This window comes from Thamnophis elegans, chromosome 13 (assembly GCF_009769535.1).
Source record: "Thamnophis elegans isolate rThaEle1 chromosome 13, rThaEle1.pri, whole genome shotgun sequence".
Classification (NCBI taxonomy): Eukaryota; Metazoa; Chordata; class Lepidosauria; order Squamata; family Colubridae; genus Thamnophis; species Thamnophis elegans.
This window is the reverse complement of record NC_045553.1, coordinates 21,589,161-21,875,831: the sequence shown is the minus strand read 5'-3', so window position 1 is coordinate 21,875,831 and position 286,671 is coordinate 21,589,161. Positions and strand designations below refer to the sequence as shown.

Genomic DNA, 286,671 nt, shown 5'->3' with positions numbered 1-286,671 from the left:
TCAATATTGGAAACTGGCCATGCTACGCCATTTGAAGGCTGTGAGACTCTAGCTGGTGAGTTTGTGGCTTAAGAAAGGAGAGGATTATTCTTTTTCTTTTTGAAATTTGTTTTCTTTTTTATTCTTTTCCATACAATTATAGGTCTACAATTCATGTAGTTCTTCTTCTGCTTTACATTTGCCATTCTTATACATTTATTATTCCATTTAAAAGATTATGATATAGTTTGGGTTGCTTTGTTTACCATCCCATCCGCCTGTTTTAACGCCACCTTATTTCCCTTTCTTTCTTTCCTTCCTCCCTCCCTTCTCTACTTCCTTCCTTCTTCCTCTCCTTCCCCTTCCTTCTTCCCTTACCTCTTCCCTACTCCTCCTACTCCTCTTCCCCTTCATACCCTCTCTCCTTCTCTTTCTCTCCCTTCCACCCTCCTCTCCTTCCCTTTCTTCCTTCCCTCCCCTCCTTCCTCTTCCTTCTTCCCTTACCTCTCCCCTACTCCTACTCTTCCCCTTCCTACCCTCTCTCCTTCTCTTTCCCTCCTTTCCACCCCCTCTCCTTACCTCTTTCTTCCTTCCCTCCTCTTCCTCTTGTCCTCTACACCTTTCTTTTGTTATTATAGGTATCACTTTCAAATCTCAATTTATGTTTTCTTCGGATGGTATTTCCACAAACCCAAATATAGTTTACTATCATTTCTTATTCCCTTCCCTTATCTATTCTATGTTTTTTTTTCCCCAGAAAGGAGGGGATTCTTAAGGCAATTTGGAAAAAGTCACGACCCCTGTAGAAAAACCCGGAAGGGGGAGACTCTCTGCAGCAACACAAATGTTCATTGCACGTATCCACCCCAGGGGCCGTAGTTTGGGGACCCCTGATTTAGTGCAATATAAAAAATACAAATAATTTTTCTGTGGACCACCAACATTTTCTCGCAGACCACCAGTGGGTGACCGCTGGACTAGATGACCTCCAAGGTCCCTTCCAACTCTGTTATTCAGGGGATTGCAACAATCCCTACCCATTTGCAGGGAGCTCGGTAATTTGAATTTCTGGATAAAATCTCAATCTCTTTTCTTCATATTATTATTAAAATGTATTTCTTTTACTCGCTGTTCCCCTCTAAGGAAGTGGTGACCAAACCTGGTGCTCTAAATCTGACAGTATTGAGAAGAAAGCTGGAGTGGCCATAACCACAAGCAGGAAATTCACACCAGTCATCAACTAATAATATGCATTCTCTTGCTTTTTTCTTTTCTATTTTCCAGCATGATGTTTCTATAAAGAGGAACTTCTTCAGGCTAAAATAAGGCTTTGAGATTGAGGAACAATAGTGCTGAGTTTTGAGACCCGTTGGCTGTGTTACACGCCTTTTCCTTCCTCTGTGCATCATGCTTTCCCACGCATTTAATCCTGGAAATCTGGAAATCAGCCAGATAGCATTTCTCTTGTGGTGGGCTCTGCCACCCCCTGCTGGAGAGAAACAAAAAATACAACAGAAAGCAGAATAACAGAATAACAGGGACCTTGGAGGTCTTCTAGTCCAATCCCCTGCTCAGGCAGGAAACCCTAACCCACTTCAGACAAATGATTGTCCAACATCTTCTTAAAAACCTCCAGTCTTGGAGCATTCACAACTTTTGGAGGCAAGTTGTTCCACTGTTAATTGTTCTCACTGTCAGGAAATCCCTTCTTAGTATAATGGTTATTCATTATTGGTTGTACATATTTAAGAAACAAATCCCTTGATCCATTTTCGCATGAATTCATAACCATTGTGGATACATCACAGGGCAAAGGTGGGATTCAACAGGTTCTGACCAGTTCTGGAGAACCGGTAGCGGAGATTTTGAGTAGTTTGGAGAACCGGCAAATACCATCTCTGACTTGGAGGGGTGGGGGGAAAGGCCTCCTTACTAGATATCTCATCTTCTCTTTCTTTGTTCTCTTCTTCTCCATCACGCGATCCCCCTTCGGCTCCTTGGAGATCTTGTACTGTTTTCGAGGCTTGACGGGGGGTAGCGGCTTGTCGTCCTTCCCTTTCAAGTGTCGGACGTATGGGAGGACCAGCCTGGAAAATAGAGGTTGGGGAGAAGGAGGAATTATGACTGTGCTCCAGGTGTGGTGTTCTAGCAACAGGGGGCGCAGAGCACATGAACAATGCCATTTTATTCCCTCCCCTAAAAATGCACGCCTGTCGGATTTAAGGAAGACCTTGCTGGTTGTGGATGGGATGGGATGGGATGGAGAATAGAATAGAATAGAATAGAATAACAGAGTTGGAAGGGACCTTGAAAGTCTTTTAGTCTAACCCTCTGTTCAGACAGGAAAAGCTACACTACTTCAGACAAATGGCTATCCAACATCTTCTTAAAGACTTCCACTGTTGGAGCATTCACAACTTTTGGAGGAAGCTGTTCCACTGTTGGAGCATTCACAACTTTTGGAGGAAGCTGTTCCACTGATTAATTTGTTCTAACTGTCAGGAAAGTTCTCCTCCGCTCTAGGTTGCTTCTCTCCTTGATTAGTTTCCACCCATTGCTTCTTGTCCTGCCCTCAGGTGCTTTGGAGAATAGCTTGACTCCCTCTTCTTTGTGGCAACCCCTGAGAGATTGGAAGATTGTTATCATATCTCTCTTAGTCCTTCTTTTCATTAAACTAGACATACCCAGTTCCTGCAACCATTTTAGCCTCCAATCCCTTAATCCTCTTCGTTGCTCTTCTCTGCACTCTTTCTAGAGTATCAGCATATTTTTATAGTATGGTGACCAAAATTGGATGCAGTATTCTAATACTGCTAAATAGAGAAATATTCGCTTCAGGGGGAAAACCACAGAAGTTCCTCATATTGACTGAATGCATCCATGTTCATTCAACAATAATATATGTTTTTATTACAGATATAGCCATATCTGCATGCAATCTTAATTCAGATGAGGGGTGGGTAGGACTGGGAAATACTGCTCTTCAATCTGGTCATTGCAACCAACAATCTGACTTTTTTGACTCTCTCTCTTGGGTTTACCCCGCCTTGGGTCCCATGAATATATTTGAGAAGTGTCGGAAGAAATATTCATCTGGTTCAGTTCCAAGCAGGGAGAAAGGCACTGGAAGCATGGAGGCTGATTGGAAAGATGGTTTATTGATAGACAGGACCACATGTGTTTGAGATCCTGGGCAGCTGAACATGTGGAGAGTGAGGGTTATTTATACCCTTTCTTGGGCCTTTCCCCTGAGCTTCCTTTTCCTATGCAGGGGCATGTATTCTATTGGCTGTTGTCAGACTCCCATGGGGCCGTGTAAGGTCATGTTTGTCTGAGTCAAGTTTGGTTGAAGTTTGGACAGTGATGCAATGTCCTTAGGAGATTGCAATGCAGTGGGCTCTGTGTCTTCTGCTAAATGGTCCTGAAGAGCCATGTCTTAATCCCATCACCCTGGAGCTGAAGGTCTTGTAGATAGGCTGGCCCTGTCCTGCTGAGGCTATTCAGAAAGACCTGGGGGCTACTTTCTGTCTTTAAAAACATATTTCTCCTTTAGGGAAATATAATATTCTGGCTTTTTTCCCTAAAACATTTCATTCTTCTAGGAAAGGGGAGGGTGGAAACTTTCTACTGTATTTTTGAATAGAATAGAATAAAAGAGTTGGGACCTTGGAGGTCTTATAGACCAACCGCCAGCTCAGGCAGGAAACCCTACACCCATCTCTTCTTTAAAAACTTCCAGTGTTGGAGCATTCACAACTTCTGGAGGCAAGTTGTTCCACGGATTCATTGTTCTAACTTTCAGGAAATTTCTCCTTAGTTCTTTTTTTAAAATTATTATTTTTCCGTTTCAAATTTAGGTATGCGTTCTTATAATTGCTGTTTAACATTTGTCTGTTCATCATTAATCTCTATACTCGTTTATACACAAATATATAATAAAGTTTGGGTCACTTTCTTGCCACCCCATTCCTCCATCTTATTTTGCAACAACCTTACTCCTTCCACCTTCTCAACCTCCCTTCTCTGCCTTCTTCTTTCCTCCTCTCCTTCCTCCTTTCTTTTCCCACCCTCTTTCCCCCTCCTCCTCCTTCTTACTCTCTCTCCTACTCTTAAATCCCCTCCCTTACTTCTTCTGCTTTATCTTTTCTTCTTTTCCCTCCTCATCTTTCCTCCTTTCCGTTGTTGCCCTTACTTATTTATTTTCTTTGATGGGTTCTCGGGGTGGCATTTCAGCAATCCCATATTTATATTTTCATAAAAATATTTTTCTGTTTACATTTTATTTCTAATATTAGTTCCACATGTCATTTTTTCACATGTATATTTACATTTTAATATTTTCTTATTTTCCCTCCCCCTAATTTAATAATGTGTCATCTGAGTTATTTATTTCATGTTTTGTTTCTTTCTATTTATAACTTTTTTCAAGCCAATCATAAAATTGCCCCCATGTCCTGTAGTAGTACACTGATTCCTCTTTGTCATTTTTTCTCTATGTCAACCTGTTCATTTCTGCACTATCTAGTATCTTCTTTATTAGCTCCCAACTGATGGGATTTTACCTGCTTTCCAATTTTGTGCAAATACAATTCTAGCTGATGTTATTATCTGTACAATCAAATATGAAGCTTCTTTACTATATTTCTCTGGTAGAATGCCCAATAAAAATACCTCTGGCTTAAACTCTAGCATTGTGTAGCATTGTCTATAACCATGTTTGTATTTTAACCCAACAGCTTTTTACATCCCTGCACATCCACCACATGATAATATGATCCTGGCAGCTAATGACATTCCAACATTTAGCTGAATTATCCTTAAACATTTTTGCTAATCTTTCAGGTGGCATGTGCCATCTATAAAACATTTTATACAAATTATCTTTATATGCTGTTGCCATTGTCAGTTTATAGTTCCTTTCCCATAGTTGTTGCCATTTTTCTAGCACTATTGTATATCCAAAGTTCTTTGTGGCATCCCCTGAGATATTGGAAGACTGCTATCATGTCTCCCCTGGTCCTTCTTTTCGTTAAACTAGACATACCCGGTTCCTGCAACCGTTCTTGATATGTTCTTGATATGCCTCCAGTCCCCTAATCATCTTTGTTGCTCTTCTCTGCACTCTTTCCAGAGTCTCCACATCAAAACTGGATGCAAATATTCCAAGTGTGGCCTTACCAAGGCATTATAAAGTGATATTAACACTTTCACGTGATCGTGATCTCCTATTTGGAGGAAAGCTGTCTTTGGAAAGGAAGATTTAAAATATTAAGAATATTATGGAAGCTGTTGCTGTTGCAGTGACTAGCCAGAAGAGGGATCCAGGAAACTGTCTCTCTTCCTGCCTTCTCTTGCCAGTAAGTGGCAGATCTTGGAGTCCCCATGAATTGTTTCACAGGACTTAACTTTAAATGCACTTCTCCAAAATCAATCCATTTTCTTCTCATGGCTTGGGCCAGAGCTGGGGATTTCATTCCTTGAGCAAAATTGGGATTCTATAATTTACAACTGTTAAAAAAAAACCACCAAGTAAGAAAAATGAAAAAGTGAACCAAAGAATTTAAAGTATGTTGACTTTCTGTGTTATGCAGAAATTCAGTTGACTTGCGAGAGTCTTTACTTACTAAAGGTCTGAATAACAATAGCAATTAATTATTACTAATAGGTAAAGGTAAAGGCTTCCCTCGCACATATGTGCTAGTCGTTCCCGACTCTAGGGGGCAGTGCTCATCTCTGTTTCAAAGCCGAAGAGCCAGCACTGTCCGAAGACATCTCCGTGGTCATGTGGCCGGCATGACTTAAATGTCAAAGGCGCACGGAGCGCTGTTACCTTCCCACCAAAGGTGTTCCCAATTTTTTCTACTTGCATTTTTTTACGTGCTTTCGAACTGCTAGGTTGGCAGAAGCTGGGATGAGTAGTGGGAACTCGCTCCATTATACGGTGCTAGGGATTCAAACTGCCAAACTGCCAACCTTTCTGATCGACATGTTCAGCGTCTTAGCCACTGAGCCACTGTGTCCCCTCATTGCTATTAGCACATGTCTTATAATATTGTATATTCTTTTGTGGTCATAAGGAGAACGTTTATTTATTGCCCTTACAATGTCAGAGAAAAAGAAAAATAAGTAGTACTGACAGAAATACAAAATTAAAAGATATAGAAAATATCCCCCAATAGAAAAATAGATCTAGAAAGAAGAATGGGGTTGTTAAACCAATATTTTATATTATTAATATCTTCTGGAAGGAGATGATAGAATTCTAACTAAGCAGAAAATCTGCAATTAAATCAAGAATTAAAACGTAGGGGTTATACTGTAAGAGTGCTATTTCATATTTTTCTGATCTTAAATGAACTAATTTCTCTGTGGGTTCCTAATCAGAGAATATTTGACACTAGAGTCCAGGGGGAAACAAAATTAGGAATAAAAATGCAGGACCACCAAGGGGGGGGGGATCACTGTTGATCAAAATGTTACAATCACATTTTTCTGCAGTTCAGGGGAATTTCACCTTGCTGCCATGTTCTAAGGTGCCATTTGTCAACCTCAGCAAGTTTAAGAAGTGCAGACTTCATGTCTATGGAGATTCTCCATCATCCAGGTCATGGTTATCCCAAAGGTGCTTTTTCCGGAGGCAACTGGACTTTCTGTTTTTCTTTGAAGACGTTTTGCCTATTATCCAAGAAGCTTCTTCAGCTCTGACTGGATGGTGGGAAATGGAAGGTTTTATATTCCTTGGAGACAACTTGTCATTTGCATCCTTTTAGAGGGTCCTTGAAGCACTTGGAGATTTATCTTTGTCCTCAGGGTCACCTGAGTGGCACTCCTGGTTCCTGTAGTCTGCATTTTTTTTACAAGAACCAGGAGCACCACTCATGTGATCATGAGAACACAGATAAACCTCCAAGTGGCCTCAAGGACCCTCTAAAAAGGTGCAAATGACCAGCTTTGTTTGCAAGGAATATAAATCCTTTCATTCCCCACCATCCAGTCAGAGCTGAAGAAGCTTCTTGGGTGAGAAGCGAAATGTCTTCAAAGAAAAAACAAGAAAGTCCAGTTGCCTCCTGAAAAAGCACCTTTGGGACAACCATTATCTGGAGGATGGAGAATCTCTACAGACTCATCCAAAAAGCTTCTTCAAGAAAAACCAGAGTGTCAAATTGCCTCTTGACACTTTTGGGATGTGCAGGCTTCAACTCCAGGAATATTCCATCCACCCAGTGAGAAATACTCTTTTAAGGATGAATGAATCTGGATGCACACAGACGGAAGCCCAATGAACTTCTGACACAGCTTCTTTGAACCGGGGACTCCTAACAAATGTACCTGTAAAATTTGAGGTGCTGATGGTTGTGCAACCTTCACAGGGTCTCTGCCCAGAAATCATTACTTCTTATTGTTGTTAGTTGCGAAGTCACGTCCGATCCATCGTGACCCCATGGAAAACGTACCTCCAGGCCTTCCTGCCATCTACCATCCTCCAGAATCCATTTATACTCATGTCTTCTGCTTTGAGGACTCCACCCAGCCACCTCCTTCTCTGTTGTCCCTTTCTTCTTTTGCCCTTCATCGTTCCCAGCATTAGGCTCCTATCTATCTATCTATCTATCTATCTATCTATCTATCTATCTATCTATCTATCCATCCATCCATCCATCTATCCTCCATCCATCCATCCATCCATCCATCATGTCTTCTATCTATTTATCTATCTATCATCTATCTATCTATCTATCTATCTATCTATCTATCTATCTATCTTTGTTGTTGGTGGTGTTGTTAGTTGCGAAGTTGTGTCCGACCGATAATGACCCCATGGACAACATTCCTCCAGGCCTTCCTGTCCTCTACCATCCTCCCTGGAGTCCATTTAAGTGCAGTGACCATCCATCCACTTCCTTCTCTGCCGTCCCCTTCTTCTTTTGCCCTCCATCGTTCCCAGCATGAGGCTCTTCTCTGCTGAGTCATTCCTATTCAGCTGCAAATTTGGGTTTTTCTAGAGTAGTTGCTTATAAATCTACAAAAAGCTTCTCTTCATTTAAAATAAATGTGAAACCAAAAGGAGAATTGTGGCTTTATTGAAAATTCCTTCTTGCCAAATAAAAGAATTTTGCTCACGAGCAAGTCATAAAATATATTTATTTGGCAGGGGTGACAGGTTACAACACCACAAAGTTTGAAAACCCCTGTTTTAACTGCAGTCCTTTGTTTTTTTTTTAGCTTAACATTTTTATTAATGTTATTATTATATATTATAAAATATAATGAGATACAAAATACAAAAGTAAATAGGAAAACGGTGGGGAGGAAGAGGGGGAAGAGAAGCGAGGAAGGATAAGGAAAAGAAAAAGAAACAGACTTCCAACTCTCTCTGTGGCAGTAAAATAAGCCATTAACATCAAATTACAACTTTCTGGTTTTTTTTGACAGTAATATGAAGCAGCCATTTCTATAAAGATCTATCCATCTAATCGGTAAAACCCAAAATCAAAATTTCGTTTTTTTCCACTTCAAACACAAAGTTCAGAAATGGTTTCCACATGGAAATAAAAGTACTTATGTTCCTTTCTTTCATCAAACTACTCAATTTTGCCATTTCATTTATTTTTATTTATTTATTTAATTAGTTTGTCAAACATGTACAAGATAACAGGTATAAGTATGAACATGAACAAAAGAAACGACTACAAATGAACAGGGAGAGTAGGACAGGGACGGAAGGCACGCTGGTGCACTTATGCATGCCCCCTTTATGGACCCCTTAGGAATGGGGTGAGGTCCACAGCAGACAGTTTGAGGTTGAAGCTATGGGGAGATTGAGGATGTAACAAGGGAGTCAGGGAGAGCACTCCAGGCGTTGACGCCTCTGTTGCTGAAGTCGTGTTTTCTGCAATCGAGTTTGGAACGGTTTACCTTGAGTTTGCATCTGTTGTTAGCCCGTGTATTATTGAGGTTGAAGCTGAAGAAGTCGTTGACAGGTAGGACGTTGTGGCAGACAATTTTGTGTACTAAGCTTAGGTCAGACTGTAGGCAGTGCAGTTCCAGGTTGTCCAAGCCCAAAATTTCAGCCCTGGTGTCGTAAGGGATTCTATTGCGAGCAGAGGAGTGGAGGACTCTTCTCGTGAAATACCTTTGGACTCGTTCAATTAAATTAATGTCCGATATACAGTGGGGATTCCAGGCAGACGAGCTGTATTTGGGAATTGGTCTGGCAAAGGTTTTGTATGCCCTGGTTTGCAGTACGTTACGGGAGAAGAAGTTTTGCAAAATTAGGTTAACAACTCTTAATGCCTTTTTGGCAATGCTGTTACAGTGAGCTCTGGGGCTCAGATCGTTTGAGATGACTACTCCTAGGTCCTTGACAGAGTGAGGGTCGTCATTTCGTCAAGATTTCAGCCAACTCCACCAACTTTTGCAACCCTTGTTTTAAGGTGCAGTCCTGTTGGCAGGAGGACTTTGTATATAGACACACCTAAGCTCTCCACTTTACTTTCACTTTCACAGATAAAGAGCACATAATATTTGCCTGGTTGAGGTCAAAGACTTTACATTCTTGGAAGGTAACCTGAGTGTAACTTCTCAGAAACACTGAAGTTTATTTAGAAAGTTTGGCAGCCCTCCCATCTGTACTTCCCCACCTGGTTCTTTCAAAGGGATTGGGACCATACATTCCAGATTACTTGGTGACCACTGCTTTCTTCTTATAAGAAAAGATCCCATTATTCATATGGTAAAAAATACAGGTAGCCCTCCACTTACAACAATAATTAAGCCCAACATTTCTGTTGCTAAACAAGACAGTGGTTATTGCATTAACAGAGGGATACAATCAAGATCAGGGGAGGTATTAATACCACTCTGTAAAGCCTTAGTAAGATCCCACCTAGAATTTTGCATCCAGTTTTGGTCACCACACTATAAAAAAGATGTTGAGATGCTAGAAAAAGTGCAGAGAAGAGCAACCAGGGGACTGGAGGCTAAAACATACGATGAACGTTTGCTGGAACTGGGCAAGGCTGGTCTAGTGAAGAGAAGGACCAGGGGAGACAGGAGAGCAGCCTTCCAATATTTGAGGGGCTGCCACAGAGAGGAGAAAGGGGTCAAGCTATTTTCCAAAGCACCCGAAGGCCAGACCAGGATTATTGGATGGAAACTGAGCAAGGAGAAATTCAACCTGGAAATAAGGAGAAACTTTCTGACAGTGAGAACAATCAACCAGTGGAACCGAAGTTGCCTTCAGAAGTTGTGGGAGCTCACAAGGTGACAAGACTGGAACAAACTGTATATACTGTGCTTGGACAGAAGGAATGATAATGTATTTAGTAGGCTAATTGTCAATAGTTGTGACTAGCTGTATATAATGTGAATGTATGGTCACTCCGACTTCGCGGTACTGCATTGTTTTAAATGTAAAAATAATAAAAATATATTAGAAAAAAAAGAAGTTGTGGGAGCTTCATCCCTGGAGGCTTTCAATAAGAGACTGGACTCCCATCTGTCAGAAATGGTGTAGGGTCTCCTGCTTGGGGGGGGGGATTGACTAGATGACCTCCAGGGTCCCTTCCAACTTTATTAATCTGCTTTTAAAAAGTGAATTTTTCTCCCTTTTATGACCTTTCTTGCCAGAGCTGTTAAGTGAATCACTGCACCTGTGAAGTCAGTGAAACGTTTATTCAGTGCATTGGGGCCATCCTGTTGACTTTGCTTGTCAGAAAGTCAGCAAAAGGAGATTGCATGGCCCTTGGGACACTGCAACAGCCATATGTATATGAAACCAAATGCCAAGCGTCCCAATTTTGATCACCGGGAGCGCTGCAACAGTCCTAAGCATGAAAAATGGTCATGTCACTTTTTTTCAGTGTCGTTGTAACTTAGAACGGTCCTAAACCAATGGTTATAAGTCGAGAACTACCTGTACACCCCTGGCCTTAAGATTGAAGGTCATGTTTGAAGTAAATTTCCAGCTGGAAAGGCCCTCTGCCTTTTGCAAATAAGATTATGAGGTTAAAAAATAGCCAACAACCCCGGTGACTAATTTCTGACAAGGCTGAGTATACTTTCACTTTTGCAATGAAAAACAGCCGGTGTCCTCAAATGGCTGGATGAAGCTGTTTTGACCCAGCTCCCCGAACACGACAAACCCTCTCTAGTTAAATCAATTATTCCATTATTAGGAATGCCAGCAGCCCCAGCAAAAAGTTTCTCTCTCTAACAAATCTGTCGGGCATGGAAATGAATAGTTGTCTGCCACATCATTTCTGCCCCCTGCCTTTTATCCCCAGAGCCAGGGTGGGGCTTCGCTAGCAGCAATGGCTCTTCCGTCCCAAGAACCGGCCCATAGATATCCACTGCTCTCCTCTCCTCTACCTTCTGCGCATCCACATTTTTTCTTTGAAGACGTTTCGTTTGTCATCCAAGAAGCTTCTTCAGCATTTCAAAGAAGAACCAGAAAGTCAGTAGCCTCTTGAAAAAGCACCTTCAGGACAACCATGACCTGGATGACTGAGAATCTCCACAGAGAATTGACTCATTTCTCCAGGATGGGGTAAGGCCATGGGCAAGGGGTTTTGGGTAGACAACCTCCAAAGTCCCTTCCTTACCTACAATTCTATGTCCTGTCCTCCTGAGATTAAGGTAAGTATAATCCTATTCTAGATTTTGAATATTTATATATAAAAGGATGTAAAAACAATTATAGTCAAATTAAGGTTGAGATATAATAATTGTGATATACATGAATATAGGTGAATTTAAAATATGCTATTTGATATGAAAAGCAGGTGGTCACTCTGGAAGAGATGCATGGAAATAGTGTAACCAAGTGACACACTTTCTACAATTTGTAATGGAAGATGATTTTTTTTATTTTCACTTTTATGTTTGTTTGTCCTTGCTCAAAAACAAATAAAAAAAAATTTTTTTAGAAAAATATATAACATATTGGTGAATCCACCCTGTAGGAAAATTGATGAGAGGATAATGCGCCTAGTCATAGATCTCATCCATAACTTGGGGACCTGGGCTACTCCATCTCTCTTATCCCTAGGAAGCAAATAATGGCAAATCACTTCTGAAATCTTGCCAAGAAATTTACAGGGATATGCCCAAGCCATTGTCTGGAGTCAATATTGACTTGAAGGAACAAAATAGAATAAATAACTTGGGGAAATTTAATGTGTATAATTAACTCGCTGATAATCTTATCTCTCACTGCTTTGCTGTTTGGTTTGAACAAAACTTTGGTTTGTTGTTCAAATATCACTCAACCTTTAAAGGACTGCTCCATTTTGCCTAGTCAAAAATAGATCGTAGAAGTCCTTTTCATAACAGATTAACAGAGTTGGAAGGGACCTTTCTAGGTCATCTAGTCCAACCCCCTGCTCAAACAGGAGACCCTACACCATTTCTGACAAATGGCAAAATCTCTTGAAAGTCTTCTTTCTCATTGGGAAAAAATAAGTATGTCAATTAAAAGCTTTAAAAAGAAGAAAACAATCTTAGTAAGACAAACTGAACAATAACTCAAAGTCTAATTGTCTTAAAGACGGAATCAAGAAGAAGAAAAACAAATTTGATTAGAAAGCTAATCTATTTGGAAGAAGAAACTTTTGGCCATTTGGGTAAAGCTCAGCAACTTTAACCGTCTTAATATTTTAAACCACTGTTTGTCAATCTCAGGAACTTTAAGATGTGGGGAAGTGAATCCCCAGGGAATTCTGGGCGTTGAAAAAGAAATCATCCAGAATTCCCTGGGGATTGACATCCCCACATCTTAAAGTTCCTGAGGTTGACAAACACTGGCTTAAAATATTAAGCGTCCATTTATTTGGAATTATTTTCTGAGGTGGTTGGAATCCAGGCTTCTGAGAGGATCTTTAAATAGATTATCAGAGTTAGAAGGGACCTTGTTAAGTCATCTAGTCCAACCGCCCAAGCAGGAGACCCCACACCATTTCTGACCCATGGCAGCCCAATCTCTTCTTGAAAGCCTCCAGGGATGAAGCTCCCACAACTTCTGAAGGCAACTTCTGTTCCATTGTTTGATGGTTCTCACTGTCAGAAAATTCCTCCTTATTTTTAGGTTGAATCCCTCCTTGATCAGCTTCCATCCATTATTCCTCGTCTGGCCTTTGGGTGCTTTGGAAAACAGCTTGATCCCTTCCTCTCTGCGACAGCCCCTCAAATATTGGAAGACTGCTATTATGCCTCCTCTGGTCCTTCTCTTCACTAGACCAGCCATGCCCAGTTCCTGCAACTGTTCATCCTATGTTTTAGCCTCCAGTCCCCTCATCATCCTGGTTGCTCTTCTCTGCACTTTTTCTAGAGCAGTGGTGTCAAACTCACAGCATCACCGCGTCATCACATGACATATCGGGACAGGGAAAAACTAGTAGGGCTTTGGAAAATCTAGACTTCACTGTCCATGTTAGTAAAAGTAAAAGGAATGGAGGGGAGATACCTTTCAGACTTCTGCTATCACCTCACAATAAAGGTAATGTTGATATTCCTGGCTCTTGTTTCTTGTTTGGGTTACTCTGAAAGCCGGACCGTGCCTGCCCAGGGATTTTTCTTGCCAGGTACATTTTTGATAAGGTCCACTGACTAATCAACCAAAATGATAGGATGGTAGCTTTGCCGCTGTGACCTGCATCTCCTCCTGCCCAGCCTGGGCTCCAGCCCCTGGCATTTCTCAGCCTTCTCCTCTCCAAGGAGTAATGAGCTTCAGGCCTGCTTAGTTTCTTTGGAATCATCCAAGATGTGTAAGTGCCGTCCTCTGCTTTGGAGCTTAAAATAGCAGTGACCCAATTTTCCTGGGCCAGAAGCCAAGCACTGGGTTTTTGACAGTGTGCCAGTCTCAGAAGTCATAGATAGCGCCAGACAAATGCTGATTGTTCTTACTTTCTGCTTATGTTCAAATGCAATCCAAATTAATTACACATTAGATCACTATTTTCCTGTCATGCCTGCTCCTCCTCCTGCTTCTTCTGCCTCTTCTCCTCCAGCTTCTGCTCCTCTTCTTCCTCCTCCTGCTTCTGTTCTTCTTCCTCACTTGCTTCTCCTCCTCTTCCTTCTTCTGCTTCTTCTTCTCCCCCTGCTTCTCCTCCTCTTCCTTCTCCCCCTGCTTCATCTTCTCCTCCTCCTTCTGCTTTTCTTCCTCACTTGCTTCTCCTCTTCCTTCTGCTTCTGCTTCTTCTCCTTCTCCTGCGGCTTCTGCTCCTCTTCCTCCTCCTCCTGCTTCTTCTCCTCCTCCTCCTGCTTCTGCTCTTCTTCCTCACTTGATTCTTCTCTTCTTTCTGCTTCTTCTTCTGCTTCTCCTCCTCCTGCTACTGCAGCTCCTCCTCCTCCTCCTCCTCCTCCTCCTCCTCCTCCTCCATCATCATTAAAAATTACCATTAATGAAAATTTCCTGGAGATGGAAATTATCCTGCCTCAAACTCTTTGTTTGCCCCCATTTCTGTGATTTGCAACCATACTTGTCCATGCTTTTTCTTTACCCCAAATTGAAATGGATGAGACTTTGGAAAAATTGCAGAGAAGAGCAACTAAGATGATTAAAGGCCTGGAGACTGAAACATATGAAGAACGCTTGCAGGATTTGGGAATGGCCAGTCCACAGAAAAGAAGAATTAGAAAAAGAAAAAAAGATTTCCTACAGAAACTGCATTTTCAGCAATACCTGGAGTATTATATAAACCCCACTGTAGCAAGATGGTAATTGAACTGCAAGCCCCCAACATCCCACTAGATGGCAGCAGTGTTGTTGATCCTGCCATCTAGTGGTTCTGTAATGTTTTGAGCCAGATGTTGTAACTGCCTTGTTAGCAAACTACTTGTCTACCTTGGGAAAGAAGGGGGGGAAGGTAGCAAGCATTTGGGAAATGCTAGTGGGAGTGGTATATACGAGCCTCACACAGAAACTATTTAGTGTGTAAGAAAGCAGTTGTGCAATGAATTAAGATGCTTGAATGAGATTTCTGACCAGGCTGGGCATTATGGTAAATGTACAATCCTTTGTAGAAAAGCTTCACTGGATGGCACAACTGTCATAAAAATGTGTTTTTCAAACAGTTGGTTCAGTATGGTAGAAGGACTCTTGACTTGAGCAGGGGTTGGACTAGAAGACATCCGAAGTCCCTTCCAACACCAGGATTCTATGATTCAACCTCAGAAACTTTAAGATGTCTGGATTCCAACTCCCAGAATTCCCCAGCCAGCATGGCAGCTGGCTGGGGAATTGAAGTCCGAAGTTCCCAAACTTGGAAAACAGTGTAATACAGAAGAGGAGAGGAGGGGAGGGGAAGAGAGAAGAGAGGAGAGGAAAGAAGGGAGGCGAGAGGAGAGATGGAAGAGACCTTGGAGGTCTTCTAATCCGACCCCCTGCTCAAGCAGGAGACCTTATATAATTCCAGACAAGTGGCTGTCCAATACTTTATTTATTTATTTACTTACTTACTTACTTACTTACTTAGTTATTGGTTTGTTATTTTATCAAAATGTACACCATAACAGATATAAGTATAAACATGAACAAAAGAAATGAATACAAATAAACGAGGAGAGTAGGACAGGAACGGAAGGCACGCTGGTGCACTTATGCGGCCCCCTTTATGGACCTCTTAGGAAAGGGGTGAGGTCCATGGTGGACAGTTTAAGGTTGAAGCTGTGGGGGTTTGAGGATGTAACAACAGAGTCAGGGAGAACATTCCAGGCATTGACCACTCTGATGCTGAAGTCGTATTTTCTGCAATCGAGTTTGGAGCAGTTTACCTTGAGTTTGCATCTATTGTTAGCCCGTGTGTTATTGCGGTTGAAGCTGAAGAAGTCATTGACAGGTAGGACGTTGTAGCAGATAATTTTACGTACTATGCTTAGATCAGACCGTAGGTGGCGTAGTTCCAGGTTGTCCAAACCCAAAATTTTGAGCCTGGTGGCAGAAGGGATTCTGTTGTGAGCAGAAGAGAGGAGGACTCTTGTGAAATACCTCTGGGTATCTTCTTAAAAGCCTCCAGTGATGGAGCACTCACAACTTCTGAAGGTCTCCATCACAAATGCTTCTCACTTACCACTGATAGCAGCGTTCGAGCACATCCATCAGAACAGCATTGGGGTGCCTCACATTTCTCCAGGGCTCAGACTCCCTGGCTGAGCTGAGCCAAAGCAGGGAGCCGTTTTGTGCATTTGGGCAAGAAGCCAGAGGTAAACGAATGCAAACAGGGCAGTTGCACCCAGGCTCGGATTTCAGAACCAAAGAGAGAAAGAGAAAGAGAAGCTGGAAATTCCCTCCTATAACAACAAAAGCTGTTACACACAGAAACACACACTTCCCCAGAAACCACAATGATGATTAATGTTTAACTCACAAGAGGGCTGTATAAAACAGCTTCCTTCCTTCCTTTCGCTTTGAGTCCTTGCTGGTAGTCAGAGAACCTGGAAAGTTGCTTCTTCTGTCTCTATTTGAAAGGGAGAAGCAAGAAGCTAGCAACCAGGATCCACAGCACAGCACAACCTAGCTCAGCCAAGCCAAGCCCCAGCTAACCATGGGAGCCTGCCTTAGTCCCTCTGACGACGGTAAGGAAGAACATTCAAGGTAGCTTTCTGGATGCACCAAATTGGCTTTGAAATGCTGTGTTTCAACACAGCTTGGAAGGGAAGCGCTCAAACGAAATGATTTCTGAACAGACACTGAGGGATGCGGTGACTCAGTGGCTAAGACGCTGAGCTTGTCAGTCAGAAAGGTCGGCAGTTTGGCGGTTCGAATCCCTACCTCCGCATAACGGAGTGAGCTCCCGTTACTTGTCCCAGATTCTGCCAACCTAGCAATTTGAAAGCATGTAAAAAATGCAAGTAGAAAAATAGGGACAACCTTTGGTGGGAAGGGAACAGCGTTTCGTGCGCCTTCGGCGTTGAGTCATGCCAGCCACATGACCACAGAGACGTCTTTGGACAGTGCTGGCTCTTCAGCTTTGAAACGGAGATGAGCACCGCCCCCTAGAGTCGGGAACGACTAGCACATATGTGCAGGGGGAACCTTTACCTTTATCTTGAGTGCTTTATCTGAGCACTGAAGCCCTATGGCTGCTTCTCGCCACTAGGCACACTAAAGAATTGATGCTAGAGATTGGCAGCAACTCGCTTCCGTCTTTGTAAAGCATGAAAGGGCAAGTGTAGCAGAGGACAAGCAATTGGGTGATGGATGCTACACCTCAGACGTCTATGGATATTTTCCATCCTCCAGGTCGTGGTTGTCCCAAAGGTACTTCTTTGCAAAAGGCAGCTGGACTTCCTTAGTTGTTTGTTTCCTTTGAAAACATTTCACTTCTTATCCAAGAAGCATCTTCAGTTCTTTGCTTGTTCAGGAGAACTTCTTCAGAACAGAAGAAGCTTCCTGGATAAGAAGCAAAACATTTTCAAAGAAGTTCTGAACAACTGAAGAATTGAAGAACTGAACTGAAGAAGCTTCTTTGATAAGAAGCGAAACATTTTCAAAGGGGAAAAAAAACCAAGGAAGTCCAGTTGCTTTTTTGCGGGGGGAAGCGCTTTTGGGTGCTTTTCCTGGAAGTCTGATGTAGAACCTTCATCTTCAGGGACAGCATGCCTGAATCCCAGCTGCTGAAGGTTGGGAAAACAGAGTAGGCTTGAACGTGGACTTTTTCCAAAGCAATTTGCCAGACTTGGTGATTTAGACCCAACTCAATAAAATAAGAACTGAGTTTTCTTTCTTCAGTAATGAAACCAGGACCCCTTTTTCTCTTCTTTTTTTTTGAGGGGGGGGAGGGTATGGATTGCCTTGAAGGTTTGATATTAAGCCAGTATGAGAGAGAGAGGGGGGGGAGAGAGGGAGGGAGGGGGGGAGAGAGAGGGAGGGAGGAAGAGAGAGAGAGGCAGGGAGAGAGAGAGAGCGAGGGAGAGGGAGGGAGGGTGAGAGAGAGAGAGAGAGAGAGAGAGAGAGAGAGAGAGAGAGAGAGAGAGAGAGAGAGAGAGAGAGAGAGAGAGAGAGAGAGAAGCAATCTGGAACTAAGGAGAAATTTCTTAACACTGAGAACAATTAATCAGTGGAACAGAAGTTGCCTCCAGAAATTGTGGCTACTCTATCCCTGACTGGACAGGCATTTGTCTGAAATGGTATAAGTCTGTGATGGTGAACCTATGGCATGCGTGCCAGAGGTGGCACACAGAGCTCGCTCTCTGGACATGTGCATCCTCGCCACCTGCACTTCTAGTTTCTGACGTGCATGGTGTTTGCAGATGCTGGAGCACCAGAAAATGGCCTGAAAACGGTCCAGAAAATGGGCAAAACCCAGAGCGTTTTTCGGGCCTTTTTAGGCCTTTTTCGGGCTGAAACACAGCTTGGAAACAATCTGAAAAATGGCTTGGAAAAGGCCTGAAAACTGCCCGGAAAATGGCCAAAAACGGCCAAAAAACAGGCATGCACATTTACACCGGCCAGCTGGTCTTCGAGTTTCCAGCGCTCCCGGGCACACACATGCACTGTGCATAAACGTGCGTTCCAGTTTGGACACTCAGTGCCAAAAAGGTTCGCCATCCCTGGTATAAGGTTTCCTACTCGAGCAGGGGGTTAGACTAGAAGACCTCCAAGGTCCCTTCCAACTCTGTTATTCTTAATAAGCTGATCTCCGGCCTGGATTTTTGGCCCCAAGGAAAGGTTCAAATCGGTAACCTCCTAACCTTGGCTCTGTAATATGCCTGTTTATTGGGAAATTGGCCTATCCTTGCATTGCTACTTTAACTTGTGACAGGGTGAAAGTGAAAGTAACTGAATGACTTGTTGCTTCTAATCCCCACTTGCACTTTTACTGGCTTCCTGACCCAGAAGGTTTCTAAAATGAATGCTGAATTTTGCAAACCTGCCAAAAAGCACATTTTGTGCTGGTGTTTTATTTTTTAAACTCATTCCCACACAAGGCTTATCTTGATTTTTCCACATATGTGCAAACCTTAACCCTTGATCTGCAGTTTCCCTTATCTGCAGCAATAGACTCATATAAACCTGGCAGGAGATCTGAAAATGGGCCCCCTGTGCAGTTCAAAAACATTTAACAGCTTCCGGCCTCCACCCATCAAACCTGTTTTGTTCTGCCAGGGAGCTGAGAGCACCTTGAGAAGGTGCTGAGTGCTCTAAGGTCAAAATGTTCTGAAAGCCTCCTTCGCGTCCCAGAAAAATCAAGTATTTAAGGATTAGCAAAACTCTGCCCTCAGTGGATGCTCTTAATATGGTCCCCTCTCTGATGAGCCCCAACGTGGGACGAAGTTTGGCCTTGGACAATCTGGATCTGCGCCGCCTGCGGTCTGATCTAAGCACAGTACACTAAATTGTCTGCTACAACATCTTACCTGTCAACGACTTCTTCAGCTTCAAACACAACAATAAGCGGGTAAACAATAGATACAAACTCAAGGTAAACCACTCCAAACTCCAAATATGAGTTCAGCAACAGAGTGGTAAATGCCTGGAATGCTCTACCTGACTCTGTGGTTTCTTCCTCAAACCCCCACAGCTTCAACCTTAAACTCTCTACCATGAACCTCACTCCATTCCTAAGAGGTCCGTGAAGGGGGCGTGCATAAGTGCACCAGCATGCCCACCATCCCTGTCCTGCTGTCCCCATTTATCTTGTATTCATTTCTTTCTTTCATATCCATGTTTATATTTATACCTGCTGAAGGAGTATATGAATCAATATTAGCTATTTGCTTTTATTATGAATTGCCTATGTTACTATAGAATTGTTACTGATTAAACCAGTATTTGCTGTTGGCTTCTGATATGATATCCTGCTAGAAATCCTTTATTAAGAATTAAGCTTTGTTATTGGCTCCTGCTTATATTGTATACTGTCAGAAATTATAATTCTTTCCTAGCTTAGCAAATTGTGACCTTAATACTGGATGGCATTACTACAAATGTTGTCTCCCTGCTGCGTCTCACAAAGCTAGGCACATTCTTGAAAACATAGAAGAAATTGTTACATGGGAATATCAGGCCCCATAGATAAATGAACCAAACTAGGGAGTTTTCCGGGCTCATAAATCCTTAAAGCATTCTGACAAAAACCAACTTGGCAAAGCAGGAGGGGGCTGGCACCCCTTATACAAGGCTATAGGAATTCTCCACAGATAAGGTAGACAGAGACAAGAGCTTGAACAAAATAATGCTTTAAAGATCATGTTGGTAACGAATCTTTGTCTCTGATTGGATAAACTTTGTTTCTATCTGCCTAAAAGGTATATAATACTCTGAGCCACTCTTGCAGGATGTAGTGATTCCTCACATGCATTGGTTTGTATGTTTTGGATATAGTTTTGTCACCCAGCTTTTGCTATGGCCATAAATAAAAGCTGATATTTTTTGCAGGCCTCATCAGAGTCTCACTCTCTTCTGCATTTCAGTGGCTCGGGAAAACTGCTGGAATTGCTAGTTATTTAGGCTGTTTCAACAGAGTTGATTAGGGACCTGGAGACTAAAACATATGAAGAATGGTTGCAGGAATTGGGTTTGTCTAGTCTAGTCAAAAGAAGACCTAGGGATGACATGACAGTAGTTTTCCAATATTTGAGGGATTGTCACAAGGAAGAGGGGGTCAAAGCAGCCGAATACAGGATGAGAAGCAATAGATGAAATTAATCAAGGAGAGAAGCAACCTGGAATTAAGCAGAAATGTCCTAACAATGAGAACAATCAACCAATAGAACAATTTGCATTTAGAAGTTGTGGGGTTGGACTAGAAGACCTCCAAGGTCCCTTCCAACTCTGTTATTCTGTATTCTTTACTGATGCAAACAGGTTCCCTTGAGGACTTCTAGTCTCTCTTCTTTCTGTGATTGTATTCATGATTGTCAAAGTTTGTTGCATAAATTCAAATCCAGAAGCACACACAGGTAACTGTTGCAGCAGGATTCATTAACTGCTTTATATACGTAATAATAGATGAATAAATGTACAATACCAACAGGTGGTTCTACCAAGTAAACACAATTTCAAATTTCCTAACGATGACCTAATTATTTCATAATTATTGCATCAAAGTTTTAATACAAAACCAGTGATTTATTAGATGATCCATTAGGCAATATCTGTTCGCAGTCAATCCTGTGCTTTGATTTTTCTTCTGAATTTTACCCCTGTTCCTTCCCTCCCCCCAGTCTGCGTTATAGATCACCTTCCCCTGTAAGATGCACCCCTCCCAAGCCAGCTGCAGTAATCTGAGATCCGACATCAGCCGACAGGATGTGTGGAATGTGCTCCCCCTCTTTTCTACTATGACAATGTGGGGGAGGACACACAAGGCAGGAGAGTTACAGGCAAACACAAGGAGTTAGTTTCATTTCAGCAGGCAAGTTTACTTCTCAGAACAGCAGACTGCTTTCTTCTCAAGTTTCTGTTTTTATTCTCTACAGACTCCAATCTGTTTAAGCTTCCATTGGCTGACTTAGTTGCTATGCCTACTCATTGGCTGACCTTGTTCCCATGTCTCTCCCAGTCATGAATATTCTAACAACGATGCTTCATGTCTCCACAGAATCGGAGTGTTCTGGCGAAGCTTCCTACAGTCCACTATTCTTCCATCCCTCCATCAAAGGATCCCAGGTTTTCATGGATGAATCTTGCTGCAGAGTAAGTAGAAGAGACACGTTCCATGATGGTATCGTCTTCTCCAACCGTCCCGTCGAACTTTATGAGAAAGTGACGCTGAAAATCCTACAAGATGACCAGAAGTGGCAGGGTGGTCTACGGGTGGGCTTCACCTGGAAAGACCCCTGCCTCCGGACTGGCAACCTGCCTCCATTTGTGTGCCCAAACCTGGTCACCCAAGGGAAGACTTGTGCCTGTGTTTTACCAGATGAATATATTGAAGAAGATACCATTATCAGCTTCTGGGTGGACAGCTGGGGATGCGTCTTCTGCAGCACCAACCTTGAGGCCGAAGGGTCCTTCCTCTTCAGCGGCGTTTCGGTTGAATCCCCTCTTTGGGCGGTTGTGGATGTCTATGGAAGAACCAAAGAGGTCGAACTTCTTGGTAAGCAACTGTAGGCCGGACCATGTGCTATGTGTGGCTTTTCTAGGGCAGAGGAAGGCCAGTGGAGTGACCAACAGCCCTGTTTTCCCTCTCTGTCTTTCCTGTCTGTCTCTGTCTCTCTTTCTATCTGTCCCTCTCTCTTTCTAACTCCCTCTCTTTCTCTCTCTCTGTCTTTCTATCTCTATCTCTCCCTGTCTCTTTCTGTCTCTCTTTATGTCTCTGCCTCTCTCTCTCTGTCGTTCTACCTCTTTCTATCTCTGAATCTCTCCATCTCTTTCTATCTGTCTGTCTCTCTGTGTCTGTCTCTCTATCTCTATCTCTCTCTTTCTTTCTTTCTTTCTTTCTTTCTTTGTGTGTGTCTGTCTCTCTCCATCCCCCCCTCTCTCTGTCTCCCTCCCTCTCTGAATCCTTTAAGAACTGGCTCCCTTAGCGACAAAACATTTGGGTTCAATTGTGCTTGTAAGTTGAGGGCTCCCCGCAGGATAGGACTTATCTCCCGCTCTAGGGAACAAAAGTTCCATGTTGTCATTATGTGATAATGATGCACACGCCATCAGTAAGTCTTGTTGGCTTTAAGCAGGGGTGTGAGGCAAAAAGGAGCCTCTAGGAGTTAAAAGTCCCCAAGTCTTAAAGCTGCCAAGGTGGGCTGGACACCCCTGCTCTAAACTTTCCTGCAAAATATTTTTTTCCGGAAAAGTTTTTTTATTTTTTGTTCTCTATATACAATTATAGGGATATATCCCCTTATTCTTTTTTACATTCATCATTCTTATACATTTATCATTAGGGTTATACGTAACATACTACTTAGGTTGCTTTGTTTACTATCCCTCGCCTGTTTTGACACCTCCTTCTTTTCCCTTTCTTTTCTCCCTCCCTCCCTTCTCTACTTTCTTCCTTCCCCTCTCCTTTCCCTTACTTCCTCCCTTTTCTCTCTCCAACTCCTCTCTTCCTCTTCCCCTTCCTGCCCTCTCCTTCTCTCCTTCTCCCTTTCATCTTCCTCTCCTTACCTCTATCTTCCTTCCCTCCTCTTCCCTTCATCTCCTCCTCTCTTCCTTTCTCTTTTCTATTGTTATCAGTGTCTCTTCCAGCTCTTAATTTTTATCTGCGAAATATTTATCATGCCTCTGCAGATCCCACTTGTTTGGAGTTCCAGGAAAAAGCTGAAGGAAACACTGCAGAAGATTGCATGGTCTGTTTTGCGTCCCCAGCCAGTACCATGATGTTCCCTTGCTATCACTCCGGCTTCTGCTCCAGATGCTCCTTGAAGATTCTCAGAACCAGCGCCCGCTGCCCTCTCTGTCGGGAGAAGGTGAAAAAAATCCTCTGGATCTCTGTTTTGGCGGAGAACAAGGGACTGCACAGTTGGTTGGGAAAATCAGAGTGTGTCCCTTCCCTGAGGTGACGAAACATGCACGGTTGCAGAGCTCCTGAAATACGTCCGTCCCAGTAGGAAAAGGGCAGGGATTGGAAAGGCGAAGAAATCAATCGGGGAAGGCCAAAATAATAATAAAAATAAAAAAGCAGTGTTTGCTTAGAAGGGACAAAGGCAACGCATGGGGTTGCTAGTTGGAGGAGCTGAATTGCTGGAACCATTGGAGATGCACAAAAGCCACAGGTTAGGATAAGGTCAGACCTCTGTGTGTGTGTGTGTGTGTGTGTGTGTGTGTGTGTACATGTACATGAATATGTATATGTATACACACACACACACGTACGTTTCATTTTTGCCAATAAATAAATGAAGGGAAGCAGTATGCTCCCTCCCTTATTTGGGCATACCAGGTGATTTGACAAAACACTTAAATCACTTAATCATTCCCCTGACTAAGCTGATAAGGGAGGAGAGCTTGTGGCTTAGAGGTTAATATAAAACTGCCTAACATATAAAAATATCCCCCCTTTGAATCCCAGTAAGGGTATGGCTAGCAAATGAGAGGTAAATAGCTTGAAATAGATCTATACTTCATTTATTTATCAGCAAAAATGCAGGGAATGCAGTAGGCTCCTTCCCATATTTGGGCATACCAGGTGCTTCTCTCCCCCCCCCCTCTCTCTCCAGGGAAAAAGGGGGGATCTGACCAGGCTTGTAAATAAACAGCGTTGCAAGAACGGATGGTTGAAATTCCAAACTTAAAGAGTCACTGGAGGGAGGGAAGAGACATCGAGAGAGGAATCTTCCTCCAGAGGAAAAAAACCAAAAACAAAAACCCCTCTTATTGTTTCTCCTGCTTGGTGGGATGGGAACTCCACCCTCCTTGCAGGAAACATCTGGAGATTTGGGTCTTCGAGAGCAAAGACAAAGGGATGATTTCCATTGATTTGTTGTTTCAAGATCAGAATCAAACCATCTCAAAGTTGGCAGGGCCTGTATGTTGAGTGAACCATGTTCAAATTTAGAGAGAGAGAGAGAGAGACGAAGGGAGGGAAAGAAAAAGAAAGAGGGAGAAAGAGAGAAGAAAGAAATGAGAGAAAGAGGAAGAAGGAGGGAGAAAAAGAAAGGAAGGAAGGAGTAAAAGAATGGGAGAAAGAAAAAGAGAAAGAAAGGGAGAGAAGAAAGGAGGGAGAGAGAGAGGAAAAGAAAGAAAGAGGGAGAAAGAGAAAGAAAGAAAGGAGGGAAAGAAAGGGAGAGAAAGAAAGAGAAGAAAGAAAGGAGGGAGAAAGAAAGAAAGAGGGAAAGAAAGGATCTTTTGCAATCTTAGATGATCAAGTTTTGGCAGAGGTTTCTTCATCAGAGCTGCTGTGTTGATTGAACACCTGTTGGATGATGAAGGTTGCAAAATTAGCTTTCTGGTCTTTCCAGGACCTTTCAGGCATAATGATGAGTAATCCACCCCTCCATTTAATGGCTGTGTCACAGCATGTTAAGAACAAATTAGTCCTGGGTCAGTGTGAAAATCAAAGCTTGCTCAGAAGGACAAAGGAGAAGATCTCTCACATTCTCACATTTTGGGATTTTTTTTATAAAAAATCATTTATTAAACTTAAAACAGTTTCATCTCCTGCAGGATACAGATTTCTCAAGAGGCTGGGGGCATACATGCTGGGATCCCATACTGCCTCAGAAGAAAAATGAATGACAAATGCCATTGAATTGGCTTTCAATCTGCTCTTAAAACCCAGTGACATCATGCTCTAAATAATTAAGGATAGAAACAATTGGAAATGTAAAGTATTTTATATCCCGTTTTCTAAATGGCAAGAATTCATCCTGTAATGTTTCTGTTAATAGTGTTGTTGCTTTTTTTTGTACTTGTTTCTTTTGTAAAAAACTGTAAATTTTATAAATAATTTGTAATAAATCATCAAGATACTAGCCTCCTGGATCCTGTTTTCCTTTTAAAAAATGATATTTACAGGCATAAAGAGGTGATGTTTGAAGGTGCGTAACAGGAAATGTGGAAAGAAAGAAAAAATTCAAAGAACCGGTTTCTTTAGCAGCCCAGTTCTAACAAGGGTAATCCAGTTAGAGGAAATTGCTAGGCAGGATGTGAAGGCAACACTTTTTGACAGCTAATATTGCATTGTTGAAAGAATCTGCTTGAAAAGAACTGATCTTTTCTGAGTGATCCAGATTAAAAGGTGCAGAAGAGCAAACCTGCCTCCTTTTTGCTGTCCTAATCATCCCATATATGTCCAAAACCTTCTTCTTCCTTCCCACTAACCACAAGTAAGAAGGATCCCCAAATTATATCTGTATATAAAAGCGAAACACCACTCAGGCATCATCATGAAATCTCCAGAATCGTAAAGCCTACAAACTTGAAATTTAGCACATATGTTTCTCTTGGCTTCTAGGTGCTCGCTAAGAAAGGATTTTTCAAAATGACCATCAGATCATTAGTATTTCTTATAAAGTAATCAATACGCTCTGATGCTAAGGAGTTAGATGTTCTACTCCCCCTCCCTACCTTAAAAGATCTCTGTTTCAACTGCCCCTTGGGTATGGGTGTGACCAGCACATGACTCATCCAGACTGTGGGCTGGGAGTTTAGACATTCTACTCCCCCTCCCCACCTCAAAAACGCTTTGATGCGTGGGGGGCCGTGACAAGACGATGTGCGATCTCAAAGCTCTGAGATCGCACTCGATACTTTTATTGCTGGGGGTTCCAACAGACCTAAATCATCCCGAAGAGATGGTGAACAGGAAGATTACATCTTGCTGATTTCGGGGATATCGCAAAATCTCCAAGAAAAGCAGGTCTAAAGTCTTCTGCTGGCAGTAAAAAATCCAGTCTTTCAAGGCTGACAAAGTCAGGGCAATAAGGAGAAGTGTTAAGCTGGTGAGAAACTTTTATTGTTTAAAAAAAATGGACTGCCTAAAATTTTTTTAAACTAACTTAAATCAAAGAATAGAAGAACTTAGCGGCGATTTTGATCTTTGTAATGGTTCTGGACAGTGGTTATCTTACTTTTTAAATGTTATTTACATGGATTGATTCTAAGTATGGATTGGTTTCAAATGGACGGACTATTCTAACATCTCTTCTGACTCCCTGTAAGTTACAAATTGACTGTTTACATCTCGACACTTTTATTGCTTGGCTGTTCTGGCTTAAGATCTGATAAGATTGTACAGCTGTTCCTTTATAGTTTGCTTTCACTGCCGAGTGTTTTCAGTCTTGCTGAGCTTTTAAGAAAAAATACAACTGCGTATAAACATGGCGTCTCTTCAAGCCTCTCTCCAAGCGATACTTTCAGCTTTGAAGAGGGTGTTTGATACAGAGGAAAGAATTGAAAGAAAATTGAATTATTTGGTGTATTTGGCAACAAATTGTGATGAAAAAATTGAGGATGTTCATCAAATACAAAATAAGAAGATGGAAATTCAAACAATTGACGGATATAAAGAGTTTGAGCTTGTTGATATTCGAGGCAATTGGTTTATTTCTGAGGGAGGAAAGTATGGAATATTTGAAGAAGAATTAAATGGAGAGAAAATTTATTTCAAAGGACAGGACATAGAAGGAGAAGAAAGAATTAAAGAACTTATGGACTATGAAATACTATTTGCAAAATATTTGATAACACTGCTGAGAATTAAAGACAAGCTGATAAAGGAAACAAAAGGAGGGCATCAACATTATATGAGAGATACTATAAACAAGAAGGTGCAAAGATCATTTCGTACAAACTTGTTTAAAAAGATGTTTGGAGAATTGGATCCACAAATGGCAGTAGATATAAGATTGTTTTGTTATTGGAGAGATACAGATAGATGGAAGAGTATAATTCAAAATTAGCTAAACTTAGTTAAATCCAGTGGTAATAGGTATAGTTAAATAAAAATTGATAATGATAGTAATGTATACAATGTTGAGCTGTTATGATAAGTAATAATTGGATATGAGAAGGGAAGGTTAGAAATATTTTTGGACTATATATAAAGATTATTAATAACAATAATAATTATAATAAAAAAACAAAACTAGATACAGTTAAGTTTTAACTAATAGGGAGAAAATGTTATGATATAGGATATAGTTAAATGAAGAAAGGATAATGATAATAAATTATATACATGGAGGATTAGAAAAATGTGGTATTAAATATTATGGATGTTTAGCTAAAACAGGATATGAGGATTTAATGTTAATGGAGGATTTTACAAATAAGTAAATGAAATGCCAGCATGTGGTTATGTATTGAATCTTGGTATATTTAAAGATGAAGGATGTTTAAATAACTATAGTCAAATAAAAGTGGAGGTATGATGATGTTAATATAGTAAATATTTGAGTTAAGACATTTGAATTAATATGAATTATATTTGATGATGGTGGAAGAGATACACAAAAGCCTTTTGTAACCAGCTGATACACTTTTTACAATATGTAAAGAAGGAGGAGTTGTTTGTTTTGAAAATAAATAAATAAATTTTTTTTAAAAAAAAAAAAAACGCTTTGATGCTATGGAGTTAGACTTAGCGAGAGAAGGGGATAAGATAGGAGAGGCCTCTGTGGGCCAGCCTGAGGGAGAGAAGGGCATAAGAGGAGAGGACTCTAAGTCCTCAGGAGAAGGGCGGCATATAAATCTAATAAACCAAACCAACCAACCAAACCTGTGGGACAAGCCTGAGGGAGAGAAGGGGATAGGAGAGGATTGATGGTGCCAGCCTGAGGCAGACAAGGGGATAAGATAGGAGAGGCCTCTATGGGGCAAGCCTGAGGGAGAGAAGGGGATAAGACAGTTTTGTAGCGGACCACGAGTATCCAGCCACTATGTGTATAAGCTCCATGTATACACTCGCACACCAATATACAGTATGTGTGTGCATCTTTAGTCCAGATAGTATAGTGCTATTCTTAACAATAAATAATCACCTGCTACTCAGCAGTCGCTTTGGTGTAGAGAAGGGAAGGGATTTTCCCGCAAAACAATTGGAGAAAGCCAAGAGCTCTATCAAACTTAATAGACAGATTAATAGATTTTCTTAATAGAAAAGTCAAGTGTAAAAACTGGATGAACACTTATATTAAATTAGCGAGGGACCTGTGACCTGGGTTTTGCAACTTTTTGACTAACATGGTTGTTTTATGTTTTAATATTTGACTTATTTTCTATAATAAGGCTCTTTACAGATTGGAAAGCAGGAAAACTTTTATCCTACGGTTGTATTGATTAAGATAGTTTCTAACATTCCTAAATGTTTATTAGATTTATATGCCGCCCTTCTCCCAAGGACTCAGGGCAGCGTACAACATTAAAAGAAACACATAATACAAAAGTTAAAAAAAAAATAGAATATCCCAAACCCAATTAAAATTGACAATGACATTTTAAAAAAAAAAATCGAATTAAAATTAACAGTGATCAATAATTTATTTTGTTTTGTTCAGGCCAGGCTGGCTTGCTGGAAAAGCCAACTTTTTAGGGTGCATCGGAAGGACCGGAGGTCGGGGATTATACGAAGCTCCGGGGGCAGCTCATTCCAGAGGGAAGGCGCTCCCACAGAGAAGACTCTCTCCCTGGGGGTCACTAGCCGACACTGTCTGGCTGACGGTACCCTGAGGAGGCCAACTCTGTGGGATCGCACTGGACGATGGGAGGCTACTGGTGGCAGTAGGTGGTCTTGCAGGTACCCTGGACCTAAGCCATGGAGCGCTTTAAATGTCATAATTAGTACCTTGAATTGCACCCAGAAGACAACCGGCAACCAGTGCAGGCCACCTAAAAGGGGTATAACATGGGAGCACCTAGGTGCCCCCATGATAACCCGTGCAGCTGCATTGTGGATCAGTTGAAGCTTCCGGGTGCTCTTCAAGGGCAGCCCCATGTAGAGAGCATTACAGTAGTTCAGGCAAGAAAGGACGAGGCATGAGTGACTGTGCACAGAGCATCCCGATCCAAGAAGAGGTGCAACTGATGTACCAAGTGAACCTGGTAAAAGGCCCCCCTGGTCACGGCCACCAGGTGTTCTTCTAAACTAAGCCGCGTATCCAGGAGGACGTCCAGATTGCGGGCCCTCTCTGAGGGGGCTAAAATTTCTCCCCCTATCATCAAAGATGGAACAAGATGCACAAATTGGGATGACGGAAACCACAGCCACTCCGTCTTGGAGGGATTGAGCTTGAGCCTGTTCCTCCCCATCCAGATCCGCACAGCCTCCAGGCATTGGGACATCACGTCGAGGGCATCATTTGGGTGGTTTGGGGTAGAGATGAAAAGTTGGGTATCATCAGCATATTGATGATACCGTACCCCAAAACCACGGATGATCTCACCCAGTGGTTTCATATATATGTTGAACAGGAGGGGTGAGAGAAACGACCCCTGGGGCACCCCACAAGTGACGCACCTCGGTGTCGATCCCTGCCCTCCAGTCAACACAAACTGTGAACGATCCGACAGGTAGGAGAACCACTGTAAAATGGTGCCCCCCCACTCCCAACCCCTCGAGTCGTCGCAGTAGGATACCATGGTCGATGGTATCAAAAGCCGCTGAGAGGTCTAATAGGACCAGGACAGAGGAGCAGCCCCTGTCCCGGGCCCGCCAGAGATCATCGACCAACGCGACCAATGCTGTTTCCGTGCTGTATCCGGGCCTGAAACCTGACTGAAACGGATCCAGGTAGACAGCTTCATCCAGGGACTGGGGAAGCTGATGTGCTATCGCTTTCTCAACAACCTTCGCTACAAAGCGAAGGTTGGAGACCGGACGATAGTTGGCTAAAGAATCTGGGTACGGGGAAGGCTTCTTAAGGAAGGGCCTCACCACCGCCTCCTTCAAGGCAGTGGGAAAGAACCCCTCTCTCAACGAAGCATTGGTAATCGCCTGGAGCCAGCCTCGTGTCACCTCCTGGGAAGCCGAGACTAACCAAGAGGGACATGGGTCCAGCACACAAGTGTCAGCACTGAGTCTCCCCATAATCCTGTCCATGCCCTTGGGGGTCACAGGATCAAACTCATCCCAGATGGTCTCCACAAGATTCATCCCCGTTGACTCTCCCGAATCTACCCAGTCAGAGTCCAAGCCTGTTCGGATCTGAGCGATTTTATCCTGCAGATACTGAACAAATTCTTCAGCCCTATCCTGCAAGGGGTCCTTCCCAGCTCCTTGGTTAACTAAGGAGAGGGTCACCCTAAACAGGGCGGCTGAGCAGTTATCTGTGGACGTGATAAGAGCGGGAAAATGTTGCCATTTTGCCGCTTTTATCGCCATTAAGTAAGATTTAATATGAATTCTTACTAGTGTTTGATCAGATTCGTACTGGCTGGCCCTCCAACCACTCTCTAGGCGTCTTTTCCGGCATTTCATCTCCCGGAGCTCCTCGGTAAACCAGGGAGTTACCTGGGATCGACACCGGGTCAGAGGCCGCAAAGGCACAACGCGATCCAAAGCCTCAGTGGCTGCCCTATCCCACTAGGGATTCGGTCGAGTTGTGAGCAAGGGATTCAGGAAAAGTCCCAAGCTCCATCAGGAACCTTTCAGGGTCCATCAGGCACCTGGGGCGGAACCATCTAGTCGGTTCCGCCTCCCTGCGGTGAGGGGTAGCAGTATGGAAGTCAAGCCTGATGAGGAAATGATCCGACCATGACAAGGGTTGGATAGAAATATCCCCTAAATCTAGATCATTCATCCACTGCCCAGAGACAAAAATCAGGTCGAGCGTGTGTCCCCCATTATGGGTGGGGTCTTGAATTAACTGAGTTAGGTCCATAGCCGCCATGGAAGCCATGAACTCCCGAGCTGACTCAGATGTCTCACCAATGGAAGGCAGATTGAAATCCTCCAGGATCATAAGCCTGGGGAAATCAACCGCCAATCCAGTTAACATATCCAGCAGCTCCGGCAGGGCCGATAAAACGTAGCAGGGAGACAGGTATGTAACAAAAAGGCCCACCTGAACTCCAAGGCCCCATTTCACAAAAAGGGACTCACACCCGCCTATCTGAGGCACAGTGACCTCCTGAGATCTGAGACTTTCCCTAATAAACACCGCCACCCCCTCACCCCTGCCCTGGTCTCTCGGCTGGTGAAATGCCCGGAAGCCTGGTGGGCATAATTCACTAAGAGGAACATCCCCCTCATGGTCCAACCAGGTCTCCGTAATGCACGCCAGGTCTGCTCTACCCTCTTGTATGAGATCGTAAATGAGGGGAGCCTTATGTACCACGGACCTGGCGTTAAGCGACACCAGCCGGAGACCAGGGTCCTGTAATCCCGAGCACCCAGGGGTGTGAGAAGGGTGATGAGGGTCGGAACGTGCGATCGCTCTTAAACAGCGGACCCGCGTCCCCCGAACATAATTTGGCCCTCGGCCCCCACGGTATCTGCCTCTCCCACAAACAGTAGAGTTTATTTAGAGTTTTTAGAGTTTTATTGGGATTTATATGCCGCCCTTTTCCCTGAGGGGACTCAGGGCGGCTTACAACCACAAGGGAGGGGGGTGCAGTGTCAAAAACAGAACAGTATGTGAACAAAGAAAAAATAGTAAAAACACAACTTTCATTCAGCAATCAAACACTCGGGCGGGTAAATTGGGAACCTATCCCCAGGCCTGCTGGGAGAGCCAGATCTTGAGGGCTGCGCGGAAGGTCTGGATAGTGGTGAGGGTATGGATCTCAACGGGGAGGTCGTTAGAGATGGGGAACCCCCCAATGGAATGGCTTAATGTCTCCCCCGGAATCCCAACCCTTCCCAGCACTCCTGACCCACGCCCATTAGTTAGCTCTGGCCTGTGCCCTGGCAGACTCCCCCACAACCCTGTCTGAGCAATCCGTATCAACCCCCCCTGCACTCCCCTTAAAATTTGATTTAAAACCCCCGGTAAAAAAACCCTAAGAAGTCTCTTCTTCGCATGCCACCTCTCAGGATTCCAAGATCCGTCATTAAGGAAGCATCTTTTTTTTTTTAAAAAAATATATTTTATTCATTTTCACATTCCATTTTACAATCACTTATATACAGGGTATTTGCTATAAGAAAAAAAAAATAAAAAAAAAATAAAAAAAATAAAAAAAAATAAAAAAAGAAAACACAACTCATCATTCACAACCCCACCTGACACTTCCATCCTCCATACACCCCATCTACCCCCTCCAACTTTCCTTTCCTCCCTCTAACGCTCCCCTCCTACTTCCCTTTCCCCTCAAACCTTCCTTCTCCCCTTACTCCCAACACGCCCTCCTTACATTCCCCTTACTCCTTCCTTACTCCTCCCTCCTCTTTCCCTCTACCTCCCTCCTTGGTGTATTCCTTTATTCAAGTGTTGTTTATTATAATCTGATAAAAAGTAAAATAAACCAAGGAAAAAAAATATAAAGAAAGAGAAAAAAAAGGAAAAAAAAAAAAAGAACAACCGTATATAAGTGCATTCTTGTTCTTATTGAGACTATGTTAACACCCACCCACCCACCCCCCATAAATCCCCATCCCTACTCCTCCCGACTTCCCAGGGCCCACACCTGGCACTGCCTTCTATCTAAAGTATCTTATGTTCGTATGGATTAAAAATAAAAGTAATATATTAAGGGAAAAAAAAAAAGAAAAAAAGAAAAGAACAAAGAAAAAAGAAAAAAGAAAAAAGAAAAAAAAAAGAAACTCTTTGTGTTAAGCTCAGCCCCCCATCTTTATCTATGCTTAAATAGTATAAGTCATTCTATCTATATTTTATTCTCGTCTCTTGCTTCTTTGTTATTTACCCCGGCCTCCTGTAGACTCTCCCATTCCTCTTCCTTAACCTTGTATTCAGATAAACATTTATCCAAACATTAATCCTGGATTTGGATTAAGGAAGCATCTTGATAGGCAAGAAGGCCATCCCTGGGAAAGGGGGAGTTCCCGAAGGGAATAAAGTTCTGTCGCAGTATAGCATAGAGGAGTGTGGCATCAACCAAATGGGATGACATCATGGGGAGATGGAACGAGATGACATGTCCACGGGGGAGGGGGGAGCCGACAGTGTTCAAGGGGGTGTTCAAGGGGGTTGTGGGAAGCTGCTGCTGGGCACACCCACTCTGGCTGCAGAGATCCCAAGCCAGGCGACCCACCGCCGCTGAGCACACCCACGCTGGCTCCAGAGACCCCAGGCTGGGCGTTCCGATGTCCACACCCACGCAAGCTGTGTTCAAGGGGGGTAGCGAGAAGCTGGTGCTGAGCCCATCCCCGCCAGCTGCAGAGATCCCAAGCCGGGCGTCCTGCCGCCGCCGGTGACCACACCCACATCGGCAGCCGCTGACGCTCTTCATTCTCCTCTCACCACCAGCCACCCCCTTTCACTCACAATGTTCCGGCTACAAAGCAGTAAATCGCAGCTCAAGGGTATCCCCGAGGTCCCAGGAAGTTCTCATAGCTAGACCTGGAACTAACGATAGAATAGGGTATCCCTGCGAGCCCCCAAGAAGGACAATCATCTCCCCGAAGCTCTCCTCAAACATGACAGAACACCATCTTATGGGCATGCGCATTTAGGGACATAGGTGGCACACAGAGCCCTCTCTGCAGGCATGCAAGCCGTCGCCCCAGTTCAGGTCCACTGCGCATGCACAAAGGTGCGTGCCTCCCGCCGGAGAGCTGGTTTTCAGGTCACAGCTGTGCATGCACTGGGGGAAGGGCGCATGTGGAAGCCATGTACACATGCACAGGAGTGCACACGGGGGTCATGCATGCATGCACAGGGGGTGGGGGAACTCAGGAGGGTTGGGTGTACATGTGTGGGGGAGGGGGAATATGAGGGGGTTGTGTGTGCATGTGCAGGGGATAGGGCACATGCAGTGGAGTCACACACCATGACCCGCCAATTGCACACTAGACAAATGCATGGTGACAAAACTGCGATGTCAAAATTGCGCCGACAAAAGCGCGCCGACAAAAGCGGTATTAGGGTTAGGGTTATAATGTTGTTTTCGCGTCCCACTATGTTGTTTGTTGATGGCGTGGTTTTGTCGGCGCGCTTTTGTGGGCGTGATTTTGACGTTGCGGTTTTGTCAGCGCGGTTTTGTCAGCGTGCATTTGTCGGTGAACCGTCATACACATATGCGCAGGGGGTGCATGGCGGGGTATTATGGGTGCATGCAAGTGCGCTTTTGGCACATGATGACCAAAAAGTTAGCCATCACTGCCCTACACTGTTTCTGAGGACCTCCTGCTTGGGCGGGGGGGGGTTGAACTAGATGACATACAAGATCCCTTCTAACTGTTAATCTCTTTTCGATTTTTAAACCAACTAATCTGTAGCCATCAAGGCTTCAAACCACAGACCTGAAGTCAAGGCAAAACCATGGAGCCCCCCCCCCTCGAGTAGAAAAGGCTGCCTGCCTTCATCCTTTTTTCTTTACTCAGACCATTGCTTTAAACTTTTCCCGGGTAATTCACAACTTAACAGATGCCGTAATAATTAAATCTGGAAACCAGAGAAATCTGCCAAGCCTGCCCCCAGCTCTTTAAGCCACGTGAATCATCCGAGGACTTAGAAACTTTCTAACAAGAAGCGCCAAGTTAAACAGAAAAATAGGCTGAGTTAGTCATTACAAAAAACCCCACAAAAAAACGAGATCAGAGAGGGAGGCCGGTGGAAAATTTCCTTTGGGAAAGCGAAAGACAATCACATGAGAGGCTATCGAGTTCACGCAACCCCTCCGTACAGTCGGGTGCCAAAAGGAATGGAAAATTTCCCCAATCAATTCCGTTTTCCCACCAGTCATGTGGTTGCTTTTCTCTTCTCTCCCTTCTGCCCCCAGAGGCTCTTTTGCAAGCAAACCAAGACTGATGTAGAAATCACATTATTCTTACCATGTTTCCCCAAAAACAAGACTGGGTCATATTAATTTTTGCTCCAAAAGATGTATTAGGGGTTATTTTCCATTAGGTCTTATTCTGGGGAAAGTACAGCACTAAATGCATCCATCTGGCTGACAATCTTAACTGGGGCTTATTTTTTGGGGGTAGGGCTTATATTCCAAGCATCCTGGAAAATCATGCTAGGTTTTTTTTCCAGTTAGGTCTTAATTTGGGGGTGAGGAATTACAGCACTAAATGCATCCATCTGGCCGACAATCTTAACTGGGGCTTACACCTAAGAGACAAGACATCCGCGCACATGAACGCTGCAGGTGGGCACTCCTTTTTTCAGGGTATAGTGTAGTCAAGGGGCATCTATAGTTGGCAAGCCTTTAGTTAGCCTTTGGAAAAGTTGGCCACAACATCCTCCTTCGACCTCTCTAGAAGGAGCATGCGCAGAAGAGCTTAAGGAAGTTAAGTTAGTTCCAGCTGCCATTCAAGACGACTGTGCACATGGATGAAGCCCGTGGGCCAAGGGGCACCTATAGCTGGCAGGCCTTGTTACAAATCGGATTGAAATGGGAAAAGGCTATTACAGACAATTTTATATGTTCTCATAAAATACCAGAGGACGTAGCTAGGCCCCTTGGGGGAGGTGTGGATTACTATCCGTGCAGGAAGGAGGAGAAAACGGAAGGACAGGGAGTGAAAGAGAGGGTGTCATGCAGGTGCTCTTTTTAAGCGGAGAGGAATTGAAGATATACGTGGAACATCATCCTTGAGGAAATAATAATAAGATTGCCTCCCACCGACATTCTTTCAAAAATCATGAAGAGATGAAGGTTTTGCCAGCAGGCCAGAGACCCCCAGAGCACTACGGAACCCACCAAGGGGTTGGTCCAATTGTCGTCAGTGGTATCATTATGCTGTGTCAAGCATGAAAGACAGGGAGGGGCTTTGGACTATACAGGTAGTCCTCACTTCGTGAGTTCTTGCTCAGCAACCATTTGAAGTTATAACAATGATGACTTATTGCCGGTCCTTGAAGCTGTAGCTGTTGCAATGTCCCCACGGTCACAGGATCATGATTGGGGTGCTTGGCAACTGGCACACAGTTGCAATGGTCACAGCTTTTCAATCACATCATCCCCACTTGTGACCTTTACTGCCAGCTTCCAATAACTCAAGTCAATGAGGAAACCAACCGCCACCTGTTGTGCTTAATGACTGCACAGGATTCCTTAACAACCACAACCTGAACTGCCATTGTACCCTGAAGATCGCATTTAATTTTGTTATACAAGGTGTAATGACTAAAATAAAACTAACTAAATACAGCACTAAATGCGTCCATCTGACCGACACTGGGGCTTATTTTTGGGGTAGGGTTTAATCTTACAAGCATCCTCAAAAATCATGCTAGGATTTATTTTCCAGTTAGGTCTTATTTTCAGGGGAAATAAGGGTATTGCTTTTTATTTTATCTTTTTGGCAAAGCCGGTTGCATAGGCGGAGAAATAAAGTACACAGCCAGCCATGACTTGTGGGTGGAGGAATGTTTGCTCATTGGAAATCATTACACACATAAATATTATAATGAAAGTACAGACTGAAGGCAGGGCTGTCCCCGCTCTATGAAAAATTGCTTTCCAAGAAGAAAGAGGGGAGGGGCTGATTGAAAACAAGGCTGGGCAATAATTTCTTCACCCAAGGGCAAAGGCCTCCCTCCACCCCAGCTGGCAATAGATTCAGACAATGAGGAGGTTGGGGAGGAACCTGGGCCAGTCCTGGAGTCAGGGGAAGGCTCGGATGAGGGCTCTGTGTCAGAGGCAGAGAGGGGGCCAGGGCCATCTGCCAATTATCAGCTGCCTTCAGAGTCAGACATCAGTGGAGCAGAAGAACAGCTGGAGCCTGTTCCCAGTGTTGCACATGCGCAGAGCTGCCAGACGAAGGGAACAGCTAAAGAACATAGGTCAGCTTGAGAGTAAGGCGACAGGTGGACGATGAATGACCCCTCCCAGAGGAAATAAAAAGAGGAGTGAAAGGGGAGTGCAGTTTGCAGGAGACAATTAGTTTGCTTAATTGGTTAGTGACTCTCCAAGATTCCTTGCCAAGTTCTACAGATCTCGTCCTGGCAGCTCTCCAAGCCAGATAAGGTCTGTGACTGTAAATCCTCCCTCAAGACTTTGCTGGATGTGAATGAGCAGAATTCACCATAAATTAATAAAAGGGTTTTTTGTTGGGACCAGGAGTCTGCTTCAGGCTCTTGGGAAGCCTCGGTCAGAACAGCACAGTGGAAGGGAGCAGAGCTCCCCAAGCTCTTGAGCAAGAGGGACATTAATAAATTACACACACATATATACACATACATAGTTCTTGACTTGCAATAGTTCATTTAGTGACCATTCAAATTAAGACAGCACCAAAAAAAGGGACTTATGACCCATTGCAGTGTGTGTAGCATCCCCGTGGTCCCGTGATCAAAATTCAGATACTTGGCAATTGACTCGTATTTATAACGGCTGCCGTGTCCCATGGGTCATGTGATCCCCTTTTGCGATGAGCAAAGTTGATGGGGAAGCCCGATTCACTTAACAGCCGTGTGACTAACTTAACAACTACAGTGATTCGCTTAACAACGGTGGCAAGAAAGGTAGTAAACTAAGGGCAAATTTCACTTAATTGATATTCCACTCAATGACAGATATGTTGGGCTTTGATTGCGGTCGTGAATCGAGTCTGTGTGTGTGTACATATATGGAGTGAATTTTTCCAAGAGATGAGAAACCACAAAGTGGATTTTCTTTATCCTTTCCCCGTGGGGGGAGGGAAAACAGGTTTTCCTTATTTATACATAAGCCAAGCTTTCGTTTGCATTGGTGTTAATTTCTCAAAGAGTTTTTCAGCGCAGAAATGTCCTAGTCCAGGGGTGTCAAACAAGGGATGCTAAGATCTGGCCCGAGGGGCTGCCCTTGAAATAGAAAAGGACTGGCCTGCAGTGTGCCCACCCCCACAGCTCCGATTTCACTGCCAGAGGGCTAGCAAAACAAAGTAAAAACAAAAAAGGAGAAATGTTTCTCCTTTTGCATTTGAACATGCATGAAGGGACAGGAAAGAAGAAAGGGAAAGAGGAAAGAAAAAGAAGGGGAGATGGGAAGAGAGCAAGGAAGGGAAAAAAAGGAAACGGGAAGGAAGAAGAAAGGAGAAGGAAAAAAGGAAGGAATGAGAAAGGGGGAAGAAGGAAGGAGAAAGGGGGAAGAAGGAAGGAGAAAGGTGGAAAGAGGAAGGAAGGAGAAAGGGGGAAAGAGGAAGGAAGGAGAAAAAGAGGAAGGGAGAAAGGGGAAGGAAGATTATAATGAGAGGGAAGGCCTGCCTTAGCACTTGGCCACCACAGGCACCTTCCCCATGAGTGACATTGAGCTGGCCACCACCCCGCTCAAAATCCAACACAACTCTGATGCGACCCTCAACGAAATGGTGTTTGACACCCACTGTGCTAGTCGAAGGGGCTCCTCCGTAACTTGCACAACAGAAAGGAAAGCTCAGGGTCAACACTGACCGCCTGACCAACTGGAGCAGAAAGGTGGAGATCGTATCTTCCATCGACCTAGCGGTTAGGTAACAAGAGATTGTGCCCAAGAATGCAATTCGATAATGCAGTTGTGCAATGGGGATTGCAGAGAATTGTTGAGAAACCAAAGCAAACTGCGGGTTGGAGCGAAGTTACCCCGCCTGGAGCAACTTCCTCATTACTGTGAAATCAAGGTAACCCTCTCGGCTTCTGGATAGACTGTAAATTTAAATTTGCGGTTCTTTGCAGCGAAACGCTTTTCTGTTACGTCCGCCACCCACACGAAACCACAGCGCAAAATGCAATCATAATCCAGACAAGACATACAGTAGTGGCCAAAGTTGTGGAAACCTTTTGGGAAAAGTGTTATTTTAGAGGATTGATGGCTAATAACTTTTTTTTTTTTTTGAGTTTCAAGATAATCAATTCTACTGCTGGAATGGCCTGGGAATAATCATCCAGACCTTAACCCAATTGAAAATCTATGGAGAAGAAAGAAAGAAAGAAAGAAAGAAAGAAAGAAAGAAAGAAAGAAAGAAAGAAAGAAAGAAAGAAAGAAAGAAAGAAAGAAAGAAAGAAGGAAGGAAGGAAGGAAGGAAACGTCTTAGTCAGAAGCGACCCAGCAATAAAACCCAGTTAATAGAAGCAATCATTCAATCTTGGTTTCACATAACAGCTGCAGAACTAAAAGACGGTTCATTCCATGGGAAGATATTATTAAGGCTGTAATTCATGCTAAAAGTTACCCAACTGAGTATTAACTGACATGGTGATCATTTCTGTATACCTCATTTTTATTATGGGGATAATGTTTGTGTATCTCGTTTCAATGTTCTTCTTTATAACTGCTATTCTAATAGCAAATCCTTCATAAAAGTTATTGCATTGCATCCCTGATTAAATTACCTTTCCATTGATATATAATCTTATGGTACTACTCCCCCCCAAAAGTGGTGTTATTAGCTAGTTTTAGAAAATATACACTTTTCCCAAAAGCTTTCCACAATTTTGGCCACTACTGTATATTCCAGTCACAGAGGCTGTTCTGGCAGAGGTTCAAAGCCGATGAAAGCCACAGGCAGAGGAGGACTACTATATGGTTTGGGTTTATTCCTTTAAAAAAAGAGAAAAAAAGATGCGTATAAATATATAAAATGACTTAAGACAATGATAAAAACGACAGGAGAGAGGAAACTGTAGAAAGAAAAACGGGAACTGAAAAACTGGTTTTTTTAAAAAGCAGAATGGGATACAAGGGTCGCGATTGTGCCAAGAACACACACACGGGTGTTAAAAAAGCTCCCTCTTTCCCATCATGGGAAAAGGGCCAAAATTAAAAACATCCAGGGTCCTTTTAAAAAGACAATCAGATTTTGACTGCCGAAACCATAATGCAAAATCGTATCGATTTGTCCCAGGAGGCACCGATGGAATTAGCTGGAGGCTCCTGCCCTTCACTTGACGCACTGGGGGGGGGGGGGTGTTTCAAAAAGGCAGATCAATTCCTTCCTGGGAGGCTGGAGAGTGTCGGGTAGCACCGGTTAATCTTCTGGTAGCACTAAGATTTCGGACAAGTCTTCTACCCCTTGTAGCTTCAGGTTCTGGGGACAAATGGGGGGAGGGGGGAGGGAAGGAAGCAAACGTCAAACGTTAAAACTACCAACTCAAACCCAGGTTTTTCTCAGCATTGGCAAAGGCACGAAAGAAAAGATTTCAACCACTGGTTAGATTTAACAGAATAACAGAGTTGGAAGCGACCTTGGAGGTCCTCTAGTCCAACCCCCTGCCTAGGCAGGAAACCCTACACCACTTCAGACAAATGGTTATCTGATCTCTTCTTAAAAACTTCCAGTGTTGGAGCATTCACAACTTCTGGAGGCAAGTTGTTCCACTGATTAATTTGTTCTAACTGTCAGGAAATTTCTTCTCCGTTCTAAGTTGTGTCTCTCCTTCATTAGTTTCATTGCTTCTTGTCCTGTCTTCAGGTGCCTTGGAGAACAGCTTGATTCCCTCTCCCCTGAGGGCAGCCCCTGAGATATTGGAAGACTGCTATCATGCCACCCCTAGTCCTTATTTTCATCAGAGTAGACATACCCAATTCCTGCAACCATTCTTCATATCTTTTATCCTCCAGTCCCCTAATCATCTTTGTTGCTGTTCTCTGCACTCTTTCTAGAGTCTCCCCATCTTTTTTACATCATGGCGACCAAAACTGGATGCAGTATTCCGAGGGTGGCCTTACCAAGGCCTTATAAAATGGTTTTAACACTTCATGTGATCTTGATTCTATCCCTCTGTTTATGCAGCCTAGAACTGTGTTGGCTTTTTTGGCAGCTGCTGCAAACGGCTGACTCCTATTTAAATGGTTGTCCACTAGGACTCCAAGATCCCTCTCACAGTAACTACTGTTGAGGAAGATACCACCTATACTATACCTGTGAATTTGGTTTTTCTTGCCTAAATGCAGAACCTGACTTTTTTCACCATTGAATTTCATGGTGAAAAAAGTAATGTTCTACATTTAAGCAAGAAAAACAAAATTGCACAGATGCAGTTTTGAAAAGTTCCTCCCACAGGACCGTCCTACTACAGGTAGTTCTCGACTTACAACAGCTCGTTTAGTGACTGTTCGAGGTTAAGACGGTGCTGAAAAAAGGAGATGTACAACCGTTTTTCCCACACTTATGTCCATTGCAGCATCCTCCTGGTCAAAATTGAAAAGTTTGGAAACTGGTTCATACTTATGATGGCCACCTCGTGGCAAGCCAAATCAATGAGGAAGTCGGATTCACTTAACATCCATCTTACTATACAATACAACAGCAGAGTTGGAAGGGACTTTGGAGGTCTTCTAGTCCAACCCCCTTCCTAGACAGGAAACCGTACACCACTTCAGACAAATGGCTATCCAACATCTTCTTAAAGACTTCCAGTGTTGGAGCATTCACAACTTCTGGAGGCAAGCTGTTCCACTGATTAATTGTTCTAACTGTCAGGAAATCTCTCCTCAGTTCTAAGTTGCTTCTCTCCTTGATTAGTTTCCACCCATTGCTTCTTGTTCTGCCCTCAGGTACTTTGGAGAATAGCTTGACTCCCTCTTCTTTGGGGCAGCCCCAGAGATATTGGAACACTGCTATCATGTCCCCCCCGGTCCTTCTCTTCACTAGACTAACCATGCCCAGTTCCTGCAACCGTTCTTCATACGTTTTAGCCTCCAGTCCCGTAATCCTCTTGGTTGCTCTTCTCTGCACTTTCTAGAGTATCCACATCTTTTCTACATCGTGGCGACCAAAACTGAATGCAGTGTTCCAAATGTGGAATACTATCTTGACAACAGCAGGGGTTCACTTAATGACTGCAACAAGAGAGGCTGTAAAATTTGTCATCGATGTTTCACTCAGTAACATAAATGTTGGGCTCGATTGGGCGGCCGTAAGTCAAGGACTACCTGGGTTTGACTTGTGCCTCATACTCACCTTTTCATTAGCCAGGTGCAAGAGGCAGGCAAAGGCCAATGGGACCGAGAGGTTTTTTGCCATCATGGAAGGCAGGCTGCAAGACAGAACAAATTGCCGTCAACTCTGAAGCTGGCCTGATTGAGAGCATTTTGAGACTTCTGTGTTGCCACACTGGAGCGGAGGGATGGGAAGGGTGACGGGACACAGAGATAACTGGGGGTTTGTGGCCAAAACAAAATACTTTCTTGTGGGAACCAAGGACATTCCCACAGGTGGCGGAAGAGAGGAGGAGCAAAGTTACCAAGCAACTGGACGGCACTGGGACTGTTTGGGGATGGGGAAAAAAAAAGATTTTTATTTTGAATTAGGTGAAAACTGTGGGAATATTCAGAGTCGGTTTTCACCAGATGGGTGTATATATCCGATAAAAGTATTATTTGAGGAACCTGCCTGCCTCGGAATCCTGCTTGCTTTGTGGGTATCACTTGGAACCCTGGCATTGTGATAGCAATAGCCCTTAGACTTATATGCCGCTTCACAGTGCTTTTATAGCCCTCGCTAAGCTGTTTATAGAGTCAGCCAGCAAGCCTTCCAATTACTGCCACGCATACGTAGGCACCGATCAGCTGGCCAGTGCGCATGCTCACGCCAGAAAAGAGAAGACCAGCTCTTCCAGTTTCCAGCACTGCCAGATGCACAAAGGCCAGCTGATCCTCATGTGGGCATGTGCGCCAGAAACCCGGAAGAGGAAAGGGAGACACCATGCGTGCCAGGTGACATGGCTCCATGTGCCACTTCGGGCATGAGTGCCATAGGTTCACTATCATGGTCCTATGGGGTGGACCTGTTTCGAGCAGGGGTTCCAGAGGCGGGTTCCTGCCTGTTTGGCCCGGATTAGGCGAACCAGTTGTAGCAGCAGGAGGCTCCGCTCACCCACCCGGACGCTTCTGCGCACTGGCAACCCCGCCACTGGGTGGAAATGAGCATTTCTTCATCTCACTTCCTGGCATTTGACAAAGAGTTTTGAAACCCTAAGAAAGGGCCTATGACAATTCGCCACGGCCAACTGGCTGCAGGACAAGAATTACAATAATATCAAAGAAATAGTGGAACAGAATCATATTGAAGAAAGAATGCAAAAGGAGGGACAGAAGGCAACGTGAATGGCAAACATTGAAATCATTTCTTATTTATCTATTTATATAAAACTGTGTGTGTGTGTGTGTGTGTGTGTGTGTGCGCGCGCGTGCGCGTGTGCTCCAGGCAGAACTCTGGAATGCCTCGAGCAATTTCAACCAAACTTGGTACACAGATGACTTACTCTCTGGAAACAAATACTATGGGGGTAAGACACCCCTAACATTCCTCTGTTAAGATACAGGCTGTTGTGCCTTAAAATGGCTTCTACCATACTGCCGTAAAACGGTTTCTATTGTTTAGTGCAGTGGAGTTGCCATGGTAACAGCTTCACAGTACTCTACAAGGGAGGCTCCCTCTGGTAAGGGGGAAAATCCAACATTAGAAATTACATTTGGTCCTGACATTTCCCCCCTATAAATAAATACCTGGGCAACACCAGGTTATCAGCTAATTTTAAATAATTAAAATAGAATTGTGTAAAATTGTCCCACAGCTAGTTGTCCCATTCCGCCTGGAAAATACCTTTGAAGTAGGTCCTTGGTGATGCTACTGAAGACCTTCGGGACGGATGAAGAGTTGACCTTTTTCTCTGTTCCTTCACTCTGCAGAAAGAACGTTGAAATAAAAACAGTCAGACCTCTTCTAGGCAGGACTTGCTGTGTTTTGATCATGTCAATGGCTAGTCTAGGAAGAGAAGAACCAGGGGAGACAGGATAGCATCTTCCAATATTTGAGGGGCTGCCACAGAGAGGAGGGAGGGGGGTCAGACTATTCTCCAAAGCACCTTTGAAGGCCAGAGAAGGAACAATGGATGGAAACTGATCCAGGAGATCAGTCTGGAAATAAGGAGGGATTTTCTGACAGTGAGAACAATCAACTGATGGAACAGAAGTTGCCTTCAGAAGTTGTGGGAGCTTCATTCCTGGAAGCTTTCAAGAAGAGACTGGATTGCCATCTGTCAGAAATGGTGTAGGGTCTCCTGTTTGGGCTGAGGGGGATTGGACTGGATGACCTATCAGATCCCTTCTGTTATTCTTTACAGATAGTTCCTGACTTACAACAGTTCATTCAGTGACCGTTTAAGGTTACAACAGCACTGAAAAATGTGACCGTTTTTCACACCACCATTCCAGTATCTCCAGATCGCGTCATCAAAATCCAGACACTTGGCAACTGACTCATATTTATGACGATTGTAGTGTCCGGGGCTCATAGGATCACCTCTTGGGACCTTTGGAGAAGCAAAGTCAATGGATTCACTTAACAAGATCCAGTGATGGAGTATTTACAACTTCTGGTGGCAAGCTGTTCCCCTGGTTAATTGCCCTCCCTGTGGGGAAGTTTCTCCTTAATTCCAGGTTGCTTCTCTCCTTGATTAGTTTCCAGCCATTGCTTCTTGTCCTGCCCTCAGGTGCCTTGGAGAATAAATTGACCCCCCTCTTCTTTGTGGCAGCCCCTCATATAGAGAAATACTGCTGTCATGTCACTGCTATTTCTTCCTTTCTTCAGACTAGCCAAACCCAAATCCTGCAGCTGTTCTTCATATGGTTTTAGCCTCCAGGCCTTTAATCATCTTAGTCGCTCTTCTCTGAACTTTTTCCAAAGTCTGAACATCTTTTTTGTAGTATGGTGACAAAATTGGTTGCAGTATGCCAGGTGTGCAGTATTTCAGGTGTGATAATAACCAATCTTTATTTTTATTTTCATACAAATAACCATATGTATATCATTACATAACCAACACTATTTTGTATTATTCAATATTATGTCAATTCGTCTTACCATCAAGCCCCAAAAACTATCATTGGCTCTCCTGCTCTCCATATTTTTATCCTATCCATCACTTTCTTCTCACTCTCTCCTCCTCCCTACCTCCTCTCTTCCCTCTATCATCCTTCTCTTCTCTACTTCCCCTTCCTCTCTCCTTCTCCTCTCTCCTCTTTCCACTCCATCTTTCTCTCTTCCTCTTTCTCCTCTTCCTCTCTCCTAACCCCTCTCTTCCTCCTCTTGTCTCCCTTCTCTCTTCAACTCTCTTCATCTCACTAACATGGTGTATTTCAACTTCTGAGCTTGCTCCATTTAATGTTGATGGTGTTAGTAATTTCATTTCAATAAACATCTTTCATATTATTTTGAACCAGTGACGTGCAGTGAGGTTCAGGGCCGGTGAGGCAAGCGGGCAAAAGCCGCCTTATGCCTGCCAGCACCAGCCACCCCTGAAGCCCCAACACGTCCCGCTGTATGGCCGGTGGCGGCATACACTTTAAAATGCCGGCGCGCCTGTCCGCCATAGAGTGGGACACATCCCGCTGTATGGCCGGCACGGCAGCATGCACTTTAAAGTGCCGGCACACCTGTCCACCATACAGTGGGACACGTCCCGCTCTATGGCGGAAAGGCGCGCCGGCACTTTAAAGTGCATGCCACCACCGGCCATACAGCAGGACGTGTCCCGCTCTATGGCAAGGCACGGCAGCATGGCTTTAAAAAATAAAAAATGTGCCAGCCCGCGCGCCAGCAGAGGCAGGTAAAACACACACACACACAAACACAAATTATTTATAATACAAATTACAATTACTTACAAATTACAATAATTTTGAATTCCTCCCCCCTCCCTCGGACCCACATACATTTTCCAGCCGTGTCACAGAGGATTTCAACTCTCCTCTTGTCTGCCATGATGAAAATGTAAAAAATGTAAAAAGAAAAAGGCAAGGTCAGGCTGGGTTAGCTGCTGCCAGAGTCCCCAATGGATGACTCTGCTTAACTGTTTAAAAAAAGCCTCTTAAAAAGTGCCCTCTGCAGGAGGAGGCAAGAGAACCACGTGCCTCCTTTGCATAAGGAATTTTTCACCTTTTAACCCTTGCTTAACTCTGCACAAGTGATCATAAAGATAGACTAAAGGAGGCATGTGGTTCTCTCACCTCCTCCTGCAGTTAAGCAATAGACAGAGTCATCCATTGTGACTCTGGCAGCAACTACCTTTTTCCTTTTAATTTTTTTTTTCTTTTCATGATGACAGTGGTGAGACCATGCCTCCACTGACTGCAGGTCCCTGTTTTGAACATATATCCTCCTGATAATCACCAATCTTTTAATACTGTCTACTGAAGTGTGGAGAAGCAAACTTGTTCTCAGGCTGCCCTTTTCCAAGAAAACAAAATTTTGCAAGCCTTTTTTTTTTTTTTTGCAAAGTGTTGATTAAAAGTGTGTGGTTATTGCCTTAAGAAGGAGTTTCTGAGAAAGTCGATTAAGATACCAAAGGAGAAAACAAGAACGACAAAAAAAAAAACAAAAAAAAAAACAACCCCAGATTTCCTTACATGTACCTCTTCCTCGGCCTGATTCTTTGGGACCTCTGTCAAGAGCTGCCACATGCTGTGCTTGAGCCTCTTCATGTCCATCTTTTTGGCAGTTTTTGCATATTGAATGTCTATTTTGTTCACCTGGAATCCAAAATTAGGCAGAGTTAGAAAACCAATATAACCCAAAAGACAAACCTGCAACCCTGCCTTTCAAAGTACTGCTATTCTGTACTTGCGAGCCTTACTTAAAATAAATACATCTTCTTTCTAGAGGAAAAAGCACACAGAATGAGAAAACTAATCTAGAACTAAGTTTCGAGCTAGTTTATCACAAAAAGCAAGCCCATCTCAGCCTCCCTGAAATATGAAAAAGCATGGAATTTCAGGAGACATCCTTTCCAGTTATAAAGAGAGGGAAATATAAGCCATATCTTTCTCTAACTTAAAATACAAATAGAGATACATGATTGCCCTCTGTAGATTCTCAGTCATCCCAGTCCTGGTTGTCCCAAAGGTGCTTTTTTCAGGAGGCAACTGGACTATCTTGATTTTTTCTTTTGAAGATGTTTCACTTCTCATCCAAGAAGCTTCTTCAGTTCTGGCAGGATGGTGGGGAATAGAAGGATTTATACTCCTTGCAGGCAGCTGGTCATTTGCATCCTTTTAGAGGGTCCTTGAAGCACTTGGAGGTTTATCTGTGTCCTGTTAACTATTGGAATGGGAGGCTGAATCAACCTTGAGCCAGACAGAATCAAACTCCTGGCAGTGGGCAGAGTTAGCCTACAATACTGGACTTCTAGCCATTGCATCGCCAGGAAGGAGAAAGGAAGAGAAAGAGAGAAAGAAGGAAGGAAAATAGCAAGAGGAAACAGCTTCATAGTGGCTTTACAGAGTCAGCCTTTTGCCCCAACAATCTAGGTCCACATTTTACTGACCTCAGAAGGATGGAAGGCCGAGTCAACCTTCAACCCCATCAGAATCAAATTCCTGTCTGTGTGCAGAGTTTGCCTGCAATACTACATTCTAACTTCTTTTGCAGCTTACCCTTACCTGCACAATGGATAAGTCACAGGTAGATCTTCCACCCATCGCCAAGTTGTATTGTATATCATAATTTCCCAACCCGGCACTTTCAGATGTTAATTGGGAATTGGGGGAGACCCTGTTTTGGGACTGTGCGTTCCAAACTCATACTTGCCTTTTGAGGCTCAGCTACCATGTTGGCTTCACCGTAGGTGGAGATGTTGAATCCTCTGGCCTTTCCATCACCAAGTTCTCCATCGTGGTCATCTCCACCCATAGGGTAGGCTGTCATTTCAAACATCCCTCCCTGACCTATGAAGTTCACAGGCCCATTGTCGTCATCATCATCGCTGTCGGCGTCCTGAATAGAAAGAAGAGAGGGAAAAAATCAACAGGAGAGGGGTCAAGTCTTAAGTCTCAACTCTCTCAGTCAGAGAGTTATAAAATAATAATAATAATAATAATAATAATAATAATAATAACAACAACAACAACAACAACTCCGCCGTTGCCGGTCCCACGCCCGGATGAGAAAGGAGGAGGGTTGGGGTCAGGTTGGCATCTGGTCCCGTAAAAAAAAAAAACCCGCCAACCCATATAATATGGTGAAACATTTTTTCATTTAATTTTACATTTAAAACAGTTAAAAATTGACAAAATCACCATCAGTCAAATGCAAAAAGCCGCACTGCTTGGATCTGCACGCATATTACGAAAATACGTTACGACGTCCTAGGCCCCTGGGTGGGGCCCGACTAGTAACCAATGCCAAATCCGGCGAAACAACTGGCCGCTGTGATACAATTGAATAATAATAATAATAATAATAATAATAATAATAATAATAATAATAATAATGAAAACCGTGCCATAATGGCCTGTTACTACAACTCAGAGCCAGAAAAAAGAGGATATTTAAAGCGAATGTATGAATTATGGAAACAACAATATCCAGATTCAAATGTTAGTGAACAACGACTAGCAGATCAAAGGCGATTTATTATACGGAATAAAGTGTTTAGTGAAGTTGAACATGAGGAAATTCAGGCAAATTGCAAAACCCAAAAAACAATATCACAAGCGGAAATAACTGATATTCAAGACACAACTAAAGACACTATAGTAGAACTCCCAGAAGAAGCTCTCAGGGAGGAAATAACATCACCACCACTAGAACCAGTTATCACTGAACCAACTGATGAACTAACTCAAAAACAAAAAGAATTGAAAGATAAGATCATGGAGCATTTTCTGCTTAATGAGGAAAGGCAACGTTTACCATCACTAAAAACTGTGCCTAAGAAAATTTTGGCCCCTATCATGAAAATGGTTAATGCAGTGTTTTCAACAATTGAACCGGGATCCATCTTGGAAACAAACCAGTTAATGTACAGCGCAGCTGTAATAGTCACTAATGAACTAGGCATTAAAATTAAAATACCTAGTCACACAACAGAAAAAGCATCAAAGCCAAAGTGGAAAATCCGTCTAGAACAAAAAATCAAAAAATTAAGGGCAGATGCTAGTAACTTAAAGAACATGCATGAGCAACGGCTTAAAAACAACAAAATCATAGATCGGCTAATCAGAAGATATAGATTGGATACAAGAAACATCAATGAAGCTGTAGAGATTGTAAAACAGCAGATAACAGCAACAGCTAGAAAAATTGAAAGATATGAGGCACGAATCATCCAATATAAACAAAATCAGCAATTTCGATCAGACCAACGGCGTTTTTATCAAAGTCTTAATGTGAATGGTGACACCAAAAGTGAAAAACCAGAAAAGCAGGCCACAGTTGAATTCTGGAAAGAATTGTGGGAAAATGCAAAGGACTACAACAAGGAAGCAAAGTGGATACATGACTTTGAGAAAAGCATTGGCAACAAACAAATGCAAGTATTAGAAATAACAACTGAGATTATCAAAAATCGAGTTAAAAAGGTAAAGAATTGGACATCACCTGGAAAGGACCAATTACATGGTTTCTGGCTCAAATATCTGACCAGTTTACATGCAATATTGGCCAGGCAACTGAATGAAATTTTACAAAAGGGCCAAATTGATGAATGGTTGACAACTGGAAAAACATACTTGATTCAGAAAGATCCAACTAAAGGAACAACACCTGAAAACTATAGACCAATAACATGCTTACCAACAACCTTCAAATTACTCACAGGCATTATTGCAGATAACATGATGGATTATTTGGAAACAAACAACATCTTGCCAGTAGAGCAAAAAGGCAACAAAAGAAGGAGCAGGGGCACAAAAGATCAGCTTCTAATTGATAAAATGATATTAGAAAATTGTAAGAACAGAAAAACGAACTTGAATATGGTCTGGATTGATTACAAAAAGGCATTTGACTCACTGCCACATAGTTGGATCATAAAATGCTTAGAAACAACTGGCATTAGCAAAAATATAAAGTAAAGAACAAAAATCTACTGAAGGCCCAACAGACGAAACAAGAATATAGAAAAGATGTGATAAAATCAAGAATGGAGAGTTGGCAGAACAAAGCACTGCATGGCCAATTTCTGGAAAAAATAAAAGATAAAGTGGACAGTGAACAAACTTGGTTATGGTTAACAACAGGTACATTAAAGAAAGAAACAGAGTCACTAATCCTAGCTGCGCAAGAACAAGCTATCCGCACAAATGCCATTAAGGCCAAAATTGAAAAATCCTCTGATGATGCCAAATGCAGACTTTGCAAAGAAGCTGATGAAACTGTTGATCACATACTCAGCTGCTGTAAAAAAATTGCACAGACTGATTATAAATTGCGGCACAATTCAGTAGCACAAATGATCCATTGGAATTTGTGCAAAAATTATAATATCAAAACAGCAACAAACTGGTGGGAACATCAGCCTGAAAAAGTCACCGAAAATCAGATGGTCAAGATCTTGTGGGATTTCCGTATACAAACCGACAAAATACTGGCGCATAATACACCAGACATCACACTGGTTGAGAAAAATAAGGTCACAATCATAGACATCGCAATACCAGGTGATAGCAGGGTCGCCGAGAAGGAACATGAAAAAATCGCAAGATACCAGGACTTAAAAATCGAAATTCAACGACTATGGCACAAACCAGCAGTGGTAATTCCAGTGGTAATTGGCACACTGGGTGCTATTCCAAAAGCACTGGAATTACATTTAAAACAGTTAAAAATTGACAAAATCACCATCAGTCAAATGCAAAAAGCCGCACTGCTTGGATCTGCACGCATATTACGAAAAGACGTTACGACGTCCTAGGCCCCTGGACGGGGCCCGACTAGTAACCAATGCCAAATCCGGCAAAACAACTGGCCGCTGTGATACAATTGTATAATAATAATAATAATAATAATGATGATGATGCAGGTAGTCCTTGATTTATGACAATTGAGCTCAAAATTTCCGTTGCTAAGCAAGAGTTGTATATGTATATATTTGTGTGTATGTGTGTGTGTGTGTGTGTGTGTGTGTTTATGTGTGTGTGTGTGTGTGTGTGTGTATTGTTTCCGAAGTGAGGCATGGGAGGAGTCATACATGGGTATTACCACAGCCCTTTTGCCCTGGAGACTGAGGTAAATCTTGAGGCCACACCTCTGATCCTCCTTCTGACCTCCCAGATAAACCTCAGTCTCCAGCCCAGAAGGAGTGTTTTACCTGACTCTCCCTCACTTCGTAGACTTCTAGGTTTTTTCTAGGTTTTTCCTTCCCAGCTTCTAGGTTTTTTCTCAAGCCTTTAGGATTTTTACAGTTTTCTTTTTTTGAATTACCTTGGATCGGCTCCTCTCTCCACCCATGCTCAGTGCTGCTGGCAGGCAAGCCTCGCCACGTTCCAGCGCGATTCCCTAGTGACCGGATGGCCGCGTAAACGGGAAAAAAGCTGCTGCGCCACAAAGCCCGTTAGACAGTGGCAGGCCACCCAGGAGACCTCTGCAAGGCGCCAGTGATCGAGGAACCAGCCAGGGCCTTTCTCCAACATTCCCGAGTCTCGGAGAAGACTGGGTCGCAAATTGGTGGCCATCTTGGATTCCCCACCATTTTGGAGCACGTGGGAGAGCGCGTGACCCTCCTACGGACACCGCAGTAGACAGAAGAGGCTACAGGAGGAGGCCTCACTCTCCCGGCAACCCGGGAAGGGCCCAGAAGCAGCGGTGAGTCAGCAATCGAGCCGCGGAGCGGTGGCAATCGTTGGGAAAGCGTGGTGCCTGGAAGATCAAGGCACACAGAGATAAGAGGCCGGCAGGGAGAGAGGAGGTGGTACAGTAACTGTGAGTACTATGGCAGAATCAGCAAGGAGCGGGGGTGCCAGGCCTAGGTCCCATGGGGATTTGGATCCAGCCGAGGGGACCTTCAGGGGGGTTCCCCAGTTCCCAGAGGGAGGTCCCCCGCCAAGAGAGGCACCCCCAAGCCCCACAGGAAGGGAACTTCTGAAAAGGAGGTTTGGCTAACCAGGGCCTCCGCTAGAAGGTTCAGGGCCACCATCAGCCCTTCCCCTTCCAGATCTCACTTCCCCCGCAGGCTTCTGGCCCTGGTAGAGACCCGTGTGGCATCCCCAGGTTCCCCTAGGGGCTCAGGCAGAGGGCACAGCTCCCTATCGCCCCCCCTCTCACCTCTACACCCATCTGAGGCGAGGAGCGATCCCTTTGGGCGCAGGGCAACCAGTCCAGCCAGGCATCAGTTGGCACCACAATCCCCTGAACCCAGGGATTATCTACAGCCCCCAGAGCTACATCCTTCCCTGCCTGAGCTTCTTGCAAGCTTCCAGGAGGTGTTAGCCAGGGCCATAGCCCAGGGGATTGCTTCTGGGATGAAGCACCAGCCCCAGAGCTCCAGGAGTGGGTCTTCCCGGGACCAGCCCAGGGGTCACCAGGAGCTCTCCAGGACCTCTGCTACCAGAGGGCCCAGATCCCCCTCCCCCTCCACTGCCAGTGAGGCCTCGGAATTAGAGGAGGGTGAGCTAAAGGAGGTGGGGTTTTCTGAGGATGAGGATGCCCAGGCACCGGAGGCCCCCAACATCACTGGCCTTTTTCCCCCCTCCTTATTTAGCTCCTTGCTTCGCAATGCCAGGGCCACAGCAGACCTGGATACACCTCCAGATCCCAGGCTGCGACTACCACGCCTAGCACTTGTGGGGGTAACAAGAAGGGATCCTTCCATAGATCACCAGTGGAGAAGGAGGAGATCCCCACTCCAGAGATGTTCCTGGAGGTGCTTAAATCCCAGTGGGTTAAGCCAGGATCTTTTCCCAACCCGGAGGGCAATGAGCGGAGGTTCTATAATCTCAATTCTACCTTTGCCCGAGCTCTTCAGGTTCCCGAGGTCGACACCCCGGTCGCTGCCCTAGCTTCACCTTCAGCCGTGGTCACTGGAGACATCACCAACTGCCTTAAAGTAGAGGATAAGAAGGCAGACATCATTTTGCTTAAGTCCTTCCAAGAAATAACCTGGGCCATTAGGGCAGCCGCTTCTGCATCCTTTTTCAATAGGTCTACAGTGCTGTGGCTGGAACAGCTGAGAGACAGGACCCAGGCCACAGAGGTACGACTGCTGCAGGACATCTCTAAGGTGCTGGCAGCCATGCAGTTCTTGGCAGACGCCACCCTGGATGCAGTTAAGAATGCTTCTCGAGCCTTGTCATCCTCTGTAGCCTCCAGGAGCCTGCTGTGGTTGCGCCACTGGCAGGCGGAGTCCCAAGCTAAGTGGCACCTGGCAGGAGCAGACTACGCCCGGGACAAGCTTTTCGGTGCTTCGCTGGATCCTATCCTGGTGGAGGACAAGAATAAGCAGAAGTTCTTCCCGGTTACGACTAGACAGTCAGATCACCGGCATGCTCCGTTCCCCAGGAGAACATCTTACCAGCCCCCTGAATTGGACCTCCAGAACCAGAGGTACCAGACCCCCAGGTTCCATCAACAGGGGGATAGGCAGTTTCCTAGAGACAGGTTCAGGGGCCAGCAGCAGAGCAAGCAGCTCTTTTGAGGAGGAGGTGGCCGCCCATTCCACAGGTTCAAGTGATCCATTCGCGGATCACCCCATCGGCGGTCGCCTCTCCCTTTTTGCAGATGCCTGGGAGCGCATCACTTCGGACGAGTGGGTCCTCCAGACTGTTAACTCGGGTTACAGCTGGAGTTCCGATCGCAACTCCCAAATAGGTTCCGTACCTTTGCCTCCTCCACAGAGCCAACCAAACGGGCCCTTAAGGCAAAGGTCATCAAACACCTGTTAGATATCAAGGCCATTAAAAGGATTCCAGAGGGGGAGAAGGGTTCCGGATTCTACTTGAACCTGTTTCTGGTCCCCAAAAGTTCAGGGGGGGTGGAGAGCCATCCTGGATCTTAAACTGCTCAATTCCAGGGTGGTGTACTGTAGGTTCAAGATGGCCTCCCTGAAATCCATCTTAGAAGGCATCCAACAGGACAACGTCTTGGCCTCCATCGACCTCACGGAGACCTACCTTCACATCAGAATCGCCCCGGAACATCGTAGGTTCCTCAGATTTTCCCACGAGGGCAATCATTTTCAATATAGAGCCCTTCCCTTTGGGCTGGCTTCAGCCCCCAGGACATTTACCAAGATGCTGGTTGCGGCCGCGGGTCACCTGCGATCCTTTCTAGTCAGACTTTTCTGTTACCTGGATGACATCCTCGTCCTAGCCAGGTCCCCAGACACTGCCAGGCAGGACCTGGGGCTCACCATCGACACTCTCAGGTCCCTGGGATTCTCTATCAACCTAGAGAAGAGCCAACTGGTCCCATCTACCAGTCTCCAGCACCTAGGATCCATTATAGATTTGGTGTCGGGGGAGGTTTTCCTTTCCCAGGACCGAAAGGACAGCATTGTGCAGCTCATCCATGAAATTCGCAAATTACCCTCTGTCCCTGTAGTTCTTCTTTCCAGGACCTTGGGAAATTCATTTCTTGTATAGGGATCATGCCTTGGGCCCGCCTACACGCCAGGAAGCTTCAGTGGTTCTTGCTTCCATACCAGAGAGCCGGGACGAGCGACGCCAGCTTCAAGGTTCGAGTGTCATCCCAGGTGCTACTCTCGCTCCGTTGGTGGCTGACCCCTGCATTAGACAAAGGATCCCTCTTCAAGGAACCAGCAAGGAAGGTACTCACAACGGACGCAAGCCTGTTCGGCTGGGGAGCACACCTGGAGGCTCAGATTGCCCAGGGCCGCTGGACTCCAACAGACTTGCGCAACAACATAAACTGGTTGGAGCTCAGGGCCATCCATCTGGCTCTATGTCACTTCAAGACCACTGTGACCGGACACCATGTCCTGGTCCTGACGGACAATGTGGCAGCCAAGGCCCACGTGAACAGACAAGGGGGCACCCATTCCAAGGCCCTTTGCGACGAGGCCCTCTGATTGGGGAACTGGGCAAAGAGGCATCTCCAGTCCATCAAAGCGGAACACATCTCCGGGACACAGAACCAGCAAGCAGATTGGCTCAGCAGGGAGACAGTCGACAACGGAGAGTGGCAGCTCCACTCCAGCGTCTTCCTGCAGATCTGCGAGAGGTTCGGGTGACCGATGGTGATCTCTTCACAACCCCAGCAAACGCCCAGCTGCCGAGCTTCATATCGAGGTTCCCGTCCAGAGGAGCCATGGACACGGACGCCCTTCGCTGCAGATGGCCACCAGGTCTACTCTATGCCTTTCCCCCCCTTCCCCTCATTCCCGGGGTTCTGAGGAGGGTGGTGTCAAAGAGAGCAGAGATGATCCTAGTGGCTCCCTTCTGGCCACGCCGCCCCTGGCTAGCAGACTTGGTGGAGCTGTCCTCAGCTCCTTACTGGAGGATCCCCCCGGGGGAGGTGTCTCTTCACCAGGGGTCCCTGGACCATCCAGATCCAGAGTGGCTCCATCTGACCGCCTGGCAATTGAGTGAGAACAGCTGAGAGGGGCACAATTTTCCACGAAGGTCATTAAGACTGTCGAGGCGTCCAGGAGGCAGTTCACCACTCGCATCTACAACGCCTCCTGGGTCGCTTTCGCGGACTGGTGCCAAGCAAGGGACATCGTCCCAGCTTCAGCCTCTGTACCCCAGGTCCTGGATTTTCTGCAAGGTCTAGAGAAAGGCCTAGCCCTCAGCACCCTTAGGAGACAAGTCTCTGCCCCCTCCAAGGTCCGGGGGGGGGTGTTGGATGCCCCCCCTTTGTCCCAACTTCTGGTTCTAAGGTGCTTCCTTAAGGGAGCGGCGAATCAGAAACCCCCAGTGGTCCATCGATTCCCTACCTTGGACTTACCCACGGTCCTCCAGGCACTGACGGAGGCACCGTTCGAACCCTTGAGGGAGGTTTCCCTACAATTGCTGACTATTAAGGTCATCTTCCTGGTTGCCATCACCTCTGCCAGGAGAGTATCTGAGCTCAACGCTCTTTCCAGCAGACCAGACCTCTGCACCTTCCTGGAGAACCGGTCATCCTCAGACTGGACTCTGCGTTCATGCCCAAGGTCAATTCTCCCTTCCACAGGGCTTTAGAGATAGTTCTGCCGGACTTCTGTCCGCAGCCCTCCAGGGATAGGGAAAGATCATGGCACCGGTTGGATGTCAGAAAAGCCCTGCGCATCTATCTGAAGTGCACAGAGCCCTTTAGACATTCAGAGGCCCTTTTTGTGTCCTTTCAGTCGTCCACCCGGGGAGCCAAGGTTTCCCCAGCCACCATTAGCAGGTGGATCAGAGCGGCCATCTCACAGGCCTACGAGGCACAGGGACTTCAGGTCCCAGAGGGCATCACAGCGCACTCCACCAGAAGTGCACCCACATCTTAAAGACCACTCAAACGAGAGATATAAAAATGGATTGATTATATACAAAGCAAATATGGGACTAAGAAACTCCAGATAGCCTATGCTTAAGATTAGCAATAAGTTAAACTGTTTAAAGTTTGGGTAACAGTAAGAAGCTGAGTCCAACGTAGATATCTTATCGACTTTCCCTTTTTTTTTCTTTAATTTTCTTTGTTTTAAGATATTCTAGACTTGTTTGTTAAAAAGCTATACCGTGTACGGGCTCTGGGAAGTCGGGGGGAGGGAAGGGAGGTGGGGTTTTAGGGGGAGGGGGGGAGGGGGGAAATATAATATGTGTTAGATCTTAAAGCACATGATTGCACTTGTATACTGTGGTTCTTTAATGTTAGGGTAAAAATAGGACAAGCTGAACACACTGATAGACAATAGAAATACACCGAAGGGAGGAGTAGAGCGAAAGAAGAAAGAGGGGTAGAGAGGGTGTGAGAGAGGATTGGAGGCAGGAGGAGAAGGAAGGGAGGGAATGTAGTGGGAGAGAGGAGTGATAGAGGGGGAGGGGAAGTAGGAAGTAGAGGGGAATGTTGGAAGGAAGAATGAAAGTTGGAGGGGGGTGAAAGAGGGTGTATGGTGGGTCAAGGTGGTATATTGGGTTTGTATCTTGGGGGGTAATGTTTATAAAAGGAAGGCTATGTTTATTATTCAATGTCATATGCCCCGGTTATGCACAGTATACATGTGATTGTATGGAATGAAATGGAAATAAAAATAAATAAACCAGTAGAAGTGCGGCCACATCGGCGGCCTGGGCCACCCAGGCTCCCATAAAGATTTGCAGGGCTGCCGCCTGGTACTCTCCCTCGCCTTTCATCAGGCATTACCGTTTAGACGCTTTCGCCTCTGTGGAAGCAACCTTTGGCAGCAGGGTCCTTCACTGAGTCCTAGACTCTCGAGGGGCTCAGGCCCATTTTTTTTTTTTTTGCATAGAAAATTTTTATTTTCCATTTTCATAGCATATAATCACATGTATACTATTACATAGTCAATATCATGTTGTATTATTAAGTAATTACATCAATTCATCTTACCATCAACTACCAAAGGGAAAAAAAAACACCAGTTGTTGGCTCTTCTGCTCTCCATACACCATATTTATACCTTATCCGACACTTTCTTCCCCCTCTCCTCCCCCTTTCTACATCCCTTCTTCCCTCCATCATTTTCTACTCTACTTCCCCTTCCTTTCTCCTTCTCCTCTCTCCCCTTACCACTCCTCCTTATAGACCTCATCTTCCCCCCTCATCCTCTCTCCTGTCCCTCTCTTCCTATCTTTCTTCTCTCCTCTGCTTCCCACTCTTCCTCTAATTCACTTGGTGTATTTCAGCTTCTGAGCAAACTCCCTTTTGTGTTGTGGTATTTATAATTCCATTTCAATATACATAAAAAAGAAAAAATAGCAGTATACATGTACAATCATAATACCTTAAAATCCAACATCCCTCTTCCAACTTAGTAAACTCCACTCCCTCCCCCCCACCCTCCCCCCCTGACTTCCCAGAACCAATACAAGGTATAAATCTTTAACAAAAACAGTTTAAAATATACTTAAAGAGAAAGTAGAAAATTAATAACGTCTTTGAATTGAGCTTAGCTCCTCCTTGCTAAGCTAACTATAAACAATTTGTATCATTTCTGATCTTAATCGTAAGCTATCTGAAATTTCCTAGACCCATATTTATTTTGAATATAGTCAATCCATTTTTTCCAGTCTCGTTTATATCTCTCGTTTGAATAGTCCTTAAGATATGGAGATATTTTAGCTATCTCTGCTAAGTTTTTGACTTTCAATGTCCATTCTTGGATAGTAGGCAAATCTTCCTTCTTCCAGTATTGCGCCACCAACAATCTAGCTGCAGTTATCTAGTGCAAAATCAAGTTAATCTCTACTGCTGTACAGTCAGTAATTATACCTAACAAAAATAGCTGGGGGGTAAACTTTATCCTTTATTTGAGAACATTTTGCATAATCCACCATATTTTTATCCAGAATGCCTTAACCTTTTTGTAAGTCCACCATATATGAAAATATGTAGCGTCCATACAATCACATCTCCAGCATTTAGGTTGTAAATTCAAATACATAGAAGCCATTTTTTGGGGATCTAGATGCTATCGGTAAAACATCTTATAAAAATTTTCTCTCAGGTTTTGGGCCTGTGTAAATTTTACATTTCTCACCCATATCTTCTCCCATGTATCCAACATTATTGGTTCTTCAACATTTTGAGCCCATTTAATCATACAGTCTTTAACTAGTTCTGCTTCAGAGTCAATTTCTATTATTACATTATATAATCTTTTCATATGCATTGAACTTTGGTCTCTAATTTAAGTAAATTATCCTCGACTTGCATAAAGCCAGTTTTTGATCTATTTTCCATCTAGCCTGTAACTGCCCGTACTGAAACCATGTTTGAATTACCTTTTCCTTTTTTAATACCTCCAAAGATTTCAGTTGTGGTACACCTCTTTCTACAGTAAGAAGCTTCCTATAAGTAATTATATCCTGTTTTTGTACTATGTTCATATTTTCTATTGCATGTCTAGGGATAGCCCACATAGATAACTTATCATTTAGTTTATATTGATATTTTTTCCAAACCCGCAGTAAGGCATTCCTTAAAATATGACTTTTAAAATTCTTATCCACCTTTTTGTTATATAGCAAATAAGCATGCCAACCATATACCAAATCATACCCTTCAATATTGAGCATTCTATCATCTGTTAAGTTGATCCAATCACTAATTATAGATAAAACTATTGCATCATAATATAGTTTTAAATTGGGTAATTTCAAACCTCCCCTTTCACGCACATCCTGCATTATTTTAAGTTTTATTCTCGGCTTCTTACCTACCCATACAATTTTATTACTACCCTTCTGCCATTCTAACAAATTTGCATCATTTTTAAGTATTGGTAACGTTTGAAAAAGAAATAAAAATTTAGGTAAAATATTCATTTTCACTGCTGCTATTCTTCCCATCAGAGATAACTGTAATTTCTCCAATTTTTTCATCTCTGTATACTATACCACAGTGGTTCATAATTGTGCTTATATAACTTCCCGTTTGAGGTTGAAATATAAACTCCTATGTATTTGACCTTTTTAACTATTTCACATCCTGTCGTTCCTTCTAGTTCTTCCCTTTGTTTAGTATTCATATTTATAACTAATATCTTTGTTTTCCCTAAGTTTATTTTAAATCCTGACACTTGACCATATTGATTAATCATATTCATTAAGACCTTACCAGATTCCTGCGGTTGTGTTAATGTTATAACCAAGTCATCCGCAAAGGCCCGTACTCTATATTCTTGCTGCCTAATCCTGATTCCCTGTAAGTCCCCTGAACCCCGTATTTTATTCAACAATAATTCTAAAGTTATAATAAACAATAGTGGGGACAAGGGACACCCCTGCCTTGTGCCTCTCTCGATTTTAAATTAATCTGTTAAGCTTCCATTAACTATGATTTGGGCTGTTTGTTCCTGATATATTGCTTTGACTGATTGTAAAAAGTGGTCCCCTATTTGCATTTTTTGCAATGTTTTCAGCAGGAATTGCCAATTCACTCGATCAAAGGCTTTTTCAGCATCTAAAAATATAAGTGCCGCAGGGATTTGATTGTTCTTCCCCAGGTATTCTAATGTGTTAAGGATTAATCTTACGTTAGTTCTCATATGTCTCCCTTGAATAAAACCTGTTTGATCGTTATGAATCAATTGTTGAATAACCAACATTAACCTATTCGCTAGTATTTAAGTAAAGATTTTATAATCTATATTAAGTAGTGATATGGGTCTATAATTTTTTGGATGAGTAGGGTCTTGATCTTCTTTGGGGATCAGAGATATAAAGGCTGTCTTCCAAGATGGGGGTACCTTCCCTTCCACTTGGATCTTATTAAATAATTCCTTAAGCAGTTCTACCATTTCTAACTGCAAATTTTTGTAATAAACCACTGTCAGGCCATCTGTTCCCGGTGCTTTCCCTGCTTTTAGCTGTTTAATTGCCTGAAGGATTTCCCCCAAGGTTATTGGTTGATTCAGTCTTTCCCTCTGCTCGTCTTTAACTATGGATATTTTTTCTTTATCCAAGTATCTATCTATATCTAAGCTTTGAATTTTATCGTTCGTATACAATCCTATAAAAAATTCACGAAAAATGGGCTCAGGCCCATTGATCCCTCCCAGGGACATCTAGCTTTGGTATGTCCCATGTATGACTCCTCCCACGCCTCACTTCGGAAACTGTCAGTTGGTCTTACCTGAACTGCATGTTTCGAAGAAGGCGTGGGAGAAGTCACTTCCCCCCCTTTTTAGGGCGCACCGTGCCAGGGGCCTGAGTTAGCTCAGTGGTCAGTCAGGGCCAGGCAGGAAGGATGTGTGCTGTCTCTGTCCCTTCCTTCCAGGTGCTCTGCTACGAACCATCGATTAATCTGGGAAGTCAGAAGGAGGAACGGAGGTGTGGCCTCAAGATTTACCTCAGTCTCCAGGGCAAAAGGGCTGTGGTAATATCCATGTATGACGCCTCCCACGCCTTCTTCGAAACATGCAGTTCAGGTAAGACCAACTGACAATTTATAGCATTTTTGAATACAGGGTATGTCAGTTACACAAAGACCAGAATAAAAAAACCACTGTAAATATGAACTCATAACATTATGATAACACTTGTATTAAATATAATTGTAAGAGTATAACCAAATAATTTAAACTGGTTTTTTTTTAATATCTTGGCCTATTTATATTTTATAAATTATCATATTTATAATTGAAAACCATCTCTATTTTAATACAGACATTGATAGTCTTTTTTTTCCTCTAATTCCTACCGATTGTCTCCAGCCACTTATAGAAACTGTTTCATGTCAGGTAATGTTCTGAATCTTCTTTATCCTTAATTTTCAAAGTTAGCCTATACATTTCAGCACATTGGAGGTCCTCTAAATTTTTGCGAATTACTTTTGTCTTACGGAGTGTTTTTATTTTTCCAATATTTGGCAAATACAATCCAAATACTTGTCAAGTATATGTAAAACTAAATATGTGGTCTCTTTATCATAACCCTCTGGTTAAAAGAGTGTTGTTAAGTGGGTTTTGCCCCCTATTATCAGCTTTCTTGTCAATCTGGCTTCCCGTCAGGGTTGCAAAAAGCGATCACGTGACCTCCCCCCAAGGACACTGCCACAGTCATAAATACAGTTGCCAAGCATCCAAAGGTTGATTTAAAGAGATTTCAAGATTATTATTTTTTTACTGCCAATATTTTTTACCATTGACAACTCTTCATTGGTCAGGGACTTCCTACTGTGCTCTTAGCATATATGGCTCTTAGCATATATGCAATATCACTTAGACTTATATACCACTTTCCAGTCCTCTCTAAGCGGTTTACAGAGTCAGCCTCTTGCCCCCAACAATCTGGGTCCTCATTTTACCCACCTTGGAAAGGATGGAAGGCTGAGTCATCCTTGAGCTGGTCAGGATCAAACTCCTGGCAGTGGGCAGTCAGCCTGTGATATTCTAATCATTGCGCCACCATGGGATGGAAGGAAGGAAGGCAGGCAATAGCACTTAGACTTATATACTGCTTTCCAATGCTTTCCAGCCCTCTGTAAGCGGTTTACAGTGTCAGCCTCTTGCCCCCAAATATCTGGGTCCTCATTTGACCCACCTCAGAAGGACGGAAGGCTGAGTCAACCATGAGCCTGGCAAGATTCAATCTGCCAAACTGCTGGCAGCCAGCAGTCAGCAAAAGTAGCCTGTAGTACTGCACTCTAACCACTGAGCCACCGTGGCTCAGTAGACATTATCGTATGAACCGTATGAAAGGGAACCTATAGTGCAAGAAATGTTAGATATTATTTTAGCAACATTTGAAAAGTTCTGGCTTTTGAAAGCCTTCAGTGGGATTTCTCAGGATGCTCTTAATTATAAGCCCAACCCCAAAAATAAGATTGACAGCCAGATGGACACATTACCGTATTCCCCCCGAAAGTAAGACGTAACCAGATAATAAGCCCTAATGAGTCTTTTGAGCAAAAATTAATATAAGACCCAGTCTTATTTGGGGGGGGGGGGACAAGAGTATTTGCATAAAAATTCTCCATTGTTTCATTAGCTATCCTACCCAAATCTTGCAGCTATCAGCAACCAATTTTTCTAACTTCCAGACCCCCGTTTCAGAGGAGAAAGTATGACAGTCAAACACAGAGCACGCTTCTGATGATCAGAACTCACTTGCGCCACGGGACAGAAATTGGAGGTATCATTGGGATTGTTGTAATCGTATTCTCCAACTTCATCGTCGTCGTTATGACTGGGTGAGCGGCCCTGAAGTGGCATGTTTGAGAGCTGCAGAAACAAAATAAAGTGAAAGAATCGTGACAATTCTTTCATGGAACTGACGCACTAATTAATGCACTAAGGCAGGGGTGTCCAAACTTGGGAACTTTAAGACTTGTGGACTTCAACTCCCATATTTCTCCAGCCAGCTGGCTGGGGAATTCTTGGAGTGGAAGTCCACAAGGGATTCAAACCACCGACCTGTCAACCTTTCTGATCGACAAGCTCAGTGTCTTAGGCACTGAGCCACCATGTCCATCTTAAATCAGAGGAAAATAGAAGACTGCAGTGACTTAAAACAGAGGCAGCAGCTGAGAATACGGATCAATGGTAAGAACAGCAAATAACCTGCTCTAATTTTCCACAATAACAAGTGTTAAAGTCTTCAGCTCAGCAATAAGAAAGATGTTTGTCTGATCTAAACAACCCTTTAGGGCAGAAGTCTTCAAGTTTGGACACTCCTGCACTAAGGCATGCTGGCTCAGGTAGAAAACCTCTTTAGACAATCTTCTGGCCAGAGTAGCAAGCTGTCATTATCTCTGCCAAGATATTTACACATTGAAAAAGCAAACCTTACCCTGATTTGAGGTTTGAGGAACAGCCGAGTGAGGTTGTCTGGATCATAATGGAAGTCCTTTGGGAGGGTGTTGCTTTTCTTGTTTTGGCTTTGGAGGGTTGACTTGGACAGGACCGTAGCTGCCTGTTTTAGAAAACCAGAAATGTTGGAAACATCCTCTACTAAGAATGCTGAGCAAATTTTATCTTAAATCACATTTTGCACTGATTTAGATTTGGTAACGGTAAAGGAGTCCCTGCAGAGTTTACTCTGCTAGTCGTTGCTGAATATAGTGGAGTGGTCAGAGGAGGGAGTCACATAACGTAACAATCGGTTCGCCCAGAACTGAAAATGTGAGCGCTGTTCTGATCTAGGCTTCCCGAGAGCCTGAAGCAAAGTTCTTGTCCCGACAAAAAACCTTTTATTAATTGACTGTGAATTCTGCTCATTCACCTCCAGCAAAGTCTTTCGAGGGAGGATTTACAGTCACAGACCTTATCTGGCTTGGAGAGCTGCCAGGCTGATATCTGCAAAACCTGGGAAGGGGTCTCGGAGAGTCACGAACCAATTAAGCAAACTCATTGTCTCCTGCAAACTCCACTCCCCTTTCGCTCCTCTTTTATTCCCTCTGGGAGGGGCCATTCATCGTCCACTTGTGGCCTTAGTCCCAAGTCAGATCCTGTTCTTTATTTGTTTCCTTTGTCTGGCAACTCTGCGCATGTGCACACTGGGAACAGACGCCAGGTGTTCATCTGCCTCACTGGTGTCTGACTCCAAAGGCAGCTGATAACTGGCATACAGCTCTGGCCCTCTCTCTGCCTCCGACAAAGAGCCCTCATTAGAGCTTCCCCAGACTACAGGACTGGCCCAGGTTCCTCCCCAACCTCCTCACTCTCCGAATCTGCTGCCAGCTCCGCTGACCACTGGGGTGATCACAAGTCTCACCTTCCGCACATGCGTGCGGCATCAAACACATGGCAATTATATAAGATGGTATAGCACTGGGATGGGCCCAACCGCTGGTTGGAATTACCAGTTCACCTCTGGGAGTGGTGCTCATCGCCGTTTGAAGGCCACTGAACCAGCGCTGAAAATTTCTCTCTAGTTTTGAGTTGGATTCCTCTTTAATTGTTTTTCCACCACTTGCTTCTTCTCCTGCCTTCAGGGGGGAAAACAAAAACCTACCCGAGTTTTGCGGAAGTGAAGTTCAAAGTCAATCTCCTCGTCAAAATTGATCTCAAAGACTTTCTTAACTGTTCTCCTTTTACTGACTCTCTCAGACTTGGCATCACCTGTGCAGAGGATAGAAGACAGGATGGAAGGAAGCAGCTTGCTCTGCCATAGAATGTTAAATCTTCCTCTTTTTTGTGTGTTGCTGCATGTAGCCTTGAACAGAATTGTTCTATAAAAGTGAACTTTAAAGCAGCAGTCACCAACTGGTGGTCCGTGAAAAAATATTTGCATTTTTTATATTGCACTAAATCAGGGGTCCTCAAACTATGGCCACTGGGATGGATACGTGCAATGAACATTTGTGTTGCTGCAGAGAGTCCCCCCCTTTGGGGTCTTTTTGTGCAGGTCGGAGGGGGGCAGAAATTCTGACTTGGGGTCTGCTTTGGCCTCCTGGTGTGGGGATTTGGGCAAAGGCTGGAGGGAAGTGCCGCTGGTGGAGAAGAGCCGGAGGGCCTCGTTCAGTAGGACTGCATCATTGCCTGGAAATGGCTGACCATCTCAGCATGCTGAGCCTCCAGGCACCTCTACTTGGCCTTGCACTCCCACAGGTTTCCCCTCTGATTGGAAAGCCTATGCTCGTAGTCCTCAGTGAGGGGCTTCTGCTGAGCCTCCTTCTTGGTCAGATCCAATTTGAACTGAGCTGTTTCCCCAACTCTTTCTCATAGTGGCTGCTTAGCTCCAGCAACTGTTTCCTGTTGGGGCCCTAAGGAGATCGGGTGGGCGAGGAGTGGCTGGGAGGGGAGGGGCGAGTAGGGGCCAGCGAGGTGCCCCTCAACCTGAGTGATATAAGTTGGCCACGCCCACCCAATCACATGACCACCTAGCCATGCCCACACAGCCAATCATTAGGCAGATCATATTAGTGGTCCTCGGGATTTAAAATTATGAATTTAGTGGTCCCTGGGGTCCGAAAGTCTGGGGTAAGTATCTTTCAACAGGCAGCACAAAATGGCGCTTTCGAAATAATTGAACATCAGGTGTAGCTCTACTCTGACCCACCAATCCTGGTTGTGATGTGAGAAAATAAGCAATGATGGTGGAAGTATTACAATAAACATTGGAAAAGCAACTGCTACATATTTATCTATATCAGTGATGGCGAACCTTTTTGGCACCGAGTGCCGAAAAGGCAGCACATGCCCTCGTTGGGGCCACGAGCAGGAAGAGAAGCTGCCCAGGGGGCATGTGCGTGCTGGAAAATGAACTTCTACACCAAGGTCAGCAGATCGTCACGTGCGCATGCACACCGGAAAGCTGGAAGGGGATCAGGCGACGCTGCACGTGCCAGGCAATATGGCTCTGCGTGGCACTTTGGGCACGCGTGCCATAGGTTTGCCATCATGGATCTGTATACTATTAACTAAAAATGGGATATACCGTGATGCCATTTCTATTATAGAGTAAGAGATCAACATAGATTGTACTGTGTACTACAGACTATACTTCTGTAAACTTCAGAGAGCATGATTTCGAATAGGGGAATGTCCATATGTCAACCCACACACACTCATATGCAGCCCTGATGAAGCAGGAGGAGAAGAAAACACTGAAAGAAGTCAGGTAGACTCACAACAGAGGAAGGGAAACAGTAACAGATAAAAGATTGTGATTCTTCATAAATGTGCGAGATGCCACAATTAACTTCGACTGAACTCTTGGCAATCCCTGCCCAGCCTCTGCCCACTGTTACCTTTATGGTGCGGTTTAAAACGCCAGTGTTCTGGGCCTGCCCACATGGACATAATTCGGGGGCTGAAGTAAGAATACTCGCTGGGGTTCATAGACAGCTGTAGACACATGGACCCAATATCCCCTTCTTTTGTTGAAACCTGGTTTTCTCTATAAGAAAGAGATTTAACACTAGTTTTAAAACTTTAACTGTTGTTTCTTCAAGATTTGCTGTGCAGGTAAGTCCTGGATTTACAACGGTTTGTTTTGCGAATGTTTTGAAGTTACAACAGCACTGAAAAAGGTCACTTACAACTGTCTTTCATAATTAACAACTGTTATTAACTTAAAAATTGTGGTGATATCTATTGTTCCTACTGTTATTGTGAATTGGATTAAAATGGAAAAATGGATTAAGAATCGAAGCATTAAAGAGGAGATGTATAATAAAATGAGGATTATATAAACTTGATAAATGTGATAGAGATTACTACCAATGTTAGCGTAAACTGGATCAATATAAATGGAAACTTAGTTACATTTGTTCATATATAATAGAGAAACCTTTAGCTAGAACAAGAAAGTTATAGATGAAGGTGAAGATAAAGATGAGGAGTAAGGCATTTTTTGAATATATATGTTTGAACGATATACCGTATTTTTCAGAGTATAAGAAGCACCTTTTTCCGTCAAAAAAGAGGGTGAAAATCTGGGTGCGTCTTATATACTGAATACAACATTTTTGGCCTACTGAAACCTTTGCAAAAATGGGTATGCAGACGGTTTGGGAGGCTTCCAGAGTGCTCCCGAAGGCTGGGGAGGGCAAAAAGGAGCAAAAAATGGGTCATTTTTGCCCCCCCAGCCCCTAGGAACATTCTAAGAGCCTCCCAAAGCTCTGCATCCCCCCGCCCTGCTTTTTTTGCAAAAATGAGGTGTGCAGAGGGTTTGGGAGGCCAGCAGAGTGCAAAACCTGTTTTTTTTTAAATTACATCTTCAAAATCATGGTGCGTCAGATACTCCAAAAAATACAGTAATAAGGATTACTTATGCTTGAGAAATGTGACAGAGATTATTAATATTGTTATTGTGAATTGGATTAATATGAATGATACCCAGAACCAACTCTGTTCACACACAATATAAATATATAACTTTTTAAAAAATAATAAAAAATATATTTAAAAAAAATACAATTGCGGTGATTCACTTAACAACCGTGGCAAGAAAGGTTGTATAAAAGGGGCAAGACTCACTTAACAAATGTCTCTCTTAGCAAGAGAAATTTTGGGCTGTTACGGTCATAAGTCAAAGACCCCCTGAATAAGATGCGTGTTTTTACTAATATTGTTCCTGATTCATTTTTCAGTGAAGGTAACAATTAAATTCTCATTAAAAACTTCTCAAAAGCACCAACTCTATCCCCAAATATTCCAAGAAGTACATATATACCTTGAAAGTTCTGGTGCTATTCGGCAGGATTCCAGCTTTTCGGAGAATTCACCAAGATCTCTGGCCATCGTCTTGTCTAGAACATCGGCATCAAAATCATCTTCCATCCTATCCTCAAGATACTCGTTATCCGTCTCTGCGTTGATATCAAATGCCTGGTCACTCTTCTTGAATTTATCTAGCAGAGCAGAGACTGACTGAACACAAAACAACATTTTAAGTCTTTTTTTCTTCTTCTTTTTTTTTTTTAAATTAATGTTTTTATTTTCCATTTTCATACAGTCACATATATACTGTGCTTAACCGGGGCCATACAACATTAAACAATAATCACAGCAGTTCCTCTTGTCAACAATACCCCCAGAAATATAAATAAAATAAGACTCAAACTCAAACTCAAATAGAAACCCAATATACCTCTTCCGCTCTCCATACACCTCTTTCTTCCACCCCCCTCCAACTTACTATCTTCCCTCCATCATTCCCCTCTACCCTACTTCCCCTCCCCCTCTACCACTCCTCTCTCCCAGTCCACTCCCTCCCTTCCTTCTCACCCTCCCTCCCATTCTCTCTCCCGCCCTCTCTACCCCTCTTCCTTCTATCCCATTCCTCTTCCCCTTGGTGTATTTCTACTATATGTCAATGTATTCAGCTTGTCCTATTTTTACGGAGAAATTAAAGAGAAACAGTATATATGTGAAATCGCATTACGTTGAAATCTAACATATAGTATATGTCCCCCCCTCCCCCCCAACTTCCCAGAGCCCGTACACGGTATAGATTTTTAACAAACAGTCTAAAATATCTTGAGACAAAAGAAATAAGAAAAAGGGTTAATAACATCTCTACATTGATCTTAGCTTCTTCCTGTTACACTAACTTTGAACAATTTAAATCATTCCTGATCTTAAGCATAGGCTATCTGGAATTTGTTTTGTATATAGTCAATCCATTTTTTCCAGTCTCGTTTATATCTTTCATTTGAATGATCTTTAAGATATGCCAATATTTTAGCCATCTCGGCTAAGTTTGTAACTTTCAATGTCCATTCTTGAATTGTAGGCAAGTCTTCCTTCTTCCAGTATTGCGCCACCAACAGTCTTGCCACCGTTATTAGGTGCAGAACCAAGTTAGTCTCTACCACTGTAAAGTCAGTACATATACCTAGTAAAAATAACTGAGGAGTAAACTTTATCCTTCTTTTAAAGATATTTTTTTCTTCTTCTTAAAAGGACAGTTAGGAGGATGACAATCAAAAGCCAACTGTACAATGATGTTAGTATGTGTAACTATTAAAATGGAAAATGAATTGCAGAAGAGGAAATTTAAGATGGCTATGTAAATACAGAACACGGTCTGCTGGAATGCCATCCCGAAAATACACCAGATAGAAAAGGAAAATATGTAAATACAGCAACGAAAAGAGGGAATGGAGAGAGGAGTAGAGGGAAGGGTAGGAAGAGGAGAAAGAGAAAGAAAGGGAAAAGGAGAGGAGGAAATGGAGTAAGAGTAGGAGAGGGGAGGAAATGGAAGAAGAGGAGAGGAATGGGGGAAAGGAAGGTGAAGTAGAGAAAGGAAAGGAGAGGAGGAAAGAAGGAGAGGGAAGGAGAAAAGGGGAAGAAAGGAGGGTCGTTATAAAATAAGATGGGTGTTTCAGAGAAGTGACTGTTCTTAAAAACCTCCATTGACAAGGAGGCTGACCCACTTCAAATCAAGAACTATAGACCTATTTCTGTATTAAACTCAGACTATAAGCTATTTGCTTCAATATTGGCAGAACAACTCAAAAAATACTTACACAACTTTATTCATCCTGATCAGAATAGGTTTTTACCAAAGAGACAAATTAAAGATAATATGAGAATAATTCTGGACACTTTGGAATACTATGAGGCTCATCTTGAAAAACAAATGGCTCTGATGTTTTTAGATGCTCAGAAAGCCTTTGATAACATGAGCTGGTGATTTATGTTGTTACAACTGGAACAGATGGGCTTTGGTAAGAAATTTACCCAAGCCATAGAAACTATATACCACAAACAAACAGCAAGGATAATGATAAATGAAGAATTAACAGACTCTATTGAAATAAGGAAAGGGACAAGACAAGGCTGTCCACTATCCAGTCTGTTATTCATCTTAACATTAGAAGTTTTAAACAGAAATATTAGAGAAGGAAAAGATATAATTTCCAATTTCCAACGAACCAATTTCGTTGCATTTAAGTACAATGACAATAAAGATTATATAAAAGGAATGAAAATTTAAAAAAGAAGAATACTAATTGCAAGCATTTGTGGATGACTTGGTCTTCATCTTAGAGAACCCACTAGAAACTGCACCTAAATTGATTGAAAAAATAGAGGAATATGGAAAAGTAGCAGGTCTGAAAATAAATAAAGACAAAATGAAGATTTTGACAAAGAATATGTTATCAAGACAAAAGGAAGAATTGGCAGAAACTCTGAAGATTCAAATCACGAATTAGGTTAAGTATTTGTGGATATATTTGATAGCAAGGTGCAGCACACTTAAAGAGAACAACTACCATAAACTTAAACAGCAGATTGCGATAGACTTGGCAAAATGGGAAAATCTACATTTATCAATAATAGGGAGAATATCTACAATTAAGATGAATATATTACCCAGGATTCTATATTTGTTCCAGACAATTCCAGTTAGACTAGGTAAAGCCTACTTTGACGACCTAAACAAAATAGTGTTGAAGTATATTTGGCAGGGAAAGAAAGCAAGAATAAAATTAAAATTATTACAAGATGCTAGAACAAGAGGAGGATTTGGCCTACTGAACTGGGAGTTATACCATCAGGCAACAAGCTTGATGTGGGTTAAGGAGTGGATAATATTAAGAAATTCTAGATTATTGACTGTAGAATGACATGATTTGTTGTTGCAATGGCATGCTTTCCTATGGTACAAGGGAACTAAAATGCAGGGGTATTTTAGAAGACATTACATACATGAGGCTTTATTACTAAACTGGGAAAAGACTAAAAGACAACATTATTTAAAAATTCCAGTCTGGTTATCAACTATTGAGGCATTTTCATATCCAATAACATACAAAAAGGAACAAACAGTTAGATATGGTGAAATATTGAATGCAAAGGGTGAACTTAAATTTATGTAAGAATTAGAACAGCAAGGTATAAAGATGAATTGGTTTTCATATGTGCAAATACATTCTAGATACGATAAAGATCTTAAAATGGAATGTTTCCATGATCGTTCCTGCCTCTATATTTTATTCAATTTTCAATTTTCACATTCCATTTGCAATCATTTATACACAGGGTATTTACTATAAGAAAAGAAGAAAAGAAAAAAAAAAAGGAAAAAAGGAATAAAACGAACAAATAAAAAGGAAACACAACTCATCATTCCCAACCCCACCTAACCCTTGCATCCTCCATACACCCCATCTACCCCCTCCAACTTTCCTTTCTCCCTCTAACACTCCCCTCCTACTTCCCTTTCCCCTCAAACCTTCCTTCTCCCCTTACTCCCCAGACACCCTCCTTACATACTCCTTACATTCCCCTTACTCCTTCCTTACTCCTCCCTCTTCCTTCCCTCTACCTCCCTCCTTGGTGTATGCCTTTATTCGAGTGTTGTTTGATCTAATAAATGTAAAATGAACCAAGGAAAAAAAAAAGATAATAATAATAATAAAAAAAAAGGAACCACCGTATATAAATACATTCTTGTTCTTATTAAGATTATGTTAACCCCCCCCCACCCCACCCCCCACAATCCCCATCCCTAATCCTCCCGGCTTCCCAGGGCCCACACCTGGCACTACCTTCTATCTAAAATATCTTGTATACATATGGATTAAAAAATAAAAGTAATATATAAAAAAGAAAAAAAAGAAACCATTCTTTGTGTTGATCTCAGCCCCCCATCTTTATCTATGCTTAAATAGTATAAATCATTCTATCTATATTTTATTCTCGTCTCTTACTTCTTTGCTATTTACCCCGATCTTCTGTAGACTCTCCCGTTCCCTTCCTAAACCTCATGATCCCTTCCAATAAGATTTAAGCAGCATAGTTCCTGCCATATATTCAAATATAACTTTACAGACAAGTAATCAAACTTTCCCTTCTAGTAAAATTTAAACAACGTGAATGATCTTTCTTTACCCCTTTTTCAAACCGTAATTCAAAATAATCTAACCAGATTTCCCCTTCTTAGTAAAGTTAAGCAACATAGATCAGATATTACTTTACACAGGAATCAATTTCTATCTTAAGATAATTCCAACCGACTTCCCCTTCTAGTAGAATTTAAATAACTTAGTTCATTCCACATGCATTTTACTCTCATCCCCCACTTGTCTGAATGTTTCCATGATAAAATGTCTGAGTTAGATAAAATTTTGACAGATACTGATGAAAAGGTAATTAAAAAACTATACAGATATTTATTAGAGGTTAAATTAGAATAAGTTAAAGAATCTATGATTGCTTGGGGGAGAAATTTTGGACATGGGATTGATTTAGAGAATTGGCAGAAATTGTGGTCTTAAAATTATAAAATAACAATGTCAACAGCATATAAAGAAAATTTGTATAAGATGTTCTACAGGTGGCATCTATCCCCGACGAGAATAGCAAGAATGTTCAAGAATAAATCGGAAAAGTGTTGGAAATGTCATCAGATACCAGGTTCATATTACCATATGTCATGGACTTGCATAGAAGCTAAAAGATATTGGACTAAAATCCATACTTGGTTGGAAAAAATGATACAAAAACATATTGACTTTAAACCAGAGATCTTTTTGTGAGGAATCATACCGGAAACATACAATACAGAACTGATATACTTGATTGCAAATGTGTTAACAGCAGCTAGAATTGTATTTGCTAAAAACTGGAAGAATGAGAAAACACCAACGCAGGAGGAAGTTAGTCATAAAATAAATGGAATGTGCTGAAATGAGTAAGTTGACATTTGAAATTAGAGAACAGGAAGATAAACAATTTTATGAGATATGGGATCTACTGGTTAATTTTATGGGATATGGGATCTATAAGTGGTTAGATAAAAAAACATGGAAATGAAAATTATTGAAAAATGTCACCAATATTAGAATAATAGAATGATTTAGAATAAGACATAAAAATACTTTATTATTGGATATATTGAAGATGATGTAATGAATTATTATATAAATGAGCCCATACTCAGCATATCTTGTTTAAGATGAAGAAATAATAGTGATAGTCAAACAAATGCAGTATTATAATAGTGATGTATATAAATATATTTGACTGAAAATCTGTGATTTTATACAAAATGTAAGTGATGACTATGGAAAGGATGCACAAAAACTCTGTGACCAATCAACACTGTATGAAATGGAAGATACTTTTATGTTACATGTCTTGTCTTTATGTTTGTTGAAAAATAAAAAATTATATATATATATATATTAAAAAATCCTCAACTGACGGAGCATCCACAATTTCTGGTGGCAAGCTATTCCTCTGGTTAATTGTCCTCACTGTTAGGAAATTTCTCCTTAATTCCAGGTTGCTTCTCTCTCTGGTTAGTTTTCATCCATTGTTTCTTGTCCTGCCCTCTGGTACTTTGGAGAATAATTTACCTCCCTCTTCTTTGTGGCAGCCCCTCAAATACTGTAAGACTGCTATAATCTCACTCCTAATTCTTATTTTCTTTAGACTAGCCAGACTCAAATCCTGCAGCTGTTCTTCATATGTTTTAGTCTCCAGCCCTTTGATCATCTTAGCTGCTCTTCTCTGAACTTTTTCCAAAGTCTCAACATCTACATAAGTAATGATAGAGCTGAGAAAAGCCCAATGAACTTACGTTATTCAAAAGACTTCGCAGTCGAGGTTCAAGCTTTCTTAAGTTAAACATTTCCTAACAGAACTTGAGAAAACATCTAGAAAAGAAGATTTGGTAAGAAACCCGGTAGCCAACGAGTTGGTGGAACCTCCTGGTTATAAATTAAACACATGTTGGACTCCAGTATAAGATCACTCTGACAACTTCTTTTGACACAAAGCAGCAACCAAATTTGCATACCTCATTGTGGGTTTCACTGTTCCATTGTGTAAACAGAAAGCCGGACAACGAAGGGCAGATGGCGGAATTTTCAACACAACGTAGAAGGATGGCTAGATAGGATAGCAAAAAAGGGGAATTCAGCAAGAAATCTGAGATTCAACGCTATTAAAATCTCTTATGTCAGCAAGCTCACTCACCCTCCCCCATTGATTTCCTTTATGAGAAGTTTGCCAAAAGTGATCATGTGACCCAAGGACACTGCAACCGTCATTAAGTACACGCCAGTTGCCAAGCATCCAAATTTGGCTCATGTGACTGTGGGGTTGCAAGCATGAAAACCTTTTTTTCAATGCTATTGTATCTTCAAAAGGTCACTAAATGGATGGTTGTATGTAGGGGGCTACCTATTAACCTTGAAATAAAAGTATGAACATTAATAATTTGGAATGGCAGAAAGAGGAGGAAAAAGAGTGAACAAAGGTAATTTCTATGAACTATGTTTAGGTCAAGGATCAGCAACTTGCGGCTCTGGAGCCACATGTGGCTCTTTCATTCCTCTACTGCGACTCCCTGTGACTCAAAATATGCGTCATAGCCACCAATGTGCGACACCCACTGGCATGTGATTTATTGAGCTTTTCAAGCCCCGGTAGGTCACCATGATTAAATCCAAGAAAGGAAAAGTTTCTGAAGAAAACAGAACATTTAATTCAACTACATGTACTAGTTTTGTGGCCGCTCAGGAAGTAGTCAGACACATGAAGGATTTCTGTGGCTCCCAGTGTTTTCTTTTCTGTGGGAAACGGCTCCAAATGGCTCTTTGAGTGTTTAAGGCTGACAACCCCTGGTTTAATTCAAGGGTTATAGCAGGAAAAGTAGAAGACTGAACGTGATTTTTCTGTCCTTCTTGCTCTGTATCAATAAATAACATACTCAAAATTACATATTGTAATTAAAATAGTTTGCGGCCTATTTGTCACACCTACATTTTAAATCAGTCACTTTCACATGAGAAGAACTTGGTATCTCGGAAGTCCCAGAAGACGGCAGAGGAACAACCGTAGAATCAAACAGGACTTCACTGAGGAAGCTGTGTGTGTGGAGCGTGGTAAGGAACACCCCAGCTGTACTGCATTCATCGAAGGACGAGGCTGTTTTCTGGAACATGGGATCGCTCTGAAGATAAATACAGGAAAAAATGGGAGATGGTGGCTGAATTAAGAGCAGGGTGGATTTGAGTTAAATCATGATTTACATTCCCTCTCCACTCCAGAGGAAGGATACTGTAAAATCTCCATTCCCTCCCCACTCCAGGGGAAGGATACTGCAAAGTCTCCATTCCCTCCCCACTCCAGGGGGAGGGATACTGCAAAACTAACTTAACTTTTAACTTTTAATAAATTTATATGCCGCCCAATCCTGTAGGACTCCGGGCGGCTTACAGAAACAAGTTAAAATAAGGAGTTAAAATAAAGAAACAATTTAAAAAGAAACAATTTAAAAACAACACACCATAAACTCAATCTGGGTGGGGCTGGACCTCATTCATGGTCAACAGCTCCAGGCCTGCCAGAATAGCCAGGTTTTAGTGGCCTTTTGGAAGGCCGAAAGAGTGGGGAGGGTCCGGATCTCTACGGGTAGGTCATTCCACAGGGTCGGAGCAGCTACAGAGAAGGCCCTCCTCTGAGGAGCCGCCAGCCGGCATTGTCTGGTCGACGGCACCTGGAGAAGGCCCAGTCTGTGAGTTCTTATCAGCCGTTGGGAGGTATGTGGCAGGAGGCGGTCTCTCAGATATCCAGGTCCTAGGCCATGTAGGGCTTTAAAGGTGATGACCAGCACCTTGAAGTGTGTGCGGAGACCGATCGGAAGCCAGTGCAGCTCGTGGAGGATAGGTGTAATATGGGTGTATCTAGGTACACCCCAAATCGCTCGCGCGGCTGCGTTCTGGACTAACTGTAGTCTCCGAACATTTTTCAAGGGCAGCCCCATGTAAAGCGCATTACAATAATCGAGCCTAGAGGTGATGAGGGCATGAGTGACCATTCAAAGTGCCTCCTGGTCCAGGTAGGGCCGCAACTGGTGCACCAGGCGAACCTGGGCAAAAGCCCCCCTGGTCACAGCCGACAAATGATGTTCTAATGTCAGCTGCGAATCCAGGAGGACACCCAAGTTGCGGACCCTCTCTGAGGGGTGTAGGATTTCACCCCCCAAGCTAAGGGATGGAATATCTGGACTATCCTTGGGAGGCAACTTCAATAGCCACTCAGTCTTGTCTGGATTGAGTGCAAGCTTGTTCACTCCCATCCAGACCCTGACAGCCTCCAGGCACTGGCACATCACTTCCACCACTTCGCTGAGTTGGCACGGGGCGGACAGATACAATTGAATATCGTCCGCATACTGATGGTATTTGATCCCGTGCCAGCGTATGATCTCACCCAGCGGCTTCATGTAGATGTTAAATAGGAGGGAGGACAGGACCGAGCCCTGTCTGAGTCAAGCCTCAGTACGAAGTGATCTGACCATGACAAGGGCGAGATCTCTATGCCCTTCAGTTCCAGATCACGTCTCCACTGCCCCGAGAGAAACACGAGGTCGAGCGGGTGACCCGCTGTATGAGTCGGACCCTGAATTACCTGGGTCAAGTCCATGGTTGTCATGGAAGCCAGGACTCCTGCGCTCCACCCGAGTGTTCGCCAAGAGATGGCAGGTTGAAATCCCCCAGTACTATCAATCTGGGGAACTCAACCGCCAGTCCGGCTACTGACTCAAGGAGCACAGGGAGGGCTGTTGTAACGCAGCTGGGAGGTAGGTACGTTAGAAACAAGCCCACTTGACCCCCTAGGTCCAACTTCACCAGAAGGGACTCGCACCCGACAGTCTCCGGAGCAGGGATCCCACGGGGACTAATGACTCTTGGATGATGGCTGCTACTCCCCCACCCCTTCCCTGGTGTCGTGGTTGGTGGAGCACCTGAAACCCTTCTGGGCACATTTCTGAGAGGGGGACTCCTCCCTCGTGGCCCAGCCAGGTTTCAGTAATACATGCCAGGTCTGCCCCCTCGTCTAATATTAAGTCCCAGACGAGGGGAGCTTTATGAATCACAGACCTGGCATTTAGCAACAGCAACCTGAGACCAGGGCCCTGACATCTCTTGCCACCTGGTTCTTGAGTTGAGCTATCAGGGCCGTAAGATCCCTAAAAGTGATACTGCCATTCAATTGGGAGGAGGGGAGCCTTGGAGTTAAATCATTAGCTACATCTGTAACAACTGAGTTTTACAACTTTACAACTGGTTTCCTGTCACCGGAAGACTAAAGGTCCCAACATCTCTGGAGGGATGTTTATGATAGCCATGTGGGATATCTTATTTTAATGTCTAACTAGAGATAGCCATGGGAACGTGTGCTTAATTGACTCCCAGAGCAGAAGAGTTAAGGAAGCATCTTCACACTTGTATATTGGTCAGAATCTGCATTCGGACAAAGGGGAGGGGTCATTATCAGATTAATCCCATTTGCATGGCCTAAAAATTTTCAGATGCTGCTGGTTTCCATCCTGCCTGATTAAAGGTTCCTTTTGAAATAATCTGTTTCAAGAGTCTTTACTTTCTCAAGTTAGGAGAGGAGTCATTACATCTCCATTCCTTTCCCAGTCCAGGGGAAGGATACTGTAAAATCTCCTTTCCCTCCCCAGTTCAGGGGAAGGATACTGCAAAATGTCCATTCCCTCCCCACTCCTGCGGGAAGAATATTGCAAAATCTCCATTCCCTCCCCATTCCTGGGGGAAGGATACTGCAAAATCTCTGCTACCAGTTCTCCAGAACTGGTCAGAACCTGCTGACTACAACCTCTGAAGAAGAGTCATTTTTATAGAGGCCTCACCTCACATTTGCGCTCTGTCTCGGAGACATTGATGTTATTCAAATTTTTCTCAATGGTTTTGTACAGATGCTTCCTCTTAATCGAACGCTTCTTAGAATGGTCCAAATCTTCCTTCTCGCCACCTAGAAAAAAATCAAACATGGGTGGCACAATTTCCTCTTATTTGAAATGGAATGTAAATTGTTGTGTCATTCTTAGGACCTGATTTAATATACCATATTTTTCAGAGTATAAGACGCACTTCCCCCCTAAAAGAGGCTGAAAATTTGGGTGCGTCTTATACTCCAAATGTAGCTTTTTTGAAGCTGTTTTTCAACCCTAATGAGTCACTAACGTGTTCTTCCCTGCTTTGCCTACTTTTTGCATTGCTTCTCTTTCCGACAATCAGCTGTGCTTTACAAGCCATTTTTTGTTTTAAATTTTATTTACAAACATGTAAAATACACACACAAAGAACTTAGACGTACACCACATTTACACAATACAAACAGGAGCTTCGTTCTTTCTAATAGCAGTTGCCAATCGATATCGCTCACCTTATATTGTTTCCCCTTGTATTATATTTCATTTGCATTTCACCATTCTTAACCCTCTTATCTTACTCCTCTGTCTGCTATATTGACTGATTACCTCTAGTAAGTTTAAACCACTTGGATACATATATATGTGTTAATTCTCCTTAACTACTATTTTTGGGCTTTGTTGTCTTCCTTAATTGATCCTTGTTTCTTTCCTCCATCCACCTGTACCATTTATTCCATATCTGGTAGTATTCTGTTTCTTCTTTTCCCTGGATTTCTTTTGTTAATTTGTCCATTTCAGCACAGTCCATAACCTTTCTTATTATTTCATCTTCGCTTGGAATTAATTTATTTTTCCATTTCTGGGCAAAGGCAATCCTTGCCGCCATAATTATATGTAATATTAAATACTGAATTTCTATTTTTTATTTCAATCATTATTCCTAATAAAAAAAAAACTTCAGGTTTCCATTCTATTTTAACACCTGTTATTACCTCTAGCCACTTTTTGATCCTTTTACAAATTTTTTTAGCCTCCTCACAGGTCCACTATAGGTGGTAGTATATTCCATGAATTGATTCACATTTCCAGCATTTTGGGGAGATATTTGATGAGATCTTAGCTAACCTTGTTGGTGCCAGGTGCCATCTGTAAAACATTTTGTACTGATTTTCCTTGTATGCAACTGATAGTGTCATTTTTTAAGTTTGTTTCCCCAAATTTTTCCCATTTATCCAATTCAATATTATAACGAAAGTTCTGTGCCCATTTTATCATTTGTTCTTTCACGATTTCCTCTTCCATTTTATGCTTCAGGAAAAATTTATATACTTATATAACCAGGGGATAAAAAGTGCACATGCACCCTCAAAACCAGCTGACCAGACTAAGAAGGCTAGCCAGATGAATACCTGGTAGGCAGAATTCCCCCCCCCCTATTTTCCTCCCCCAAAACTAAGGTGTGGCATATACTCTGAAAAATACAGGTAGCTAAGGAAAAGAAAAAAAAGCAAATCCTCCTTAAAGCAATAAAAACGATTCAAAAATCCTAGCTCCTTTATATTCATTACACAGCCTCCAACCCTTTTGCTTTCTGCCTCTCTCAATCTGGAGCTGGGTGATCCCAGGTGCCCAAAGGTTTCCCAACGTGACCCTTGCTGTTTAAGTATCATACTTGTTACTAAAATAGATGGTTAATCCAATTTCCTCGGTAATGTGAGCGTGGCTTGCATCAATGCTCCATGTTTTTTGTTCTGATGTTCAAATGAGCAAAGGAAATGAAAAAAAAATCCATTCAATTGGGAGTAGGGGGGCCTCGGAGTAATTTATTGGAGGTGCCGACGACAACTGATATTTTACAACTGCTTTCCTGGCACTGGAAGGACGGAGATCTCAGTACTTCTGGAGGGATGTTTATGATGACCATGTGGGGAATCTTACTTTAATGTCTAACGAAAGATAGCCATGGGAATGTATGTTTATTTGGTTCTCAGGGCAGATGGTAAAGGAAACATTTTCACAGTTGTGTATTAGCCAGAAACTGCATTCTAGCAAAAGGGGAGGGGTCACTATCACTTTAATTCTACTTGCATTACCTAAGGGGATTTAGATGTTGCTTTGCCTTAACGGCTTCCATTCTTCTTAATTAAAGGTTTCTTTTGAAATAATCCGTTTCAGGAGTCTTCACTTTCTTAAGTTAGGAGCGGAGCCCTTACACTGATGTTCAAATGAGCAAAGGAAATGAAAAAATATATATCCTACAAACAGGGGTGAAGGGGAGGGGAGAAGCTTCTAAGAGCTAAACTATTCCGAATTATAGGCTCAGTTAATAGCAACAAAAGGCCACCTGTATCCTGGCTATTCTCAGTCTCTGCAGGTGCAGCATCTCTGCCCAGCCCTCCAAGGACGCGATAAACATCTGCATGGACAGCGTCCACTCTCACGGCGTAGATCTTTGCGCTGGCGTCAAGGGTACCAGCTGCTACCTGTAAACGCAAGTGTAAAGAAATGCCATAGATCCCAACCTAGGGATAGACTTTATCCCTTAAATCAGGGGTCCCCAAACTTTCGGACCTCAGGGACCACTAAATTCATAATTTTAAATTCCGCAGACCATTAATATGATCTGCCTAATGACTGGCTGGGTGGGCGTGGCTAGGTGATCATGGACTGGGTGGGCATGGCTAACCAGATGTCACTCACATCAAGGGGTGCCTCACCAGGCTCTACTTGCCCCTCCCCTGCCAGCCATTCCTTGCCTACCCACCTGGGCTCCTTAGGGCCCCAACAGGAAGCAGTTGTTGGAGCTAAGCAGCCACCATGAGAAAGAGTTGGCAAAATAGCTCAGTTCAAATTGGATCTGACCGAGGAGACTCAGCAGAAGCACCTCACTGAAGACTAGGAGCATAGGCTTTCCAAGCAAAGGAAAGACCTGCGGGAGTGCAAGGCCAAGTACCTGCGCCTGGAGGCTCAGCGGGTTGAGATGGTCAGCCAGTTCCAGGCCATGATGCACTCCCACTGGAACAAGGCCCTCTGGCTCTTCGCCACCAGCCTTTGCCCAAAGCAGCCAACCAAGAGGCTGAAGCAGACCCAAGTCGGAATTTCTCAGACCCGCACAAAAAAACCCTGAAGGCGGAGACTCTCTGCAGCAATACAAACTTTCATTGCACGTATCCAGCCCAGGGGCTGTAGTTTGAGGACCCCTGATTTAGTGCCATATAAAAAACGCAAATAATTTTTCTGCGGACCACCAACATTTTCTCATGGGCCAAAGGTTGGTGATCGCTGTCTTAAATGTCTTTGAGTAATAGCCAACAGAACTTTTATTCTTTGCCTTTTCTTTTCTCCTCTACCTGTTCATCTCAAACTAGGGTTTTCCAAACCAACATGGAAGATCAGCTTAATTTAGAAATAGGGCCAGGAATATTACTCATTGTTTTGATATCTCAGCAAAAATGACTTTTGCAGTCTTTCAATGGACATACAATAGGCCCCAGGACTCTCAGGAGCAAATAGAAAGTGGACAGATGCACCTGTTTGGGAGGTGGGGAATGGCTGGTCTTTATTTATTTCTAGCAGTCTTCCAGATAGGTTTGTTCCATAAATCTCTAGAATGCTGGCCAGGTATTGGAAGGAGAGGGTTCTTCCGAAAGGAATGTAACCAAGAGGAAACGGTTCCGTAGTTTCATGCTCATCGCCCAGGCATCACAGTCTCTCAAACCACAGGGGTTTGGACTAGAAGACCTCCAAGGTCCCTTCCAACTCTGTTATTCTATTCTACTCAGTCGTGCACAACACGCAATATGAGAAATAACCCAATGTTTGCTGTTCATATTCTATGTACATCTAAGGAAGTCAAATTAGGAAGAAACCTGACCTTGAAGTTGGTGAGCTCGGAATCTTTCTGCTTGAGTATTTCAGTCATATAGTCAATGAGGTGTAAGCCAAATACATTCTTTGTTGTGATTTTCTGGAAAGAAAGGCACAGTTAAAACAACAATAAAAGGTGGTGAACAGTATGTTTAATCAATGAGCTGTGCGCATCACCAAGGTCAAAAAAATTTCAGCCTTGAATTCTACAAAACAAACTGGGTATCATACATATATCCCATTTTTTTAAAAAAAATCTCAGAACTCCCAGTCAAGTGAATTTTCATGGAATATGCAGTACTAATGCTAGTAAATCGGAACAGTTCTTTTTTAAAGGTGCGAGAAGCAAGCAGAAGTTGAACTCACGTTTTCTGTTGAAAGCTTGATGCACGTGGAGTAATGATCTGCAATCTGAGCATTGGACAATTGTGGGATTGCTGGAAGCGATGTCTCTGCTTGCCTACAAGACAAGTGCAGCCATAAGGACATGGATAAGGCTCTGTCTGTCTATCCATCTATCCATCTGTCTATCTAATCTAATCTATCTATCTATCTATCTATCTATCTATCTATCTATCTATCTATCTATCATCTATCTATCTATCTATCTATCTATCTATCTATCTAATCATCTACCCATCCATCCATTCATCATCCATCCATCCATCCACTGAACTTGGCCCAGTTTTGTAAACTAATCATGCTAAAAAGCCCACCTCCTTAAAACCTTCAAAGTACATCCTAGCCACCACTGCATATTTGAGTGCAATGACTCTTTTTTGGCAAGTGTGTTTATGTGTGTAAAGATTGTTCTTACTTGCTAGCAGGAGACTGTATGGACAGAGGCGACTCAGTGCTAAACTGTAGATCATACACTCTGGAGCGTCTCCGCTGCTTCCTCTCCCGTTCATCGTCGTTTTGCGGGCAGTTCTGCAGCACAGGGGTGCCAGAGGCACTGAGCGGCTGTCGCCTGGTGCCAGGAGACACAAACACACTGCCGGAAGAGGGACTGCCTTGGGAACCAGCAGACTGTGGTGTTGAAAAGTTCATAATGACTAGGAAAAAAAAAACACAATCAGACAGAGGTTCTACCTGACAGGCCAGGAATCCAGACTATTTACAACTAGAGACTGGAAATTTGTAGGCCCCGGGGGAAATGCTCAGCAATCCTCACTTTTGTCAATGTTGGGTAGGGTGCTGGAACAGAGCAGCTGTCAGATGTCACCTTATATTTGTGTGCTTCGCCACCATGCAATGACAGTCTGCCATGAACTCTGGGGAGGGTGGACGGGAGGGGAATGCTTGGGGGAAAGCGAAAGTAACTGCTGTATCTCGAAGATGCTGCTTCAAGATCACCGAAGAAAGCAGCTGCATACCAACCTACATTTGAAGTGTCCCTTCTGAAAACATCATTTGAGCCTGATTGGCCATGGGGAGGTCAGCAATGAGAGGCAGTTAAGGAAGGAAAATGTTGAACTTAGTTAGGGATTTTGACGATTCTGTTCTGACTATGCAAATAGAATTATATCTTTTTCAACCAAGGATTCAACCAAGCCAAAGATTGTTGCATTTAGGAGAAAGAGGTTAAAAGCAACTAATCCACAGATCGGTTAAGTAGCAATAGCACTTAGACCTATATACTGCTTTATAATGTTTTACAGCACTGAGCAATTTACAAACTTCTTGAGAGGTTTAAGTGCTGGCAGGTCTGACAGCAGCACCTAGTATGTGACAAGGGACCATCCCTGATGTAGACACTTTTTTACAGGCTTCCCAGAAACTGCTTAGGGCTGCAAAGCACTGTGAACCAGTATATAAGTCTATTGCTATTTCCCTCCCTCCCTCCCTTCCTTCCTTCCTTCCCTCTCAGTGGTTAGAAGGCAGTATTGAAGGTTGACAGTGCCCACTGCCAGGAGTTCGATCCTGACTGGTTCAAGGTTGACTCAGCCTTCCGTCCTTCCGAGATGGGTAAAATGAGGATCCAGATTGTTGGGGGACAAGAGGCTGACTCTGTAAACCGCTTAGAGAGGGCTGTAAAAGCACTGTGAAGCGGTAGATAAATCTAAGGGCTATTACTATTACAGGAACCTTGGCGCAGCCTTCTGCAGAGATGCTCAACAAAACACGTGGGAATTGCAATTTGCAACTCAACTCCTGGCTAAGCATTCTGGGAGTCGTAGTTCCCACTCCTGGAGGGACGTGGCAGGGTGGGGAAAGGCCGCTTTCGCTTTACTGCAACGTGCATTTAGGGCAACTGCAGGCTCTCGGGTTGCTGCAGGTCAGAATCTAAGAATTCCGACGTTCACGAATTAACACGGGTCGAAAACAGCAGAACTAAAAGCGAGACCTCCCGCGCGTGCGCACTTCCTCTCTTTCAAACCTCTGCCGATGCTTCCCCGCCCGCAGCTGCCTCAATCACCCAACTTGGCTCTTTTAAGCCAATCAGACGGCGAGTTTAGTCCGCCGCGATCAGCCGAGCCGATTAAACTGTCCAATCAGCAAAAACTTCAGACTCCCGCCCCTTCCTCACGTAGAACCAATCAGCGCGCAGTTCCCTAGGCAACATTTCTCCCACCCACCCCCCTTGTTTGTTTGCTTTTTTGCGCGCGCATTTCCCACCTTCCGCCGAAAGTCGCAAGCTGCCGAATTTACCTCAGGCAGGAGTTTTTAATTGCTTCATTCCCGTTTTGTCCGCAAGGCGCTTCGCTCACCGGAGTTCGGGGGACGAGTCGACGGCCGCTTGTAATCCTCAGGCGACGATTCTCTCCCCGGCGTCGTCAGCGGCCATGAATTCTCCTCGCTAGGGTGATGCGGCTAGTTTGAATCTTTCCCGCGGCCGCACTGCGCTGGCGCCGATGATGCATGGACGTCATCACGCAAGGAGCGGATTTGGAGTGACGCCTCATGGGGTGGGCGGAGTTAACAAGTGGCATGAGCAATGCTGGGTGCATTGAGCTAGAAATGGTGAAGAGAGTCCTCTTACAGGTGTTCGACACCCATAGTTCATTTAATGACCGTTCAAAGTTACAACGGCACTGGAAAAAGTGACTCGTGACCGTTTTTCATAGTTTCAGGGACCTTGTAGGTCATCTAGTCCAACCCCCTGCCCTTCTCATATTGGCAACTGACTCACACTTGTGTAAGGTGACCAGATTTTCAGATTGGAAAAGAGGGACACCCTTGACCGGGGGCGGGGGGGGGGGGGGGGGCTTGATTAAAAAAAATTTTTTTTGTCAAAAGGTCACCCCAGGACACTGAAACCAGCATAAATACGAATCTGTTGCCAAACAAAATTTTGATCACGTGACCATGAGGATGCTGCAAGGGTCGCTAAGTGTGAAAAATGGTCATCAGTCACTTTCTTCAATGCCATTGTAACTTTGGTCACTAAATGTTTTCCCCCTCCTCGAGACTCCTCACTTAGCCTTGCTTTTCTATATTATCTTCACTGACACTGTTAGTTTTATTGTTTTCTTGAAGAGATATTTTATTATTCTTTTGTAAATCCTTTTGGATTTTTTCATGAAGAATTCCAGTATAAAAATAAAAAAACAACACCATAGAGTAAGCTATCTTTTTCAAATACACTTGCAGTGGCAACCTATTACATATTACCTGGCAAAAGAAATCAGTGTTTCTTAAAATCTCTCCTTGGAGTCCAGAGGGTCAGACCCAATCAAGGGTACTCAAAATTCAAATTTGCCAGCCTATGTTGAAATCCCATCAAACAATTGTGAGAATCCACAGTAGCAGTGAATACTTAGATTTCAATATTTAATGCAATACATATTGATAAATATAACCCATACAAACAAATACCATTTTGGGATCCTGAGAGAAAATTTTTAAAACAAAGACAGTAATATAGATTCAGGCGGCTAACACATACAACTGTAATGTTTTGAACATATTTTTCTCTCTACACTATACAGCCTTCTGATGCATGAAATGAAACTCTTACTCTTAACTCTATAGGCACACAATCTTTCCAGTAGTTCACATACTAGTTGGTAACATCTTAATTTGAGGCTTGATTGGAACATTATACAGTTATTGAAAGACAGTAAAATGGACATCAACAATCTCACACCCTGCTCAAAGTTGTGACAGCAAGTTTAAATTTTTGACCTTAACTATCAAGAAAAAAAACAATTTTAAAACTGGCATGTCAGTGACTTCTTAAAAGTCAGGATGCCTGGTCAAGATTAAATTGCAGGTAGATTTCTTATCACTTTCTAAAAAGAGAAAAATTCAGAACATAACAAATAAAAGGTTGTGAATTTCACAGATGAGACAGAAAACCACAAATGGGCAAATATGACCTACAAAGGCATGAATCTCCCATATTATGGGAATCCCATAAACCCTGCAGATGTTCATAATGAAATTATATTTAACTATTTGGGACAGAAAGACAACACAGACTATTTTTTTAAAAAATTCACCAATATCACACCATAAGATTCTTTATCTTTTCTTTGCAACAATTCCTAATGGCACAAGAAATCTCCATCAATATCTATCCCCAAGAAGAAAACTCTTCTTTAACAGCAAAATAATGTAGAAAAATTACAAACAATAACTCTTTTCAGCTTTATGCACCACCCCAGTAAACACAAATGTTTGATCAGAAAAAATATGTCCAAGATAGGAGCAATAAGCTATACACCATGATTTAGGAGTTTGATTTTTTTCAAAAATAAATGCTAAAATACTAAACTGTATATATATGCACATTTAGGAAAATAGTGTTCTGTATACCCTCTCGGAGGCGGCGATGGATCCCAATCACGAACGGACGCCGCCAGCAGATAACTTCCAAGCGATTCAGGGGCTTTTGCCAGGCGGCGGGACCCCCGAAAGCGAGAGAAAATTGTCTGCGGGCAGCTGGCAGCGCCCCAACCTCTCCTCCTGCCGCGCGGATCCATTTTGATTCACGAACGGATTCCGCGGCGGTTCAGGGGCTTATGCCGGGCGGCGGGACCCCCGGAAGTGAGAGAGGAAGTTCCGGAAGCGAGAGGCTGCCCCGGCGATCGATCCCAATCACGAACGGACGCCGCCCGCAAATAACTTTCCATAACTTTCCGGGCGGCGGGACCCCCGCACGACGTTCTGTGCGGGCGGCAGCCGCTGCGCCCATGCTCTCGGAGGCGGCGATCCCATTCACGAAGAGGCAGGAGGAGAGGTTGGGGCGCTGCACGAACGGACTCCTCGCGGCCGCTCCCACGCTCTCGGAGGCAGCGATCCCATACACGAAGAGGCAGGAGGAGAGGTTGGGGCGCTGCACGAACGGACTCCTCGCAGCCGCTCCCACGCTCTCGGAGGCAGCGATCCCATGCACGAAGAGGCAGGAGGAGAGGTGGGTGCGCTGGCAGCTGCCCCGCAGACAACTTCCACACGCTTCAGGAGCTTCTGCCGAGCGACAGGAGCCCCGGAAGCGCGTGGAAGTTGTCTGCGGGCAGCTGCCGCTGCGTCCACGCTCTCGGAGGCCCAGAAGCGAGGGGACGTTCTCTGCTGGCGGCGCCGCTCCCCCGACCTCTCTTCCTTCCGCGGCGAATCCCATGGATTCACGAACAGACTCCACGGAAGGGAGAGAGATTGGGACAGCAGCGGGGAGGCCCAGAAGCGAGGGGACGTTCTCTGCTGGTGGCGCCGCTCCCCCGATATCTCTTCCTTCCGCGGCGAATCCCATGGATTCACGAACGGACTCCACGGAAGGAAGAGACATCGGGACAGCAGCGGGGAGGCCCAGAAGCGAGGGGACGTTCTCTGCTGGCGTCCGCCGCTCCCCCGATATCTCTTCCTTCCGCGGCGAATCCCATGGATTCACGAACGGACTCCACGGAAGGAAGAGAGGTCTGGTCTGGGCAGCACGCACAGAGCGGGAAAGGCAGCACCAAAGCCTGGCCGCGAGCGAGGGAGCGCGCAGCGAGCAGCGACGCTGGGCTGCTTCCTCCTCCGCCGCGTGCAACGCTGGGCTGCTTGCCTTCCCCCCTCCTCCTCCTCCTCCGCGAGCAACGCAACGCCGGGCTGCTTGCCTTCCACCCCTCCTCCTCCTCCTCCGCGAGCAACGCCGGGCTGCTTCCCTCTCCTCAGCCGCGAGCGAGGGAGCACGCGGCGACCAGCAACGCCGGGCTGCTTTCCCCTCCTCCTCCTCCGCCGCGAGCGAGGGAGCACGCGGCGACCAGCAACGTCTCCTCCCCCCAGCGCCTCCCGATTCCCACGGTACCAAATTAATTAGACAATACAAAACATACTCACCACCAGTGAGTAAGCGCAGCAGCTGCAACCCCAACAAGAAAGAAAGACGAAATAAAATGGAGAACTCGCGCATGCGTCCTCAGCTAAGGAGTCCAGCCAATCAGTGAGCTGGTTGGCCAGCTCACTGATTGGCTAGAGTCCAGCCAATCAAATTAGTGAGCGGCAGGCTGGGCTGGCTTAAATTTGTAGGTAGCATAGAACGAAACGATGAGCCAGCCCAGCAGCTGATGGGCGGGAGCTGCCAGCGCCAAAAAAAGCGTGCCTTTTTAAAAAGCGGGCGGGACGCGGGAATATGCATCAAAAGGCGGGGGTGTCCCGCCAAAAGCGGGACGTCTGGTCACCTTACACTTGTGACAACTCCCCTTTTGTGACCTTCTGACAAGCAAAGTCAATGGGGAAGCCAGAGTCACTTAACAACTGGGTGACTCATTTATCACTTATTAAGTGATTCACTGAATAAGTGGCAAGGAAAGCCGTAAATGGGGCAAAATTCACTCAACAACGGAAAATTGGGGCTCAATTGTGGGTCGTAAGTTGAGGAGTACCTGGATTTGAAAAAGAGTGCGACTGGGCTGAAGCATCTGGTTCAGTTCCAAGCTGGGAGAAAGGTCATGTGACAAAATGAAATTCAATAGTGAAAAAAGTAAGGTTCTACATTTAGGCAAGAAAAACAAAATTGCACAGGTACAGTATAGGTGGTACCTTGCTCAATAGTAGTAACTGTGAGAGGGATCTTGGAGTCCTAGTGGACAACCATTTAAATATGAGCCAGCCGTGTGCAGCAGCTGCCAAAAAGCCAACACAGTTCTAGACTGTGTAAACAGAGGGATAGAATCAAGATCATGTGAAGTGTTAATACCATTTTATAAGGCCTTGGTAAGGCCACACTTTGAATACTGCATTCAGTTTTGGTCGCCACGATGTAGAAAAGATGTGGAGACTCTAGAAAGAGTGCAGAGAAGAGCAATACAGAGGATTAGGGGACCGGATATTAAAATATTTAGAAAAGTTACAGGAACTGGGGATGTCTAATTTAATGAAAAGAAGGAAAAGGGGAGACATGATAGCAGTGTTCCAATATCTCAGGGGTTGCCACAAAGAAGAGGGAGTCAAACTATTCTCCAAAGCACCTGAAGGCAGAACAAGAAGCAATGGGTGGAAACTAATCAAGGAGATAAGCAACCTAGAACTAAGGAGAAGTTGCCTGACAGTGAGAACAATGAATCAGTGGAACAGCTTGCTTCCAGAAGTTGTGAATGCCCCAACACTGGAAGTTTTTAAGAAGATGTTGGATAACCATTTGTCTGAAATGGTGTAGGGTTTCCTGCCTAAGCAGGGGGTTGGACTAGAAGACCTCCAAGATCCCTTCCAACTCTGCTATTCTATTCTATCCACTTTTGCAATTTTCTGACAAAGCAAAGTGAATGTGGAAGCCAGATTCAGTTAACAACCATGATGCTTAATGAACAACAATGGTGATTCACTGAACCATTGTGGCAAAATAAAGGGTTATAAAACGGGGCAAAATTCAGTTAACAGCTCTTACTTAGTGACAGAAATATTGGGCTCGGATGTCATAAGTCAAGAACTAGTTCCCAACTCCCGCATCCCAGCTTTCACATCTGAGACGCAGGACATTCTCAACATTTGGAAAAGTTGAAAACTCAAAAAAAAAACCTAGCAGGAGCCTCTGATTTTGATAAGCCCAGAAAGGATGGCTATAAGAAGCTTTAGAACAGATTTGCTGGGACCTTTATTTCAAGTCTAATAGAGCAAATTTGTCTGGGATTGGAATGTAGAAAAATATTGAAGAATAGCTGGCTTTAGGAAGCTGATCCTACACAGGCTCTTGGAAGTGCTACCGGCCGCTGCCTGGCTCATTTCGAAGCCTCTCCCAAATACCATTTCAGGACCATCTGTGATGCAACACATCCAGCTTCGTTCCACATGCTGGAGACAACGCTCCCCACCTTTTTCGGCTCCACTAAGGATACGTGATTTGAGGATGAGCCAAAGAAAACTGTCCTTTCCAAATGGCGTTGAGGGTTGCTATTCTTCAGGGGCTAACCAGAGAGTCCTCACCTGCTCTACCACCTGCACAAACTCATTGACCGCCTCCATGTGGAGGATCGGGATTTGGGCCAAGTACTCAAAAAGGTTGAAGGGGGCAGCACTTCGGAGGCTCTTGGGCAGAGGGATTTGGATGGGCAAACCCACGTTCCCGATGAGGAAGTGTTCAAGGTATTTTTCCTCCAGGGCGGTATTCATCTTCAAGAGGAGATCTTGAAGCCGTTGTGTGATTTGCCCTGGCTCCCAGGAGGACAGAGGTCCCAGAAGCAAGAGGTGCATCAAACAAGTCTTGTAATGGTAGTTTGTGAGCACCAGGTTCTTCTTGTCCAGGATCATAGACTCTCTAAAAAAGACCAAGATCTGAAGACATTTCAGGTGGCAGCTGTCCTTGGGAGCTCGCTGGCTCACCCATTTGAAGAAGAGCAGCTCCTGAATGGCAAAAGTTTGACGCCAAACCATGCCATTGAGATGGTCCTTTGGGTCCCCTCCGATGGTCATGAAGATCAGCGAGTCTCCTTGCTGCACTCCAAGTAAGATATCGATAAAGATCTCCTCCCTGGATTCAAGGTCTACTTTCAGCTGGCACCTTTTGTTGGAATTCTGAATAATGAGACTTAAGTTGTACTTCAGGCCGAGAGTGTCCCAGGCCTTGCTTACCAAAGCTTGGAACCACTGGGCGGTTTTCTCCCCATTCAGATGGGAATTGGTGCATAGAACATGCATAAGGGACTTGCTCTGTTCTTCTTGGCTCAGTTCTCGTTCCGGGTGATGGAGGGAGCACACCACGTCCCCCAGCAGCCTCTCTCTCTTACACAGGCACTCTGCCTCTACCAGGATGTGGCCATGCTTGCATGGAGCCCCCTCGGAGTCGCTGGTTTCAATGTGGAAGGAGTAGCCCTTGGGTGGCAATATAGGCACGAGGACGCAGAAGGTTTTCGAGACCTCTGTGGACCATCCTTCAAAGGCGCTGCCCACCCCGATGCAGTTCTCCAGCAGAAGTAGCTTTTGATCCCGACTCTCTTCCAGCACATCATTCACTAACATCTCCACAAAATCGCACAAGCTGGACATATCGCCAGTCTCAATATGTTGCTCATAAAAATCCTCCAACCATTTCTTCTTGGATTCGTAATCTTCCGGTTCCGGATCAGTGTCTTCAAAGTCTTCTTCTCCATTGGTGGTGGTGGTGGTGGTGCTGGAGCCATCCATACTGGAATCGTCACTGGGCTCCTTCGCGATGGTGCGCCTGCAGCATCCAAACAGAATGAGGATGACAACCCCTACATATGGCCATCCATCCCAGGTGCCATCTTCCGTGTCAAGGTCCTCTGCCGCCCACTGCTCCTGGTTCTGTTTGAGATCCCAGTTCCAGTTCTTCTGGTTCATTTCCACCTGGAGACGCCCCATCTCTGTCGTTAGCCGCCTCTCATGCTCCTCAAGACGATTCAGGGTGGTCAGATCTGTGATGTCGTTGACCAACAAAGGGTGATGGACTAATGCTAGGGCCGCCAGGAAAAGCAGAGGGGCTATGGCCATATCTAACACGGTGGTTTCTGAAAAGAAGCACAAATGATAGAGGTGTTCACAAAGGGTAGCCAGGAAAGAGGAAACAATTGTTTTAAACTTACGACTGTTCTTCCGTATCAATTCATTGGATTTCTGAGGAAAACAAAATTGTGGCTTTATTTTTGTAGAAATTCTGTGGGCATTCCACAGAATGATATGCACAGTCCCAAATTGCTGTCCTTCAAAAAGGAGAAGTGAAAATCTATAACATTTTTAAAAAAAGAGCTGAAAAGGGGACAGGATGGGACAAGCAAGTTCATTCCCTGTTGAAGCCTTTCCTAGCCTCAAATTATCCTCAGAAAAGAGTCCACCAGCCTCTCAGTTGGGAACCCAAGGCATTCCCAGAATTCCAAGTCCTTTCCAACATTTCTGAACTGCTTAGCAGGTGTGGGAGTCCAAAGTAAGGTGTTGTGGCCCGCCAGCAGAGCTGCCAACAGATTCGGACAGTGAGGAGGTTGGGGAGGAACCTGGGCCAGTCCTGGAGTCTGGGGAAGGCCCTGATGAGGGCTCTGTGTTGGAGGCAGAGAGGGGGCCAGGGCCGTATGCCAGTTATCAGCTGCCTTCAGAGTCAGACATCAGTGAAGCAGATGAATAGCTGGAGCCTGTTCCCAGTGTGTGCGTGCGGAGAGTTGCCAGGAGAAGGGGACAGCTAAATAACAGTCTTTCTTCAGTCTTTCACACACGTAGCGTCCATGCCAACCATTTCAGACTCCCCTCAACATCAAGGAAACTGCGTACTTAGAAACTGTCACCAACCCTGGAACGCTTCAAATCAGTGGAGGAAACCGAAAGAAGGTGGGCATTTTTCGGTATCTGGGATCCCAATTCCAAGGCAATGGCAACATCAATGGTGAGGTGTGAGCAAGGGTAAATGCAGCCTGGATGCATTGCCGAGAACTCACTGGTATGTTATGGACAGACGAATGCCAAGCTGTCTCAAATCTAAGATCTACAAGACAACCATCTGCTCTGTTGCACTATATGGCACTGAATGCTGGAAAGCAACAACAGGGACTGAAAAACATCTCCATGCCATGGAATTGTGAAGGCTCCGTTGGATATTGGGCACCTCCCTTCTCGACCACATCACAAATGACACCATTCGACAGCATTTTGGTGTGGCATCAATTATAGGGAAGATGAGAAAAGGCTGGCTCCACTGGCATGGACATGTCCAGAGAGCGGTACCTTCCATGGTGGCCAAGAGTGTCTACTAACTAGAAGTCAATGGCCAGCAACCTCGTGGGCGTCCAAAACAGATATGACAAGACACCATCAACAAAGACATACTCCTCTACTCACAATAGAATTCCCTATGCCACCATACATGAAATGTTGGGCTTGGACAATCTGGATTTAGAGCCAAGGTGGCGCAGTGGTTAAATGCAGCAATGCAGGCTACTTCAGCTGACTGCAGTTCAGCTGTTCAAATCTCACAGGCTCAGGGTTGACTCAGCCTTCCATCCTTCTGAGGTGGGTAAAATGAGGACCCGGATTGTTGTTGGGGGCAATATGCTGACTCTGTAAACCGCTTAGAGAGGGCTGAAAGCCCTATGAAGCGGTATATAAGTCTAACTGCTATTGCTATTGCTATCTGTGCCACCTGCGGTATGATCCAAGCACAGTACAAAATTGTCTGCTACAACATCTTACCTGTCAACGACTTCTTCAGCTTCAACCTCAATAATACATGGGCAAACAACCGATACAAACTTAAGGTAAACCACTCCAAACTCGACTGCAGAAAATATGATTTCAGCAACAGAATGGTCAATGCTTGGAATGCTCTGCCTGACTCTGTTGTTACATCCCCAAACCCTCCCAGCATCAACCTTAAACTGTACCGTGGACCTCACCCCATTCCTAAGAGATCCGTAAAGGGGGAGTGCATAAGCGCACCAGTGTGCCTACCATCCCTGTCCTACTGTCCCCATTTATCTGCATCCACTTCCTTTGTTCATGTTCATACTTATACCTGTTACCTTGTACACGTTTGACGAACTAATAAGTACCAATACATGCAAGCCGCTGACCATGCAAAGTGGCATTCAATGATCCGAAAAGTGGACCCTGCACCTGCGGGAATACGCTAGGAAGGAGGAGGAGGAAGTGGAGGAGGAGGAGGAGGAGGAGAAGATGAAGAAGAAGAATCCATGACTGTTCATCACGTCTTTCAGCGACTTTCAGTTTAAATATCTATTATTTTTGAGGCACTTGTATCTCTCAATTTCTGGACATTGACACTCATTGTTTTATACAGAAGCAGAAATCCAGTCTTTCCAGCAAGCTTTTTGGAGTCTTTTGAGTCAAGCCAAATGAGAAAACCTAGTGCAACCGATCCATAATAATCCTTCCCACTATATCCGTGATGGCGAGCCTATGGCACCCGTGCCGGAAGTGGCATACAAAGCCATTGCTGGGCATGCGAACCATTGCTCTTCTGGGTTCTGGCGCAACGGCCATCTAGTCACATGTGCCGGAGAGCTAGAAACTGGAAGAGCAGCCACTCGGTACGCATGCACACACTGGGAAGATGATCTTCTGGCTTCTGATGCGTATATGCCCACCAGCCAGCTAGTCTTCATGCACGCCAGAAACCAGAAGACTAGGTGGCTGATGTGCATGCATGCACCGGAAACTGGAAGATCATCTTCCGGGCACGCGCATTCACAAAGGGCGGCTGCTCTTCTTTCTGGTACGTGCTGGGCAACTGGTCTTCACATATGCGCACAGAAACCAGAAAACCAGGTGGCCAGTGCACATGTGGGTGCCAGAAATCAGAAGAGCAGCCGCTGTTCAGGTTTCTGGCGCATGCACTCCCGTTTCGGCACTCGGTGCCAAAAAAGTTTACCAACACTGCACTATATGATGGCCACTGCTGAAAGAGTGAGGCATGGGAGTTGTTAAGGTGCCCAGAGTGACCTTGAGTTAAGGTGAGCAGCCTATAAATTTTTATAAACCAATCAATCAATAATGCTGTTTCTTGGGTTGTTATTAAGGTCAGATGGGCGGCTTACGGTTTTTTATAAAGAAATGAACCAACAAATTCTTTGTCTTGGGTTGTTAAAAAAAACCCTCAGAAATTGGCTCTAGGATTGGCAGCCGCGATATAGCCATGACCCCCACTTAGCAGCCATGCTGGGGGCCACTTCCTTCCCCCAATCCCAACCTACCTCTGGCGACACGCAGGTTTTTAAGGGGCAGCGCATCTTAAACCAGGGATGCTCCATACCTTGCCTGCTCCTTCCTGGCACCACAGAACATCACTTCCTACGTCACAATCCCAGGTTTGCTCCAGCCTTGGGAAGCCCCATTGGCTGGTAGTTGCTGCACTAATAACCCCCTTCCCATTGTTACTTGACTGACTGTGAAGTCACAGCTGGCCTATAAAAGGAGATCAAATTCAGGCTCCCATTTGAAGATTCAGGACACTGGCATTCTTAATCCTGCTTTTGGACAGGAGGTTCACCCGGAATGTTATGCCAGGTCCCAGCAAGAAAAGGAAATTCAGAAATTATCGCCAATTTCGCCTGTGGTTTAAACCTTTTACAACCATTTGGGGGGAAAATGCCCCCTCTCCATTTCTCATTCCAAACAGGAAAAGGCCTCACAGGATGACAACCAAAGGATTTCCCCCCACTACTTCTGCCATAGTGTAGCCAAATCATAGTCAGAAATCAAAATAAAATGGCAGCAATCCATTTAAATCCTATGAAAAAGAAAACACCTGGGGAAACAAAGAGCTTTTCTGATAGTATCAAGAGGGGAAGGAAACGTTTATGGAAATGGAAGGCATTGTATCAGGAATCTTAATCATTAGAAGGCAGGAGGCTGAAAGCGACCAGCAAATAAGCTGCAAAATTACGTTTGACCACAGGATGGTACCAAAGAGTGATCCTTCTGTATCACTCTGCTGCCATCTAGTGGTGTTCTGAACTTTTTGAAGCACAGATGCAGGAGCCCTGGTTTAGCATGTTGTACAATTTCAGTTGAGTAAAAGAGCCTAAACTTTTGCCCCTCCCCATTATTAGAGTAGAATAATATTTGATGGGTGCATTTGTATAACACGGTAGATTTGTGAGAGGGGGAGGAAGGGAAGAAGAAAAAGGAAGGGGGAGACAGGAAGGAAGGAAGGAAGGAAGGAAGGAAGGAAGGAAGGAAGGGAGGGAGGGAGGGAAAAGCTTTGGGACTATATTCTGTTGTTTCATCTTAACCCTACCTTGATTTGTAGATGTTATTGGGATAGAGAGCTTCCCTGAGACTGGAAGACATGGAGATCCATTTGCTAGTTAGTTTATGGTCGGGATGAAGAAGGGGTGAAATCTAAATTTTATTGCCACCGGTTCTTTGGGGATCATGTGACTGGGTGGGCATGGCCGAACCAGTAGTTAAAAAATGCTTTAAAAAGAGGGGGGCAGCTTCCGACATTCGTGCAGCACAACTCAGTGTCACAGAACCTTTTTAAAGATTTTCGAACTAACAGTTCGGGCGAACTTTAGCATTTATTGCTACCGGTTCTAGCGAACCTGTCAGAAGCAGTAGCATTCCACCCGTGGGATGAAGGAAGAAAAAGAAAAGGGGGAGAAAGGAAGGGAGAGAGAGAGAGAGAGAAAGAAAAAATGAAAGAAAGAAGGAAGAAGAAAAAGAAGGAAGGAAGGAAGGAAGGAAGAAAAGAAAGAGTGAAAGGAAAAAAAAAGAAAAAGCATAGTGATAGCCTAGCAAGCAGCAGAAAACCCATTTGGGCCTGGGCAGTTAGGAAGCACCATTGGCATTTGACTCTAGAGTCAGGCCGGCTGTTGACACCTGCTCGGACTGTGGTGTAAATCCACAGCAACTCCACTAAAGTCTGCAGAAGGACTCCAAATTTAACTTAACACATGGCTGTGCCCCTGAATTCTCCACCCAGTCTTTCTCTGACCCCAGAGTCGTCCTCTAAGTCTTGTTATGAGGTGTCACATTGCAGTGGAATAAAACGGCAATTATGGGGATGTCATGAGAGGATTATGCAGCAGGGGGTGGACAACATAATCCAAGGCGGCCATCTTAATGGAGGCCTTGTTGGTGCCGCAGTTCAAGGGAAGAGGAGGAGAAGGACAGAGAGAGGGATCTATTCCATTTGTAGGGACCCATTGGTCCATCTTCCTGCCTAAGAAGCGTCGCATCATTGCTGGATCTTCTGTGGACTGAAGGTCCTTCTAAGGAGAGAAGCAACCTAGAACTAAGGAGAAACTTCCTCACAATGAGAACAACAAACCAGTGGAACAGCTTGCCACCAGAAGTTGTGGATGCTCCATTGCTGGGAGCTTTTAAGAAGAGATTGGACAGCCATTTGTCTGGAGTAGTCTAGGGCAGTGTTGGTGAACCTTTTTGGCACCGAGTGCTGAAACGGGAGCATGCACGCCAGAACCCGGAAGAGCAATGGCTTGCGTGCCCAGAGAGATGGCTCTGCATGCCACTTCCGGCACATATGCCATAGGTTTGCCATCACGGGACTAGGACCTCCTACTTGAACAAGGGGTTGGACCAGAAGACCTTCAAGGTCTCTTCCAACTCTATCATTCTGTTATTCTGAAATCACATGGCCCCAAATCTTTAGTGCTTAATCTATGGCCCCAGCTGTTCTTGTTCACTTGCGATGCGCTGAAGGGGGACATCACAGAGTTTTTGGAGAGGTTATGCCTCTTCCCTGGGAAGAACGACCCAGCCCTAGCCTCGTGTGGGCTGAAAGAGGATGGGTCCTCCTATATTCAGCCCTTTCCTCTGGCTTCAGTTCCATGATTCCCTAACTCACATGTCAGGATTCTAAGTAATATATCCCTAGCAAACACAACTCCGAAGCAGGTAGATTCCTCAAAGAATACTGAAAATATTGTATTGGCACAACCTGGGGAAAACCGACTCTGAAAGTTCCAGCTGTTTTCACCTAATTAAAAGTTTTCCCCCTTCTCCAAATGATCAGTCACATGGTCCAATCAAGGTGTCATCTGGTTGCTTGGTAACTTTGCTCCTCTCTCAGGTCACCTGTGGGAATGTCCTTGGTTCCCAGGAGAAAGTATTTTGTTTTGGCTACAAAACCCCAGCTATTTCTCTTCCCTCCTCTCTATCCCTCCGCTCCAGTGTGTCAATACAGAAGCTTCAAAATGACTTCAGTTATGTCAGCTTCAGGGTTGACACCACAATCTGTTCAACCTGGCACTATCTACAGTAAGAATCCCAGTCAGGTGCCATTTTATTCCAACTGGCTTCCTTATGATGGGGAGGGGGAATAGGGGGTATGGTACCCAAGCGTACCAGGAAGGTGTGAGTAGTAGTAGCAGGACTCCTTGAGGCACTGATACTGAAAACCGTCAAATAACCTTTGCAGGTTTATTTATGCCTGGCTGATGCTCTGTGCCCTGCTGTGCCAAGTGGGGTGGGGGGGAGGATTCAGCAATTCCAAATCCCACCATCAATCAGAACAGCAGCTGGTTTGAGTTACGAGGGTCTGTTGTAATGACAGCCAGCTAATCCCGGCCTCTTTAGCTGGGATTACTGTCAATCATAGTTCATTACCTTTGGGTCCAATCGGTGCCCCTCATTTTCAGGGGTTGGATGGAGTGCGCATTTCCCACTGGACCACAGGCCCTCACTGCCCTGAACGGCCTGTCATCGCAGCTATAAATAATGTGATTTGTTTGCAGAAGAACAAATTTAGCTTGTCCAAAAGGTCAAAGTGTCCAGGAGCCCAGCCTAGCTTCAAATAGTCCTCCATTAAAATGGTTCTCGTGTTTTGAGTTTCACAACCAAAGGAGGAGAAGGCTGAGGGCAGGGAAGGTTGGAGAGGGGGCAGGCAGGAACCCACAGGGCTCTTGGGCATCTTTCTCCTTCTCTGACCCTGCCCAAGGAAGAATCTATGTTCTCTGATGATGCTAAGATGGCAGGAATAGCCAACACCCTAGATCAGGAGTCAGCAACTTTAAACACTCAAAGAGCCATTTCGACCCATTTCCCACAGAAAAGAAAACACCGGGAGCCACAAAACCCTTCCCGTGCCTGACTATTTCCTGTGGCCACAAAACTAGCAAATGTAGTTGAATTAAACATTCTGTTTTCTTCTGAAACTTTTCTGTTCTTGGATTTATCCATGGTTGGCCTACCGGGGGTTGAAAAACTCAATAAATCACATGCTGGCGGGTGTCACACATTGGCGGTTGTGATGCATATGTTGAGTTCCAGGGAGCCGCAGCAGAGGGGTGAAAGAGCCACAGGCGGCTCCAGAGTCACGGGTTGCTGCCCCCTGCCCCAGATGATAGTCTCAAGATGCAGATGGATCTCGACAGACTTGGACACTGGATCCTATAGCACAAAATGAAATTCAATGTAGAAAAGAGTAAGCTTTTTTACTTGGTCCCAAAGGTGCTTTTTCAGAAGGCAACTGGACTTTCTGTTTTTTTTCCCCCTGAAGATGTTACACTTCTCCTCCAAGAAGCTTCTTCGGTTCTAATTGGATGGTGGAGAATGGAAGGATTTATATTCTTTTCAGACAACTGGTCATTTGCATCCTTGAAGGCTTATCTGTATCCTCAGGGTCACCTGAGTAGGGCTAATGGTTCCTGTGAGGGACGCGGTGGCTCAGTGGCTAAGACACTGAACTTGTCAATCAGGAAGGGTGGCAGTTCGAATCCCTAGTGCCACGTAACAGAGTGAGCTCCCACTCCTTGACCCAGCTTCTGCCAACTAGCACTTCAAAAGCATGTAAAAAATGAATGTAGAAAAAAATTGGAGCCACCTTTGGTGGGAAGGGAACAACATTCCGTGCGCCTTCGGCATTGAGTCATGCTGGCCACATGACCACGGAGACGTCTTCGGACAGCGCTGGCTCTTTGGCTTTGAAATGGAGATGAGCACCGTCCCCTAGAGTCGGCAATGCCAGATTATTGGCTAGTTATCTTTTAAAACCTGTTTCATCTTTTCTCATCCAGGGAAATACAATATTCTGCCTTTTTAAATTTCCTAAAATATTTCATTCTTCTAGGAGAGGGGTGGGGGCTAACTTTCTTCACAAGGTGTGAGAGGAGCTGCTCTTTCCTCTTCTGTACCACGTTTCCCCGAAAATAAGACAGGGTCTTATTTTCTTTTGACCCCCCTAAATAAGTGCTTGGCCTTATTTTCAGGGAGGCCTTATTATTTTTGAGGTGCAGGAGGCAGCGTGGTTACCTCATGGCTGCTGCTGTGTTGCAATATTTTTGGGGAAGGGCTTATTTTAGCATATGCACTCTAAAGCCCGATTGGGCTTATTATCTGGGAGGTCTTATTTTCAGGGAAACAGGATAGCCCTCAGCATTCATTGTTGTTTCTATTCACGGATGGTCCATTTTGCCAGGCAACCAATCTCCCTAGCCTGATTTAAGCGCCCTAAATCCGATATAAGTTGACAAGAGATCAGAGATGAAAGTCTGGCCCTTCATCCAGGCCTCTGCCCCCCCTCCGTCAATTGAAGCCCAACTGTCAACATGGGTAAACCCCTTTCTTCTTACCGAGAGCGACGAGGATATCAATAAAGCCCCGGGACACAATTTCCTACTCTCCTGGCTAAGATTATCGCATAAGGGTGAATGGGTCCCATCTGTTTTCTAAAGCCATCGCTAACACGTTGTCATCTCTTTGGGCAGAATCCACAGCTGGACTAAGCCCATGTTAAGAGCAACCAGAATGGCATAGAAAAGGGGTATGCAGGCACTCAAGGGCTTCAAACGAAGTCATGATGTGGCAGAAATGAGGGCATTGGGGGTATTGGAAGGAAACCCTGGGTCTGCATCTAGCTGGGTTTTCCACAGACCACACAGAATAATAGAGTTTATTTTATTTAGTTAGTTAGTTAGTTTGTCACTCGTGTATAAGATAAGAGGAATAAGAATAAACATGAATAAGAATACAGGAAATGGGTACAAATAAATGGAGACAGTAGGACAGGGAATGGAAGGCAAGCTGGTGCGCTTATGCACACCCCCTTTACAGACCTCTTAGGAATGGGGTGAGGTCCACAGCAGACAGTTTGAGATTGAAAAGCCGAGGTGGCGCAGTGGTTAGAGTGCAGTACTGCAGGCTACTTCAGCTGACTGCTAGTTCTGCAGTTCGGCTGTTCAAATCTCACCAGCTCAGGGTTGACTCAGCCTTCCATCCTTCCGAGGTGGGTAAAATGAGGACCCAGATTGTTGTTGGGGGCAATATGCTGACTATGTAAACCACTTAGAGAGGGCTGAAAGCCCTATGAAGCGTATATAAGTCTAACTGCTATTGCTATTGCTATTGAAGCTATGGGGGGGGGGGTTGAAAATGTAACAATGGAGTCAGGTAGAGCATTCCAGTCGTTGACCACTCTGTTGCTGAAGTCATGTTTTCTGCAATCGAGGTTGGAGCGGTTTACCAGTTTGTATCGATTGTGTGCTCGTTTATTATTGCGGTTGAAGCTGAAGTAGTCATTGACAGGTAGGACGTTGTAGCGGATAATTTTGTGAACTACACTCAGGTCAGACCATAGGCAGTGTAATTCTAGGTTGTTCAAGCCTGAAATTTTGAGCCTGGTGGCATAAGGGATTCTGTTGTGAGTAGAGGAGAGGAGTTGGAAGGGACCTTGAAGGTCTTCTAGTCCAACCTGCTGGTCAAGCAGGAGATCCTATACCATTTCAGATAAATGATCATCTGGTCTCTTCATAAGAGCCTCCAGTGATGAAGCACCCACAACCTCTGAGGGGAAGTCATTGCACTATTAATTGTTCTAGCTGTTAGGAAATTTCTCCTTAGTTCTAGGTTATTTCTCTCCTTGGTTAGCTTCCATCCATTGTTTCTCATCTTGCCTTTTGGTGCTTTGGGACATAGCTGTCAGGCCCTTCAACCAATAGGATTAAACCTCTGTTCCCGCTGGAACAGAGGACCTTGGTGGAAACCACTGTAGTTAAAGCTAATATCTAACAGCTTGATCCCTTTGTCTGTGTAGGAGTTCCTCAAATAGACTGTTATCATGTTTCTGCTCTAGTCCTTCTTTTCATTAGATTGAACATACCCATTCCTGTAACCATTCTTTATATGGGCAAGGTATACATGGACAGCCGTTGTGGGATTCAAAATTCTTTACTAGTGGTTCTGTGGGTGTGGCTTGGTTGACATGGCATGGCTTGGTAGGTGTGGCTTGGTGGGCATGGCAGGGGAAGGATACTGCAAAATCCCCATTTTCTCCCGATCAGCTGGGACTTGGGAGGCAGAGAATAGATGGGGGCCAGCCAGAGGTGGCATTTGCCGGTTCTCCAGAACTGGTCAGAACCGGCTGAATACCAGGGCAAGTCACTAGGGACTGAGGCAAAAGTTCTTTCTGAAAGCATAACATGGAGTACAGCAATCAAAAGATGTCTGAGGTTAGAATACTAAGGGTTAGAAGAACAGTTTGACTGCCTCTTCTTTAAGGCAGCCCCTGAGATATTGGAAATCTGCTATAATGTCTCTCCTAGTCCAATGTCTATGTCCCTACTCTTCCCAACACAATTGCCTTCTCCAGTCAATTCCTTCATATGACATGGTTAAAATAAGTGAGGCACAGTTTTGTGATTTTTTACCTGTCTGATGTGATAGGCTGCAGTACTAGCTTGCTAGTCCTCCAAGGAATACGCAGGAACCTTCTCCCAAACCTCAGCTCAAATCTTGGTTCGATCGTCTTCCTGCCTTCCTTTTTACATACTTGCTCATTATTTCATCCCTTTCCTTTTCTTTCAAAGTTTTCTTTATTTTTTGTTACATATTTTAACTTCTTTTACAAACAAAGGGTTGTCCTGGTTTCCCCCCCTCCCCTTTTATCTTCTATTATGCATAGTACATTTTACATCATATTTCCATTTTACATTTCAGTCCTCTTATTTTTATTCCATATTCCCCTGCTTAATTTAATTTAATATAAGAGAAATGAAGTTTCTGAGAGGCTAGGAAAGAATGGTCTAAAGGAGGAAAGAAAGAAAAGGATTTACTAGTACAGTAGAATGAAATGTAGTAAACAGAGCCCATGGTATATATGCAATACGATGTGAGGGATATAGATTAAAATTATTACCTGTGGATAACTAATTAAATGGAATGCTTACTATACAAAATTAAATTTGAGGATACAGGTTGTTAATAGTAAAACAGAATAATAGATGGAAACAATACGTTACATTTGATTAACTTTGAGAGGCAAATAATGATATTATCTATATATTAAGAAAAAAATTAAAATTAAACATCTCTTTTCCTTTCCTGTGGCAGAGAAGAAATGGAGAGTTCTGGGGAAGCCCAGAAAGCTTTCCATGGGTCACACACCACCTGTTTTTGGGAGCTCTGAAGGAGCCAGCCTGAGATTTATGGGAAAATGTTTACAACGTTCAATTATAGGTTCGCTGGTTCTGTATGCAGAAATTCCTCTAAAACATGTCTTTGTAAGGGATGGGGGGGGGTTCACCCCCTTGAATTTCAGTGCTGGAGCCATTTTGGCCAAAGAGTAAAATGTTTCCCAGCGGGACGACTTCTCAGCTGTTTCCATTTGTCCCCGGATTCCAGCTTGTCTAATGTAGCCTCAGGACAGCTGTTGGTGGATTGGGGTGGGGGCGTGGGGGGGGTCGGTCTAGAGCAAGATGGGGAGGAGATTTCATGGAGGGTAAAAGTCAGAGCGATAAAGACAACAATGCATGGAAGTGGCACCAGGCCAATAAAGCAGAAGGACCCATGGAACATGGGATACGTATGCCTCTCTCCTGCTCTTAAAAAGCTAAAATTAAACAACTGAAAGAGTGTGTGTGTGTGTGTGTGTGTGTGTGTAAGAGATAGCAAAAAGGAAGAGAAAGAAAACTTCTATACTGTATTTCCCCCAAAATAAGACAGGGTCTTATTTTCTTTTGACCCCCACCCAAATAAGTGAAATTGGCCTTATTTTTGGGAAGGTCTTATTATTTTGAGGTGCAGGAGACAGCGAGCGTGGTCACCTCATGGCTGCTGCTGTGTTGCAATATTTTCAGAGAGGGCTTATTATCCTGGGAGATCAGGGTAGGTTTTTTTTAAAATGCACACCTGGTATGTAAATTTAGAGTATCAACATTACAACTGATTTGTCACTTATATACCTATGCGTCACCTCCTTCTTTACTGGGCCGATGGCTTGGCGGATGGCTTGGCCACTGTGCCAATAGCTGAGATACGTTTACATTAATCAAGGAGAATATTGGTAGCTCTGGGTGGACATGAGGGGTCCTTGATGATCTCTGGGGTTGGTGGTTTTCTTGCAGGCGTAAGAAAACTAGGTGACATCATCAGGGCTGGTTCTTCTTCTCAGTCCTGGCACTAATGTTGTTCCCCAGTTTGGGTAAAGAAACATCTGCAAGAAAACAAACAAGCTCAGAGAGTAGCAAGGATCCCATAGTTCTCCTCTTCCTCCTCCTCCTCAATCTCCACCAAACCTTCTCCCTCTAGCACTGATTATGGTACCTAGTTTGGGTAATGAAACATCTGCAACAGGGTGGGTTGCTACCAGCATTACTACCGGTTCAGTACGAAATGTTTTATGCACGCGTGCGTGTTTACACCAAAAAAGTTCTGTGCATGCGCAGAACATAATAAAAGGGGGGGGGAGTACATTTCTTGGGGTATGCCTATTTTTCACCCTCCCTGAGCCTCCGCGCACGCCCTGCACTTACCTGCATTGGCCAGCCAGGAGTGGGATTTGGGGGTTCTCTAAACTGCACCGAATCTTAGCTAGAGGTACTCCCAAGCAGCCCCCTGAGTAGTAGTGGTAGGTTAAGACCGGGGCAACCCGGAAGGGGCGTACCGGTGCCTCCCAGGAGCACCGGGTACCATTCCAGTACAGTGCTCCAGAGGGCCCACCCATCTGCCCACGCTCCTTACTGGTATTTGAGCTCTTCGGGGCTTACGCACATGGAGTGTACGGTGCCTGCACAATGCTCCGCCGAGCAGCTGGAGCATTGTGAAGGCGTCACGGAATGTCACAGGCGGTAAGTATGCATGTGCGCGCTGCACGCAGTCATGTGATGGATGCTGGGCCCCGTTGCACTGTACTGGTTGCACCAGGATCCGGAACCCACAACTGCTGCGTAACCACCTTCCTAACTGGGGGCCTTCCAGATGTATGGGAATGCAACACCCATCACGTCTGAAGGGGCAGGGTGGAAGAGACAGATTGGAGAAGGCTGAATTTCAGGTTTGCAAGAAAACCAGTGGCATGAACTAGACATCCCGGACTGCGAGTCGAAAGTTCTCAGAAACCTGCAGCTGTCTGGAGTGAAGATTAGGATTCCTGAGTGGCTGGCAGCCTGTCTTGAGACCCTGGGAGACGGGAAAACAGAACTGAAGCGTGCCTTGGCTTCTTCAATCCTTCGCCCCACAAGGAAACATGGAAACCTGACCTCCTCGAGATGGTTCTGAAGCAGCCACCCCATCCCATCTTTCAATGCCTAATTAGCCAACAAGAGCGCTGGCGTCTCCCACCAGTCTCTCTGGCCATCAGTCAGCCAGCAGTCCGGAATGCTCAGCCTGGACAAATGCGACCCAAGAAAGCTTATTGAGCATCCCGTGGTAACCCATGATGTAGTCAAATGTCTATGGGGAGTCTCATCGAGGTCGTTGTGAAACCCTCAACCGTGCTTTTTCAGAAGGACATCCTTGGTTTTCCCTTGGAGACGTTTTGAGAAACAGCCCGTCTTCAAGGAAAAATAAAGAAAGTCAAGTTGCCTTTTGAAAAAGCACCCTTGGGACATCATGTAGCCATTTATGAAATTTATCTCCTTTAGGTGTAATCTCACATTTTCCCACCTTGCCTGACAGCATTCCACATATCATGCAGAATTAAATCAGAGTCCAAGGCAGAGCTATCCTTAAAGTTCCAATTTAATAAGACAGACATATTGGCACATCTGTGGAAAATCCCAAATCTAAAACTTCCTGGAATTTCACCCAGTTGGAAGTTCATGATCTTATCCCCATACTTATAAATCCATCACATGGTCCAATCTTCTTCAGCCACGCTGGCATTTCCACCCATCTAGTCCCGGTCAGATGCAGAAGTGCGGAGACAAAAGATGATCTTGATCTCTAGAAAGGAATGACAACACCACATTTCACCATTCTACTCCTTTCTATTCCCCCCTCCCAACTACTACATTAATGAAACAGCACAGTGAAATAAAAGAGAGTGTGGCAAGCCAAAGATCCACAAAAAAGGAATATAACTGCAGGCCTGACACTCCTCTTCCTACCTTTCTCTCTACTCCTTTCTCCATTTCTTCCTCTCCTTTTTTCTTTCTTCTTTCTCTCTCTCCTTTCTCCTCTCCTCTTCCTACCTTCCCCTCTACCTCTCTCTCCATTCCTTCTTTTTGTGGTTATATTTACATATTCCCCTCTTCGATCCGGTGTAATTTTTGGGATGGCATTTCCAGCAAACCCAGTTATTTTATTTACATAACCATCTTAGGTTCTGAGGGACTTTTACATCTGACCTTGCAGAAAGGGCTCTTGACTCTCAGGAAATGTAACCCCCCCCCCCCGTCCTCCACCCCCATCGCGAAGCAGCTGGTGCTGAAATATGCATTTTTTAGCCCCGTCTCCAGCACAGGCTGAACCAAACCGTGGCCTCTCAGCTGCCATCCTTCCATCCATCCCCACTTCAAGCCAGCTTCCCCAGACTGCTTGGGAAGACCATAGCTGATTGGCACCTGGTTAGCTTGCACTCAGCTGTCTCTGATATTTGACACACATATACACACACAGAGAGACACACACATCCACACCCCTCCTTCCTCCTGCCAAACCCAAAAAAACCATCGCCCCTGGGAAAGAGAATAATAAAACATGCGAGGGGAAGGAGATGGGATAGAGAGGGGAAAGGGGAAGAGACATCCTACAGAGCAAAAGAGCCCCCTAGGACGTTGACAAGAGGAATATCCTGCAGCCAGATGTTGATGTAGATCTGGTGGAGGAAAGTGGATCTCTTGAGAAATGGTTGTGTGGAGAGGACCTCCTTGCTGGGGACTTTAGAACTGAAGAACATCTAAAATCTCCTGAGGAAGGGTTTCCTAACTTGGATCATTTCTTCTTTTGTAGATCTTCTTCAAGATTGCTGCCATATATATTTTCCCTCCCTCTTGAGCCTTTTCCCATTTGTCCACCCCAGGACTTTCCACCGGGAAAATCCTTTGCAACCTGTGGGGCGCAAAGCAACTTCCTTCTGCTCCTCTACTCCAAACTGGAAGGAATAGAAGGCTTTGGCTTTTGCGTTTTTGGGAACTATGTCAACGTTGTTGGACACCTCGGATGGAAACGCGAAGGGGATACGACCACAAACTCTCTTGGGAACATCTGGCATAGAAAGTAGTGGTAAGGCATGGCGTTTTGGGGGGAAATTCAGGTTGGTTTGGGAATCTTGCAAACCATTGACGGGGGAGGGGGCTACTTTTGAGGAAGTGCAACCTCTCTTCAGATGGATAAATGGTATCCAGTATTCATGGGAAGTTCAATCGGACTGAAGAGTCCAAGACTCACTGGGAAATGGTCCGTCTTCCATGGTGTAGGGGCAATGCTGACGCTGTCCCAGTGTTGCCTTGGGTCAAACAAGCGGTAAGGACACACTTGGAATCCTGCATTCAGTTTTGGTTGCCACAATGTAAAAAAGATGTGGAGTCTCTAGAAAGAGTGCAGAGAAGAGCAACAAAGAGGATTAGGGGATTGGAGGCTAAAAGGTACCAAGAACAGTTGCAGGAACTGGGTATGTCTAGTTTGATGAAAAGAAGGACTAGGGATGACATAATAGCAGTCGTCCAATATCTCAGGGGCTGCCACAAAGAAGAGGGAGTCAAGCTATTCTCCAAGGCACCTGAGGGCAGAACGATGAAGCAATGGGCAGAAACTAATCAAGGAGAGAAGCAACCTAGAACTGAGGATAAATTTCCTGAAAGTTAGAAAATTAACTTGAATATATACTTGTAAGATGGACATATTGGCACACCTGTGGAAAACCAGTGGAACAGAAGTTGCTTCCAGAAGTTGTGAATGCTCCAACACTGGAAGTTTTTAAGAAGAGGTTGGACAACCATTTGCCTGAAGTGGTGTAGGGTTTCCTGCCTAAGCGGTGGGCTGGACTAGAAGACCTCCAAGGTCCCTTCCAAGTCTGTTATTCTATATCCTAAGTGTCGCCCGTTCCTTGATCACATCATTCCTGGATCCCATTAATTTTCTGCCACCAAAAAATTAACATTGTTTTAAAATACAAGTGGAAAGGGAAATGTTTTCCTTCACCCACAAGAGTAAGATGAGGTTCCAATGTGTGTAATTTTGAGCAACCAGGATCAGGAAATGTTTCTATGGAAGAAAAGGAAGGGGAGGTCACCATCCATTCAGTGTGTTATAAGGCCTGTGGTAGACTTCCGTCCCAATAAGAAAGGGGCGAATGCTCAAATATTAATTGCAAGATTTGAGCATTTTTGCCAAATGTCATAATTCGTGGAGCTCTTTAATGCCGGGCCGACTATCTTCCTTCTGTGTCTGCGAAACCTCCAGAATATTTTTTATTTAAAGGGAAAGACAGTCACACCCCAGGGCTCCTTGCTGTTCTTGAGCCCCATTTTGATAATTTTGGGGATTTAGCAGAAGAAAAGGCCTATGCAAAATATTATGCAATTTGGGGAAAATATTATATTGTATTTACATTCCATGCAGTATAGGGTTATCCCTGCTATTTTGCTATTGTTTTGCTATTTTGGTCTGTTTTAAAATAATATAGAACAATAATATAGAACTAAGGAGAAACAATTAATCAGTGGAACAACTTGCCTCCAGAAGTTGTGAATGCTCCATCACTGGAAGAAGATGTTGGATAGCCATTTGTCTGAAACGGTATAGGGTTTCCTGATTGGCAGGGGGTTGGACTAGAAGACCTCCAAGGTACCTTTCAACTCTGTTATTCTATTCTAACCAACAATTCTGCCTTGGTCTTTTTGGTGACCTGCCTATATTTCCGCCATGCTCTCTGCTGATGAAAAGAACGGTTAAAAAACGCCCTTCCAGTGGCCCTTAGATTGTGTTTCATCTGATATGTGTCTCTAAAGAAGCTTTGCTGGTAGTTCAGCTGAAACACTTCACACAGCATCCTACAAAGTGACCTCAACAACAAAAGAAGATAACCCGAATTTACATCCCAAACAGCTGACTCCAAAACGGAGGGAGGAAGAAAATGAGGATATTGTTGCAAAGTAAAATTAAAATCTGAGAGAAGAGAATATTTGCAACTCAGAGTTGAATTGAGGAGTCCTTGGAGTTTTCTGAGCTTGGTGGTTTTCTAGCAAATGTTTCATTACCAAACGTGATAACACCATCAGTGCTAGAAGGGAGTGAGGTTTGCAGAGAGGAAAAGGAGGAGGGGGAGGGAGGAGGAGGAGGAGGAGGGTGGCTGTTGGTGTTCTGTCAGCTTAGTGCTTTTCTTGAAGATGTTTCATTACCAAACTAGGAAACATCATCAGTGCAATGCCTGGTGGGGATGAAAAGAATTAGGGAGAAGGGGAACCAAGAGGAGCTTTTCTCGACACAGAGGCCATCATGGGGTTGCTTCTCATTCCCCCAGCAACGGTGTGGGATTGTATTGTTGTGCTGTACAAGTAGTCCTTGACTTACGATTGGTGGCTTAGTGACTGTTGAAAGAAATCAAGGAAGCTCTGTTGTCCAGGGCCTGGGCCAAGATATTACTCAACTCTGAAGCTGGCCTGACTGAGGCCATCTTGCAAGCTTCAGTGCTGCCACATTGGAGCTGAGGGATAGGGAGTGGGGAATAGAGATAGCTGGAGTTTTGTAGCCAAAACAAAATACTTTCCCCTGAGAACCAAGGACATTCCCACAGCTGGCTGAAGAGAAGTAAAGTTTCCAAGCAACCGGAGAGCACAGTGATTGGAGCATGTGACTGATTGTTTGGGGAAAGAGGGAAAACTTTTACTTTTAATTAGGTGAAAACCGCAGGAACATTCAGAGTCAGTTTTCACCAACTTGTGCCAATAGGATATATCCGATAAACTTGTTCTTTGAGGAAACTGCTTGCCTCAGAGTTCTGTTTACTATATGTCACGAATGCTTCTGACCACAACCAAATTGGGTTCCATCCAGGGGTGGAATCTACTTACCTTTGCTACCGGTTCGGAAATGTGAGCTTATTGAGAGAGGAAGAGGAGGGAAGGAAGAAAGAGGTAAGGAGAGGGGGCAGAAGGGAGAGGAAGAGAAGGAGAGAGTGTAGGAAGGGGTAGGGGAAGAGTAGGAGTAGGGGAGAGGTAAGGGAGGAAGGAAGGGGAAGAAGAGGAGGGAAGGAAGAAAGAGGTAAGGAGAGGGGGCAGAAGGGAGGGGAAGAGTAGGAGTAGGGGAGAGGTAAGGGAAGAAGGAAGGGATAGAGGAGGGAAGGAAGAAAGAGGTGAGAGGGGGGCGGAAGGGAGGGGAAGAGAAGGAGAGAGTGTAGGAAGGGGAAGTAGGGGAGAGGTAAGAGAAGAAGGAAGGGGAAGAAGAGGAGGGAAGAAAGAGGTAGGAGAGGAGGGTGGAAGGGAGGGGAAGCGAAGGAGAGAGTGTAGGAAGGGAAAGATGAAGAGTTGGAGTAGGGGAGAAGTAAGGGAAGAAGTAAGGGAAAGAAGAGGAGGGTGGAAGGGAGGGAAAGAGAAGGAGAGTAGGAAGGGGAAGAGGAAGAGAGGAGTAGGGGAGGGGTAAGGGAAAAAAGAAAGGAGAAGGAAAGGAGGAAGAAAGAAAGTAGAGAAGAGAGGGAGGGAGAAAAGAAAGGGAAAATAAAGTGGAAGGGATGGTAAACAATGCAACCCAAACTGTATATTATAACCTTTATATGGAATAATAAATTCCATAAGAATGACAAATGTAAAGAAGAAGAAGAACTGTGTGAAGCTATATCTATAATTGTATGTCAGGGGGGAAATAAATCCTTCTTTCCTCTTTCTCTCCAGGAGAAAATGGTGGGACCTCTCGGGGAAAATCTTCTGATTCCAGCGGTGAAGAGGAAGCCAACACGGGTCAAAAGAAGCCTCGTAGGCATCGGACCCATTTCACCAGCCAGCAGCTGCAGGAACTGGAGGCTACGTTTCAGCGGAACCGCTACCCGGACATGAGCACAAGGGAAGAGATCGCAGGCTGGACCAATCTGACCGAGCCAAGGATAAGGGTGAGGGTCACTGTAGAGAGAAGTGATGGGGCGGGGGGAGAAGGGAAACGGTTCCTCCCATTAGTTCAGCCACACCAATGATGGATTATGGAAGAAGAGAGTTGCCTGCATGCCAATCCTTGGCAAGATCAAAGATTCTTGGCCTACCCTTCTTTGAAGGGTTAACATCACTTTATAATGCCTTGGTATTATAGATTGATCAGAAAGATTGGCAGTTTGGCGGTTCGAATCCCTAGCGCCGCGTAACGGAGTGAGCTCCCGTGACTCGTCCCAGCTTTTGCCAACCTAGCAGTTCGAAAGCATGTTAAAAATGCAAGTAGAAAAATAGGGACCACCTTTGGTGGGAATGGAACAGCGTTCCGTGCGCCATTGGTGTTTAGTCATGCCGCCCACATGACCACGGAGACATCTTCGGACAGCGCTGGCTCTTCAGCTTTGAAACGGAGATGAGCACCACCCCCTAGGGTCAGGAATGACAAGCACATATGTGCAAGGGAAATCTTTCCCTTGGTAAGACCACACTTGGTATAAAGCATTGATGTTTGATCATCACAATTTAAAGAAGAGTGCAGAGAAGAGCAACAAAGATGATTAGGAGACTGGAGGCTACCAAGAACGGTTGCAGGAAATGGGTATGTCTAGTTTAATTAAAAGAAGGACTAGGGGAGACATGATAGCAGTCTTCCAATATCTTAGGGGTTGCCACAAAGAAAAGGGAGTCAAGCTATTCTCCAAAGCCCCTGAGGATAGAACAAGAAGCAATAGGTGGAAGTGCCTATAGAGATTCTCTGTCATCCAGATCGTGGTTGTCTCAAAGGTGCCTTTTTCAAGAGACAGATGGACTTTCTGGTTTTTCTTTGAAGACATTTCGCTTCCCATCCAAGAAGTTTCTTCAAAGAAAAATCAGAAAGTCCAGTTTCCTCTTGAAAAAAGCACATTTGGGACAATGGATGGAAACTAATCAAGGAGAGAATCAACCTAGAGCTAAGGAGAAACAGGGATGATGTGACAGCAATCCTCCAATATTTAAGGGGCTGCCACAAAGAGGGGGGAGTCAAGCTATTCTCCGAAACACCTGAAGTCAGAGAAGAAGAAATGGGTGGAAACTAATCAAGGAGAAAAGCAACCTAGAATTAAGGAGAAATTTCCTGATGGTTAGAACAATTAATCTGTGGAACAAATTGCCTCCAAAGTTGTGAATGCTTCAACACTGGATGTTTTTAAGAAGAGATTGGACAACCACTTTTTTCTGAAATGGTATAGGATTCCTGCCTGAGCAGGGGGTTGGACTAGAAGACCTCCAAGGTCCCTTCCAACTCTTTATTTTATTATACCCCAACTTCTTCAGGAATTGTAAACCCTTGTAAAGTTGACAAACTCACAAAAGGAAGGCGAGATCTTTAGGGCCATTATTAGGACCATGTAGCAGAATCTTGAAAGCCCATCAAAGCAATTCTCCAGCTCATCTTCGACATAGTGTAATTAAAGTTGAATTACTTTTCTTGAGTCTTTTGATTTAGAGTAGCAGTCTCCACCACACTTGGCAGCTTTTAGACCTGCGGACTTCAACTCCCAGAATTCCTCAGCTGGCATGACTGGCTGAGAAATTCTGGGAGTTGAAGTCCGCAAGTCTTAAAGTTGCCAATGGAAAGGACCAGCAAAGAGTATCAATCCTTCCATTCCCCACCATCCAGTCAGAGCTGAAGAAGCTTTTTGGTTGAGAAGCGAAACATCTTCAAAGAAAAACAAGGAAGTCCAGTGGCCTCTTGGAAAAAGCACCTTTGGGACATCTTACCATGTTGATTTCTTGATCTGGTCTACCGAGTAGGATTGAAAATCCCAAAGATGCTTTTTTTCAAGAGGTCACTGGATTTTCTGGTTTTTTCTTTGAAGAAGTTTCGCTTCTCTTCCAAGAAGCTTCTTCAGCTCTGTCTGGACGGTTGGGAATGGAAGGATTTATATTCCTTACAGACAGCTGGTCATTAAATCATGACTTGGATGACTGAGAATCTCCGTGGACTTTTAGCTAGGCATAGAGATGAAGAAGCTTCTTGGAGGACAAGCAAAATGTCTTCAAAGAAAAACAGAAAGCCCAGGTTGCCTCTTGAAAAAAGCACCCTTTGGGACAACTACGACCTGGAGGATGGAGAATCTAAATAGACATTTACTAGGCGTAAAACTTTCTCACGCTTCACCTCCTCTTTTCCTCCTCTGCTTTTCCAAACACATTCCATTCCCAGTTGTGTGGAGACTATATTCTTGTTGGAAATTGGGGATGGGGGAAATTGAGTGACAGTGCATCTGGAGGACAGCAGAGGGAGAAAGATGGGGAGGAAACCTTGCATAAATCACCACAAAATGATGGGACGATATGTCCGATTTGTGGTTTGCTGCAACACTTTTCTGGTTTTCTTTTCTTTCAAAAACAAGCAAACACATGCCCTACGATTGTTCACGCATTCCTCTAGGAAAGCGTGGAGAATGGGACAAACTGAAAGCATTCATAGATCTATCTTGCAAATGTCAGTAAATGTACGTCCCCCAGGATAGTGTTGCGGGATCCAGTCTGAATCAATCCCCAGGATCAGAGGTTAATTCTTCCAAGACTCTTGCCGGAGCCCATCCTCAGGGAACGTCTGTCTCTAGAATGTGAGCACTAGGACAGGGGTTCCCAACTTTTTCTATACCTCGCTGCACCCTAGAACACTTCTGATATATTCTCGCACCTCCTTAAAAAATAAATAACTATATGCATATAATTATATATATTTTTGGGTGAGCCAAAACATAAGCCCTCCCCCAAACATAAGCCTCCTGGACAACCCCCCCCCTCCGGCCAGGCAGAGTGCTGCTCATCAACCTAGCGGTATCCTGAAGATGCCAAGCCACGGGAAACCAGGGGGGCAAAGGCGCTCATGTTGCTTGATGCCTTCGGGATACCGCTAGGTTGGTGAGTGGCTCTCTGCCCAGCTGGAGAGGGGGGGGGTTTGCCGGGCAGCTGCATCTCAGCATGGCTTTTTCAGTGGCTTCCAAACCAACTATTCCTCTAGTGGCTGCTCTGGGTGTACATTCTATGGTTGTATGCTCTGGGAGTCTGTGGCCACTGCTGGAAGACTTTGTTTTGGAAGCCGCCCCAAAAGCCATGCTGGGATGGCGGCGGCGATGGTGGCAGCGGAGGTGCCCTGGCTCTGCAGGGAGAGCTGGGCCAGGGCACCGTGAGGCTGTCTTATTTTCGGGGAAAGTGTGTGTGTGTGTGTGTGTGTGTGCGCGCGTGTGCGCGCGCACATGTGTCTGTATGTATGTGTGTATATGTATATGTACATGTGTGTGCGTACGTACCAGAGGTGGGTTCCTACCAGTTCGCACCTATTCGGTAGAACCGGTTCGTCAAATCTACCGAACCAGTTAGAAGAGGTTCCACCAGTGGGCCCGGAATGCAGGCCACACCTACAGAAGAGGTTCCGAAATTTTTTGAAACCCACCACTGGTCCTTTGATATGATTATTCTACACTATCATGCTCATATTTATAAAACTCAGGGCCTCTGTGAAAGGTAAGGATGACTACTGCGTTTGTGGTGCAATCAGAACATTGCGTGTGTTGAAGTTGTTTTAACGCAAACCAAAGATGCCTTTTAAAAAACAAGTTTACATCATATTCTTATGCATACCAGTGCTGTGTGTGAGGTAATTTAAGGTGGTTCTGACAAGTGTCACCGGCATCTTCATATCCGGTCACATGGGCAGCAAGCCACTCCCATCTGGTCACATGGGTGGCAAGCCACTCCCACAAAGGAGGCCACAACCACAGAGTAGGTTCGAACAATTTTTGAAACCCACTACTGATATGTACGTACGTACATACATACATATATACATACATACATGTTGCAATTGTGCTGATAAATATTGTGACATAATACATACATACACACACACAAACATATAATGCGGAAGGGAGCGGGAAGGAGGGAGGAAGGAGGAATGGCAATAACACTTAGACTTACATACCACTTTTCTAGCCCTCTCTAAGAGTCAGCTTCTTGCCCCCAGCAATATGGTTCCTCATTTTACCCACCTCAGAAGAATGGAAGGCTGAGTCAACCTTGAGCCTGGGGCAGTGGTAGGATTCATTTTTTTTTACTACCAGTTCTGTGGGCATGGCTTGGTGGGCGTGGCAGGAGAAGGATACTGCAATATCCCCATTCCCTTCCGATCAGCTGGGATTCGGGAGGGAGAGAATAGATGGGGGTGGGGCCAGCCAGAGGTGGTATTTTCCGGTTCCCCCAACTACTCAAAATTTCCGCTACCAGTTCTCCCTAACTGGTCAGAACCTGCTAGATACCACCTGTGGCTTGGGGGGATTCGAACTGCCAAATTGCAGTCAGCCAGCAGTCAACAAAAGCAGCCTGCAGTCCTGCCCTCTAACCACTATGCCACCACGCCTCATAGCTTCCCACTGCTTCCCACCATGGATGTTGGAAGCTCATAAATGGACAACCTTCCTCCACTTTTGACCATAGGAGCTGGTCTTTTAAGAATGCTCTCTGTAGTTTCCCTGCTACCCAGGCCAGTAGCTCTCAATAGTCTTCCTTGGATTGTTCTTCTTCTCTTCTAAAAGAGGACAAGGGCAATCTCTGGGTGACCATCATGTGGTGATGGTTCCATACAACAAGTTTTGGAATCGTTCCTCAGCCCTGCATAACGGAGGACCATATTTTTCAAAGTATAAGACACACCTTTTCCCTCCAAAAAAGAGGGTGAAAATCTGGGTACATCTTATATACTAAATACAGCATTTTTGGCCTCCTAAAACCCAGCCCCATTCGTAAAAACGGATGTGCAGAGGGTTTGGGAGGCCTGCAAAGTGATTTTTGGGGCTGGGGAAGGCAAAAAGGAGTGAAAAATGGGCCATTTTTGGCTTGTTTTTGCCCTCCCAGCCCCCAGGAGTACTTTGCAGGCCTCTCAAACGCTCTGTATGCCCCTTTTTTCACAAAAAGTGCAAAACCTTTTTTTCTAAATTTACCTCTTCAATATCTTGGTGCATCTTATACTCCACTGCATCTTATACTCCGAAAAATACGGTAGTTTTGGAATCCTTCCTCAGCCTTGCGTAATGGAGTACTTGTTTTCTGTTCTCTCCTCCCCCCGTCTCTTTTCTTTCAAGGTTTGGTTCAAGAACCGACGTGCCAAGTGGCGGAAAAAGGAACGTCACCAACAGACGGAAGTTTGCAAAGGAACCTTTGGGTCGCAGCTGAATGGGTTGACCGGGAACCCTTATGAAGACCTTTACCCCAGCTATGCATATAACACCTGGACTCCCAAGGGGCTACACAGCAGCCCTATCCATGGCAAAGGCTTCCAGCTCTTCAACTCCATCAACCTCAACTCTTTTGCGCCCCAGAACGTGTTCCCCACAGCCGCCGGACCTTCTCTGCCTGGAGTTCCGTCTCTGGAAAATTTCAACAGCCTGGCAAGTGCTCCAGGGCACTCAGGTTCCATGTATGGGCCCGTCGCGCCTTCGCCCTACATGTACAGGGACCCCTGCACCTCAGGCCTGGCGGGATTGAGACTCAGAGCAAAACAGCCACAATCCGCTCTTGGTTACGGCGCTCCCCAAAATGTCAGCCCTAACTCCAGCCAGTATCCTCTGGACAGGCCAGTGTGACGTTGGGTTGCAGGTTGAGAGATGATCAGAATTGCATCCTATTAAGTGTAAATATATTACCCAAAGCAGGGGTGAAATCCAGCAGGTTCTGGAGAACCGGTAGCAGAAATTTTGAGTACTTCGGAGAATCAGTAGCAGAAATTTTGAGTAGTTTGGAGAACCGGCAAATACCACCTCTGGCTGGCCCCAGAGTGGGGTGGGAATGGAGATTTTGCAATATCCTTCTCTGCCACGCCCACTAAGCCACGCCCACCAAGCCATGCCCACAGAACCAGTAGTCAAAAAATTTGAATATCACCACTGACCCACAGCCGTAAGAACCGCTGAAGGGATGTCCATACCCTGACCAGAGAATCCAAATAACATTTCTATTGGAAGGATGACCACTTTCGGGAAAACGTCATGGGTGATTGACTTGTCTTCTGATGAATTAGTTAAATATAAATCTGTGTTTTGCAACCTCGGCCACTGGAAGGTGTGCGGACTTTAACTCAGCATGGATGAATTGAGGTCAATTGGTAATTTTCTGACAGTGAGAACAATTCACCCATGGAACAGAAGTTGCTTTTGGAAGTTGTGGGAGCTTCATCCTTGAAAACTTTCAAGAAGAGACTGGACTGCCATTGGTCAGAAATTGTGCAGGGTCTCCTGCTTGAGCGGGGGGGGGGGGGCTGGACAAGATGATCTACAAGATCCCTTCCCACTCTCTTATCCTATGCACTTCTATGTAATAATCAAGGAATGAAGCAATCTGGAATTAAGGAGAAACTTCCTAACAGGGAGAACAATCAACCCATGGAACAGAAGTTGCCTTCAGAAATTGTGGGAGCTTCATCCCTGGGGGCTTTCAAGAAGAGACTGGGCTGCCATCTGTCAGAAATGCTGTAGGGGTCTCCTGCTTGGGCGGGGGGGGGGTTGGATTAGATGACCTACAAGGTCCCTTCCAACCCTGTGAATCTAAGAATCCGGCCTCCATAAAATAATTTTAAAAGCTTCTTCAAGCCCTGGATAGGGAAAGTTGGTGAATACTTTTGGTTGTCTCCTTTCTGATGACCATCTCGGCTTCCAGAATTTTCTGAACGCGGATCGTACTTTAGTTGAAGTGCCATAAGCAGCCAACCACCATCATCTTAATTTCATCTGAACCTGTTCAGGGTCAGATACCCGAGATGGTTGGAATTAATTAATTAATAATAATGATCCTGGAAAGATGGCAGGGTCAGATATTTGGAGAAGACAGAGGGAGGGGGGAAACCCATCTGTTTTTACTCATCAAAGCCGAAGCTCTCAAAAAGAAAAGGAGGAGGGGAGGAAAAACGCCAACCCTCCTCTCTATTAAGGCAGTCTTCTTCAACTTGGCCCACCCCAGGGGTTTTGGATTACAATTCCTCTCATCCCCAGCCAGTATAGCCATAATGTGTCTAAGTTCAACTCAGGTAGTAAGCACCACATACGGGAAGGCAGAGTTGAGGAAGAGGCACTATGGAGGCAGCTAATTGGCGCTCCATTTGTCTTCTTTCATCTCTACACTACTGTTAACTTCCGTTTCCCCTCTAGCTCAGGACCGTGAACAGGAACTAGAAACTTCCATGCTCTCATTTTGTCCTGGTTCACCCACCTATACCACTAGGCAGGTAGAGATAGCAACAGGACCTAGACTTATATACTGCTTCACAGTGCTTTCCAGCCCTCTCTAAGCAGTTTACGGAGTCAGCCTCTTGCCCCCAACGATCTGGGTCCTCATTTGACTCACCTCGGAAGGATGGAAGGCTGAGTCAACCTTGAGTCGTTCAGGATCGAACTCCTGGCTGAGGGCAGAGTCAGACTGCAATACTGCATTCTAACTACTGTGCCATCATGGCAGGAAGGGAGGAAGGGAGGGAGGGAGGGAGGGAGAAATAGCAATAGCACTTAAATTTATATACCGCTTCACAGGGCTTTCCAGCCCTCTCTAAGCAGTTTACGGAGTCAGCCTCTTGCTCCCAACAATTTGGGTCCTCATTTTACCCACCTCAGAAGGATGGAAGGATGAGTCAGCCTTTAGTCAGTTACGATCAAACTCCTGGCTGTGGGTAGAGTCAGTCTGCAATAGTGCATTCTAACCATTGTGCCACTATGGCTGGAAGAAAGGAAAGAGTCAAGCTTTACAAGTTGACAGAAGGAAGGAAAGAAGGAAGGAAGGAAGGAAGGAAGGAAGGAAGGAAGGAAGGAAGGAAGGAAGGAAGGAAGGAACTGAGGTGGTGCAGTGGTTAGAGTGCAGTACTGCAGGCTACTTCAGCTGACTGCTAGCTGCAATTCGGCAGTTAGAATCTCACCAGGCTCAAGGTTGACTCAGCCTTCCATCCTTCCAAGGTCAGTCAAATGAGGACCCAGATTGTTGTGGGCAAGAGGCTGACTCTGTAAAGAGTCAGGGCTGCAAAGCACTTTGAAGTGGTATATGAATCTAAATCCTGTGCTATTGTGAAGGAAGGAAGGAAGGAAGAAGGAAGAAAAACAACAATAGCACTGGTATTAGACCTTGTAATTCAGCTTTACAATGAGCTCCCTTCTCCCTTTTTCTAGGGGCCTGGAGGCTAAAATCTATGAAGAACAGTTGCAGGAATTGGGATGTTTAGTCTAGTGACAAGAAGGAGTCAGGGTGACATGATAGCAGTGTTCCAATAGTTGAGGGGCTGCCACAAGGAAGAGGGGGGAGGTCAACCCATTTTCCAAAGCCACCAGACGGCAAGACAAGAAACAAGGGATGGAAACTACTCAAGGAGAGAAGCAACCTGGGATTAAGGAGAAACTTTCCTCAACCAGTGGAGCAGCTGGCCTTCAGAAGTTGTGGGTGCTCCATCACTGGAGGTTTTTAAGAAGAGACTGGACAGCCACTTGTCTGAAATGGTATAGGATCTCCTGCTTCAGCAGGGGGCTGGACTAGAAGACCTCCACGGTCCCTTCCAACTCTGTTATTCTGTTGTTGACTCTCCCTTTCTGAGCCTTTGGGCATCCTACGCCATCAATCCTGCAGCTCCAATGTCGATGGGGTGGAGAAATCTTCCCCTTTCCCTTGGCTGCTCTATGGGCTCCTCCAGGTCAGAAAACTTAACAATCCTGTTCAGGGGGTGGGATTCAAAAATTTTAGCAACCGGTTCTCTGCCTGGTTGCTGGGTGGGCGTGGCCATGGTGGGCGTGGCCTTCTTGACCTCCTGCGCCATGGAGTGGGGGTGGGGGGCATTTTTGCTTTCCTTGAGGTTCCGGGAGGGCAAAAACGGCCTTCCCCCGGGCTCCGGAGGCACTTTAGGGAGGCCTGTTTTTTTCCCTCCCAGAGCCTCCCTACAGGCCCTGCACTTAGCTGGGCATCCAAAACGAGTTGCGTGGAGACTCCTGGGAGGGGAGGGGCAGGGTGGGCGGGGCCAGCCAGTCCTTGCGAGTACCATTTTGTCAAACCAGATATAAAATTAGCCCCCGATTAGCTGAAACCGGTCCAAACTGGCTGAATTCCCACCCGATTTCTTGTTTATCCTGAGATGGTCCAAATCATAAATGTCCAAACTGATCATGTCACAGTTTTTTTAGGGCCGTCGTAACTTTGAACCAACACTAAACAAACTGTTGTAACGTCAAGGACTACCTGTAATTTATCAGCTCAGGAGTCATCAGAAAAACTGTGTTGGTTTTTTTGCAAATCTATTGCCAATAACTTAAAAACCAGCCAGAGCGTTGCAACCGATTTTCTCCTTCCTCTTCTTTTCGGCAGATGGTTTTCAGAAGGTCCTCCTTCTCTACGGATGAATGTGTCAGATGGAAACTCTCTTTTTTTAATCCCCATAATCCATCCTTCCCCTCCAGGTGCCCTCTAGATATCTTAGGCCAAGCCCGCCCCCCCCCCATCACATCTAACGGGCCTCTCTACTACTCATTCTGCTGCCCTTCCAAATTAAGAACGTCCTTGAAAACTATCTGGAGACCTTTAATCGTGTCCTTTTTGCCTTATCCATCTGGAAGTGCAGTTGGTAAATTTAGAACTAATAAAAGAAGATACTTCTTCACTCAGCGTGTCGCCCGAGGGTGGAATTCACCATCGTAGAAGGCAGCCTTGACTTCCACGGAAGCTGAAAGTAGCTCTCCTTTTCCAACTATAAGCCCATAGTTAGTTATTTTCCTGAAATGTTTACTGCTATTTTAGGATCTCTCTCTCTCTCTCTCTCCCTCTCTCATCTCTATCTGTCCATCTAGCTATCTATTTCATTATATCTATCCATCTCTCTCTCTCTCACACTCTCTATCTATCCATCCATCATCTGTCTGTCTATTGTATATATCATCTATCTCTATCTTTATATCCATCCATCCATCAATCATCTACCCATCTTCTTACCTACCTACCTACCTACCTACCTACCTATCTATATCTTATCTATCATCTATCATATTATCTATTTTATGTATCATCAATCTCAATCTCTATATCCATCCATCTATCCATCCATCCATCTACTTACCTATCTACTACTTACCTACCTATCTTATCTATCATCTATCAATTATCCATATCTATCTATCTATCTATCTATCTATCTATCTATCTATCTATCTATCATCTATCTCTTTCATTATACAGACCCACTTTTATTGTAACTAACCAGAGACATTTAGAAAGTGGGTCACAGACAAGAGTTTTTTAAAAATAAATAAATAAATAAATAAATAAATGTGCTTGCAGACATTTGGAATTTCCCACGGTGAATCAGCAGGGGGAGATGGGGACGTTTTATTTTTGAATGGAATCTCCTCACCAGCAGTCCCTTTGATGAGAGGAGGCCAAACAGCAATTCTTACTGTGTGTCTCTGGGGAAGAAAAACATTGAGAATTACAAGATTTGGCCTGAGGAAATTGGTCCAGAGGAGGAGCATTAGGAGTGATCATTCCTGCTCATTGTATCTCACCTTTAAATGCCCTCAAAGATAGACTGACCATATGGAGATATGTTTGCCAAGACAACTAAGCCTTGCAGAAAGATCTATGTAGCCCAGGGGTCTCCAGATTTGAAAACTTCAAGACTTGTGGACTCCCAGAATTCCCCAGCCAACAGGAGTTGACGTCTTGAAGTTTGAAGACTCCTTAAAGTACAGTATAGCCTTTAATGTCATTGTACATCATGTATACAACAAAATTGGCTTTAGCCTCACTGGTGCAATCCATGACAAAAAATACAAACAACATAAATAGCACAAAGAATAATCCTATGCAAGTAATTAGGAAAAGAAAGAAAAAGAAAAACTAGTCATACGTTTCCATATGTGCGTGGAGTGATAGTGGTTGTGTTTAAGAGTCTGACAGCCCAAGGATAGAAACTATTTTTAAACCTATTTGCTCGGCTGGCTATCTTTCAATATCTTTTGCCCGATGGTAGAAGTGCGAAGAGACACTGACCAGGACGTGAATCATCTCTGAGTTTCTTCCTTACTCTGCTAAAGCAGGGAGATCCGGCAATGTTACCCAGTGGTGTTAGAGGGCAATCAATGGTTTCTTGTGCCGAATTGATCCCTCTCTAGTGCCTTCCTGTCTGCAGCAGTTAAACCAGCCTACCTACTATCCTGCAGTATGTGAGGACACTTTCTATGGTGGACCGATAGAAAGAGGTCATCGGCCATTGTTCCACCTGATTTTTTTCACAGGACTCTAAGAAAATGAAGTCAGGGGTGGGATTCAAATAATTTAGCAACCGGTTCTCTGCCCTAATGATTTCTTTCAACAACCAATTCACCAAACTTCTCAGAAACTTAAAAACTGGTTTGCCCGAAGCAGTGCGAACCGCTGAATCCCACCACTGAATGAAGTCTCTGTTGGGCCTTTCCAATCACCAGAGACGTGTTGCTTTTCCAGGTGAGATCTTGACTAATAAGCACTCCCAAGAATTTAAAAGAGGAAACCCTCTCCACACAGCCCCCCTTGATATACAGTGGGGCAGGTTCCTCTTTGCGCTTCCGGAAATCTAGTACCATCTCCTTTGTCTTACTAGTATTTAGATGTAAGTTGTTTCTTGAGCACTGTGCTGATATCTTCTGGACTTCTTCCCTGTATGCTGATTCGTCCCTTCTGTAGCTGAACAAATTGACGGGGAAGGAAGACAAAGGAGAATTTGACTTTTCTGAGGATAAGACTTTGGGTACAGTCTTGTTTATAGGCATTTGTGGGTTCCAGCAGAGACTACTGCCATTTTGCTCAGGGATGTGCTGCGTACATGCGCAGTACAACTAAAATTGCTCTGTGCATGCGCAGAAGCAAAAAACAAGAGGGTGGGACCTACGTCATTGCCGGGAGAACCGGTTCGGGGTGGTGGTGGCAGGCCTGGATCGCTGCCAATTCCAGTGACCCAGGCTGCCAAGCTACTATTGGTTCGGCCAAACCAGTCCGAACTGGTAGGAACCAACCATTGGTTATAGGTTTTCGAGGTCAATGGCCTTTTTTTTTTTTGTAAGGGGGGCATGTTAGAGTGAAGCAAAGGGCCTCTTGGTGCTTCTGGTTCATACCAGCTCCTGGTGAATTGAGGCCTTTTGGTTACATCTAAAAATATCTCTGGCATAAACAAGCCATCAGCCTCCTGGAATAGAGTCTCTTGACAGAATGCTAGGAGTGTATTTTAGTCCCATTACAAAGGAAGTGATGGGACCCATGGAACACATATAAACAGATGTTGCCCTCCTCGGTCCAGTGTGACATGTCCTCAAAGAACTTTTGCTTCATCAAGATTGCGATCTTCTCCGTGCTCGATATTGCCCAACTAGGAGAATCAAACACAGCATTTGAGCAAGAGTACCTGTGGCTTGCAGAGTCAGGCCGCGCCCCCCTCAAACAATGTACACACTTTTCAGATCATTAAATGGGTTTTCTCAAGAGATTCAGATCCTTATTTTCTATTTACAGTATTTGCACTCTGCTTTTTCGGGTTTTTCTTTTTCTTTTTTTTCAAATGAGAATAGTATAAAATAAAGCAGAAGAGAACAGAAGGCAGAATAGAATAGAATACAGAACAAAACAGAATGAAATAGAATAAAATAAGACGGAACAGAACAGAAGGCAAAACAGAATAGAATAGAATAAGGCAGAACAGAACATAATGAAATAGAATAGAATAAGGCAGAACAGAAGGCAGAATAGAATAGAATAAGGCAGAACAGACAGAATGAAATAGAATAGAATAAGGCAGAATAGAAGGCAGAATAGAATAGAATAAGGCAGAAGAGACAGAATGAAATAGAATAGAATAAGGCAGAACAGAAGGCAGAATAGAATAAGGCAGAACAGAACAGAAGGCAGAACAGAATAGAAGGCAGAACGGAACAGAATGAAATAGAATAGAATAAGGCAGAACAGAAGGCAGAATAGAATAAGGCAGAACAGAATAGAAGGCAGAACAGAACAGAATAGAATAGAATAAAGCCGAACAGAATAAAAGGCAGAACAGAATAGAATAAGGCAGAACAGAAAACAGTACAGAATATAATAAGGCAGATCAGAACAGAAGACAGAACAGAACAGAATAAGGCAGAACAGAACAGAAGGCAGAACGGAATAGAACAAGGCAGAACCGAACAGAATGAAATAGAATAGAATAAGGCAGAACAGAACAGAATGAAATAGAATAGAATAAGGCAGAACAGAACAGAATGAAATAGAATAGAATAAGGCAGAACAGAACAGAAGGAAGAACAGAATAGAATAAGGCAGAACAGAATAGAATAAGGCAGAACAGAATAGAAGGCAGAACAGAATAGAATAAGGCAGAACAGAACAGAATGGAATACGGCAGAAGAGAACAGAAGATAGAACAGAATAGATAAGGTGACCAGACGTCCTGATTTCAGCAGGACAGTCACGATTTCTAACAATTTGTCCCGTGTCCCGGGGCGTTTTAAAAAAGTCCTGATTTTCTGGCTTCATGTTGAAAGCCCAGTGGATTTGCTTAAGAAATCCTAACCGGGGCAAGACAAAAGACACCCTGTCTAATCCCTCTCTCTGTCTCAGTACTTTCATTGAAAATATTAAAACGTTAAAGCAACATAACGGATCCCCCTGCGCCCCTTTTACCTCATTTTATAAGAAAAAATGACCAATACCATAGAGCTGCAGGAAATACTTGGCTAGAGAGGTCACGAGTGTTACTTCCTGGATTTTCTGGAGGGGAGGGGCACGGAGGTTGGAGGTTGGCTCGGGTGAAAAAAATGGTGCCAAAGTTTCTTTGAAAAATATTTCCCAGACTAATTTCACCATTTCAATTTGCTCAGTTCTTTGTATTAACATCTACATCATTCTGGGTTGACGGAGTGCAAGCCTGCTGGTAAGTGAGCTGGGTTTTTTTCTTTTCTTTTTTTAATGTATTTTAAAATAATATTTTATTTATTGTGCATAGGATTTTTTAAAATTCTGTGTGGATTCTTTTTTTAAATTGTCTTAGACTATTTAAAAAAGATTCTATCCAAAATAAATTGAAGTGAAACCATGTTTAAAAATTCTATGCACAATACTTTGAAATATATTGTGCATAGAAAGAAAAGTTTGAAATGTTTTACTTCAATTTATTCTGTGTGGATTCTTTTTTTAAATTGTCTTAGGCTATTTAAAAAAAGTTTCTATACAAAATACCAGCTGCAGTTATTCACTTAAGAACTGTGGCAAGAAAGGTTATACCACCTTTATAAGGGCTTAGTGACCAAAGTTACAATGGCATTGAAAAAAGTGACTGATGACCATTTTCACACTTAGTGACCATTTTCACACTTAGCGACCGTTGCAGCATCCTCATGGTCACACAATCAAAATTTTGATGTTTGGCAACAGATTCGTATTTATGATGGTTTCAGTGTCCTGGGGTCATATAATCATCTTTTGACAAAGTCAAATGGGGAAACCAGATTCACTTATGTTACTAATTTATCAGCTGCAGTTATTCACTTAAGAACTGTGGCAAGAAAGGTGGTATAATGGGCTTAGTGACCAAAGTTACAATGGCATTGAAAAAAGTGACTGATGACCATTTTTCACACTTAGCGACCATTTTCACACTTAGCGACTGTTGCAGCATCCTCATGGTCACGTGATCAAAATTTTGATGTTTGGCAACGGTTACAATTTATATTTGTAAATTGTAGTTATGTTGAAATAAAAAAATATTACAGTACTATTTTTGCGTTATATGAAAATTTTTGTTGCTCCGTATAAATTTTTTAATCAAGCCCCCCCCCCCCCCCCCCCGGTCAAAGGTGTCCCTCTTTACCAATCTGAAAATCTGGTCACCTTAAGAATAGAATAAGGCAGAACAGAACAGAATAACTTTATTGGCCAGATGTGACTGAAAGTTCAGTGAAAGTGAATGAAAAGCTAGTCATTAAAATGAATAATTAAACCTATAAGAACCAAAACAAAAACAACAGTGGGACTAGTCAATTAGTCAATAGAGGTATAGATAAACAGGTCCAGCGTAATGGTGCAGTGACAGGATTCGGTAAGTGGAGGACAGCTATTAGGAATATGCTCTATCACAGTGTTTTTCAACCACTGTGCCGCGGCACTCTAGTGTGCCGTGACATAGTGTAAGGTGTGCCGTGGGAAAAACACCCGCCGGGTGTTTTTGCCTCGGGACATCTCTGTGTCCCGAAAGTTGCTTTCGGGACACAGGGATGCTTCTATTATGTCCCTGCGGCCCTGCGTTTACTTTAAAAATGCGGGGATCGCCAGGAGGTAGCGCACGCAGGGACGTCACTGACGTCCCATGCGTGCGCCCATAGCAACAATCGCGGAGGACCGGAGCAGCGAGGAGAACGCGCGCTGTCAACTTGGTAAGTGTTACCAGCGGCGCGTCTCCTTCGGTGTTCCGAGCACCGAAGTGGGGCAGTACATTTTCTAATGGTGGTGTGCCTCGTGATTTTTTTCATGAAAAAAGTGTACCTTTGCACAAAAAAGGTTGAAAAACACTGCTCTATCAGATCACAACATGGCAAATTTGGGTCACCACCTGACTGATCATGTGGTACCCTCCAGAGAGCATCTCTCCATGCGAACTGATGGGGAGCCGGTATAGAAAGATTTTTTTGGTTAACAGGATCTAAGCTGGTAAAAACTCAAGGAAAATGGAAACTTCTTTCTTATGATGATCCTTCATTAGGCGATCGAAGCCAATGAAGGCCACAACGAGACCTCAATCCAAGACGTTTCTTCCAAAAGCATTCTGCAGCTCTACAGCCATTATTATGTCAAATACCTTTTTTAAGAAAGTGGATGTGAATAATTGGGACAATCTAAAAGCCGCTCCAGATTCTTGGTTCTAAATAACTGTCCAGTTAATTGATTCAGAACAATTAACCAGGGAAACTGCTTGCCACCAGAAGTCGAGGGATAAATATAAGTATAATCTTTATTGTCATTGTACTTAAATACAATGAAATTGGTTGTATAAATACTCCATTACTGGAGACTTTCGAGAAGAGACTGGACTGCCACCTATCTGAAATGGTGTAGGGTCTCCTGGGGGGGGGGGAGGGGGGCTGGACTAAAAGACCTCAAAGGTCCCTTCCAGCTCTAGTCTATTCCATTCTAAGTGGAATGACTTGCTTCCAGAGCACCATGGCAGGCGCTTCATCATTATTCAAATTTCATGTGTCACACTTGGCTAATAAAGAATTTCTATTCTATTCTATTCTATTCCAATATTTATTCTATTCTATTCTAAATTCCTATATTTATTCTATTTTATTCTAAATTCCTATATTTATTCTATTCTGTTCTATTCTTTTTTCTTTTATTAACAAACATGTAAAATACACACACACAAAACTTAGACATACACATTTACACAATATAATACAAACAGGAGCTTCCTGTTCTTTCTAACAGCAATTATCAATTGATACCACTCACCTTACATTATTTCCCCATCTATTGTATTTCATTTGGATTTCACCATTCTTAACCCTCTTATTTTACTCATAACTATTATTTTTGAGTTTTGTTATATTCCTTCATTGATTCTTGTTTCTTTCCTCTATCCACCTATACATTTTTCACATATCTGGTAGAATTCTGATTCTTCTTTTCCCTGGATTTCTTTAGTTAGTTTGTCCATTTCAGCATAATCCATAACCTTTCTTATTATTTCATCTTCGCTTGGAGTAAATTTGTTTTTCCATTTCTGGGCCATGGCAATCCTTGCCGCCGTAATTATATGTAGTATTAAATACTGGATTTCTTTTTTGTATTTCACAGACATTATTCTTAATAAAAAAACTTCAGGTTTCCATTCTATTTTAACCCATTATTGTCTCCAGCCAATTTTTGATCCTTTTCCAATTTTTTTTAGCCTCCTCACAGATCCACCATAAATGGTAATATGTTCCGTGTACTGATGCGCATTTCCAGCATTTTGGGGAGGTATTTGTTAAGATTTTAGCTAACCTTGTTGGTGCCAGGTGCCATCTGTAAAACATTTTGTACTGGGTTTCCTTGTATGCAACTGATAGTGTCATTTTTAAGTTTGTTCCCCAAAATTTTTCCCATTTATCCAATTCAATATTATAGCCAAAGTTCTGTGCCCATTTTATCATTTGTTCTTTCACAATTTCCTCTTCCATTTTATACTTCAGGAGAAATGTATATATTCTCCTTATCATCTTTTTATCCGATCTATGAATTATTTTATCCAATTCGTGTGGTTCTGTTTTGATGTCGTGTATCATTATTGTATTTAGTTTTGATTTGGAGGTAAGCTAGCCAGTCAACTTTCATGTTCTGTTCTGCCAATTCTTCAATTGTTTTTAAATTTCCCTGTTAATTAAGTCTCTGTATCTCAGCATTTTGTTCAAATCCATAAAATTTGGATGAGTCATCCTTTCTGTCGGTGATAGCCAATTCAGGATTTTCCATCTGGTCCATCTTTAGATGGGGTGTTTTTTGTTGCTTCTGGTTTGTATCTGACTTTTCCCTCTTGTGCCTTCCTTTTCTGCTCCCTCTTTCTTGCCTCTGTTCTTCTTTCCTGTTTCTTTCCTTGTCTTCTGATGTTTCTTCCTCTTGACTTCTACTTTCTACGTCAGTGATGGCAAACCTATGGCACGCGTGCCAGATGGCCAGTGCGCATGCACACGCTTGCCAGCTGAGTTCACACTTTTTAAAAGCCATTTTTCGCCCTCCCTAGGCTCCAGAGGCTTTATAGGAGCATGGGGAGGGCAAAAAGAGCCTCCCCTCCCCCGGAGGCCCTCTGGAGACTTCATGAGCTTCTGTGAAACCTCCAGAGCGCAAAAAAACAGCCCTAAGGGCAAACCAGAAGTTCAGGAACGGACTTCTGGTTTGCTCGGAGGGTCATTTTGACTGCTCCGGAGGCTTAAAGAAAGCCTCCTGAAGGTCCCTGAAGCCTCCAGAGGGCATCTGGGGGGGGCAGGGGAGGCTGTTTTCGCCCTCCCCAGGCTCCTATAAAGCCTCTGAAGCCTGGGGAGGGCGAAAAAAAGCATGCAAAAAATGGGGGGAAGCACCTGTAGTGCGCGCATGCACACTGGGGTGTGTCGCACATTGTATTATGGGTGCGGCACACCCGCACACGATCCCTCTGCGCTCCCCCCACTTATGGCATGTGAGCCAAAAAAGGTTCGCCATCGCTGTTCTAGGTCCTCTGTACTTCCTTGTTCTTCTTCCCCTGTGCAGTATTTTCCATAGAATTCCTGCGCTGCTTCTATATTCTCTACCTTATATCTTTTTCCTTGCCAAGATACTATATTCCAATATTTATTCTATTCTATATTCCAATATCTATTCTATTCTCTTTTCTATTCTATTCTAAATTCCTATATTTATTCTATTCTATATTCTAATATTTATTCTATTGTATTCTCTTTTCTCTTCTCTTTTGGCTCCTGCTCCTGCCTATTCTATTCTATATTCCAATATCCTATTCTATTCTATATTCCAATATTTATTCTATTCTAAATTCCTATATTTATTCTATTCTATTTTCTCTTCTCTTTTGGCTCCTGCTCCTGCCTATTCTATTCTATATTCCAATATTTATTTTATTCTAGATTCCTATATTCTATTCTAATTCCTATATTTATTCTATTCTATTCTATATTCCAATATATATTCTGTTCTGTTCTGCTCTACTCTACGATTGCAGAATAATTTGTCCGGCATGGTGTGTGTGTGTGTGCGTGTGTAGGGGGGGGGAGGGGTGTCAGACTAGAAGATCGCCATGGGTCTCTTCCCGTTCCGTTATCCTTTTTAATCATCGCTACCCCCACCGTCCCTTTCAAGAGGGGCGAAGCGGAACTCAAATCTGTCGAAAAGAACCCGTTCGTCTAGCGCGCTTGCCAAAGGGCGTCCCCTCTAGGCACGTCGCCATACGTCACGCTCCCCCTCCCCCTCCCTATGCCCGTCCGTCCGGAAAAGAGCCTTGAAAGAGAGGGAAGAACTTCCCGAGCTGACCCGGAACCGGAAACTCCGAAACGTGTGGTGGTTTGTTTCCTCTTTCCTTCGGCCTGTGCGTGAGGGAAGCGTTGCTTGGGAAGAGAGAGAGAGAGAGAAAGAGAGAGTCCCGGAGCGGCGGGAGAAGGCCCAACCGAGCCGGAGCGGAGGAGGAATAAGCCGCCGCCGCCGCCATGGCGGACGTGACCGCCCGGAGCCTGCAATACGAGTACAAGGCGGTGAGTGAGGGGCCGGGGTGGGAGCCCCGCTTTCGGGGGCCTGCCTCCTCCTAAAGCCCCGCCAGGGAGACGGGGAGTCGAGGGGTAGCCGGCTGAGTCCAGCCCTGGGAAGGGAAGGCCAGAGGTGGCTCCAGGCACCGGGAAGGGTGACCTGGCCGCTCCTCTTCTCTGGATCCTGAGGCGACTTTAGGGGTGATTTCTGCAAGCAGCCTGCAAATGGGGAGCCAGAGAAGGGGGGCGCTGGGGCGGAGGGCGGGGGAGAGGGAGGTCCTGTAGGCTTTACAGGCGGCCACTCGTTGAGAAGAGAGGATAGAATAAAATGGAGAAAATGAATGGAATGGAATAGAGTAGAATAGAATAGAGAATAGATTAGAAAATAGAGAATTGAATACAATAAAAATAGACTATAGAATAGAATAGAAAAGAGAATAGAATAGAAAAAAGTGAATAGAAAAAAGAATAGAGTAGAAAAAAGAGAATTGAATAGAAAAAAGAGAATAGAGAATAGATTAGAAAAAAGAGAATAGAGAATTAAATAAATAAAAATAGAATATAGAATAGAATAGAAAAAGGGAATAGAATAGAAAAAAGGGAATAGGAAAAAGAATAGAGTAGAAAAAAGAGAATTGAATAGAATAGAAAAAATAGAATAGAAAAGAAAAAAGAGAATAGAATAGAAAAGGATAGAGAATAGAATAGAAAAAAGAGAATAGAGAATTGAATTGAAAAAAGAGAATAGGATAGAGCATAGAACAGAACAGAATTCTTTATTTAACCAGGTGTGATAAGACACACAAGGAATTTTTCTTGGGTACAGAACCTCTCAGTCTACGTACATACAATAGATCATTAAGTGACCTACTGCCTACTGCCACCGGTAGCCTCTGTGCGATCCCACAGAGTTGGCCTCCTCAGGGTGCCGTGGGCCAGATAGTGTCGGCTAGCGACCCCTAGGGGGAGAGCCTTCTCTGTGGAATGAGCTGTCCCCGGAGCTTCGTATAATCCCCGACCTCCGATCCTTCCGACGCGCCCTAAAAAGTTGGCTTTTCCAGCAAGCCAGCCTGGCCTGAACAAAACAAAATAAATTATTGATCATTGTTAATTTTAATCGAATTTTTAAAAAAATGTTATTGTTAATCTGAAGGGTTTGTTTGGGATATTCTATTTAATTCTTTTTAACTTTTGTAATATGTGTTTTTTTAATGTTATACGCCGCTCTGAGTCCTTGGGAAAAGGACGGCATATAAATTCAATAAACCAAACCATTAAGTGACCAAAGTTATGACGGTATTGAAAAAAGGGCTTAAGACCGTTTTTCACGCTGACGACCCTTGCAACATTTCCACCATAGTTACATGATTTACATTAGGATCCTCGACTCACATTTATGCTTGTGATTCTGCAGCAATTAATTAATTTCAGGTAACAGTAGAAAATGCGCCTTCCATTGTAATGGGATTGGCTTAGGTGCTGCCTGACTGCAAATGTTAAGAAAGAAATGCTTGAAATAAATGACTGTAGAGCCTTTACTGTGTTGCTGATCTCTCTCTCTCTCTTTCCCTTTTTTCTGTCTGTGCGTCAATTCTTTCAGAACTCTAATCTTGTGCTTCAAGCTGATCGGTCTCTGATTGACCGGACCAGACGCGATGAACCCACCGGAGAGGTCTTATCATTGGTTGGGAAGCTGGAGGGCACCCGCATGGGTGATAAGGCCCAAAGGACCAAACCCCAGATGCAGGAAGAAAGAAGAGCAAAGTAAGCAATGATGGGTTGGTTGCCTATTAATATCATACTACTTCTTGTGTCATATCTGTCATCAGACATTGGTGATCATGTTGGCGATCCTATTTTCATCAATAGCAGCACAAAAAAGTTTTGTCCAATCCGGTCCCTTAGATTTTGAAGCCATGATGTTGTTCTTCTGCCTGGACCGCGTTGTTGTGTTATGGAGCTGGCAGCAGATTCAGCCAGTGAGGAGGTTAGGGAGGAAGATTGGCCAGTCCTGGAGTCTGGGGAAGGCTCTGATGAGGGCTCTGTGTTGGAGGCAGAGAGGGGGCCAGAGCCCTCTGTCAGTGATCAGCTACTTTCAGAGTCAGACCTTAGTGATGCAGACGAACAGCTGGAGCCTGTTCCTAATGTGCTCATGCACAGAGTTGCCAGACAAAGGGAACAGCTAAAGAACAGGGGTTGACTTGGGAGGAAGGCCACAGGTGGACGATGAATGGTCCCTCCCAGAGGTAATAAAAGAGCGAAAGGGGAGTGGAGTTTGCAGGAGACCATTAGTTCACTTCATTGGTTTGTGACTCTCCGATAGTTCTTGCCACGTTTTGCAGATCTCGGCCTGGAAGCTCTCCAAGCCAGAGAAAGCCTGTGACTAAATCCTCTCTCGAAAGACTTTGCTGGATGTGAATGAGCAGAATTCACAGTCAATTAATAAAAAGGGTTTTTTTGTTGGGACCAGGAGTTGGCTTCAGGCTCTTGGGAAGCTTTAGTCCATTGTTTCTCAACCTTGGCAACTTGAAGATGTCCAGACTTCAACTCCCAGAATTCCCCAGCCAGCGAATGCTGGCTGGGGAATTCTGGGAGTTGAAGTCCAGACATCTTCAAGTTGCCAAGGTTGAGAAACACTGCTTTAGTCAGAACACTTGTTTGCCTTCCATCTTTCCTTGGAGGATTCATTGATATACTTAGTTGACTGAATTCCAGAGTGGGATGGATCTGACATGTTCATTGCATCTTCTGCTTATGATACTATTGTACTCTGATGTGCCAGCACAGCGTGTTCAGTTGATCAGAATATTAAATGTTTCCAGATCATTTTCTGAGAGAGTCTGGAAAACTCGCACTAAAACCTCACTCTTCAAGATTCAGTTAAGAGGTTGACATTGAAGATGCTGAAGAAACAATTCTGATTAGGCAGTATGAATTGATAGAAGTTGAGGCTTGGGGCAGAGAAAATTGCAAACAGCTAAAGATGAGCTAATGAGAATGTTTCTCTGTACATAGGAAAAGAAGGTTTTTATTGTGCTTCAAAAATGAGGAAAGGTTTTTCAACTTCTCAATAACTCAGCATAATATTGTTGCCAAAGGAGAGGATGTGTGGGGGGGAAGGATGGATGTTTAAAGAGATAAATTTCTAATTACTGGGCAGTTTTAAAAAAAAGTTTTTTATTTTTTTATCTCTTACATACGATGACAGGTATACATTCACATAGTTATTATTCTGATTTATATGTATCACTTTTACACATTGGTTTTTCTATATAAAAGGTTAAAATATACTTTCTGGGTTGCTTTGCTTACCATCATTTTTTTTTGTATTAATTATCATATATTTGTATTATCACCACCTTACCTTTCCTTTCTTTTCTCCCTTCACTACTTCCTTCCTTCCTCCTTTGCTTTCCCTTTCCTTCTCGCCTTGCCTCTCCTAATAACTGGGCAGTTTTAAAGGAGGATCCTGGGCTGAATACGGAGCAATTAAAATACCGTTCACATCAGAATAATTTTGATTGGGACAGAGAGAAAATGCGCCTGTGTATAATTTAAATCCTCAGGAAGAGTTTTCCTGACTGTCCATTAGATAGATTTTCTTGTGTCTTTTCTGACAGCTAGCTAATCTTCCTCCTGTTTTTTCTAGGCGGCGCAAACGTGATGAAGACAGGCATGATATAAAAAAGATGAAAGGCTACACGCTGCTTTCCGAGGGTATTGATGAGATGGTAGGAATTATATATAAGCCCAAAACGAAGGAGACTCGTGAAACCTATGAAGTTTTACTGAGCTTCATTCAGGCAGCTCTGGGGGATCAGGTGAGTGAAAAACAGGTCCTAAGTGAGCTTTCACAATTATCCTACTTTGCGCCAAGCATTTGCAATTTTTGTGAAAAAGCTATAGGAGACCACAATTGAGCTCTTGTGTAGAAACACAATCGGATCAGCTTATGAAGCTCTCTATCATTTCTGTAGAGTCCAATGGAATCCAGCGGTCAATAGAGTTTAAGAAATAAATAAAATAGAGATACATTAACACTTTAGGATGGTCAACTTATTTTTTGCTGTTTCTGTCAGCTGAGTGAAATGAACGTGTCATTTGAAAACTACTGCAGTGTTTGGAAGATCTACTTTTTTCTGGTATTCTTGAGTTGTTGAATATTCTCATGCTGTATTAAAACAAGCTGGTACCTCATTATTTTTATCCTTTTATGGCTAACTTAATCCAGTCCTTTTTCAATAGGCACACTTAGATATGATTCCTGATGTTTGAACTGACTTTGGACTTTTTTTAAAAAAACCATGATCATTCAGGGGTGTAGCTGAAGTATTATCAAAAAATTGCTTCCAATTATGTTGTGTTTCTATAAATGCTTATGGCTTTCCAAAACATGTTTATGCCTCCCTAATTCAGACCGTGGGACAAGGCAACTCAGTGGCAAAAATGCTGAGCTTGTCGATCAGAAAGGTCGGCAGTTTGGTGGTTCGAATCCCTAGTGCCACGTAACAGTGAGGATGGCCTCCTGGCCATCAGCTATTTCATGCCTATAGCTGCCTCCATCTGGCCCATTTTCAGCCTTTGCATCCCATTTTGTGCCTCTCTGCATTCCGTATTTGGCCTCCATGCTCCCCATTTTCCACCCATTCTGATCCCTGATGCCCAGAACGCTTGGAAAATGAGGCGTGCCGAGGGTGAAAACAGGATGCGGAGGCTGCTAATGGAGCATACGGAGGCGACAGTAGGCTATGGCAATCCCTGCTGCTTGTGCTAATCAGGTTGTGCTGAAATTGAAACTGGCTGTTTGCTGTAAGGAGGCAAATTGCTGGGAGGCAGAGGCAGATCCCCCCCCCCTTTCAAAAGCTAGGTGCATCTTATGCTTCGGAGCGTCTTATACTCTGAAAAATATGGTATATGCCCTTGTGTTGGAGCAAATACGGGCACATGCAGTCCCACCAATGAGTCCTATGATGCAGGGTAAATTTTCTCAAGTTTTCATCCCTGAAATTGGGCATAGAAGGAATGGTATCATTTATTTTTATTTTTTTGCTTTTTGCAGCCTCGAGACATTCTCTGCGGAGCTGCCGATGAAGTGCTAGCTGTCCTGAAAAATGAGAAGCTACGAGACAAGGAACGGCGAAAAGAGATTGACCTCTTGCTGGGCCAGACAGATGACACCCGTTACCACGTCCTGGTTAATCTAGGCAAGAAGATCACAGATTACGGCGGGGACAAGGAGATCCAGAATATGGGTATAATCTACGGCCTCTGTTCCTTTTAGCTTTTGCTCTGAATTAGGGCAGAGGAAGGTCCAGCTTATAGCACAATCTGATTTTCTTGTGGTTTTCTTGATTTGATCAAACAGGATGTGGTGGTGAGAGGTTGCATGGACAAATTTGGTTTGCTGCTGAGCATCAGGGATGGGTGGTGTTTCTTGTCACAAATGCCCAAAGCTTCCAAGATGATTAAAGCTAAGAAGATTTGATGATTTCATCATAAGACCTATAAGATTTGAATTTTTTTAAAAAAAGATTGATCTATTGTAGTTGTTGGCTTGCTAACTTTCATAATAGGAAACTTCTAGCAACCTTCAATGTTCCATTGGGATGATAGGGAGCTTTGTAGAAACTCCAGTTGGGGAAAGAAGGATGAGTTTCACACTGGGAAGCCTTTCCATGTGGATCCCAATCTGAATAAAATGCCTAAATGGCAACTAAGAGGAATAATACATGGAGTAACCATGCTGAGAATCAACATAATTTAAGGTTTTTTGTTTTAGTTTAGAAACAAGATTACGACCACAATTTCTGTTGCTAAGCGAGATAGTTGTTAAATGAGTTTCCCCCACTTTTATCACTTTTATTAAATGAATCCCTGCAGTTATTAACTTAAATCAGTAAATCTGGCTTCCTCAGAAGGTTGCAGTGGGGGAGGGGGAGTCACATGATCCCCGGAACGTGACTGTCATAAATATGAGTCAGTTTGCCAAGTGTTTGAATTTTGATCACATGACCATGGGGATTTTGCAACGGTCATAAGCATCAAAAATGGCCATAAGTCCCCTTTTTCATTGCTGTTGTAACTTCAAATGGTCCCTAAACAAATTGCTGTAAGTTGAGGACAACCTATAGCAGGTTTGTATGAGGTAAGGTTGAGTCATGGAGAAGGCGGATAGAAATTTTGCCTCCTTTTGCCTCCTTGTTGAAAACTGGCTTATCTATTAATTTGAAACGACATGTAGCTTAACAATTTTCTCTTACCCAAGTGGGTGACACCTCACTAATTTTGGCTCTTTTAGAAAATTCTTGGAGGACTTCCAGTTAAGTTAGTCACATGGTTGTTAAGTGAATCGGGCTTCCCTGTTGCTCGTCAGAAGGTCACAAAAGTTACCCCAGGGACATTGCAAAGGTCATAAATATGACTTAGTCGCCAAGTGTCTACATTTGTGATCAAAACTACGGGAATGCTGCAGCAGTTGCAAGAGTGAAAAAATAAGTTGCTTTTTTCAATGTCGTAACTTTGAGTGGTCATTAAACAAATGAAGTGTTATTGCCACTTTATATGCCTTGGTAAGGCCACACTTGGAATCCTGCATCCAGTTTTGGTCACCACAATGTAGAAAAGATGTGGAGACTCTAGAAAGAGTGCAGAGAAGAGCAACAAAGATGATTAGGAGCCTGGAGACTAAAACATAGGAAGAACGGTTGCAGGAAGTGGGTATGTCTAGTTTAATGAAAAGAAGGACTAGAGATATGATAGCAGTCTTCCAATATCTCAGGGGTTGCCACAAAGAAGAAGGAGTCAAGCTATTCTCCAAAGCACCTGAGGGTAGAACAAGAAGCAATGGGTGGAAACTAATCAAGGAGAGAAGCAACCTAGAACTGAGGAGAAATTTCCTGACAGAACAATGAATCAGTAGAACAACTTGCCTCCAGAAGTTGTGAATGCCCCAACACTGGACGTTTTTTAAGAAGATGTTGGATAACCATTTGTCTGAAGTGGTGTTAGGGTTTCCTGCCTAAGCAGGGGTTTTTTACTAGAAGACCTCCAATGTCCCTTCCAACTCTGCTATTGTATTGTATTGTATAAATGGCTCTAAGTGGAGAACTGTCTCTACCCGCTTCTCCTCACTGAAGCCTTTTTTGGTCTCTTTTGCAGATGACAACATCGATGAGACCTACGGAGTGAATGTACAGTTTGAGTCCGACGAAGAGGTGAGCATGGAGGCTTCTGTGCTGTGGAATGCTGCTTTGTGTACCGCTTGCATTTTCTGGCGATCGATTGACCTACCAGCCAGCATAATTCCCACATCCCCTTTTATTAGAGAGACAAATTGAGGGTGCCAGGGATGAGTGCTTCCTGGACTTTTTGTTCAGGAAATGTCATTGTTCCGAGTAATGAACCCAGGGAAGTCAGGACTGTGACATTTGGTTCAGGTTCAAGAAACCCTTTATTGAGTACATCATCTCGGCACTTAGAAAACTCTAAAAAGTTACCGTGCTTGGGGATAGTTAAAAGAATAAAATTTCCCTACCTCCATGTGTCTCTCAGGTCACATGGGTCAATCAGTTCAGCCGTAATTTCCCGCTCTGCTCTCCCAGATGCCCGTTGACATGCTGGCTGATAGATGCTATGACCAGCAGCTGAGGCACCACCTTCCTGAGTTTCCCCATCCCTCTTCTCCCCAGCCGTGAGCAAGAATGGCTTCAGCTGAAGTCATTTTGCAGATTGACAGGAAACCTAGTCTATTGTAGGCTAGAATTCAGCGTTCTGTAAACCCTTAATGGCCTGTTGCGATTGTGTTCTGCTGCCTGAGTGAGGCCCCTGTTCATTGATGGCCTCTCCAAGGCTTGTCATGTCCCTGGGAGGAAGAGGCCTTGTGCTTGGAGGAGCTGTTAAGTAAAAGTCGTTGTGAACCAACAGGAAGGCGATGAGGATGTCTACGGCGAAGTCCGGGATGAAGCATCTGATGAAGACCTGGAAGGCGATGAAGCTGTCGTTCGCTGTACCCTCTCGGCTAATGTGAGTCCCCGGGAAAGCAAAGCCTTTTGATAAAAAATAATATTTTTTTGGTTAAATTGGAGACTAAATGTCAGCATTCCAAGTAACAGACCCAAGGCAATCAAAATTGAGGCCTGGACTTTCCTCAAAGTAAGAAGCTTTTGTCAGCTGAGTGAAATGAGCATGTCATTTGGAAGCCATTTCAGTGTTTGGGAGGAACGCAGTGGTTTGAATCCCTAGCGCCGCATAATGGAGTGAGCTGCTGTTACTTGTCCCAGCTTCTGCCAACCTAGCAGTTCGAAAGCATGTAAAAAATGCAAGTAGAAAAATAGGATCCACCTTTGGTGGGAAGGTCACAGCGTTCCGTGCGCCTTTGGCATTGAGTCATGCCGGCCACATGACCACGGAGATGTCTTCGGACAGCGCTGGCTCTTTGGCTTTGAAACAAAGATGAGCACCGCCCCCTAGAGTTGGGAACGACTAGCAAGTATGTGCGATGGGAACCTTTATCTTTACTAACTTCAAACAGTCACTAAAGAAAGGCTGTAAGTTGAGGATTCCCTCTAGCACAGTGGGTCTCAACCTTCCTAATGCTGCGACCCTTTAATACAGTTCCTTATGTTGTGGTGACCCCCAACCATAAAATTATTTTATGTTTTCCGTATTATTTTTTTTTGAAAATATGTGTTTTCCGATGGTCTTAGGCGACCCCTGTGAAAAGGTCGTTTGACCTCCAAAGGGGTCCCGACCCACAAGTTGAGTACCACTGCTCTAGCGCTTTCTAATTTCCGGAAGAATGAGAGAGTCTGCGTATTCCTAGTGTTGCCTTTGGGCCTTGGGGTGTTCTTAGCAAAGCTCAGGGTGCGAGTCCTGCTGTTTCTCCCCAGCTGGTGGCTTCCGGTGAGCTGATGTGCTCCAAGAAGAAAGATCTGCACCCCAGGGACATTGACGCCTTTTGGCTGCAACGCCAGCTGAGCCGTTTCTATGACGACGCCATCGTGTCCCAAAAAAAGGCAGACGAAGTGCTGGAAATCTTGAAGGTGGGCTGCTTGCTTGACCCTGGTGCTCTGATTCTGATCCTGCTGGGGGTTTTTGGGGGCGGGGGGATGTTGGCTTAATACTTGGGGCTCCTGCCGTGATTCCAGTCCTCTGGAACAGGCACCTCCAACTTTGGCAAGTTTAATACTTGTGGACTTCAACTCCCAAATTCCTCAGTCAGCTTTGCTCTAAAAATTAGAGGAAGGGAGGAGGAAAGCAAGGGAGGGCGAGAAGGAAGGAAGGAGGAAAGCAAGAGAGAGCAGGAGGAGAGGGAGAAAGGAAGGAAGGAAGGAGGAAAGCAAGAGAGGATAGGAGAAAAGGAAGGAAGGAAATTTGTTGGCTGAGGAACTCTGGAAGTCCACAAGTCTTAAAGTGGCCAAGGTTGGAGACCCCTGCTTTGAAACATCTTGTCCCTCTCAAGGACTCCTCATTTTAACCCTGAGCTACAAATATTCTTTTCTATCAGTTCAGTAGACTTTTAGTTTAGATAGGGAAGCCCCATAAATCATTGTGTTTGCAATTCAGAAGACCCAAATGCAGCTAATGGTAGGTCTAAAGAGGGCTGGTAAAATATGCCTCAAACTCCTGAAGGGTACCTTCCAGTCAGGAGCGGCACCTGTCAGTCAAAAGCAGCACCCTGTGTTTTTTTTCCTGACTGCTCCGTGGCTCTGTCCGCCCTTCTACCATTTGAATTCTCCATATAAGATGAAATGGTTTCAAATAGTTTCAAGGCCTATCCGTTTTTCCTTGCTTACTTCCCCAGACGGCCAGCGATGACCGAGAATGTGAGAATCAACTGGTTCTCCTCCTGGGATTTAACACGTTTGACTTCATTAAAGTGCTGAGACAGCACAGAATGATGAGTAAGTATATGTTGCTGGGATGTGGAACGTTGCTTTCTGGGACTCTCAAGAATTGGCTTCTTGTCACAAAAGGCCCTTTGAGATACACAGCCGAGGAGAGCTCAGCTTTGCTTATTTCCACCCAGCTCGGATTTCAAGAATCTATTTTTGCTCTTTCTGGCTTCTGATAAACAATCAGAATAGAGGGGCCTTGGTGGTCTTCTAGTCCAACCCCCTGCTCAAGCAGGAGACCCTATAAAGTTTCAGACAACTGGGTGTCCGGTCTATTCTTAAAAACTACCCATAACTTCTGAAGGCAAGCTGTTCCACAGCTCCCGCCTCCCCAGCTGTTGAAATCCAGGCCAATAAGTCCCCCGCCCCCATAGGTCTGTTGTAACTCTGAATGGTTGCTTACTGACTGGTTATAAATTGAGGACTACCTGCAATACTACCTTGCATGCTGAGTATTTCCCTTGGGAGAATTTTATATTTATGTCCTTGTTTTTGCTCTTCCTGTGTTTGTTTCACGTGCAACTGATGTTTTGTCTCAAAGGTGCTTTTTTTTCAAGAGGCAACTGGACTTCCTTGTTTTTTTCTTTTGAGGTTGTTTCTCTTCTCATCCAAAAAGCTTCTTCAGCTCTGACAGGATGGTGGGGAATGAAGGATTGATTCTCCTTGCAGACACCTGGTCATTTGCATCCTTTGAGAGGGTCATTGAGGCCACCTGGAGGTTTATCTGTTTCCTGAGTGGTGCAAGCGGATGTGGAGCCTTCTTGGAAGTGCTGAAAGGATCTGTATTACAGTCTGGAGATAGATGATGTCGAGAGAGGGCTTTTCGATTTTGATATAAATGGCCTCTTTGATCCCTCTTTCAAACCAGCAGTCCTCTCTGTCCAAAATGAGGACTTTGTTGTCTTCAAAAGAGCAGCCTTTGCCTTTAAATGCAGGCGGGCTTCTGAATCGTCCTGATGGGTTTCTTCTCCTATCTTGAAGAGCTGAGGAAGCTTCTTGGAGGAGGAGCGAAATGTCTTCAAAAGAAAAACCAGAAAGTCTAGTTTCCTCTTGCAGAAAAATAAGCACCTTTGGGACAATCATGACCTGGAGGACGGAGAATCTCCAGAGACCTTTAACTGAGGTTTTGCTTTCTTGCTAGTCCTCTACTGCAGTCTCCTGGCAAGTGCTCAGAGTGAAGCCGAGAAGGAGAGGATTATGGGTAAGATGGAATCGGACCCCGAGTTGTCAAAGTTCCTGTATCAGCTGCATGAAACGGAGAAGGAAGATTTGATCCGGGTAAGAATGTGATAGCAGGGATAAAGAGAAGGACCTTATTAAAAGGATGATTGCACCAAAGCAGCTTAAATCCAGAACCAGGATTGACTTTGTGCAACACAGCTGTGCCGTATGGCTTATTTTTAGTATGCGTAGCATTGCTACATTAAGTAATGTGCACAATTTGAGCACTACTAAAACAAGCGACAATAACAGTAGCATTCAGGCTTATGTACCACCCCTTCGTGCTTTATAGCACTCTCTATAAATGTAAATTAGGTATGCTGTGGCTCAGCAACTAAGATTCTGAGCTTGTCAATCAGAAGGTCAACCAAACTTGATACACAGGTTACTTACCCTCTGGAAACGAATACTGTGGGGGTAAGACACCCCAAAACCCCTCATGGTGTGTGTTCTGTTAAGATACATCATGTCGTGCCTTAAAATGGCTTCTACTGTTCTGCTGTAAAATGGCTTCTGTACATTGCAGTAGAATTGCCATGGTAACGGCTTCACAGTACTCCACAAGGGGGCTCCCTCTGCTAAGGGGGAAAATCCAACATTAGAAATTGCGGTGACATTCATGGAAGAAGGGTTGGGATAAATAAATACCCAGGCAGTGGCAAGTTATCAGCTAGTTTTAAAAAAATAAATATCTGCTTGCCATTTGTCATTGGAATTAAGATTTAAACCAAGTTGTCAGCTTTGCCTTCCTCTTTCAGGAAGAGCGCTGTCGCCGGGAGCGTGTCCGTCAGTCCCGCATGGACACCGACTTAGAAACCATGGATCTGGACCAAGGAGGCGAGGTAATTTGGTGGATGAAGTGGTCTGGGGGAACCTTCAGGCCGGCTTGATGCCTTCATTTTCTCTCCCTATATCTAAAGCCTTCTGTCCCAGTGACATTTGACCCCGGTGGTCTTCTTTAATCCCAGGCCCTGGCCCCTCGGCAAGTGTTGGACCTGGAAGACCTGGTGTTTGCCCAAGGAAGCCACTTCATGGCCAACAAGCGGTGCCAACTGCCCGATGGCTCGTTCCGCAAACAGCGCAAAGGCTACGAGGAAGTCCATGTCCCTGCTCTTAAGCCCAAGCCCTTCGGATCGGAAGAGGTGAGCCACCCTCGCATTTCCCTGCTGGGGCCTCTGTTGTCAACTCCGAAACGGACCTGGCTGGAGCCATCTTTTGCTGCCTCAAAGTTGCCACAAGCCCTGAGAAGGGGAAGGGAGGGCTGGAGAAGTAGACAGAATAACTGATCCATCAAAACAATATTTTTTCCTGTGGGGACCAAGGCCATATTAGATACAGATACAGATTAACAGAGTTGGAAGGGACCTTGTAGGTCATCTAATCCAACCCCCTGCCCAAGCAGGACCCCTACACCATTTCTGACAGATGGCAGCCCAGTCTCTTCTTGAAAGCTTCCAGGGATGAAGCTCCCACAACTTCCAAAGGCAACTTCTGTTCCATAGGTGGATTGTTCTGTCAGGAAATTCCTTCTTATTTCCAGGTTGAATCTCTCCTTGCTCAGTTTCCATCCGTTGCTCCTTCAGGTGCTTTAGAAAATAGCTTGACCCCCCCCCCCTTCTCTTTGGCAGCTCCTCAAATATTGGAAGATGCTCTCCTGTCTCTCTTGGTCCTTCTCTTCACTAGACTAGCCAGGCCCAGGTCCAGCAATTGTTCATCGTATATTTTTAGCCTCCAGTCCCCTCATCATCCTGATTGCTCTTCTCTGCACTCAACATCTTTTTTTTTTAAGAGTGTGGTGACCAAAACTGGGTACTGTACTCTAGGTGGGGTCTTGCTAACAATATTAACAGGTGGGTGGGAGAGGACGGGAGAAATGACCAAGCAACCTGCCAGCACCTTCATTGGACAATGTGACTGGTGACATTGGGGGAGGGGCAACTTTTTATTTTTTTAATTTGGTAAAAACCGTGGGAACTTTCAGAGTCGGTTTTCACTGGCTGTGCCGACATGATGTATCTAATAAACCTGTTCTTTGAGGAATTCTACCTGCCTCGGAATTCTGCTTTCAATAGGTGCGTTACTAGGAACGCTGGCCTCTGTTTTGGCATCATGGTCACATCTGTTCTTCCTTTGTCATCTTCCTCAGCAACTTGTTCCTGTGGAGAAGCTCCCAAAATATGCTCAGGCTGGATTTGAAGGGTTCAAAACCCTGAACAGGATTCAGAGCAAACTCTATCGCGCTGCGCTCGAGACAGACATGAATCTGCTACTGTGTGCACCCACGGCAAGTGTCAACTTTCTTTTCCCCTATCTGAGTTTTTCCCACTCTCTGATGAGTTAAAATCACGCTCTCAAACCCACCCAGGGTAGTTCTGGTGAGAGTTGTAGCCCAGAACACCTTGGGATGGCAAAGGGTGCTCTCTTGATTTTTCATGACACCCAAATATAATTTTATCATATCTATATATATAAATATCACTCACGCATCATCATAAAATCTCCAGAACTATAAAGCCTACAAACTTGAAATTTGGTACATATATTCCTCTTGGCTTCTCGATGTTTGCTAAGAAAGGATTTTTCAAAATGACCATCAGATCATTAGTATTTCTTATATTATTATTAACATACTCTGGTGCTAAGGAATGAGACGTTCTACTCCCCCTCCGCACCTGAAAAGAACTCTGTTCCAACTGCCACATGGGGGTGGCCAACACATGACTTATCCGGCCTGTGAACTGGGAGTTTAGACGTTCTACTCCCCCTCCCCACATTAAAGGGAGAGAAGGGGGAGAGTAGAGGAGAGGCCTCTGTGGGGCCAGCCTGAGGGAGAGAAGGGGAGAGGAGAGGCCAATCATAACTACTTATAACTTTTCAAGCTATGTTGATTTATCAAACCCGATCACATAGTTTTGTAGCGGAGCACGGGTATTCAGCTAATTTTATCTATAACTTAAATTATTGTATTCTATTCCAATTTCATTTTAGATTGTATTTTATTCCAACTGCATTTTAAATTGTATTTTATTCCATTCTCCTGTGTGCTGCTTGGGGAATCCAAGCATGGGTTAACTTTGTCCATTAGCCTAGAGACTGAGTTATGCAAATTGTTGGCCACGCCTCCTCTGACTGGACTGGTTCAGTTTTTTTAACTCAGTCCAGCCTAAAGAGACGCAAAAACATTTCTTTCTAGGTTATTAGACAAAATTAATCATTATTATTATTCAGCTTGGATTTCCTTAGAACTCTGTTTGTGTAACAGCTTGAGCTCTTTCCACGGAGCATCAGATAACTCTGCATATAGGTTCGTTTCCTTTTGTTTAAGGTAGCAATTGGATGTTGGCGTTCCTGGAGCCTTTGGAGCCAGGGAACCTTTTTCCTTGGAAGCAGAGTCGCTTCGCTGATATTTGTTGGAAGGTCGGTTCGCCGCCTTCATTTGTCTTGCCGTGGTTGGGGATTGGTTCGCCGCCCCACGCTGGCCACTCTACCCGCTGTCCGCCGTTTTCCCGAGGTTTGCCTTGTGACACATGGAATCTGGATGCCCTGTCATCATATAGCTGGGTTCGCTATCTTCACCTCGGCCATCGAGTGCCTCTGAAAACCGCGGCTGCGGTTGCTGTTAAATTAGGAGGCTGGCTTTCTCCATTCTGACGGCGGCCATTTTTCCCGGCAAATTTGAATTTCCCACCATCGCTGTTAGTCGTGGTGGCCATTTTGGAGTCCATTTCACGCCGAAAAATAGGCTGGGCGCGGTTTCATTTTCCCACCACAATGACGTAAAATCACCAGCTTTCTTGCTCCACGGAGGTCGGTTCGTCACCATTCTACCGGAGCACACGCTTGATCTCTTGCAGCCTCCTGCTTCAATTGCGATTGGCATTTGGTCTATCATTGAATGTGAGCTTGAGCACTTTCAACCTAGTTTAGCATGGTGGATCGTTCTACTACCAGGGGCAGCGCTGGGACTTCCACCTCCCCTCAGTTGTCCTCCGATGCCACTGGGGCCTCAGCCAGAGTGGGTAGAACCACCACCAGGGCTGCCAGCCACAGATACCGTGCCACTTTAGCGGCTCCTGCCAGGGCCACTAAGCGTGCCAGTAAAACTAAGAATGTGTCTAAGAATCCCTCAACCCCCAGGCCACCTCCCATCTTGCTGCCTGAGGGGCTTTCTACCTCCAGCTTAACTGGGATTCAGGGCTGGTCCCCAGACTTCCCTATCCCTCAGGACTTAACCACTGAAGGACCTGACTCAGGCTTTCAGGGCTCATCTGCTCCTTCTGAGTCCAGCCTAGGCCCGGCTCCTTCCCGATCAGGGGCCCCAGCCACCTTTACCCGTACTGCCTCTGGCAGCAGACTGGAGGACAATTCAGAATTTGACCTCTCCCCTGGGTTCAGGGACATGATTGCCACTGCCATATCTAGGGGAGTGGATGCAGAATTACAGCGTAGAAGTCAGCGCTCTAGGAACTTGATTTCTGCCAAAAGTGGAGCCACCTCTCAGGCTGATTCCCCTTCTCCCCTGCCTTCCATCTACAGCGAGGGATCTGTTTTGGGGGAGGAAGGTGAAATTTTGGATCTAGAGTTATCGGATGATGAAGGTCTGATCCCTTCTCGGGCCTCTTCAGACCGGCCCTATTTAAATCCCTATTTTATAAGGCCAAGGCCATCTCCAATTTGGGGGGAGCAACCACCCAGGCCAGCACTGAAGTGGGTCTTGACCCCACGGAACACATGTTCGCCGAACAAGTACAAGAGCAGGAAGCTATTCCATTGGCCAAATTGTTTTTGGACGTGATCCAAAAACAATGGTCCCAGCCCACCACGATCTCGCCTCTTAGCAATGGTGACAGGAAGCTTTACGCTTCCACACCGGAATTAGATGCCATCTTGCAGTTTCCCATTGTCGATCCTCCGATAGCGGCCTTGGCTTCCCCAGCTCTCATTCCATCCGAAATCTCAGAGGGTTTGAAGGGTGAGGACTGCAAGGCAGAGCTAGTTATTCGTAAAACACACCAGGCGGCTGCCTGGGCATTGTGTGCCGCTATGGTGGCCTCGTTCTGCAATAGAACTTCTTTAGTCTGGTTAGCACAGCTACAGGAGAGGTTAGCTCCAGAGGATTTGCGACTTCATCAGAATGTCGTCAAACTGGTGGCAGCCTTAGAATTCTCCTCTGATGCCACACTCAATGCGGCCAAGTTCACATCCCGAGCTGTGGCATCCAACATAGCGTCTCGTCGCCTCTTATGGCTATGCCACTGGCAGGTGGACATACGCTCTAAATGGCGCCTTGCATCTACCCTCTTCAAGGGCGGTTCCCTCTTTGGAGCGGCACTAGACCTTATACTGATTGAGACAAGGGATAAGCGAAAGGTGCTCCCTTTGACCGCTAGGAGGCAACAGCTGTATCCTCGAAGGCAGCCCTTTCGTGTTGGGGAGTCGGGGTACTCCCCCCTTCCCTATACCCCTTTATCTAATAGATCCTTTTCTCAGTCTCAAGACAAGTTTCAGGACAGAGCCAATACTAGGGACAGAGATAGGCACCAGCACCAACAGCAGACCCAGGCCCGGCGGCCTTTTGGTGGCGCCAACAACCAGTCCTTTCGTAGGTACCGGTGACTCGCTCGAGGTTGGCCCTATTGGTGGGCGCTTGACTACCTTCCCCCACGAATGGGAAGCCACAACCTCGGGTGCCTGGGCTCTTCAGACCGGTTCCCAGGTGCCAGGTAAAAAGGTGCCTGATGGAGACTGAGATTCAGCACCTCATTTCCATCAATGCCATAGAACAGGTGCTATGAGGGCAGGAGGGTCTAGGATTTTACTCCATACTCTTCCTAGTTCCCAAGAGCTCGGGAGGATGGCGGGCCATCCTAGACTTGAAATGGCTCAACTTCTATCTAAAGTACCAAAAATTCAAAATGCAACCGCTCAAAAGCATTCTAGCGTGCATTCGCCAAGGTGATCTCCTCACTTCCATCAACATCAAGGAGGCATACCTACACGTGCCGATACATCCAGCCCATCGAAGGTTCCTGTGCTTCCACTTTGCAGGGCGTCATTTCCAGTACCGCACCCTGCCATTCGGCCTATCATTGGCCCCGCGAACCTTCACCAAATTGCCACCAAGTGATCGCAGCCTCGCTGAGGTCAGTTTCAGTAAGAATCAATTGTTATCTAGACAACAACATGGTCTTATTGTCTTTCCGGGACCAGGCTTATTGTGATCTACAGCTGATGATCGACCCCTTGCAAGATCACGGCTTTGTACTGAACTTCCCAAAGAGCCACCTGCACCCATCTCTCTCCAACAGAGCCTGCGGTTCCTGGTGAGGCAAGTGCTCAATCAGAGGTCACCTTCCCTCGCTGTGTTGTCCCAACTTCTAGGGAAGATGATATCTTGCATAGACATTGTCCCTTGGGCGAGGTTCCACGCACAACCACTTCAGTGGTTTCTCCTCCCCTTTCAAAGGGCTCATACCAGTCACTCTCAGACCAGGACTCACTTATCGACCAAGTGTCCCTTGGTGGATGTCGGCCCGCATCCTCAAGGGATGCCTGTTCAAGGAACCGGAGCGGATCATAGTTACAACAGTTGCGAGCCAATTCAGGTGGGGAGCCCATGCCCTGGATTGAGTGGCTCAAGGTCGTTGGACCACCCGGGAGCTGAGGAACAGCATCAATTGGCTGGAGCTAAGTGCTATCCGCCTAGCCCTCCGCGAGTTTTGAGATCTGATGACCTCCAATCATGTGCTGATACTCACTGACAACGTGGCCTCAGGCGCATGTCAATCGCCAGGGGGGCATGTGATCCAAATCTCTGATGATGGAAGCAGAACGTCTGCACTACTGGGCGGAGAACCATCTTGTCAGTCCGAGCGGAACATATATTGGGCACTGCAAACGTCCAAGCGGATTGGTTAAGATGGCCATGGTGGATCAGGTGGAGTGGTGGTTACACCCAGCGCTGTTCCAAGAGCTTTCCCGCCGCTTTGGGCAACCACAGGTGGACCTGTTTGCTCAACCTGACAACACACACTTGCCGCGATTCTACACCAGGTTCCAGGTGCCAGGAGTGGAAGGCACCGACGCTCTCTGAAGCCCTTGGCCAGAGGGCCTCCTTTATACCTTCCCGCCCCTACCAATTCTACTGCTGGTCATCCAGAAGGTTCTAGCTGAACGGGCAGAGGTACTACTGGTCGCAACGATGTGGCCCGACGTCCCTGGTATGCCGACCTCATCCATCTGTCAATCTCACGCCCATGGAAAATTCCGGACGACCGGATATCCCTCTCACAAGGAGCCCTCATCCATCTGAATCAACAGCTATTACAGTTAGCCGTGTGGCATGTGAGCGAGCGATCCTGAGTCAACAGCATTTCTCTGACAAAGTCATCTTCATGATCCAGGCAGCTTGCCACCCGTCAACAACCCGCATCTACGAGGCTACCTGGCGCACCTTCTGCAGATGGTGTCGAGCAACAGGTGCGGACCCAACCGAGGCAACTATACTGCAGATATTAGACTTCCTACAGATGGGCATGGACAAAGGGCTAACACCTAACACCCTCTGCCGTCAAATTGCGGCTCTGTCTACCGTGATTGGTGGTGGGGCCACCCCCTATCACAACACCGAGGGGTGCGGGCCTTCCTGAAGGGAGCGGCGAACCTTAGTCCACCCATCATTCATTGCTACCCCACTGGGACCTCTCCCTGGTGCTCAAGGCCCTCACTGCTGCTCCATTCGAACCTATTCGGACCATCTCCCTCAGATTACTGACTCTTAAAGACTATCTTTTTAGTAGCCATCACATTGGCCAGATATGTGTCTGAGTTGGCAGCGCTCTCCGTCCAGGATGACCTATGCATCTTTCATCCGAACAGAGTCATCTTACGTTTGGACCCAACCTTTCTTCCAAAAGTCAACTCGTGGTTCCACAGGTCATAAGAGATCACTCTCCTGGATTTCTGCCCATATCCATCTCACCTCCGGGAATGGCTTTGGCATCACCTTGACGTCTGTCGTTCACTTTGCCGCTACGTGTGACGCACGGCATTGTTCAGAAGGATGGAGGCCCTGTTCGTCTCTTTCCAACCAGCCACCATGAGCCAGAAGGCATCATCTCATGCTATCGGCTGCTGGCTGAAGGCGTGTATTACCCTCGCCTACGACTGTCAGTCCCGACTGGTTCCCAGTCGCATCACTCCCCCTTCCACCAGAAGTGCTGTCATGATGGCGGCCTGGGCAATGCAAGCCTCGGAAGAGGACATCTGCAGGGCAGCGACCTGGTCATCGCCGTCACCCTTTATCCGTCAATACAAGGTGGACGTTTATGCCTCGGCTGAGGCATCGTTTGGACAGTGCATGCTGCAAAGGGTAGCTTCTTCGGCTACGGCACCAGACCAGCCTCGCTCCCGCCCCTGAAGTCTATTGCTTTGGCATGTCCCATGCTTGGATTCCCCAAACAGCGCATAGGAGAATGACCATTGACTTACCTGAACAGTCCTTCTATGTTTGCTGCGAGGGAAATCCAAACCCGCCCTCGGCTTCAGCTGTTCTGCCCCTGGAGCTACCTTTCTCCGATTACATCCTGACTTGCCTTGATTTCTAGACTTCCTTTTGCATCTCTCGAATCTGCTGAAACTTCGTACAAAACTGAACCAGTCCAGTCAGAGGAGGCGTGGCCATCAATTTGCATATCTCAGTTTCTAGGCTAATGGACAAAGTTAACCCATGCTTGGATTCCCCTCGCAGCGCACATAAAAGGACCGTTCAGGTAAGTGAACGGTCAATTCCATTTTAAGTTGCTTTTATCAAATTTTAGTTAATAATTTGTTTCCGGAACTTTGCACTTTGATATGGCCCAAGGGCTAATCAATCAATAAAAGAATCCTGAATCTCTTGTCTTCTCCTTGGAAAGTTGTCTGTGCGTTCTATGGGGCAGGGGTTTTAGAGGGGGGTGTCACAGAGGAATGAGGATTTGCTGCTCTCTGACTCTCTCTCATAATCCAGGGTGCCGGGAAGACCAACGTGGCTTTGATGTGCATGCTGCGGGAGATCGGAAAGCACATCAATCTGGACGGGACGATCAACATTGATGACTTCAAAATTATCTACATCGCACCTATGAGGTCCCTGGTGCAGGAGATGGTGGGCAGCTTTGGAAAGGTAAGAAGTTGATTCTGAGTTCATGGAAAACATGCACACGAATGGAGCACCGCTGGGACCGTGGGAGGCCTACCAGTTGTGCTAAGTCTTAACAGCTATCCAATGCGCTGTTGCCCCCCAATGGCCCCTGCACAACATCTGCCCAACAACTTTGGCATCAATTCCCAGGGGAAAGCCAAATGGTTTCACTAAATGTCTAGACTTAGGAAGACAGATAAATGACCTTATGGAAAAGGTGTCAGGCTTTGAAATACCATGTTGGCAATTGACAATCCTGCATAGGATGACCAACTCGCCACGGGTCAATAGACTGTGTGGCAATAGTTACACTAATGTCAAAGAAATGGTGGAATAGAATCATTAAAGGAAGCAAAAGGAAGGACTGAATGAAATGGCAAAAATTAATTTTTACTTTGAAAATTAAATTGAATTGTTAGGTTGTCCAGTGGTGTGTTGGCCATGGCCAGTTGTCTCACAGTGAGTTGGCCTGGCCAACTGTCCCATTCCTTTCACCCTTTGCAACCTGTTGCCAACTTTTGCATCGACTTTGCTTGTAGAAGGCTGGTAAAGGAAGTTGAAATTGGCAGTCAGATGACTGTGGGGATGTTGTGACCCTTTTAAGTACGAGAGCTGGTACCAATTGCCCATCATTGTGTCAGGGTTCCAAATGGCATCCAAAAGTAAATCAGAGTCCAAGGCGAAGGATTGCTCAAAGTTCCAATTGATGAAGGGAGCCATGTTGGCACATCTGGAAAAACCCGAATCTGAAAGCTTCCCGGTTTTCCCCACCCAGTTGAAAGTTCAAGACCTTGCCCCCACACCCACAAGTCCATCACATGTTCCAATCTCTCACTGCCATGCTGGCAGTTCCACCCAACCTGTTCTGGTCAGGTGCAGAGGTACAAAGACAAAGGATGACCTTGCCTTTCTACAAAGAATGTTGTTATGGCTACATATCATCTAACTCCGTACAATTCCCTCTCCCATTTTCCCACAATAGAAAATGCACAGTAAAATAATAGAAAGTGCGGCAGGCCTGAGATCCATAAGAAATGATGGCTACTGGCCTGACACATTGCTGCACATTTATTTGCTGAAGCAGTGGTTGCTAAAGCGAGGACCAGCTATATTTTATATTTACTTCATTATTTTATGATATCGATGTTCATCGTTTAATGACCCCGTAATCCCTTGCGGGGTGAGGTGGGGGCAGATGAATGGAGCTGAATGTTTACTGGCTGGATGCCCTTCCTGTCACCAATGCAGAGTTATATTCAGCAGATACATTCTCAACATGCCCAGAGGGAGAAATGTCTGCCTCTACCTAGGATCGAACTCACAGCCTCCTGATTCTGAGGCGAGAGCTCCCCCTCTAGGCCACTGCACTCATTATTTTATGATATTGATGGTTTGCCCAAATCCTAATGGGCTTAAGATGGTCTAAAATGTCCCCCAAAATGCTTCAAAGCCAGTATAAAAGCATAAAAGTCAACACTCAAAATCCCTCGTTCATCACTTACTGTATTTTTCGGAGTATAAGACACACCTTCCCGCCCCCCCCCCCTCCGACAGTGAAAATTTGGGGGCGTCTTATACATTGAATGTAGCCCCATCCACCCTTTGGCCTTCTGGCAATTTATCATCTTGCAGCAAAAAGGGAAAATTGTTTTCCTCCCCAAAAGCGAGGTGCATCTTATACTCCGAAAAATACGGTAGCTAAAGCCAAAATAGCTGCAGGAGCAGACTAAGGAGGTAAACGTTATTGTGGTCTCTGGGTGGTGCAGCTTTAATCTGATTTTGAAATGAACGTGGCATGTTTCAAAAATTGGGTCATTCATTATTGAGTGCCCGTTCCCTTCCTCCTTGTAGCGCTTGGCCACTTATGGGATTACGGTGGCGGAGCTGACTGGTGACCACCAGTTGTGCAAAGAAGAAATCAACGCTACTCAGATCATCGTCTGCACCCCAGAGAAATGGGACATCATCACTCGCAAAGGAGGGGAGCGCACCTATACCCAGTTGGTGCGCCTCATTATCTTGGTGAGTTGACTCTCTGAAACTTCTTGTTGGGACCAGACGGGATTCAGGCATCCTTCACCTGTGGCAATGTGGTCCATTGGAATAGCAGTAGCCCTTAGAGTTATATACCGCTTCACAGTGTCTTCCAGCCCTCTCTAAGCAATTTACAAGGTCACCCTCTTGTCCCCAACCACCTGGGTCCTCAATTGATCCACCTTGGAAGGATGGAAGGAGGATTGAACTCCTGGTTGTGGGCAGAGTTAGCCTGCATTACTGCATTTTAACTACTGAGAGGGAGGGAGGGAAGGAAGGAAGGTAGTAATAGCACTTAGACTTATATACGGCTTCAGAGGGTTTTACAGCCCTATGTAAGCGGTTTACAAGGTCAGCATGTTAGCCCCAACAATCTGGTTCCTCTGACCAACCTTGGAAGGAGGATCAAACTGCTGCCCTTGGGCAGAATTAGCCTGCAATGCATTTTAACCACTGGGAGGGAGGGAAGGAAGGAGGGAGAGAGGGAAGGGAAAGAATACCTCAGATATATATTGCTTCACAGTGTTTTTAAAGCCCTCTCTGAGCAATGTACAGAGTCAGCCTCTTGCCCCCAACAATCTGGGTCCTCATTTGACCCACCTTGGAAGGATGGAAGGCTGAGTCAACCTTGAGCCGGTCAGGATCAAACTGCTGGCTGTGGGCAGAGTTAGTCTGCAATACCACCCTCTAACCACAGTGCCACCAGTATGGCTCTTGGCACCTGTACTTCCCTTTGTTTGCTATGCATGGAAGTCACCCTTTCTCCTATGGGCAGGATGAAATTCACCTTCTCCATGACGACCGGGGGCCAGTTCTGGAAGCCTTGGTGGCCAGAACTATCCGCAACATCGAGATGACCCAGGAGGACGTACGGCTGGTTGGACTGAGTGCCACCCTTCCGAACTACGAGGATGTGGCTACCTTCCTGAGGGTGGAACCCACCAAAGGACTGTTCTACTTTGACAACAGGTATTTGATGGAAGGTGGCAGTCATGTCACTGCATGTACTGAACATGCAGTGTGTGACATCTGTGTGTCTAGCAGAACCCTAAACTGCCCAATTTCAGATGATTCTGCATAGCCTGACACACAAAAACTATGCAATCCATAATAGAGGCCAATAGAGGCTGCCACTTGGAGGGGAACAGCAACTAAATGCTGTCATTTAATGTGAAGACTTAAACTTTTAAGAAAATATCTATCTACCCCTCCCTCCCTCCCTCATCCATCCATCCATCTATCTATCTATCTATATCCCCCCTTTATTAGTTTTGCAAATGACTCAAGGCTGTGAACATATTCAACACACCTTCCTCCCCCTATTTACCCCACAACCACCCCGTGAGGTGGTTTGGGCTGAGAGTGAGGGACCTAAGGCCCAAAGTCACCTAACTGGTTTCCATGGCTAAGGCGGGACTAGAACTTACCATCTTCTGGTTTCTCGCCTGGTGCCTTAACCACCAGTGACTTTTTTATGATGTAGAAGACAGTAATTCCTGAGATAAAGGTATAAAAATATAATATTGGTTGCCCTGTTTCTGTCAAATATCTGTTTATATCTTGGATATAAACAGATATTTACACCTCTGATTTACGATTTTCAAGGCCAACTGTTGTCATCTTGAGCTCTCGTAATTTTGCCCATCTCCTTATAGCTTTCGCCCGGTTCCCCTGGAGCAGACTTACGTAGGAATTACAGAGAAAAAAGCGATCAAGCGCTTTCAGATTATGAATGAAATTGTCTATGAGAAGATCATGGAGCATGCTGGGAAGAACCAGGTAGGATGGGTTCGACTTTCTTTCGTTTTCACGTGGATTTAATCTTGTTGATAATGAAGGTAAATTGACCATTTTGATCGAAGAAAATAATATAATGTATTTTTCGGAGTATAAGATGTACCAAGATTTTGAAGAGGCAAATTAAAAAAGTTTTTGCATTCTGCACCTCCGAAAAATGGCTCGTTTTTTGCAAAAATGGGCCTATTTCTTTTTTTTAAAAAAAAGGTATGAATAGCCTTTAGGAGGCTTATAGAGTGCTCCTGGGGGTGGAGTGGGGGCAGAATTGAGCAAAAAACGGGCCGTTTTTCTGCCCTCCCCAGCCTCCAGGAATACTCTGAAAGCCTCTTAAAGGCTCTGCACGGCCATTTTGGTGAAGGGGTGGGGTTTCTGGAGGCAAAGAAAATGTGTATTCAGTGTATAAGACGCACCCAGATTTTTAGCCTCTTTTGAGGGAAAAAGGTGCTTCTTAATACTCCGAAAAATACAGTAAATACTTTTCTTGCTGCATGGAACTGTTTCTGGACTTTGCTCGAGGTTGGAAAAAATGAAACTTTGATTTGGAGCTTTACTGATCAGATCGATTTGTTGCCATAGAAATGGCTAGTTTATATTTGGAAAAGTAAAAAATTGAGGTTTGATGTTAATGCTTCATTCTACTGCAACAGAAGTCAGAAGTTTTTTTTTCTTTCTTTCTTCCTTCTCACTTTCCCCTTCCCCTCCCCACAGTGGCCTATTATTCGCTTTCATGCTTTTTGTTTTTTATCTTTGTATTTTATTCTGTAATCTAATAAAAAAATGTTAAAAAAATAACAAAGGGATTGCAAAACCAGATGGACACATTGTGAGAAACACCTCTGATTCTTTGGTGCAGATTTTCTCTTTTACTCGTTCTCGGTGCCTCGTTCGTCTTCATCCCTCTCTCTAGGGTTCTTCACGGAAACTCAGTGCTGCTATGGCCAACTCCGATTTTAACAGTTTTGTTTCTGATGTTTTGAAACCAGGTGCTTGTGTTCGTCCACTCCCGAAAGGAGACGGGGAAGACAGCACGAGCCATCCGAGATATGTGCCTGGAGAAAGACACGCTGGGCCTCTTCCTGCGAGAGGGCTCTGCTTCCACGGAGGTCCTGAGGACAGAAGCCGAGCAGTGCAAGGTGCTTATTTTCCAACACTTTTTCATGCCGATTGGGGGAAAAAAAAGAGGCTTTGGACAAAACACCCAAGTAAAGTAATAAGTCCAAACGAAGGCAAATTACACGTGTCCCCTGGTTTGATCAGTTAGAAAAGAAAGACTTTCCAGGCCATAGGTTTGCCAAAAGCACATTTGACTAAATGCATTATCTGTGATTAGGTGTTATCTAAATATAAATTGTCCCTGTCTTTATGGATTGGTTGGTCCTGCATTCCAATGTGACCTTGGAACTGCTCTTCAGTGGGGAAGAATGGAATGGAATGGAATAGAATAGAGTAGAATTCTTTATTGGCCAAATGTGATTGGACACACAAGGAATTTGTCTTTGGTGTATATGCACTCAGTGTACATAAAAAGACACGATATATTCTATAGACTAGAATTAGATTAGATTAGAATAGGATTAGAATAGAATAGAACAGAACTGAACAGAACAAAACAAAACAGAACAGAATAGAATTCTTTATTGGCCAAATGTGATTGGACACACAAGGAATTTGTCTTTCATGCAGATGCTCTCTGTGTACTTAAAAAGACAAGATATATTCGTCAAGAATCATAAGCTACAACATTTAATGATAGTCGTAGGGTACAAATAAGCAATCAGGAAACTATCAATATAAATTGTAAGCATACAAGCAACAAAGTTACAGGCAAGATCTACTTAACAACCAGGTCACTTTACTTAACCACTGTGGCAAGAAGCTCGTAAAATGGGGCAAAACTCACTTAACAACTGTCTTCAGCAATAGAAATCCTGGGCTCCCTTATGGTTGTAAGGAGGACTACCTGTATTACAAAAGGTCAAGGACAAGGAGATAGAGCTAATGTTTCTAAAAGATGCAACTTCTGCTCTTTTTTTAGACTTTCAACAGAAAATTGTACTTATTTCTTAGTATCCAAAGTCAGCCGATCCCTTGGACTGGCACGCAAAGCAAGCCATCATGAGTCCTTGAATGGGTGGTGGGTGGGCACCTAGCAAATCTTCTTGGCTTTTTCCAAATGCTGCTACCGTTGGCAATGAATTGGGGAGAATTTTCTTCTTTGCCTTCTAACAAACATTGCTGTTTCCTCCCGTACACAGAATTTGGAACTTAAAGACCTGCTCCCCTATGGATTTGCCATTCACCATGCAGGCATGACTAGAGTGGATCGAACGTTGGTGGAAGATTTGTTTGCAGATAAACATATTCAGGTACGGCATTCCACTTCCTGGAATAACAAATTTCCTAAAACAGGGGTCTCCAACCTTGGCAACTTTAAGCCTGGTGGACTCCAACTCCCAGAATTCCCCAGCCAGCCAGTCATACACTGAATACAGCATTTTTGGCCAACTGAAACCCTGCCCCTTTTGCAAAAATGGACGTGCAGAGGGTTTGGGAGGCTTGCAAAGTGCTCCTGGGGGGATGGAGACGGCAAAAACAAGTGAAAAAATAGTCCGTTTTTGCCCCCCCAGGAGCACTCTACAAATCTCCCTTGGAAGAGCATTTCTCATTGCATATCTTGTATGTACTCAGAACGCTTCATCTATGCCATCCATCATCTTCTCTTGGGATATCTCCACTACATTTGTCAATATCTCAGATATTATCTGTGCTAGATTCTCTCCTCTTTCTTCTTCTATATTTTGAAATCTTAAGAAAAATTCAGACCTATCCATCTCCCATCTTAATATTCCACTGGTCTCCCTTTCCATGTCGCTGAGTCTATTGTCTAACTTCTCAGCTTTCTTCTCTCCTTCTTGAATTTTTCCTTCAATTTTTTGAATCCTGTCTTCATATTTCATCATCCAGTTGTGCATATTTTCCATTTTTCCTTCCATTTTGTCAACTTTTTGTACTATGCTTTGCTTTGATTTTGTTGTTCTATTGTCTCTCTTCTTTTTTCTATATTCTCAGACTTCTTTACAATGGTATCTAGCTTTTCATCCTTGCTATCTACTCCTGCTTGCAATTTCTGTATCGCTTGCATGATTGCCTCTAAGTTTACTCCTTTCTCCTTTTCTTGCTGCAGCATTGACTGTATTGATCTCTGACCTCCCGCAGGTGAGGAGGCAGGGGTTGTCACTGTAGAACCAACAGGAGTTACTTTTCTACTCATATTCTAAGTTTTTTTCCCCTTTATATTCTAGTGCAGTTAATATCACAAAGGTTTAGACAACAATTTATAAAGATGAGAGGATTATAAACAAAATAAGAGAAGGGCGAAAGAAAAAGAGGGGGGAGGAAGGAGTGAGAATCTCACTTAAGAAGAAAGGTAAAGAAGTAAAAAAGAGAAGAAAGAGGGAGAGGAAAAGAAAAAAACTCTTCTGTCCAATTTGCTCAAAGTTTAAAGCAAGTCATCCATTGATGTCCAAATATCTTCAAAAGGAAAAAAGTGCAAAAATAAAAAATAAAATAAAAAGCAAAAAACAAAGATACTTCAAGCCACAAAAAAGGGAGGGGGGAGTCAAAAAGTCAAGGGGAATAAAAAAAGTATCTCCCCAGCAAGATAATATAATAGTAGTATAAAAACTGCCACCAAGCTAGAACAAATAGATTCAGTCTTCTTTTTTCCATCTAAGATAAAAGTCTTTCCAAGGTCATTCTTAGCTTCCCTTGCTGCTTATTATTTAGTCTAAAAGTAGGTTTCCCGATACTAAAAGACTCCAGCTGAGTAAACAAAGCTTGCTCTTTCAGTTTTAATCAATCAAATGGTTTACAAGGGAAGCCTTTGGTAACAATGTTTCAAGTCCACTAGATGGCAGTGTTAGCTTGCGTTAGCTTGTATCAGCTCTCGATACTTAAAACTTCCGTTAAAACTTTTTCTTAGAAAATAGCAGAGATTACCAAAGAGCGGGCTAAGAAAAAAGAAGACATTTTCAAAACATTTTAGGTTTAAATTCAATGTCCCCACAAGGTCCAAAATTAAGAGTATCAGAGAGAAAAAGAAAAACACAGAAAGGCAATCCACATTATCAAAAAAAAGTCCAACCCGGCTTCCAGAGATAAAAAGGGAAACGAAAAAAAGACCTTCAATTGGCAAACCTATATTCGCCGCTTTCCTCACTAGTCAGCCTTATTTTAAATTGGATTTCCAAATTTAGGGTGTTCTCTTTGCCATAGAAAAAAGGTTTAAAAACTCTCACCAACACGACATGCTTCTCTCCAGCGCTTGTATTTAGGGCTGTCAGCAGCTTCAGTAGCCTTTGGCTGATTCGGGATCGCTGGTAAAGGGGGCTTTTCCCGGGTCACCAGAGACTTTGCGGGTGTCTCTGGGACCACTGGATCTCCCCCTACCTTTCACTGTCTCTTCGGGACAGCTTAGGTCCAAGAAGAACCGTCCAGATGATCCGATTTAGATGGACATTCAGGAGCAGCCTGAAAGTCCGTCTTCACGCTGCCAAGCCCCACCTACGCTCCCTCTACAAATCTCCCAAAGACTCTGCATGCCCCCCCCCTTTGCAACAAATGAGGCATGCAGAGAGTTTGGGAGGCCTACAGAGTGCAAAAACTTTTTTAAAAAAATTACATCTTCAAAATCATGGTGCGTCTTATAGTCCAAAAATACGGTAATCTTTTTCATCTCTTGGCCATCTCTTCTCTTTACAGGTTCTGGTCTCCACAGCAACCTTGGCTTGGGGTGTCAACCTCCCTGCTCACACGGTCATCATCAAAGGGACACAGATTTACAGTCCTGAGAAAGGGCGCTGGACTGAGCTGGGTGCCCTGGACATCTTGCAGGTAGAATCCCCCTCCCCAGTTGAGACCATCCTTCTTTCTCACCACAAGAAATTTATCTGGCATGCTTGAAGCCCTGTTGTGATGCCCTGGGACACGGCACAGAGATAATGCATACAGCTGGCAATTCAGACCACCCCTTTATTACTCCAAATTTCCCTGAACGCTCCCACGTTTCTGGCCAGTCCCAGACCAAAGTGAGGACAAACCCCCACACATTCCTCAAGTGGGCTCTGGCTGCAGTTAGTCCAGCCCTGTGCTGTGTACCCTAAGGCTTCACAGCAATAAATCCAGCAGGGCAAATCAGAGAGTTCAGGAAGCAAAGGATCTAGGTAATTAGGTCAGAAAGGCAGAAAGAATGCAAGGACTCTTAGAAGGTTCAAATGTCAGCCCTCAACATTCAAAAACTCAGCATTTGTTCCCAACAAATGGCCCTCCCCACAACATGTTCTTAAAATCTCTCCCCCCAAGTGTGCCTTGTGAAGATGGGCGGGGTGCTCTCCTCCCGAGTAGCCTGCTCAGTCTGCTCTGTTCTCACCTTCTCTCTACTCTCCATGCTCTTGGATTAGGAGGGGGTGGTCCTTGCTCCTCTCCTGAGCTCTGTCTCTCGTGTTCATCCTGCCCCTCTTCCTCTCTAATACTGTGTACAAGCTACCCTAATTCTAAATGACCCTGTCCGGCTCTGCCTTTTCCCATTTTCCTCCGAAGTCGCCCCCTTGATCTCTGTCTGCTCCAGTTCCGTTCATATTCCCCCACAGATTCAGGCTCCAACGGGGGCATGACACCTATACCTTGTATCTCAAGACATGTGATGTGTTTTGTTTAGATGTTGGGTCGTGCCGGAAGACCTCAGTATGACACAAAGGGCGAGGGCATCCTGATCACGTCCCATGGCGAGCTGCAGTACTACCTCTCTCTTCTCAACCAGCAGCTTCCCATCGAGAGCCAGATGGTGGCCAGGCTCCCTGATATGCTAAATGCAGAGATTGTGCTGGGGAACGTCCAGAATGCCAAGGTGAGGATGGGGTGCCCCTATCCGGTTCATTCAGAAATACTCCGACGTTGGCAGACTTCTGACCTTAAAGATGTGGAATAACACGGGGAGGTGGTGCACTTGTGTGCCATTTTGTAAACTATTCTGCATGGAATAAAGTACAGCAGAATACAGTTTTAATATATAAATAAATGGTTACGGCGGAGTTTAGTAATAGTTACACAACGTGACATCAACAGACGCATAGAGATAAGCAACATCTACCTACAAAAGATGTAGGTAGATGTTGCTCATCAAACAATCCAAAAGCTAAAAAATAGAATAGAATTCTTTATTGGCCTAGTGTGATTGTATACACAAGGAATTTGTCTTGGTGCAGATGCTCTCAGTGTACATAAGGAGAATAAAATACATTCATCAAGAATCATAAGTTATAACCCTTAATGATAGTCATAGGGTACCAATAAGCAATCAAATCATGCTAAGAAAACAATCAATATAAATCTAAAGATACAAGCAACAAAGTTATAGTCATACAGTCATAAATAGGAGGAGATGGGTGATAGGAATTATTAGAAGATTAATAGTAGTGCAGATTTAGTAAATAGTTTGACAGTGGTGAGGGAATTATTTGTTTAGCAGAGTGATGGCGTTCGGGGAAAAACTGTCCTTGTGTCTAGTTATTCTGGTGTGTGGTGCTCTATAGCATCGTTTTGAGGGTAGGAGTTGAAACTATGTCCAGGATGTGAGGGATCTGTAAATATTTTCACAGCTCTCTTTTTGACTTGTGCAGTGTACAGGTCCTCAATGGAAGGCAAGTTGGTAGCCATTGTTTTTTCTGCAGTTTTAAATATCGGTTGAATTCTTGTGTCTGTCTTGTTGGGTTGCAGAGCCATACCCGACAGCTACAGAGGTGCAGATGACAGACTCAATCATTCCTCTGTAGAACTGAATCAGCAACTCCTTGCACAGTTTGAGCTTCCTGAGTTGGGGCAGAAAGAACATTCTTTGTTGTGCTTTTTTGATGACATTTTTGATGTTAGGGGTCCATTTTAGGTCTTGAGATATGATAGAACCTAGAAATTTGAAGGTCTCTCACCACCCAGTTAAGCAGAGATTTGACACCAAGATGAATACTACACCAAGCATCAAGTGGTAAACCTCTTGATGCTTGGTGTAAAAAATGCAAGTAGAAAAATAAGAACCACCTTTGGTGGGAAGGGAACAGCGTTCCTATCACCCATCTCCTCCCACTTATGATTAATGGACTATAACTTTGTTGCTTATATCCTTACAATTTATATTGAGATTGTTTCCAGATTGGTTATTTGTACCCTATGACCATAACTAAGTGTTGTATCTTTTTATTCTTTTTTTTTTTTATGGTATTTATAATTCCATTTCAATATACATAAAAAAGAAAAAATAGCAGTATACATGTACAATCATAATACCTTAAAATCCAACACCCCTCCTCCAACTTAGTAAACTCCGCTCCCTCCCCCCCAACCCCCCCAACAGGCCCCCTGACTTCACAGAAGCAATACAAGGTATAAATCTTTAACAAAACCAGTTTAAAATATACTTAAAGAGAAAGTAGAAAATTAATAACGTCTTTGAATTGAGCTTAGCTCCTCCTTGCTAGGCTAACTATAAACAATTTGTATCATTTCTGATTTTAATCGTAAGCTGTCTGAAATTTCCTAGACCCATATTTATTTTGAATATAGTCAATCCATTTTTTCCAGTCTCGTTTATATCTCTCATTTGAATAGTCCTTAAGATATGCAGATATTTTAGCCATCTCTGCTAAGTTTGTGACTTTCAATGTCCATTCTTGGATAGTAGGCAAATCTTTCTTCCAGTATTGCGCCACCAACAATCTAGCTGCAGTTATCAAGTGCAAAATCAAGTTAATCTCTACTGCTGTACAGTCAGTAATTATACCTAACAAAAATAGCTGGGGGGTAAACTTTATCCTTTTTTTGGTACAAATCTTTTTATTTCCATTTCATTCTATACAATCACATGTTTACTGTGGAACCGAGACATAACATTGAGTAATAAACACAGCCCTCACTTTTATAGAGAATGCCCCCTACAATACAAACCCAATATACCGCCTTAGCCCACCATACACCCTCTTTCATCCCCCTCCAACTTTCATTCTTCCTTCTCTCATACCCCTCTACACCTACTTCCCCTCCCCCTCTATCTAACCCTAACCCTATCACTCCCTCTCTTAATCCATTCCCTCCCTTCCTTCTCCTCCTCCTCTCTCTCACTCTCTCTGCTCTCCTTCTTCTTTCATTCAGCTCCTCCCTTCGGTATCTCTTACTTTCCGATATATTCAGTTTGTTCTGTTTTAACACTAACATTAATAAAAACCACAGTATACAAGTGCAATCATGCTTTAGAATTTAACACATATTATATTTCCCCCCTCCCCCCCTCCCCCTAGATCCCCGCCTCCCTTCCCTCCCCCCGACTTCCCAGAGCCCATACATGGTATAACTTTTTGACAATCACAGTCTAAAATATCTCTACATTGAACTCAGCTTCTTGCTGTTACCCAAATTTTTAACTATTTACGTTATTACTAATTTTAAGCATAAGCTATCTGGAATTTCCTAGTCCCATATTTGCTTTGTATATAATCAATCCATTTTTTCCAGTCTCGTTTATACTTCTCATTTGAATGTTCTTTAAGATATGCTGAAATTTTTGCCATTTCGGCTAAGTTTGTAACCTTTAAAGTCCATTCTTGAATTGTAGGCAGGTCTTTCTTCTTCCAGTATTGCGCCACCAAGAGTCTTGCTGCCGTTATTAAGTACAGAACCAAATTAATCTCTACTGCTACGAAATCAGTACATATACCTAGTAAAAACAGTTTGGGAGTGAATTTTATCCTTTTTTTGAAGATATTTTGCAGGATCCACCAAATTTTTATCCAAAATGCCTTAACATTACGACATGTCGACCATATATGAAAATATGTAGCATCGAAAGAACCACATCTCCAACATTTAGGCTGAACATTTGAATACATAGAAGCAAGCTTTTTGGGATCTAAGTGCCATCTATAAAACATCTTATAAAAATTTTCTCTCAAATTTTGTGCTTGTGTAAATTTTACATTTCTTACCCATATTTTTTCCCATGTGTCCAGCATTATAGGTTCTTCAATATTCTGAGCCCATTTTATCATACAATCTTTAACCATTTCGGTTTCTGAGTCCATCTGTACTAATACATTATATATCCTCTTTATGTGCATTAAACTTTGATCTCTTATTTGTTTAAACAAGTTATCCTCAGCTATTACAAAACCTATTTTTTGGTCTATTTTCCACCTGGCCTGTAATTGGCCATACTGAAACCATGTTTGAACTACCTTCTCTTTTTTAAGTACCTCTAAAGATTTTAATTGCAGCACCCCTCTTTCTGTATTAAGAAGTTGTCTATAAGTGGTTCTATCGTGTTTTTGTTCTATATTTATATTTTCAATTGCATGTCTAGGAATTGCCCACATGGGCAACTTGTCATTTAGTTTATGTTGATATTTTTTCCAAACCCGCAATAAGGCATTTCTTAAAATATGATTTTTGAAATTCTTATCCAGTTTTTTGTTGAATAACAAGTAAGCATGCCAACCATATACCAAATCATGTCCCTCAATATTCAGTATTCTGTCATTGGTTAAATGGATCCAATCACTAATTGCAGATAAAGCCACTGCATCATAATATAATTTTAAATTTGGTAATTTCAATCCTCCTCTTTCACGTACATCTTGCATTATTTTCATCTTAACCCTCGGCTTCTTTCCTGCCCATACAAATTTGTTGATACCCTTCTGCCATTCTAGAAGGTTCGCATCTCTTTTAAGTATTGGTAACATTTGAAACAAAAATAAAAATTTTGGTAAAATATTCATTTTCACTGCCGCTATCCTTCCCAACAAAGATAAATGCAGTTTCTCCCACCTTTTCATCTCCATTTGTATACTATGCCAGAGTGGTTCATAATTATGCTTGTATAATTTCCCATTTGAAGTTAAAATATTAACTCCAAGATATTTGACTTTTTTAACAACCTCACATCCTAACATCACTCCCAATTCTTCCTTCTGTTTGGTATTCATATTCATTGCTAATATTTTGGTTTTTCCTAAATTAATTTTAAATCCAGAGACTTGACCATATTGATTAATCGTATTCATTAAAACCTTGCTGGATTCCTGCGGTTGTTTCAATATTATAACCAAGTCGTCCGCAAAAGCGCGGACTCTGTATTCTTGCTGTCTGATCTTAATCCCTTTTAAAGCGTCCAAAGCCCGTATCTTGTTCAGCAATACTTCCAAAGTTATAATAAACAATAGTGGGGACAAAGGACAACCCTGTCTTGTACCTTTTTCTATTTGAAAGGAATCTGTTAAACTTCCATTAACTATAATTTGGGCTTTTTGCTGCTGATATATTGCACCAATTGACCTTAAAAAGCCATCTCCTATCTGCATTTTTTGCAATATCTTCAACAAGAATTGCCAATTGACTCGATCAAAGGCTTTCTCAGCGTCCAAAAATATGAATGCGGCAGGGATTTGATTATTCTTTCCCAAGTATTCTAATGCATTAGTAATTAACCTGACATTGCTCTTCATCTGTCTACCCTGTATAAAACCTGTTTGGTCAGTATGTATCAGTTGTTGAATAACCACCATTAACCTATTTGCTAATATTTTGGTAAAAATTTTATAATCTACATTAAGTAGTGAAATAGGTCTATAATTTTTCGGCTGAGTAAGATCTTGGTCTTCTTTGGGTATCAACGATATAAACGCTGTCTTCCATGAGGGGGGCACTTTACCTTCCGATTGAATTTTATTAAATAATTCTCTAAGAGGTTCTACCATTTCTAACTGTAAGTTTTTATAATAAACGGCTGTTAAGCCATCTGTACCTGGTGCTTTCCCTAGCTTTAATTGTTTGATTACCTGCAGGATTTCCCCAGAGGTTATTGGTTGGTTCAACCTATACCTATGTTCTTCGCTAACTAGGGGGATTTTCTCTTTATCTAAGTATTTATTTATATCTAAGTCCCTAATTTTGTCCCCTTTATACAACTCTGTAAAAAATTCTCGAAATCCCTTTTGGATCTCTTCCTGCTGAAACACTTCCTTCCCTCTGTAACACAATTTGGATACATTTCGAATTTTCCTTTTTTTCCTGATCTGATAAGCCAACCATCTACCGGGTTTATTTGCATTACAGAAAGTATTATGTTTAGCATATAATAAACTGGTGGCTACCTGGTCAGAAATCAGCATATCAAATTGAGATTTTAGTATGGAAATTGCTTCTTTAGTCTTTGTATCACCTGGGTTCAATATTAATTCCTGCTCTTTCCCTTTAATTTCCTCTTCCAATTCTTTACGTTTTTGCCCTTGTTTATGTCTATGTATTTTATTTATATTTATCAATACTCCTCTCATATAGGCTTTGCTTGCATCCCATACATATTCCATAGGTGTACCCTTATTCATGTTAAAAACAAAGTATTCAGATAACAATTTTTTACAATCATTAACATACTTTTCATATCTGAATAAATTTTCATTCAGCCTCCAGGACCTTGTAGCCTGAACTACCCTTCCCAGCTCCATCCAAACTGGGTTATGATCCGAAAGGGCTCTGGCCGTAATCTTTGTCTTCTTCACCCTAGAAAGTAAATCATTAGTAATTAATATAAAGTCGATCCTTGAAAAAGATTGATGTCTGTCGGAGAAGAAGGTAAAGTCATATTCTTCTGCATGCCTTTCACGCCAAACGTCTCGCAGTTCGAAGTCGTCTATCATGTCAAAAAAGGATTTGGGTAGTTTGGCTCGGAATTTAGTATTCGGGCGAGATGTCTTCTTATCTCTTTTGGTGTCAATCACGCCATTCCAATCACCCAATAGTATGCACGACTTAAAGTCCCACTGTACTAATTTAGCATGGAGATTTCTATAAAATCCATCTTGTTGTTGATTAGGAGCGTAGATTCCCAAAAGCAGTGTCTTTTTCCCTTCTAAGATTAAATCTAATGCAATATATCTTCCAAAGGGATCTGCTTCGATTAACTCAGCTTTAATGTCTTTCCTTAAGTATACTACTATACCATTTTTTTTTTTCCGTAGCAGAGGTCACAAAGTGTTGACCAAGTTTGGGATTGGACAGATATTTTTGATCAGTTATTTTGATATGAGTTTCCTGCAAACAAATTATATCGTTCTTAGATTGTTTAAGATAATGAAATATTTTCTTTCTCTTCTGTGGAGAGTTCAGTCCATTAACATTCCATGTCAGAATCTTAGTTGTCATTTTTAGTTGCCTGAAGCTTTTTTAGAGCCTCCCGCATGGCCTGTCTCACCTTGGGTCTAGCTCCTCCCACAGCTTCTGAGCTTGTTGCTGTAGCTCCTTGGTCAATGGCCGAAAATTGTAAAGATTGTTGCGTTATGGCTTGTTTTTCTGTTTGTCTGGTGGTCATATGGTTAGATCTTTGTTCCTTAACCCCTTGCCCTTCTGGGAGGGGGAGATGATACGTTTTGTCTGGTGATTGTGTAGTTTGCTGTTTCTCTTGTCCTGCTTGTGGTTTTTCTCCATATCCCGATGGTTCAGGGTGCCCCACTTTCAGAATCTTATGATAGAAATCTCGAGCTTTCCATACAGAGTTGAGACGATATCTTTGCTTATCAAATGTAACTATGATGCCAAACGGGGCATCCCATCTGTACTGTATCTGGCGCTTTCTGAGCTCTTCCACCAAAAAAGCATAATCTCTTCTGGCTCTTAGCATTTGAGGTGGTATCTCTTTCAAAACCATCAAATCCTGTCCGCCAATTTGAAGCTTGGTATTATAGGACTCTTGTAATATCTTATTTCTGGATTCTCTTGTAACAAAATATATTACCACGTCTCGGGAGAGTTGCTTTTGTTTTGCCGCCCAGGAGTTGACGCGAAAAATTTTATCAATCTGCCAATCAAGATTGGATCCCGATCTTCCCACCAGACAGTCAAAGGCCTCAGAAAACATCTGCTTTAAGTTCTCCTGTCTCTCTTCACGCAGCCCCCTAACTCTTAATGCAAGTTCCATCTGGTTATACTGTATCATAATCATTTGTTTTTCAGCATTTTCAACTTTTCGTTCCACCTCTTCGGTTTTAGATGTCAAATTAATTTTGGCTTCATTGAGAGTTTCTAAGTTCTCTTCCATTCCAGAAATATATTCTGTAAGTACGTTTACGATTCCCAACATATCATCATTTATTTTGGTAATCTTGGTATCAAATTTATCATATGAGGCTTTTATCTCATTGCTTATCTCTTTCCTTATTTCTTCTCTGAACTCTCTAAGAGCTTCCAAATTCTGTTCCCTTGATTCTCTAAACATTTCCAACAAAAATTCTTTTGTTACTACATCTCCACTAGGGGGCATAGAAGGTGGGGGCTGTGACTTTGTGCCAGGTATGGGAGAAGCAGATTTAGGAGGTAATTTCGCTGGATTCGACTTGGAAGTCATATCTTTGCTTCAAGCACTTAACAAATCACTATGCCAAGAAGAGGAAAAAAAATTCTCCCTTTTTTGCCAAAAATTTTACGGAGGATTTCAAAGAGCTGGCATTACGCCAAAACAGTTCAACAAAACAAAACAAAAAACAGAGAAAAGCCCTGTTCGGAATGTCTCTGGGTCAACAAAGGACCTTTGAAAACTTTTAATTAGATAAGGAAGTCTCTTCAAAGGGAATAATTAGAAAAGCTGATTAGAAAAGCTGCCGGAATGTATCATCATTGCAAATACAAAGGCTGGAGAATCGCCATCTTTAAAAAAAAAAAAAAAAAATTGACACTGAAGCTTGAGTTTCTAAAAAAACAGACGTAAAGTTCTCAAATATGAGCTCTGCTTGTATTAATTTCATAAGAAAAAAAATAATTTCATTAATTTGTCCTAAGGGGGGGTCTTGGCCTTGTGCCGTTAGTACAGCAGAGAAATCTGGCCGGAGATGACTCAGCTTAAAAAAAACAACCCCCCCCCCTCGTTTGCAGCAGAAAAAAAAGCCACAAACTGCAAGGAAAAGTTCTTACCAGCTGAGACGCTCACTACAATCTTCTTATCTGAAGTTTGAGTTATCTAAAGGGTGTTTAATTAGATAACGAACCAGAAGTCTGGGAGCGGCTCAATTAAGCCGCTGCCGACGGCTAAGATCCTCCCCGGAAGTCCTCAACTTTATCCTTTTTTTGAGAACATTTTGCATAATCCACCATATTTTTATCCAGAATGCCTTAACCTTTTTGCAAGTCCACCATATATGAAAATATGTAGCGTCCATACAATCACATCTCCAGCATTTAGATTGTAAATTCAAATACATAGAAGCCATTTTTTGGGATCTAGATGCCATCTGTAAAACATCTTATAAAATTTTTTTCTCAAGTTTTGGGCCTGTGTGAATTTTACATTTCTCACCCATATCTTCTCCCATGTATCCAACATTATTGGTTCTTCAACATTTTGAGCCCATTTAATCATACAATCTTTAACTAGCTCTGTTTCAGAGTCAATTTCTATTATTACATTATATAACCTTTTATATGCATTGAACTTTGGTCTTTAATTTGTTTAAGTAAATTATCCTCGACTTGCATAAAGCCAGTTTTTTTATCTTTTTTCCATCTGGCCTGTAACTGCCCATATTGAAACCATGTTTGAATTACCTTTTCCTTTTTTAATACAACCAAAGATTTCAGTTGTGGTACACCTCTTTCTACAGTAAGAAGCTGCCTATAAGTAATTATATCCTGTTTTTGTACTATGTTCATATTTTCTATTGCATGTCTAGGGATAGCCCACATAGGTAACTTACCATTTAGTTTATATTGATATTTTTTCCAAACGCGCAGTAAGGCATTCCTTAAAATATGACTTTTAAAATTCTTATCCACCTTTTTGTTATATAGCAAATAAGCATGCCAACCATATACCAAATCATACCCTTCAATATTGAGTATTCTATCATCTGTTAAATTGATCCAATCACTAATTATAGATAAAACTGCTGCATCATAATATAGCTTTAAATTGGGTAATTTCAAACCTCCTCTTTCACGCACATCCTGCATTATTTTAAGTTTTATTCTCGGCTTCTTACCTACCCATACTAATTTATTAATACCCTTCTGCCATTTTAACAAATTTGCATCATTTTTAAGTATTGGTAGCGTTTGAAAAAGAAATAAAAATTTAGGTAAAATATTCATTTTCACTGCTGCTATTCTTCCCAACAGAGATAACTAATTTCTCCCATTTTTTCCTTTCTGTCTGTATACTATACCACAGTGGTTCATAATTGTGCTTATATAACTTCCTGTTTGAAGTTGAAATATGAACTCCTAAGTATTTGACCTTTTTAACTATTTCACATCTTGTCGTTCCTTCTAGTTCTTCCCTTTGTTTAGTATTCATATTTATAGCTAATATCTTTGTTTTTCCTAAATTTATTTTAAATCCTGACACTTGACCATATTGATTAATCATATTCATTAAGACCTTACCAGATTCCTGTGGTTGTGTTAATGTTATAACCAAGTCATCCGCAAAGGCCCGTACTCTGTATTCTTGCTGCCTAATCCTGATTCCCTGTAGGTCCCCTGAACCCCGTATATTCTCAACAATAATTCTAAAATTATAATAAGCAATAGTGGGGACAAGGGACACCCCTGCCTTGTACCTCTCTCGATTTTAAATGAATCTGTTAAGCTTCCATTAACTATGATTTGGGCTGTTTGTTCCTGATTTATTGCTTTGATAGATTGTAAAAACTGGTCTCCTATCTGCATTTTTTGCAATGTTTTCAGCAGGAATTGCCAATTCACTCGATCAAAGGCTTTTTCAGCATCTAAAAATATAAGCGCCGCAGGGATTTGATTGTTCTTCCCCAGGTATTCTAATGTGTTAAGAATTAATCTTACGTTAGTTCTCATATGTCTCCCTTGAATAAAACCTGTTTGATCATTATGAATCAATTGTTGAATAACCAACATTAACCTATTTGCTAGTATTTTAGAAAAGATTTTATAATCTATATTAAGTAATGATATGGGTCTATAATTTTTTGGATGAGTAAGGTCTTGATCTTTTTTGGGGATCAGAGATATGAAGGCTGTCTTCCAAGATGGGGGTACCTTCCCTTCCACTTGGATCTTATTAAATAATTCCTTAAGCGGTTCTACCATTTCTAACTGCAAATTTTTGTAATAAACTGCTGTCAAGCCATCTGTACCCGGTGCTTTCCCTGCTTTTAGCTGTTTAATTGCCTGTAGGATTTCCCCCGAGGTTATTGATTGATTCAGTCTTTCCCTCTGCTCATCTTTAACTATGGGTATTTTTTCTTTATCCAAGTATCTATCTATATCTAAGCTTTGAATTTTATCATTCTTATACAATCCTATAAAAAATTCACGAAAAATCTTTTGAATCTCTTCCTGTTCATACACTTCCTTTCCTTTAAAATGTAATTTCGATATGTTACAAAACTTCTGTTTTTTCCTAATCAAATATGCTAACCATCTACCGGATTTGTTTGCATTGCAGAAAGTGTTGTGTTTTGCGTATAGCAAATTGGTAGCCACCTGATCTGACATTAACATGTTAAATTGCTCTTTTAATAATGTGATTGTTTCTTTAATCTTTTTATCTCCTGGGTTTAAGATTAGCTCCTGCTCTCTCTTCCTAATTTCATTCTCAAATTCACTACTCCTTTCCCCCTGTTTGCGTCTATGTAGTCTATTCATATTTATCAGAACTCCTCATGTAAGCTTTACTTGCATCCCATTCCATTTCCATAGATGTACCCTTGTTCATATTAAAAACAAAATATTCTTTTAGCAACTTTTTACATTCATTAATGTTTTTCTCATATCTAACTAAGTTTTCATTCAGTCTCCAAGACCTTCTTACTCGCATCCCCACCCCCAACTCCATCCAGACTGGATTACGATCTGATAAGGCTCTGGAACATATCTTCGTCCTCTTTACCCTAGAAAGCAAATCATTGGTTGTTAGTATAAAATCGATCCTAGAAAAGGATTAATGTCTATCAGAGAAAAAGGTAAAATCATATTCTTCTGCATTCCTTTCTCGCCAGATATCTCTCAATTCAAAGTCCTCTATCATATCAAAAAAGGACTTAGGTAATTTCGCTCGCTTTGGGGTATTTTGGCGGAGAGCCTTCTTGTCTTTCTTGGTATCCATGACACCATTCCAGTCACCCAGTAATATACAGGATCTTTTTATTCTTGATGTATTTTATTCTCTTGTATACACTGAGAGCATATGCACCAAAGACAAATTCCTTGGCCAATAACACTTGGCCAATAAAGAATTCTATTTTATTCTATTCTGTTCTGTTCTGTTCTCTCCCATTACTTGTCCCAGCTTCTGCCAACCTAGCAGTTCGAAAGCAGGTAAAAAATGCAAGTAGAAAAATAGGAACCACCTTTGGTGGTAAGGGAACAACGTTCCATGCGCCTTTGGCATTGAGTCATGCCGGCCACATGACCATGGAGATGTCTTCGGACAGCGCTGGCTCTTCGGCTTTGAAACGGAGATGAGCACCGCCCGCTAGAGTCAGGAACGACTAGTACATACTTGCAAGGGGAACCTTTACCTTTGCTTCCTATTTGTGCTGTTGCAGGATGCAGTGAACTGGCTTGGCTACACTTATCTCTACATCCGGATGCTGAGATCGCCAAATCTCTACGGCATCTCCCATGACGACATGAAAGGAGACCCGTTGCTGGACCAACGCCGACTGGACTTGGTGCACACAGCAGCCCTGATGCTGGACAAAAACAATTTAGTCAAATACGATAAGAAGACGGGGAATTTCCAGGTCAGTACAGAGATGTTCAGATTATTTTGCCAGAGCAAATTCCATCAGCGTCTGTTAATGGTCTGGCCATAAATAATCCCTTGTGTTGGTGATTGGTGAAGAGCTCTGGTGACATAGTGGTTAGAAGGCAGTATTGCAGTCTGTCTCTACCCACAGCAAGGAGTTTGATCTTGAGTGGCTTAAGTATCATTTTGAGGGTTGAAGTTGAAACAATTTATGTGAGGGGTCTGCAGACATTTTCCCAGCCCTCTTTTTGACTCGTGCCGTGTTACAGGTCCCCAATGGAAGGCAGGTTGGTAGCCATTGTTTTTTCTGCAGTTCTAGTTATCTTCTGAAGCCGTGTCTGCCTTGTTGGGTTGCGAAGCCATAAACCCCTTTGTCTGATTACCACTAACTTAAGTGGCTTTAGAACAACCACCATACAACACATAGTAGCTCTGCCTACAGTAGATTCTTCCTTCTGCCCATGTTAGCTGATCTTTCCCCAATCTTTCTTCTCCCTCCGCAGGTGACTGAGCTGGGCCGCATCGCCAGCCACTATTACATCACCAACGAGACCATACAAACCTACAATCAGTTGCTCAAGCCCACCTTGAGTGAGATTGAACTCTTCCGTGTCTTCTCCCTGTCCTCCGAGTTCAAGAACATCACCGTGAGAGAGGTAGGAAAGTTGGAGACGCATTTCCTTCCTGTCCATCTGGTATCTTCATCATTTGACTAACATCGGGACAATCAAAATTGACAACGCCTGCAGGTTTTTTTTTTGTTTTTTTTTTGCATCGCTTAAAAGCTTTCTCCAGATCCTTGCTTTTATCAGTGAAAGGGGGGGAATATTAGTGTTCTGACCGAGGCTTTCCGAGAGCCTGAAGCCAACTCCTTGTCCCGACAAAAAACCCTTTTAATAATTTGCTGTGAATTCTGCTCCAGCAAAGTCTTTCAAGGGAGGATTTACAGTCAGAGACCTTCTCTGGCTTGGAGAGCTGCCAGGCCAAGTCTGCAAAACTTGACAAGGAGTCTCGGAGAGTCAGGAACCAATTAAGAGAACTAATTGTCTCCTGCAAACTCCACTCCCTTTTCTCTCCTCTTTTATTTCCTCTGGGAGGGGCCATTCATCGTCCATCTATGGCCTTACTCCCAAGCCGACACCTGTCGTTTAGCTGTTCTCTTTGGCTGCGCATGCGCACACTGGGAACAGGCTCCAGCTGTTCCTCACTGATGTCTGGCTCTGAAGGCATCCGGCCCTGGCCCCCTCCCTGCCTCCAACACAGAGCCCTCATCAGAGCCTTCCCCAGCCTCCAGGACTGGCCCAGGTTCCTCCCAACCTCCCCATTGTCTGAATCTGCTGCCAACTCTGCTGGCTGCTGGCAGCCACAATAATTAGTATCTCAGTTTCTATGCTTGTTTTTCATCTTTCAGGGATTAAAATCATTTTTTGAATATTAGCACTAGAGGTAATTCTATTGTTGCTCAGCTCAACTTCATAAAAATAAAGGTGCTCATTTCTAAATATCTGGCATGTTAGCTATTCCTCACTTTTCACAGAAGCTCACAGTCCTTTCATTTTTTTAAAATAGAACCTAGCCACAATTGTTTGCTTTCCAGTGTAGCCCTTTGTTACTGCCTTTCTAGCTTTGGAAATTGATTGACTTAATGCGGGTAGATTTATGGATGATTTGCAGTAACTCGCCCATCACCTTAGCCAACTGATTCGCAAATTGCAGCCAAATACTACTGCTGAAATGAAGAAACCTTAATCAGACGTGGATCAAAAAAGTTCCATTCTGGTCCTCAGAACTGAATTCTGAACTCAACATTCTTTATTTTTATGCAATGAGTCCAGTTGATGGAATCCTAATAAAAATTACAATCTCTTTTGCTTGTTCGTGGTCTATCCGCTCTTGCATAGCAGAGGTGATTCATTTTTTCCTCCTCATCTTTGCAGGAAGAGAAACTGGAACTTCAAAAGCTGCTTGAGAGGGTCCCGATTCCAGTGAAAGAGAGCATTGAGGAGCCAAGTGCCAAGGTAAGTTCTTCCAAGTCCAGGAAAGTCTGGATTTGTTTAATTTTTACAGTGCGTGCCTGTTTTTACTCTAACCATACTCTAACCATGTCAAGTTCTTAGAAGGCTGAATGGGAGATTCAGATGAATAAGCAATATGTTCTAATATGATTGTTTGATTGCTGCGGTCTTTCGCAAGGCTGGAGTCCAAAATTAAGAACATTCTCTTTATAAAAGAAAATAAATCATCACATGACTTATTTGCTTTTATGATGATTTGATTTGCTTCTCCCTCTCTCCCCCCCCCTCTCTCTGACATGATAGAAGTTAGAAATGAAAAGAAATGAAAAGTTTTAATAAAGGATGATATGATTAAAAGCTAGAATATGTGATAGAAATACCGTATTTTTCGGAGTATGAGACACACCTTTTTCCCTCAAAAAAGAGGGTGAAAATCTAGGTGCATCTTATACACTGAATACAGCATTTTTGCCCCCCTGAAACCCCACCCCCTTTGCAAAAATGGCCATGTATAGCCTTTAGGAGGCTTCCAGAGTGCTCCTGGGGGCTGGGGAGGGCAAAAATGAAGGGAAAATGGCCCCCAGGAGCACTCTGGAAGCCTCCTAAAGGCTATGCGTGCCCCTTTTTTTGACAAAAAAAACGGGCCCATTTTTGTGAAAAATGGGCCATTTTTTGGAGGTCTGCAGAGTGAAAAAACTTTTTTTTTAAAAAATTACCTCTTTAAAATCATGGTGCGTCTTATACTCCGAAAAATACGGTAACTGAACAATGATAGATTGCAACAAGATATGTATGACAAATGCGTATCATTTACTAGAAATATATAAGTTGTTGAATGTAATAATTATGATGAACCTTGTTAGTTTTATTTGTATTAGAATATGTGACACCCAGATGTCACACTGTTCACACATTGATTTGATACATTTATAAAAAATAAAAATCTTGATTAAAAAAAAGAACATTCTCTTTAAAAACAGTACCTGCCCCCTCTTAAGGGGCAGAAGGAAATTTTCTTTGGAAGGTGCTAAGTTGGCTTTATCTCCTAGATCAACGTGCTCCTCCAAGCTTTTATCTCTCAGCTGAAACTCGAAGGTTTTGCCCTAATGGCGGACATGGTCTACGTCACTCAGGTGAGCCGCAGTTCTGAGGTAATTAGATGCCTCTGTAGTTGGGTGTGGCTGTCCTAATGTTGGAGAAGTCCATCCCAAGGTTGTCAGATCCTTGTGAAACCTGAAGATTTGGTTTTTTTCTTTTTGTGTGTGTAAAATATTTTTTATTTTTGGTTAAAATTTTTAAAAACTCTTTTATACATAATTAATTTTACATCACATTATCATTTCTAATTTCAGCCCCACATTTTCTTACCCTATGTCCATCTTAAATTTAAATTTTTCTTAACAAATAAACACAATCATTTTTACCCTTTCAGAAAAAAGTATACCAACTTTATCAGTTCATTTTCCATTTGTTATTTCTAGCTTCTATATGCAGCATATATCATCAAATCCATTTTAATATAATCAGCATTTTACTTAATTGGTTATCCACACTTAACAATATTATCTTATTTAGCTATATATCAACAGTATCATCATATTTCATTTTCTACCAAAATCTCTTTTTTTTTACTTTCCTCCTTTTCCTAACCATTTTCTCTTAACTCATCTCTTGTTCTCTTTAATGTTCTATCTTTCTTCAGCTTTCTTTTTCTCCTCCTATCTCCTACTCTTAAATTCCCTTATTTAAACATTTGTTTTTTTTCCTATTTCATGAAATATTAAAAATCATAAAGCCCTTGGTGGACAAGAATCCACTTTGTCCAATCCATCTCTTGATTGTCCAAAGTTGTACGGTCGAGGGTGTTAAGGGAGGAGGGATGCCACCAAAGTCTGGTCATCTGAAGGATGGAATGGGAGCTTCAAATCCTGACAGTTTAGGATTAAGGAGGCGATGGTTCTTTGGCTTGTCAGGAAATTAAAAGTTTATGAGTTTATGAGTAGTTTATTTATATGCCGCCCTTTTCCCTGGGGGGACTCAGGGCGGCTTACAATTTGGAAGGAAGGGAAAACAAACAGATTAACACATAAGACAGTACATCATTAAAAGCACAACATTCATACAATTCGGGTGGGTTACGGTCTTTAACCCCAGGCCTGATGGGACAGCCAGGTTTTAATGGCTGTGCAGAAGGTCTGGAGGGTGGTGAGGGTACGAATCTCCACGGGGAGATCGTTCCATAGGGTCGGAGCCGCCACCGAGAAGGCTCTCCTCCGCGTGGTTGCCAGTCGACATTGACCGGCAGATGGAACTCGGAGGAGGCCTAATCTATGGGATCTAATTGGTCGAGTGGAGGTAATTGGCAGTAGGCGGTCTCTCAAGTACCCAGATCCACTACCATGAAGGGCTTTGTGGGTGACAAGTAGGACCTTGAAGCGTACCCGGAGATCGACAGGTAGCCAGTGCAGCTCGCGGAGGATAGGTGTTATGTGGGTGAAACGAGGTGCACCCACAATCGCTCGCGCGGCCGCATTCTGGACTAGCTGAAGTCACCGAATACCCTTCAAGGGCAGCCCCATGTAGAGCACATTGCAGTACTCCAGCCTAGAGGTCACAAGGGCACGAGTGACTGTTGTGAGAGCCTCCCGGTTCAGGTAGGGGCGCAACTGGTGCACCAGGCGAACCTGGGCAAATGCCCCCCTGGTCACAGCTGACAAATGGTGTTCAAAAGTCAGCTGTGGGTCCAGGAGGACTCCCAAGTTGCGGACCCTGTCTGAGGGGCGTAGTATTTGACCCTCCAGCCTGAGAGATGGAACACTTGCCAAATTAGTGGGAGGGAAGCACAGCAGCCACTCGGTCTTATCTGGATTGAGCACAAGCTTGTTAGCCCTCATCCAGTCCCTAACAGCTTCAAGGCCCTGGTTCATCACGTCCACCGCTTCATTGAGTTGGCACGGGGCGGACAGATACAACTGAGTATCGTCCGCATACTGGTGGTATTTTATCCCGTGCCGCCGAATGATCTCGCCCAGCGGTTTCATGTAGATATTAAAAAGTAGGGGGGACAGGACCGAACCCTGCGGCAACCCATATGTTAGGGGCCTAGGGGTCGATCTCTGCCCTCCGACTAACACCGACTGCGACCTGTCCGAGAGGTAAGAGGAGAACCACCGTAAAACGGTGCCTCCCACCCCCACCTCCCGCAGTCGTCGCAGAAGGATACCATGGTCAATGGTATTGAAAGCCGCTGAGAGGTCAAGGAGTACCAGGATGGAGGCATGGCCTCCATCCCTGGCTCTCCAGAGGTCATCGGTCAATGCGACCAAAGCAGTTTCTGTGCTGTAGCCAGGCCTGAAGCCAGACTGGAATGGGTCAAGATAACTCTCTGGGATGGCATGTAGAGTATTTTCCTCTCTCTCTAGGTACCAGTTGTGTGTTGAAATTGACAGTCTGTTTTGAATTCTTAGTCTGCTGGACGGCTCATGCGTGCCATCTTTGAGATTGTCCTTAACCGTGGCTGGGCACAGCTCACCGACAAAACCCTCAACCTTTGCAAGATGATTGACAAGCGAATGTAAGACAGCTTCTCTTAATTTTTCATATTTCTTATAGCTTCTATCTGATAACGCCATCTGCCCGTCATACAATTTTGTTTCTCTGCATGGCTTGTTCAGAAATAAATCTCAGTTTAGTTCCATATAAATATTAGTGGATTGTATGAAATGGGTCTTAAGGCTTCAGATACGAAGGACCAACCTGCTCAATGTATATTAAGGTAAAAGTTCCCCTCGCACATAGGTGCTAGTTGCTCCCGACTCTAGAGGGCGGTGCTCATCTCTGTTTCAAAGCCAAAGAGTCAGTGCTGTCCAAAAATGTCTCCGTGGTCATGTGGGCAGCATGACTCAACGCCAAAGGCACACGGAACTCTCTTACCTTCCTAAGACGCTGAGCTTGTCGATCAGAAAAGTCAGCAGTTCGGCGGTTCGAATCCCTAGCGCCATGTAACGGAGTGAGCTCCCGCTCCTTGTCCCAGCGCCTTCAGCATTGAGTCATGCCGGCCACGTCTTTGGACAGCACTGGCTCTTCGGCTTTGAAACGGAGATGAGCACACCCCCCCCTAGAGTCAGGAACGACTAGCACATATGTGCAAGGGGAACCTTTACCTTTGGAGATGCTAACCATTGAAATAAAACTATTGTGCTGGATCCTGAGTGGCAACCTTCTTGTTCCTACAGGTGGCAGTCCATGTGCCCCCTCCGACAGTTCAGGAAACTGCCTGAAGAGGTGGTGAAGAAAATTGAGAAGAAAAACTTCCCATTTGAGCGACTCTATGACCTGAATCACAACGAAATAGGTCAGTGACTGGGACAGCGGTATCTCTTAGAGAGGGGAGTGATGTAAATTGGGGAGGGCTCCATCTGTAGGCCAACAAAGGGACTGCATCCCTTTGCAGTGTGTGTATTGCTCAGTTTTGTAACACTACCTAGTTGAATGCACATCTTTGATCCTTTTTTATCCTGAATGAAATGTTCAGATTATGGCTGGATTTGAAGAAACCAAAACGTAGACTAGTGAGGACCCAACAGAAGTGACTATGTGTTATGTAGATTGTTGCAATAAATAGAAATTGTAATTAATTGGATATTTCTAAGTAAATTAAATAAATTAAAACAGTAAACTTCTAAAGGCCATTTGACTACACGAATACAAATTGGTGTTTGATGATGAAAATGAAGACTCAATTTTCCAGGCCAAAAGTATTTAAAAGGCTAAATCATGGCAATTTGGTTCAGACATACAAAGATTTGACCTCACATTGAAAAATGAGTTGTTGAGTAAACTAAAAATGCCTGAGGTCACATTGACATTGTAAGCCATAAACCATGATTTATAAACCCAGTGACTGCATGTTTAATCTGCACCACGCAAAAAGCTTACCATGATGTGTGAACCCAGCCACAGGGAATAACAGCCCTGGTGTCAAGATTTGAAGCGTAGGGCTTTCACTTTTACTATTTCTCAACAAATTATGGGGGAGGGATGGGAGAATTGGAATGTGGATTGTAACCATCAAGCACTCAGCCTGTGAGAACCAAGATCACTTCAGCAGGTGTTTGCCAGACCTTCCAGGCCTCTTCTCACAACAATATTTTGATGCTTAATTGGACAGTGTGACCTACACTAATTGGAGGGAGAGAAGATTCTATATTTTAGTTACATTGAATTGTGTGGGAATTAGCCAGAGCTGGTTTTGCTTTCATTCTGCGCTGAAATGATGTACACAATAAAGTTTTGCATTAAGAGATCGGATCATCTCGATAGTGCTTGCTACGTTGGGTCTGTCCGTTGGAACCTTGACCCCTGGTTCTCATATTCCTGAGAAAATCAAACTTCTCTTCCTCTTCACCAATACTGTCCTTCTGCAGGAGAGCTCATTCGGATGCCCAAGATGGGGAAGACGATCCACAAGTACGTCCACTTGTTCCCCAAGTTGGAGCTGTCTGTCCACTTGCAGCCTATCACCAGGTCTACTTTGAAAGTGGAGCTAACCATTACTCCTGATTTCCAGTGGGATGAAAAGGTAAACACATACAATCATGGAATCTGGAGGAACAATTTGCAGTAATATTGAGGAGGTGGGATCTGAGGGTCACCTGTAGATGAGGCCCTTCATGGTGGAGAAACTCCCTTCAATCTTGGTTTGGTGACTCTCCTTCTTTCCTTCCTTGATTACGATCCCATCTCTCCTCTTTTTTTTGGGAGACAGGTCCATGGTTCTTCTGAAGCCTTCTGGATTTTGGTGGAAGATGTGGACAGTGAGGTGATCCTCCATCATGAGTATTTCCTTCTGAAGGCCAAGTATGCTCAAGACGAGCACCTCATCACCTTCTTCGTGCCAGTTTTTGAGCCTCTTCCTCCGCAGTACTTCATTCGGGTGGTCTCGGATCGCTGGCTTTGTAAGTCCCTGGAGAAAGAAAGCTTGTGCTTTCTTGATGGAAACAGTGACGTTGTGGGATGTTATGAAGGCATCCCATCTGCGCATAAGCATTTTCTTGCCAATACTAGTCCAGTCTGGTATCTAGTAAGAATTGTGGTGGCGTAGTAGTTAGAAAGCAGTACTGCAGGCTGACTGCCCACTGTCGGTAGTTCGATCCTGACCGGCTCAAGATTAACTCAGCCTTCAATTCCATTTGAGGTTTTTCTCCTCAACCTCTTGCTGCCCGGGTGTCTTCAGGTGTCCGTGTTTCTCAGGTGTGTTTGTCTGCTTGCTCCTTCCAGCCTGCGAGACGCAACTGCCAGTGTCCTTCCGACACTTAATCCTGCCAGAGAAGTACCCTCCTCCCACTGAACTGCTGGACCTGCAACCCCTGCCAGTCTCTGCGTTGCGGAACAGCGCATTTGAGGGCCTCTACCAAGACAAGTTCCCTTTCTTCAATCCTATCCAGACCCAAGGTAGGCATCGCAGAGGGTCAATCCCGGCCAAAAATGTATTTATTTGAGCCTGGAGCACTTCCGGGAGATTTTGCAAATTCAACACAGGGATATCTAATAAACAAGAGCTAGCTTGAGCCACCAGGAACTAAAAAAATAAAATAAAATTGACTGTTGGTAAGTCAGCTTGTTTCTCTTTCATGTCTAGTATTCAATACGGTCTACAACAGTGATGAAAATGTCTTTGTGGGTGCGCCGACTGGCAGTGGGAAGACCATCTGCGCTGAGTTTGCCATCCTGAGGATGCTGCTGCAGAACGTGGAAGGCCGCTGCGTCTACATCACTCCCATGGAGGCTCTCGCCGAGCAGGTGCCAAGTTCCGAGCCGTTTTTTAAAAAAATCTGCTCTTCCCAAGGAAGGGAATAGATCAGAGCTCATTGAAGGTTGCTCCCTCTACAGTAGGGTTGGGGAACCCTGGTCCTTTTGGGAATTCTGGACTTCAACTCCCAAAATTCCTGAGCCAGCATGGGGTACCTCGGCCCTTTTATGACTTGTGGACTTCAACTCCTGGAATTACTGAGCCAGCATGGGGAATCCTGGTCCTTTTGTAAATTGTGGACTTCAACTCCCAACTTCCCAAGCCTTCAGGAATTCTGGGAGTTGGTCTACCAGCCGTAAAAGAGCCAGGGTTCCCCAGCCATGCTGCTACAAAGTCTCACAGGCAGCAGATGTGAAAAAGAGGGGTGTGTGTGTGAGGGGATTAGCGAGACTAGAAGAGGCCAAGCCAGCTGAGGTTTGAGCTGGAAAGTCTCTGAAGATGTTCTCCCCTTCCTTGTCTTCCTTCTCTGAGGCAGATCTTCCTGGACTGGTACGAGAAATTCCAGGAGCGGCTCCTTAAAGTCGTCTTGCTGACAGGGGAGACAAGCACGGATCTGAAGTTGCTGGGGAAGGGCAATATCATCATCAGCACCCCGGAAAAGTGGGACATCTTGTCCCGGCGATGGAAGCAGCGCAAAAATGTGCAGAATGTTAATCTCTTCATTGTGGACGAGGTCCACCTCATTGGCGGTGAGAACGGGGTGAGTTTCCAGCCGAGAAATGGCTTGCTTTGAAAGGGAGCAAGTGCTGCCCAGCTTCCTGTTGTTTTATTCTTCCATGGAGCGTTGCTAATGGAAAATCACTTAAATATGAGCCAGCTAATGTGAGGTCCAGCTCAGTTCAGCAGATGTCTTCATGAATGTTTAGGATGCCTGTAAATTTTGAATCTACTTATAATGAAGTTAATTAGTTGGAGAAAGAGCTCTCAAAACTCCAGGTATTTTTTTGCCATCATAGACTTGATATACCTCTTTTCCAACATCCTACATACCCTGTTTCCCCGAAAATAAGACCTTCCCAGATAATAATACCAATCGGGTTTTTGAGCGCGCATGTGCTAAAATAAGCCCTCCCCTGAAAATAAGCCCTCCCAAAAATATTTAACCGCATGAGCAGCTGGTCCCTGCCATTTCCTCTGGTTGCTTGTCCCACAAACAACATGAGGTGAGGAAGCGAAGCCAGAGGGGGTGGAAAGGGAACGGGAACATGCCCCATGCACCCTACATGCCCTTACTTAATGGCTGCTCCTGCAACTCTAGCTACTGCGCCCCTTCTGTCACGCTAATGGCAGCAGCAAAAAGAGCGGCAAGTCCAGCGACGCAAAACACAGCAGCAGCCATGAGGTGACCACATTCACTGCCTCCTTCACCTCGAAAATATTAAGGCCTCTCCAAAAATAAGGCCAAGTGCTTATTTTTGGGGGGGGGGGTGTCAAAAGAGAATAAGACCCTGTCTTAATTTGGGTAAACACAGCACAGTAGTTTTAATTCCAGCGATAAATTGTGCCTCCTTATAAATCATGTGTCAGGGTTCCAAATAGCATCCACAAGTAAATCAGAGTCCAAGGCAAAGTATTGCTCAAAGTTCCAATTGATTAAGAGAGCCATGTTGGCACATCTGGGAAAACCCAAATCTGAAACTTCCCGGTTTTCCACACCCAGTTGAAAGTTCAAGATCTTGCCCCCACACCCACAAGTCCATCCCATGATCCAAATCTTCCCCTGCCATGCTGGCAGTCCCACCCATCCAGTTCTGGTCAGGTGCAGAGGTGCAGAGACAAAGGATGACGACCTTGACTTTCTAGAAATAATGTTGTTATGGCTACATCGCATCCAACTCTGTTCAATTCCCCCTCCCCTTTTCCCACAATAGAAAATGCATAGTAGAATAATAGAAAGTGGCAGGCCAAAGATTCAAAAGAAAAGATTGCTGCAGGCCTGACATCATGTCTGGATTTTAAAACATACATTAGCTGTAGAATTGTAACTGGCTGACAAATCACACTCAACATATAGCCCTTAATGGAAGTACATCTACATGGAGGGGAAGAAGTAGTGGGATTCCCCCAAGTACTCTTCCTAAACAATTTAGATGAAGGGATAGAAGGGGAACTCCTCAAATTTGCAGATGACATTAAACTGGCAGGGACATCCAACACCCCAGAAGACAGGCTCAAGATGCAGATGGATTTCCAGAAACTAGAACATTGGACCCTATCTAAGAAAATGAAACTCAGTGATGAGAAAATAATCAGGTTTTACACAAGGCAAGAAAAATTAGTGGTATCAAATAGATGATGATGTTCATCCATTGTGTTCAAAGAGGACCTTGGCATCTAACCGCTTGTGGGCTGGCCATGGTATGTCCGTAGGTGGCAGATAAGACCTATACGGGCACGGAATGTTATGCCACATGTCGGGCAGGCATGTGTGGGCACTATTGTTGCAGCATTTCCAGCTCTGGCTTTGTGGAGTGCTTTATTTCATATTGAATACATAGAGCCTGGCTCAATAGCGGCAACTGTAAGAGGAAGATTGGATGTCCCTGACTCAATTTCTCTCTCTTTTTGTTTCTTTTCACAGCCAGTCCTGGAGGTGATCTGTTCCCGAATGCGCTACATCTCCTCGCAGATCGAGCGGCCCATCCGCATTGTGGCCCTCAGCTCATCCTTGTCCAATGCCAAGGATGTGGCCCATTGGCTTGGTTGCAGTGCTACGGCCACCTTCAATTTCCACCCCAATGTGCGCCCTGTTCCTCTGGAGCTGCACATCCAGGTAAGCCTCCCTCTCTTTCAGATGGGCAGCTCTGACCACGCAGAGCTCCTCCTGCAAATCGGTCCATTGATCAAGTTACCTCTGTGGTCACCTTCATTGATTGACAGAAGCTTTGTGTGATGACCTGGGGCATGGCACAGAGATATCACAGGCAGCTGGCACTTCAAACCGCCCCTTTGTTGCTCCAAATTTCCCAAACGCTCCCATGTTTCTGGCAAGTCCCAGAGCAAAGTGAGGACGGACACACAAACACAAACACACACACACACCAACCAAGCAGTCTCTGGCTGCAAATAGTCCAGCCTAATTCTGTGAACACCACAGTTGCACAGCAAGAAATCCAGCCTGGCAAGTTGAAGGATCTAGGAAGCAAGGGAGCATGGCAAGTAACCCGGAAATCTAGGAAGAATGCAAGGAGTCCAGGAAGGTTCAAATGGGAATTCAGTGTTTGTTCCTGACAAATGTCTCTCCCCACAGCGTCTCTTAAGGCTCATTCCCCAGGTGTGCCTTGTGAAGAGGGGAGGAACACTCTTCTCCTGAGTGGCCATCTCAGTCTGCACTGTTCTTGCCTTCTCTCCACTCTCCGTTTTCTTGGATCAGGAGGAGGTGGTCCTTGCTCCTCGCCTGAGCTCTGTCTCTTGTGTTCACTGCTTAGCCTCTCTTGGTCCTCCTTCCTCCTTGCCTACATGCTGTCCCAATCCTGAAAGGTCCTGGCCTTACTGAACCTGCTCCTCCCCATTTTCTTCCCAAGCCAATGAAGCTGCCCCCTCGATCTCCAGCAGCTCCGTTCTGGCTCATTTCCTCTGTAGATTTAGACTCCGATGGGGGCACGACACCATGAGTGTTCTTAGGTGAAACAGATTCCTTTTCCGTCCCTTCCTGGAGCTAAGCAAAAACTCAGCTTCGTTTTCCATGCTGTTAGTGGGCTTTTAATTGCAGTTCTTCCTTTGAAAGTTCTGCCCGGCCAGTAGATTTGACATTATTCATCTTCTGTCTCTTGTTTCCTTCCCTTGCTTTCTTCAGGGTTTCAACATCAGCCACACGCAGACCCGCCTGCTCTCCATGGCTAAGCCTGTCTACCACGCCATCATGAAACATTCCCCCAAGAAGCCGGTCATCGTGTTTGTCCCCTCTCGCAAGCAGACCCGGCTGACGGCCATCGACATCCTCACCACCTGCGCTTCAGATGTCCAGAGACACAGGTAGACTGCTCTGACCTGGCTCCCAAACACACAGCAGGCTAACAAGTCCGTCCGGCAGGGAGATGAATAGTTGTCTGCCATATCTATTCATCTTTTTTCTTTTTGGGTTTTCCCTCTCTCTTTCTCCTCACCATTTGTTTCCTTTCCTGTTTTGCACTGACTGAGAGACTAAATCTTAAATGCTGTGTGACCTCTCCTCCTCCTCCTTCATTCTTTCCATCCTTCCCTTTCTTTTAATTTCTCTTCTCTCTCCTTCCCTCTTCTCTCCCTCCCTGCCTTTCTTCTTCTCTCCCTCTCTCAATAGGTCCCAGTGCATCAGCAATTGATTGCATTGATATAATCTCAGAGGCTGTTTTGCTCCAGGCTATTGTTCTTAGCCTTAATTTGCAGGGTAGTTTGCCCTTCACACATAGGGAACTGCCCCATCTCTCTGTCTCGCTCTTGGTTTCTCTCCCTTTCTCTCTTTCCCTCTCTTTCTGTCTTTCCCTCCCTCCCTCCCTCTCTCTCTCCTCTTTCCCTCTCTGTGTTTCTCCCTCCCTATCTTTCTTCTTTTCTCTCTTTCTCCCTCTCTCTTTTCCTCTCTCTTTCTCTCTCCAGCCCCCTGCCTTTTATCCCCAGAGCTAAGGTGGAGCTTTGCTATCAATGGTGGCTCTTCCATCCCAAGGACCAACCCATAGATTTCCATTGCTCTCTTCTCTGCCTTTTCTGCATCCGCGCACCAGGCACTGGATCCAGCTGTTCCTCCTCTTCCTCATCAAGCACCTCCAGACTTGGGGGGCTGTTGACTCTCCATCTGAGGGCTGACAGACAGCCTAGGCTCCGCCTCTGTCTGTCTGTCTGTCTGTCTGTCTGTCTCTCTCTCTCTCTTCGCGAAGGGCAAGCTAACTAAGATCTGGCTTGCTTGGCCCTTCTGATCTGCTTTGTTTCCCGTCTCGACAGGTTTCTGCACTGCACTGAGAAGGACGTGGCCCCCTACCTGGACAAGCTGAACGACAACACCTTGAAAGAGACGGTGGTGAACGGGGTGGGCTACCTGCACGAGGGGCTGACCTCCATGGAACGAAGAGTGGTGGAGCAGCTGTTCAGCTCAGGTAAATGTCAAGGTTCCAAGTAATGCCTCCCACCAGAAGCAAAACTCTGAGGCAAGAATTTTCTTTCTTTAAAAAAAAATCATTTCTTATTAAAATATTTTTCTCAAAGTTCCATTTTATTAAGAGATTGGCACATCTGGGGAAACCTGAACCTGAAAGGCCCCCAGGTTTTCCCCACCCAAAGTAAAGTCAAAGTTCCTTCTCCTGAACCCACATGTCCATCACATGGTCCAATCAGGTCCCCGTCCCAACTGGTGGTCAGGTTTCCGAAAGATGCCCTAATTAACTTCTACTAAGATGATAATTTATACTTATATTTCTTCTATACATATTGCTCTTTCAATGTACTTGTTTTTATAAAATACATCTCTATGTATGTATTCCTCTTATAACTATTATTCTGTGCTATTTCTATTCAATATATCTTACATTTCCCCCTCTTATTAATTATGCGGTTTTATGATTTCTTAATCTTTTTTCCTTTAATGCTTTCTTATTCTTTGCTTCTTTCCTCTAGACATTTGTACCATAAATTCCATACTTACTAATACTTAGATTCTCTTTTGTCTTTTATTTTAGTCTCTCCATTTCAGCACATTCTAATACTTTTTTTAAATCACATTTTCTTCTGTTGGTGTATTTTTGTTTTTCCAATTTTGTGCATATGTGATTCTTGCTGCAGTTAATTACACGTAGTATTAAGTATTGAATGTTTTTCTCATAAAACTATTGTGGTTTGTTCCTAGGAGCCATCCAGGTAGTGGTGGCATCACGGAGCCTCTGTTGGGGGATGAACTTAGCTGCCCACCTGGTGATCATCATGGACACGCAATACTACAACGGGAAGATCCACGCGTGAGTGAAGAGTGCTGGGTTGGGTTGTCTGGAACCGCCACTAAATGGGTTGCGTTTTGGGGCGCGATGGAGGGAATTAAGAGGGAGTTGGGTTGGGTTGCCTTTTGGTGGGGTTTTCTTTATTCTCCAAAGTTGGTGGAGATAGCATCCATGCATGGGTTAACTCCATCCAGTATCCAATAGGATGAGTCTACAAACTGTGACATCACATCTCCTGTGGTAGCTCCTCCCAATTTTTAGACTCAGCCTATGTTTATAAGTAACTCAAGACAGCAAAGGTAGCCCACAAGTCTCCCTCTTCCTGTTTTTTCCACACAACAAAAACAACCACCCTCTGAGGTGGGCTGGGGAGGGGAGAGAGGTGGGGGAGGGAGAGCATAATAATCCTCATCATCATACTAACCATTATCATATTGTTTATATTTCTATTTTAACATATTTTCTACTCTTCTTTAATCTCCTTCTTTTATTTCTAACTTCCATTTTTATTCTCCAATCATTGATAAAATAATTCCCATATCATATAGTATTCAGGTTGTTCTTTCTCCTTAATTGCCAGTGTTAATCTGTTCATTTCTGCACATTCTAATATTTTCCTAATCACCTTATGTTTAATGCAGTTAAAGGTATATAATCCATTCACAAAAAGGTCAGAGAAAGTAAGCGGGGCTAACTAGTTGAAATCACAGCTGTTGTCTCTGTTTACGACTAACCTCTGTCATGTAAAAAGACATTAAAACATCATTTAATCCAGCTAGATTACAATCACAGGTTAAGTCTGCAGATTTGCCCCCAAACAGTTAACCAGGTCCTTAACTGACTAATTCACTCAACAGTGAATCATTCTCCTTGTGCCAGGTATGTGGATTATCCAATCTATGATGTCCTACAGATGGTGGGCCGTGCTAACCGCCCGTTACAGGATGATGAAGGACGCTGCGTTATTATGTGCCAGGGGTCCAAGAAGGTGAGCCAAGATGGGAAGTAGGTAGATTCCTTCACTGCATAGAAGCTGGGACTCCTAGAATTTGGCATACTCCTAGCAGTGAAGAGCTTTCAAGCTGAGTGGCCACAATCTCAGTGTTCTGACGAGGCTTCTCGAGAGCATGAAGCCAACTCCTTGTTCCAACAAAAACTGCTTTTTTAAATTTCCTGTGAATTCTGCTCCTTCCCATCCAGCAAAGTCTTTCAAGGGAGGATTTACAGTCACAGACCTTATTTGGCTTGGAGAGCTGCCAGGACGAGATCTGTAGAACTTGGCAAGGAATCTTGGAGAGTCACTAACCAATTAAGCAAACTAGTCCTTCGGGATTGGGCGGCCTATAAATTTATTAAATACTAATACTAATTGTCTCCTGCAAACTCCACTCCCCTTTTGCTCCTCTTTTATTCCCTCTGGGAGGGGCCATTCATCATCCACATATGGCCTTCCTCCTAAGTCGACCTCTTTAGCTGTTCCCTTCGTCTGGCAACTCTGCACATGCTCACACTGGGAACAGGTTCCAGCTGTTCTTCTGCCTCACTGATGTCTGACTCTGAAGGCAGCTGATAACTGGCATATGGCCTCAGCCCCCTCTCTGCCTCCGACACAGAGCCCTCGTCAGAGCCTTCCCCAGACTCCAGGATTGGCCCATGTTCCTCCTCAACCTCCTCACTGTCTGAATCTGCTGCCAGCTCTGCTGGCGGCTGGTGGGCCACAACACTCAGCTTTCTGGGGTCCTCATGTTTTGCCAACAACTTTGGTTGGCATTTTCAGAGACAGAGTCAGCTGCTAAGGAGCGTACATCTCAGCAACTCATAAGCAATGAATAGCAACTACCTGGACTCTTGTATTTGAATGTAGCAAGATGCTCTCTGATTTTATCCTTGTCTCCAGAGTTCCAGGAAGTTAATTCCTTATGTAGATAGACTTCTGATTGATCTATTTTGAAGAAATTCCAAGGGAACCGGTTCTCGGTTAGTCTGCCCTTGAAGCTGGCTGTTGATTGGTTCTGATTCCTGTTTGGGAGATATTCTTTCTGGTGAGGTTGCTGCAGATTTTTTTAATGCCACCTCAAGATTAAATAGTCCTTAAATAATTGAAAACCTCTGGAGGTCAGAAAATTAGATCTTGGTCATTCAGCCTGAAAACTCATTCCCACTTGATTGACTTTGGCTTGCAAAAACTTACAGCCTTGAAGGACCAGGCGGGGGGATCCTTCCCTCATTTTGCATATTGTGTTAGCATGATTTGTTTGGAGCAGGTTCTCTTCCACTCTGGAATTTTGAACCCCTAATCTTAAGCAGGCAATTCCCCCACCCCCAGGCTAACTTTTGGCTCTTCCGTTCAAGGATTTCTTCAAAAAGTTCCTCTATGAGCCCCTTCCGGTGGAGTCTCACCTTGACCACTGCATGCACGATCACTTCAATGCTGAGATTGTCACCAAGACCATTGAGAACAAGCAGGATGCGGTGGACTACCTCACCTGGACCTTCCTGTACCGCAGGATGACCCAGAACCCCAATTATTACAACCTTCAAGGTGATTCCTTTCCCTGCCTCCCCCACCCCCCGACCCATTCCAGTCAGCTCTTGGACCGTTTCCAAAACTTTCCAGATATGCAGCTTCTGACTTTTTTTTAATATACATTTTTTATTTTTTCCAGTATAAACATATTTTGTGGACAGTGACTGGGTCTTTTTAAAACAACACTAATAATAGTGATACAAATATGCATAAATATAAGTATAAGCGGTGGCTCAGTGACTGACGCTGAGCTTGTCGATCAGAAGTTTGAATCCCTAGCACTGCATAACAGACTGAGCTCCCATTACTTGTCCCAGCTCCTGCCAACCTAGCAGTTCGAAAGCACATAAAAATGCAAGTAGAAAAATAGGAACCACCTTTGGTAGGAAAGTAAAAGTGTTCCGTGTGCCTTTGGCATTGAGTCATACTGGCTATATGACCACGGAGATGTCTTTGGACAGCGCTGGCTGTTCTGCTTTGAAACAGAGATGAGCGGGAACGACTAGCACATATGTGTGAGGAGAACTATCTAATCTTCCAACTCCAACAAAATTAGTCTCTTTCCATAATCCTTTATCATTTTTCCATTACTGCATTTTTCGGTGTATAAGACGCACCTTAGTTTTTGGGGAGGAAAATAGGGGGGGGGGGGGAATTCTGCCTACCAGGTATTCATTTTTATTCCCGTAGCACCAGAAAAGCAAGCAAACACAATAATATAATAAAATGACACTTTTTGCCACTTTTTTCCTTTCCCCAGGCAGCCAGATAAAATCTTAATAAGCTTAAGATTTCTGGGCATTCAGCCAAAAGCAATTCACACCTTATAAAATGTAACAAAGCTGAATGAACAAACCAGCTCAAGCGCTTGCCTGAAGGAAACCATTGAGAAAACTCAGATAGGAACTCTCTGCCTTGCCCTTGAGAGACTTATCTCCCAAAAATAGAAACTGGACAAAAGAAGTACCTCTTAAAGCAGTCTTCAAATCTTTTGTACTAGGCTTCTCCCAGCTGGAACGAACCCCCAAACCCCGGGAAAAGCAATCTAGAGCTTCACTCATTAGCACCTCATTAGGGCTGAAAAAACGCTTCCAAAAAGCTACATTCGGAGTATAAGACGCACCCAAATTTACACCCTCTTTTGGGGGGGGGGGGGTAAGATACATCTCAAACTCCAAAAAATATGGTAATTCATTTAAACATAAATAACATTTCTTTATGCCATATATTTATTATCCCCTACTAAATGCTATCATTTAATATTTTAAGAATTACTTATTATTCCACTATAGCTTTAATATTCCTAATGTGTAGGATTACTAATAACGCCAAATATTAACAATATTTGATCAGTCCGCGGGAGTGTATCTCAAAACCCTGCAGCTTCTGACTTTTGATCTGTTCCTCTGCCCAGGCGTGTCCCACCGGCATCTCTCTGATCATCTTTCCGAGTTAGTGGAGCAAACGCTGAGTGACCTGGAGCAGTCCAAGTGCATCAGTGTGGAAGATGAAATGGACGTGGCGCCTCTGAATCTGGGCATGATCGCAGCTTATTATTACATCAACTACACCACCATCGGTAATGGGTCTGGGGGAGAGAGGGGTGTGCGTTTGTGCGTTATGTCCCTCGCTGCCACAGCCTCCAGCCTTGGACCGCGGGATCTGATGCAGCTTCTCTTCCTTTCTCAAATTATCCGCTCTAGAACTCTTCAGCATGTCCCTGAATGCCAAGACCAAAGTGAGAGGTCTGATTGAAATTATCTCCAACGCTGCGGAATATGAGAATATTCCTATTAGGCACCACGAGGACAATCTCTTGCGGCAGGTAAGGGAATGATCATCTCTGTATCCCATGGGAGGTTCCTGACTGTTCTGACCCAGGTCCCCAAACATGACAAGCCCTCTGTATTTAAGTCAACGACTCCTTTATTAGGAGTGTCGGCAGCCCCGACAAAAGGTTTCTCTCTCACCGCAGGCTAACAAGTCAGTCTGGCAGGGAGATGAATACCATATTTTTCGGAGTATAAGATGCACCAAGATTTTGAAGAGGCAAACTTAAAAAAAAGAGGTTTTGCACTCTGCAGACCTCCCCAAAACTGAATGTTTTTCGTCAAAAAAGGGCATGCATAGCCTTTAGGGGGCTTGTAGAGTGTTCCTGGGGCTGGTAGGGGAGGGGGCAAAAACGAGCAAAAAATGGGTGGCCACAGTTGCTCTCTCTTAATTGGTTTGTTGAGAAATGTATAGAATGACAATTGTCTCCAGGGATCCATTAGCAGAATCAACGTAGCAGATTGTAAGAAGCTTGCGGATTTCTTGCAGAATCCCATGTGTTTCCTGCACCCCCTCAAAGGCACCTTTTCCCAAGGAATGCTCCAATTTCAATATCTTAAATCAGGGGTGCCAAACTCGATTTCATTGAGGGATGCATCAGGGTTGTGTTTTACCTTGCGGGGGGCAGTGTGGGTGTGGCCAGCTCAACCTCACTCATGTTGGACGCAACTGTGGTGGCCTGAGGCTCTGCCAGTGAAAACGGGTTCTCGAGCTCCGTTTTTGGCTGCGACGGTCTCCTGCAACTCTCTGCCAGTGAAAACAGAGCTCAGGAGGGCCTTAGAGTTGCTCCATGGGCCAGATCTACTGTAAGCATCCCGTGGGCCGGCTCCAGCTCCTGGGCCTTAAGTTTGACATCCCTGGCTTAAATCCTTCTTTGATAAAATGAAAGTGGGACCTTGGTGGGTAGCAAATGGAGATGGAATTGTCAGGGTTCCAAGTAGCATCCAAAAGTAAATCAGAGTCCAAGGCAAAGCATTCCACAAAGTTCCAATTTATGAAGAGAGCCATGTTGGCACATCTGGGAAAACCTGAATCTGAAAGCTTCCCGATTTTTCCCCACCCAGTTGAAACTTCAAGATCTTGCCCCCACACCCAAAAGTCCACCATATGATCCCATCTCCCACTGCAATGGTGGCAGTTCCACCCATCCAGTTCTGGTCAGGTGCAGAAGTGCACAGACAAAGGATGACCTTGGCTTTCTAGAAATAATGTTGTTAAGGCTACATAGCATCTAACTCCGTACAATCCTCCGTCCCATTTTCCCACCATAGAAAATGCAAAGTAGAATAATGGAAAGTGTGGCAGGCCAAAGATCCACAAGAAAAAAATGGCTGCAGGCCTGACAGGCAGTTTGTGCTAGTGTATGGTCGTGTTTGATGCTTAGAAGACCCTCCTCCTTCCTTCCTTCTCCAGCTGGCCCAGAAAGTGCCCCACAAGCTGAACAACCCCAAATTCAACGATCCCCACATCAAAACCAACCTCCTTTTGCAAGCGCATTTGTCACGGATGCAGCTAAGCGCAGAGCTCCAGTCAGACACCGAGGAGATCCTGAGCAAGGTACAGAACGGGAGGGAGGAAGAAGAGGGAGGAAGAGGGCCTTGCCTCTTCGGGTCCGGCAGGAGCATGGTCCGGCTGGCTGACTCGGTAGGGGCTTTGCCTGGCACCCTTAATCTGTTGTCTTCCTGTCCCCAGGCCATCCGGCTGATCCAAGCCTGCGTCGATGTCCTGTCCAGCAACGGCTGGCTGAGCCCCGCCCTGGCGGCCATGGAGCTGGCCCAGATGGTCACCCAGGCCATGTGGTCGAAGGACTCCTACCTGAAGCAGCTGCCGCACTTCACCTCCGAAAACATCCGGCGTTGCACCGAGAAGGTGAGAATCGACCCTTGGGCTCTACCGTTGTAGCTCAGTAAGGAAGAGCAACGGAGCAGCCCAGGGAAAGGACACGGCAGGCCTTAGCAATCGGGCACAGCAGAAAATAGTCAGAGCGAAGTCCCCAATTGCATGAGAATTTAAAAAAAAATTTAAATCAAAGCCATATATTTACAAGATTTATATCCAGCTGAATTGAAGAACTCTGAGCTGGGCTGGCTATACTGGAAAACTAACCAACCGGCTTGGAAGGGTTAGAGTTCCCAAGGGCTGAGCTTAGGAGAAGGTCTGGTGCTGCCTCTGGGCTTCCCTGAGGAGTAATTGGGAACCAGGGAGGGGCGCAACTTATAAAATAGCACTAGCACTTAAGATTTACATACCGCTTCACAGTGCTTTACGTCTCTCTTTAAGCAGTTTACAGAGTCAGCATGTGGTCCCCCAATAATCTGGGTCCTCATTTGACCCCTCTCGAAAGGACGGAAGGAGAAGTCAACCTTGAGCCGGTCAGGATCAAACTCCTGCCAGTGGGCAGAGTTTGCCTTCTAACCACTGCAGCACCAGGAAGGAGAAGGGGAATAAAAGGAAGGAGGGAGGAAGGAAAAAAGGAAAATAGCAATAGTACTTAGATTTATATACCACTTCACAGAACTTCCCAGTCCTCTCTAAGCGGTTTACAGAGTCAGCCTTTTGCCCCCAACAATCTGGGTCCTCATTTGACCCACCTTGGAAGGTTGGAAGGCTGACTCAACCTTGAGCCAGTCAGGATCAAACTGGCTGTGGGCAGATTCAGTCTGCAATGCTGCATTCTAACCACTGCGATACCAGGAAGGAGAAGGAGGAAGGGAATAAGAGAGGAAGGAAAGGAAGGAAGCAAGCAAGCAAGCAATAGCAGTTAGACTTACATACTTACAGAGTGTGCTGTGAACTGCTTGCAGTTCAGAGAATTTATTCAATCAAGAACTGCCCAGCTGCCCCCAGAGCTACAGCTGCCTGTAGGGTGGGTTCATCCTGCTTCTTTCTGTTCCGGCTGCCCATTGCCAAAAAGCAATGGCAACCCCATAAGTGGGAGCACAAGGCCTCCAACTGATTCTCCTCTGTGTGTCAGCTGATACTGAAGAGTGTGTGGGGGTGTTTCAATGACACTGTAACCCGGAGGCTTTTCCCCTTTGGGGGGGGGGGGGCTGCCTGCTCAACCTCCTGCCTGTCGTTCTGCGCAGGGAGTGGAGAGCGTGTTCGACATCATGGAGATGGAAGACGAGGACCGCAACATCCTGCTCCAGCTCTCCGACGCCCAGATTGCAGACGTGGCTCGCTTCTGCAACCGCTACCCCAACATCGAGCTCTCCTACGAGGTGGTGGAAAAGGAGAGCATCCACAGGTAAGGAAGGAGGGGCCGGGAAGGTTGCAGGGGGAGGGCTTGGGTGATGCAACTTACAGTTTGCTTGATTTCTGATATCGCGGCTGATTGACGGACGCAAGACTGGTGGGATGGACTCGGCCGCTGGGGAGGAAGGAGAGGACAGGGCCTGAAGCTAAAAGAAGCAATGGGTTCTTCGGTTTCGGAGTGAACTAGTTTGTTGTTGTTGTTGTTGTTTGTGTGTGTGTGTGTGTGCCCATGCATGCAAGCTAAAGAATGACAAATTTGGTAAGCAGCTTCTCAACAATTTGTACTGAGGAACTATTACAGAACTTTTAAATAAAGATCCCGTGAAGGGTTAATACCACTTTATAAGGCCACACTTGGAATACTGCAGTTTTGATTACCACAATGTAGAAAAGATGTTGAGACCCTAGAAAGAGTTCAGAGAAGAGCAACAAAGATGATTAGGGGACTGCAGACTAAAACATATGAGAAATGGTTGCAGGAACTGGATATGTCTAGTTTGATGAAAAGAAGGACCAGGGGAGACATGATAGCAGTGTTCCAATATCTCAGGGGTTGCCCCAAAGAAGAGGGAGTCAAGCTATTCTCCAAAGCACCTGAGGGCAGAATAAGAAGCAATGGGTGGAAACTAATCAAGGAGAGAAGCAACTTGGAACTGAGGAGAAATTTCCTGATGTGAGGACAATTAATCAGTGGAACAACTTGCCTCCAGAAATTGTGAATGTTCCAACACTGGAAGTTTTTAAGAAGATGTTGGAAAGCTATGTGTCTGAAGTGGTGTAGGGTTTCCTGCCTAAGCAGGGGTTGGACTAGAAGACCTCCAAGGTCCCTTCCAACTCTGCTATTCTATTCTATTCTATTCTATTCTATTCTATTCTATTCTATTCTATTTAAATTTACTTTTAGAAGAGCATGAAATACTTTGGACTCTCTCATAGCTTTCAGGTTCTCCATTTTTAAAATAAAATTGGGCATTCAGAGGCGCCTTCTCTAACTTTAAACTTACAAAGGTGGCAAACTTTCTGTGAGAGCTGGTGTAATAGTTAAGGCACCTGGCTAAAAGCTGGAAGACTGTTGAATTTTAGTTCTACCTTAGACACAAAGCCAAATGGGGACTTTGAGCCAGCCCTTCTCCCTTAGCTCCGAGGAAGCTGGTAATAGCAAACCACTTCCGAAAATGTCCAGGCAGTCACCAGGACTCGAGATAAAAAAATAAAAAAATAAAAAAAAAAATCTGGGACAGGATCCCATGCTGGAAACGCCAAGCTTTTAGTCCTCTGTTGCTCCTGCAGCCTCTTTGGCTTGTAGCGGACTGGGAAGGGAGCGAAGGCTGCAAACAGTGCTGGGGAAACATGTGAGTCTACTACTTGCTTTCTCTCTCCAGTGGAGGACCTGTGGTCGTGCTGGTGCAGCTGGAGCGAGAGGAGGAAGTAACCGGGCCCGTGATTGCCCCACTGTTCCCACAGGTAAGTGGGGTCCTTGGGGAAAGATTCTGGGAAGCCTATGGATGATTCAGCTTCTAGGAGAGGCTGAGTGTTGTGGCCTGTCAGCTGCCGGCAGAGCTAGCAGCAGAGCCGGGGAAGGAGGAGCCCGGGGCAACTCTGGGAGGCTCTGATGAGGAAGCAGAGGCAGTTGCAAAGCTGGGGCCTTCCACCCCCTCACCCCCCAGGTGGAGAGGCAGCTGTCTTCGGGGCCTGAGCTGAGTGATGGGGAGGAGCAGATGGGGCCCATCCCAGATGTGTGTATGCTTAGAGAGGAGAGGAGAGCAACGGAAAACAATAAGCCGGCTGTCGGGGAAAAGAAGACATAGACCAGGGGTTCCTGGTGGCATAGTGGTTAGAGTGCAGCACTTCAGGCTATTTCTGCTGACTGCCTGCAGTTTGGTAGTTTGAATCTTGCCAGGGTTGACTCAGTCTTCCAGCCTTCCGAGTTGGGTCAAATGAGGACCCAGATTGTTGGGGGTAAAAGGCTGACTCTGCAAACGGCGTAGAGAGGGCTGTAAAGTCTATGTGCTATTGATATTCCCAACCTTTTCTATAACCTGCACTCGTAGAACGCTTCTGATATATTCTTGCACCCGTTAAAAAAGTAAATAAATATATGCATATACTCTATACTTTTGAAACTTCTAAACCAGAGGTAGTATTCAGCAGGTTCTGTCCAGTTCTGGAGAACCAGTAGAGGAAATTTTGAGTAGTTGGGAGAACCGGTAAATACCACCTGACTGGCCCCACCCCCATCTATTCTCTGCCTCCCGAGTCCCAGCTGATCGGGAGAAAACGGGGATTTTACAGTAATCCTTGCAAGGACTTTCTATCTTGAGTTCTCATTGAACAGAGACTGTTCTTACCCCGTTTTAGAAGGGGGAAAAACTTTCCTTTGTGACTTATTACTTTTGGGGTTGTTTATCCAACATGATGTTTAAACAGCGATGGCTCAGTGGCTAAGATGCTGAGCTTGTCGATGAGAAAGATGGGCGGTTGGAATCCCTAGCGCCACCTAATGGAGTGAGCTCCTGTGATTTGTCCCACCTTCTGCCAAGCTAGCAGTTCGAAAGCACATAAAAAATGCAAGTCGAAAAATAGGGATCACTTTGGTGGGAAGGGAACAGTGTTCCATGCGCCTTGGGTGTTTAGTCATGCCAGCCACATGACCATGGAGTCGTCTTCAGACAGCGCTGGCTCTTCAGCTTTGAAACGGAGATGAGCACTGCCCCCTAGAGTCAGGAACGACTAGCACATACGTATGTGCAAGGGAAACCTTTACTTTTAGCTTTATCCAATGTGACAAGACTGTTCCTTCCCTGTTTGACTAAAGGGGTCTGTTTTACTCGTCAGTAAATGGTTTCTCATTGCTGGCAAAGGCTGGGTCAGAACAAGCAAGGGTCTGTTGGGGCTGAGAATACACCGTCGTTGTGCGCCTCACTTTGTCCTCTTTGTTGATTCTTTCCTGCAGAAACGCGAGGAAGGCTGGTGGGTGGTGATTGGCGACTCCAAATCCAACAGCCTCATTTCCATCAAGCGACTGACGCTGCAGCAGAAGGCCAAGGTAAGACACGCATCTACGTCAGTCTTGGTTATTGTTCTGACCCAGCTGCCCAAACACGATCAACCCTCTGAAGTGAACTCAAGTATTCCTTTATTAGGAGCGCTGGCAGCCCCGGCAAAAAGTTTCTCTCTCACCGCAGGCTAAAAAGTCCATCCGTCTGGAAGATGAATAGTTGTCTGTCCCATCTATTTGTCTCCACCCCCTGCCTTTTATCCCCAGAGCTAAGGGGCCTCGCTAGCAGCCATGGCTCTTCTGTCCTGAGGACCGGCCAATAGATTTCCACTGTTCTCCTCACCTTTGCCTTCTGTGCATCCATGTGTCAGGCACTGGGCCCAGCTGTTCCTCCTCTTCCTCATCAGCCACCTCCAGACCTGGGAGCTATTGACTCTCCATCTGAGGGCTGACGAACGGCCCAGGCTCTGCCTCTGTCTCTCTTTGCCAGCTCCATTCCCTCTTTCCCTCCAAGCTCTCAGATTTCCCTGAATAGTTTCCAAAGAGAAGCCAAAATCCAACCATGAGATTTGGAGCTTCCCATCAGCCAGTCCAATGCTCAGAGTTTCAGGGTTTACAAGTAGAATTTGCAGGAACAGTCCAGGACAGGAGTTCACCCTAACCAAAAGCAGCCACGTATGAAACCAGGTAACACTGATGAGATTACTTACTTTGGTAATGAAAAGTCTACCAACCCCCTCCCCCCCCCCCAACTCAGAGAGCATCAAGGACCCAACGGTTCAACCCCACTCTACGAATATCCACTTCTATTGAAAGCAGGATTCTTGGAAGCTAAATTCTGTTCCCTGTGTCACTTTTTTTCCTGCCTCACATTCTGTAATGTCCATTGCCCTGCTTGTGGTTTAGCGGCTATTGATTTAAAAAAAAAAAACCTCTGGTCTGAAATGTCAAAGTTAAAAAGCTAAACAAAGCATGAATTGCACCCGATTTTATTGTTAGCCCTTAACATGATTCAATCTGTGTATTTTCATGCTTTCCCCAAAGAGATGCCTATTGCGTTGAGCTGTTTCTTTTTCCACTGAAAGCAAAGCTGGGAATTCTGGGAGTTGAAGTTTGCCAGGCTTAAAGTTCCCAAGGTTGGAGATCCCTGCTAAGAAGGACACCCCACCATTATTTACCACTGGGAACTGTATATTTCTTTGCAAAACCCAGAGAGAATATTGGGGATGCAAGGGTTGAGTTACAGCAGGGGTGGGCAACCTTAAACACTCAAATAGCCACAAAGGTCCTAAACAGAAGCCCCCCGTTCAATTCTGGAGCCAACCGGAAGTCCAGTTCCCCCATCATAGAGTCTCCTCCTAGCATGGCATCCTTTTTCCTCTGCTGATCGGAAGTCCGGTTCCCCCACCATAGAGTCTTCTAGCATGGCATTCTTTTTCCTCTACCTGTCCTAACTGAAAGCCCTATCAATTGTGGCACTGACTGGAAACAGGGAGCTGCAGCAGAGGGATGAAAGAGCCACATGCGGCTCCAGAGCTGCAGCTTGCTGACCCCTGGCCTAATCCCTGCTTTTTGCAGGCAACCAGTTCCTGTTGATCCGACTTGTTCTAAAAACCCAATTCTTTTGCTATTTTAGGTGAAACTGGATTTTGTGGCTCCAACCACCGGGACACACAACTACACGCTCTACTTCATGAGCGATGCCTATATGGGCTGTGACCAAGAGTACAAGTTCAGCGTGGACGTAAAAGAGGCAGAGAGCGACAGCGACTCCGACTGAGTGACAGGCTGAACATCCTTGGTGATAGGACCTTCATCAAGTTATTGTGGACTTTCTTGGAGCAGATAACCACCATAGGTGGTTGGAAAGCTGTTTTGTAGATGTTCTCAGTTTCTGATTCCCTACATTGTCTAAGCCCCAGTCAGCAGGTGTAGAAAGGGACTTCCACCTTTTGTGTTCCTGCCAGCATCTTCAGCTTTTCCCTGGTTTTTTTTTTTAAACTCAGCAAAACAAGCAGTAGTTTTGATGTACAATGTTTGGAGTAAACAAGCAGACTTGATTGTTTGGAGATCCTGCTAATTTTCCAAAATAAAACTTCCAGGAACTAACATGGGTCCCTTTTGGGGGGGAGAGTAGTCCAAGTGAAGATAGTTGTTAGAGCCATGGTGGTGCAGTTTAGAAGGCAGTATTGCAGGCTGACTCTGCACACTGCCGGAAGTTCGATCCTAACTGGCTCGAGGTTGACTCAGCCTTCCATCTTTCTGACATTAAATGAGGACCCAGCTAGTTTGGGGCAAGAGGCTGATTCTGTAAATTGAAGACGGCTATAAAGCACTGTATATAAGTTTAAGTCCGATTACTATTCCTCCTTCCATTCTCCCTCTCTTCTTCCTTGCATCCTCCCTCCCTCTCTCCCTTTTCCTTCCTGCCTGCCATCCATGGTGGCACAGTGGTTAGAATGCAGTACTACAAGCTAATTTACTGCCCACAGCCAAGAGTTCGATTTGACCGGCTCAAGGTTGACTTAGCCTTCCATCCTTCCGAGGTGGGTCAAATGAGGACCCAGATTGTTGGGGGCAAGAGGCTGACTCTAAACCATTTAGAGGGAGCTGCAAAGCACTGTGAAGCGGCATATAAGTCTAAGTGCTATTGCTATATTGGTTCTGCATATTTCTTGATGACCTCCCATGCTATATGGATTTGCATTTTCTTGCACATGAGACTGGTGTAATCTTCTGCCATTCTATTATCTGGTGTAAACAGTAGAAACCATTTTTAAAAATAAAATCTTAATTGCAGGAGACTAAATATAATTTTGCCCTCCTCTGGTATTTCTAACAACAGGGAAGACTTAACAAAGAAGTTGAAAGCACCCCTTTTTCCTACATCTGACAAAATTATTCCTCTAGGCTGTGTCCCATGAGCAAAAATGAATTCTTTGCGGGCCGCAAATTGTGTAAACAGGTTGTACATTTTCAGCATTCTGCCTACATCTGATTTAATAGAATTCAGAGTTCCAGTAAGCCAGGCAAGCAGGCATTATAGTGCTGATGGCTACTGAAAGCAGAATCCCATTTTAGTTTTGTGGGCGGGACTCTTAACAGCTCCTTTGTAATAAAAGGGTGAGCAGATGTCCTTAGGATTTGCAAAAAAACAACAACAGCAGCTGTTTGTAATCCTTGGAAAGTGGCAAGATCCTATGAATGAACCAATTGGAGGAAGTGAAGCCAGTCAGGAAATTTGAACAGCTGTCAGATGAGAAACCAGTAAGGTACTTAAGTAATCATTGAACTGTTTAGAGTGCAGGAGATGAGACACTCTGAGTTAAGAGTCTTGTGTTTGCCAAATAGGAAACCAGCTAATGTAGCTTAGGATATGGTACAGCTCTGGGGGATGTATCTATGTCAAGGGAAGAGCGATGCCAGAGAAATGTGCAGATTATTCAGCCACTGCAGTAATTAATCGTGCAAATAGGTTTTTTTTTCCCTCTTTTTGCTACAATGAACAAGCATCAATGGAAGAAGTGCTACGTGTTAAGGGGAACAAGTGCCAGGGAACAAAAGATCAGAGAGCTGACTGCGGATGAATAACTGAGGGGCTAAGAGGACTTCAGTAAAGTTATTTTTGCTTGAGTGTTACAGCAAGGCTGTCGTACACATCTTTTATTTTTCTTTTATGTTTAGATCAAAACTTTAAACTGCCAGAAGGAAGCCACCTTTTTTGGCTTCCTCTTTAGTCAAAGATAAGTTATTATCGGTACATAACCAGCAGGTAGCAATAGCACTTAAGACTTCTATACTGCTTTTCCTGTACGCTACTTGGAGAGTCCAAGCATGGGTTAAATTCTGTCTGACTGCCCTGGACTGAATTGAAAGATCTTTAGCCACGCCTTCTCTTCCGGCTCCTCAGATTTTTCAATTCAGTTCTAGTCCAATGGACACGTTTTAAGTGGTTCCAGACTATCAACAGAAATTTACCCTTGACTTGGACTTTCCAACCAAATAATTCCATTCTGCAAGAAAAAAAAAAGGTCTTTAAATCTCATTGCTTCTATTACTGCTGTGTGTTGCCGGCGTGTATTCCGGGCTTCTCCGGGCATGCACAGTTTGTCTGTCTTGCTGGGTGATGCGATCCGGCTTAAGAGCCGACGCAATCGCCCTTTTCTCTTTGCGCAGCGGCCAGGGGTCCGAGGGGGCAGCCGCTTGCGTTATATTGAGCGTTTTGGCATGACGGTCAGTGGTGTGAGGACCCAGCCATTTGCGCCATCGCCCTGGCTACTTTGAATTTGGCACCGCTTTTTCCAGCAGCTAGTCATCGCCATTTTAAGTAAGGGAAAGCTTCTGGTGGCTATTTTAGTTGCAGTTTTGCCACGTTTTTTTCTCTGAGATTCGTGAGTCAGTATCGGAAAGCGGTGGCAGCATGACTTGTTCTGCCCGGTAATGCGGCAGTCAGTCGTTCCCCTCCACTGAGCGGCAATTGACCAAGGACAGCGAGGTGTTGGTCCTTCCCTTTAGGCCTCCCTCCAGCTGTTTCCTCTGCAGGCGCTTTGGACTGTTGGATTTTGCGCCAGAGGCTTCCTCGTGGAGGCACTGCCTTAACTACTCCTCTCAACCTTCGACCTGCATGCCTCTGAAACAGCAGCTGCAGCCATCCTCACATTTCCATTGTTCCCGGTGGTGAGTGGAGCTCAGCTCACAGCACAATAGCAGACAATGTTAGTCAGGAGGCAATACAGCCAGGGCCTTCTACCACCAGGAGCATTACCAGACAGGCTAGCAAGGCAGCCTCAGAGGCCCTCAACAGGCAGAGCCAGGCGGGGGGAAAGAAAGGAACCAAATCTCAGGACAAGGTTCCCCCCCCCCCCCCCCCCGGAGCCAAAAGGCACCAGACCAACAGCCTGAAAGGGCCCAGCAACAGCAGGTGGCTAGATCTCCTGTCCCTTCAGTAGATTTAACAGGGCCCCAGCCCCTGTATAGCAATAGCAGTTAGACTTATATACCGCTTCATAGGGCTTTCAGCCCTCTCTAAGCGGTTTACAGAGTCAGCATATTGCCCCCACATATCAAGACCCATCTAGGTCAGATAGTAAGGATGAGGACCAAGAATTTTCATCAGGTGCTTCCTCTGTTTCAGCTGGCTCTCCCAGACCATCCATGGGAGATAATGCTGATTTATTTCATTGCTCCTTGGAGACAGAGGATTCTCCTCCAACCTTAACACTGGCCCCACAACATTTCCTGCCCCGCAGAGCCGAAAAACGAACACAGCCTGCAGAAGACCAGGGGCCAACTCTCTCCTCTGAAATGCAGGAAGTCATAGCCAGGGCCATTTCCCAGGCAATTGCAGAAGGCCTCAAGCAATGTGCCAAGTGTTCCCGCTGGTCCAAGTCCTCACCTTCTAGGGCTGTTCCTTCAGAGGTCCCCCAGGGATCCGCATCTCCCCATTCCTTGCTGGACAGCGAGGATTCGGCTGTAGATGAGGTCATTCCAGAGCAGGAATTCTCTAGGGATGAGGGAGCTGTCACGGATAAGCCAGGCTTTACCTGGTTGTTTAAACATGCCTCGTTCAAGACCATCTTGGACAAAGCCAAAACGGCCACCCGCATGGGAGTAACTACCTCCGATCCAGCAGCAGTAGATCCATCTGACCCTAGTGAAGGTCTGTTTGAGGAACCAGTAGTTCCCCAGGAGATTGTGCCAGTTCCAAAATTATTCCTGAACGTGGTACAGAGACGGTTCAACTGGGCACCCTAGCCATGCCTGGCAGCAGTGACAAAAGAGGACTTATTAAAATTGCCTCAGGTGGATCCTCTGCTACAAGCTCTTACATCCTCCTCAGTCTTGCCCTCTGACTTGTTAGAGGGCTTGAAGGCAGAGGATAAGAGGTCAGAAAGGGCATGTCACAAGACCTGCCTGGGCCATTAAGACAGCCACTTCGGCATCTTTCATGTCCAGGGCCTGCCTCCTCTGTCTCAGACAGATTTCTGCTAAGTTCCTGACAGGTGACACTAAATTGAGACAGGAGTTCAATAAGGTTTTAGCGGCAGCAGAATGCACTGCAGATGCCACCCTCAACTCTGCCAAGTTTGCTTCCAGGGCTCTGGCTTCTAATGTCACCACCAGGCAGCTCTTGTGGCTCTGCCACTGGGACGCAGACATGAGATCCAAGTGGAAGTTGGCCTCTGTCCCCTTTAAGGGAGGGAAACTTTTCGGGGAAGCTCTGGACCCTGTCCTAGTCGAGAACAAGGACAAAAAGAAAGTTATGCCGTCTGTCACCAAGAAAACAGAGCGCAAAAGTTCTGGTTATTTCATAAGGCAATCCTTTCGTTCCTCAGAACTGTCCACTAGCACCGGTCAGTACTACTGTCCATACAATCAGGAACAGGACCGGTCTCAGGACCGTCAGCCCTTTCGGGACAGGGCCAGACAACAACCCTTCTCCAAGCGGCTCTTTTGTGGCAGATCAGGCTCTAGGCCTTTCCGTCGCTATAAGTGACAGCCAGCTGATGGCTCCCATCGGAGGGTGCCTGCAACTATTTCAGGACCGATGGGAACAAACAACGTCAGACCGGTGGGTACTTCAGACAATCCGTCTGGGTCTGACCCTAGAATTCATTCCCCCTCCCTCGTCACTTCATCTGCTGCCCCACTCCCTCCTCCCCAGCCAAAAAGTCCCTAATAGAGCAAGAGATCCAGCACCTTCGGGAGATAAGGGCAATAGAACCAGTACCAGCAGGTCAAGAAGGGTCAGGTTTTTACTCAATCCTGTTTCTAGTCCCAAAGAACTCAGGAGGGTGAAGGGGGATATTAGATCTAAAGAGATTGAACTACCAACTAGTGTACAAACGCTTCAAAATGCAGTCTCTCCAATCAATCTTGAGCTGCATCAGGCCAGGGGATCTACTAACATCAATAGATCTCAGAGAAGCGTACCTTCACATCCCTGTCCGCAAGGCCCATCGCAGGTTCCTGAGATTCTATTATGCAGGAACACACTATCAATACAGGGCCCTGCTGTTTGGCCTGTCATCGCCCCCCCCCCCCGAACATTTACAAGGATTCTGGCAGCCATGGTAGTGTCCCTGAGGTCGTGTCCAGTGAGACTTCAAGCATACCTGGACAACATCATCATCAAATCACTGTCCCGCCAAGGATTCTGACAGCCATGGTAGTGTCCCTGAGGTCGTGTCCAGTGAGACTTCAAGCATACCTGGACAACATTATCATCAAATCACTGTCCCGCCAGCAAGCGGGCAGAGACCACCAGATGACCATGAGAGCCCTTCAAGACCACGGGTTCTCCATCAACATGGACAAAAGCCATCTCACTCCCACCACCAGGTTGCTGCATTTCGGGGCCATCATAGACACTAAATAACCAAGTCTTTCTGTCGCAGGAGCGGATCCCCAGCCTCAGACAACTGATCCTTCAGGTGAGAGCCTCACAGACCGCACTATAGTCCTGCTGTTGAAATTCCTAGCCAAGATGATCTCTTGCCTCTCGATAGTACCGTGGGCGAGGCTGCACTCACAACAATGAGTGTCTTCTACCCCACCAATGGGCCAAGAAGAGCAACTCCCCAGCTCTGATTCCAGTTCCCTCAAGGTCCAACAGTCCCTGTGGTGGTGGGACTCTCCTGCACTACCCAAGGGCAGTCTCATTGGTGAGCCACATCGCCTAATCATCACTACGGATGCCAGCCTCTTCGGATGGGGGGCACATCTGGACAATCAGGTCTCCCAGGGCAGGTGGTCCGACGGCGATCTCAAACACAGCATCAATTGGCTGGAATTAAAAGCGGCGAAACTAGTTCTCTTTCACTTCCAAACGACCATCCAGGGCCAGCATGTGATGCTGTTAACAGACAATGTGGCCACCAAGGCACATGTCAACCACCAGGGGGCACTCACTCCAAGTCCCTGATGGTGGAGGTGGAATGCCTGGGGAGGTGGGCGGAGAAACATCTGTCATCCCTTCGAGCGAAGCACATCTCTGGGGTGAGCAATGTCCAGGCAGATTGCTTGAGCAGGGCCACAATCGATCATTTGGGATGGTGTCTGCACCTGGACCTCTTCCTCAAGATCACACGGAGGTTCGGCCGCCCCTCAGTCGACCTGTTTGCCACCCTGGAGAACACTCACCTCCCTCGCTTCTTCTCCAGGTACAAGTCCCCGAAGGCAGAGGAGCTCAACGCTCTGCTTTGCTGCTGGCCACTAGGCCTATTCTACGCGTTTCCACTGCTTCTCCTTCCCAGTGTCATCTGAAAGATTCTCACAGAACAGGCGGAAGTTCTTTTCAAAGCACCATTTTGGCCCAGACAGGCATGGTTTGCTGACCTTGTGAGCCTCTCCATCACCAAGCCGTAGAGGATTCCTCCAGGGGAGGTCCCTCTCAGCCAGGGGGCCCTATCACATCCGGAGCCCCAATGGTTGCAATTGGCCATTTGGCACTTGAGAGGGACCTCCTAGAGAGGAACAGGCTTTCCTCAAAGGTCATCCAAACCATTCAGGCAGCACATAGACCATCTACTACCAGAATTTATGAGGCCACTTGGTCAGCCTTCACAAAATGGTGCGTACCTAAGCAGATAAACCCTGCTTCAGTCTCTATGCCGCAAGTTTTTGACTTTTTGCAAGAAGGATTGGACCAGGGGATGGTGGCCAACACGCTTCGTCGCAAAGTGGCGACGCTCTCCACCGTCCTCACTCCCAGCAACCACCTATCCCTAGCACGTCATTCCAAGGTCCGCAGTCTCCTGAAGGGAGCCTCCAATTTGTGGCCCCCAGTCATTCATTGATACCCAACTAAGGAGTTGAATATTGTACTTAGGGCTCTAGTCGAGGCTCTGTTTCAGTCAATTCGTACCTGTGACCTGAAGCACCTAACCTTCAAGACAGTATTCCTGACCACATGTAGGATTTTGGAGATGGCGGCCATGTCAGTCAGGGAGGACTTGTGCGTCATACATCCAGAAAGGGTCGTCCTCCGCTTGGATCCTTCGTTTCTTCTGAAGGTCAACTCTTGGTTTCATCAAAGCTAGGAAGTCATGTCTTTGTCCTCACCCAAGACATCCTACGGAACGCAGAAGGCACAAGCTGGATGTGCGCTGAACCATTCGCAAATACATCAAGCTCACTGCGGCATTCAGGCGATCGGAATCGCTTTTCATTTCCTTTCAACCTGCTACCATGGGGCGCAAAGTCACCTCCGCCACCATCGGCCGATGGTTGTGTGCTTGCATCGCCCTTGCCTATAAGCTGCAGTCTAAACTGGTACCACGCCCCACTCTATGAGGAGCGCCGCATCCACAGCAGCCTGGGCGACCCAAACGCACATAGAAGAGATCTGCAGAGTGGCTACATGGGCTTCACCATCCCAATTTGTTCGAGCTTACAAATTGGACAAATTTGCTTCAGCGGAAGCAGCGTTTGGGAGACGGGTCCTTCAGGATATTCATGCCACTGGAGAGACCATTGCGTCAGGTTCTTCCCGCCCTAGTGACATTTAACTTGGGTATGTCCCATGCTTGGACTCTCCAAGCAGCATACAGGCAAATGACAATTGGCTTACCTGAAGGGTCCTTTTCTGTACGCTGCGAAGACAGTCCAACCCCGCCCTAGGGTCTCTCTCACAGCTTCCATGTGTATATGTATTGGACCTTGATGTGGATTTGTGACTTCGTTACCAGATTTGACTTAAGCAACCTATTTTGACTTGAACTAAGAACAGACTCAATGGAACCACATTTGAACAGTGGTACAGGTCCACACCTTCATCGAAAAATCTGAGGAGCCGGAAGAGGAGGCATGGCTAAAGTTCTTTCAATTCAGTCCAGGGCAGTCAGACAGAATTTAACCCATGCTTGGACTCTCCTCGCAGTGTACAGAAAAGGACCCTTCAGGTAAGCTAATGGTCATTCACAGTGCTTTACAGCCCTCTGTCAGGCTACGGCCCCCAACAATCTGGGTTGGCATTTGACCCACCTCGGAAGGATGGAAGGCTGAGTCAACCTTGAGCCAGTCAGGATCGAACTTCTGGCAGTAGGCAGAGTTAGCCTGCAATACTGTATTCTAACCACTGCAGCACCAGGAAGAAGAAAGGGAATAGATAGGAAGGAAAATAGCACTAGCACTTATATGCTGCTTCATTGTGCTTTACTGCCCTCTCTAAGCAGCTTACAGAGTCAGCCTCTTGCCCCCCAATAATCTGTGTGGAAGGCTGAGTCAACCTTGAACTGGTTAGAATCGAACTCCTGGAAGTAGGCAGTGAATTAGCCTGTAATACTGCATTCTAACCACTGTGCCACCATGGGATGGACTCTGCATCTCTCTACATTCACATAGCACGTTGTTTTCTACTAAGCTTCCACGAGCATTTTGGTTTGGCATTTAGGCACTCCCCAACTCATAACTTCATGTCGGGTGTAGGAACATACACAGCACACCCAATGATTCCGATCCTGGGGAAGGAAGCGGAATTGAATTGTCTGGAGAAACTGTCAAGTGAGTGTCAGGGGGTATCTATCCCTAAGACACATTTCCACTGTCATGAGATTAAAAGAGGAGACGAAGCAGATGCTCTAAGAATCTCAGAAATCCGCATTGTGATTTTTTCTCTCTACTCATCACGTGTTTGTCTTTCTGCTGGAAAGAAGCTGGATGGGGTTGCAGGAAATGCAACGTCCCAGCAATGCTTGAAAAAACAAGTCAGGTGATTGGAAGGGTGATTGCAGCTGCATTTCAATGGAGGAGAAAGAACACGGATAAGGCAAAGGAAATGATGAAAAAGGTGGCCTATATCGGGTCATTCATAAGTGAAAAAAAATCTAAGAGATGATTATTCTTAAAAAGACGTGGTGGCTCAGTGGCTAAGACCTGAGAAAGATCAGCAGTTCGAATCCCTAGTGCTGCGTAACGGAGTGAGCTCCCGTTACTTGTCCCAGCTTCTGCCAATCTAGCAGTTCAAAAGCACGTAAAAAATGCAAGTAGGAAAATAGGAACCACCTTTGGTGGGAAGGTAACAGCATTCCGTGCGCCTTCGGCGCTGAGTCATGCTGTCCACATGACCACGGAGATACACTATATTGCCAAAAGTATTCAGTCACCCATCCAAATAATCAGAATCAGGTGTTCCAATCACTTCCATGGCCACAGGTGTATAAAATCAAGTACCTAGCCATGCAGACTGTGTTTACAAACATTTTGAAAGAAGAGGTCGCTCTCTGGAGCTCAGTGAATTCCAGCGTGGAAATATGATAGGATGCCACCTGTGCAACAAATCCAGTCCTGAAATTTCCTCGCTCCTAAATATTCCACAGTCAACTGTAAGAACGTGGAAATGTTTGGGAACGACAGCAACTCATGCACGAAGTGGTAGGCCACGTAAACTGGTCCAACATCAGTGTGTGGTCACAAATGTGCTTCTGGAAGAATGGTCAAAAATTCCTATAAACACACTCCTGAACCTTGTGGACAGCCTTCCCAGAAGAGTTGAAGCTGTTATAGCTGCAAAGGGTGGACCAACGTCATATTGAACCCTATGGATTAGGAGTGGGATGTCACTTACAGTAAGTTCATAAGCGAGTAAAGCAGGTGAGTGAATACTTTTGGCAATATAGTGTATCTTCGGACAGTGCTGGCTCTTTGGCTTTGAAATGGAGACGAGCACCGCCCTCTAGAGTTAGGAACGACTAGCATATATGTGCAAGGGGAACCTTTACCTTTACCTTATTCTTAAAAATGGAATGGGAAACAGATTGTACTGTTGAGGAAAATTAGGTACCTATCATAAATGGGGAAAAAAATATTGAAGTAGCCATTCCTTGGCAAAAAAAAAACCCTTGTACTATCCGAGCGCCTAAGTCACTCGGTCTTTGAAATTCCATCCTTTCCATCGTTCTCCAGCCCCAGTCGCTTTCATTTTCCCCAAACAAAGAGAGAAATCTTGTCCCGTCATCCCTAACCACCTGAGCACTAGGTTGGGGAAGCTGCAGTTTAACAAAGGAGTCAAGATGAACAACAGCAGATGTTCTATTTTATTCATGTTATAGATGTCCAGCTAACGGCTCCTTCCCTTTGGCTGGTTTTAAGTAGAAACCAACATTTCACGCCTATGATTTCACCTACTGGAGCCGGAGTAGAAGGGATAAGAAAGCTTTCCCTTCGGACATAACTTGCAAATCCACCTTCAGTGCAGTCTTGCCTTGGCTGGATCCATACCAAAGAAAACAAATCGGATCCCCTCTTAGTTAAATCCAGTGTTTTCCTTTTAGAGAGTTAAGTTCTCACCTAGGGAAGTGCAGTTCTCCGGAAAGGATGGAAACAACGACCACACGGTTCAAGCAATTGGTAGGATGTTTAGTTGCTTTTTCTGGGGGAATCTAGTGCTCCTGAACATCCAACCCTGGAGGTGAACAGGTTATTCAGCAAGACTCTGGACGCTGGTACTTCCAGAAGGCCATTTCTCCATCGTCGCTGCATGAAGCCAACAAGCCTGGCTCCTTGGGGCTCCAGGCAACGCAGTTCACATCCTGAGAATGCGCTCGGGCCACGTGGGCAGTCAAGGAGAAGGTGGGCTGATGAGCATCCGAGAGGGGGTCTTCTTCAAACACCCGGATGGCGTCGTCTCCGCAGGCGGTGGCTAAGGCACCTGTCAGGTGGCACCTGCCAGGAATTTGGAAAAGGAAACAATTCAGGATCAGGATTAGATGGTTCAGAACATACTGGGACGTATTCAAGAGCAGCTGATAATTTTAAAAACCCTTTTTTTTGATCCTGTAATCCCTTAATTCGGGGTGCTCGGGGTGACAATAGAATTGAGCATTTACTGGCTGGATGCCCTTTCTGATGCCTAGGTGGAGTTCATGGCAAATGGCGGTTGTTGGTTCTTTTGCGCCCTAGGAGAGAAACATCTGCCGCTACAGAGGATTAATCTCTCAACCTTCCACGTAGAAGGCTAGCGTCTTCACCACTAGGCCATAATGCCACTCAAACGGGGGAGCTTGGAGGTCTTCTAGTCCAACCCCCTCCTCAAGCAGGAAACCTTACGCAATTTGAGACAGGCGACTGACCTATCTCTTCTTAGAGGCCTCCGGTGACTCCCTTTCTTTCCCACGATCTCTGCTAGGAGGATGGACCGAATGCATGATTCATATTCACAGGGGGAAGGGTCAATTGATGTCATAATTGGCACAGATATCAGCTGGTCCTAGGACACTGTGGGGAGCATCTCCACTTACCATGCCACGTCGTAGATGGTCCGCGTGTGGAAACCAGAGAGGGTGCAAACACACTTCCAAATGGGATCGGTGCCGTTACAGGCCACGCCTGAAACACGCAAGAGAACTCCTTAAAGGTTGTTGCCTCTTGGCTCTTCTGCAGGAGCTTCAGGCCTCTTGGAAAAATAAATTTAAACTACAGAGGTCCAATCAAGGGTTTGGGAGCTGAGGAACAGTTGATGGAGCAGAAAATACGAGTGGGTGGGAGGGGGATTCGGTGTCCCTTAAGTGGTCCAGTTTTATGGGAACCAGGATTTTGCATTTGGCTCAGAACCTTAGGCTTCTGACCTAGGCTTCCCCCAAACCACGAAGCCAACTCCTTGTCCCGACAAAAAAACCCTTTTATTAATGTCTTGTGAATTCTGCTCATTCATATCCAGCAAAGTCTTTCAAGGGAGGATTTACAGTCACAGACCTTATCTGGCTTGGAAAGCTTCCAGGCTGATCTCTGCAAAACTTGGCAAGGAGTCTCAGAGAGTCACGAACCAATTAAGCGAACTAATCATTTCCTGCAAACTCCACTCCCCTTTCACTCCTCTTTTCTTTCCTCTGGGAGCGGCCATTCACTGTCCACCTGTGGCCTTACTCCCAAGTCGACCTCTGTTCTTTAGTGTTCCCTTTGTCTGGCAACTCTGCGCATGTGCACACTGGGAACAGGCTCCAGCTGTTTGTCTGCCTCACTGATGTCTGACTCCGAAGGCAGCTGATAACTGGAATATGGCCCTGACCCCCTCACTGCCTCCGACACAGAACCCTCATCCGAGCCTTCCCCAGACTCCAGTACTGGCCCATCTTCCTCCCCAACCTCCTCACTGTCCAAATCTGCTGCCAGTTACACTGGCTATTGGCAGGCCACAACACTCACATACAGGCAGTCTATACAAATAACCCTCAACTTAATGACCATATTTGAGCCCAAAATATCTATTGCTAAGTGAGACAGTGTTGTTAAGTGAATTTTGCCCCATTTTACGACCTTTCTTGCCACAATTGTTAAGTGAATCACTGCAGTTATTAAAACTAGTGATACCTGAGTACCACACTGGAGGTGCTTGATGGACAAATACAGAAGAACAGAATGACTTTGTTGTCACTTTGAATGTACACTAACCGGCGTACATTAAAGTGAAATTTCGTTGCACGCAACTCTCAGAGGGTTACCACTCCAATATACACTACATAACCATGACCGAACAAATAAACACAAAATTATGCATATTCCCACGTATATTATTAAATGACACAGAGAAACAGCACAGTCTAGTCCGGATATATACATGTACACAGTGGGAGAAACAAATCTTGCGAGATTACCAGACGGATGGCCTAGGGAACAAAGCTGTTGTAGAATCTGGAAGTCCTGCTAGAAATACTTCCATACTTCCTCCAGAGGGGGGGCAACAGAAACAGATTGTGAAGTGGGTGTATGGGGTCTGTGACAATGCTTTGAGCTTTAAGCACACAACACTAATGAGCAGCATCCCGAATCACTGGAAGCGAGCTTCCTATAATCTTCTCCATTGTCCTCACCACTCTCTGTAGGGACTTTCGATCTCACCTCCCCGCTGTGCATCATGCTCCCTTCCCTCCCATCTTTTCACCATAATTTTGTATTTTTATTGTAATGTTGTAAACCACCCAGGGACACACCTTGTGGCAAAGATGTAGCAAATACATTTAATAAATGAATGAAAACAAACAAACAGTTCCATCCTCTGGGATGTAACACAGGGCACCGTGCTGTAGCACTCACCTTGCTCATTGCCTGGCTTAAACTGGCGCCAAATGCGCACGGTTTTGTCATCACTACAGGAAGCCAGCCTTTCTCCACTCTGGTCAAAGGCCAAGCTCCACACCGTGGACTCATGGCCTTCCAAGGTGCTGAAGCACACCCAGTCGTCTTCCTCCTCCCGATACAGCTTGACGGTGTCATCGTAACTGGCAGATGCCAGCAGCTGGGAGGAGAAAAACCCCCAAGAGGGAGACCCAAATCAGCATCGGCATAAAGAACCAAAGACTCTCAGACTTAGAATAACTTTGTTGTCACTTTGAATGTACATTAATTGGTATGCATTAAAATGAAATTTTGTTGGCACATAGCTCTCAAAGGGTCATCATATACAATATACAACATACACACACACACACAAACACATATATGTCTCCCTTTATTTATCAGCACAAAGGCAACATACAATTTATATACATACATACATACATACATACATACATACATACACACACAATATATACACATAAAATATATATTCAAGATCAAGGGAGGTGCTAATACCACTCTATAAAGCCCTAGCAAGACCACACCTAGAATCCTGCATCCAGTTTTGGTCACCGCACTATCAAAAAGATGTTGAGACTCTAGAAAGAGTGCAGAGAAGAGCAACCAGGATGATGAGGGGACTGGAGGCTAAAACATATGAAGAACAGTTGCAGGAACTGGGCATGGGTAGTCTAGTGAAGAGAAGGACCAGGGGAGACATGAGAGCAGTCTTCCAATATTTGAGGGGCTGCCCCAGAGAGGACGGGGGCCAAGCTATTTTCCAAAGCATCCAAAGGCCAGACAAGGAACAATGGATGGAAACTGATCAAGAAGAGATTCAACCTGGAAATAAGGAGGAATTTTCTGACAGAACAATCAACCCATGGAACAGAAGTTGCCTTCAGAAGTGGTGGGGGATTCATCCCTGGAGGCTGGACTGCCATCTATCAGAAATCGTGAAGGGTCTCCTGTTTGGGTGGGGGATTGGACTAGATGACCTATAAGGTCCCTTCCAACTCTGTTAATTGGTTAATAACTACATAAACATGAGAAAATAAATAAATAAATACAAAATTATGCATATACCCACATATATGATACCGAGAAAAAACACAATCTAGTTTGGATGTGAGTTTACCAGGCGGATGGCTCAGGGAACAAAGCCGTTACAGAATCTACAAAGGAGACTTTCCACCTGAAATGCCCATTTCCAGAGAATCTCTGCATTTGTTTCACAAAAACAATCTTCTAGCAGTTGCAGCTATGCAGAAGGAGAGCCCCACCTCAAAGAAAAAAACCAGACTCACCTCTTGGTTAGGATGCCAGACAACATGCTTCACATCCTGTGTGTGAGAATTCAGGACGCTCATGCACTCGTATTCGTCCTCTTCATCCACTGTAACGGAGAAGGGGGGAATTTGATAAAAACCGAATAATACAAATCTCCACCGGTCAATTGCGAAAGGCAGCTTTATTCAAAACAGTTTACATCCAGTGATGCTACCTTTAACACTATTAAAATTCCACACATGTCAGGTCCTTGAGAAGGACTTGGTAGGTGGACCAAAATGCCAAGACCAGTCTGAACATCACGTGACAAAGCATAATATCATCACCGGCAATGACAAAATCCCCAATTGGTCAATTGTGAAAGGCAGCATTAGTCAAGAACAGCTTACATCCTGCCACATTATTTCTAACGCCATCAAACAACCACCTCTGCCAACCCCAGATCCCTGGGAAGGATCTGGGACTTGATAGGTGGACCAAAATACCAAACCTGGTCTGAACATCTGGCTCACTGTACGACAAACTGTTCAGAATAATTTGGTAGAGAATGTAAACGAAGTGAAAAAATGGAAATGCATCCACACCCTGCTAGCCACTCCATGAATTTCTTTTTTTTTAATTAAATTTTTTTAATTTTTAATTTAAAAAAAATATAACATACATGCTATAGAAAGTGTATCAGTTGGTTACAAATAGACTTTTGTGCATCTCTTCCACAGTCAACAAACATAATTCATGTTAACTTGAGCATTTTAACTCAAATATTCATACATATCACCATCATCATATATCCATTTTCATTTGACTATAATTATTATTTAATAATAATAATAATAATAATAATAATAATAATAATAATAATAACTCCGCCGTTGCCGGTCCCAAGCCCGGATGAGAAAGGAGGAGGGTTGGGGTCAGGTTGGCATCTGGTCCCGTAAAAAACCCCCCGCCAACCCATACAATATGGTGAAAAAAACAAATAAGAATTCCATACCGCATCGGTCATCGCGCGGGTAACAAGGGCCGCGGCGGATGTTGGGGTCCCTGGACATCCGTCGACAAGTGGGCTACAAGTGGACCAGCCAACAAAACGACAAAAATATAGTGCAGATGAAAACCGTGCCATAATGGCCTGTTACTACAACTCAGAGCCAGAAAAAAGAGGCTATTTAAAGCGAATGTATGAATTATGGAAACAACAATATCCAGATTCAAATGTTAGTGAACAACGACTAGCAGATCAAAGGCGATTTATTATACGGAATAAAGTGTTTAGTGAAGTTGAACATGAGGAAATTCAGGCAAAACCCAAAAAACAATATCACAAGCGGAAATAACTGATATTCAAGACACAACTAAAGACATTATAGTAGAACTCCCAGAAGAAGCTCTCGGGGAGGAAATAACATCACCACCACTAGAACCAGTTATCACTGAACCAACTGATGAACTAACTCAAAAACAAAAAGAATTGAAGGATAAGATCATGGAGCATTTTCTGCTTAATGAGGAAAGGCAACGTTTACCATCACTAAAAACTGTGCCTAAGAAAATTTTGGCCCCTATCATGAAAATGGTTAATGCAGTGTTTTCAACAATTGAACCGGGATCCATCTTGGAAACAAACCAGTTAATGTACAGCGCAGCTGTAATAGTCACTAATGAACTAGGCATTAAAATTAAAGTACCTAGTCACACAACAGAAAAAGCATCAAAGCCAAAGTGGAAAATCCGTTTAGAACAAAAAATCAAAAAATTAAGGGCAGATGCTAGTAACTTAAAGAACATGCATGAGCAACGGCTTAAAAACAACAAAATCATAGATCGGCTAATCAGACGATATAGATTGGATACAAGAAACATCAATGAAGCTGTAGAGATTGTAAAACAGCAGATAACAGCAACAGCTAGAAAAATTGAAAGATATGAGGCACGAATCATCCAATATAAACAAAATCAGCAATTTCGATCAGACCAACGGCGTTTTTATCAAAGTCTTAATGTAAATGGTGACACCAAAAGTGAAAAACCAGAAAAACAGGCCACAGTTGAATTCTGTGAATTCAAGAATTGTGGGAAAATGCAAAGGACTACAACAAGGAAGCAAAGTGGATACATGACTTTGAGAAAAGCATTGGCAACAAGCAAATGCAAGTATTAGAAATAACAACTGAGATGGTCAAAAATCGAGTTAAAAAGGTAAAGAATTGGACATCACCTGGAAAGGACCAATTACATGGTTTCTGGCTCAAATATCTGACCAGTTTACATGCAATATTGGCCAGGCAACTGAATGAAATTTTACAAAAGGGCCAAATTGATGAATGGTTGACAACTGGAAAAACATACTTGATTCAGAAAGATGCAGCTAAAGGAACAACACCTGAAAACTACAGACCAATAACATGCTTGCCAACAACCTTCAAATTACTCACAGGCATTATTGCAGATAACATGATGGATTATTTGGAAACAAACAACATCTTGCCAGTAGAGCAAAAAGGCAACAAAAGAAGGAGCAGGGGCACCAAAGATCAGCTTCTAATTGATAAAATGATATTAGAAAATTGTAAGAACAGAAAAACGAACTTGAATATGGTCTGGATTGATTACAAAAAGGCATTTGACTCACTGCCACATAGTTGGATCATAAAATGCTTAGAAACAACTGGTATTAGCAAAAATATTACATCCTTTACTGAAAAGGCGATGAAACAATGGAGAACTGAGTTGGCAGTAGGGAATGAGATCTACGGAATAGTTAATATCAAGCGAGGAATTTTCCAGGGTGATTCACTTTCACCTCTTCTCTTCATCATCGCAATGATCCCACTATCAGTAATCTTAAAAAAAATGAAATTAGGCTACCAAACAGCCAAAGAAGCTGAAAAAATTTCACATTTACTATATATGGATGATTTGAAACTCTATGGAAAGTCAGAAATAGAAATCCAATCATTGACAAACACAGTCCGAGTATTCAGCACCGATATTTCAATGCAGTTTGGCATGGAAAAATGCGCCACTGTATCCATAAAAAGGGGCAAAATCACTGCATCTGAGGGAATTGAAATGCCCAATGGCCAATTAATTAAATGCAAAGAAAATGAAGCCTACAAATACTTAGGCATTCTGCAGTTGGATAACATCAAGCATGGAGAAGTAAAAACTATTGTCAGGCGAGAGTACACCAACAGAGTTAGGAAAATTTTGAAATCTAAATTGAATGGTGGAAATACAATCAAGGCCATAAATACCTGGGCAATACCAGTTATAAGATACACAGCTGGTATAGTTAACTGGACACAAGCTGATTTGGACCTTTTGGACCGAAAAACCAGGAAACTAATGACAATGCACTACAGTTTACATCCACGTGGTGATACTGATAGACTGTACCTGCCCCGAAAATCAGGTGGCAGAGGATTATTACAAGTGAAGCAAACAGTTGAAGAAGAAAAACATGCACTGGCTGATTATTTAAAAGAAAGTCAAGAATATCTATTAATCGAAGTAAAGAACAAAAATCTACTGAAGGCCCAACAGACGAAACAAGAATACAGAAAAGATGTGATAAAATCAAGAATGGAGAGTTGGCAGAACAAAGCACTGCATGGCCAATTTCTGGAAAAAATAAAAGATAAAGTGGACAGTGAACAAACTTGGTTATGGCTAACAACAGGTACATTAAAGAAAGAAACAGAGTCACTAATCCTGGCTGTGCAAGAACAAGCTATCCGCACAAATGCCATTAAGGCCAAAATCGAAAAATCCTCTGATGATGCCAAATGCAGACTTTGCAAAGAAGCTGATGAAACTGTTGATCACATACTCAGCTGCTGTAAAAAAATTGCGCAGACTGATTATAAATTGCGGCACAATTCAGTAGCACAAATGATCCATTGGAATTTGTGCAAAAATTATAATATTAAAACAGCAACAAACTGGTGGGAACATCAGCCTGAAAAAGTCACCGAAAATCAGATGGTGAAGATCTTGTGGGATTTCCGTATACAAACCGACAAAATACTGGCGCATAATACACCAGACATCACACTGGTTGAGAAAAATAAGGTCACAATCATAGACATCGCAATACCAGGTGATAGCAGGGTCGCCGAGAAGGAACATGAAAAAATCGCAAGATACCAGGACTTAAAAATCGAAATTCAACGACTATGGCACAAACCAGCAGTGGTAATTCCAGTGGTAATTGGCACACTGGGTGCTATTCCAAAAGCACTGGAATTACATTTAAAACAGTTAAAAATTGACAAAATCACCATCAGTCAAATGCAAAAAGCCGCACTGCTTGGATCTGCACGCATATTACGAAAATACGTTACGACGTCCTAGGCCCCTGGGTGGGGCCCGACTAGTAACCAATGCCAAATCCGGCGAAACAACTGGCCGCTGTGATACAATTGTACAATAATAATAATAATTTTTGTTTCTTAAACAATACATGCCCACACCAGTGGGAAAAGAAAAAATCAAAAGATAAACCAAAAAAAAAAGGAACCACTCCATGGATTTCTTAATAGACAAACTCAACATATGTAGAAGTTCCATTTTCCCTATTACAGAAAGACAGAACTGTAGGTCACCTTCCCTTGCTTTCGGGCAGCTTCCCTAATTTTATTATTTTAAAAAGGTTTTAAAATCTGTCAGCCTGATTGACACGAATCCCTTCGACATTCTTCAGAAAGCAGTCCTTCCCTTCTGTACACCCAGAGAGCAAAATCAGAAGCCGTGTTCTGTGGGGCTGTGATGGCAGAAGCTCATTCCTTCACTTTTGGGGTCAAATGGGGGGGTGGGGTTGTGATTAGCTATGCTGTTAAGGTAATGATTGAATAGCTGACCAGCTGCTTTAAGGCTGTAAACCAAGATAATGCAATGAGTCAGCAGGGTTACTGCCACTTTAAGAAGCTGTCTATATGAGAGGCCCTGTGAGGGCGGTTTCTCTCTCCGTGTGTGCTTCCGTATTATAGTTGAAGATTGATTACCTGATTTTGCCTAGTACATGTATGTGTGTATATATGTCTGTGTGTATGTATGTATGTATGTATATGTATATGTATGTATATGTATATGTATATGTAAACCTCTGGATACTGTACTTTGCTCCTGGGTTGTCTCAAAATAGCAGTCATGCTTTGCACATTCTGACACATGCTTATCCTGGCAGCCACTTTGTGAGAGCATCATAACAGGTTCTGAAAATTTCAAAGCCCCCCTCTGCCAATCCTCCCTTTTCCCCCCTATCACCGAAGGATTGTCTGCCTCCCACGATTCTCCAAGTTCTCGCTCACCTTCCCAAACCCAGACACTTTTGTCTCGGCTGCAGGTAGCCAGGAGGCTGCCAGACGGGGCCCAGGCTACGGACTTCACCTCATTCTCATGGCCCTCCAGAGTCGCTGCACACTGGGTGGAGAGAGAGAGGAGACATTTATTTACGGGAAGGGCAACTGACAATCTGAGACCCCAAGGAGAAATGTTCCATGGCAGGGCAGTGGGGGAGATGACCAGGAGGAGCTTGAGGGTGGAGTCAAACGCACAATCAGTTTGGAATCACCACGCTCCCACAAATGGCCTAACTCCAGCCCCTTGTGAATTCCACTGATTCATATCTGGCACCAATTTGCCTTGACTGTTAATATCCACAACTGAGCTCAAAATTTTGGATGCTAAGTGAGTTTTGCCCCATTTTAATGGCTTTCTTGGCCCAATTGTTAAGAGGATCACTCCAGGGGTTAAATGATATGAATCTGGCTTCCCTGTGGTGTGTCAGGTCACAAAAGGCTTAGAAAAATTGTCTTTAAGTATGTTTAAAGCGACAATATTTTTTTTCTCCATTGAGATTCTCACTGCTCCATTTTTTTAACTGTCTTCCAATTTTGCACCCCTGTAAGTTACACAAGATTTCAATCACTCAGGTCTGAATTGTGCACTATAAATCGTGCCCAGTAAATATTTGTTATTGTGAGTTGTAACATTTTCAAATAGTCATATTATGTGTACTTTCCCCCTTTTATCTTCACAATTCTCTTGCTGCACTTGGTTCTCGTTTTGAGAATATTGGAACCAAATGGCTCTACAAGAGCAGCACATAACGAAGGCTTCAAGATGCCTTAATCCTCCCCCCCCCCCCGGTTAATTATCAAATCTTGCAATTTCAACATATTATCTTTCCATGGAGCGAATCTGAATTGGAACCCACAAAGGATGCTGTACCTCGAAATCGGCCTGGTTCTTCTTCCAGATGCAGGTGGTTGCATCAAAGCTGGCTGAAGCCAAGTAGTTCCCACAGGGGGACCAGGCCACTTTGCGGATGGTCCTTTGGTGCCCTTCACCCAGAATGGACTTGCACACCCAGCCATCACCTGACAAGAGAGAAAGCTCCTGGCAATGTGGTTGGCAATATCCCTGCCTGAGCTTGGAACCCCAAGATCTAAGCATATTAATCAAGTATCTATGGTAGCGTTCCTTTTTCTTAGCACTGAGGACTTGGGTCTCTGCTGACTGCAAAATTAGCTGTGGCTGCATTGATGGAGGTTCTGCTGTGGCCCGCAAGTGGTAGCAGACTCAGATAGTGAGGCGGTTGTGGAGGAAGATGGGCCAGTCTTGGAGTCTGGGGAGGGCTCTGATGAGGGCTCTGTGTCGGAGGCAGAGAGGGGGCCAGGGCCATGTGCCAGTTATCAGCTGCCTTCAGAGTCAGACATCAGTGAGGCAGACGAACAGCTGAAGCCTGTTCCCAATGTGCGCATGCACAGAGTTGCTGGAAGAAGGAAACAGCTAAGGGACAGGGGACAACTTGGGAGTAAAGACACAGGTGGACGATGAATGGCCTCTCCCAGAGGAAATAAAAGAGGAGAAAAAGGGGAGGGGAGTTTGCAGGAGACAATTAGTTCAATTCATTAGGGTGAAGATCTATTCCTGACTTCTTGCCAAGGAATTGCTACAGCGTGGCGTTTGGAAGATATCGGCCTGGCAGTTCTCCAAGCCTGATAAAGACCTGTGGTTGTGAAATCTCATGAAAGACTGTTGGCCGGGACTTTGCTGGAGAGGAATTCCCTTTAACCTAAATAAAAGTGGCTTTATTGGGATGGGGAGTCGGCTTCATGGTCTTGGGAAGCCTAGGTCAGAACAGGTTCAGGGCATTAGGGCTGTTCGAGATAAGATTTGGAAATACCCATTAAACCAACTAAAACAGTCCTCAGTTTGGGAGGCAGAGAGCATGGTAAGCTACAAGGAAGTGGGAGGGAAACAGTGGCCTGTACATATCTATGGAGTTCTCCAGGTCCCAAAGGTGCTTTTTTTCAAGAGGCAATTGGATTTTCGGGTTTTTCTTTGAAGATATTTCGCTTCTCATCCAAGAAGTTTCTCCGTTCTTGAAAATGTAAACCCCAAGCTGACCACCTGAGCCTACCTTCTTTTCCCCAGATGCGGATGCTACGGTCTCCACCACAGGAAGCCAGTAGTGTCCCTTTGGGATTCCAGGCCAGGAACCAACAACAGGAATCTGGGTGTGCCTGGATGCGGGACAGGAGAGTCAAGGAGTCCTTCATCGGAACACCAAGTGGTCACCACAGACGGAAGCTAAAACTCTGCAAATAGAAATGAGTTTTATTTCAGCGGGAAGGTTTCATTTAAGGGCACGTGATGAAAATTGGAGTGCTTGGCCATTGGCCTGTGATTTTCAGCCCTGGAATAGATTACTACAATTGCACCGTACATGGGACTGTCCTTAAAATGCCAGTTGGAAGTTGCCATTGCTTCAAAACTACATCACAGTTAGTCCTTGACTTACAGCTGTTCATTTAGTGAACCATTCGAAGATACAACAGCAGTGGGGGAAAAGTGACCATTTTTCACCCTTATACAATTGCAGCAGCCGCCCTCCCCCCATAGGTTACATGATCAGAATTGGGATGCTTAGCAACTGGCTTGGTTTTTCAAAGGTCGCAGCGTTCCCCTTTTGTGACCTTCTGTTAAGCCAAGGCAATGGGGAAGCCGGATTCACTTAACAACCAGGTTACTAACTTAGCTTATCTTTATTTTTTGGCATTTTTGTTTCTTTTATTATATAAAATGCAAAGGAAACAAAAGATAGGTAATTAACAGAAGGAAAAGGAGCAGCAAAGTGTATGTGTGTGTGTGTGTGTGTGTGTGTGTGTGAGAGAGAGAGAGAGAGAGAGAGAGGATTTTTAAGCACTGCAGTGATTCATTCAACAGCTGTGGCGAGAAAGATCGTCCAATGGGGGCAAAATTCACTTTACAACAGTCTCGCTTAGCAACAGGAAATCTAGCTCCGTTGTGGTCATAAGTCGAGGACCCCTGTCATTTCCCACCCAAGGACTTACAGGACAGCGATCTGCAAGAGTCCATTTAGCGACCGTTCTAGATTAACAACCGCCTCGCTTAGCAACGAAAAGTTTGGGCTCCTTTGTGGTCGTAAGTCGAGGACACCCTGGCATTGTCCCCCCCCCCCAACCTCAGGAAAAGAACACAGAGACTGGCAGAGCCCCGTTTTTCGCTCCCGCGGGGAGTGGCTGCCTCAGCACCCACCTGAGACTCAGCCCAATGCGGCCCCTGGCTGGGAAGGATGGGCTGTGTCGTACAGCAGGCAGGGGCCACCCGCCGTTCCTTATTGATCAGGCTTGAGCAGCGCCGGAAGCCCCTCACCGGAAGTCTCCTTGCTGCAAAGGCCGCTGGGACCTGTAGTCTTTTTCCCCTCCCCCGCCCCTTGTTTCCTGTCAGCACCGCCGAGGAAGGACTTCCAAGATTGGGGGGGGGGGTGTTCCTCGGGTCCCCAAGGCCACGCGGGAGGGGCCGGGGAGCCAAGGCCTTCCCGCTTCATGAGTTGTTTTCCGACCCATTTCGGCCCGCTGTGCCTTTGTGCGTGTGTGTGTGTGTGTGTCCGTGCTGAGGTGGGGTAGGCCAGTACGGCAATGGCGGTTGGGTTTTCTGAGGCCATGACGTCATGCGGGACACAACAAACACAAACGCCGTTACGTCGCGCGGGGGGGGGAGAGAGAGAGAGGCGCGGGGGGCCATGACGTCGCGCGGGGTGAAAGAGAGTGACGCCTCGCCGTGATGTCACGTGGGCGCGCGACGACGCCGTGACGTCGCCTCGAGGGGGCGGAAGCGGAAGCGCGGCGGCGGCAGCCGGGAAGCGGAGGGACCGGCGGCGGTTTCCTCAGACTCGCCCCTAACCCCTTCAGCGCGGACGCGAGGGCAGTCCCCCCCTTCGCCACCATCACGGAGGCCTGCCGCGGCTCAGGTCCCGGGAGCGGCAGCGGTGAGGACGGCAGGTGGGGTTGGGGGGGGGGGCTCCTGGAGCGAGTTGGTGATTGACGGGACCCCTGCTCTTTCCTCCCTCCCCCCCCGCCAGTCTAGGATCGTTTGAACCCGCAGGGTCTCCTTCACCGAGCTACCTGGAATGGGGGATGGGAGGGTTGCCTGGTCTGGGTGGTTGTGGGGTGGGGGGAGTTCTGGGAGGATTTCGGGGTTGGGGGAATATATACACACCCATATCACAAAAAATTCCGTTTGGCTAATTTGAGATGCCTTCTTGGTCACCTTTGCCTCTGACTTTTGACATATAAAACAAGTAAAACAGGCAACATTAAACGGTACCAGTTGACATAAAATCTTACAACACGGGAAGGAAATACCAGGAACCAAATTGAAAAAGAAAGAAAGAAAAGAACCTTTGCTGTCACTGCAGGGTCATAAATGCCCATCCTTTATGTTATTGGAGGCAGTAAAAGTAACCTATAACTTCAGAGTCACTTCTCTGCTTTGGCCAACCCTTGGATTGGACCTCAGGGCAGCCAGAGAAAATGAGAGAGAGAAAAAAAATTACATGGTCAGAGAATGCTGGAAAATGGAAATTTGAGTGTGGAAAAGACAAAAGATTTTTTTCTGACCTCTCAAAGGCTTCACTATAGAGTTGTGCAGTTTGGATTTGAACAACTGCTTAGCTGGAACTTTTTATCCCCCTCCTCCCCTCCTTGTGTTTTTCCAGGCACAAAATTATTTTAGAGAATAGTGGTTAGCTTTTCATCTGGCCAGGTTTAAAGTGGAATCTTCCAAATGTGTTGTGCTGCAATATTCATTGTTCACAGTAAGGAAACCTTAATGTAAAAGCTTTATTATAAGATGACGTGTAAAAATGTAATTAGCACTAGTTAGTCATCAAATATTGGATTTAATGGGTTTTAATTTTGCAAGGATACTTGGTTAAATGGAATAAAAAGTGTATATAGATTGTACAAAACTGGAGGAAATAGCAGATCCTGTCAAGACCAAAACAAAATTCAAAATGGAGAGATGTAGGTTTACAGAACAAATTTTAATGATCGCAAATGCTAAAGTGGTTAAATAAAACTTAATAAAATGTGGACATTTAGAATGAGGAATTCTGGGTGAGAAAAGGATCTTGGAATTGTAGCTGAGTGTGAGTCCATATGATAGGATGCCGAAGATCAGTAGGATTATCTTCTAAAATGTAAATGCATTTTTGTGCTGTGATACAGATCAAGGTGTATTTTCCAAATCATAGGAAAGGAATAGTTTTCTTCTGCACTGGTCAGATTCTACACAGAGTATTATGTCCAATTCTGAGCATCATAACACTAGAGGTTTTTAAGAAGAGATTGGACAACGCTTTGTCTGAAGGGGTGTAGGGTTTCCTGCCTGAGCAGGGGGTTGGACTAGAAGATCTCCAAGGTCCCATCCAACTGTGTTATTCTATTCTATTTCTACTCTATTCTACTCTATCTCGGGAAGCTGAGTTAAATACATGCCAGTTGCCAAGTGCCCGAATTTACATCATGTGACCCTGGAGATGCTTCACTGGTTGTAGGTGTGAAGATTCAGCCATAAGTCACTCCCCCCCCCCCCCAGTGCTGTTGTAAATTCAAAACTGTGACTAAATGAATAGTTGTAAATCAGGGATTTTTGGAAGAGCAGTTTGATAATAGAGCCCATTATGAGCCACGGTGGTGCAGTGGTTAAGAGTGCAGTACTGCAGGCTACTTCTGCTGACTGCTGGCTGCCTGCAATTTGACAGTTCGAATCTTACCAGGCTCAAGGTTGACTCAGCCTTCCGTCCTTCCGAGGTCAGTAAATGAGGATCCATTGTTGGGGGCAAGAGGCTGACTGTAAACTGCTTAGAGAAGACTGTGAAGTGGCATATAAATCTAAGTGCTATTGCCACCTTCCTGCCTTTCCCTGTTTCCTTCCTTCCTATTAGCAATGCATGCAGTCCTTGACATACGACCATTTGTTTAGTGACTGTTAATAACAGCACTGAAAAAAGTGACAAACATTTTTCATATTTATGATGGTCTCCATGGTCACATGATCAAAATTTGGATCCTTGGGAACTGACTCATATTTATGACGGTTGCAGTGTCCCAGGGTCATGTGATCACCCCTTTTGTGAACTCCTTGACAAGCAAAGTCAGCAGGGAAGCCGAATTCATTTAACAACCATGTTACTAGCTAAACAATTGTAGTGATTCACTTACTGACTGCAGCAAGAAAGGTCATAAATGGGGCAGAATTTACTTAACAGCTGCCCTGCTTAGCAGCGTAATTATGGTCATAAGTGGAGGAGGACTACCTGTACTACAGTTTGGATTCTTTCCCTGAGCATGGATTGAATTCAATAACGTATATGGTTTCTTTTCATTCTTTTAATTTTTGAGCTGTTTGAGGAAATCAATTCTGGAATAAGGGAACTTTGCTCCTTCTAATAAGTCTTGCAAGCTTCGAACTTTGAATTATTTCTGATCTGAATTGTTTCCTAATTAAAAATCTAATATCCTCCAGCCATTGTGCACACTAGACAGCAAAGTTTAAAAAGAGCCTGGCAGTTTGAATTGTGGTGTCTATACCCATAGCATTTTTTTTCTTAGAAAGTATCCTGCAGTGGCTTATTCCTAGTTGGAGCCCAAAAGATAAACAGTAGTGGTGGAAGCAGCATGTAGAGAAAGAAATTGTCAGCGCAGATGGACAAAAATGTGTTATTCTTGTTCAGGTATATGGCTAAATTGCAGTTGCATATTCATTCCATTTCCTTTGGCCTTAAAGAGGCACTTTTTAAAGGTAGTTTTGGTTCAGGAATTAGATAAGATACCTGGGAATGCTAATTAAGAGTCATTCAGGAAAGTGTTGCTTTTTATCAGTTAGGGGTATATGTGAGCATCCCCTTTTCTCCCCAATTAACTGAAATCTGCATAGTGATGAGAGACACTCCAATTGGCACAATTGCTTTGCTGAAAAGGTTGGAAGGGACCTTGTAGGTCATCTAGTCCAACCCCCTGCCCAAGCAGGAGACCCGACACCATTTCTGACAGATGGCAGTCCAGTCTCTTCTTGAAAGCCCCCAGGGATGAAACTCCCACAACTTCTGAAGGCAACTTCTGATCCATGGGTTGATTGTTCTCCCTGTTAGGAAGTTTCTCCTTAATTCCAGGTTGCTTCTTTCCTTGATTAGCGCATAGAAATGCATAGAATAACAGAGTTGGAAAGGACCTTGTAGGTCATCTAGTCCAACCCCCTGCCCAAGCAGACCCTACACCATTTCTGACAAATGGCAGACCAGTCTCCCCTTGAAAGCCTCCAATAATGAAGCTCCCACAACTTCTGAAGGCAACTTCTGTTCCATGGGTTGATTGTTCTCACTGTCAGAAAATTCCTCCTTATTTCCAGATTGAATCGTTCCTTGATCAGTTGCCATCCATTATTCATCGTCTGGCCTTCATGTGCTTTAGAATATAGCTTGACCACCTCTTCCTCTCTGTGGCAGCCCCTCAAGTATAGGAAGACTGCTATCGTGTTTCCCCTGGTCCTTCTCTTCACTAGACTAGCCATGCCAGTTCCTGCAACCTGTTTTTCATACATTTTAGTCTCCAGTCCCCTAATCATCCTGGTTGCGCTTCTCTGCACTTTTTCTAGAGTCTCAACATCTTTTTTATAGTGTGGTGACCAAAACTGGATGCAGGATGCTAGGTGTGGTCTTACTAAGGCTTTATAGAGTGGTATTAGTACCTCCCTTGATCTTGATCGTATCCCTCCGTTAATACAATTTAGGATTGCATTGGCTTTTTTGGTTGTCACTGCACACTGCCACCACCACACACATTTTCAAAGGAAAGAGTATATAAATATACAGTGGCATTGAGAGTGAGCTCCCAACCTGTTTACATTCCTCAGACAGTGGTTAGTATCTTCACTGATTCTCTTGAGACATATTACTGTCAGTAATGGTGGACGCATGTAGAATAGAATAGAATTCTTTATTGTCCAAATGTGATTGGACACACAAGGAATTTGTCTGGTGCAGATACTCTCAGTGTACATAAAGAAAAATAAAAGATAGAAGAAAAATAGAAGGTCGCAAAAGGAGAGCCACATGACCCCAGGACACTGCAACGATCATAAATGCAATTCAGTTGTCACGCATCCCAATGTACATCACAGATGATGATTTAAAGGTGTATAGCATCCAACACCAGAAGCAAGGGATGGAAATTGATAATGGAGAGAAGCCACTTAGAACTAAGGGGGAATTTCCTGACAGTGAGAACAATTAACCATTGGAACTCCTTGCCACCAGAAGTCGTCGATGCTCCATCCTGGACACTTTTAAGAAGAGACTGCACACCTACTTGTCTGAGATGGTATAGGGTCTCCTGCTGGAGCAGGGGGAAGACCTCCAAAGTCCCTTCCAGCTCCCATTCTACTCTATATACACCTCCAGGGTCTCTTACCCAGATCCCTCAGCGATCCAGCCTGTTCCCCTGAATGTTCCATGCATTGACCGTGCCGTCCTTTGATTCCCTTTGCACATCCACCTCCAGGTCTCAAGATGTCCAATACAGTAGAACAGAACAGAATAGAATAAATAGAATAGAGAATAAAACAGAATAGAACAGAATAGAGACAGCTGACACTGGAACACCATCTGTCGGCTGTGACCAGGGGGGCCTTTGCCCAGGTTCGCCTGGTACACCAATTGCGGCCCTATTTGGACCGGGGGGGCACTTCAAACAGTCACTCACGCCCTGGTCACCTCAAGGCTGGATTATTGCAATGTGCTCTACATTGGGCTACCCTTGAAAAGCGTTCGGAGATTACAGCTAGTCCAGAATGCAGCCGCGCGGGCAATACTGGGTGTACCGAGATACACCCATGTTACACCTGTCCTCCGCGAGCTGCACTGGCTGCCAATTGGTCTCCGGACGCAATTCAAGGTGTTGGTTATTACCTTTAAAGCCCTACATGGCTTAGGACCAGTGTATCTGCGAGACCGCCTACTGTCACACACCTCCCAATAGCCGATAAGATCCCACAGATTGGGCCTCCTTCGGATGCCGTCAGCCGGACAGGGTCGGCTGGTGGGCCCCCGGAGGAGAGCCTTCTCTGTGGCTGCTCCGACCCTGTGGAATCAGCTACCCCCAGAGGTCCGGACCTTACCTACTCTCATGGCCTTCAGGAAAGCTGTTAAAACCTGGCTGTTCCGGCAGGCCTGGGGCTGTTGACCTTATTGTTAAGGTCCAGCCCCGATTAGATCGAATGTGTGTTGTGATTTTTAAATTATTCTTTTTACTTTTCTTTCTTTTTCTTCCTCTTGTAAGCCGCCCGGAGTCCTTCGGGATTGGGCGGCCTATAAATTCAATAAATAAATTCAATAAACAATTCAATAAATAGAATAGAAATTCTTTATTGGCCAAGTATTATTGGACACACAAGAAAATTGTCTTTGGTGCAGATGCTCTCAGTATACATAAAGAAAAATAAAATAGAATACATTCATCAAGAATCATAAGATGCAACACTTAGTGACAGTCATTGATTACTAATAAGCAATCAAATTATACTAGGAAACAAATCAATATAAATTTTAAAGATACAAGCATCATGGTTAGTGTCATAAGTGGGAAAAGATAGGTAGTAGGAAGGAAGAGAAGAATAATAGTAATACAGTCTTAGTAATATTTTGACAGTGTTGTGTGAATTAGTTAAGCAGAGGGATTTCATTCAGGAAAAAAACTGTCCTTATGTCTAGTTATTCTGATGTGCAGTGCCCTATAATGTCGTTTTGAGGGTAGAAGTTGAAACAATTTATGTCCAGAATGTGAGGGGTCTGTAGACATTTTCACAGCCCTCTTTTTGACTCATGCAGTGTACAGGTCCTCAATGGAAAGCAGGTTGGTGGCAATTGTTTTTTCTGCAGTTCTAATTATCCGTTGAATTCTTATGTCTGTCTTGTTGGGTTGCAGAGAATTTGTGGCCTTTGTCAAGTTGTTTTTATGTGTTCGTGGCCTAAAAATGAAAGACAAAGGGATGTTTTATGAAAATAAGAACTGCATCAGCTCCCCAATTGCTTTAAAGAAATTATCCTTGTGACCATTGGGCTTAATCCCTTTCTTTAGTCTGAGAATTATTGTAGTCCTTTATATTTTTGCCTACCCAGATTCCAAGTATCTTCGCATGCCTTTACAGGAGGGATCCAATATTGCTGGATTCCCCCCCTCCCCCCCTCTCTGTTTGACCTTGGCAAATGTCCATAATTTTTTCCAGCCCACCAATTAAACTCTAGTAGCTGAAAGGGAACTTCCATGCATCCATAACACGGTCAATTAGAAACAATAGTTTCTGGTCCCTTCTTGTATCTGCATGTCCTCATCAATTGTCTCTTTTCGCTTCCTCAACAGAGCCCAGAGACCAACCTTCCTCTGACGTTATGTCCTGTCTGCGGGCCTTGTGTTAAACTGCTGCCTCCTTCTAAGTGCCCAGCAGCACTGGCAGTGCCTATCTGAAGATCCCAAGTGTTTCAGTCTTCGTTCGTTGTTGCATTGTATTTATTTGGCCAGACACCCTAGGGGAGATCTATGTATACCCCAAGTGGCTCGATGTTGCCCAGTGGCCGAAGGCGAAGAGGGCAAGACGGGAGTGCCTTGCCCAAGCAACCTGAAAGGAGCTTGGCATCTGCCTTGCCTGGGGCCCTCTCCATAACTGCCCTCTGTACTGCTTTGGCAGAGCCCGCCTGGCTCCGGATTCACGGGGGCACTTGTTCTCGCCAGGAGCTGGGGGTTGCTGATGTGCTGGGATACATTGACCCGGATCTACTTAAAGGTGAGAAGGAGACAAGTTGTTCTGACACAGCTCCCCAAACACAACCAAACCTCTGTACGTAATCACAGATTCCTTTATTAGGAATGCCAGCAGCCCCAGCAAAAAGTTTCTCTCTCATTGCAGGCTAAGAAATCCGGCCGGCCAGAAGATGAATAGTTGTCTGCCACATCTATTCATCTCCACCGCCTGCCTTTTATCCCCAGAGCTAGGGTGGCTCTTCCGTCTCAAGGACCAGCCCATAGATTTCCACTGCCCTTCTCTCCTCTGCCTTCTGTGCATCTGTGCATCAGGCACTAGACCCAGCTGTTCATCCTCTTCCTCCTCTGGCCGGCGGCCGAGAGCGACAACATGAGTGCTTTTAAAGATAACTATAGATTGGCCTGAGTGTGAGATCCTTTGCTGTTTATTTGGCCAGAGCCATGGTCACCTGCGTCAGTTGCTCAACCCAGGGTGGATTTAATTTAAATCAAGTCGATTTAAATCACAATTTAAATCACTAGTAAAAAGGCTTGGTTTAAATCAACACGATTTAAATCATAATTTTAAAAGAACAACTATCATCTCTGTCCCGCAGCGGCTCCTCTGATCCGCTGTTGACTCACTGACCATCCCATTCACTTTACTGGGACAGCTGGTGATGCGGCAGGGACACAACACAGTGAGGGATGTGGCGGGCAGCAGGTGAGTGGATGCCCGCTGATAGGTGCTGCATGATGAATCTGAAATGACAGGTGCTCTTTAATGTTTGTATTTGTATTTGTATTTATTGGACATTTATAGGCCGCCCTTTTCCCTGAGGGGACTCAGGGCGGCTTACAATCAAAAAGGAAAGGGAGTGTAGGACAGTACAAAAAGAAATGTGAACAAAAGTAAATTAAACAATAAAACTCAACATTCACTCAACATTCGGGAGGGGCAAAAATAGACTTATCCCCAGGCTTGACGGGCTAGCCAGTTCTTGAGGGCTGTGCGGAAGGCCTGGACGGTGGTGAGGGTACGAATCTCCACGGGGAGATTGTTCCATAGTGTCGGAGCCGCAACAGAGAAGGCTCTCCTCCGAGTAGTCGCCAGTCGGCACTGACTGGCGGATGGAATACGGAGGAGGCCCACTCTATGCGATCTGATGGGACGCAGGGAGGTAATTGGCAGAAGGCGGTCTCTCAAATAGCTAGATCCACTACCATGGAGCGCTTTATAGGTGGTGAGTAGGACCTTGAAGTGCACCCGGAGATTGGAGATGTTACATTTATAAGCTGCTTAGAAGGTTTCACTTTCATTTTCACTGCTCGCCCTGCCTCCTCACACTTAGAGCCTGGTGGTACAGATGCATTTCTCTTCAAACAATCATACAGTTTGTAGTGTACATAGATTTGCAAAACAAGGGGATAAAGGAATATTCCTGAACTCTGTTTTATGATTTATCTCACGGTTTCTGTGAAAGTGTGTGAATGCATCAATGCAGGGCATGTTATCTCAGGTTGGAACACGTATCCCATCCTCTTTTCGTAAGGCGATATTTAGAATGCAAACAAATAATAACTGGAAGGTGTGCCATTATTGCACAGGGAACAAAGTGCATAATTATTGTTTTAATTCAAGAACTTAGTGCTTCCACCCTCCTTCCTCACACCCTTTCTTCCCTTAATTCAAGCTTGTTGTACAGCCTTCCTGTAAAGCAGGGGTCTCCAGACATGGATGGACTTCAACTCCCAGAATTCCTCAGGCCAAGTTGTAAAATTGCCAAGGCTGGAGCCCCCTCCCCCCCCCCCCCCCCCCCGTGTAAAGCACGAGGTCAACTTAAATATGGTGCAAAATATAAATTGTGGGTGGGACAATGTTTAATTTTCAGCTGTACCACTGGCTGGTTATCTGTGGTTTTTTAGCAGTCTGCCTGAGTGCACTGCCCTTGAACACTTCTGCAAGATATTTCAGCTCTTCCTGTTCTACCATGACACGAACAAATCATTCAGGGCCTTTTTTGTTTCTGTTTTCTGTTCCTAGAAATTTCAGAAGCCTGCATAAAGTTCACATTTTCCCCTCAGAAAAAAAGGAGTGGTTTCCATGAGCTCTGTAGTTTAAAAAAATAACTGATACAAATAAATAACGATTACTGTATTTTTCAGAATATAAGACGCACCAAGATTTTAAAGAGGCAAATTTTTTAAAAAAAGTTTTTGCACTCTGCAGACCTCCCCAAAATAGCCCGTTTTTCGTGAAAACGCGCTCTTTTTTTTAAAAGGACATGAATAGCCTTTAGGAGGCTTGTAGAGTGCTCGGAGGGGGGCGAATTGGCATGCATAGCCTCTAGGAGATTTATAGTGTGTTCCTGGGGGTTGGGGGAAATTGAGTAAAAAATGGCCCATTTTTTCGCTCATTTCTGCCCTCCCCAGCCCCCAGGAGCACTCTGAAAGCCTCCTAAAGGCTACACACAGCCATTTTGGTGAAGGGGGCGGGGGTTCTGGAGGCAAAAAAAAATGCTGTATTCAGTGTATAAGACGCACTCAGTTTTTCAGCCTCTTTTTTGAGGGAAAAAGGTGCGTCTTATACTCCGAAAAATAAGGTATCTAGGCAAGTATTCTAAATGTTCTCAATGTTGATAAAGCAAAGGAGATCATTGTAGATTTTAGAAACCAACATGGTCCTACTCCACTCAGTTTCAAGGATGCAATTGTATGAAATATTTGGGGTGCAGATAACTAAGAATGTGAACTGGTCTCTCCACATATCATCCTTAGTGAAGCTTGCAGTCTCTGCAGTTCCTGCGTTGGATGAGGAAACCACATCTTTCTCCTTCTCTCCTGGCTACTTTTTACAGAGGCTCGATGGAGAGCGGTTTAACAAACTGCTTCCGTTTGGTTTGGTGGCAGCAATAGTGCCTCAGATAGAAAGTCCCTACCGAGAGTACTGAGGACAGCGGAGAAGATTATAGGAAGTTTGCTTCCTGTTATTCAGGATGCTGTTAATAAGCGATATGTCCTGAGAGCTCGAAGCATCGTTTGAGACCCCAGACACCCAAGTTATGGTCTGTTTCTGTTGCTCCCTTCTGGGAGGATATTTTAAAGTATTAATAGTAGGACTACTACAGCTTTGTTCCCTAGTCTGGTAAAGTTGCAAGATTAGTTTTTCTCGCCATGTACATGTATACATCTGGACTAGACTGTATTGTTTCTCTGTGTCATATTACATATATGGGTATTTGCATAATTTTGTATGCATGCATGTACAGGGACGCGGTGGCTCAGTGGCTAAGCTGCTGAGCTTGTCGATCAGAAAGGTTCAATTCGGCGGCTCAAATCCCTAGCGCCGCGTAACGGAGTGAGATCCCGTGACTTGTCCCAGCTTCTGCCAACCGAGCAGTTTGAAAGCATGTAAAAATGCAAGTAGAAAAATAGGGACCACCTTTGGTGGGAAGGTAACAGCGTTCCGTGCGCTTTCGGCGTTGAATCATGTCAGCCACATGACCACGGAGATGTCTTCGGACAGCGCTGGCTCTTCGGCTTTGAAAGGAACATGAGCACCGCCCCCTAGGAACGACTAGCACATATGTACGAGGAAAACTTTTACCTTTGTATGTATGTATGTATGTATGTGTATGTATGTATTTATTTATTTATTTTGTCATGTTTAGGTAGTGTAAAATTGGAGGTGGTGACCCTTTGAGAGCGGTATGGAGTGAAATTTCATTTTAATGTATGCCAATTAGTGTACATTCAAAGTGACAACAAAGTTAGCCTAAGTTCTAAGAGTGGCCGGAACATTTTTTTAAGGGAGATAACAAAATCTTTGAAAGCCACTGTTACGTTGCACTGATGATATTTTAATTTCTTTGTTGTGAGGTATTGACAGTCAGGCGACACATAGGTGCCATACATTATTGTTAGGGTTATTGTTGGCGTTATGCTACGTAACGATGCTAACTCATCTTCAGTTCAGTTTTTTCCTACTGAAAGTGGAGGTTAAATCGTTGCCAGCTAATGTAATTCGTCTTGTGTACATATCAAATGCCAATATATTATTCTGATTATGACAGGGGCACTTGCTCCATGTGAAAAACATTTTAAAACCGAGCACATTTTGAATCTTTTGTTGTTGTTATAACCATGGTGAACTGGCATTAAAACAGGATTTTCAGTTCCTTGACTTGGGGAGGATCTGCGTGCAACCGATTGGGAACAGTATTAAGCATTTCTTGGCACTTGTTTAAAACCTCAGTATCCTTGTTTCTTGTTCTCCCAAAGTTGATTTTGGAGAGCATAAAACTCAGAGAGTTAAAAATATAAATCAAATTTAAGAGCTTTGTTTTTTACATTTACGAGCTCTGAATCCACTGAATTGCTTCAGGAAACAGTAAAACCTACTGATTCACAGCCCCAGCCTTGGAGAAGATGGAACACAGTAGAACTAACCAATAAATCAGCATTCTTTCCACCAAAATGAATAAACAATGAACATTTGTATTAATCCACCTGCCACATGGACATCTGCACCAGCAGTTATGGATCTGAATTAGAAGAAGTTTCTTTTTTAAAAAAAAATATGTGTTTACTATATTATAGAATGGAGTGGAGTGGAATGGAATGGAATAGAAAAGAGGAAGGAATAGAATAGGAATAGAATAGAAATAAAATGTTATAGAGAATTGAATGTAGAATAGAATTCTTTATTGGCCAAGTATGAATGGACACACAAGAATTTGTCTTTGGTCCATATTATTTAAATTATTTTTTTAAAAATTATTTAAATTTAAATTTTTTAAAATTATTTAAATTTAAATTTTTTAAAATTATTTAAATTTAAACTTTTTAAAATAATTTAAATTTAAACTTTTAAAAATTATTTAAATTTAAACTTTTTTAAATTATTTAAATTTAATTTTTTTAAAATTATTTAAACTTTTTTAAATTATTTAAATTTAATTTTTTTTAAATTATTTAAATTTTTTTAAATTATTTAAATTTAAATTTTTTTAAATTCCTGAGCAATTCTGTGAGACCATATCTGAAGAATATCCCAGTAACCGCAGGCTTTATTGAAAGATCAGAACGTTGGGTGAATAATATTGCAATATTGTGCTACAGACCTTCTGGGTTGTAAACCGGAAGGCTGAATCTGGGAAATGAGGAAGAGTTTCTGCCCATCCACTACTAACGGAAATGACTCTTTGATTCTGTCTCCCTCCTCCCAGACTACTGCATGAACCCCCAGACGGTGCTGTTACTCCGGGTTATTGCTGCTTTCTGCTTCTTGGGAATCATCTGCAGCCTTTCAGCGTTCCTTCTCGACGTCTTTGGGCCCAAGCATGCTGCGCTGAAGATTACGCGCCGTTACGCATTTGCTCACATCCTCACAGGTAGCTGGATTTTCCCACTACCCTTTGGGTTCCTCTGCGGAGGGGGGCGGCTTCCGTGGGGCTCCCACAACCACCTGTCCCTCTTAACTAGTCCATCAAATATTTTCATTTTTCAGAATAGAATAGAATAGAATAATACAATTTATAATAGAATAGAATTAAAGAGAAGGGAAGAGAAGAGAATGAAATTTTAGACTAGAATAGAATTACAGAATAGAATTAGAATAGAATAATAAAATTTATAATAGAATAGAATTAAAGAGCGGAGAAGAGGATAATGAAATTTTAAAATAGAATAGAATTACAGAATAGAATTAGAATAGAATAATACAATTTAGAATAGAATAGAATTAAAAAGAGAGGAAGAGAAGAGGATACCTGAGAGACCGCCTCCTGCCAGTCACCTCCCAGAGACCTATTAGATCGCACAGACTAGGCCTCCTCTGGATTCCATCTGCCGGCCAATGTCGGCTGGCGACCCCCCGGAGGAGGGCCTTCTCTGTAGCTGCTCCGGCCCTCTGGAACGATCTCCCCGTTGAGACCCTTACTACCCTTCCAGCCTTCCGCAAAGTGACCAAGACCTGGCTGTTCCGGCAGGCCTGGGGCTGTTGAATTATCCAGCCCCATCTTAGGTTATGAATGTTATTGAATTTTTAATTGTTTTTTTATTTTTTATATCCCACCTTCCCTTTTTATTTGTAAGCCGCCCTAAGTCTTCCGAGAATGGGCAGCATACAAGCTAAATAAATAAATAAATAAATAAATATTAAAATTTTAGAATAGAATAATAAAATTTAGAATAGAATACAATTGAAGAGAGGGGAAGAGAAGAGGATAATAAAATTTTAGAACAGAATAGAATTGCAGAATAGAATTAGAGAATAGAATTAGAATAGAATAGAATAGAATTAGAATAGAGAATAAAACACATTGTCTGTCTCTTCCTCTGTCTCCATCTCTCTCCCCCCACACTCCTCCTTTCTCTGTCTCTATCTCTGTCTTTCTCTATGTCTCTGTGTGTGTCTCTGTGTGTGTGTGTCTTACTCTTACTTTCTCTCTCTCTCTCTCTCTGTGCGTGTCTCTCCCTCTGTCTCTCTCTCTATGTCTCAGGGTGTCCGTGTTAGCCTGAGAAAGGGTCATTGCCCGTGTCCTCCTTCCCCGTGTTTCCACCCATGCGTCTTTTCCTTCTGCCCGCAGTACTGCAGTGTGCCACGGTGATCGGCTTCTGCTACTGGGCATCGGAGCTGATCCTCGCCCAGCAACAGCAGCACAAGAAGTACCACGGCTCGCAGGTCTACGTTACGTTTGCTGTCAGTTTTTACCTGGTGGCCGGAGCCGGCGGTGCCTCCATCCTGGCCACAGCTGCCAACCTGCTGCGCCATTACCCCACCGAAGAAGAGGAGCAGGCTTTGGAGCTCCTGTCTGAGATGGAAGAGAACGAACCTTACCCTGCAGAGTATGAAGGGATCAACCAGTTCCAGCCACCACCGGCTTACACGCCATAACGCTTCCCCGGACGCTGGCTGGGGCAAGGGAAGGGGGTGGAGCTTTTTCCAGCTCATCCCCAAAGTCAACCTGCACACAATTGCTTGGGAACGCCTTTCCCTTCTCTCTTCCTGGGACCTCCTCTTGTAGGTGTTTCTCCCTTCCTTCCTCTCTGTGGATCCGCCCCTTTTTACCGTTTCCTGTCTAGAGGAGAGGATGGGCGCCCAAGCGGAAGACTTGCTCATGCGGCGACCTCTGAAGCGGTTGTATTCAGAAGCAATGGGATGACCGTTGAGGCAGGGTTTGAACCTCAGGCATTTGGGCGGGGGCAGGAACTGCCCGATGTTTTTGAGCTGCGGGGACTCCAGAGAGAGAGTTCTGAAGAGAGGAAAAGGAAGGAAGGAAGGAAGGAAGGAAGGAAGCGAAAAGGAAAGCATGCAGACAGTTTGATTGGATGGGAAAGGGGTGGGTGAGTGGGTAGATGGGTGGGTGGAGGAAAGGGTGCCACCATTTTTGGCATTGGGCTAAAACATTTCGCACAGGTGGGCAGCGGAGAATTCAGCCATCCTGTCCCATCACCCACAGAACTCCTCTCCTTTAGGGGAGGGGGGAAAGAAGAGTGGAAGGGGACACACTCCGACCTTCGCCCCTAGGGCCAACAGGCTTGGCCTTCAGCCCCCCTTCCCCCTCTCCCGCGAAAGACACAGGACTCCTTCTCTATGCACTGGTTTGTGGAGAGGCGACGCCGTTTGCTCGACCCTCGTGCTTCCCGAAAAGCAGGGTTAACGTTTCCTCCCACTCCCGTTTCCTCCACTCCCACCTCCTGCCACTCCGCGGAAGCGTTTTGCACTTTTCTCTGCTCTTTTCTTCTTGTGGCTTCCTCTTTCCCTGATGGGGTTGTGGGCGGGTGGAAGGGGCCACGAAACGTGGTACACGAGGTTATCGCGACTACTGAGTTTCTTCCCTGGGGGAGAGGGGGCGTCTTGGGTCTCTAGCAAAGCACTCCCAGGGGGAGGCTCTCCTTCCATACGGTGTTCCCGCTGCACAGTTGCCAGGCCTTCAGCCCCTCTTCGCAAAGCAGCATATCAGAACCATGTTCTTCCCCCTACCACCACCACCAATGCAAGCAACAATATGCAAATACTGATTCTAAGCTCGATTCCCACTGTTATCTTTTCGATTTGTCTCCCCTTTCCCCCCCCCCCGACCGATTCCCACCTTTTTAATCTCAAAACCTTCTCCATATAGCCGTGATTGCAAACCTATGGCTCCTGCACCAAAGGTGGCATGCACGCCAATCTCCAGCTGCTGTTCTGGTTTCCAGTGCGCACATGCGTGCCGGAGCACCGTAAACCCAAAGACCAGCTGCAGATGCGCGTGCCATAAAGTAAAAGATCAGGCAGCTGACATGAGCATGCGTGTGCCAGCCACCTGGTCTTTGGGTTTATGGTGCTCCAGCACGCGTGAAGACCAGCTGGCCGTGGCGCATGCGCACACCGTAAACATGGAGACTAACTGGCTGGCGTGCACATGTGTTTCTGGCACTTAGGCATGCACGTGCATGCCGGTTTGGGTACTCAGTGCCGAAAAGGTTTGCCATTGCTGCCATATAGCCTCTGGCCCGCGATCCTTCTGACCTCCCCCCCACCCCCATTTCACAGGCAGACATCCTCCTGCTAGCTGCAGGTAGCAACTGAAAGAGCATTTCAGTGTTCACTTTCTGTACAAAGAGAATGATGGTTAAACCTTTTCCTTTTACTTTTTTTTCTCTGTCTGGAGGTAAACCAGCTTCAAATTAAGCCAGCAATGGGTTGTTTTTTGTTTTTGTTTTTTTGTATTCACTAAAATGTGCTTTTACTGACTGGGAGGGAGAGAGCTGACACAAGTGAGCGGCCTTGTTGAGGAATGTGTGTGTGTGTTTTAAAAGAAGATCAACACTGCAAAAGCAAGTAAAACCGGTGCGACTTGATGGAAATTTGTTCCTGTTCAGCGAGATGAAAAGATAATGCAGCGAAAGCCGCCCGCTTAGCGGTCAGAGGCTGCTTGCCATGACCCGGATGCCGAAGCCATCTTCCGCAGTTGTTTGGATTGTTCAAAAGTGAGAGAGGACTTTTCATTCTTTCCTTAGATGTGCCAGTTTGTGCAGAGCACATGGGAGCCTCTAGAGCGGTGTCGGAGCTTTTCAGACCGAGGGCCATAACAGGAGTGCTCATGTGCAGGCGCAGGCAAGTAACCGGAAGAGAAACCGGAAGAGCAGTTTCCCAGCGTGCAACGCACGGGAGCACGGGAAACCAGAAGAGCAGTTCCCTGGCACGCCTGCGGGGGCTGAGAAGCTGAGCTTCCGGTTTGCAGTGTGCGCAGGAGCAGGGTTCACTTGGTCTTCTGGTTTCTGGTGTGCATGCATGTGCAAAGACCAGCTGGCATGTGCGCGGCGAAACCTGAAAAGCAACTGGCAACGGCTGGCATACCTGGAGAGATGGCTCTGTGTGCCACTTCCATCATGCATGCCGTATGTCCGCCATCACGGCTCTATAACCTGAGCATGTTAACATGCCATCAGGGCTGGAAGTGGCAGGATGGGGACCCTTTCCCTGTCCTCCTACATGCACGGGAGAAAAATTGGAACAGAAATTTTCATTAGACTCTAAAGACTTCATGTTTTAAAAGCCAAAATGGACAAAGTTGTGGAATGTAGAAGAAAGGCAGTTCGGTTGGGTGTCCCAATCTCACTTTTGTGCTTTCCGTGCACTCCCAAAAATGCCACTGGGATCTTTTGCTCCCTTCAGATTGCTTCCTGCTAATTTGGCTTTAAATGTTCTGCACTTTTTTACTGTTTCCACCTGGTCCCTTGTATTGCAGCCCTGGTTAGAAGGCAGTATTGCAGACTGACTTTGTATTCCCACTGCCAGGAGTTCGATCCTGACCGGCTCAAGGTCGACTCAGCCTTCCATCCTTCCGAAGTGGGTAAAATGAGGACCCAGATTGTTGGGTGCAAGAGCCTGACTCTGTAAACCACTTAAAGAGGGCTGTAAAAGCACTTTGAAGCAGTCTATAAGTGCTATTGTCCTTCCCTCCCTCCCTCTTCCTTCCTTCCTGTTAGAATGCAGTATTGCATGCTAATTCTGCCAACTGCAACAGGTCGGTCCTGACTGGCTCAAGGTTGACTCAGCCTTCTATCCTTCTGAGGTGAGTAAAACTTAAAACGAGGGCCCCAATTGTTGGGATGGGGTGGGGAAAGAGCCTGACTTGTAAACCGCTTAAAGTGGGCTGGAAAGCACTGTGAAGAGTTTTGCTATTGCTTTTCCTTCTTCCCTCCCTCCCTCCAGTTAAAATGCAGCATTGCAGGCTAACTGCCCACTGCCAAGAGTTCGATCCTCCTTCCATCCTTCCAAGGTGGGTCAAATGAGGACCCAGATTGTTGGGGGCAAGAGGCTGACTCTGCAAATGCCCTGTGAAGTGGTATATAAGTGCTATTGCTTAGTGCCATTTCTATTTGGATCTTGAAGTGGGTAATGGTAAAATACTGCGTTTGCTTTCTTCCCCTTTTCTGGCTCAAGGCTGGCAAGCAATAAAGGCAGCACCTCCATGTGCCAAGGGCAGCTTGATTCATCTTGATTCATCTTCAGAATAAACTGGTGGCCCCGATCTGCCTTCTTTTTCCATAGTGGGACTTGATCAAAACCAATCTCCACATAATCTGCCTTTGATCCTTTTTAGACCTAGCGCATTGTTCACGAAGCACTGTTGATTCACCCCTGTCGGTAAAAATCTCCTTTTTCTACCCAAAATAAAACAGCGGTGTAAATGGCCTCTCGGCAAATAATTTGAAATGCAGCTTGTAAAGGAAGGAACGATCACAGAATTAGAGAGCCTTCATCAGGGAAGGACCAACCCAATTTGGCCGGTGTTTGTTTGATCGTTGGCTGACCGCTTGCAAAGGCTACTGTTCTTGCATTGACATGTTTCTATTTTTTAAGAAAAATAATATCCACCTTGTGGTGCATTTACTCTTGTCGCTCTGCCTGGAGTCTCTTTTTTTTCTTAAAAGCTGAATGCGCAATAAAGGATTAGAATAGCAGCAGGGGGGGAGGGGATTGTCCTGTTCCAGAGCCAAGATTCAAGATTCGGTGAAATGAAGTTGGCCAAACCCAAGAATTTTACATCCTTACCTGAAGATGGTTTAGTTTAAAAAAAAGAAAAGAAAGGCCCTTCCAAAATTTGGCAATGATGCAAGAACACCAATACACACACCACCAAGGGTATAAGTATTATCAGTGGTGAAATTCAAATTTTTTACTACTGGTTCTTTGGGCGTGGCTTGGTGGGCGTGGCAGGGGAAGGATACTGCAAAATCTCCATTCCCTCCCCACTCCAGGGGAAGGATACTGTAAAATCTCCATTTTCTCCCCACTCGGGCCAGCCAGTGGTGGTATTTGCCGGTTCTCTGAACTACTCAAAATTTCTGCTGCCGGTTCTCCAGAACCTGCTGAATTTCACCCCTGACTATTATAATAGTAATAGTAATAATGTAAGATCCGTGGTAGAACAGAAACCAAGGATAGTATGGCTTAAAGGGACTGTAATCCCTGGCAACATAGTTTTGGCCACCACACTATAAGAAAGATGTGGAGACTCTAGAAAGAGTGCAAAGAAGAGCAACACAGGTGACTAGAGGCTAAAATATATAAAGAACGGTTGCTGGAACTGGATATGTCTAGTCTGAAGGACTAGAGGTGAGATAACAGTCTTCCAATATCTCAGGGGATGCCACAAATAAGAGGGAGCCAAGGGAGTCTCCAAAGCACCTGAGGGCAGGACAAGAAGCAGTGGGTGGAAACAGAGAGATTCAACCTAGAAATAAGGAGGAATTTTCTGACAGAGACCCATCAACCCATGGAACAGAAACTGTGGGAGCTTCATCACTGGAGGCTTTCAAGAAGAGACTGGACTGCCATCTGTCAGGAATAGTGTAGGGTCTCCTGCTTGGGTGGGGGATTGGACTAGATGACCTACAAGATCCCTTCCAACTCTTGGTTGGGGGGGCAGGGGTGGACTAGATGACCTCCAAGGTCCCTTCCAACTGTTGCTTTGTTCTGTCTCAACTAACCATGATCTGGATGACTTGAGAATCTCCATGTATAATTGTTAATCTGTATCTGTAGTTGCTTCAAATGGGCGGAGCCAACACTGCTTTCCTTGGTCTCCAGATTATCCAGTTTATTAGCAATCAGCTCCAGGATGTAACTTGCATTTTATGGGGGTGGGGGTGTCCCAGGAGTAGGGGGGGGGGGAGAAGGTCTGCCAGAGGGTGACAACATCCTGCATTTTAAAAATATTTGGCACTTTTTTTTCTTTTTTGTAATTATCCCTCCTTATTCTTATCTCTGTCCTTTTAAAAAAAATGGGATTGTAACTATGCAGGAAACAGCTGCCACTCTGTAAACCGTTTAGAGAGGGCACTGTGAAGCAGTATATAAGTCTAAGGGCTATTGCTATTAGGTGTCACTGTCCTTTTTCTAATGATCTGAAAGAAGTCTGAAGAGAAATATTAAGAGTGGAATATGTTGGTTTGCTTGCATGAAAGAGTTTCCTCTGCTTTCTCGCCACGAGGTGGCAGTTTCCAGCAAATCAAAAGCTACACAGAATTCGGCATAGGAAGCCCTGGATTTACAACCACAATTGATCCCAAAATCTATGTTGCTAAGTGAGCAGCTTGTTAACCAAGCTTTTGCCTGTTTTATGACTTTTCTTGCCACATTTGTTAACTGAATCACTGCAGCTGTTAAACTAGTAACACCGTTTTATATGGAGATTCTCCGTCATCCGGGTCGCGATTGTGCTCTTTTAAAAAAAGTTTTTTTATTTTTTAACATACATATAATGCAAAGTATACCATTACATTTTAACAAACAAATATTCAATAATATATCAATTCCTCTTGCCATCAAGCCACATCAACTTTTATTTGCTCTTCTGCTTTCCATACACCATATTATAGTCTGTTTATCTTCAACCTTTCTCCTCTCCCTCTCTCCTCCCTACCTCCTTTCTTCCCTCTGCCCTCTCTCTTCTCTACTTCTCCTTGCTCTCTCCCCTCTTTTCACACCTTTCCTCTCTCCTTCTCTTTCCCTCCCGCTCTCTAATTTGCATGGTGTATTTCATTGTCTGAGCAAGCTCCATTTAATACTAGTGGCATTAATAATTATATTCCAGAAAATATTTTCCATATTGCTAATTTTACATACCTTCTCCTTTTAAAGGTATACATATAAAGGATCCATTTATCCGCCCCCTCCCCAAACTTCTTTTTTGGCCAGTGTGAGCTGGATTCCAGTTTCCAGCTATCATAATACTATTACATAGTAACCCTAACTACAGCTCCCAGAGATCCCCAATAGCATCCAGAGGAGGGGGTCCCCAAACTTGGCAACTTGAAGACTTGTGGTCTTCAACTCCCAGAATTCTCCAGCCATCATAATTTACTCTCTTGTAATCCCTTCCTCTGCAATCTCTCCACTTAGATCAGAGGTCTTCAAACTTGGCAACTTTAAGACTGGTGGACTTCAACTCCCAGAATCCTCCAGCCAGCATAACTTACTCTTTTGCAATCCCTTCCTCTGCAATCTCTTCACTTAGATCAGAGGTCTTCAAACTTGGCAACTTTAAGACTGGTGGACTTCAACTCCCAGAATCTCAGAGGATTCTGGGAGTTGAAGTCCACCAGTCTTAAAGTTGCCAAGTTTGAAGACCTCTGATCCAGAGGCTGGGAATTGTGGTACTTGGCCGCACTCGGGCCCAACAACGCCTGATTCCCAAATGGTAACTCCCCAAAAGGATCCCCCACTTTTTTTTCTCTAGGGGGAGAATCTAACCTATCTGCCCTTGGGCGGGCTTGGACTGCATCTCCCATCGTCCCTTGCTGACCGGAAGGCCCCTACACGAGGCGTTAGAAGCGACTGACTTTTCATGCAGGCGCCATCCATGGACAGCCCCCCTTCGGGAGGTGCTGGGGTCCTCCTGTCTCCAAGGCGCCCTTGAGTGGGTCACAAGGCGGAGCTCCAAGGCTCGGTGGGCATGCAGTTCGGAGGAAAGTCAGCACGCCGGCCGTGAGGTCGCAGGGGGAGGCGGGGAGAAGAAGACGGACGTCTCTTCCCTCCAATCGGAAGGCGGGGATGCCGAAGCGCCGGCCAATAGGTGCGCAGCTGGGCGCGCGGGGTGCGGCCTAGGCCAGTGGAGGCCGCTTTCTTGAGGGCTTCTCCTCAAGCCAGGAGGGGAAAGCGAGGAGAAGGCGCCGCCCCGAGCCGGGCCGCCCGTCTTCGCCCCTCCCCCCCGCCTCCAAACCCTCCGCTCGGGCTGCGCCACCGGCTGGAGGGTTCGCGGGGAGAGGCTTCGTCAGGTGAGACCCTCAACGGCCCCTTCCCTAAAAAGCCTCGGGATTGTAGTTGAAGGGGCTTGAGGGGTTGCCCCCCGGGAGGTGGCCATTTGGCACAGGCGTAGTGAATGCTGTGGAAAAAGGGCGGGAAGGCGGAGAGGGAGCCTGCGGGGCTTTTGAGGGCCTTGAAGGGGCGTCGTGGCTGCAGCCTCGGCCGGCTTCTTCGGTGCTGTGGGGTCAAGAGGGTTTTGGGGGGTAGAGAAGGGACGACAGGCCTTATCAGGAAGCCCCGTAAAGCGTCCAAAAATTTGGGGGTGCTGAGGGGGAGGGGATTGGGGGTCTTGGGCATCTTGAGACCGAATCAAAGGGCGACATCCTAAAATGAAGAGGAAGTTTCAGGGGAATAGGCTGGATCGCTGAGTGATCCATATAAAAGACCCTGGACTTGTATATAGAGCAGAACCTTGGAGGTCTTCTAGTCCAGCCCCCTGCTCACGCAGGAAACCCTAGACCTGTGATAGTGAACTTATGGCAGGTGTGTCAGAGGTGGCACGTAGAGCCCTCTCTGTGGGCATGCACGGCATCACCAGCTGTTCTTCTGGCGGAAAATGGCCCAAAAATTGGCTAAGAAAACTGTCCTGAAAGCAGTGTAAAAACCATCCAGAAAATGGCCTGAAAACAGCCCCAAAAATGGCCAAAAAACAGGCATATACAAACTGGCCACCTGGTCTTCAGGTTTCCTGGCCTGCATGTGCATGTCTTTGGGTTTCCGGCCCTCCAGCACAGGTGCATGCATGCACATAGACATGTTCTGGTTTGGGCACTTGGTGCTGAAAAGGTTCGCCATCACGGCCCTAGACTGCACGGATTTTTTTTTTTCTTTCAGTTCGGTAGGGTGACCCAGATTCAAGTCCACTTTTAGCCGTAGAAAACCACTGAGCGGTTTTAATCCAGTCACTATATATATCTTAGCTCAATAGAAATAAAAGATACGGTATTGTGCTTCGTTAATGTACTTAATTGGGTTCTGCAACCCAACAAGGCAGACCCAGACTTCAGAGGATGATCAGAACTGCAGAAAAACCAATGGCTACCAACCTGCCTTCCATCCAAGACCTGTACGCTCCATGAGTCAAAAAGGGACTATGAAAGTATCTACAGACCCCTCACATCCTGGACATAAATTGTTTCAACTCCTATCGTCTAAACGACGCTGTAGAGCACTGCAGACCAAGACAACTAGACACAAGGACAGTTTTTTCCCCAAAGCCATCACTCTGCTGAACAAATAATTCCCTCCCCACTGTCAAACCATTCATTAAGGCTGCATTATTACTATTGGTCTTCTCATTGTTCCTATCACCCATCTCCTCCCACTTGTGACTGCAGGACTCTCACTTTGTGGCTTGCATCCTTACTATTGATATTGGTTGTTTCCTGATTGCTTATTTGCACCCTATGACTATCATTAAGTGTTGTACCTTATGATTCTTGATGAATGTATCTTCTGTTTATGTACACTGAGAGCATCTGCACCAAAGACAATTTCCTTCTGTCCAATTATACTTGGCCAATAAAAAATTTCTATTCTACTCTCTATTCCCTTCTATTCTCTATTCTATTTATTCTATTCTGTTCTGTTCTACTGTATTGGGCATCTTGAGATCTGGAGGTGGACGTGCAAAGGGAATCAAAGGACGGCACGCTCAATGCATGGAACATTCAGGGGAACAGGCTGGATTGCTAAGGGATCTGGGTATAGAGTAGAATAGAAGCTGGAAGGGACTTTGGAGGTCTTCCCCCTGCTCCAGCAGGAGATCCTGTATCATCTCAGACAAGTAGGTGTGCAATCTCTTCTTAAAAGTGTCCAGGAGGGGGAATCCACGACTTCTGGTGTCAAGGAGTTTCACTGGTTAATTGTTCCCACTGTCAGGAAATTCCTCCTTAGTTCTAAGTGGCTTCTCTCCATTATCAATTTCCATCCCTTGCTTCTGGTGTTGGATACTATACACCTTTAAATCATCATCTGTGATGTACATTGGGATGCGTGTCAACTGAATTGCATTTATGACCGTTGCAGTGTCCTGGGGTCGTGTGACTCTCCTTTTGCGACCTTCTCACAAGCAAACATGGAAACTGGATTCACTTAACTGTGTTAACTGTGATTTAACAACTGCAGTGATTTGCTTAACAAATGTGGCAAGAAAAATTGTTAAAATGGGAGAAAACTGTCAGCCCTGAAGTTGCCCCAACTGTGGCCATTTTTTTGTAGGTTTTGTAGGCAAAAACCCAGTTAACAAATTTCTCACTTGGCAACAGAAATTTTGGTCTTAAATTGAGGTCTACCTGTAGTTTATTCATTCATTCGGCCACCTACAGCGATTGAAGGTATTGTGAGGGGTTCACCCACAAATGTGCGAACGACAAAAGCGCGCCGACAAAACTGCGGCGCTAAAACCGCGATGTCAAAAGCGCGCCAAGAGAAGCGCGCTGTAACCCTAAACCTTAACTTAAATCGCTTCTGTCGGCGCGCTTCTGTTGACGCGCTTTTGACATCGCGGTTTTAGCGCCGCAGTTTTGTCGGCGCGCTTTTGTTGTTCGCGCATTTGTCGGGTCACGATTGTGAGGGGTTTGCTAATTGAGGTGTATAGAAGGACAAGTGGGCTTTGATGTTTAGATGTGCAGATTGAGATGCTGCTGTTCTGGGCTTTGATCCAGAGTTATGTGTTGGATGTGAACATTAGGATGTGGCCCTGAGGTCATGTGCAGTCTGGAAAAGATTCAGATACGTAGATTCCTCCCTAGGTGTGGATTTATTATGAATGGGACAAACTGAAGTATTGGTATAAAAGATTTCCCTTCTCAACCTAATCTGGCTAAAAGGCTGGAAGGGGAACAGATCGGGGGCTTTTAGATTTTAATTTCTAACCCTACTATTATGGCATGTATATTCATTGTTGTAGCTTAATGTAATTTGAAGGTGGGCCTAGGAGAAAGAACTGAGCCACGGAATTAAATTGTTATTTATGGTGGGTTCAGTATAAACGCTCAGCAAGAGGATTTGGCATTTTTGTCTGCCTATTGAGTCCTTCCCAAGGACCTGGAATAGGCAGATGTGGTTATTTCATAATAATAGTGTCACATAACATAAGCTATTTCTAAGCAAAGCTGCCTTTTGCAATCTTCTGATGGTGCCCCAGATGTTTTGGAATTGCACCCAATGTGCCTATTTTGGCTTTCTTTTGCCACACTTCTTCTGTTTGCAGATCTTTTTGTTATTATGTTTTTATCCTGCCTTTTTGTTATATGTACAAGTCACAATGGCAACCATATCTAACACCCTTGCCTTCTATTCTTCCCACAATGACAACTATGTGCGAGGTGGGCTGATAAAGTGCGATTGGCCCTTTAAAGTCACTCAGCCAGTTTTCATGCCTAAGGAAGGCCTAAAACTCTCAAGTCTCCTTTTTTCTAAGCCAGCACTTTTACCACTAAACCAAACTGACTCTAGAAATTGTGAGAAAACCATAATTCAGGAGCACATAAGCAATGGAGTCTGCTTTATAATGATCACCAATGATGCATGGCAGATATTCAATCATTTCAGTATCTCTTTCTGTATTTGCCAATCTCGTGATTTTTAGGAGAGTGGGAAATTGTTGCTCTAGATTGCACACAGCATTAAATTAACTTAAAGTCATGTGACTGAATGTAATCTATGTATTTCTGTAGTTTTCTGATTGAGGTCTTGTGCAAAGGGAAGGGAAAATACCTTTCAGCTTTCAGATGGATGTATTTTGACTCAAATCCATAATTTGCTATCTTCTAATGTAAGCAGTTGGGCACATGCTAAAAATTAAAATGTTTTTCTGCAAACTGCTAGGGATAATAGTGCAAGTTAATTTGTACATATTGTGAGTAACCATGCTGTTGAAAGTCATAGAGTAATAGAAGCTTGGCACCTTTTTGTAATTCTCCTTATCTTCTAAGAGCTTAGTAGAAATCGTTCTAATCTGAAATTCGTCCTGCATGACTTTTAAACATATCTTTACACCCTTACTGTATGGTTTTTTTTTTAAAAAAATCCCAGATCCTGAGATTGTTGATGGTGAAAATCATGTGTGGGATTTGTTCTCTGTGGAGTCACAAGATAGGTAACAGTGTAAGACAGTATTTTTCAACTACAGCAACATTTAAGATATGGGGAATTCTAGTAGTTGAAGTCCTCATATCTTAAAGTTGACAAGGTGGAGAAACACAAGCGTGTAGGACATACTTCCCATTCAGAACTTTTAATTCTGCAGTCTCCTACCTATATTATTGTTGGCCGTGCTATATGAGGAATTATGAGAGTTAATCCATTATGTTTATGGACACCCCACTTAGGAAAGATTGAGGCAGAATGTGGCAGTAAGGAATAATAGATTTAGAAAGAACGGGGGTGAGATTTGGCCAGATTATTGAAGTAATATTGTATTGATCTATTATTGCAACAGATCTGAAAAAGAGTGGGTGGCATTTTCTCTATTTTGTAATTGACAAAATTTTGCATCTGACACCTCAGCATTCCAATGCAGCCAGGCCTGGGAGATCTTCCTACTCCTTTTGTGCTTGAGGTGGAAAGAAAAAAATGAAACTTTGATATTGGGTTTTACCTATTAGATAGATTTGTTATAGAAATGGCTAGTTTCTATTATTAGTTAAGTAAAAGTAAAAAGATGAGGGTAGATGTTAATGCTATTTTATGTTATTTTGCTGCACAAAAGGAGTTGGAAGTCAATCCTTTTTTTTTCCTTTTTCCCTTGCTTTTCTCCACCATCCATTTCCCTTTTTCCTAATTTCCCTAATATTTACTTTTGTATTCTCTTTATATTCAATTCAAACCTTTATTATCAGAGTACAACATGTGTACAATGAGTTTGGCTGAGCCTCTCTTTGTGTGTGTGTGTGTGTATGTATACACACGCGCGCACGCACACACCATGTTTTCTTGAAAATAAAACAGGGTCTTATTATCTTTTGACCCCCGAAATAAGTGCTTGGCCTTATTTTTGGGGAGATCTTATTATTTTTGAAATGCAGGAGGTGGCAAGCGTGGTCACCTCATGGCTGCTGCTGTGTTGCAATATTTTCAGGGCAGGGTTTATTTTAATGCATGCGCTCAAAAGCCCAGTTGGACTTATTATCTGGGGAGGTCTTATATGAGATCTTACTACTCCTTTTCACAAACCCACTCTGTGGGTAGAGCGTGCAGGCTGACGAACACGTGTCCTTGATACAGCTGGAGCGCAGCTATCCCTCCGGCCTGTTTCTCTGTTACTTGATACTGTTGAGAGTTGGAAGAATCTTTGGATTTGTCTTACTTGGCAGCTGCTGCAGAAATCTCTACTGCAAATGAAGAACCTTGCACCAGCTACTCCCCTTTTGGTTGAACTACTGTACTACTGGTATGCTATAAGCATTCCTGCCCTGGGGTCATTTTTAGGTTGCTATGGAGCAAGATGATCCTATTGCTAATACCAATTACTGTATCTGCTTTTGAGACCTATAATAGGATGCTGAGAATAGCAGTAGAGGAAGCATGCTCCTTACTTTTGCTTCTTGCAATAGAGAACGTTTCCATGCTGGAAAGGTTGAATAATGAGACAAGGGGTTCTGCTTGCGAAGAAAATGGGATGTGGCTGACTTTTTCCCTCTCCCTTGTCCTCATGATTGATTTCACTGTGTTGCAGGAAAACATCTGTCTTTGGATACACTGGTTTGTTGGAACACTAGACATAACTTTAAATTCCATAAGACCTTACTTTCTTTGTAGTTCCAGCCATTCCTCTTCATCTGTGCATTTTTTATAGCGATTCCGAGGAGTTGTTTCATGCTATGCGTTGCACTTTCAATGTTATGTTTGTTTTTGATCTGTCATATCATATGATGCTCATGTATTGTAAGCCATTTATAGCAGGATGTAGGAATCCAGGTATTTTATCTCTGCGCTTGACAAATACAGGAAATTAATTTCATTCCATTTTATACTTTGACTTTTGGATCGGATTTGGGGGGGGGGAACCAAATTTGGGTAATATATGGCCTATTAACCTTTCTTACATAAACCTGTTAACTAGCTGCCAGTCTTTACATGTGTTTACGTAGTTCTGTTCTATGGAAGCAGGGATGCGGTGGCTCAGTAGCTAAGACGCTGAGCTTGTCGATCAGAAAGGTCGGTGGTTCAACTCCCTAGTGCCGCATAACAAAGTGAGCTCCCATTACTTGTCCCAGCTTCTCCCAACCTTTGGTGGGAAGGTAACAATGTTACATGCACCTTTGGTGTTTAATCATGCCAGCCACATGACCATGGAAATGTCTTCGGACAGCGCTGAGTCTTCGGCTTTGAAACGGAGATGAGCACCGCCCCCTAGAGTCAGGAATGACTAGTTGATATGTGTGAGGGGAACCTTTATCTTTATTCTATGGAAGAGACTGAAATAAATCATTTTAGAATAAAGCAATAGCAACATTAAACAAAATAACAAAGAATAAGGCAGCAGGATAGCAGAATAATCCTTTAGCTGTGCTTTCTATTTGGCATGTTTACTAAACCAGCATTGATAGATATCCTTTTGTTTAAAAAACAGAGGAAAAAATAGGCTGACCAAAACAAAGACGTTTTATAATGAGTTTTTGCAATTTATGTGTGGTCTGTAAACCTGCTAGATTGCTGAATGTGTTGTTGAAGAAGCTGCTCTAAGTTCCTCCCTGAAACCCAAAACGAAGCTTCCTTTAATTGTGATGCTGTCTATCCAGTCAAGAGAGGAGACTCCTAAATGTGGCGATATCAAACATTGTGACTGAAGTTGTGTTGTGATTGTGTGTTCTTTTCTTTTTTTCTTTTGTCTAGGGCATTGACTGGTCAGTGAGGCGTGGCAGGAATGTTCCATCCACTTCAATGGAGGTCGCCCTCCAGCTTTTATTCCCTTTATGCGAACTCATCCCGCTTCATCACCTATGAAGGGAAACCACGGAATGGGTGGTGGAACGAGGACTTCCTGAAGGGCAAGTACCAGTGGCTGCTTACGTGGCTTCGGAAAGGCTCTGAGCAAGACCTGGGGCAGAAGAGCCTACTATCCCTGCTGGCCAATCAGTGCAGCTATGTGACCAGCCAGAGAATCAGGCGTGCTCAGCAAATCGCTCAGCTGTACAGTAACATTTACTCCGAGAGGGCGCGCAAGAATCTCTTCTCTTCCTTGTGGCACCGATTCCAGGGTCATCATGCCAACGCCTGCAAGCTGATGGCAGCCCTCACCGGAGTGTTCCTGTGGGAAGAGGAGAGGATCAAGGAAGAAGAGCTGAAGAGGTAGGTCTTCTCCCCTTTCTGCTAAGTCTCGGGGTGAACGGGGCTCCTTCGGTGTTGGTAGCAGGGCACGTCCTGACCCAATTTCCTTTTTAATTCCTCAGTGGCCAGGGCATGATTATCACTTGGAAGGCAGGGATTTCCTGTTAGCTCTCGCACATCCAGCAGGTGCCTTGACCCAGGTTTCTCTTTGGTGCCGTAATTACCAGGCAAGTTGATCGTTCCTGTAGAGCAGGGGTGTAGAACCATGGCAACTTGAAGATTACATAGAATAGAAAAACAGAGTTGGAAGGGACCTTGGAGGTCTTCTAGTCCAACCCCCTGCTCAGGCAGGAAACCCTATACCAGGGCTCAGCAACCTTAAACACTCAAAGAGTCATTTGGACCAGTTTCCCACAGAAAAGAAAGCACCGGGAGCCACAAAAGTCCTAACCGGAAGCCTCCTGTTCAATTCTGGAGCCAACCAGAAATCTGGTTCCCCTACCATAGAGTCTCCTGGCGCGCTGTGCTTCCTCCCCCACTCCCCGGAAGCTCCTATTAAAATTGTGGTGCTGACCAGTGACAGGGACCCACAGCAGAGGGATGAAAAAGCCACATGCAGCTCCAGAGCCATGGATTGCCGACCCCTGCCCTATACCATGTCAGAAAAATGGTTGTCTGGTCTCCTCTTAAAAACTTTCCGTGCTGGAGAATTTACAACTTCGGGAGGCAAGTTGTTCCACTGGTTAATTGTTCTAACTGCCAGGAAACTTGTGGACTTCAACTCTCAGAATTCCCCTGCCAGTGCATTGTCAAAGGATTGAATTTGTACATGCTTCCTGTGACTATTATAGCTTCTCAACTTGCCAAACAACTGGTGAGAGGGAAATGGAAGATGGATTGGGGAGGCTCCAGACTTCAACCACGTCCCCACCAAGGACACTTCTGCAAGTGTCGGCCACGACATAAACTCTTCTCAAAACGAAAGGACAGTTCATAATTGGACCATGCGACCTGTCCAGTGGGAGGAAGGGAGAAATCTAGTCTTTAATCGTGCAGAATTGCGTGGGAAAAGTTAGAGCCGGTTTTGCAATCTTCAGTGCCAAAATGATGTGCTCAAAAGAGTTTTGCTTTTGGGATTGTGAAATTCCCAAAAGTGTCTATGTTTGTTGGGTTCGTGCATGTTGGGAGTTCAAGTCTTAAGTTGCCAAGGCTGGCCCACCCCTTCTCTAGAACTCTTTCTCAAAAGAGAGAGAAGGCATCACCTCTATTTTAGGCCACACTGGGGAGGAGAGACAATGAGCCCCCACCAGCTGTTGTTTCCGATCCTTGTGACTTTCCTGATTAGCATCTGAGGAGTTTTACAGTTAGTCTTTGACTTATGACTGCAACCGAGCCAAATATTTACGTTGCTAAGTGAGACATTTGTTAAGTCAGCTTTGCCCCATTTTATGACCTTCCTTGCCACAGTTGTTAAGTTAACAACCCGGTTGTAAAGTGAATTGACCGCTTGTCAGAAGCTCCCCAAAAGGAGATCCCGTGATGTGGGACACTGCGACTGTCATCATTATGAGTCAGTTGTCAATCGTCTAAATTTTGATTATGTGAGCACGGGGATTCTGCAATGGTCGTAAGTGTGAAAAATGGTCATCGGTCACTTTTTTCAGTGTTGTAATTTTGGTGAACTATTGTAAATCCAAGATTGCCTGTAATGGAGCCTAGAATTGCCATTGTAGGTCACGATGGTCGTAAGTTGGGAGGTGCCCATATAACCAACCAGTCTGCTTTTATGACCTCTTTTGCAGCAGTCATTAAGCAAGTCAGTCCATTCCTGTGGGTGTGCTTTGCCAAAAACTGGTTGAAGTTTGGTTTCTGACCAAACACCCCACAATACCTCATAAATTGTGATTGTAAAGGCGAGCTACTTGCCAAGCAACCCAAATAAGGCTATTTGGCCACAGAAAGGGGTCACTGCTGATGGAAGTCCAGAACTGGGTCATGTGCCTTTTGGGTGGGTGGGTGTCTGTTGTAACTTTGAAGGGTTGCTAAGCAACCACCCATTAAACAAGGACTACCTGTGTACCTGATGTTTCACTGCACTGTTCATTTATATCTTTTATTTCCCGCTCCATGACTTCTAAAATATGAGCTTTCAGGCAATCTTAAGGATATTTAAGAAAGCTGGAGAATCAGAAATATACCCAGGTAGCTTTTTCCAAACTAGTGCTCTGAAGTTTCCCCAATTCCTAGCGAGTATAATAATGGATTAGGGATGCGGTGGCTCAGTGGATAAGCTTGTCGATCAGAAAGGTCAACAGTTCGGCAGTTCAAATCCCTAGTGATGTGTAACGGATTTACCTTCAGCTACTTATCCCAGCTTCTGCCAACCTAACAGTTTGAAAGCACGTAAAAAATGCAAGTAGAAGAATAGGAACCACCTTTGGTGGGAAGGTAACAGAGTTCTGTGTCCCTTTGGCGTTGAGTCATGCCGGCCACATGACCACGGAGACATCTTCGGACAGTGCTGGCTCTTCAGCTTTGAAACGGAGATGAGCACTGCCCTCTAGAGTTGGGAACGACTAGCACACATGTGCAAGGGAAACCTTTACGTTACCTATAATAATAGATTGGGCATTATGGGAGTTATCTAATCCATGGAAGAAAGCATGATTGTAGTCCCCAGTTAAAGCAAACAGCATTCATTACTGTATGTTTTCAAATATTTAAATGGACATCAGGATCTTTTTTTTTAACCACATACCTGTTTTGAAGTGCACTGGATTCTGTAGATTCCGCTGTGTAGTGTGGGGCAACCTGCTGCTCCAATTATGTTGTGTGATATTGTGAGAAACAAAAAATATAGGAGACCATGAACAATAAAAGCATATTTATTTAAAATGCAATTGTATATAGGCTTTTGCAAAAGGATTCTGTGTCATGAATGATAGAAAGAGAATGTTGGCTAGGTTGGAATACTCCATTAAATAACTCCATTTCTCTCAGATAAATTCCAGATTAGCTTTCAACTGGCTGCCAATGAAAGCCGGAGTGCTAAACATCTGGCGAGATGCCAGACTCCCTAACTTATAGCAGATCATATACCTACAGGATTTAAAAATTCAGGAGGAGGCGGGTGTGCCACAAAGTGAACACAGCGAGTGAAAACTGTAGGAATCTGATCTGCTAAAACTGGGACCAGTCACAGGGAATGTGTGAGGTCATTGTTAATTACTTGACTGCCAACAATGGCTCCCAGTATTCCTCTGGCTCTCTTTCTTACCCTGAACAGCTTGGGACCAAAGAACCTGAAAAGACTCATTTTCCACCCTTAATGCTGCCGGAAGAAATATCTTTCAGTGCTTGGAGTCTTTGCAAATTCAGTATTGAACTTTAATATTTCCTAAGCTTTGAAATTAATTTATTGGGAAGCTTGCTTAACCCGCATATCCACTGGCTCTCTTTAAAAGACTTTTTGAAGACGTATCTTTTTTTTATTTGGAGGTGGGGTGTGTGGCGCAGTGGATATGTGTGTGAAGTTTAGAAGCTTTGCTGCTTTACAAAACTGAATCATTCAGCCATCTTCTGCAGGAACATGGTTGGTACTTAACCTTTCCCCCTTTTCTGGAAAGGATCACTGTGGCTGAAAGAATTGCCTTAAAGCAGTGTCCCTCAACCTTTTGGACCCCAGGGACTGGTTTTGTGGAAGGCAGTTTTTCCATGGAACGGGGGTGGTGGAGACATAGTTTTGCATTCTGCCTTGATCCTGCAGATGCATGTACGGGGCTCTGCTCGCTTGTACAGCCCAGTTACTGGCGGGCTGCAGACCGGGAGTTGGGGACCCCGTCTTGAAGCTGTCAGGATTCCCACGGATGCCCTAATTAACTCATGAGCCTCGAGTCAAGTTTCAAACGAAATCCAGTTATTTATTAGGAACAACATGTCAGCAACTACCTGAGTGAAATCAACTCTGCAGCAAGTGATTTACGGCTCAACTGTGACCTTGTTTTCCCCCTCCTCCCTGAGTATGTCATAAATCACATTCTCCAACAAGGCACTTTCGTGGGTTCTGAACTTGGCTGCTGGGCTACTCCATCAGTTCTCTTCCCCCCCCCCCCGCCCATGGCAATTTGAGAGCAGACTTTACGAGTTGACAGAAGCATTGATGGTGAGGTGAAAGTAGGATTTGTTTAAAATAGTCCCCAACCTTTTCAGCTTTGTGGACTCATGGGTGGAGGGAGAGAGGGATGGTTGCAGGCGAGCAAGTATGCCTAGTTCCCTTTGTACAGTGGGCATGCATGCACACTGTTCAGCACAAATGGAGTTTTGCACACACATGTGCTCACCTGCTGGTAGTGCAAGTGGAGCCGCGTGCATGCAGTGGCCCAGTTCCGAAAGAGCTGGAAACCCCTGGCCTAGAAGATGTGAAAGGAAGAAGAGAAGGCAAGGTAGCATCAGGAATTCGTGCAACATAGATTTAGTAAACCTTCTAATATAAAAAAATAAAGGCAAGATGGCTGCTGGGAACTATGCAATAGCCATGAAACTCGCAATAAACTTTTTAACTACAGAGAGGCAACTCTTCATATACTTAAGTATACTCAGAAAGTTTAATGTTGAAAGAACTCGTGCGGAATATTCTTCGGTGTGTTGCAAATCTGTTCTGAACCAATAGCAGGTGAGGTCTCGCAACACACCTTTTGGCTGTTTGCGTATTGCTGAGCTCAGGACTGAACCTTGCGTAAACGTTGGGACACTTTGCGTAATCCAGGCTACTCTTGCCCAAGCACTTAACCTGTAAATCCCCTGCACCCCAGGGTGGTTTTTTGTGAAGATCTCTGTGGTGATAAACATGGAACTAGCATGAAAAAGGTTTGGTACAGTCTTCCCACTTCACACAGACCTAATGTCAGGGTTCCAAATAGCATCCAAAAGTAAATCGGAGTCCGAGGCAAAGTATTGCTCAAAGTTCCAATTGATTAAGGGGACCATGTTGGCACATCTGGGAAAACCCGAATCTGAAAGCTTCCCGGTTTCCCCCACCCATTTGAAAGTTCAAGATCTTGTCCCCAACACCCACAAGTCCATCCCATGGTCCAAATCTTCCCCTACCATGCTGACAGCTTCCACCCATCCAGTTCCAGCCAGGTGCAGTGGTACAGAGACAAAGGATGACCTTGGCTTTCTACAAAGGATTTTGTTATGGCTACATAGCATCTAACTCCGTTCAATCCCCCCTCCCATTTTCCCACAATAGAAAATGCATAGCAGAATAATAGAAAGTGTGTCAGGCCAAAGATCCACAAGAAAAGATGGCTGCAGGCCTGACACTTTTTCTGAGTGACATTGGCCAAGTCCCTGACTGCCTGAGATACTTTTTATGAAAGTCAGGAGTGACAGACAGGTGATCCTCGACATAAGACCACAATTAAGCCCAAAATTTCGATTGCTAAGCAAGATGATTTTTGCCCAGTATTACAACACCACCACCAACCACCACCCCGATTGTTAAGTGAATGACCACAGAGATATTGCAACGATCATAAACATGAAAGCAGTCATTGGTCACTCTTTTCCACAGTGTGTAGCTTCAAAAAGTCACTAAACGAATGATCGTAAATCAAGGATTATCTCTACTCAAGTGCAGTAGCTGGAAGGGGCCTTGGAGGTCTTCTGATCCAACCTCCTCTATATGCATGTGACTTTCTCTCCCCCCCCCTCCCCCAAAACCCCTCCATCTATGTTCTAAGCAGCTTCTAAAAATTTCAAGTCTTTGAGTTTTTATTCTTTGCCCATCTGAGCCAATTGGTGGAAAGAAGGATAAATCTAATGGGTAATACATATTTCGGAATGAACTGTTTTCCTTTGATGTTGACTTCAGTGCAAATTAAAGTCAGCAGAGGAATATCCCTTGTTCAAGCTCAGAGGAGTATCTGTTCAGGATAAATACCATTGACCTGGAAGAAGCTTCCAGATTTATATAACAGATGTCTTAATAAAAGCAGCTCTTGGAAGATCAGAAGATTTGACTTAATTTACCTATTGCCTTCATCTAACCTCTTTAGTCATGTGTGAGTTTGACATACTTCAAACATGTGGCCTTCCACTGAATGTCTGTCCTCCATGTTAGTTAGCCAGAAAACAGCTGGCGTCGCAAATCATGTTGAACCCTAAATCCAATAATAGAATAGCAGAGTTGGAAGGGAGCTGGGAGGTCTTCTAGTCCAACCCCTTACTCAAGCAAGATACCTTATACCATTTTAGGACAAGTGTTTGTCCAGTCTCTTTTTTAAATACTTCCAATGATGGAGCACCCACAACTTCTGTAGGGAAACTATTTCATGGATTAATTGTTCTAACTGTCAGGAAAATTCTCCTTATTCCTAGGTTGCTTCTCTTCTCCATAAGTTTCCACCCATTGCTTCTTGTCCTGCTTTCAGGTTCTTTGTGGCAGCCCCCAAAGACTCTTAAAAGACTTTTATCATACCTTTCAAGATTAATAAAGCATAGTTTGTGTGGTATGAAATGACAACCGCAACCATATGACAGCTTATTTGGATGGCTGACTTCACACAAACCTGCTAAGGCAATGATGGCTGCCCCACCACTATTCACATGCAAAACATACTCAACCAGAAACAAGCCAACCCCCATTCTATGCTAGACTAAGAAGAGAAGAGGATGAAAAAGATGCTAGATGATTGGTTGGTTCCCCTCGGACATACATGCTAGTCGTTCCTGGCTCTAGGGGGCGATGCTCATCTCCATTTCAAAGCTGAAGAACCAGTGCTGTCCGTGGTCATGTGGCTGGCATGACTAAATGCCGAAGGCGCACGGAATGCTGTTACCTTCCCACCAAAGGTGGTTCCTATTTTTCTACTTGCATTTTTTACCTGCTTTCGAACTGCTAGGTTGGCAGAAGCTGGGGCAACTAATGGGAGCTCCCTCCGTTAATGCGGCACTAGGGATTCAAACTGCTGACGTTTCTGATCGACAAGCTCAGCATCTTAACCACTGAGCCATCGCGTCCCTCTAGATGCTTAATATCTTAATAGACCCTATTAAAAATGAGAATTTGCACTTCAGGAAATGTCTTGTCACCATCACCTGCCTACATTGCTTGTTTAGTGAGCTGGGACAGTACAATTTTGCAAAGTTAAGCTGTGGAGAAATATGGTTACTCCACAGAATTCTCCAGATTTCTCCAAACAGAAAGAAAAGAAACAAGTAATTAAAAAAATGAAACATAGAAAATGAAAATGAAAAAAACAATGGATCATATTGTAGGCACAGCAAATTATCCTTTTTTTTGAATTCTTTCTCCTCGTTTGCCGGTGCTGGAATTAACTTGTTAGATTAGAAATAGAGGCCCAGCTGGATCTGTACCATATCTATTGTAAATAGAGCTTCTGTTTGAGTAAGATAAGGCAAAAGAATAAAAATAAAAAAGCCCTGTTGGTGGCAGCCGTTCTTTGTTCTTCCAAAGCTAAGCAACCGGGTTAGAACTTGGATAGAAATGCAACAACAGTCCAGTTGGAAAATCCCTTTAAAAATCATATGGAAAAAAACACTGGCAAACTGCTTACATATTGTTGTCAAGAAAAATCCATGAGTGGGGTTGAAGAAGTTATTAGCAATCGAGCTTGACTCCATGGAATTTTTACTTTGCTTTAAAAAAAAAGGGTGGGTAGCATTTTTTCCAGTACTTTCTTATTCCCTTGCCAAATATATGTCAGGTTGATTAAATTTCACCAAGCAAGTCCGGGGGGGTGGGGGAGATGTTAGGAAGACAGTCAACATTCATTTTTCTTGCCATTTACATGTATACATCCCAACTAGACTGTGGTGTTTATCTGTATCATATAATATATGTGGGTATATGCTTTATTATTTATTTATTTATTTTGTCATGTTTGTATAATGTATATTGGACATTATATTGGAGGTGGTGACCCTTTGAGAGATGTATGCAACAAAATTTCATTTTAATGTATGCTGATTAGTGTACATACAAAGTGACAGTAAAGTCATTCTATCATCTATCCATCTGTCTGTCTATCTTCTGTCTGTCTGTCTGTCTATCTATATCTATCTATCTATCTATCTATCTATCTATCTATCTATCTATCTATCTATCTATCTATCTATATCATCTATATTCATATCATCATATATCTATATCTTCTATATATCTATTCATATCATCATATATATCATCTATTCATATCATATATCAATATCTATTTCTATCATCTTATTCATATCATATATCAATATCTACATATCTCTCATCTTTCATGTAATCATATATCATAGCTATCATCTTTATATTCATATCATATATCAATATATTTATCTATCTATATCTATCTATATCTATCTATCTATCTATCTATCATCTATCTATCTATCTATCTATCTATCTATCTATCATCATCTATCTAAATAGACACGTTTCAACATTGTTCTCCCAAGGTCTGTGCAAGAAATGAAACACATGCAAGAAATCTCGAGGTTCTTCCCGAGCAGTGTGGAAGAAAATCAGGAGCTGGAGCCAAGCACCTACCAAAGTGTCTCGTCTGATCCTGAAGAGCAGAGTTGGGAAATGGTGGTCAACAAGAAACAGTTCAAACTATGGAGGCGTCCGGTTGGCGGGGGTCATGTGTACCAGTATCGAGGTATCCCCACCCCCTTCCCTTTCATATTTACTCTTGTCTTGGTACACAGATCACACATCTGTCTGGCCAAGTTGGGCTGGATGACTTGCTAACCCCTTCCAGCTCTATGATACAAGATAATAACATACACAATCTGCTTAATTTACCACCGCCAACAGAGGCCTTCTTGAGTCAAATTTTGTTAATTCGCTCTGGATAGCAAGGTGGGCAATGTTTAAATTTAATTAATCACTAATAATTATTGACCGGAAGGTAAAGCCTCTAAAAGTCATGTTCAAGGCTTAATAAGAGCCGAGGTGATCTTAAAAATCTAGATTCAGGGATTTCTAAGTCAGTCTTAACGTTTTCCAGTGGCTCTCAGTAGTTGGGCCATTTTTTATCACGTACAAGTTTGTGTAGGGAGCCCTCAAATGAAGATCCTATTTGGGGCCAGAATTTCCATCACTAAGCAAAGCAAATATTAAGCAAAAGGTGCAATTTTTATTATCTTTTGTGGCCCGCCAGCAGAGCTGGCAGCAGATTTGGACAGTGAGGAGGTTGGGGAGGAACAGGGGCCAGTCCTGGAGTCTGAGGAAGGCTCTGATGAGGGCTCTGTGTTGGAGGCAGAGAGGAGGCCAGGGTTGTCTGACAGTTATCAGCGGCCTTCTGAGTTAGACATCAGTGAGGCAGAAGAACAACTGGAGCCTGTTCCCAGTGTGCGCATGCACAGAGTTGCTGAATGAAGGGAACAGCTAAAGAACAGGGGTCGACTTGGAAGTAAGGCCAGAAGTGGACGATGAATGGCCCCCTCCCAGAGGAATTAAAAGAGGAGTGAAAGGGAGTTTGTGAGGGAGTTTGTGACTCCTTGCCTGGCAGCTCTCCAAGCCAGATAAGGTCTGTGACTATAAATCCTCCCTTGAAAGACTGCTAGATGTGAATGAGCCTCGGTCAGAACATTATCTTAAGAATGCTCTCCAGGGCCTATGTGAGGACCAGAACTATTATAATTGAAATAAATAAGGAAATAAGGATGATACGAGCGGAGGATGTGCTGCTTTGCTGTTTTACTATTTATGCTTTGACTTAAAATGGTCTTTAAAAACTTGAGTCTGGTACATACCAAGTGAGGGGCGTCTAGATGCTTTGGAGCCTACAAGTATCTTGTTGCCCACTTACGATTTGAAGTCTTAATCAAGACCTGTGTTTGCTTTAATGTCTACTATGAGATTTGTCTTTCTATTGTTGTAGTCTTTGGAACATACACAGATGTGACACCAAGACAGTTTTTCAATGTGCAGGTGAGTTCTCCCACACCTCTTCCTGTTTCTCATTGACAGTAGGATACTTCCAGCTTCAATCTTTAATTCAGCCTACGTTCTGCTTGTCCTTATTGTAGGAGTGTGTGGGGCCTCTCAGAAGCCTAGCAAAGTAGTTCAAAACAGGGCAAATAAAGCAAGACAAAATTAGTGTAAGATATTCTGCTAGTGTGTTTCTCCCGTGCTGGTTGTTAATATGGATAGTGCATATTCAAAAATTGTTAGAAATCTAAAAATCAAGCTGAATTTTTTCCTATATTCTGTGGCAAGCTCAGCTACGTTGGAAAATAGTTTACTGCAGCTTGAAATAAGTCTTAAATGCTAACTTTCCTTCACTACCATTTATTTTTTTTCTGTTTAATACTGTCCTACTAAACTTTACATATGTACCTATCCAAAGCACTGAGCTGGTTTTCTATAACTGTCACCAAGATGCTTCATTGTTTTTAATTGAAAAATAGCATTTAATTGGGATGCACAAACAAGGGCCGACTTGGGAGTAAAACCACAGGTGGACGATGAATGGCCCCTCCCACAGGGAATAAAGAGGAGCGAAAGGGGAGGGGAGTTTGCAGGAGGCAATTAGTTCAATTCATTAGGGTGAAGATCTGTTCCTAACTTCTTGCCAAGTAATTGCTGCTACAGTGTATTGTTTAGAAGATATCGGCCTGGCAACTCTCCAAGCCTTATAAAGGTCTGTGGTTGTAAATTAGCTCTGGAAAGATTGTTGGCTGGGACTTTGCTGGAGAGGAATTCCCTTTAACCTAAATAAAAGAGGTTTTATCAGGATGAGGAGTCGGCTTCATGATCTTGGGAAGCCTAGGTCAGAACAGGTAGGTGACTTGAGAATTTGTGGCTTCTCTTCTAGCTGGATACGGAATACCGGAAGAAGTGGGACTCCCTAGTGATCAAACTGGAAGTGATTGAGAGAGACCGAGACACGGGCTCAGAGGTGGTGCACTGGGTAACTCACTTTCCGGTAAGGCCTCCTTCCTTTGCCCGTTGCTGCTTGCCAGGGGCATTGTCACTAACCACCCAATCTTAAGACTTCTTCTTCCTCCACCCTATCCTTTTCCAGTACCCAATGTATTCACGGGATTACGTTTACGTCCGACGGTATGATGTGGACCAAGAGAACAATCTGATGGTGCTGGTGTCACGGTAAGTGGTCAAGGGCCCAGGAGCCACCTTTGCTGCATGTCGAAAGGATCTGTCCAGTCGCCTGCTTAAGATTTGGGTTTCTAAATCTTTGGGAAAGGTTCTTGGGGCAAATGCTAGAAGGATGAAGGAAAAACTACCATGTGTCAGGATTCCAAATAGCATCCAAAAGTAAATCAGAGTCCGAGGCAAAGAATTCCTCAAAGTTCCAATTTATCAATAGAGCCATGTTGGCACATCTGGGAAAACCCGAATCTGAAAGCTTCCCAGTTTTCCCCACCCGGTTGAAAGTTTAAGGTCTTGCCCCCCACACCCACAAGTCCTCCCCATGGTCCAATCTCCCACTGCCATGCTGGCAGCTTCCACTCATCCAGTTCCGGCCAGGTGCAGAGACAAAGGATGACCTCGGCTTTCTAGAAAGAATGTTGTTATGGCTACATATCATCGAACTCCATATAATTCTCCCCTCCCATTTTCCCATAATAGAAAATACATAGTAGAATAATAGAAAGTGTGGCAGGCCAAAGATCCACAAGAAAAGATGGCTGGAGGCCTGACACCGTGTTTCCCCGAAAATAAGACCCTATCTATATATTTGGCTACCCAAAAAGGCTCCAGGTCTTATTTTGGGGGGATGTCATCCACTGACTTACCTCACTTGCGTGCGTCGCCCTGGCCTCCTTTTCACTGTCAGAGGGGTTCAGGAACTTCTGCAGCCGGCAAGGCTTTCCTGAAAGCCTCTGCAGTGGATAACGGAGCTCTGGATTGATCCAGAGCTTTGTTGTTGGCTGCAGAGGCCTTCAGGGAAGCCTTGCCAGCCACAGAAGAAATGGGCTGGCAAGGCAGGTGTCGGGCTGTGCGAGGCTTGGCTGCAACTATCCAAAGGTAAGTAGTAGGACAGCTGTCCCCCCCACATTCGCAATTTAGCTTAATTTTTACCCATTCACTCTGGAGTGGGCGGGGTCTTAATTAGGGCTTGTTTTGGAGGTTAGGGCTTATCTTGGGCTCACGTGTAAAAATCAAGCTAGGACTTACTTTCGGGGTAGGTTATATTTTCATGGAAACAGTTGTGTGAATGTTGTTGCGAAATGATAAAGAGCTCTTTTGGAAGCTTAAACACATCCAGTTTCAATGTGCCTATCAATTTGAGATCCCTGGAACACTTTTTTTTTATTCTTTCCCTCTGTTTCTTTTGAACTGTCCCTGGAAGATTTTAAGGTGCAGAATAAGGTTTAACCTGAATTGTGTAGAGAGTTCAGAAGATGACTTTAATAGAGGTGTACAGGAAGGCCAAAAGGGGCGAAACCTTTTTTTTTGAAGTCCAGAGCTACAAGGTGACATTCTGAAGCAGCTCAGCAAGAGGCCTCCCTAATTCACTGGAGTATAAGAGTAAAGTTGAGGGAAGCCCAGCATGATGGGAGTTGCAAGATAGATGTCAGCCCAGGCCAGATCAAGAAATTAACCGCGCAGGAAGGCTAAACCTACTTACATTGAGATTGGCTAATAATAATGGCAGTTGGAAGTCTGAGGGGCAAGGGATGGACTAGAAGATCTCCAAGGTCCCTTCCAACTCTGTTATTCTATGTTTGTTCTTATACCCTAGTGAATCAGGGAGGCGTCTGCCTCAAGCGCTTCAAATCGTATCACGTGGACTTAAAAATTGCTTTAGCCCCTTTGGCCTAGGCCAGGGGACAGCAAACTTAAACAAGAGCCATTTGGACCCGTTTCCCACTGAAAAGAAAACACCGGGAGCCCCAAAGGTCCTAACCGGAAGCCCCCTGTTCAGTTCTGGGACTGACCAGAAGTTCAGTTCCCCCACCATAGAGTCTCCTCCTAGCGCGGCGTACTTTTTCCTCTACCTGTCATAACCGAAAGCCCTATCAGTTGTGGAGATAACTGGAAAAACCTCCCCTTGCCATAGAGTCTTCTCCTGGCGCACTGTGCTTCTCTCCCCCCCACCCCGCCCCCACCGGAAGCTCCTCTCAAAATTGTGGCACCGACCGGTGACGGAGCCACAGCAGAGGGGGGGGAAAAGCCACATGCGGCTCCAGAGCTGCAGTTTGTGGACCCCCAGCCTAGGCAATAGTTTTCACATATCTCTGTCAAAATAATCTTCTTTACTCTCTACAAATGAAACAAACAAAATGTTACCGTGTTTTCCCCAAAATAATCTTATTTTCTTTTGACCCTCAAAACAAGCCCTTGGCCTTATTTTCAGGGAGGTCTTTTTATTTTTGAGGTGCAGGAGGTGGCGAGCGTGGTCACCTCATGGCTGCTGCTTTGTTGCACTATTTTCTGGGAGGGCTTATTTCTGGGGAAAGAGGGTAAAAAAGTTACGATATCTACGTAAGTTACATACTAAGCAGATCTAAATTATATTAAAGGAACCCAAATAACCTTTGCAACCCCCAAGGCAGGTCACAACGTTTGAACACCCGCTAATGTTTGGAAAATGGAAAGCTGAAAAAATTTGACCCACCCTACTCTACAATAATTGCACAATGTTTGCAGTCCCAGAGCTGAACGGATGGTTGATTGGTTTTCTGAAGTATCATGTCCTTTTTCTTGTTTTGGTTAGAGCGGTAGAACATCCAGGCGTTCCCGAAGATCCTGAATTCGTCCGGGTCAGAACCTATGAGTCACAAATGGTTATCCATCCTCACAAATCATTTGATGAGGTGAGTTCCTTTATTATTATTATTATTTTTAAAAAAATGTGGAATCTGAAATTTAGAAGAGGTTTTCTTTACATGGAGCATAAATATTTAAGAGGCTGAAGCAACAATTGTTAATGTGTGTTTAACCCCTATTATTTTTTATTTATTATACATATTTTATTATATTTTAGGCCTCAGAATTTGACATGCATTATGCATCATCTCTCTAATCCTTGCCAGTCTTTATACATTGACTATTTGGTTGAGGCAGTGACAGTGATGGTCATTTAATTTTGTATCATGACCCTCTTTTGCTAATACAAAATGGGTGGGACCAAGATTTTCTAAGCAGAAAATCTTTATATTTTTAGGTTTCCTTTAGTTGTTGTAAAAATTCAAACTGGTTTGAGAATGTGTTTTCTCTCTCTTGCTACATGTTCTCCACTTCAGAATGATTGAAAGGGGTCAGAAAGTGAGGTGTGCAAACTTCATGTCCTTCAAAAGTCTCTGTTGCAATTGTGAGCAAGTTGAACCGGCAGAAAACCTCTGTCCTGCAGCAGCCTCAGGAGGAGCAGCTGCCTGGAGGACATGTGAACGATCTCCTGTTGTCTCCTTATGCAGAGAGGTTCTAAGGAACTGGTTTACTCATCATTTCCACTTTAGAAAATAGAATAACAGATTTGGAAGGAACCTTGGAGGTCTTCTAGTCCAACCTCCTGCCTAGGCAGGAAACCCTATACCATTTCAGACAAATGGTTATCCAACAGTTTCTTAAAGACTCCCAGTGTTGGAGCATTCACAACTTCTTGAGGCAAATCGTTCTACTGATTAATTGTTTTCACTGTCAGGAAATCCTTAGATCTAGGCTGCTTCTCTCCCTGATTAGTTTCCACCCATTGCTTCTTGTCCTGCCCTCAGGTGCTATGGAGAATTTCTTTTTTCTTTGTTCTTTGTCGTGGTCATTGTCCCTACAAAAGTCACCCCTCCACACACACTGCACTAAGGAAAGGGAACAAAAAAATGTTTGACTGTAAAGAGGTTGCTGCCAGACACTTAGGAAGCTTTTATTGCTTGTGAATGACTTGTGGCACGAGAGATTTTTCATGATTCTGTCCTTGTTATCATAGCAATGGCACTTTGCTTTTATAATTTATTTTTTACTATAACAGAGTGGGAAGGGATCTCAGAGGTCTTCTAGTCCAACCCCCTGCTTAGGCTGGAAACCCTCTACCATTTCAGACAAATGGTTGTCCAATCTCTTCTTAAACACCTCCAGTGTTGGAGCATTCACAACTTCTGGAGGAAAGTCGCCCCACTGATTTTGTTTTACATAGCAAAAGGGTTAAACTGGGTAAGTTAACTGGCCGACCTCCTTGTTACAAGTAGTAGTAGTTAATCAGTATTGTTTCCCGTTTCAGAATGGCTTTGACTACCTGCTCACCTACAGCGACAACCCACAAACTGTGTTCCCTCGATACTGTGTCAGCTGGATGGTTTCCAGTGGTGAGTGTTGGGGACTGTGGTTCTTCAGCAGGGAGAACGGGCTACCAAAGTGGCAGAATTGGAACTCTTGAGTTGGTGGCGTCAGCATAAAACATAGGGTGATCTCAGATCCCAGAACGGTGTGGTCTAGAACAACCATCAGTTTCGATGTTGAAGGCCTGATGATGATGTGAAATTCGCATCCCAAAGTTTACTGGGTTGAAGCGGGTGGAAAATTATCCTTGGGTGAAAAGAAGTTGGCTTTGTATCATGGGGGCCCCATGAGGTTCATGATCAGGTTTGGTATAGGATAACCAACCCTTCCCTTTTGTTATAGGTATACTTTTGAACTTATTGTAGTGGTGCGGTGGCCTCGAGATGGAGCTCTCGCCTCACAAACAGGGGGCTGTGAGTTCGATCCTAGGTAGAGGCAGATATTTCCCTCTCTAGGCACAATGAGAATATATCTGCTGAACAAAACTCCACACTGGCAACAGGAAGGGTATCTGGCCTTTAAAACACTCTGCTAGCTTCATTCAGTTGACCCGACTCCACCCCGCAAGGGATTATGGGGTTGTTAAAACGAGGGTGATGAATTTAGTATGGATGTGGGTCACACCCCTCAATTATTTTGGGGTCAACTCTATGAGCAGCTATAAAAGCCCCCAGTGCGATTGGTGCGGTGGCCTGGAGGTGGAGCTCTCACCTCACAGTCAAGAGGCTCATGAGTTTGATCCACAGTAGAGGCAAATATTTCTCTCTCTGGGCATATTTGACAATTTATCTGCTGAACAAAACTCCACATTGGCAACAGGAGTGGCATCCAGCCAGTAAACCTGAGCTCCATTCAGTTGCCCAAATGCCACACTGCAAAGGATTGTGGGGTGGTTAAATGAAGATGATGATCTTTTTGAACTCATTCAAAATTCACTACTGACCCTTAGTGAATTTAAAAGGCCCCACTTCAGGTTCTGTTTCTCCACAGCAGAACAAGTCCCCAGAATTCTGGTTCAGAGGTCTACAAGTTTCCACTCCTACCACAGCCGCCATGTTTGCGAGGAGCGGAGGGCCTACCTTTTCGTGTGTCCCCAAGTAGCAATTGGCGTGAGTGGGACTGCTTTCCCATCTTAAATCTTGAGACGAGGATGTCGTTAAGGCATGAGTGAGGTCCTAAGCCCCCCCCCCCCGCCATCAGATTACAGCCCACCCGAGTCTCCCCTTAATTCTTTTTTAAAAATATATATTTTTAATGCATATAATATAAACATAGACCCAGACATCTAAATACAAAAAGAAAAGGAAAAAAATAATATTACTGTGCACCCCAGCCCCTCTGGAGACCCTGGTCCTCCCCCCCCTTTATATTTCTTCATCTATAACAGTGATGGCTAACCTTTTTGTCCTCGCATACCGAAAGTGTGTGCGTGTGCGTGCCAGCACATGCACGCATGCCCACACCCATAATGCAATGCGTGCATGACCTCCATGTACCCCAAACCTTGTGCGTGTGACCCCCCCCCATTTTGGGCCTAGTGGACTTCTATGGAGCCTCCTGGGACCAAAAATGGGGCGCAGAGGCCCCCATCCCTCCACGCTCCCTTCTACACGCCGCGCATGTGCACATGACCCCATGCGTACACGCACGTCTCCCGCATGCAGGGAAGAGACCCGAAAATCAGCTGGCCAGCGGGAGGCATGCATGCGTGGTGGGGCTGAGCTGGGACGACGGCTCACGTGCCGGAAGAGAGGCCTGTGTGTGCCACCTGTGCCAGAGCTTCGCCATCATGGCTGTATAACAACTACAGAATATACAATATCTTCCAATTGTGCCCTCATCCCCTCCAAAACAACATATATCCTTGAGTAGGTTTATTCCCTTTGCTTCCACCAACATTGACTTTATAAAATCCCCCCATATTTCACCATGATCGTTTGCTTCGATCACCCCATTTTTAAAGTTTAATTCTCGTTGTTAATTTATCATTTGTTGCCATACGGTGGGACCTTGAGTCACAAACGGTTCTGATCACAACCAAATTGGGTATCGCCGACCAAAAAATCCGCTAAATGTTTCACTTTGTTCATGAACAATATCCTCGGGTGGTGATCAAACACAGCCGCAGCAATTCCCCCTTCTGTGCCTTTTTGTGTGTGTCTGTGCACGTGCATGCGTAGTCAGTCTTGCTTCAAGTCACGACCAAATCGGATGCCGACTGAAGTCCGTGAACGGATTACAGTTGTGACCGGAGGTCCCACTGTACTCCAGATTTCATTGTGCCACTCCTTTCTTTGAATATCCCAGTTTTATCCTCATCTCAACTTACTGTATTTTTCAGAGTATAAGACGCACTTTCCCCCCCTAAAAGAGGGTGGAAATGTTGGTGTGTCTTATATATTGAATACAGCCATTTTTGGGCTCCTGAAGTCCCGCCCCTGCAAAATGGGCTGGTTTTTTTGCAAAAATGGGCTGTTTTTCCCTCCCCCCAGCCCCCAGGAGCTCTCTGCAGGTTTCAGCAGGGCATGGGGAAGGGAAAAATGCCCCCATTTTTGTGAAAAATGGCCCATTTTCCTCCCGTTTTTCACAAAGACGGGGGCATTTTTCCCTCTCCCACAGCCCTCAGGAGCTCTCTGCAGGCTTCAGCAGGGCTAGGGGAAGGGAAAAATGCCCCCATTTTTGTGAAAAATGGCCCATTTTCCTCCCGTTTTTCACAAAGACGGGGGCATTTTTCCCGTCCCCCAGCCCTGCTGAAGGCTGCAGAGTGCTCCTGGGGGCCCGGGAGGACAAAACTACTTTTTCTTTACTTACCTCTTCAATATCTTGTGCGTCTTATACACTGGTGCATCTTATAGTCCGGAAAATACAGTAACTCCGAATGCTTAAGTGCTTTTGAGGGCAGATCAGTTTCCCTGACCGCAGGTAGGTGTTGGATTCCTCTTGACCAGCTGGTATACTTTCCTCTCCACCCGCCTGTTGTCCCCCCGCCCCCTTTCATTGTCCCCCACCCCCCCTTTCCCCAATCACAGGCATGCCGGACTTCTTGGAGAAACTTCACTCGGCAGCGCTGAAGGCAAGGAACATGGAGATCGTTTTGAAAGACTATATCGCCGCCTCCAAGTCCCGGGACAGCGGGGGCGAGAACAGCAACGGGGAAGAGAAGGCCAGCATGCCTGCCCAAGACCATAAGAACGAAGGAGCCCACAGCCCTATCCAGATAGACTATGCTTAAAAGGAGGAGGGGGAGGGCTTGGTTTGCAACATTGGCAACCCCATGCCTCTTGCTCCGGGCTGTGAAAAAGGAAAAAGAAAAAAGCCACGGAGAAGAACGTCATTGGGACCTCGATCCCCTCGCCCTGCGTCTGTCCTCTTCCTCCCCCTTCTCTGCCACGTCTCCTCCTTGAAGGAAAGAACACCGTCAGCCCTGGGCAACCACTCTCGGCCATCGTGAAAAACAGTTTTGTGCGGCCACTTCTGTGTCTTGATCTTATTTGCTCTTAACCCTGTGGGTGTGGTGGACGGCGGGGGGGGGGGGGGGGTTAGTGGAGAAAAAGCTACGTTCTCGGACGGTCTCATTTCTTCCTCCCCCAGTACTTGAGGCTCCCCGCAAGCCGTTTGGAGGAGAGGCGGAGTTGAGTTCCCGGGTTTTTGTCTCTTTCGTAGAGATGAATCGCGCCCGAGGTGGCTGCAGCCTGGTGCACAACAAGCCACCCAACCGTTTACAGCCTCATTGCTGGCTCCTGCAACCTAATGGAGGCTTCAACGCCTCTTATTTGGCTTCCTCTGCCTGCCCCTCCCCCCCTCTCTATCTATCTATCTATCTATCTATCTATCTATCTATCTATCTATCTATCTATCTTCTGTTCTGCTTACAGTGGGGCTGCTTCGCTGCCAAAGTGCCTTTGTCTCCCTGCCGAGGCACAATTGAATGCCACCTCTTTAGCCACCGGACATAAGCAGCGGAGCTGTTGAGAGCCCCTTGGTGCTAAGGTCCTGGCTGTGTCCCCCCCCCCCATCGTGACATCTCTGTCCACTGAATGAAGGAAAGGCCATGTTGCCCCCCGCCCCCCGCAGCTTTACATCTCTCCCCTTTTACAACTGGCCACCTTGGGGCTTATTTCCTCAGATGTGATTACCGCATTTTTGGAGTATAAGACGCACCTCCCCCACTCCCTAAAAGAGGATGGAAATATCCCCGCCCCTGCATCCTATTTTTGCGAAAAACAGGCTGTTTTTTGCAAAAACGGAGGTGGTTTTGCCTTCCCCCAGCCCCCAGGAGCACACTGCAGGCTTCAGCAAGGCCGGGGGAAGGCAAAAATGCCCCTGTTTTGGCAAAAAATGGCCTGTTTTCCACCTGTTTTTCTCAAAAACAGCATCTTTGCTTTCACCCAGCCTGTAGAGTGCTCCTGGTGGCCTGGGAGGACAAAACCTTTTTTCCTTACTTACCTCTTCCAAATCGTGTTGCGTCTTATAGTCTGAAAAATACGGTATCTGTTGATCTGGTGACGCCAACAAAAAGCGCCTGTCTCCGCAGTCCAAAGGTGCCGTCTCTGAATTGGGGGCATAACGGTTTAAAAGCAACATGCGCCCGTCTTTGTGCACATTGGTCCGAGGTGCCCCCTTTGCCAGGTTTGAGATGGAGGGCCCTGCTTGATTGATAGGTCAGCTAGCCAGCTTCCTTGGTGGACAGTATAAGAAAGAGGAAGGGAGGGTAGGATTTTTTCCCCCTTGGAGGATTCAGAGCGCTAGAATGCACGTCGTAAGTATCCATGGGACAGGTGAGGAGTCCCCAAACGCCTATGCCTCTTCGGTGTAAGATAGAGGTGCTGGGGGGAGGGGGAAGAACAGCCTGCGACGGAGCACTTGGGGCAGGAAAGTGGTTAACCACAATGCCTGTTCCTTGCTGAAAGGGGTTTGGAGCCTCTTTTGCCAGCCTGGCACCCCGCAGACATGTTAACCAAGAGATGGCAGGAAGCAAAACTAGGAAAACTACTCCAGTTTGTGAACCCTTGTTTCAAGTTGATTTTACTCCCTAAGCTCAAACGTGTGAATATCGAGGTGGGGGTCTCCCAACGCTTGGCAGCTTTAAAGGCGCGTGGACTTCAACTCCCAGAATTCCCCAGCCAGCGAATTCTGGGAGTCAGAAGTCCACGCCTCTTAAAAGCTGCCCGGTTGGAGACCCCTCTTCTACAAATGGACTGAATGTCAATCAAACCCCCCAAGGGTGCCCTACGATTGGCCAGTGTGCTACACGCCCTCTCGTGCGCCTTGCTCTCCACAGCTGCTGGGATCCCAAGTACCCGTGTAAAAGCACGGATTCCCATCCGTTTCCCAAGCCCAGGCGTGCCCCTGCAGTGCTTCCCACGAGTGGCGTTTTCCCAAAATTGGGCGTTTGGCAGCTTCACGGTGCTGAGGCAGAAAGACGTTTGGTCTGCCAGTTCTCCCCAACCCTTAAGAAGTTAAATACCATTGCAAATATTATATATATATATGCTTCCTTAGAATTATTTCTGTGCCAGTAGAGGGGAAAAGGATAGCCTCCCATTCTCTTCTGCTTTGTGCATTTCTGTATGTGATCTTCTAAATCAGGGGTATCCAAACTTGGGAACTTTGAGACTTGTGGACTTCAACTCCCAAAATTCCCCAGCCAGCCTGATCTGAATTTTTAAAAAAAATCTATGAGTGGCAGGAAGCAGAGCTGATTTCTCAACTTTGGCACTTTTTAAGATGTGGGGTCTTCAACTCCCACCGTTCCCTAACCTGCACACCGCCTGGGGGACTCTGGGAGTTGAAGTCCCCCTTATCTGAAAACTGGGTTGAAAAACATTCTGTTACAGGCTGACCAGCCATAACTTCTCCATTCAGGGATAGTAGGACTTTGGCGTTGGGGAGGAAATATTGTATGTGCATGGTGATGTGTTTGTTTCCAGGCACCACCTTAATATAACGGCTGAGTGATTTGTGTTTTTATTTCTACTAATGTTTTTATGAGAACCAAACATCAATAAATGTAACTCATTGGTGCTCTCATCTAACGAGGCTGCCTTCTGGGACGGGGAGAGGCGGGAAGATGAATGAGAGAAAAAAATCCCATGGCAAAAAGCTTCCTTTTTTGTTTGAACATCTGGACAGGTTTGGCCTCCAGAATGGAAAGTATTTTTAGCTAAAAAGGGCAACTAATGGAACTAATGGACTAAAGGAATGGACTAAATACACAAAGCAGCGTTATTAACAGAATGACAGTTTGAAGGGATCTGTAGGTCATCTAGTCCAACCCTCCTTTGCTGAGGCAGGAGACCCTACACAGTTTCTGACAGATTACAATCCAGGCTCTTCTAGAAAGCTAGGGACATGGTGGCTCAGTGACTAAGACGCTTGTTGATCAGAAAGGTGGTTAGTTCGACGGTTCGAATCCCTAGCATTGCGTAACGGAGTGAGCTCCCGTGACTTCTCCCAGCTTCTGCCAACCTAGCAGTTCGAAAGCACGTAAAAAATGCAAGGAGAAAAATAGGAACCACCTTTGGTGGGAAGGGAACTGTTCCATGAGCCTTCAGTGTTTAGTCATGCGAGCCACATGAATACGGAGGCGTCTTCGGACAGCGCTGGCTCTTCAGCTTTGAAATGCAGATGAGCACTGCCCCCTAGAGTCAGGAACAGCTAGCATGTTTTTGCAAGGGAACCTGAAAGCTTCCAGTGATGAAGCTTCCACAGCTTCTGAAGGCAAACTTAGTTGTATGTCAGAATAGGATTTCCTGACACCACCACCACCACCCCGAGATAATGTTGATATATCTCCATTCCTCAAATTCTGGGCATTTGAGTTGTTTTTCCTGTGATTATGTGGCATTGTCTTCACAATACAAAATCTTCACGATAACCCTAATGTACAATTTCCCATGATTCTGGAACGACTTTGCCTTCAGAAGACGTGGAGGCTTTTAAAAAGAGACTGGACAGCCATTTGTCTGGAACGGTATCCGCCTGCTTGAGCAAGGGGTTGGACTAGAAGATCTTCAAGGTCCCTTCCAACTCTCTTATTCTGTTCATTTTATTAGAAGTCTTAGAGAAAACAGTTAATCTCCTTTCTTAACCCAAATATCTCTAATGGTTTTTGAATGACCTCCCTAATTGCCAGCTGGGACCTTCTGTGGGCTTCTGCTTCAGACCACAGGAGAATTCCCAGGGTTTACCCTGGGGAAGATTGAACTAGCAACATCACAAATACAGGCTGGACTTCTTTTTTTGCCATTCATTCAATTTGCTTCCTTGATCTTATTATTGGTGTCCTTTTCATATTGCCCACTAGGTGGCAGCATCCCACCGCGGTGTAAAGATTTTATGGAATAGGCCTGTAAGCTTTGGCAGGTTTTTTTTTTAAAAAAATCTCATTTTCTGGACCACCAATTTAAATAAGCTTAAAAAAAAACAAAAAAAAACCCACAGTGGCATCCCACAGACAGCTGTTCTGAGATGAATGGGAAGAGGAATTCCTCATCTGTAAGGTAACCAAAGGTACAAATTATAAGGAGAAACTTCTGCATATAAATGTTGGGATGCATAGAAAGTTTTTTGCTGCCGAGAGTTAAGCACATGAGTAGGAAATGCAAAAATAGGTGGAATTGCCAAGAAACCAGACTACTAAGGAATCAGTTCCTGCAGGAAGCAAGATAAGGAGATAAAACACACCAAAAGAGCTTCCATTTGCAAGGAATGTTGATAGCACAAAAGGTGTTTTGTGGCTACGTGAATAGTGAAAGGAAGGTCACTCGGGGCCCACTCGGTGAAGACACTGCTGTAACTGAGTTCTTCCATTCCTACTTTTGCGTCTTCAAAGGAGCATGATGACCATAATGGTAAAGGTTCTTGCACATAAGTGCTAGTCGTTCCTGACTCTAGTGAGCGGTGCTCATCTCCGTTTCAAAACCAAAGAGCAAGCACTGTCCGAAGATGTCTCCATGGTCATGCAACGGGCATGACTCAATGCCGAAGGCACACAGAATGCTGTTACCTTCCCACCAAAGGTGGTTCCTATTTTTCTCCTTGCATTTTTTATGTGCTTTCGAACTGCTAGGTTGGCAGAAGCTGGGACAAGTCACGGGAGCTCACTCCATTGTGCGGCACTGGGATTCAAACTGCCTTTCTGATCGACAAGCTCAGCGTCTTAGCCTCTGAGCCACTGCGTCCCTATGGTGGACATAAGCAATCATTAATATTAATGACTGGAGTGCAGGGTAAGTAAAGGAAGCCCTAAGGAGTAACTCACCACCATGAATGAGCTGGAAGGCTTTGTGGATGTCATCTTGAGCCCCATTTCTTCAAGTGTTGAGAAATCGTACAACACGATGAGAAAAGAGTCATTACTTTTTTTTAAAAAAAGGATGGGGGAGGACCTGGGACATATGGACAAGGGACGTGCAAGCAGGGGAGGCTGGGCCTCACCAGTGTCATGAGGAAAAGAAAAGAAAATTAAAAGGAAAAAGGCTGAGGTAGTGCTGCCAGAATGACTCTGCTTAGTGCTAACTGCAGGGGGAGGCGAGAGAACTATGTGCCTCCTTTGCATAAGGAATTTTTCGCCTTTTAACCCTTGCTCAGAGTTAAGCAAGGGTTAAAAGGTGAAAATTTTCTTATGCAAAGGAGGCACGTGGTTCTCTGCCTTGGTCTGGGAGCAGCAGGTCTTGCCTAAGTTGCCTTTTTTTTTTTTTTTTACATTTTCATCATGACGGACAAGATGAGAGTTGAAATGATCCTCTGACAGCTGGAAAAGGTGGGTCCGAGGGAGGGGGCAGGGGGGAGGAATTCAAAATTCCAATCATCCATCCCCTATAATATGCAACTATAAAGTGATATTTGATGTTTGACCGAGTATATAAGTGTAGTAATATGGGACATCATTTTGAAATGGTCAGTTTCCTATAGAAAATTATAGTTATTCTTGAACACTTCCCAAAATTCACTGCAACGTGTATGTATTATGTGGTTCACCAGTTGAAAAAGAAATAGTTCCCTGAAGAATATTTAAAGTAGTAAAAAGAAGCTGACTTCTTCAAATGAGGAGGCTTCAAATGAGGAGGCTGGAGCAAGAGCGCGGAGGTGAAAAGCCCCCCTCCCCCTTTTGCACTCCGCAAGCCAGGCCCGCAGCCTTTCGCCGCCACGGCTCTTGCTCCAGCCTCGTCCGGGCTCCTCCTCAGGCCTGCTGGAGCTCTGGGAGAAAGCAGCGGGAGCTGAGGCTGGCCACTCAGGGCTTGGAAGGGGGAGCAGAATGCGGGTCCTCCGCTCCTGGAAAGTCCAGGGAGGGAAGCGGGGCTGGCCCGTTTCCTCCCGGGGCTGCTTAGAGATGGAACCGGGGCTGCGGAGACTCGCCCGCGGCTGGTTTCTCTGGAACCGGGGGCACTGATAGAAGCAGAGCTGAGCCTCTTGCTGCTGTGGGCCTGGCTTGCAGAGTGCAAAAAGGGGAGGGGGCCTCTTGGAACACCCCCTCCACCTCTCTTCGCTTTTTGCCTCCGCGGCTCTTGCTCCAGCCTGGGCAGGAACCGGCGCTCTCCTGCTGCGGGCGGGATGTACTCCTGGTGGCCTGCAGCTCCGGCGCCTGCAAGGTGGAAGTGTTTGCCCTGTGGGGCGGGCAAAAGCCGAAAGAAAGCGCCCCACCGCTTCTGTCTGACAGAGGCACCCCATGCCCCGCAGCTGGGTCGGGCATAGCTGCAGAGCGCGGGGCACCTCTATTTCGGACATAGCTGCAGGAGGGGGAGGAGCCGCTTTCTTTCTTTTTGCCTCACCAGCCATAAGCTTCACCGCACGTCGCTGATATGGACTCATCAGCTGCCAGTGAATTCAGACAAAACTTTAGAACAGATAAGCCATTCGTTCATGCACATTTTGAAAATGCTTTGCACTGGGCATGGCTGGTCTAGGGAAGAGAAGGACCAGGGGAGACAGGATAGCAGTCTTCCAATATTTGAGGGGCTGCCACAGAGAGGAGGGGGATCAAGCTATTTTCCAAAGCACCCGAAGGCCAGACAAGGAATAATGGATGGAAACTGAACAAGGAGAGATTCAACCTGGAAATAAGGAGAAATTTCCTGACACAGAACAATCAACCCATGGAACAGAAGTTGCCTTCAGAAGTTGTAGGAGCTTCATCCCTGGAGGCTTTCAAGAAGCAACTGGACTGCCACATGTCAGAAATGGTGTAGGGTCTCCTGCTTGGGTGGGTGGGTGGGGGGTTGGACTAGATGACCTAAAAGGTCCCTTCCAACTCTATTAATCTGTTTTGTTCTGTCTTACCTAACTGACCTGGATGACTGAGAAGTTGGTTTATTTTTTTTTAAAAGGGGAAACAAGATAAGTTAAAAAATGATGAATCCGTTTTTTTGTTTTCATAGAGATGTTTGATTAGTTGACCCTGGCAAAGGAGGGGTAGTATGCCTTGAGCAAAACAAATCATTTAATAGTGCCTCCCATGAAGCCCTAGTAGCGAAGGCAAATTGTGAGCTGGAGTATGCTACATTAAATGAAACTGCTTGAACAAATATAAAAGTATCAATTTTTATTTTATTTCTACCCCGTCTTTTATTATTTTTGCAAATAACTCTTGGCGGTGAACATATCCAACACCTACCTCCTTTTTCACACACAACGACCCTGTGAGGTGGGTTGGGATGAGAGCGACTGGCCCAAAGTCACACAGCAGCCTCTCAATCATAAATATTTCCTATCTCTAACTGACATTCAACAACAACTGCATGTTAGCATCTCCTGAGGATTGCTGTTAGTGGAGTCGCGAACTGGGTAAGGGGTTGAACTAGATCTCTAAAATCTGTTCCGTTCTACATTACATTCTATGATTTGGCAGATTTGAGTTCAGCCTGGCTTCCAGTCTTGAACCTTTTAGGTTCATCCATCCATCCAACCATCCATCCATCCCATCCATCCATCCATCCATCCATCCATCCATCCATCCATCCATCCATCCATCCATCTATCTATCTATCTATCTATCTATCTATCTATCTATCTATCCATCTATCTTCAGCTGGGGAGAAGTTTCCTGAGGATGGGATCCAGCACGAGTCCAAAATTTCAGAAGATTTAACTTCTGATGACCAGATGACACACATCTTTTCACCTTCGTTTGTAAATTGAAGTACACTTCGGTGTTGCATTTCATTTGGGGGGGGGGGAAGGAAAATGTAGCTTGCTAGCATCAAAATCCCCTTACTTTTAATTGCTAGGTGAGTCCTGTTAGAAAAAGGCAGCAATGAAGGGAGCTGTGAGTCATACCACAGCAAGAGGCTCATTTGTCCCCACTTCTGGAATATTCAGTGGTTCTCAGGTGGCAAAACTAGTGGATTCCAGCGGAGGCAGACTAAAATAACGGGTGATTAAATGATGCGATGACACACAAGCCAGAACAACATGCTCTCCACCACCACGGAGCACATTTTGAGGAGAGCAAAGGAACAAGCCAGCGATTGTGCAGAAATTTTTGTTTAAAAATGTGCTTTTCCCTAAGTTTTGATAAAAGCATTGGGACGAGTTATTTTGATTTGGCAGAATTTTCTGCCTCAAAACTCAGCAAAGTGAAGCCACCTTCTCAACTGCGAAGGTGCAAAATCCAGCCATGCAAATCTGCCGACGTCTCTTTTATTATTTATTTATTTTGATTTATTTACATATTTTGACAAATATGTACAAGATAGCAGGTATAAGTATAAACATGGACATGAACAAGGGAAATGAGTACGAATAAATGGAGACAGTAGGAGAGGGACCGTAGGCACGTTGGTGCGCTTATGCACGCCCCCTTTACGGACCTCTGAGGAATGGGGTGAGGTCCACGGTGGACAGTTTGAGATTGAAGCTGTGGGGGGATTGAGGATGTAACAATGGAGTCAGGGAGAGCATTCAAAGCATTGACCACTCTGTTGCTGAAGTATTTTCTGAAATCGAGTTTGGAGCAGTTTACTTTGAGTTTGTATCTAGTGAAGTGTTAATACCACTTTATAAGGTGTTGGTAAGGCAAAACCTGGAATACTGAATCCAGTTTTGGTCACCACAATGTAAAAAAAACAACTCTAGAAAGAGTGCAGAGAAGAGCAACAAGATGATTAGAGGACTGGAGACTAAAACATAGGAAGAAAAGTTATGTAACCTTTATGTAAGAAAGGTTAATAGGCCATATACTGTATGTCTAGTTTAATAAAAAGAAGGCCTAGGGGAGACATGATAGCAGTCTTCCAATATCTCAGGGGTTGCCACAAAGAAGAGGGAGTCAAACTATTCTCCAAAGCACCTGAGAGCAGAACAAGAAGCAATGGGTGGAAACTAATCAAGGAGAGAAGCAACTTAGAACTAAAGAGAAATTTCCTGACAGTGAGAACAATGAATCAGTAGAACAACTTGCCTCCAGAAGTTGTGAAAGCTTCAATGCTGGAAGTCTTTAAGAAGATGTTGGATAGCCATTTGATTTGTCTGAAGTGGGTTAGGGTTTCCTGCCTAGGCAGGGGGTTGGATTACAAGACCTCCAAGGTCCCTTCCAACTCTGTTATTCTATTCTATTCTCCAAAGCACCTGAGGGTAGGACAAGAAGCAAAGGATGAAAACGTATCTAAGAGATATCCAACCTAGATTTAAGGAGACATTTCCTGGTGGAGCAATTAATCATTGAAAACTACTCATGGGGTTGTTGATGGTCCATTATTGGAGGTTTTCAAAAGTAAATTGGATGGACAATCCTTGGACCGGGATGGTGTGAGTTCTCCAAAAGAGTTGGAAGGGACCTTGGAGGTCTTCTAGTCCAACCCCCTGCACATTGCAGGAGGTCTTTACACATTTTCAGCGTTGGAAGGGACCAATAGGTCATCTAGTCCAACACACACACCCCCTCCACACACAAACCCAAGCAGGAGACCCTACACCATTTCTGATCTATGGCAGTCCAGTCTCTTCTTGAAAGCTTCCAGGGATGAAGCTCCCACAACTTCCAAAGGCAACTGCTATTCAATTGAATGTAGAATACAAGAATTGGACGGGACCTTGTAAGTCATCTAGTCCAACCCCCGCCGAAGCAAGAGACCCTACACCATTTCTGACAAGTGGCAGTCCAGTCTCTTCTTGAAAGCTTCCAGGGATGAAGCTCCCACAACCTCTGAAGGCAACTTCTGTTCCATGGGTTGATGGTTCTCACTGTCAGAAAATTCCTCCTTATTTCCAAGTTGACTCTCTCCTTGATCAGTTTCCATACATTATTCCTTGTCTGGCTTTTGGGTGCTTTGGAGAATAGCTTGATCCCACCCCCCTCCTCTCTGTGGCAGCCTTTCAAGTATTGGAAGATGCTTTCATGTCTCCCCTGGTCCTTCTCTTCCCTAAACTAGCCATGCCCAAGTTGTGTTGGGGTTTTCTCCCGCATTTCTCACTTCTGTTTTTGTGGCGATGAGTGGGGAGGATCTGCTAATCTTTTCATCCAGAACTTTGTCCGGTGAGACCACCGAGGCAGGAAAGTTGACTCACACAGGAATTGGCACTTCACACCATTCACAAAGAAGCCACGTTGCAATGGAAACAGGAAGCAAATGTTGGGTCCCCTCCTGGTGGTGGGGGCTTCCAAATAAACCGCTTTTGTTCAAACGTTGATATGTGGGTGTTTAAGTGCCCCTTGGGAGGGAGGCTAAGGAGGAAGTCAGGGTCTCCTCTGCATTTCGAAGCCAAAACTTTAAGTTAAATTCTGTTTCTTCTCAGCGAAAGTGTCGTGTTTTCCACAATGGGGACCTTTAAGTCTAGCTCTCCATTAAGTGAGTAAGTTGAATATAGATAGTCCTGGACTTAAAACCATTCGTTTAGTGACTGTCAGAAGTTACAATTTTAAACATTTTATAATATTCTGTGAGCCGCATTGAGTCGCCATGGGCGAATAGGCGGCAGTATAAATTTAATACATAAATAAAATTATAAAATAAAGTACAAAAATACAGCAAATAAATAGGACACAGTGGGGAGGAAAAGGGAAAAGAAAAGTGAGGAGGGAAAGAAGGAAGGAAAGAAAAAAAAAACCTTTTTTAGGAACAAGATTCAATGTACAACCACATTACTAACTTAAGTGCCATGCTTACTTAACAACTATGGGCAAGGAAGGCAGGAAAATGGGGCCGTAAGTCACTTAACAACAGCAGAAAAATTGGGCTCAATTTTGGTATAAGACAATGACTACCTGGAATCATAATTCACTTAATGACCACGGTCCCTTCAACTCTTGTTATTCTTTTATTCTACTTAACCTCCAAGCTCAGTCAAGGCCACCCAAGGCCAGTCACTTGCTAAGCGTCATAGCAGGGGTGAAATCCAGCAGGTTCTGACAGGTTCTGGAGAACTGGTAGCGGAAAATTTGAGTAGTTCGGAGAACTGGCAAGTACCACCTCTGGCTGGCCCTGCCCCCGATCTATTCGCTACTTCCCGAGTCCCAGCTGATGGGGAGGAAATAGGGTTTTTGCAGTATCCTTCCCCTGCCACGCCCACCAAGCCACGCCCACCAAGCCACACCACGCTCACCAGGTTTGATGAAAAGAAGGATCAGACATGACATGATAGCAATGTTACAATGTCTCAGGGGTTGCCACAAAGAAGAGGGAGTCAAACTATTCTCCAAAGCACCTGAGGGTAGAACAAGAAGCAATGGGTGGACGCTAATCAAGGAGAGAAGCAACTTAGAACTAAAGAGAAATTTCCTGACAGTGAGAACAATGAATCAGTGGAACAACTTCCCTCCAGAAGTTGTGAAAGCTTCAATGCTGGAAGTCTTTAAGAAGATGTTGGATAGCCATTTGTCTGAAGTGGGTTAAGGTTTCCTGTCTAGGCAGGGGGTTGGACTAGGAGACCTCCAAGGTCCCTTCCCTGTTATTCTATTCTATTCTTCTATTCATCCCCATATTTCCCCAAAACGGGAAGAATTTTTCCAAAGAGGGAAGACGTGCCAGAAGGTGCGGCCATATTGAGGAAGACTAAATAGCTCTCGGATGAGTGTCCTTCAGTGGGGAAGCTTCTCCTTACCCACTTTCCGAAGTGATAAGTCCCACAGTTCAAGTAATACAAACAGCTTTCGTGTAAGCCACATCTGAATTCCCTCTCATCCACTCTTGCTAATTTCCCTGGAACTTCTGGGTCGTGTTCTAGGTTGCTTCATGCCTCTGTATTAGGGTGGTGGTGGTAGTCTCTCTCTGCCATTTCATTTATTTTTATTTATTTAGTTATTTAGTTTGTCAAACATGTACGAGATAACAGGTATAAGTATAAACATGAATAAGAACAACGAAATGGGTACAAATAAATGGGGAGAGTAGGACAGGGACAGTAGGCACGCTGGTGCGCTTATGCACGCCCCCTTTACGGACTCCTTAGGAACGGGGTGAGGTCCACAGCAGACAGTTTGAGGTAGAAGCTGTGGGGGATTGAGGATGTAACAATGGAGTCAGGGAGAGCATTCCAGGCGTTGACCCCTCTGTTGTTGAAGTTGTGTTTTCTGCAATGGAGTTTGGAGTGGTTTACCTTGAGTTTGCATCTATTGTTAGCCCGTGTATTATTGAGGTTGAAGCTGAAGTAGTCATTGACAGGACATTGTGGCAGACACTTTTGTGTATTATGCTTAGGTCTGACTGTAGGCAGTGCAGTTCCAGGTTGTCCAAGCCCAAAATTTCAACCCTGGTGTCGTAAGGGATTCTATTGTGAGCAGAGGAGTGGAGGACTCTTCTCGTGAAATATCTCTGGACTCGGTCAATTGAATTAATGTCCAATATACAGTGGGGATTCCAGGCAGAAGAGCTGTATTCGAGGATTGGTCTGGCAAAGGTTTTGTAGTCAGCAGTACAATGTTACCGGAGAAGAAGCTTAGCCAAATTAGGTAAACAACTTTTAATGCCTTTTTGGCAATGCTGTTACAGTGAGCTCTGGGGCTCAGATCATTTGAGATGAGTACTCCTAGGTCCTTGACAGAGTGGTGGTGGGGGGGGGGGGTCATCTACGAGGTGGTATCCACCCAGCTTGTGTTTGGTCTTCTGATTTTTGTTTTCCAACGTGTAAGACGGAGCAATGATGGGTTGAGATTTGGAGTTGCCAATCGTTCGACCAATCTGACACATAGTCAAGGTCGCTTTGTAGGATAGAAGTATTGTAGGTGGTGTTAAATAGTTTTACATCATCAACGAAGAGGACACAGCTGCTTATGATGCTTAAGATGGGCTTAAGAATGACAGTTAGTTATGCAAACAGAAGATTCCCTCCTTAGCTAAAAACCTCATAAGGAAAACTGGTTTGCGACTTCAAACTTTCTCCTCTCCTCTTAGGGATTCAAAACCAGCTTTGCTTTAGAGGCAAAAGTTTGAGGAAGCATTCAAGACATTGACAAACCAGTTTCCCCACAAGCCACCAGTAAGCAACAACTATGTTTAGATGGGCGGCACCTTTCCACATATATGTAATCATAAAACATGTCCCAACATGCAGTTGGAAGCCGTTGGACAAATGGTTCCCAACCTTTTCTTTATGTGGTTGATTAGATTTTAATTTTTTTTTTTAAAGGCCCACGCCATATCAAGTTGAGGTCCATGGTTTGCTGCCTTGGACTGTGTGCGTGTGTGTGTCTCGAGATCAAAGAGGTAGCCTCCTCAGGATCCCAAAATTAGATTTAACAAATTGGAAACATCTGTTTTTTGACCAACGGAGACACTCAATTTGTATATGTTGGAGTTTTCTTGTAGAGACTCTGGAAAGAATGCAGAAAAGAACAACAAAAACTGGAGGCTAAAACAAATGCAGAAAGGTTGTAGGAATTGGGTTTGTCTAGTCTAGTGAAAGAGATGTGGTGGCTCAGGGGCTAAGATGCTGAGCTTGTCGATCAGAAAGGTTGGCAGTTCAGCAGTTCAAATTCCTTGCGCTGCGTAATGGAGTGAGCTCCCGTGACTTGTCCCAGCTTCTGCCAACCGAGCAGTTTGAAAGCAGGTTAAAAAAGGCAAGTAGAAAAATAGGGACCACCTTTGGTGGGAAGGGAACGGCGTTCTGTGCGCCTTTGGTGTTGAGTCATGCCAGCCACGTGACCATGGAGAAATCTTCAGAGAATGCTGGCTCTTTGGCTTTGAAATGGAGATGAGCATCCCCCCCTAGAGTCAGGAATGACTAGCACATGTATGTGTGAGGGAAGCCTTTACCTTTACCTTAGTCTAGTGAAAAGAATGACCAGGGTTGACATGATAACAGTCTTCCAGTATTTGAGGGGCTGCCACAAAGAGGGAGTCAAGCTATTCTACAAGGCACCTGAAGGAAAGACAAGAAACAATGGATGGAAACTAATCCAAAGAAAGAAGCCACCTGGAATTGAGGCAAAACTTCCTAACTGGGAGAACAATCAACCAGTGGAACAATTTGCATTTAGATTTTGTAAATGCTCCATCACTGGAGGCTTTGAAGGAGAGATTGGACGGCCATTTGTCTGAAATAGTATAGGGTCTCCTGCTTGAGCTGGGGGTTGGACTAGATCAGTGTTTTTCAACCACTGTGCTGCGGCACACTAGTGTGCCGTGACATAGTGTAAGGTGTGCCGTGGGAAAAACACCTTATATATAGTCAATATAGGCACAGAGTTAAATTTTTTTAACATTTTCTAATGGTGGTGTGCCTCGTGATTTTTTTCATGAAAAAAGTGTGCCTTTGCACAAAAAAGGTTGAAAAACACTGGACTAGATGACCACACGGATAAATCATGCCACAAGATATAAAAAACAGATGGCCACGTAGCCAGAGAGCCCAGCTGGGCCCCATCTGCCAACCCCCAGCCCTGCTAGGTAGGAACAGCGTGTTTTCCAGCAAAGTCGTTTTGCACCAGGCTGCCTTTAAGGAAGCAACGTGTTTTGTGTGTGGAGTTGCATAATTCTGGTTCCACCCAAACCCTCCTTCGATGGGGGGTGTGGGAAAAAACGGAGAGCTATCATTGAAGAAGTTAGCTTCCTGCTTTGGTTGAAATTCACAGGTTTGTGTGCGTCTGTGTGCGTCTGTGTGGGGTGAAGAACAGGTTTCTTTGCTCTCTCTCTCTCTCACACACACACAAAAGATTTTGATTGGTCTCAGTCAGCAGAATGTTTTGATTGGATTTTGCATTTTTGCTCAACTGTCGACTCCTGGTTTGGCCAGCTCCTGTCATTTAATAATAGTAAAGGTGTTGTAAGGTGTGCTGCCTTTTGCAATTGGCTGATGCTGTTGTTATTATTTATAGACAACAATATTGAGTCTGCAGCTGCCAATTCTTCAACCAGTGTGGGCTTCGTTCACACCAGGAATTTGGACGACTGATGTCACCATGTTTTGACATAGTGTATGTTATGTATCAGCTGGGTTGAGAAAAATCAGAAAGGAGGAGGTGATAAGCCTCTTGGGAAAGCCAAGGGAAACCATCAAAAAGCAAAAGTTGGAATATTTTGGACAGGTGATGTGACATCCGGAAAAATACGGCATCCTTCACTGAATCCTCCAGAGAAAGATTGAAGGAGGTCCAGGCAGAAGAAGAACATCGTGGCTTCCAAATCTAAGGGATGGTTTGGACAAAACTCAGCAGCAGTTTTTCATGCAGCTGTTGATAAAAATAGGATCACCAACATGATCGCCAGTGTCCGATATTGGATATGGCAGAAGAAGAAGAAGAAGAAGAAGAAGAAGAAGAAGAAGAAGAGGAGGAGGAGGAGGAGGAGGAGGAGGAGGAGGAGGAGGAGGAGGAGGAGGAGGAGGAGGAGTCAAATGACTTGAAGGGGGACAGCTGTACTTAGGTCTCTTATTGAGGTGTAGAGATTCCAAACTGATGGCTCAGCCTGCTCATCATCTACATGTTTCACTTTGTGACCACGAAATTGAAGACCTTGTCCTTTTTATATAGTATATGTGTTGCATACATGACACATATAAGAGCAGTCAACACTTGGACTGCATGGTTTTGGACCTCATATTGATTGGTTGCAACTCCCCACCACCATCTACTTAGTGTGAGACATAGTGTTTAAAGTATGTTCTTCCCATGCACAATAATCCATTTAACATCCTAATAAGCTTGGATTTTTCTCAGCAATAGTTCAGAGTGAGGTGTGTGTGTGTGTATGTGTGTGTGTTCCAGCCTAACTCTGGAATGCCATGAAGCAATTTCAACCAAACTTGATTCATAGATGACTTACTCTCTGGAGACAATTACTGGGGGGTGGGGGTGGTAAGACACCCCTAACACTTCTTGGAGTGTGTGTTCTGCTAAGATGCAGCCTGTTGTGCCTTAAAATGGCTTCTACTGAACTGCCGTAAAATGGCTTCTACTGTACAGCGCACTGGAGTTGCCATGGTAATGGCTTCACAGTACTCCACAAGGGGGATCCCTCTGATAAGGGGGAAAATCCAACATTAGAAATTACGTTTGGTCTGGACATTTTCCCCCTATAAATAAATACCTGGCTGGGTTATTGGTTTAAAGCTCACACATCTGCAGGATATCCAGAATGGGGAAAGTTGCATTAAACTACGGCTTGTTTAATCATGGTTGTTGAGTCAATCCTTAGTTCACACAAATCCTAATTTATATATCCCATTGATTGGGTTGTGTAGGTGTCACGCAACAGACAGCACCCTAAGCCCATGAGCCTTCTCCTGCCTATCTTTCACTCCAGCTGAGGTCTCTTGACAGGTAGAGATCCCTGCAACATGCTTAAGTCCCAAACACCACGGTTGAACAGACAGAATATGTGCTGCCCAAGAAAAATAATCATATTTCATCCTAAAAAGTTGGCCCTGTTCCAGAATCGGATTAAGGCCAACTGATGCCCTAAATCCAGCCCCACAATGGATTTGCCCCTTGGTGGAAGTCAAACTCTCGTGCGTGAGACGAAAAGAAATGAGGCAACGCCTTCAAACCAAACTTTTAAACGTTTAGACACTCATCATAGCAAGGAGAATGTTTATTTTTTAACAATCCAGATTAAAGTCAAACACG

The 286,671-nt window shown here is 44.5% G+C and overlaps 8 protein-coding genes across 14 annotated transcripts; 5 read left to right on the top strand and 3 right to left on the bottom strand.

The window, feature by feature from the left end:
- The first annotated feature begins 11,451 nt into the window (after window positions 1–11,451).
- On the top strand, window positions 11,452–23,466 carry NEURL3 (neuralized E3 ubiquitin protein ligase 3). 2 transcript variants are annotated; one of them, XM_032230017.1, is made up of 3 exons: window positions 11,452–11,527; window positions 21,522–22,019; window positions 23,153–23,466. In XM_032230017.1, exons 2-3 carry the CDS (start codon window positions 21,596–21,598, stop codon window positions 23,422–23,424), a joined length of 696 nt encoding a protein of 231 aa, XP_032085908.1. In that variant the 5' UTR covers window positions 11,452–11,527; window positions 21,522–21,595; the 3' UTR covers window positions 23,425–23,466. The 2 variants fall into 2 exon arrangements, with proteins under 2 accessions (XP_032085908.1, XP_032085906.1); XM_032230015.1 differs by lacking the exon at window positions 11,452–11,527 and adding an exon at window positions 16,397–16,551.
- Window positions 23,467–39,904: 16,438 nt separating this feature from the next.
- On the bottom strand, window positions 39,905–84,554 carry NCAPH (non-SMC condensin I complex subunit H). 3 transcript variants are annotated; one of them, XM_032228802.1, is made up of 18 exons: window positions 84,326–84,554; window positions 82,491–82,728; window positions 82,040–82,133; window positions 81,681–81,773; window positions 80,151–80,289; window positions 77,783–77,904; window positions 74,884–75,073; window positions 73,916–74,007; window positions 67,835–68,031; window positions 66,408–66,556; window positions 64,670–64,776; window positions 63,506–63,628; window positions 62,824–62,937; window positions 47,919–48,104; window positions 46,739–46,861; window positions 43,935–44,014; window positions 42,291–42,366; window positions 39,905–40,415 (listed from the first exon to the last, which is right to left on the bottom strand). In XM_032228802.1, exons 2-18 carry the CDS (start codon window positions 82,721–82,723, stop codon window positions 40,356–40,358), a joined length of 2,178 nt encoding a protein of 725 aa, XP_032084693.1. In that variant the 5' UTR covers window positions 82,724–82,728; window positions 84,326–84,554; the 3' UTR covers window positions 39,905–40,355. The 3 variants fall into 3 exon arrangements, with proteins under 3 accessions (XP_032084693.1, XP_032084696.1, XP_032084695.1); XM_032228805.1 differs by having other exon boundaries at window positions 46,745–46,861; XM_032228804.1 differs by having other exon boundaries at window positions 84,385–84,554.
- A 5,429-nt stretch (window positions 84,555–89,983) lies between these two features.
- Window positions 89,984–91,540, bottom strand: ITPRIPL1 (ITPRIP like 1). Its single transcript, XM_032229458.1, has one exon. It carries the CDS (start codon window positions 91,538–91,540, stop codon window positions 89,984–89,986), a length of 1,557 nt encoding a protein of 518 aa, XP_032085349.1.
- A 15,326-nt stretch (window positions 91,541–106,866) lies between these two features.
- LOC116517058 (pituitary homeobox 2-like) lies at window positions 106,867–116,441 on the top strand. Its single transcript, XM_032229827.1, has 3 exons — window positions 106,867–106,954; window positions 110,560–110,774; window positions 115,941–116,441. The coding sequence occupies exons 1-3, from the start codon at window positions 106,867–106,869 to the stop codon at window positions 116,439–116,441; spliced, it is 804 nt and encodes a 267-aa protein (XP_032085718.1).
- Window positions 116,442–129,873: 13,432 nt separating this feature from the next.
- On the top strand, window positions 129,874–199,648 carry SNRNP200 (small nuclear ribonucleoprotein U5 subunit 200). The gene is made up of 45 exons (XM_032229010.1): window positions 129,874–130,112; window positions 131,704–131,867; window positions 133,753–133,924; window positions 135,163–135,355; window positions 137,262–137,317; window positions 138,027–138,125; window positions 138,992–139,144; window positions 139,906–140,005; window positions 141,138–141,274; window positions 141,976–142,059; window positions 142,186–142,359; window positions 143,364–143,501; window positions 150,225–150,380; window positions 152,250–152,420; window positions 153,208–153,401; window positions 154,088–154,211; window positions 155,213–155,362; window positions 156,485–156,595; window positions 158,991–159,122; window positions 159,946–160,134; window positions 171,845–172,042; window positions 172,551–172,703; window positions 173,985–174,065; window positions 175,112–175,195; window positions 177,530–177,636; window positions 178,298–178,416; window positions 179,489–179,643; window positions 179,830–180,019; window positions 180,342–180,515; window positions 180,703–180,863; window positions 181,349–181,573; window positions 183,455–183,646; window positions 184,670–184,848; window positions 185,788–185,939; window positions 186,686–186,794; window positions 187,653–187,761; window positions 189,126–189,315; window positions 190,715–190,879; window positions 191,004–191,125; window positions 192,544–192,687; window positions 192,823–192,999; window positions 194,217–194,377; window positions 195,768–195,849; window positions 197,339–197,431; window positions 199,020–199,648. Exons 1-45 carry the CDS (start codon window positions 130,068–130,070, stop codon window positions 199,161–199,163), a joined length of 6,408 nt encoding a protein of 2,135 aa, XP_032084901.1. The 5' UTR covers window positions 129,874–130,067; the 3' UTR covers window positions 199,164–199,648.
- Window positions 199,649–209,397: 9,749 nt separating this feature from the next.
- CIAO1 (cytosolic iron-sulfur assembly component 1) lies at window positions 209,398–222,427 on the bottom strand. Its single transcript, XM_032229922.1, has 8 exons — window positions 222,296–222,427; window positions 221,157–221,334; window positions 219,962–220,110; window positions 219,040–219,151; window positions 213,745–213,833; window positions 212,414–212,615; window positions 210,622–210,709; window positions 209,398–210,046 (listed from the first exon to the last, which is right to left on the bottom strand). The coding sequence occupies exons 2-8, from the start codon at window positions 221,293–221,295 to the stop codon at window positions 209,806–209,808; spliced, it is 1,020 nt and encodes a 339-aa protein (XP_032085813.1). The 5' UTR covers window positions 221,296–221,334; window positions 222,296–222,427; the 3' UTR covers window positions 209,398–209,805.
- A 399-nt stretch (window positions 222,428–222,826) lies between these two features.
- On the top strand, window positions 222,827–239,369 carry TMEM127 (transmembrane protein 127). 2 transcript variants are annotated; one of them, XM_032229752.1, is made up of 4 exons: window positions 222,827–223,028; window positions 229,459–229,879; window positions 235,065–235,229; window positions 236,427–239,369. In XM_032229752.1, exons 2-4 carry the CDS (start codon window positions 229,636–229,638, stop codon window positions 236,732–236,734), a joined length of 717 nt encoding a protein of 238 aa, XP_032085643.1. In that variant the 5' UTR covers window positions 222,827–223,028; window positions 229,459–229,635; the 3' UTR covers window positions 236,735–239,369. The 2 variants fall into 2 exon arrangements, with proteins under 2 accessions (XP_032085643.1, XP_032085644.1); XM_032229753.1 differs by having other exon boundaries at window positions 222,827–223,041.
- Window positions 239,370–243,775: 4,406 nt separating this feature from the next.
- STARD7 (StAR related lipid transfer domain containing 7) lies at window positions 243,776–272,702 on the top strand. 3 transcript variants are annotated; one of them, XR_004256372.1, is made up of 10 exons: window positions 243,917–244,110; window positions 250,979–251,434; window positions 259,883–260,085; window positions 261,313–261,362; window positions 262,249–262,359; window positions 262,459–262,541; window positions 265,117–265,216; window positions 266,614–266,698; window positions 269,702–271,495; window positions 271,637–272,702. XR_004256372.1 is itself a non-coding variant. In XM_032229122.1 (9 exons), exons 2-9 carry the CDS (start codon window positions 251,010–251,012, stop codon window positions 269,902–269,904), a joined length of 1,260 nt encoding a protein of 419 aa, XP_032085013.1. In that variant the 5' UTR covers window positions 243,776–243,908; window positions 250,979–251,009; the 3' UTR covers window positions 269,905–272,702. The 3 variants fall into 3 exon arrangements, 2 of the variants coding, with proteins under 2 accessions (XP_032085013.1, XP_032085012.1); XM_032229122.1 differs by lacking the exon at window positions 243,917–244,110 and adding an exon at window positions 243,776–243,908 and having other exon boundaries at window positions 269,702–272,702; XM_032229121.1 differs by having other exon boundaries at window positions 269,702–272,702.
- Window positions 272,703–286,671: the final 13,969 nt, after the last annotated feature.

Coding starts and splice junctions, on each gene's coding strand:
- NEURL3 (XM_032230015.1), top strand. CDS start 16,521: ATGGGAGCCTGCCTTAGTCCCTCTGACGACG. Junction 16,552..21,521: donor CCTTAGTCCCTCTGACGACG/GTAAGGAAGAAC, acceptor ATGTCTCCACAG/AATCGGAGTGTTCTGGCGAA. Junction 22,020..23,152: donor CAAAGAGGTCGAACTTCTTG/GTAAGCAACTGT, acceptor ATGCCTCTGCAG/ATCCCACTTGTTTGGAGTTC.
- NCAPH (XM_032228802.1), bottom strand. CDS start 82,723: ATGAACTTTTCAACACCACAGTCTGCTGGTTCCCAAGGCAGTCCCTCT. Junction 62,938..63,505: donor TCCTCAAACCTCAAATCAGG/GTAAGGTTTGCT, acceptor TTGTTTCTGCAG/CTCTCAAACATGCCACTTCA. Junction 48,105..62,823: donor ATTTCTGTCCCGTGGCGCAA/GTGAGTTCTGAT, acceptor CTTTCTATTCAG/GACGCCGACAGCGATGATGA.
- ITPRIPL1 (XM_032229458.1), bottom strand. CDS start 91,540: ATGGCCATAGCCCCTCTGCTTTTCCTGGCGGCCCTAGCATTAGTCCAT.
- LOC116517058 (XM_032229827.1), top strand. CDS start 106,867: ATGTCAACGTTGTTGGACACCTCGGATGGAAACGCGAAGGGGATACGA. Junction 106,955..110,559: donor ATCTGGCATAGAAAGTAGTG/GTAAGGCATGGC, acceptor CTTTCTCTCCAG/GAGAAAATGGTGGGACCTCT. Junction 110,775..115,940: donor TGACCGAGCCAAGGATAAGG/GTGAGGGTCACT, acceptor TTTTCTTTCAAG/GTTTGGTTCAAGAACCGACG.
- SNRNP200 (XM_032229010.1), top strand. CDS start 130,068: ATGGCGGACGTGACCGCCCGGAGCCTGCAATACGAGTACAAGGCG. Junction 160,135..171,844: donor GGAACGTCCAGAATGCCAAG/GTGAGGATGGGG, acceptor GTGCTGTTGCAG/GATGCAGTGAACTGGCTTGG. Junction 190,880..191,003: donor CATCAACTACACCACCATCG/GTAATGGGTCTG, acceptor TATCCGCTCTAG/AACTCTTCAGCATGTCCCTG.
- CIAO1 (XM_032229922.1), bottom strand. CDS start 221,295: ATGAAGGACTCCTTGACTCTCCTGTCCCGCATCCAGGCACACCCAGAT. Junction 219,152..219,961: donor AGAACCAGGCCGATTTCGAG/GTACAGCATCCT, acceptor CTCTCCACCCAG/TGTGCAGCGACTCTGGAGGG. Junction 210,047..210,621: donor ACCATCTACGACGTGGCATG/GTAAGTGGAGAT, acceptor AATTCCTGGCAG/GTGCCACCTGACAGGTGCCT.
- TMEM127 (XM_032229752.1), top strand. CDS start 229,636: ATGTATACCCCAAGTGGCTCGATGTTGCCCAGTGGCCGAAGGCGAAGA. Junction 229,880..235,064: donor TGACCCGGATCTACTTAAAG/GTGAGAAGGAGA, acceptor CCCTCCTCCCAG/ACTACTGCATGAACCCCCAG. Junction 235,230..236,426: donor ATTTGCTCACATCCTCACAG/GTAGCTGGATTT, acceptor TTCTGCCCGCAG/TACTGCAGTGTGCCACGGTG.
- STARD7 (XM_032229122.1), top strand. CDS start 251,010: ATGTTCCATCCACTTCAATGGAGGTCGCCCTCCAGCTTTTATTCCCTT. Junction 261,363..262,248: donor GACAGTTTTTCAATGTGCAG/GTGAGTTCTCCC, acceptor CTTCTCTTCTAG/CTGGATACGGAATACCGGAA. Junction 266,699..269,701: donor CAGCTGGATGGTTTCCAGTG/GTGAGTGTTGGG, acceptor CCCCAATCACAG/GCATGCCGGACTTCTTGGAG.